At 44.8% G+C, this 288,358-nt stretch overlaps 1 protein-coding gene across 1 annotated transcript; it reads left to right on the top strand.

Moving 5' to 3' along the window:
- The first annotated feature begins 75,529 nt into the window (after positions 1-75,529).
- Positions 75,530-256,803, top strand: AGT (angiotensinogen). The gene is made up of 5 exons (XM_056566968.1): positions 75,530-75,628; positions 148,229-149,017; positions 207,921-208,188; positions 208,291-208,441; positions 256,412-256,803. The coding sequence occupies exons 2-5, from the start codon at positions 148,243-148,245 to the stop codon at positions 256,601-256,603; spliced, it is 1,386 nt and encodes a 461-aa protein (XP_056422943.1). The 5' UTR covers positions 75,530-75,628; positions 148,229-148,242; the 3' UTR covers positions 256,604-256,803.
- Positions 256,804-288,358: the final 31,555 nt, after the last annotated feature.

Genomic DNA, 288,358 nt, shown 5'->3' with positions numbered 1-288,358 from the left:
ATGTGAGTGTACCCTGTACATTCACATTGGGGGGGGGGGGGGGGGGGGGGGGGGAGAAACATCCAGCTGTTGCAAAACTACAACTCCCAGCATGTACAGTCTATCATTGCATGCTGGGAGTTGTAGTTTTGCAACAGCTGGAGGCACACTGGTTGTGAAATACCGAGTTTGGTAACAAACTCAGTGTTTTGCCACCAGTGTGCCTTCAGCTGTTGCAAAAGCTACAACCCCCAGCATGTATGGACAGCGGAAGGGCATGCTGGGTCTTGTAGTTATGCAACAGCTGGAGGCATACTACTTTGGCTGGGGAAGCTGGGGATTGTAGTTATGCAACAGCTGGAGACACACTGGTTTGCTACTTCACTCAGTGTGCCTTCAGCTGTTGCAAAACTACAACTCTCAGCAGTCACCGACAGCAAACGGGCATGCTGGGAGTTGTAGTTATGCAACCAGCAGATGCACCACTACAACTCCCAGCATGCTGATTGTGCAAGCTGGGAGTTGTAGTTATACAACAGCTGAAGGTACACTTTTCCATAGAAAAAATGTGCCTCCCGCTGTTGCAAAACTATAAGTCCCAGCATGCCCATAAGGGAATGCTGGGAGTTGTGGTGGTCTGCCTCCTGCTGTTGCATAACTACAGCTCCCAGCATGCCCTTTTTGCATGCTGGGAGCTGTTGCTAAGCAACAGCAGGAGGCTGTCACTCACCTCCTGCTGCTGCCGGCACACAGGTCGCCGCCGCCGCTGCTCCTGGGGCCCCGATCCCAACATTGACGCCGGGGATCAGGGTCCCCAGCACCCGGGGTGCACGTCCCGCACCCGCTCACATCCTCCGGAAGAGGGGAGGAGCGGGTTGCGGGAGTGAGACCCGCAGCAGGCGCCCTGATTGGTCGGCCGGTAATCCAGTGCCACCTCACCCCTGCAGGCTCTGGCTGTTCGGGGCCGTCTCTGACGGCCCCGATCAGCCAGTAATTCCGGGTCACTGGAGACCCGATTGACCCGGAATCCGCCGCAGATCGCTGGACTGAATTGTCCAGCGATCTGCGGCCATCGCCGACATGGGGGGTCATCATGACGATTTCAGCAGGCATCGGGCACCCGCTCCGCTCCAGATGGCTGCGGGGGGCAGGTAAAGCACATGACGTTCTCATACGTCATGTGTCCTTAAGGACTCGGAAATTGAGACGTATGAGAACGTCATGTGTCCTTAAGTGGTTAAGGGGTTAAGTATGTACATCTATTTTAAGTATTGTACAGTGAATGTAAGCTATATACAAAGGTTATTAGGAAATTTACCCTGTATAGGACCTTCCTAAGGTCATGTGATATGTCGTGTGATACGTGATCACATAATATACCCAGAGTTCCAGAGGCACAGGTAACCACAGGCAACCAGCTACCAATGGGCTTTAGACAAGCCCCCTGATATATAAGGGGCTGCAGTCTTCACATTCTCTCTTTAGACCTGGACCTTAAAGCAAGCACAAGTCCTGTACAAGTCAAATCCAGCATATCTAGGCCAAAGCCTAAATGTCTGCAGCCACATCAAATCTGTGAGTACAGTAAATCTGTGAGACAGTAAAGTCTCTACTGTCCCTAGTCAGAACAGTAGTACAGTGGTCTGCATCATTATTATAGCAACTACAAGTCCAAGCAAGCCTGAGAGCTTCCCTGTGTCCTGGGCACCTCTGTGGAAGTTGGCTATTTGTAAAGACTGTTTCCTGCCTTCTTCAGTAAAGTTCCAGTTGCATCAAAACCCTGCTTTGGACTCACATTTACTATATGCCGTTTTTGGTTGGTTGTCGGTGGTACCATACACCATGCAACCACATCCTGGTGTCACGAACACTAGGGGTTAACAACATCTTGCCCCAGGGGTTAGCACCATCTGGCCCCGCTATCTACACCGCTACACCTTGTGGTCCCGCTATAACACCGGTGGCTCACCACAGTACGTTCACATGAGCGGATCCCCAGCATATTTTACGCTGCAGATCCGCCACTGAAGGACCGCTGTATAGTGCCTTTACAACTGCCTGCTCTGAGCGGCAATACGCCGCTATGAGCAGACACACTGAAGCGATGTGCGTGTCGCAACGCATGTGCAGTGTACTCGCTCACATGGCGGCCACTCCCCCTGCTCTGAGCTAGGCAGAGAACTACCGCGATGTTAGAGTATACTGCGCATGCACGCTGGGACTCGCACATCGCAGTGTGTCTGCTCAGAGTGGCGTATTGACGCTTCAAGCAGGCACTTGTAAAGACACCGTACAGCGGTCCTTCAGTGGCGGATCTGCAGCGTAAAATACGCTGGGCATCCGCTCTTGTGAATGTACTGTGGTGTTCCAGGACCGTATTGCATCCAGTACCTAGTGTAGAGGTCCCCAAAGTCAGAGTAACTACGTTCAGGTAGGGTTCCTCATATGGGACAACCCCTAGTCGCCTCTCCTTAATTCTAACTTTCATGATCATGAATGTATATATTAGTAATTATATCTATATTGTATAGAAATGTATAGCAATGTATAGTACTTACCTTGTTCAGCGTCGCAGGACCTTCGGTCATGTGACCAGGCTAGTAACTTCTATGGTATGTTGCAGGACCTTAGGAGGTCCTTGGGTCACGTGTTACCCACAAATCTCTGTTAAGGTGATTGACATCAGTTTGGACCAATTGGCATTAGTCCAGCCACTGCCCATATAAGGGAGCTGCATCCAATTATTGCTCTCTTGGGTTGCTGCTCTCGTGGATGCCGGACTAACAGGACGATGTGCTATGCAACTTTCAAAGATATGCTAGGCCTCAAAACCTACAGCCTCAGCAGAACCAAAAATCGTGAGTTTTACTCTAATTCCTGCTAATGCTAGCGTGACTACTGGATCGCAACTAATTCCCCTAAATCCAGTGGAACAGCACAATAGTTAAAAGACTTTTAAAGCTGAAGTCCCAACCATTGTCAATCTCCTAAAGGAAGCTGTTGTATTGATGAGAGACTGTTATATTAATGAAGCGTACAGAAAATCTTCAGTAAAGTTACCGCTGTTTACAGAAGCTTTCCGGTTGTGGACAATCTATTATTACTCACTAATTAAAACCTATTATCATCTACCTCCCTATCGTTCCTGGGAAGGGCGGCGGTAGGAAAAGCTTTATTGAGGAGCCCACACCCTGGAGTCACGAATAAGAAGGGTTAACAAACACCCTTTAATACCTGCACAGCCCTCACCCTGGCGTCACGAATAACAAGGGTTAACAAACACCCTTTAATACCTGCACAGCTACTCTCCCCATACTCTACATCTCCCAGGCTACCACAGTACCCTAACTCCAAGTCAATCACACTTCTGTGAAATCACACTGTCCACTCAAGAAGCAACACTGATTGACAATCAATTTCACATGCTGTTGTGCAAATCGAATAGACAACAGGTGGAAATTGTAGGCAATTAGCAAGACACCCCCAATAAAGAAGTGGTTCTGCAGGTGGTGACCACAGACCACTTCTCAGTTCCTATGCTTCCTGGCTGATATTTGGTCACTTTTAAATGTTGGCGGTGCTTTCACTCTAGTGGTAGCATGAGATGGAGTCTACAACCCATGCAGGAGGCTCAGGTAGTGAGCCTCTTCCAGGATGGCACATCAATGCGAGCTGTGGCAAGGTTTGCTGTGTCTGTCAGCGTAGTGTCCAGAGCATGGAGGCGCTACCAGGAGACAGGCCAGTACATCAGGAGATGTACAGGAATCCATAGGAGGGCAACAACCCAGCAGCAGGACCGCTACCTCCGCCTTTGTGCAAGAAGGAGCACTGCCAGAGCCCTGCAAAATTACCTCCAGCAGGCCATAAATGTGCATGTGTGCCCTCAAACGGTCAGAAAAAGAGGGTGGTAAGAGGGCCCAACACCATGCAGGACGTTTGGCATTTGCCAGAGAATACCAAGATTGGCAAATTCGCCACTGAAACCCTGTGCTTCTCACAGATGAAAGCAGGTTTAGACTGAGCCCATGTGACAGACGTGACAGAGTTTGGAGGCGCCATGGAGAACGTTCTGCTGCCTGCAACATCCTTCAGTATGACCGGTTTGGCGGTGGGTCAGTAATGGACTGGTGTTGGGTGGCATTTCTTTGGGGGCCCGCACAGTCCTCCATGTGCTTGCCAGAGGAAGCCTGACTGCCATTAGGTACCGAGATGAGATCCTCAGACCCCTTGTGAGACCATATTCTGGTGTGGTTGGCCATGGGTTCCTCCTAATGCAAGACAATGCTAGACCTCATGTGGCTGGAGTGTGTCAACAGTTCCTGCAAGAGGAAGGCATTGATGCTATGGACTGGCCTGCCCATTCCCCAGACCTGAATCCAATTGAGCACATCTGGGACATCATGTCTCGCTCCATCCACTAACGCCACATTGCACCACAGATTGTCCAGGAGTTGGCGGATGCTTTAGTCCAGGTCTGGGAGGACATCCCTCAGGAGACCATCCACCACCTCATCAGGAGCAGGGCACGTGGAGGCCACACACACTACTGAGTCTCATTTTGACTTGTTTTAAGGACATTACATCAAAGTTGGATCAGCCTCTAGTGTGGTTTTCCACTTTTGAGTGTGACTCCAAATTTTTCAGCCTATACCTATAGGGAAGGGGGGTTAAGTCTGCTGCCTATACCTATGGGGAAGGGTGGGGGGCTAATTTTGCTGCCTATATCTTTGGGGAGGGGGGTTAACTCTGCTGCCTATACCTACAGGGAAGGGGAGGGGTTAACTCTGCTGCCTATACCTACAGGGAAGGGGGGGGGGGGCTACCTAACTCCATACCTGGATGCCTAACTACTTACCTAGATACCAGGCTATCTAACTACCTACATACCCAGCTACCTAACTATGTACATACCTGGCCTTCATACATGGCTGCCTAACCACCTAGCTAGCAACCTACATGCCTGGCTTGCCACTTACCTAGATATCTGGCTTCCTGATCAACTTATATAGTTACCTATTTACCTGGCTATCTACCTACCTGCTCTTTTACTGTGCATGACACCAAGGAGGGCATTATTACAGTTTGTGGGCCTATAGATGGAAAAATTGTGTAGAGGAAGGGAGGGTACTGGAAAAATGTAAGTCTGACATGTTTGTCCTGCATATGTTAAGAAATCCCCATGGCGGTCTTATCCGGATGGAGAAGAAAAGGAAAGAGGACGCTGCTGATCAGAAAATACGTAATTGTGAGTCCCAAAATGTAAGTGTAATCACTTATATGGTATACACATCCTGTGTACAGCTGATATCTACCGCCATATGGTCCTGTATATAATCACTTATACAGATCCTGTATAGTATACTGGTCTGTGTATAGTGGTTTTATTCAGTACAGTATGGCGGTATTATCCAGTTATTGTGCGGTGGTATATATTTACTCCTTGTATACCAGCATTATTGGTCATGGAAATTTACTTATGTTAAAGTCTTTCTTACATATATAAATTTTAGTTTATTGTGTGTGGGATTTGGGTGGAATAGGGGCGTGGCAGAGACTAGCAGGGGCCCTTGCCTTTTTTTGGTCCAGGCCCCCGAGTGTTGTCAGTCCACCCCTGGTAGTGCCTGATGAAGAGCCCTGTCCGGGCTAGAAAAGCTATTTGTGCACAGCAACTTTTACCCAATAAACCAGTTACTTTGTGCACATCTTGGGGAGAAGCGCCTTATGAGAAGTCCTGATTTTACTACCATGTGCAGTCAGGGCCGTTTGAAGGAATTTGGGGGCCCCAAGCAAAATAGACATGGAGGCCACCCCCCCCCCCCCGTCACCCCACCTTCCGCACGCAAAGGCTACAGGAACCACAGCATAGACGTACAGTTTAAGTTCACACACACTTTATATAAATAATAAGGGAGGTTTACAGTGCAATTTTCATGCACAATAAATGCAACAGCAGTCTTTGCATTGTGCAAATTGTATGGTACAGTGGTGTTTTTTGCAAATGTTTAATGTATATTGGATACAATCCAATATACAGTGGTCCCTCAAGTTACAATATTAATTGGTTCCAGGACGATCATTGTATGTTGAAACCATTGTATGTTGGGACCATAACTCTATGGTAACCTGGTAATTGGTTCTGAAGCCCCAAAATGTCATCCGAAATAGGAAAAGGTGAGGATTAAAGAAAAATAAGTAGATAATACAGATAAAGCAAATCCTTACATATAAAGGTAAGAAAGATCTGCTGGGAGCTGTAATCACTGTCTGTCAGTTATTTCCCATCCAGAGTACCTCCAGCTGTTGCAAAACTACAATTCCCAGCATGACTGGACAGCTGGAGGGACCCTGGTTTGGACAGACTGGTCTATATAGAGGACAGGAGCTTCTTCAGGGTCCTTTACAGTACACACGAAATGTAGCCGCCCTCACCTGGTGTCCAAAAGGAGCAGCTAACCCTGGCACAGGTAGAGTGTAGAACATGTAATACCTCCCTTTACTCTATGGGGCACTACCAGACACCAGTCAGTGCATACACTTCAGTAATACAGGTAAAGCGTACAGAACATGTAATACCTCCCTGTACTGTAGGGGGCACTACCAGACAGCTAGTCAGTGCATACACTTCAGTAATACAGGTAAAGAGTACAGAACATGTAATATCTCCCTGTACTGTAGGGGGCGCTACCAGACAGCCAGTCAGTGCATACGGTATGGGGGGCACTACCTGCCTACTGGGGGGGGAGGGGGTTAATCTGGGGGTAGTACATGCCTGCTGGGGAGGGGGTTAATCTGGGGGTACTACCTTCCTACTGGGGGTGAGGGGGTTAATCTGGGGGTATTACCTGCCCCCCCAGTAGGAAGGTTGTACCCCCAGATTAACCCCCCCCCCTTGTAGACAGGCAGTACCCCCCAGATTAACCCCCCTCCCTTGTAGGAAGGTAGTACCCCAAGAGTAACCCCCCTCCCTCCCTTATAGGAAGGTAGTACCCCCCATATTAACCCCCCCCCTCCCTTGTAGGAAGATAGTACCCCCCAGATTACCCCCCCATCCCTTGTAGGAAGGTAGTACCCCCCAGATTAACACCCCCCATCCCTTGTAGGAAGGTAGTACCCCACCCCCAAATTAATCCCCCCCCCCCTCTCATCCCTAGTAGGAAGGTAGCACCATCCAGATTAACCCCCCTCCCTTGTAGGAAGGTAGTACCCCCCAGATTACCCCCCCCCTCCCTTGTTGGAAGGTAGTACCACTCAGATTAACCCCCCCTCGTAGGAAGGTAGTACCCCCCAGATTAACATCCCCCCCTTGTGGGAAGGTAGTACCCCCCAAGATTAACCCCCCCCCTTGTAGGAAGGTAGTACCCACCAGATTACCCCCCCCCCTTGTAGGAAGGTAGTACCCCGCCAATTAACCCCCCCCCCCCCCCTTGTGGGAAGGTAGTACCCCCCAAGATTAACCCCCCCTTGTAGGAAGGTAGTACCCCCCAGATTACCCCCCCCCCCGTAGGAAGGTAGTACCCCGCAGATTAACCCCTCCTCCCTTGTAGGAAGGTAGTACCCCCCAGATTAACCCCCCTCCCTTGGAGGAAGTTAGTACCCCGTAGATTAACCCCCTCCCTTGTAGGAAGGTAGTATCCCCCAGATTAACCCCCCCCCCTCCCTTGTAGGAAGGTAGTACCCCCCAGATTAACCCCCCTCCCTGTAGTAAGGTAGTACGCCCCAGATTACCCCCCCCCCCTACGTTGTAGGAAGGTAGTACCCCCCAGATTAACCCCCCCTCCCTTGTAGGAAGGAGGTACCCCCAGATTAACCCCCCCTCCCTTGTGGGAAGGTAGTACCCCCCAGATTAACATCCCCCCCCCTTGTGGGAAGGTAGTACCCCCCAAGATTAACCCCCCCCTTGTAGGAAGGTAGTACCCCCCAGATTACCCCCCCTTTGTAGGAAGGTAGTACCCCGCAGATTAACACCCCCCCCCTTGTGGGAAGGTAGTACCCCCCAAGATTAACCCCCCTTGTAGGAAGGTAGTACCCCCCAGATTACCCCCCCCCCCTTGTAGGAAGGTAGTACCCCGCAGATTAACCCCTCCTCCCTTGTAGGAAGGTAGTACCCCCCAGATTAACCCCCCTCCCTTGGAGGAAGTTAGTACCCCGTAGATTAACCCCCTCCCTTGTAGGAAGGTAGTATCTCCCAGATTAACCCCCCCCCCTCCCTTGTAGGAAGGTTGTACCCCCCAGATTAACCCCCCTCCCTGTAGGAAGGTAGTACTTCGGTACCCTAGATTAACCCCCTCCCCTCCTCCCCCCAAACCCAGTAGGCACGTAGTTTAGAACTTTAAATAACATTGCATTTACTCACTGTCACTATCGCAGCACTAAACGCCGCGCGCGGTAATCCTGTGACGAGGCTGTGAGTTTGCGCACCATCACGTGACACGTCACGTCACGCTCTAGGGCCGGCGTAAGGACGCCAGCCCTTGAATTATGGGACTCAGCGCGGTGACGTCATGACGGTGACGAGCGAAATTACGCATCCTGGACTGACTGAGTGAAGGTGAGCCGGAGCGGTGCACAAAAAGGAGCCAGAGGCAGGGACTTCAGTCTCTGCTTCCCGCTCCAGGCAGGGTCTCGCACTGCTGGCCCGACAGGGCGAGCTGCCTGCAGAACAGTATAGCGCAGGAGGACAGGCAGAGACCGGCTCTGCTCGGTGGCCCCGGGCCAGCTCGGGGCCCCAAGCAATTGCTTGGTTTGCCTGTCCTCTTGCGACGGGCCTGTGTGCAGTCTACTCACTCCCTGTCTGCATAGTTATAGGCCTGTACTCTGGTTAGCCGGTGGGACCACTTGGCTGCTGACCAATTTTACTTTTACGCACTTATAGATGTTGTGCTCTGAGCATAACATCATCCGGTAAGGGGCTAACAACATAAAAAATGTATGTTATATTTCCTGACAGTCTTCACAAGGTGCGCTACTGCCTTTTTTTGTGTTATGCATATTGCCATTGTGATGTCCCAGTACAGGTACACGGTCCTGTACTACCTGTAGGCCCTGTCAGGTTGAGTCCCTCAGTGGTCTGGGGGCTCCCTTGCTGGGTCTCCCTTTGTTCTCCTGTTGATTTAATAAATGTGGTGTATGTTCCTTTAATGCTTAGACAGGATCCCTATGTCTAGATAGTATCAAGTACCTGTGGGAGATCTCAAGGACCTGTGAGTAAGCCTGTCACATGTTATGTTATGTAGTTACATGATTTGTTGTAACATGTACTGCCAGAGAGCACCAGCTTTAACCTATGACCCACAGCTTGACCAATGGGCTTTAGTCCAGCCCCCCACTATATAAAGGCGTGGCCATCTTTAATTAGCTCTCTTAGCTTTTTCACCTGCTGCTGAGGCAGCTACCAGAGATCTCAGGACAAGTGTTCAGCGTCTGGAAGACCACAAAGCTAAAGTCTCTCCAGTAAGTCTACAAGTCTATGTCTGCTGTCACTGAAACTAGTCAAGTCACGTCTAATTACAAGTCAAGCTAATTACAAGTATATTAGTCCAGCAAGCTGCAAGGTCCTCTGGGTACTGGCCAGCTCTCTGGGAAATCTGGCTTTAGCTGTGAAGATAATTACACCTGTCTTCTACTCAGTAAAGCCTCCATTAAACCATAACTGGTTGTGGACTCTTTATTCACTACTAGCCCATGGGATAGCGGAGAATCCGGGCGTGTGGTGTTCCAGAACCCGAAAACCATACTGGCGTCACAAACACATAGGGGTTAATACCATGCAACCCCCGGGGTTAACAACATCAGATCCCACCACTTACACCGCAACACCCGTGGTCCCACCATTCACCCTGTGGATCACCATAAAATTTTGGCATCACGGAAAAGGGTACGGGTGTGCGCCTTAACCACCAAGTTGTCGCAAGTCCTTCCCCCCAAGTCTGAACTGTGTCTAATACAAAACCGCATACAGTCGCAGGAAAGTGTGCGCCAAGTGTTAAAGAAGTTTGTTTTTACTGTGGTGCGGATATAAGTAGTGGGGGGGGGGGGTGAAGGAAAGACTGTTAATAATTACAAGTGCTAAGTGTGTATAGTCAGTACCTGAAGGAGTTAAATCAAGCCCGGTGTTTCCCGCGCACGGGAGCGGTTGCAGCTCCACCCCATCATTCTCCAGCGGTGATGCCACTTCGGTGTACGAGGAGGAACTACAGATCCACCTCCTGTTGCCGGGGGACCGCAAGTCAGCGCTGCACTGATGACGTTCTTACGGCCGGCAGCCATTTTACCTGAGCCCGTTGCAGAAGGGACAAAAGCAGGAAGATCCCTGGACGCAGCCGTGCAACAAATCCCAGTGGCTGCATTCGGCTCCGTAAGTCCTGGTACAGCACCCATTGCGGCGCAGACTCTGCAAATGCCAACAGCTGAAAGAAGTAAGTCACTTATCCCGGGGGGCCCTAATATTCACCCTTTAGTGCCCAGCAGCGTCCCTGAAGATTTTCTGCAGCATAAGGGAAAGCACTATATGGGGGGTCCCAACCAATACTGACCAGGCTGCTGCAGCATATTGCAAATCATCTTAAAGAGACAGCATCCAAATAGTCTTAAAGAGACAGTGCAATTTTTCAGGGTTATCGCTGACCGGTTGCAATGGTTGTCCCTTGGGGCCGAGAAGGCCTGTCACCTGATCCCACTACCGGAGGACGACGACTGGCCAGCTACCCCGGATGGGGAAAGTCCCAAGTCATCTGAGAGTATAGATTAAAGCAAGACACCTGGCACTGCTTCGGGATTATGGGTAGGGTCTGTTTCTCTGTCAAAGGATAGTCCACTTATTCAAACCAGCTGATAGGTTGGTGGCGCTCACGCTGACTAAGTTCTGTACAACATATTATCCAAGGTAGGCAAAGAAAGAGGCGGATTACTCACTGGTCCAATGCTGTGCAGAGTTTGTTTGTCTTTTACTCTCTCTCCTAATCAACAGGTGCAGATGCTCACGGGACAACTACAAGGACCAGCTCTTGAGGAAGTCCGCACCTGGCCTGCCTCCAAAAAGGCGATGGTAGAGCAGATCTTCGAGGGGTTGTATAAGGCATTTGAGTCACATTCACTGTCACAGGTACGCCTCCGACTTTATGAAAGACGGCAGAAGCTAGATGAGACTCAGAGCTTATGAAGTAGCTTTACAAAATGCCCTAGAGACTGTTCAAAAGCTATATAATATAACTCCTGAGCAGGGCAAAAAGGTGATTATGGACAGATTTATTGATGGGGCTCTTAATAAGTGGGACAAAGCCCAACTGAGAATGTTAGCGGTCCAAAATCCCAACATACTATTCCCCGCTTTCAAGAGACTGGCTATACAAGTGATTGAGTCCTGGACTGAGCTAGAGGAAGTCTGTACACCGCTCACACCTGTCCAAGAGCCACTAGGGGTGGTAGCCAGACCTATACCACTACCATTACCTGTCTTCGCCCCAGTGGCATCTACCTTGCCAGTCACCGCAGTCCAAGCAACCCTGTCAGTCATTGCAGATTAAGACCTACAGTGTATTAAACAAGACAATGCACAATTGACTAAGGTTATCCAGGAGCTCGCCACCCGGCCTTCTCCACTCTCCCGTGAGCAATCTTAGCCTAGAGACACTCCCTCTACTCCTGCCCCATATAATCCCAATTGCTGTGCTCCTTCACCCGCTAGGTATTCACTCGCTAGGTATTCTAGACCCTTCTGTTCTCACTGTAACAAGTCTGGACACTGGACAATGCATGGGATCAAGGACCAGTCCCCAGGAAAAAAGCCAGCAGTCACAACTCCCACATGCCCCAAGTCAGGACTATCACATCATGTCGCCTCTTGCCCCTATGTAAAGGTTATTGTGGAAGGTGTACAGTTGGAGGCATTGATAGATACAGGGTCACAAGTGTCTACTATACCTAAAAATGTTTTCTTTAAGTATTGGGATGCTCTCGTATTGTGTGAACCTGATGATGTTGACCTGTGAGTAGTGGCAGGTAACGGGCAACCAATACCCAGACATGGATATTGGGAGCCAATCATTCAGTTGGGAGAGCATGTACTTAGAGGGCAGGGAGTGATTGTAACAGATGTGTCTGATAAAGGGTCTGCCGAGTTCATATTGGGGATGAATATCATGAAACACTGCTTCACTGACAGCAGATTCTTTTCATAACTCTCTCCCCTACATGTCCCCCTCAGGCCAGCGGGCTGCACAGCATTACTTAAAGGTTCTCCAAGCGGAGCAGAAGTTTGCCAATCAACGAGGAGAAGTTTGCAAAGTCCGGATTCAAGATATCAGGTCGGTGACCTTACAGCCTGACACAGAGACAATCCTATAGTGCTGCGCACGTCCTGGAGTGAGAAACAAAGACTATCAAGCCTTATTAGAACCTATACAGTCGGAGGAACATCCATTAGTTCGAGCTGCGAGAAGCTTAGCCACAGTTGTCAATGGGAGAGTCCCAGTTCGTCTAGTCAATCTGTCCAGTGTGGCTACATTGTTGCCCAAGTATACGCCAGTGGCCCAGTTGTATCTTCAAGAGTCAAGTGACGTTTTAACTGAGCGCAAAGTGGCTGGACAACAAGCAGCTCAAGTAGCCTCAGGTACTGCAGAACGTCCCCCTGGACCCTGGTGGGCGCAATTTCAAGTAGAAGACGAAACCACCCCAAAAGATCAAGACAACAGGGTTATCAATTTAGCTAAAAGGTACCAAGAAGCCTTCAGTAAGCATCTTACAGACTTTGGACGTACGTCCATGATCCAACATCGGATTTTAACAGGTGACAAGCCACCTATCACAGAGAGGCATCGTCCAGTCGCACCAGGCATGTACCAAACTTTCAAGAAGATGCTGGTCGAAATGAAGGATGCAGAGGTCATTCAGGAAAGTCAGAGTCCCTGGGCCGCACCCATGGTCTTGGTCAAGTAGAAAGAAGGGACCATCCGTTTCTGTGTCGACTATAGGAAACTGAATGCTATCACCCATAAGGACGCTAACCCTCTTCCAAGGATCGAAGAGTCACTCACCGCCCTTGGATCAGCCGCGTATTTCTCCATTTTCACTTAACCAGTGGGTATTGGCAAGTGCCTATGGCTGTGGAAGTCCAGGAAAAGAAAGCCTTCGTAACCCCCATGGGATTGTTCTTGTTCAAGAGTATGCCATTCGGGTTGTGCAATGCCCCTGCTACATTCCAGAGGCTGATGGAGCGATGTTTGGCCCATTTTAACTTCCAGAGTGTACTGCTGTACCTCGATGATGCCATCGTCTACTCTAAGTCCTACCAGGAGCACCTTGGTCATCTGTCAGATGTCTTCCAAGTATTGATCAAACATGGATTAAAAGTCAAGCCGTCCAAGTGCCATATGCTTAAACCTCAGGTGCACTACCTAGGTCATGTTGTCAGCACTGAGGGAGTCCAGCCTAACCCCGACAAGGTGGAAATCATCAAGAACTAGCCTACCCCGCACACAGTGAAGGATGTCCGGAGCTTCCTGGGATTTGCTGGCTATTATCGCCATTTCATTCCTCACTTCGCTCAGATTGCAGAACCCCTCACTGCCCTCCGGCGGGGTACAGCGAAGGAGAACTACAGTGGGAAGCTACCTGTGAACTGGACCAAGGAGCAAGAGACAGCATTCCAAGCCCTGAAACACCTGTTTACAGAACCACCCATCCTGACGTATCCAGACTACACTCAGCCGTTCCGGCTATACACTGATGCCAGCTTCGAAGGGTTAGGGGCGGTCCAATCCCAAGTCCAGGAAGGACAAGAGCGAGTGATAGCCTATGCCAGTCGTAATGTGCTAGGAGCCGAGAAGAATGATGCCAATTACCGCTCCTTCAAGTTGGAACTCCTAGCCTTCGTATGGGCTGTGACTGAGAAGTTTAAGGATTATTTAGCTGCCACACCGTTCACTGTCTATACAGACAATAATCCACTGGCCCACCTGAACACTGCCAAACTGGGTGACATTGAACAGCGATGGGCCTCGAGGTTAGCCAATTATGATTTCACCATCAAGTACAGAAGCGGCAAGTCAATGCCGATGTACTGTCTCGGTTGGCCTTCAGCAAAGAACCACCTGTCGAAGACGAGTGGGAAGACATAGAGATGCCCCCATTCTACCAGAGATTCGTGAGTCAGAATGCTGCGACCATCCTCAAAGAGGGCGAATCTAGGTCCAAGAAGGTCCAGGAGGACTTATACACCTGGAGGATTCTGCAATACAAAAGTCGAGTCATGGGAGATCTGTTGGACTACCTTCTAATCATAAATGGGCCAACCTGTTTACACCGGGCTCAGAGTGACTACGAATTGAAGCATCTGTGGTGACAAAGGAAACAGCTGTTCTTGCACAAAGGACTATTGTACCGAAACTCTTTGGATCCGGTGTCTTCATCAGATTCTGGTTTCCCAAAGGGACGCGGAAAAGGTCCTCAATGCCTACCATGATCAGTCGGGACACTTTGGGGTCCACAAGACTGAAGCTAATGTCAGACGGCGGTTCTACTGGATTGGGATGCAAAGTGACATCTAAAAATGGTGCAGTGAGTGTGCCGTCTGCAATGTCACCAAGAACAGTCGCAAGGATGCCAGAGCACCCCTCCATTCCATCCAGAGTGAAAGGCCTAACCATTTGGTCGCCCTAGACCATGTCAAGTTGTCTCCTACCCGGTCCGGGTATTCTTATGCGCTCACCATGGTGGATCACTACTCCAAGTGGGTTGTAGTCGTACCAGTAAAAGATCTTACAGCCAAAACCACAGCCCAGATGTTCTACTCCCATTGGGTACAAATTCTCGGATGTCCGGAGTCTGTCCTCACCGACCGAGGAACGCCCTTTGAGGCCCAACTCTTTCAAGAGTTATGTCAATTTCATGCCTGCAAGAAACTCAGGACAATTTCTTATCACCCTCAAAGGAATGGGCTCTGTGAAAGAATTAACCAAGTCTTCATCCACATGAAGACTTGGTTAAGTTAACAGAACTGTTGGTTCTGGTTGTTAACAGAACTATTAAAGATCTATCATAATACTGTACACTGTTCCATTGGGTATACTCCATTCTATTTGATGATGGGTCAACATGGTCAGCTACCTATGGATAGGACATTTGGACTCCAAGCTCCTTTCAATAATTCTCCTCAAGCTTCCATGGAGTGGATCTCAGATCACCAGAAGAGGATCCAGGACGCAAAGGAAATTGTCAACAGAAAGATGGGTGAGGCTCAACAGAGGCAGCAGCAGGATTACAACCGTCATGCCTCCGCCAAACCTCTCCAGATAGGTGACACGGTTTGGTTAAAGAAATTCCTGAGAACCCACAAACTGGACTCCATCTGGGAAACGGAGCCCTATACGGTGACTGCAGTACCCTATCCCAATGCAAATGTGTATGCGATCCAGAAGTCAGGGTATGAGCCTCAAGTTGTTCACTGCAACAGAGTCAAGTTGTGTCACAAAGAAGATTTGCCAGTGCCACCGCAGCCTCCTTCACTCCCAGTCCAAATTGTGAGGGAGTATGTGGCCAGAGGAGAAATTGAACCATCCATGGATGATCCCCTGTTCCCTCCGGACCAAGCTGCAATCTTTAGGTTCATACCAGCCTGTGTGCCTGGGCAACCAACACCAGTTCTGTCACCGTTGGCGCAAGAGTATACTCCAATTTCCAGATCACCTACCTCACCCATGTCAGAACCTCCAATTTCAAGTGTCAGTCCTGTCAGTCCAGTATCATCACCTATTCCAGCTGCCGAAAGGAAAGAACCTGTCACCAACCCAGAGTCAAGAGCTCCTGAAGAGTTTGCTGTTCCTGAGTCTTAAGAAATGGTGCTGCGTAGGTCCCAATGGTCCATGCAAGGGCAGATACCTGCTAGTTACAAAGACTACAGTACACAATTAATATACTGTACACATAGTACAGTATACACAACTCAAGTATACCCCAGTCACATAAAGTAGTACTGTATCACTCACATTTCACAGACTACTCAAAGTAACATATCAAGTGTATGTAATGTCATATGTCATCCTGTTTGTGCACAGGATACTTTCCTGGCCAGTGAGTATTCCTGAAACTAAATGTTAATTCAGGTAGAAGAAACAGACATGGTCGCACATCTACAATCCTGTATAATGATCTAATTGCTTCTCAGCATAATTTCAAAAACGAACAGGTTGTTAGTATATGTTTTGATCAAAAAGTACAAAGCCCACTCGCCACGTCAAGGCCACCTATTTAGAGTGGGTCCCTAAAGTCCCTAGCATAAAATGGTGTAGCACTGGGCGGCGACCACCACCACCGTGACACCAGTGCCCACAGGGGGAACGAGCCACTGGCAGAGCGGCCCCAATGCCACTCAAAGCAGTCGCACCTCCCCACAGACGCGGCACCACGGCAGCAACAGACGCCGCACAGCACCACACCAGTGTGAACAGGGTGCTACAGCTCACTTACCATGCTCTCCCAGTCAGACTGGGAGGCTGCTAGGAAAGAAATGGCCCTTGTGTAACTACTACTTATATAGGGTTGGGCTGAGGGGGTGGGGAAGAGTGCAGACACATGTTCAAACAAAAAAAAAAGAGGGGATAGAAAACACAATGTGAATTCAGGTAGAAGAAACAGACATGGTCGCACATCTACAATCCTGTATAATGATCTAATTGCTTCTCAGCATAATTTCAAAAACTAACAGGTTGTTAGTATATGTTTTGATCAGAAAGTACAAAGCCCACTCGCCACGTCAAGGCCACCTATTTAGAGTGGGTCCCTAACGTCCCTAGCATAAAATGGCATTGGTGTGCAGGCTCAGGTATGTCCTTCATACAAGGATATACATGCTAATGTCTCACTTTTAACATCAGTGTTGAGAGTAAGCCAATGTCATTGTTTACATCTACCAAGGTAGTGCACCTAAATTCCTGTATTATTCTAATTGTTACACATCCACACCGTCTATCTGGTGTAGGATCCTATTGTGGCACTTGTAGTCTGCTGCAGGCATCCCCCATTGTATGCATTTTTATGCTGGGGATTGCCCCTAGCAACAGACCACAAGGACAGGATCTGCTCCCCCAGGATAAATGCACAACTGCATTTGGAGTTGAGCACCTCCAGCCATTTGAGACCACGTCTTTGTTGTTGTTTAAATGTATATGTACAAGTTATATATAACCACAAATCCTGTTCAATTCAAAACAGAGCATGTACAAAGACTCTAATGTTGTTTTTTTAAATTTCATCAGCCAGAAATGGACGTTTGTGCATAAAATGCCTTATGTTAAGCGAGGGTGTTTGTGACATCCCAGTACAGTTACACGGTCCTGTACTACCTGTAGGCCCTGTCAGGTTGAGTCCCTCTGGGGGCTCCCCTGCAGGGTCTCCCTTTGTTCTCCTGTTGGTTTACTAAATGTGGTGTATGTTCCTTTAATGCTTAGACAGGATCCCTATGTCTAGATAGTCTCAAGGACCTGTGAGTAAGCCTCTCACATGTTATGTAGTTACATGATTTGTTGTAACATGTACACCCAGAGAGCACCAGCTTTAACCTATGACCCACAGCTTGACCAATGGGCTTTAGTCCAGCCCCCCACTATATAAAGGCGTGGCCATCTTTCATTAGCTCTCTTAGCTTTTTCACCTGCTGCTGAGGCAGCTACCAGAGATCTCAGGACAAGTGTTCAGCGTCTGGAAGACCACAAAGCTAAAGTCTCTCCAGTAAGTCTACTAGTCTATGTCTGCTGACACTGAACAAAATCAAGTCAAGTCTAATTACAAGTCAAGTTAATTACAAGTATATTAGTCCAGCAAGCTGCGAGGTCCTCTGGATACTTGCTACCTCTCTGGGAAATCTGGCATAAGCTGTGAAGATAATTACACCTGTCTTCTATTCAGTAAAGCCTCCGTTAAACCATAACTGGTTGTGGACTCTTTATTCACTACTAGCCCATGGGATAGCGGAGAATCCGGGGGTGTGGTGTTCCGGAACCCGAAAAACCACACTGGTGTCACGAACACATAGGGGTTAATACCATCCGACCCTCGGGGTTAATAACATCAGATCCCACCACTTACACCGCAACACCCGTGGTCCCGCCATTCACCTGATGGGTCACCACACCATCAACACAGTATGGACACAGTAGGGATATAGGTTGAACTTCATGAACGTTTGTCCATTTTTAAACCTTATGAACTATGTTATGGTCCTGATACTAGTGTCAGGACCTTGTGTGCTATTGTAGGTCAGAGCTCCCTATTCTCTGGCACCTAGGTGTGGTGCATCACTGTGTTACTGTCCCCCCCTCACTGGTTGGATAGCACTGTGTTGGCCCAGTGGGGAAGGAGTTAAAGGGGTACTCCCATGGAAAACTTTTTTTTTTTTTAAATCAACTGGTGCCAGAAAGTTAAACAGATTTGTAAATTAAAGGGAAAAATAGCCAGCACAACAACCTAATACACAGGTGCCCGCTGCTGTGGCAAATACAAAATGTACAAAAAAGAAATTTGTAGCAGCACTCTAGGTCAAAAAATGGAGGCTCTTAGTGCATGTTATGTTATCATGTTAGGGTCCCATCCGATATGAGGCCACCTCCGCGTGGTGGATGGGGGGACACATTTTGATCAAAAAGTGCGCTAAGAGCCTCCATTTTTTTACCTAGGCTGCTGCAACTTTCTTTTTTGTACAGATTTGTAAATTACTTGTATTAAAAAATCTTAATCCTTCCAGTACTTTTTAGGGGCTATATACTACAGAAGAAATGCTTTTCTTTTTGGATTTCTTTGATGTCACGACCACAGTACTCTCTGCTGAACTCTGCTGTCCATTTTTTGAACTGTCCAGGAGAAAATCCCCATAGCAAACATATGCTTCTATGGACAGCAGAGGTAAGCAGAGAGCACTGTGGCCGTGACATCAGACAACTCCAAAAAGAAAAGCAGTTCTCTGTAGTATGCAGCCCATAAAATGTATTGGAAGGATTAAGAGTTTTTAATAGCATTAATTAACAAATCTGTTTAACTTTCTGATACCAGTTGATTTAAAAAAAAAAAAATTGTTTTCCACAGGAGTACCCCTTTAAGTTAGCATCACTGGTTAACTACTTGGCAACCTCATCTTGCGAGTCCCACTCCAATCTGTTCATGTTCTGTAGCCTTTTCCTGACTGGGAAGGAGGTTGACAATGTATACTTCCTGCCCAACCCAACTGGATCTAACTGTACAGTTGTAGGCACAGATCAGCCCTTTTTAGAAACAAGGACTCTCGTCAGTAAAGTATACTTCACAGCAGGCAAATGCCCAACAAATTGTAAATGTAAAACCAATATTGCATTTTTCATAAAGTATATGGGAAAAAAAACGCTAAGATTCCATTTAAAAATGCCATACCCAGAGCATGCTGTGACTTTACAAAACTGCCACTGGGCCATAACTGCCACTGGGCCATAAGAGTAAAAAAACAGTGAGAAGGTTTAGTGTTTCTTCCCAGCTAGCATCTGGCCATAGGTTTTTGCTTATTTTTGTTGTTGTTGTTCTGCGAAAACACACACAAAAAAGTGGAAACTTAGCCTAATAAGAAGCCTGGTAGTGGAGTCTCACCGGCATCCTGACAGCACTACAACACATCCCTCTTCATGATTGGTCGCCGCCGGGACCTGCCAAGCAGCTATTGGTCGTATTCTTCAAAATGGATTTGCCACCGATGCCTCTAGGAATCACCCGTAGAGGATATACACGTCTTCATTCTCATTGGCCGCCACCTGGACCAGTCCAACAGCGATTGGCTGACACTTTTGAACTTTTTTCTACCACTACCAGCGACAAAGACTTGCAACCCGGACTTATATGTCCCCCCTCTGATTGGCTGTCCGTGATATTAGATGAGCCAATCAGCATCCCGCCCACATCTTTGGACTACATCCCCATACAGCCTATGTTCCCCTATTACTGCGTAACTGTACACAGCCAAGTACGGCTCGCTCCTGATTGGCCACCTCCTCACCTCTCGCAGCAAGCGGCCAATCAGCTTCAAGAGGCTCGTCTCCATTCATTCCCCACAACGGCAACCCTGCACAGCGATGACAGCCTCCTCCTACTGCCTCCTGATTGGTCCCACGGACGCCGGCAGCTTCCTGATTCGTCACCACCACGGACATTTCTCGCGGTTCAGTTTGAACATCCAAATACTCCTGTAAAAGACTATACCTATGCTTTTTTACATGTTTTATGTGGTTTTCATGCCCCTTCACTTAGTAAGTTTTATTATATAGGTCTTTAATGCCCGGCCCCTACCTGGCCCCGGCATCCACCCCACATGATGTCACCAGCTCACCTGGTGCAATTTTTTCATGTATTTAAACACGTATACCAGTTACCTTGCCATACAGCAAACCACCTGCAATTGAAAAAGGGAGCTGTGACTCCCGAAACGCGTCTTGCTTTACAATTATTATTTTCTTTGATTTCTTATGCTGTAAGAATAAATTATTTCTTTATTTTTCACCAATACCCACGACTTCGGGTTATTTCCTTGGGAGCGCCATCGCAGCTTTTTTTCTCCTATACCTCTGCATTACTCTACGGACTCTCCTCTGGGCTCCATCCTCACGCTGCTGGCCTGCATACCAAGCTACCATCACCGGCAAGGAATACGCTACCCCCACCTGGGTACCCACCTACACCGGCTAAAGACCTACACCGCACCCGGCGCTACCTCCGTTTTTTTCCTCCATTTATTGCTGGTAGTGGAGGAGGGATAAACCCTGAAATTAAAGACCTCACCTTGCTTGACACCCATGTGTATTACTTGGACTTGATGTTCAAACAACTGCCTTCAAAACCTGAACTTTCAGGTTTTGGTCGGAATTAAACTCTTTGTTTTGGCCGTCATTGCGTGGTTAAATATTTGCAATTTATTTTACCTGTTGCATGGTGCAATTTAATGTGATTTTGTAGAGCTTTAACCTCTTTATGACCAGCAATAAACCCTTTTACAGCATTGGTCAAAAAATGAATGATGTATGAGTGTAGCATTATTTTCACAGGTGGGATATGCCACCCAGGTAGGACAGTTCCACCTAAATTCTCAGCATATTCCTCACCATGTATTTACAGACAACGTACTCATAAATTGACTTCCAAAGCACTGAACACTATAATTTATGAGTCATATACACCACTTAAACTTTTCTACATCTTTACTATAAAAAAGGAAGAGTGGTGCAGTTGCTTATAGCAACCAAATTGCTGCTTTCATGTTTCAGAGGGCTTTTTAAAAATGAAAAAAGCTAACTGATTAGTTGCTATGGGCAACTGCACCACTCTTCTCCTACACAGGACACAGGTTTCAATAGATCTCCTCCTATATGTCTAATTACAAACAGGGATCCAAATATGACACTTTTGTAAATAGGGTAATACACCATGACATGGTCTCATTAATGAAGTAGTCTGGTGAAAAATAACTTATCCCCTATCCAAGGATAGGGGATAAGTTATAGATTGCGGGCGGTCCGAGCGATGGGACCCCCGTGATCTCCTGCACAGGGCCCAGGCAGTTTGCCGGAAGCTGACTTCCGTACCCCGCAGTAAGCCGTGGCCGGCACACCCCCTCCATGTATCTCTATCTCATGTATCTCCGTGCTGGGATAGGGGATAAGTTATATTTCACCAGATAACTCCTTTAAAAACACCAAGAAAGTGTGTGATAACGGAGGGTGAGATGCAGGGCAGATGGAATTACCCTAGGGGCAGATGGCATTAACCCCTTGTGTTCATGACGCCGAGGCATGGTTTATCCTCGATACCACCCGAAGGTATGCCGCTGAGTCCTGGGCTAGGCACAGGGGCAATAATGACTCCGAAGCCAAGGTACGGACAACGGTAGCTTTACTGAGGGTAGACAGATGGTAAAGTCTATACAGTTCAGCCAGGGCCCAGGGAGGTGACCAGTGACTCAGAGACCTTAAAGGACATCTGCAGCGTGATTAACACTTATCCCCTGTCTACAGGATAGGGGATAAGTGTTTGATCGCGGGGGTCCGACCGCTGGGACCCACTGTGATCTCCTGTACGGGGCCACGGCTGTCCCGTGCAGGGGGCGTGCCAGCTGCAGCATGACGTTGCGGCCGGCACGCCTCCTCCATACATCTCTATGGGAGAGGCGGGGAGGCAGCGTTCGTGCCTCTCCGCCTCCCCCAATAGAACTGTATTGGGACAGGGAGGAGACGGGGCGTCACCGTCGACCTCTAGGTCGCCCCCGTTAAGGAGATCGCGGGGTGGGGGTCCCAGCGGTCGGACCCCCCGCGATCAAACACTTATCCCCTATCTTGTAGATAGGGGGATAAGTGTATATTGCGCTGCAGTTGTCCTTTAAGGGCTTGCTGGGACTTGTAGTAGGACTGGACAATTTAATGCAGGCCACGCTGACTTGACAGTTGCTGACAGGGACTTGACTCATGACTGACAAAGCTATGATTGTAGCTTACTTGCAATTGACTGTGGCTGCAGACTGGACTTGAGGCCTCCAATGACTCTGGACACACACTAGGACTCGACTTGACCTCAGCAATGACTCAGGAACTAAGAAAGCGAGCTAGCTCCACCCAGGGCTTCTATGGGGAGACTAGCAGGATAGGGGATAAGATGCCTGATCGCGGGAGTCCCGCCGCTGGGTACCCCCGTGATCTTGCATGCGGCACCCCATTTATAACCAGTCGCCGGTAATCAGACCCGGAGCTAACACGCTCCGGGGACTGATTATAAACGGGGTGCCGCGTGCAAGATCACGGGGGTCCCCAGCGGCAGGACTCCCGCGATCAGGCATCTTATCCCCTATCCTTTGGATAGGGGATAAGATGTCTAGGCACCAGAGAACCCCTTTAACAGAGGTTTAACCCCTTAAGGACGCAGCCCTTTTTTGCAAATCTGACCACTGTCACTTTAACCCCTTAAGGACTCAGCCCATTTTGGCCTTAAGGACTCATTTTTTCCTCCTCTCCTTCTAAAAATCACAACTCTTTTATATTTTCATCCACAGACTAGTATGTGGGCTTGTTTTTTGCGCGACCAGTTGTCCTTTGTAATGATATCACTCATTATATCATAAAATGTATGGCGCAACCAAAAAACACTATTTTTGTGGGGAAATTAAAACGAAAAACGCAATTTTGCTAATTTTGGAAGGTTTCGTTTTCACGCCGTCCAATTTATGGTAAAAATGACATGTGTTCTTTATTCTGAGGGTCAATACGATTAAAATGATATCCATTATTACATACTTTTATATTATTGTTGCGCTTAAAAAAAATCACAAACTTTTTAACCAAATTAGTACGTTTATAATCCCTTTATTTTGATGACCTCTAACTTTTTTATTTTTCCGTATAAGGGGCGGTATGGGGGCTCATTTTTTGCGCCATGATCTGTATTTTTTTTTGATACCACATTTGCATATATAAAAACTTAATAAATTTTTTATAATTTCTTTTTTAATAAAATGTATTAAAAAATTAGGAATTTTGGACTTTTTTTTTTTTCGTTCACGCCGTTCACCGTACGGGATCATTAACATTTAATTTTAATAGTTCGGACATTTACGCACGCGGCGATACCAAATATGTCTATAAAAAATTTTTTTACGCTTTTTGGGGGTAAAATAGGAAAAAACGGACGTTTTACTTTTTTATTGGGGGAGGGGATTTTTTACTTTTTTTTTACTTTAACTTTTACATTTTTTTACATATTTTTTTACATTTGAATAGTCCCCATAGGACCATGATTGCTAATACTAATCTGTTCTATGTATAGGACATAGAACAGATCAGTGTTATCGGCGATCTTCTGCTCTGGTCGGCTCGATCACAGACCAGAGCAGGAGACACCGGGAGCCGGACGGAGGAAGGTGAGGGGACCTCCGTGCGGCGTTCTGAATGATCGGATCCCCGCAGCAGCGCTGCGGGCGATCCGATCATTCATTCATATCGCGCACTGGCGCAGATGCCGGGATCTGTATTGATCCCGGCACCTGACGAGATCGCGGGCGTCGGCCATTGCCGGCGGGTTCCTGGCTGCGATCAGCAGCCGGGATCAGCCGCGAATGACATGGGCATCGCTCCGATGCCCGCGGTTATGCACAGGACGTAAAAGGACGTCCTGGTGCGTTAAGTACCACCGCACCAGGACGTACATTTACGTCCTGCGTCCTTAAGGGGTTAAAGGGGTACTCTGGTGGAAAACTTTTTTTTTTTATCAACTGGTGCCAGAAAGTTAAACAGATTTTTAAATTACTTCTATTTAAAAATCTTAATCCTTCCAGTACTTTTAGGGGCTATATACTACAGAAGAAATGCTTATCTTTTTAGATTTCTCTGATGTCATGACCACAGTGCTCTCTGATATCTCTGTCCATTTTAGGAACTGTCCAGAGCAGCATATGTTTGCAATGAGGATTTTCTCCTGCTCTGGACAGTTCTTAAAATGGACAGCAGAGGTCAGCAGAGAACACTGTGGTCATAACATCTGAGAAATCTAAAAAGAAAAGCATTTCCTCTGTAGTATATAGCCCCTAAAAAGTACTGAAAGGATTAAGATTTTTTAATACAAATCTGTTTAACTTTCTGGCACCAGTTGATTTAAAGAAAAAAAAAAAAAAAAGTTTTCCACGGGAGTACCCCTTTAAGCATTAATAACTCTCGGATGCCTTTACTTTTCAATCCATACACACATTTTTGCGCAATACGGGTGATCCAATTACTGCACTTAATTCTTTTGAATGGCAGAGTGATTACAAACTGGCATCAATAGATGTCGAGAGTTTGTTCACTCGTATACCTTGGGATGCCGGCATCCAAGCAATAAGGGAATTTTTATTAAGTACTGACAAATCGAGCGAATTTATTGATTTTGTAGCAGAAGCTACAGGTTTGATTCTATCTAATAATATTTTTCAGTATGATGAACAATGGTATAGGCAGGTTAGCGGAACTGCGATGGGTACACCCATATCTTGCAGTTTCGCTAACATTTTCCTATCGATTTTCGAAAGAAATTATATTTTTTCATTAAGTAATCCCTTCACCAAACATATCAAAACGATCTGGCGATTTGTAGATGATATATTTGTTATATGGAGTGGCACTAAACAATAATTTGTGGATCACCTACATCGTGTCAATAATGTGAACATGGTATTCACCTCGCAGTTTGGCAACAATGTACTTGACTTCCTTGATGTAAGAATAGAAATAAAGGATAATGAGGTCATCACTTCAGAATATAGGAAGACTATAGCTAAAAATTCGTTTTTACATTATAATTCCTCCCACCAGACCCAGCAAAAAGATAGCATACCCTATAGCCAAGTCATTAGATTAAAACGCATAAATAATGATGAGCAAACTTATCTGAGACAGGTGGATGCCCTTTTCGACAGGCTAACGGAGAAAGGGTACCCGAAATTGGTGCTGGATAAGGCAAAACAAAAAGAAGACTTAATCCCACATTCTGATTTACTTAGAAATAAATCTAAAAAAGCACAAGGTACAAATTAATGATCGCTTTGTTTTTGCATTTAACAATACACCAATGAATAAGGCAGTCAAGGAATCTATATACCGTAACTGGTATATACTCCAGCAGGATGAAGACATAAGTGAGACGGTTAAATGTAAACCCATTATCACATACAAAAAGAATCGAACGATTCATGACTATCTAAGAAGATCACTAAATAAAAAACAGCAGCAAAAGAAAGATTGGTTATCAATATCTAGACCCACAGGGAACTTTCCATGTGGAAATTGTTCCTGTTGCCTATTAAATTCCAAAGCTAAAGAAGTCACGCTAGCAGGCGAACAAATTAGAATCGAACAATTTTTGACTTGTAAATCTAATTATGTTGTGTACACCCTATACTGTACCTGTGGTCAGTTTTATATAGGGAAGACCATACGCCCTTTATATCACCGCATCCGCGAACATGTTAGGTCAATAACGACAGGTATTGGAGCAACTAGGTTAATAGACCATGTGAGACTGTTCACAATAGCAATGTCCAAGCTCTGCGGTTTGCGGCCTTGGAAAGGGTTAATCAGCCCAGAAGAGGAGGGGATAGGCACCGCCAGCTTCTAATCAAAGAAGCGCGTTGGATTGCCAAACTTAATGCCACAGGCGCCATTGGTTTGAATGATATAACTGAAATAGTATTATAACAATCTAATAGACTATTGCCTCTAACCAGTGGCGTTGCGACCGGGTGATGGGTTGACACCAGGTATGCCGCCGGTCCTCAGTTGCGCTGCCTGTCTTCGTATTAGCAGCACCCCCCCCCGGCCCCCACTTGCGCTGTCTCTGTAATAGCATCCCCCCCCGGTCCTCACTTGTTGCGCCTCCGTACTAGCACCCCCCACCTGTCACCTGCACAGTGAACCGGCCTGCGCCCCCACGTCTTCTGTTGCACCGGTCCGACGTCCCTCTGCAGGGCCGGCGCAGGAGGACGTGACGTCACTCGCAGAGCGCCCGGAGAGAAGGAGCGCTGCGCTGGATGGGTGAGTGAGTGTGTGTCTGTCTCACTCTCTCTGTTTGTGTGTCTCTGTCTGTGTGTGACTGTGTATGTGTGTCTGAGTGTGTGTGTCTGAGTGTGTGTGTCTGAGTGTGTGTTTGTGTGTGTGTCTGTCGCTATCTCTGTCTGTGTATGGCTCTCTGTCTGTGTGTGACTGTCTGTGTGTCTCTGTGTGTGTGTGACTGTGTGTGTGTGTGTGTGTCTCTCTCTGTGAGTTTGTGTCTCTCTGACTGTGTGTGTGTCTCTTTCTCTATCTGTGTGTGTGTCTCTGTGTTGTGTGTGTGTGTGTGTGTGTTTTTTTTGTGTGGGGGGAGGGGGGGGGGTTGTTTGAACCAGCGATCTAATGTGGGGAGACTTTGACCTATTGTGGGGAACATGCAAGGGAACCTGCGGCCTAATGGGGGGAAACTACTACCAAATGTGGGGAATCTATGCTACCTAATGTGGGGAAACTGCTACCTAATGTTGGAAAACTGCTACCTAATGTGCAAAGGCTGCTACATAATGTGGGAAAACGGCTACCTAATGTGGGGAATCAGTGCTATCTAATGTGGGGAAACTGCTACCTAATGTGTGGAATCTATGCTACCTAATGTGTGGAATCTGTGCTACATAATGTGGGGTAACTGGTACCAAATGTGGGGAAACTGCTACCTACCTAATGTGGGGGAACTGCTACCTACCTAATGTGGGGGAACTGCTACCTACCTAATGTGGGGAACTGCTACCTACCTAATGTGGGTGAACTGCTACCTACCTTAAGTGGGGGAACTGCTGCCTACCTAATGCTCCCCCCCTGGCAGTAGCACCCTCATCATCCACCAGCAAACCCCCCCAGCAGCAGCACCTCCATCAGCAGATCCTAATGGTGGATGATGGGGGTGCTCCTGCCAGGAGGATGATCCTGCCGATGGATGATGGGGGTGATACTGTCAGGGGGGATGGCCAGTAGCACCCTCATCATCCTCCAGCAACACCTCCCCAGTACTAGAACCCCCATCATCCACTAGCAACACCACCAGATTTATATTCAGAGGGTACAGTATGTGGCAGATTTATATTCAGAGGGTACAGTATGTGGCAGATTTATATTCAGAGGGTACAGTATGTGGCAGATTTATATTCAGAGGGTACAGTGTGTGGCGGTATATTCAGAGGGTACCGTATGTGGCAGATTTATATTCAGAGGGTACAGTATGTGTTGGTATTATATTCAGAATGTACATTGTGTGGTAGTATTATATTCAGTGGATACGGTGTATGAAAGGTTTATAATCAAAGAGTATAGTGTATAGTAGTATTATATTTAGAGGATACAGTGTCTGGCAGGTTTATAATAATAATTGTTTTCATATAGAGGATGAGAATGTGCTGACATAGTGAGGAGACGTCTGGGCCTCACATTCTGCAGACAGAAGTTTTAGCTGGACCAGGCGGTATGTACCATCTGAATTAGATAAGGGAAGACTATAGAGAAGACGTCACCTGTAGTCACTGATATCATTTTACATTCTCCTCACTGTAGAGAAGACGTCACCTGTAGTCACTGATACCATTGTACATTCTCTTCACTATAGAGAAGACGTCACCTGTAGTCACTGATATCATTGTGTATTCTCCTCACTATAGAGAAGACGTCACCTGTAGTCACTGATATCATTGTGTATTCTCCTCACTATAGAGAAGATGTCACCTGTAGTCACTGATATCATTGTACATTCTCCTCACTATGTCCTATCAGAGCTGTACAGTGACCCCCCGACTTATGATGGCCCCGACATATGATCATTTCAACATATGATGGCCTCTCAGAGCCCATCGTATGTTGAAGGCAGCATATGATGCTGCTGTGTGTCGGGTCCATCGTACAAACAGCTATCTGACAGCGCTGACAACTTCAGCAACTGACAGATAGTTGTTTAATGTGCCCCGTGTGCCCCGTTCTGCCTCCTGTTACTCACATGCTGTCCTGCTAACTCACGCAGGCTTCCACTGTGAGCTCTGTGTAAGCACCGCCCCCCCATTGCAGCCATAGCCAATAGCTTGCAGCATCCAATGAGCCGCTCCCCTTCCTTTCCTATAGAGCTGTAGTCGGCAGGATCGTAATGGAGGACATTCTGTCCCCCCCTGAAGGTATTTAAAGAACTGTACAGTACTGTATGCGATGTCACACATATACTCACTATACACCCCATACATCAATCTTTCCCTATCAGTGTGCCTCCAGCTGTTGAAAAACTATAACTCCCAGAATGCCCAGGCAGTCAATGGCTGTACATGCATGCTGGGAGTTGTAGTTGTGCAACAGCTGGAGGCACCATGGTTTGTTAAACACTCCCCATACACTCCACATACAATGGTCATCCCAGAACCAATTAGCAGTTTCCCATAGAGATATGTATTCAACATACAATGGTTCCAAGGCCCCAGAACCAATTACCATTTTTACATAGACATATGTACTCAACATATGATGGTTTCAACATATGATGGTTCTCCTGGAACCAATTAATATCATATGTTGAGGGACCACTGTAGTCGCTTTTCAGTTCTACAGTTATGATGAGTGAAACTACAACTCCCAGCATAACCTCACCACTGCATAAAGGGGTACTCTACTGGAAAAAAAAATTTTAATCAACTGGTGCTACAAAGTTAAACAGATTTATAAATTACTTCAACTTAAAAATCTTAGTCCTTCCAGTACTTATTAGCTGCTGTATAAGTGATGCACAGGAAGTTCTTTTCTTTTTTAATTTATTTTCTGTCTGACCACAGTGCTCTGTGCTGACACCTCTGTCCATGTCAAGAACTGTCCATAGTAGGAGCAAATCCCCATTGCAAAGCAAACCTATCCTGCTCTGGACAGTTCCTAACATGGACAGACAGAGCACTGTGGACAGACTGGAAAGAACTATACAACTTCCTGTGGAGAATACAACAGCTTATAAGTACTGTAAGATTAAGATTTTAAATAGAAGTAATTTAAAAATCTGTTTAACTTTCTGGCACCAGTTGATCTAAAAGAAAATGTTTTCCAGTGGAGTACCCCTTTAAGTAATTCTGGGAGCTGTATATTTAAATGGTGAAAACTTCTCTAACACTTTCCTATTCTGTGGCAACTGGTATATCTGATTACTATACTGGAATTTCTCACAATGCGCTACAACAGTGGTGTCTGTCACAACAGGCTAAAAACTTACTGAAGGGGGGGGGGGTAAGGTATGGGGTGACACCATTTTCTACCGCACCGGGTGACACCAACCCTAGCAACGCCACTGCCTCTAACCCTCCATGTATAATCATAATTATTAATATTCACATGAATTGTGAATTGTTTTTATCATGTTTTCCTGTTATCTATGTTGTTTGTTGATTTTGTTTGTATGTCACCATGGTAACGGGCATCAGGTGATTTAAGCACTCCATACTCGGAAGTACGTCAGGGGCCTGAGGAAGCGCACTTTTGCGCGAAAACGGTCCGTTGCCCTACCCCCCCACGCCACAGCACCTGTCCGCTCTCCCGTATCGCTCCGGTACCTGATGTACGCCTGAATAAAGACAAGACGTTTTAACTGCATTATCCTGGGTGAGTGCTCCGTTCTTCTTATCTTGCATTTGTGAATTGCCTTTACTTTTCATTCTGATTCCGAGAATGTTTTTTCGTGACATATTCTAATTTATGTTAGTGGCAAATTTTTGTCGATACTCCCATAATTTATTGGTGAAAAATTTCAAAATGTTATAAAAAATTTGAAAATTATGCATTTTTTTTTTTTACTTTGGAACTCTCTGCTTATAAGGAAAATGGACATCCCAAATAAATTATATATTGATTCACAATATGTCTACTTTATGTTTGCATCATAAAAGGTGACATGTTTTAACTTTTGGAAGACACCAGAGGGCTTCAAAGTTCAGCAGCAATTTTAAAAATTTTCACAAAATTTGCTAAATCTGAATTTTTCAGGAACCAGTTCAGTTTTGAAGTGGATTTGAATGGCCTTCATATTAGAAATACCCCATAAATTACCCCATTATAAAAACTGCACCCCCCAAAGTATTCAAAATTACATTCAGTAAGTGTGTTAACCCTTTAGGTGTTTCTTGTAGACCCAGTTTTTGAATTTTTAGAAAGGGTAAAAGGAGAAATCACCCTAAAATTTGTAACCCAATTTCTCTTGAGTAAGGAAATATCCCATATGTATATGTCAAGTGCACTAGAGGGCTCAGAAGGGAAGGATTGACAATGGGATTTTGGAGAGCGAGTCAGATTTAGGTAGCCCCTATGGTGCCAGTACAGCAAAAAAAATAAAAATAAAATAAAAACCCACATGGCATACTATTTTGGAAATGAAACCCCTCAAGGAACGTAACAAGGGGTCCAGTGAGCCTTAACACCCCACAGGTGTTTGACAAATTTTCGTTAAAGTCAGATGTGTAAATGAAATTTTTTTCTTTTTTCACTAAAATGCTGTTTTTACCCCCCAATTTTACATTTTTACATGGGGTAATAGGAGAAAATGCCCCCCAAAATTGAGTATGGAACTGAGTATGGAAATACGCCATGTGTGGTCCATCAAGTGCTCTGCTGGCGAACTACAGGGTGGGCCATTTATATGGATACACCTTAATAAAATGGGATATTAACTTCCTGTTTGTGGCACATTTGTATATGTGAGGGGGGAGACTTTTCAAGATGGGTGGTGACCATGGTGGCCATTTTGAAGTCGGGCATTTTGAATCCAACTTTTGTTTTTTCAATAGGAAGAGGGTCATGTGACACATCAAACTTATTGGGAATTTCACAAGAAAAACAATCATGTGCTTGGTTTTAACGTAACTTTATTCTTTCATGAGTTATTTACAAGTTTCTGCCACTCATAAAATATGTTCAATGTGCTGCCCATTGTGTTGGATTGTCAATGCAACCTCTTCTCCCACTCTTCACACACTGATGGCAACACCGCAGGAGAAATGCTAGCACAGGCTTCCAGTATCCGTAGTTACAGGTGCTGCACATCTCGTATCTTCACAGCATAGACAATTGCCTTCAGATGACCCCAAAGATAAAAGTCTAAGGGTCTCCGATTGGCAGACCTTGAGGGCCATTCAACTGGCCCACGATGACCAAACCACTTTCCAGGAAACTGTTCATCTAGGAATGCTCAGACCTGAAACCCATAATGTGGTGGTGCACCATCTTGCTGGAAAAACTCAGGGAACGTGTCAACTTCAGTGCATAAAGAGGGAAACACATCATCATGTAGCAATTTCGCAAATCCAGTGGCCTACATGATGATGTGTTTCCCTCTTTATGCACTTAAGCTGGCACATTCCCTGAGTTTTTCCAGCAAGATGGTGCACCACCACATTATGGGTGCGGTGTTGCTATCAGTGTGTGAAGAGTGGGAGAAGAGGGTTCAGGGGTGTGGAAATTTTATAAAAAAACTACTTGTCCACGGGACTAAAATGGAGCAAAATCTACTTGTCCCTCATGACGATCCACTTGTCCGGGCCAATTTTCGCTTTTACACTCTCGTTTTTTCCTCCTCGCCCTATAATAGCCATAACTACCTACTATAATGATACCTTTTAATTTTTCAATAACATATTCTCCGAACCAAAAAAATAAATTATATAAATTAAGGGAAGTGAAATTGAAATAGTAAAAGATAATTTAGCAGATTTTGGTGGTTTTTCTTTTCTGCGCCATTTACCTTGTGGTCAGATAACATGTTAGTTTTATACTTTAGGCGCCTGATTACAGCGATACCAGATTTGTATCGTTTACTTCATGTTTTACAAATTCTGGACTTTTTCAAAATTTTTTAATTGCCATTTTTTAACCCCTCCTGTAGCTTTATTTTTTTTTCCGCATACCAGGCTGTATGAAGGCTCATTTTTTGCGCCATAATCTGTTTTTTGTATCGGTACCATTTTGGTATTGATCTGACTTTTTAATCGCTTTTTAACTTTTTTTTCTGGGATATTATAAAAATTGCAATTCTGTGGTTTGGTATTTTTTTTACATTTACCGTACGGGATACATGATGTTATATTTTAATAGGTTGTACAATTACGCACGACGCGATACCAAATATGTTTATTTTTATTATGTTTACGTGTTTTTATATAGGAAAAGGGGGTGATTTGAATTTTTAACATGGAAGGGTTTAATGCAGCGGTCTTCAAACTGTGGCCCTCCAGATGTTGCAAAACTACAACTCCCAGCATGCCCGGACAGCCAATGGCTGTCCTGGCATGCTGGGAATTGTATTTTTGTAACATCTGGAGGGGCACAGTTTGAAAACCACTAGGTTAATGTGTGTCTTTCAAACTTTTATTAAAACTTTTTATTTTTATTTTATTTATTATCATTAGATTCCTCAGAGAGATGAATAGAGATTCTATTGAACTCTATTAATCTGTGAGCTCTGTGATCCATTGATAGAGCCTGGTCCAGCCAGGATCTATCAATGACAGAGCCGGGAATGGAGAAAGCAGAGGTAAGTCCTCTGGCTACCTCCATAGTGGATCACCCCCCTGCAATCGCGCTGCGGGGGGGGGGGGGGGGCGATCCACCCCACTAGCCCACCAGGGAGCATTCACATCTCCCTTTAGACGCCGCTGTCAGCTTTGACAGCGGCGATCTAAAGGGTTAATAGCCAGCCGCAGCGATCGCCGCATGCTGGCTATTAGCGGCAGCCCCCGGCAACTGAGAACAGCCGGGGGCTGCAGAGTATGGAGCGGGCAGGAATCCCGAGCCCGCTCCATACATACTGCAGAGAGCCGCAAGCATCTTCCCGTGCAAACGCGCGTGGAGTGAAGGCAGAGGACGGAGGTCTGCACGGGGAGAAATAAGCCACGCCCCCTCATCTCCCCCCGCACGTCTGCAGAGCAGGGGAGAGAAGACACATACTGTACACGGCTTCTCATCTCCCCTGCTCTGCTTCGGAGGACACAGGCTGCAGAGTATGGAGCGGGCAGGAGTCGGGTGCCCGCTCCATACAGACTGCAGATCCGCCGCACTTGTCAGGTCCGGCCCTGCTTGCCCGAAGCCGGGCTAAGGGCCGGACAAATTCACCTGCCCGGTGCCCAAAACTGCTAGTCCCGGGCGTCGGGCGATAGAAATTCCACATCCCTGGGGTTGCATTGACAATCAAACACAATGGGCAGCACATTGAACACATTTTATAAGTGGTCAGAAACTTGTAAATAACTCATGAAAGAATAAAGTTATGTTAAAACCAAGCACATCATTGTTTTTCTTGTGAAATTCCCAATAAGTTTGATGTGTCACATGACCCTCTTCCTATTGAAAAAACAAAAGTTGGATTCAAAATGGCCGACTTCAAAATGGCCGCCATTGTCACCACCCATCTTGAAAAGTTTCCCCCCCTCACATATACTAATGTGCCACAAACAGGAAGTTAATATCACCAATCATTCCCATTTTATTAAGGTGTATCCATATAAATGGCCCACCCTGGACAATGCTCAGAAGAGAAGGAGCTCCATTGAGCTTTTGTAGAGAGAATTTGGTTGGAATAGAAGTCGGGGGCCTTGTGCATTTACAAAGCCCACCGAGGTGCCAGAATTGTGGACCCCCACCACATGTGACCCCATTTTGGAAACTACACCCCTCGCAGAATTTAATAAGGGGTGCAGTGAGCATTTACACCCCACTGGCGTTTGACAGATCTTTGGAACAGTGGGCTGTGCAAATGAAAAATTTTTCATTTTCACGGACCACTGTTCCAAAAATCTGTCAGACACCTGTGGGGTGTAAATGCTCACTGTACCCCTTATTACATTACGTGAGGGGTTTTAGTTTCCAAAATGGGATCACATGTGGGGGGGGTCCATTGTTCTGCCACTATGGTGGCTTTGTAAATACACGTGGCCTTCAATTCTGGACAAATTTTCTCTTCAAAAGCCCAATGACGCTCCTTCTCTACTGAGCATCCACATATGGGGTATGTTCTTACTCAGAAGAAATGGGGTTACTAATTTGGGGGGGCTTTTTTCCTATTCTCCCTTGTGAAAATGAAAAATTTTGGGTAACACCAGCATTTTAGTAAAAAAAAATTTTTTTTTTCATTTTCCCATCCAACTTTAACGAAAAATCGAATAACGAATAACGAAAACCTGTGGGGTGTTAACCCCTTAAGGATGCAGTCTTTTTCAGTTTTTGCACTTTTGTTTTTTCCTCCTTACCTTTTAAAAATCATAACCCTTTAAATTTTCCACTTAAAAATCCATATTATGGCTTATTTTTGGCATCACCAATTCTACTTTGCAGTGACATTAGTCATTTTACCCAAAAATTCATGGCAAAACGGGAAAAAAATCATTGTGCGACAAAATCGAAGAAAAAACGCCATTTTGTAACTTTTGGGGGCTTCCGTTTCTACGCAGTGCATATTTCTGTAAAAATTACACTTTATCATTATTCTGTAGGTCCATACAGTTAAAATGGTACCCTACTTTTATAGGTTGGATATTGTCGTACTTCGGAAAAAAATCATAACTACATGAAGGAAAATTTATACGTTTAAAAATGTCCTCTTTTGACCCCTATAACTTTTTTATTTTTCCACGTACAGGGCGGTATGAGGACTGATTTTTTGCGCCGTGATCTGAAGTTTTTATGAGTACCATTTTTTTTTTGATCGGACTTTTTGATCATTTTTATTAATTTTTTAATGGTATAAAAAGTGACCAAAAATACGCTTTTTTGGATTTGGAATTTTTTTACGTGTACGCCATAGACCATGCGGTTTAATTAATTATATATTTTTATAGTTCGGACATTTACGCACGCGGCGATATCACATATTTTTATTTACACTGTTTTATTTTTTTTATGGGAAAAGGGTGGTGATTCAAACTTTTATTAGGGAAGGGGTTAAATGAGCTTTATTAACACTTTTTTTTACTTATTTTTTTTTTTGCAGTGTTATAGCTCCCATAGGGACCTATAACAGTGCACACACTGATCTCTCATGCTGATCACTGGTGTGTCTTAACACGCCTGTGATCATTGTTATCGGCGCTTTACTGCTCCTGCCTGGATCTCAGGTATGGAGCTGTCATTCGCCGATCGGACACAGAGGAGGCAGGTAAGGGTCCTCCCGGTGTGCTGTAAGCTGTTTGGGTGACGCCATGATTTCACCACGGCGGTCCAGAACAGCCCGACTGAGCAGCCCGGTTACTTTCACTTCAGATGCGGCGGTCAGTTTTGATCGCCGCGTCTGAAGGGTTAATACAGGGCATCACCACGATCGATTGATAGCCGCCGGGACCGACCCGATATGACACGGGGACACTTTCCGTGAGGGTTGTAGTTTCCAAAATGGGGTCACATGTGGATATTTATTTTTTTGCGTTTATGTCAGAACCGCTGTAAAATCAGCCACACCTGTGCAAATCGCCAATTTAGGCCTCAAATGTACATAATGCGCTCTCACTCCTGAGCCTTTTTGTGCGTCCGCAGGGTATTTTATGCCCACATATGCTTTACAAAATTTGGGGGTCTTTTTTTCCTTTTACCTCTTGTGAAAATTAAGAGTATAGGGCAACACCAGCATGTTAGTGTAACATTTTTTTTTTTTTTTTTTACACTAACAGGCTGGTGTAGACCCCACTTTTCATTTTCATAAGGGTAAAAGGAGAAACAGCCCCCCAAAATTTGTAATGCAATTGCTCCCGAGTACGGAAATACTCCATATGTGGCCCTAAACTGTTTCCTTGAAATACGACAGGGCTTCGAAGCGAGAGAGCGCCATGCGCATTTGAGGACTAAATTAGTGATTGCATAGGGGTGGACATAGGGGTAGTCTATGCCAGTCATTCCCAAACAGGGTGCCTCCAGCTGTTGCTAAACTCCCAGCATGCCTGGACAGTCAGTGGCTGTCCGGAAATGCTTGGAGTTGTTGTTTTACAACAGCCGGAGGCTCCGTTTTGGAAACAATGCCCTACAATACGTTTTTTATTTTTATTGGGGGGGGGGGGGGGGGCAGTATAAGGGGGTGTATATGTAGAGTTTTACCCTGTATTTTGTGTTAGTCTAGTGTTTTTAGGGTACATTCACATGGGCGGGGTTTACAGTGAATTTCCCGCTAGGAGTTTGTGCAACGGCAGAAAATTTGCCGTAGCTCAAACTTGAAGCAGGAAACTCACTGTTAGCCCGCCCATGTGAATGTACCCTGTACATCCAGCTGTTGCAAAGCTACAAATACCAGCATGTACTGATCACCGAAGGGCATGCTGGGAGATGTAGTTGCGTACCTCCAGCTGTTGTATAACTACAACTCCCAGCATGGCGAGACAGCCGTTTGCTGTTTGCGTATGCTGGGAGTTGTAGTTTTGCATGAATTAAAGGGCCAAGGTTTATACACCACCGCACAGTGATCTCCAAACTGTGGCCCTCCAGATGTTGCAAAACTACATATCAATTTAGCCAAACAACAAAACGGCAAAACAATACGTGCCATATGTAGGTCCCGGGGGTACCGATATATAGCCAAAAACAAAGAGACCCACAATACTAATATTATTTCAAAAAGTATAACAATCTTTATTAGACAATAAAAAACAACCAATTTAAAAATAGTAAAAGGCAGAGGATGACCTTACGCAGGAGACAACAGGTGCCAGTGGACCTGGTATGGGTAATGTAGGCATTCAGTCAAGAACATACATAATGTAAGACTGGCACAGCTGCATACATATGATATCGTAACAATAGATATAATATCTAGCATACATTGATGTAACATAGGGAGCAGCAATGACATATAACAAACATAAATTGGGACCCAAGATGGGTAATACCTAAAAAGACTACCTGTCATATACCCAAAGGCCAGGAACACCAAGCACCAACACCCCAACGCACGTTTCGCGTATGGGCTTCGTCAGGGGGCGTGTCATGATTCCCAAAAGAGGCAAGTATATAAGGGCTAACATGCCCAATCAACATCCGCAGATCATGGTGATGGACAATCGTCAAGGCCAATAAGATCCAGCCGATCGATAAAGGTCAGACCGGATAGGGTAAGTACAAACCGCCCAATTACCTGTAAGCCGAAAAGAGGGGGCATCCCTCCTCATGAGCCGGAAGTCCGGCGCTAAAGAATGACGGCACTTATATTTCCGGCATCCCGTGGTGACGCACGGAGCGTCATACGTAGTAGGCGGGCCACACAAATATGGCGCCCGTCAGTGCGGGTATGGCTCCACAAAAATGGCCATGCGATTGGTCGCGCGCATGCGCCCAGAAGGGCGAACGCGCACAACGTAGGGGAGCCCATGCCATCGCGTACGCGTCGGATAACGGCGCACGCGCTATAGGGATGGGCTCCACAAAGATGGCGCCGGAACGGTGAGCGGAGACAAAAATGCCATGAATGGCAACACTGGGAGGAGACGCTCGGAAGACCAGATAACTTATAAAGAATAGCAGCATTCGTCATGATAAAGAGGGGAAGGTTTGAAAGGTTAAACATATGAATAAATAAAAACAAGTGAATAAGAAATAGGGGAGATAAAGAGAAACCACCGCACGTGAGAAAGTGTGTGAGAATAGGAAAATAAGCAAAATACGATAAAGACACCTACCACCAAAGAAAGAAAATAATGAAAAAAATAAATGAACACCTATAATGGACATAAAAATAAATAAATAAATAGACAAAACACAATTAGTCATATAAAAATGGGTGTGAATATTAACAATAAAAAATTCATAAAAAATTCATAAACAAAATAATATGAATAAATTAAGAGTGAAGGTGAATTTATAGAAGTATCAATATAATGGACTACGTGAAAAGGTGTGATAAAACGCACATGTAAAGGTTTATTGAGGTGTGAATAAGTGTGTAAAGAAGTGACATGTGGAACAAACAAGAGATGAAATGACAAAAGTGATCCAAACTGATGGGGATGGAACCCCGTGTAACAACCATAATAACACACTACTAGATAGTGATATAAGTGTGAAAGATGCGAATGTACAGGCAATCGTACCCAAAAATTGGGATACAGAGTGCCATAAGTGGCAGAGTTGTGTATATATATGTGTGTATATAGGTAATAATGGCCAAAAATGGGAATAAAAAGTGACATGTGCAACATAAGAAGTATCAAATATAAATGTGAAAAACTGAATAAAAAAAAAAAAAATTAGATAAAAATAATAATAATGATTTAATAATTTTGAATAAATATTGGTAATAACGATAATAATCAGTTATATGAGCAATATCCCCTATGATATATAAATAAATAAATTCATAAATAAATAAATTCATTAATAAATAATTTGAACCCCAATATTAGTTAGGCGTAGCTAAAACTAAACAAAGGTAAGTATACAAAAAGTAGTGCTTGGTGGTATCGGCCTGTGGGTATATGACTAGAAGGACGAGTACATCATCATGACCTGGCGGAGAGAAGAAAAGAACAGAGAATATAAAACCAATTAAAACCAAATAAAAACATAACACAATACCTCAAAAGAGGAATAGGATCACGATCTAGAGTATAATACATACAATAATACAGTTGATTTAAGGAGAGTTAAAATTAAATAAATGGTACAAAACTAACATGGTCATTGCGTCCCAAAGGTGCCAATGTTTTCAAACGATAGATCCAACGAGTTTCTAACTGTGCCAAGCGTAATTTCCAATTGCCTCCCCTGGAGCCCACGTATACCAAATCAATTCCTCTTACCATAAGTCCACTTGGGTCACATGCGTGAAATTGCTTGAAATGACGTGGAATAGTGGTGAGTTTATGTGGGTCTATTTCATCCTTTGCGGCCGTGATCCCAAGGATGTGCTCCCGGATCCTACGACGAAATTCGCGAGAGGTCATACCCACATAAATCAAGCCTTATGGGCAAGTTGCATGGTAAATGACACCTGTGGTTTGACAGTTAATCTTATGAGTGATGGAAAATCAACGTGTCCCGTTTGAGTCAGAGAATTCGTGATCCGTACAGATATTAGGACATGTGACACATTTACCACATGGGGCACATCCCCATTTGGGGGTTTTGAACCGAAGGGACATGGTTTCTTGGGAACTCTATGATAGCTCCTTACCAACATATCGCGGAGATTAGGAGATCTCCTAAATGTGATGGATGGTTGGGGAGGTAAATAGAGTTTCAAAATAGGGTCTAGAAGCATTATATCCCAAGATTTACTCAAGATGTCACGAAGCTGTGGGACCTGTGCATGGTATGCCGAAATAAGCCTCACCTGATTATCAGTGGTGGATTTTCTCGTCCTAGGCAGCAAAAGATCTTCCCTTTTCACGTGCTTAGCTCTTAGATAGGCTCGTCTGATCCATTGTTCTTTGTATCCTCTCTCACGAAATCTTTCGGAAAGGTCGATGGCCTGTAATTCAAATTGCGAGGGTGTTGAGCATATACGACGCAAACGTAAAAACTGACCCATGGGAATACCCTTGAGTAGACTTGGTGGATGGAACGATTGAGCATGGAGTAGTGAATTGGTAGAAGTAGGTTTCCTAAATAGATCAGATTGGATATAGCCATGTTCATCAACCCCAAAAGACACATCCAGAAAATCCATTTTCTCCCGGCCTGATTTATAAGTCAGCTTTATATTCAGGTCATTATGATTAAGCTGATCGATTAATTGTTTAAGTTCCACATCACTCCCTTTCCATATAAAGATAATATCATCGATATATCTTGCCCAGGTCTGTACCTTGTCAATAAAGGGTAATGGATCAGTCAAGAAGATCGCACGTTCCCAGGCGCCAAGGAATAAATTCGCATAGGCGGGCGCACATGCCGAGCCCATAGCGGTACCACGGATTTGTAAGTAATAGACCTCTTTAAAGATAAAGAAATTGTATGTAAGAGTGAATTGCAACAGCTCAGTGATAAACTCACCCAGTTGTCTATCCACATCCGACATTCCCAGAAAAAGTTGTGTGGCTCTGATTCCATCATCATGATGTATTGACGTATATAAAGATTCGACATCATATGTCACGATTAACATATCATCATCGAGATGGATATTTTCCATACGCCTCAAGGCGTCCGAGGTATCTTTCAAAAAAGATGGAAGAGTGTCAACTAGTTTCCTAAGGACATGGTCAATCAGCTTACATGCCTTATCACAGAAGTTACCACACCCCGATATGATGGGCCTACCTGGTGGGGTCCGGGCATCTTTGTGGACTTTTGGCAAAAGATAGAGAGTGGCAATTGAAGGGTATTCGATCCACAGTGAGTCGAACTGTTTCTTGGAGATAATGTCAGTAGCCATTGCTTTGGTAAGTATGGATTTCAATTCATCCTGAAATTTAGATAAAGGATTAAACGTTAGCCTTTTATAACAAGAAGTATCCTTCAACTGTTTAAAAGCTTCTTTCTCATAAAGTTTAATCGGCCAAATAACGATATTTCCTCCTTTATCAGAGGGCTTTATTGTTACATCCTTCATCCCTTGCAATTCACTAATGGCCTCTCTTTCCGTCCTGGAACAATTATCGAAATTAGGGGCTCTTTGTAAGTTCTCAATCTCATTTGTAACAAGCTGTACAAAAGTTTCGATGTTAGAATAAATTGAGATTGGAGGGAACTTACGTGACTTTGGATGGAGTGTGGAAGGAAACCATCCTTCTGTATCCTGGGTGTGTTCCTCGGACAATTCCTCCAGTGCTTGTAGTGCTATGAGTTCATCACGTGAAAAGCAGAAAGCGGCAGTTGTGGAATTATGGTAAAGTTTCTTAAATATCAGTTTCCGGGCGAATAATTGTAGATCCTTGTGGACCTCAAATTTATCTATACTGGATGTGGGAGAGAAAGATAATCCATAACTCAATACATTATTCTGTGCTGTAGTTAAGACCTTGTCTGACAGGTTAATTACCTTCATCGTATGGCGTTGATGATCGTGGTGTTGGTTCCTATCCTGTCTATGTCTTAACGCTGGTCCAGCTGCCTGGTCCTTCTTCCGTTTGCCTGATTGGCCACGGGAGGAAGATGAAGCCACCGAAGACGTGTCTGACATAGCACCGTGTGAAATTTCAGCGTGATCTTTCTGATTACCACAACCAACGAGTCTACAAGTGGAAATTCCAGACTAGGAATAGAACCAATTCCATCTCCTCTAATGCCTCACACGGTGCTATGTCAGACACGTCTTCGGTGGCTTCATCTTCCTCCCGTGGCCAATCAGGCAAACGGAAGAAGGACCAGGCAGCTGGACCAGTGTTAAGACATAGACAGGATAGGAACCAACACCACGATCATCAACGCCATACGATGAAGGTAATTAACCTGTCAGACAAGGTCTTAACTACAGCACAGAATAATGTATTGAGTTATGGATTATCTTTCTCGCCCACATCCAGTATAGATAAATTTGAGGTCCACAAGGATCTACAATTATTCGCCCGGAAACTGATATTTAAGAAACTTTACCATAATTCCACAACTGCCGCTTTCTGCTCTTCACGTGATGAACTCATAGCTCTACAAGCACTGGAGGAATTGTCCGAGGAACACACCCAGGATACAGAAGGATGGTTTCCTTCCACACTCCATCCAAAGTCACGTAAGTTCCCTCCAATCTCAATTTATTCTAACATCAAAACTTTTGTACAGCTTGTTACAAATGAGATTGAGAACTTACAAAGAGCCCCTAATTTCGATAATTGTTCCAGGACGGAAAGAGAGGCCATTAGTGAATTGCAAGGGATGAAGGATGTAACAATAAAGCCCTCTGATAAAGGAGGAAATATCGTTATTTGGCCGATTAAACTTTATGAGAAAGAAGCTTTTAAACCGTTGAAGGATACTTCTTGTTATAAAAGGCTAACGTTTAATCCTTTATCTAAATTTCAGGATGAATTGAAATCCATACTTACCAAAGCAATGGCTACTGACATTATCTCCAAGAAACAGTTCGACACTGTGGATCGAATACCCTTCAATTGCCACTCTCTATCTTTTGCCAAAAGTCCACAAAGATGCCCGGACCCCACCAGGTAGGCCAATCATATCGGGGTGTGGTAACTTCTGTGATAAGGCATGTAAGCTGATTGACCATGTCCTTAGGAAACTAGTTGACACTCTTCCATCTTTTTTGAAAGATACCTCGGACGCCTTGAGGCGTATGGAAAATATCCATCTCGATGATGATATGTTAATCGTGACATGTGATGTCGAATCTTTATATACGTCAATACATCATGATGATGGAATCAGAGCGACACAACTTTTTCTGGGAATGTCGGATGTGGATAGACAACTGGGTGAGTTTATCACTGAGCTATTGCAATTCACTCTTACACACAATTTCTTTATCTTTAAAGAGGTCTATTACTTACAAATCCATGGCACCGCTATGGGCTCGGCATGTGCGCCCGCCTATGCGAATTTATTTCTTGGCGCCTGGGAACGTGCGATCTTCTTGACTGATCCATTACCCTTTATTGACAAGGTACAGACCTGGGCAAGATATATCGATGATATTATCTTTATATGGAAAGGGAGTGATGTGGAACTTAAACAATTTATCGATCAGCTTAATCATAATGACCTGAATACTCCATGCTCAATCGTTCCATCCACCAAGTCTACTCAAGGGTATTCCCATGGGTCAGTTTTTACGTTTGCGTCGTATATGCTCAACACCCTCACAATTTGAATTACAGGCCATCGACCTTTCCGAAAGATTTTGTGAGAGAGGATACAAAGAACAATGGATCAGAAGAGCCTATCTAAGAGCTAAGCACGCGAAAAGGGAAGATCTTTTGCGGCCTAGGACGAGAAAATCCACCACTGATAATCAGGTGAGGCTTATTTCGGCATACCATGCACAGGTCCCACAGCTTCGTGACATCTTGAGTAAATCTTGGGATATATTGCTTCTAGACCCTATTTTGAAACTCTATTTACCTCCCCAACCATCCATCACATTTAGGAGATCTCCTAATCTCCGCGATATGTTGGTAAGGAGCTATCATAGAGTTCCCAAGAAACCATGTCCCTTCGGTTCAAAACTCCCCAAATGGGGATGTGCCCCATGTGGTAAATGTGTCACATGTCCTAATATCTGTACGGATCACGAATTCTCTGACTCAAACGGGACACGTTGATTTTCCATCACTCATAAGATTAACTGTCAAACCACAGGTGTCATTTACCATGCAACTTGCCCATAAGGCTTGATTTATGTGGGTATGACCTCTCGCGAATTTCGTCATAGGATCCGGGAGCACATCCTTGGGATCACGGCCGCAAACGATGAAATAGACCCACATAAACTCACCACTATTCCACGTCATTTCAAGCAATTTCACGCATGTGACCCAAGTGGACTTATGGTAAGAGGAATTGATATGGTATACGTGGGCTCCAGGGGAGGCAATTGGAAATTACGCTTGGCACAGTTAGAAACCCATTGGATCTATCGTTTGAAAACATTGGCACCTTTGGGACTCAATGACCATGTTAGTTTTGTACCATTTATTTAATTTTAACTCTCCTTAAATCAACTGTATTATTGTATGTATTATACTCTAGATCGTGATCCTATTCCTCTTTTGAGGTATTGTGTTATGTTTTTATTTGGTTTTAATTGGTTTTATATTCTCTGTTCTTTTCTTCTCTCCGCCAGGTCATGATGATGTACTCGTCCTTCTAGTCATATACCCACAGGCCGATACCACCAAGCACTACTTTTTGTATACTTACCTTTGTTTAGTTTTAGCTACGCCTAACTAATATTGGGGTTCAAATTATTTATTAATGAATTTATTTATTTATGAATTTATTTATTTATATATCATAGGGGATATTGCTCATATAACTGATTATTATCGTTATTACTAATATTTATTCAAAATTATTATTATTATTTTTATCAAATTTTTATTTATTTATTTTTATTCAGTTTTGCACATTTATATTTGATACTTCTTATGTTGCACATGTCACTTTTTATTCCCATTTTTGGCCATTATTACCTATATACACACATATATATACACAACTCTGCCACTTATGGCACTCTGTATCCCAATTTTTGGGTACGATTGCCCGTACATTCGCATCTTTCACACTTCTATCACTATCTAGTAGTGTGTTATTATGGTTGTTACATGGGGTTTCCATCCCCATCAGTTTGGATCACTTTTGTGATCACCTTCACTCTTAATTTATTCATATTATTTATTATTTTGTTTATTAATTTTTTATGAATTTTTTATTAATTGTTAATATTCACACCCATTTTTATATGACTAATTGTGTTTTGTCTATTTATTTATTTATTTTTATGTCCATTATAGGTGTTCATTTATTTTTTTCATTATTTTCTTTCTTTGGTGGTAGGTGTCTTTATCGTATTTTGCTTATTTTCCTATTCTCACACACTTTCTCACGTGCGGTGGTTTCTCTTTATCTCCCCTATTTCTTATTCACTTGTTTTTATTTATTCATATGTTTAACCTTTCAAACCTTCCCCTCTTTATCATGACGTATGCTGCTATTCTTTATAAGTTATATGGTCTTCCGAGCGTCTCCTCCCAGTGTTGTCATTCATGGCATTTTTGTCTCCGCTCACCGTTCCGGCGCCATCTTTGTGGAGCCCATCCCTATCGCGCGTGCGCCGTTATCCGACGCGTGCGCGATGGCATGGGCTCCCCTACGTTGTGCGCGTGCGCCCTTCTGGGCGCATGCGCGCGACTAATCGCATGGCCATTTTTGTGGAGCCATACCCGCACTGACGGGCGCCATATTTGTGTGGCCCGCCTACTATGGATGACGCTCCGTGCGTCACCACGGGATGCCGGAAATATAAGTGCCGTCATTCTTTAGCGCCGGACTTCCGGCTCATGAGGAGGGATGCCCCCTCTTTTCGGCTTACAGGTAATTGCGCGGTTTGTACTTACCTTATCCGGTCTGACCTTTATCGATCGGCTGGATCTTATTGGCCTTGACGATTGTCCATCACCATGATCTGCGGATGTTGATTGGGCATGTTAGCCCTTATATACTTGCCTCTTTTGGGAATCATGACACGCCCCTTGACGAAGCCCATACGCGAAACGTGCGTTGGGGTGTTGGTGCTTGGTGTTCCTGGCCTTTGGGTATATGACAGGTAGTCTTTTTAGGTATTACCCATCTTGGGTCCCAATTTATGTTTGTTATATTGCATTGCTGCTCCCTATGTTACATCAATGTATGCTAGATATTATATCTATTGTTACGATATCATAAGTATGCAGCTGTGCCAGTCTTACATTATGTATGTTCTTGACTGAATGCCTACATTACCCATACCAGGTCCACTGGCACCTGTTGTCTCCTGCGTAAGGTCATCCTCTGCCTTTTACTATTTTTAAATTGGTTGTTTTTTATTGTCTAATAAAGATTGTTATACTTTTTGAAATAATATTAGTATTGTGGGTCTCTTTGTTTTTGGCTATAAAACTACATATCCCAGCATGCCCAGACAGCAAACTACTATGTGGGCATGTTGGGAGTTGTAGTTTTGCAAGATCTAGAGGGCCACAGTTTAGAGATCACTGCACAGTGATCTTAAAACTGTACCCCTCTAAATCTTGCAAAACTACAAATCCCAGCATGCCCAAACAGCTGTTTGGACATGCTGGGAGTCGTAGTTTTACAACATCTGGAGGGCTACAGTTTAGAGACCAATGTATAGTGGTCTCCAAACTGTAGCCCTCAGATGTTGCTAGGCAACTACTCACCGGCTTCCGTAGTCTGTACCAGGAGCCGCACGTCATCGCTGCCCGCCGCCAATCGCAGGTAAGAGACCTCCACTGCCGCCGCCGGTCACGATACAGTTCCCCCGTTCTGCCCGGATTGCCTGCTCGGTGGGAAGAACAGGGGATCCGAACATTAACCCCTGCAACCTCATTCCTATTCCTTCAGGGGGACCGAGGGTGTCTTGGACACCCCCGATGCTCCCTTATTTTCCGGGTCACCGGAGACCCATGTGACCAGGAATCGCCGATTTGGGGGGGGGGTCCCCTAGGGGATGTGCCGGGATGCCTGCTGAATGATTTCAGCAGGCATCCCGGTCCGGTCCCCGACCGGCTAGCGGCGGGGACCGGAATTCACACTGGCGTACCCATACGCCCTACAACCTTAAGGACTCAGGATGCAGGGCATATGCATACGCCCTGCATCCTGAAGAGGTCAAAGGGGTACTCTGGTGCAAAATATCTTATTCCCATATCAAAAGAATAGGGGATAAGATGTTAGATCGATGGGGACCCCAGCAATCACCTGGCCAGCAGCATTGGTGTCCGGAACACGGGAGTATGGAGCTCCCGTGTTCGTGACGCCACGCCCCCTCCATTCATGTCTATGGGACGGGGCATGACAGCTAGTACATAGCCACCAGTCATCCGGCACGGAGCTGAGTTTGCTCCGTGCACAGATGACCGGGGTGCGGCGCCGGCGATCGCGTGGGTCCCCAGAGGCGGGATCCCCACGATCTAACATCTTATCCCCTATCCTTTTGATAGGCGATAAGATGTTTTGTGCCGGAGTACCCCTTTAAGGCTTCTGGTAGGTTAACCACTTGCATGCATTGTTCTACCTACAAAAACAACAGCTCTCTTGTACGCCATTCATGAAAATAGTAAACTTTTTTTTATATATCAACTGGCTCCGGAAAGTTAATCAGATTTGTAAATTACTTCTATTAAAAAATCTTAATCCTTCCAATAGTTATTAGCTTCTGAAGTTGAGTTGTTGTTTTCTGTCTAACTGCTCTCTGATGACTCCCGGGAGCTGTGCAGTTCCTATGGGGATATTCTCCCATCATGCACAGCTTCCGGGACGTGACATCATCATTGAGCAGTTAGACAGAAAACTTCAGAAGCTAATAACTATTGGAAGGATTAAGATTTTTTAATAGAAGTCATTTACAAATCTGCTTAACTTTCCGGAGACAGTTGATATATATAAAAAAAGGTTTTCCCTGGAATACCCCTTTAATTTAACAACAATAGATCGCAAAAAGTTAATTGTAAGGGTATATGAACTGTTTGTAATTTCATATTGATCAATAAAATGGGCTTTATTAATGTATGAGTGTAACTATTTTCACAGGTAGAATATTTAATTTGTAAGGGATTTTTAAATAACTCCTACATGCAGGATCATAATAACCCCCGATAATCTGGGGTGGTGTCAGCATTTTCACTGGGTGTGGAAATGCAGGGGTAGAGCCACAAAAAGGGGAGGGGAACAGGGGGAGGGGCCAAAAGGGGCACGATGGCACAACATTGAGTTTCAATTTTGCTTAATTTATATCTGCCCCCGTACAGTCCTTATGCCCCCTCTGTAGCCACTATGTCCCTAGTACACATTCACAAGCCCCCCTTGATAGCCAGTAATAAGCCACCTGTACTGCAAACAGGGCATATTACTGGCTACAGAGGGTACATTATGACTGTAGATGGGGCATAGTGGCTACAGAGGGGGCATTATGACTGTACAGGGAGCCAGTGCCGGCCTTTGGGGTGTGCGAGCTGTGCGGCCGCCCGGCGCCCCTGTTGCTATGGCGCCCTGTGCGGCCGTCACATTCTGGACATCCCTGCGTCCCGAAAAATATTTTCAGGACACAAGGATGTGCCGGCGTTTACCTCTCTGCGGCGGCCCCCGCGTTAACTTTAAAAATGCAGGGGCCGCTGGGAGGTAGCGCACGCAGAAACATCAGACGTCCCGTGCATGTGCCCATAGGAGAAAAGCATAGCAGAGCATCGAGAAGGACACGTGCGCATGGTAAGTCACCAGGGCACATCATCTTCAGTGTTCCGACCTCCGCTCCCTGGTCACGGTACCTACTGCTATGGCCCATAGGCTATAGCAGAAGATCGTGACCCCGCTCCCCGGGTCCCCGGACCGGAGGAGCGGTGGTCGGAACACTGAAGTGGGGAAGTAAACAGGCATATCGCCTCCAACCATACACTTTATGGCTGAAGGCTGTATGTCTGTAGGGGAACTGTACTGCACCTAATGTGGAGAACTATACTGCACTTAATGTGGGGAGCTATACTGCACCTAATGTGGGTGAACTATACTGCACCTAATGTGGGGAACTATACTGCACCTAATGTGGGGGACCTGTACTGCACCTAATGTGGGGGACCTGTACTGCACCTAATGTGGGGGACCTGTACTGCACCTAATGTGAGGGAAACTATACTGCACCTAATTTTGGGGAACTGTACTGCACCTAATGAGGGGGAACTGTACTGCACCTAATGTGGGGGAACTGTACTGCACCTAATGTGGGGGAACTGTACTGCACCTAATGTGGGGGGACTGTACTGCACCTAATGTGGGGGGACTGTACTGCACCTAATGTGGGGGAACTGTACTGCACCTAATGTGGGGGAACTGTACTGTACCTAATGCGGGGAACTGTACTGCACCTAATGTGGGGGAACTGTACTGCATCTAAGGTGGGGGGACTATACTGCATCTAATGTGGGGGGACTGTACTGCACCTAATGTGGGGGAACTGTACCGCCCCTCATGTGGGGGAACTGTACCGCCCCTCATGTGGGGGAACTGTACCGCCCCTCATGTGGGGGAACTGTACTGCCCACCTAATGTGGGGGAACTGTACTGCCCACCTAATGTGGGGGAACTGTACTGCCCACCTAATGTGGGGGAACTGTACTGCCCACCTAATGTGGGGGAACTGTACTGCCCACCTAATGTGGGGGAACTGTACTGCCCACCTAATGTGGGGGAACTGTACTGCCCACCTAATGTGGGGGAACTGTACTGCCCACCTAATGTGGGGGAACTGTATTGCCCACCTAATGTGGGGGAACTGTACTGCCCACCTAACGTGGGGGAACTGTACTGCCCACCTAATGTGGGGGAACTGTACTGCCCACCTAATGTGGGGGAACTGTACTGCCCACCTAATGTGCGGGGAACTGTACTGCCCACCTAATGTGCGGGAACTGTACTGCCCACCTAATGTGCGGGAACTGTACTGCCCACCTAATGTGCGGGAACTGTACTGCCAAACTAATGTGCGGGGACTTATACTGCCAACCTATTGTGCGGGGACTTATACTGCCAACCTATTGTGCGGGGACTTATACTGCCAACCTAAGTCTGATTAAGGGGGACTGGTGAAGAGGGGAGGGTCTGATTAAGGGGGGAAGATGGTCTGATTATGAGTGACAGGGGACTGAGTAATAAGAACATGGGACTGGTGAAGGGGGGGGGGGGGGGTCTGAGTCTTCTTAAGGGGGACTGGTGAAAATATTTGTTACAAAGATTTTTTTTCCTCTTTGTGTATGTTTATGGGGAAATAGGGGGGGGGGGGCACAAGGTTAGCTCAGACAGGGCACCTGAACACCTAAGGACGGCCTTGCAGGGAGCATATTACTGGCTACAGTGGGGCATTATGATTGTGTACAGAAGGCATATTAATGATTACAGAGAGGGCATTATGGCTGTACAGAGGCCATTAGAGATGAGCAAACTTTTGAAAAATTCGATTTGCCGAATTTTCCGAAGTTCGGTTTGATCAGAACTTATTTGCGGCAAATCTATATTGAAAACGAGAGCCTACAGAGAGCCTCAAAAGGGGTGTAGAACACATTGCTTTGTTCTAACATGCATATGAAGTGTGCTGGGGTAGTGAAATAATACTGTTATTCAGCATGACATGCAAATTACAGGCATCGCTTTTAGAATCACTGCCGCAGAGCAGCACAATGACAGAGCCTGGAGGTGGTATCAGTATGAGGAGACCATATAGTGGCTGAATGACACAGAGTGGAGGTATTGGCAGCATGAGGAGACCATATAGTTGCTGAATGACACAGCGTGGAGCTGGCAGCGGCATGAGTTGGCACTAGGGCTTCACAATCCCTAAGATTGAAAGATGAATTTTGAAATTTAAATTGAACATTAATGTTAGCACTAGCTACCATAAATCTTCAATTTAAATTTAAAAACACATTTTTAGGCCAAGGCCCAGCAGCATCAGTAAACCATATATTGGCTGAATCACACAACCTGGAGGTGGCTGAAGCATGAGGAGACCATATAGTGTCTGAATGGCACAGCCTGGAGTTGGCTGAAGCATGAGGAGACCATTGAAATTTAAGGTTTTTAAATTGAAATTGAGAATTTTGAAAATGAATTTTTAACTCCCATGTTTTAGTGTCCCGGGCCCCGGCATATGGGTACAAAGGAGCAAATATGACAAGGAGTCACATGTCACCTGGCAGCACAATGACAGCCTGGAGTTGGCTGAAGCTTGATTAGACCATATAGTGTCTGAATGGCACAGCCTGGAGTTGGCTGCAGCATGAGTAGACACTAGGGCTTCACAATCCCTAAGATTAAAAGATTAATTTTGAAATTTAAATTGAACATTTATGTACCATAAAAAAATTTTAGGCCCAGGCCCAGCAGCATCAGTAAACCATATATTGGCTGAATGACACAGCCTGGAGGTGGCTGAAGCATGAGTAGACCATACAGTGGCTGAAGACATGGCCTGGAGTTGGCTGAAGCATGAGGAGACCATATAGTGTCTGAATTGAAAGTTAAGATTTTGAAATTGAAATTTTAACTCCCAAGTTTTAGTTTCCCGGGCCCCGGCATATGGGTACAAAGGACCAAATCTAACAAGGAGTCACATGCCACCACAATAACAGAGCCTGGGGGTGGCATTAGTATAAGGAGACCATATAGTGGCTGAATGACTGCCTGGAGTTTGTGGCAGCATGGGGAGACCATATAGTGTCTAAATGGCACAGCCTGGAGGTGGCTGAAGCATGAGAAGAGACCATATAGTGGATGAATGAGACAGCCTGGAGATGGCAGCAGCAGCATCAGGAGTCCTGAATGTGACCCGGTGACAGAGTGATGTGGTGGGTAACGAAGGTGGGTGAAAAAAGGTCTGATGCAGAGGAATGTTTGTAACTGGGGAGCAGTGCCTTAAATCTGTTTGGCACTATCCATATTTGTGAAGTGTTGGTATGTCACCATGGTCAATCTACTCTAATGCATCAGGCATTGGTGGGCGGATATACTAGCTAATCTGATTCATCTTCACAAAGGTCAGTCTTTTCGTGGACAGACGAGTTTTCCTTGGGGTGACTATGGATCCTGACGCACTAAACACCCGCTCTGATGGCACACTACTGGCCGGACAGGACAGCTTTTCCAGGGCAAACTCTGCTAGTTGTGGCCACAAATCCAGTTTGGCTGCCCGGAAGTCCAGGGGATCTTCAAGGTGTGTAGGCATGGGCATGTCAAGGTATGCCACCACCTGCTGGTTCAGGTCCTGCTCCAGGTCTACCTGCTGCTGATTAGTTGCTTCACTATGCGGGTGAAGAAAGATAGTCATCAGCAACTGTAGAGTCAGGCTGCTGATGATGGAGCTGGTACTGCTCCTGCCACCCCACCCCTCCCAGGCAGCCATGGCAGTGGAAGGTGAGCGCAGGGCCCCCCCCCCCGGGCCCCCCCCCCCATCCGGGGCCCCTCCACTTCTTGGCTGGGCAGTAGCTGCTGACTGTCCTCTATTAGATCGTCCTCACTGAATAGTGGAGCTGAACCCACAGCATAAGATTCTTCTTTAGGGGAGGGAACAACATAGGACAGAGGCAATGAGAGGACAGGAACTGCTCCCAAGCCATGCCAACTGAGTGTTGGGCCTGAGGAACCCATCGACTGTTGACTGGGGGAATCAGATGTCACTAGTGATGAAGTGGATGACCGTGTTAACTAATGGATGATGGCAGATGGGTTGCTGGTCGAGACACGACCGCTAGCTGATACCAGGAGCTCAGGCCTCTCACTGCGACTCCTGCAACCAATCGCCCAAGTATGCTGCGACCTCTGCCTGATGATTTTAGGCCTCTGCCACTCCTCTGTGCACATCCTGGCACTTCTGTGCCTGACATACTTAGTGCATATATGAAGGGAGTATAATACGCTTCACTACGCTTAAAACAGTATTTGTCTAGAACAGCAGCAGGTGTGTACTTTTGATTGTCCTTTAATAGTATCTAGGCCCTTGACAGATTAACAGTACAAAATAGTACACTACTTAGATGTAGGTATGTGGTATGCACTTATGAGGGCAGAAAAATGCGTTACAGTAAACTTTAAAAAAAGTATCTGAGTAAAAATACCAGCTGGTGAGTATTTTTGCCTGGACTTTCACAGTATCTAGGACCTTGACGGATTACCAGGTTTAAAATAGTACACTGCTTAGATGTAGGTATGTGGTATGCACTTATGAGGGCAGTAAAATGCGCTACAGTACGTTTAATAAACGTCTTGGAGTAAAACACCAGCCGGTGATTACTTTTGGCTGTACTTTCACAGTATGTAGGCCCTTGACAGATTAACAGGTACAAAGTAATACACCACTAAGATGTACGTATGTGATATGCAATTATGAGGGCAGAAAAATGCACTTCTGTACGCCTCCAAAATTATTTGAGTAAAACACCAGCCGGTGATTACTTTTGCCTGGCCTTTCAGAGTATCTATGCCCGGACGAAGGTCAGTGTGCCGAAACACATAGGAGTGGCGCCATCCCAGTCTCTGCCGTGTACTTTCTTGTGAGGGTATTTTGTCATGTACTATCTTGCTGCACTGATGTGCTAGACTTAGTTTTATAGCACCTTATGCATATGGCACTTTTTTTTTTAAATACGTTTTATTGAAGATTAAAACATCAGACAAATCGCCTCACAGAGCAAAATGGTATAGAGCGGAGTACACAAGTAAAAAAAAGGCACTGAGAAGCATATGGCACTTTAACTAGGATACTACATTGTGTTTACGTTATTCAGTGTTCCATATTGCTGCTAATTATACTGTACGCACCTTATACTATACATATATGCCCTCCCACTACCATCTTTATTGCCAGATGTCTCGGTGATGTCGCTGTATTTTTGTGATGCTGTTTCCTCTCTTCCCCCTTTTTTTCCTGATTGTTTGTTACGGTTAACTGGTCAGCTTTTCCTCTGCACAGGTTTTGATAAATCTTCCCCTCTATAACTAAGGGTGCAAGCCAGAACGCACAAGAGGATCATTTTGTTTCAAGGATGATGTATGTATTTTAAAAGGGATTGTAATAAAAGAGGATGCTGTGTTTGTACAGGGAATCCGTGTGCTGCACTTAATTGTTGATACTTGGCTTCTGGCTTACTGCTGTAACTCCCAGTGGATATTTCCAGGATTCATCTTTGTGGACTGGGCCTACATATAAAACCTGCGTAACAAACTGGTGCCAGAAAGTTAAACAGATTTGTAAATTAATTCTATTTAAAAATCTTAATAGTACTTATCAGCTGCTGTATGCTCCAGAGGAAGTTGCATAGTTCATTTCAGTCTGACCACAGTGCTCTCTACTGACACCTCTGTCCATGTCAGGAACTGTCCAAATCTGTTACAAATATTTTCAAATCGACTGGTGCCAGAAAGTTAAACAGATTTGTTTACCACCGGAGTACCCCTTTAACTCCTTAAGGACCTGTTCACCTTAAAGCGCTACTCTGCCGCAAACATCATATCCCCCATCTTATCCAAAGGATAAGGATAAGATCGTGGGGGTCCTCCGCTGGCTGGCGGGAAGCTTGCAGCTTCTGCATTAGTGACGCCACGCCTCCTCCAATAGAAGTGAATGAAGGAGGCATGGTGGCTGTATCACTAGTCATCAGGCACGGAGTGGCGTTCGCTCCGTACCCCAAATGACAGGGTGGATTCACTTCCAGGCAGTGGAAGAGAGGTGGTTGTTGTTAATATAAAGCAAGTACACTAAGCAATTGTTGAGCTAGCAAGTGTGTCTGTATACAAGAGTGTGAAGTATACAAGTGAGTGAGTATAAAAGTGAGGGGAATTAACCCCTTAAGGACCGGGGTTTTTTCCGTTTTTGCATTTTCATTTTTTGCTCCTTGCCTTTAAAAAATCATAACTCTTTTAAATTTGCACCTAAAAATCCATATGATGGCTTATTTTTTGCGCCACCAATTCTACTTTGTAATTACGTCAGTCATTTTGCCCAAAAATCTACGGTGAAGCGGGAAAAAAAATCATTGTGCAACAAAATTGGAAAAAAAAACGCTGTTTTGTAACTTTTGGGGGCTTCCGTTTCTACGTAGTACATTTTTCGGTATAAATGACACCTTATCTTTATTCTGTAGGTCCATACGATTAAAATGATACCCTACTTATATAGGTTTGATTTTGTCGGACTTCTGGAAAAAATCATAACTACATGCAGGAAAATTAATACGTTTAAAATGGACATCTTCTGACCCCTATAACTTTTTATTTTTCCGTGTATGGGGTGGTATGAGGGCTCATTTTTTGCGCCGTGATCTGAAGTTTTTAACGGTACCATTTTTGCATTGATAGGACTTATTGATCGCTTTTTATTCATTTTTAAATGATATAAAAAGTGACCAAAAATGCACAATTTTGGACTTTGGAATTTATTTGCGCGCACACCATTGACCGAATGGTTTAATTAATGATATATTTTTATAATTCGGACATTTCCGCACGCGGTGATACCATATATGTTTATTTTTATTTACACTGTGTTTTTTTTTAATTGGAAAAGGGGGGGTGATTCAAACTTTTAATAGGGGAGGAGTTAAATGATCTTTATTCACTTTTTTTTCCACTTTTTTTTGCAGTGTTATAGCTCCCATAGGGACCTATAACACTGCACACACTGATCTTCTATGTTGATCACTGGTTTCATAAGAAACCAGTGATCAACGATTCTGCCGCATGACTGCTCATGCCTTGATCTCAGGCACTGAGCAGTCATTCGGCGATCGGACAGCGAGGAGGCAGGAAGGGGCCCTCCCGCTGTCCTGTCAGCTGTTCGGGATGCCGCGATTAGCCGCGGCTATCCCGAAGAGCCCGACTGAGCTAGCCGGGAACTTTCACTTTCACTTTTAGCCGCGCGGCTCAGCTCTAAGTGCGCGGCTAAAGGGTTAATAGCGCGCGGCACCGCGATCGGCGCTGCGCGCTATTAGAGGCGGGTCCCGGCTTCACTGACGCCAGGCCCGCCGTGATATGATGCGGGGTTACTGTGTAACCCCGCGTAATATCAGAAGAGCAGGACCAAGGACGTACCGGTACGTCCTTGGTCCTTAAGGGGTTAAAATTAAGGGTATACTGTAAGAAGTATTGCGAGCATTTGGAGTGCATTTCTGTTCCCCCCCCCCCCCCTCTCTTTCTCTGTCTGGGAGGATTACAGATGGAGAGAGGGTGGAGTAACTAAATAATTAGCAGCTGATAAATTGCAGCTGTTTGCAGCCAGCTAGCCATTTGGATTCACTTCCAGGCAGTGGAAGAGAGGTGGTTGTGGTAAATATAAGCAAGTACACTAAGCGATTGTTGAGCTAGCCATTGTGTGTCTGTATACAAGAGAGTGAAGTATACAAGTGAGTGAGTATAAAAGTGAGGGGACTTAAAATTAAGGGACTTGTAATTCAGGAAGTTTAAATTGAAATATTAGATTTTTTTTCTGTTAATTTTTGCTATCCCCAAATCTAGTATGGCCTCAATGTTTGAAAAGGCAGTCCAGTGTGCATCTTGCACAATGTATGAAATCCTTGAACAGCAGTTTGAGGGTGCATATTGTTGTGCGAGATGTGTGCGAGTTGTTCATTTGGAAGCCCAGATCCTGGATCTAGAGGAGCAACTGGCAACACTGAGATGCATTGACAACCTGGAGAGGAGTCTCCTGCTCACTGAGAATGTACTCTCTGGCGTAGAGGTGGGGGAGGATAGCGGGACGGAGGTGCAGGACAGTCAGGCAGTTAGTGGGTTACAATTAGAAAACAGGGTAGAGGGGAAAGTGTCAGGGCGGCTAGTCCTGAACTGGCACACCCCAACAAGTTTGCCCAACAAGTTGGCAGATGAGGGGGATGCCATTTCAGAGCTAGCGGTACTGTAGCAGGACTCTGCCTCTGACCGCCAGGGGGGTGTCTGCTCCAGTAAGGAGGGAGGGAGGAGTGCAGGGCAGGCCAGACAGGTACTGGTAGTGGGAGACTCAATTATTAGGGGGACAGACAGAGCGATCTGTCACAAAGACCGGGATCGCAGAAGAGTGTGTTGTCTTCCTGGCGCTCGAGTTCGGCACATCGCGGATTGGGTAGACAGGTTGCTGGGTGGGGCTGGAGAAGACCCAGCAGTCATGCTACATATTGGCACCAATGACAAAGTAAGAGGTAGGTGGAGTGTCCTTCAAAATTATTTCAGGGACTTAGGCTGCAAACTTAAGGCAAGGACCTCTAAGGTAGTATTTTCTGAAATATTACCTGTACCACGAGCCACACCAGAGAGGCAGCGGGAGATAAGGGAGGTAAACAAGTGGCTCAGAAGCTGGTGTAGGAAGGAGGGGTTTGAGTTCATTGAGAACTGGGCCAACTTCGCTGTCGGTTACCAGCTCTACCGTAGGGACAGGCTGTACCTCAATGGGGACGGTGCAGCTGTGCTTGGGGAGAAGATGGCTAGAAGGGTGGAGGAGTGTTTAAACTAGGGACTGGGGGGGAGGGAACCTACAACATAGAGGGGGAAGATAATGTAGATAGAGGGGGGGGGGACTTAATAATGTACCTGGGGGTGGAGCGGAGGGAGGGGTTAGAATAGTTAATAGGGATAGGCATCATAGGAATAAAAAAATATACACCATTGAAGTGCATGTTGACTAATGCCAGAAGTCTGTCCAATAAAACTGATGAACTGGAGTTGAAAATTTCTGAGGAGGATTATGACATAGTAGGTATAACAGAGACTTGGTTGGACGATAGCTGTGACTGGGCGGTCAACATACAGGGTTATAGTCTATTCAGGAAGGATCGGACAAAACGGAAAGGGTGAGGAGTCTGTCTTTATGTAAAGTCCAATTTGAAGGCCACACTGCTGGAGGATATTTTGGAGGGAAACGATAATGTGGAGTCATTATGGGTAGAAATATATGGTGATAAAAATGAAAACATTCTGATAGGGGGTTTGCTATAAGCCACCAAACATAATGGAAGAGCCAGAAGATCAATTATTGAGGAAAATAAACAAGGCAGCAAATCAAAATGATGTGATAATAATGGGAGACTGTTACGCCGAGCGCTCCGGGTCCCCGCTCCTCCCCGGAGCGCTCACGGCGTCTCTCTCCCTGCAGCGCCCCGGTCAGTCCCGCTGACCGGGAGCGCTGCACTGACATGGCCGTTGGGGATGCGATTCGCACAGCGGGACGCGCCCGCTCGCGAATCGCATCCCAAGTCACTTACCCGTCCCGGTCCCCTGCTGTCATGTGCTGGCGCGCGCGGCTCCGCTCTCTAGGGCGCGCGCGCGCCAGCTCTCTGAGACTTAAAGGGCCAGTGCACCAATGATTGGTGCCTGGCCCAATTAGCTTGATTAGTTTCCACCTGTGCACTCCCTACTTATACCTCACTTCCCCTGCACTCCCTGGCCGGATCTTGTTGCCCTTGTGCCAGAGAAAGCCTTTCCTTGTGTGTTCCTAGCCTGTGTTCCAGACCTCCTGCCGTTGCCCCTGACTACGATCCTTGCTGCCTGCCCTGACCTTCTGCTACGTCCGACCTTGCTCTTGCCTTATCCCTTGTACCATGCCTATCTCAGCAGTCAGAGAGGTTGAGCCGTTGCCGGTGGATACGACCTGGTTGCTACCGCCGCTGCAAGACCATCCCGCTTTGCGGCGGGCTCTGGTGAAAACCAGTAGCTACTTAGAACCGGTCCACCAACACGGTCCACGCCAATCCCTCTCTGACACAGAGGATCCACCTCCAGCCTGCCGAATCGTGACAGAGACTTTAACTATCCTGATATAAACTGGAAGACTGAGACCTGTGAATCTCATAAAGGAAACAGGTTTCGGACTATAGCTAAAGACAATTATCTGTCCCACATGGTGCAGGGCCCTACCAGAGGGGGTGCCCTACTAGACTTAATATTAACCAACATACCTGACAGAGTAATTAATGTGCAAGTAGATGGACCCCTAGGAAATAGTGATCATAATACATTATAACTTGTTCTTCAATATGGGAATCTCTCGAGGGGCCACAAAAACAATGAACTTTAGGAAGGCAAAGTTTGATCAACTCAGAGAAGCCCTTAACAATATAAAATGGGATAATGTCTTCAAAAAGAACAAAACAATATCTTACATTTTCACTGTAAGATGTATATACCTTATGGGAATAAAAGGGTCAGAAATAAAAGAAAACCAATATGGATGACTAAAAATGTTAAGGGGGCAATAAATGAAAAAAATAAAGCATTTAAATTACTAAAACAGGACAGCAGTGAAGAAGCATTAAAAAGCTATAGAGAAAAATGTAAAATATGTAAAAAAAAAAAAAAAGATAAAAGCTGCAAAAATAGAGACAGAAAGACTCATTGCCAAATAAAGTAAAACTTACCCCAAAATGTTCTTTAACTATATAAATAGCAAAAAGGTCAAAAATGAAAGTGTAGGCCCTTTAAAAAATGATGAGGAAGAAATTATAAACGGGGATCAGGAAAAAGCAAATATATCAAACAAATTCTTCTCCACTGTATTCACTGAGGAAAATGAAATGCCAGGTGAAATACAGTGTGATAAGGTAAACTCCCCAGTACAGGTCACCTGTCTAACCCAGGAAGAAGTACAGTGCCGCCAACAAAAAATCTAAATAGACAAATCACCAGGTCCAGATGGCATTCACCCCCGTGTTCTAAAGGAATTAAGTAATGTAATAGACAGACCCCTATTTTTTATATTCAGGGACTATATAGTGACAGGGACTGTTCCCCAGGACTGGCACATGGCAAATGTGGTGCCAATATTTAACCTCTTAAGGACGCAGGGCGTATGGATACGCCCTGCATCCCGAGTCCTTAAGGACGCAGGGCGTATCCATACGCCCGTGGGAATTTTGGTCCCCACCGCTAGCCGGTTGGGGACCGGAGCCGGATGCCTGCTGAAATCGTTCAGCAGGCATCCCGGCATATCGCCCAGGGGGGTCATTATGCCCCCCCATGTCGGCGATCGCCGCAGATCGCTGGACAATTCAGTCCAGCGATCTGCGGCGATTCCGGGTCAATCGGGTCTCCAGTGACCCGGTGACCCGGAATTACTGGCTGTTCGGGGCCGTCTCTGACGGCCCCGAACAGCCAGAGCCTGCAGGGGTGAGGTGGCACTGGTGCCACCTCACGATCGCCCTGATTCGTCGGCCGGATTACCGGCCGACCAATCAGGGCGCCTGCTGCGGGTGTCACTCCCGCACCCGCTCCGCCCCTCTTCCGGAGGGCGTGAGCGGGTGCGGGAAGACGACCCCCGGTGCTGGGGACCCCGATCCCCGGCGTCAATGTTGTGATCGGGGCCCCAGGAGCGACGACGGCGGCGAGGGACAGTCCTGTGATGGAGCAGCAGCAGGAGGTGAGTTACAGCCTCCTGCTGTTGCTTAGCAACAGCTCCCAGCATGCAAAAAGGGCATGCTGGGAGCTGTAGTTATGCAACAGCAGGAGGCAGACCACCACAACTCCCAGCATTCCCTTATGGGCATGCTGGGACTTATGGTTTTGCAACAGCTGGAGGCACATTTTTTCTATGGAAAAGTGTACCTTCAGCTGTTGTATAACTACAACTCCCAGCTTGCACAAACAGCTAAAGTGCATGCTGGGAGTTGTAGTGGTGCATCTGCTGGTTGCATAACTACAACTCCCAGCATGCCCGTTGGCTGTCGGTGACTGCTGAGAGTTGTAGTTTTGCAACAGCTGAAGGCACACTGGTTGTGAAACTTAGAGTTTTTTTTTACCTAACTCAGTGTTTCACGACCGGTGTGCCTCCAGCTGTTGCAAACTACAACTCCCAGCAGTCACCTTACACCATGCACCGTACATGCTGGGAGTTGTAGTTTTGCAACAGCTGGAGGCACACTGGTTTTGAAACACTGAGTAAGGTCACAAACTCAGTGATGCATAACCAGTGTGCCTACAGCTGTTGCAAAACTAAAACTCTCAGCATGTACAGTCTGTCAGCGCATGCTGGGAGTTGTAGTTTTGCAACAGCTGGATGTCCCCCCCCAATGTGAATGTACAGGGTACACTCACATGGGCGGAGGCTTACAGTAAGTATCAGGCTGCAAGTTTGAGCTGCAGCAAATTTTCTGCAACAGCTCAAACTGCCAGTGAGAAACTACTGTGAACCCCCGCCCGTGCGACTGTACCCTAAAAACACTACACTACACTAACACAAAAAATAAAATAAAAAGTAAAAAACACTACATATACACATACCCCTACACAGCCCCCCTCCCCTCCCCAATAAAAATGAAAAACGTCTGGTACACCACGGTTTCCAAAACTGAGCCTCCAGCTGTTGCAAAACAACAACTCCCAGTATTGTCGGACAGCCGTTGACTGTCCAGGAATGCTGGGAGTTTTGCAACAGCTGGAGGCACCCTGTTAGGGGTATTCTACGCCAGTGATTCCCAATGTCCACCCCTATGCAATCCCTAATTTAGGCCTCAAATGCGCATGGTGCTCTCACTTTGGAGCCCTGTCGTATTTCAAGGCAACAGTTAAGGGTCACATATGGGGTATCGCCGTACTCGGGAGAAATTGGGCTTCAAATTTTGGGGGGTATTTTCTGCTTTTACCCTTTTTAAAAATGTAAAGTTTTTGGGAAAAGAAGCATTTTAGGTAAAAAATGTTTTATTTTTTTTACATATGCAATAGTCGTGAAACGCCTGTGGGGTATTAAGGTTCACTTAACCCCTTGTTACATTCCCCGAGGGCTCTAGTTTCCAAAATGGTATGCCATGTGGTTTTTTTTTGCGGTCCTGGCACCATAGGGGCTTCCTAAATGCGGCATGCCCCCAGAGCAAAATTTGCTTTCAAAAAGCCAAATGTGACTCCTTCTCTTCTGAGACCTGTAGTGCGCCAACAGAGCACTTTTCACCCCCATATGGGGTGTTTTCTGAATCGGGAGAAATTGGGCTTCAAATTTTGGGGGGTATTTTCTGCTTTAACCCTTTGTATAAATGTAAATTTTTTGGGAAACCAAGCATTTTAGGTAAATTTTTTTATTTTTTTTTACATATGCAAAAGTCGTGAAACACCTGTAGGGTATTAAGGTTCACTTTACCCCTTGTTACGTTCCCCGAGGGGTCTAGTTTCCAAAATGGTATGCCATGTGTTTTTTTTTTGCTGTCCTGGCACCATAGGGGCTTCCTAAATGCGGCATGCCCCCAGAGCAAAATTTCCTTCAAAAAAGCCAAATGTGACTCCTTCTCTTCTGAGACGTGTAGTGCACCAGCAGAGCACTTTTCACCCCCATATGTGGTGTTTTCTGAATCGGGAGAAATTGGACTTCAAATTTTGGGGGGTATTTTCTGCTATTAACCTTTTTAAAAATGTAAAACTTTAGGGAAACCAAGCATTTTAGGTAAAAAATTTTTTTTTTTTTTTTTTTTACATATGCAAAAGTCGTGAATCACCTGTGGGGTATTAAGGTTCACTTTACCCCTTGTTACGTTCCCCAAGGGGTCTAGTTTCCAAAATGGTATGCCATGTGTTTTTTTTTGCTGTTCTGGCACCATAGGGGCTTCCTAAAGGTGACATGCCCCCCAAAAACCATTTGACGCTCCTTCCCTTCTGAGCCCTCTACTGCGCCCGCCGAACACTTTACATAGACATATGAGGTATGTGCTTACTCGAGAGAAATTGGGTTTCAAATACAAGTAAAAATTTTCTCCTTTTTACCCCTTGCAAAAATTCAAAAATTGGGTCTACAAGAACATGCGAGTGTAAAAAATGAAGATTGTGAATTTTCTCCTTCAATTTGCTGCTATTCCTGTGAAACCCGTAAAGGGTTAAAACACTTACTGAATGTCATTTTGAATACTTTCGGGGGTGCAGTTTTTATAATGGGGTCATTTATGGGGTATTTCTAATATGAAGACCCTTCAAATCCACTTCAAACCTGAACTGGTCCCTGAAAAAAAAGCGAGTTTCAAAATTTTGTGAAAAATTGGAAAATTGCTGCGGAACTTTGAAGCCCTCTGGTGTCTTCCAAAAGTAAAAACTCATCAATTTTATGATGCAAATATAAAGTAGACATATTGTATATGTGAATAAAAAAAAAATTATTTGGAATATCCATTTTCCTTACAAGCAGAGAGCTTCAAAGTTAGAAAAATGCAACATTTTCTAATTTTTCATCAAATTTTGGGATTTTTCACCAAGAAAGGATGCAAGTTACCAAAAAATTTTACCACTACGTTAAAGTAGAATATGTCACGAAAAAACAATCTCGGAATCAGAATGATAACTAAAAGCATTCCAGAGTTATTAATGTTTAAAGTGACAGTGGTCAGATTTGCAAAAAATGGCCGAGTCCTCAGGTGAAAAAGGGCTCAGTCCTTAAGGGGTTAAGAAGGGGTCAAAAGGTGACCCCGGGAATTATAGACCTATTAGATGCCCACGACAAGGAAATAATTCTACCGCTGTACAAATCCCTATTCAGACCACACATCGAATACTGTGTACAGTACTAGACACCAGTGTACAAGAAACAGGGATGTGCACACATAGGAGTAAAAGGGGGCTGGAGCCCCTGCCCTTTTCCTCACCTGCCCTTATAGTGCCTTCACAAAAGGAGGTGCAGACTCAGGGTGATAGGTGCAGTAAAAAGGATCCGTTGCTGGGGAGATTTGTATGTGGTTTAATGGAGGGTGCTGTGCCCTCCCTGCAGGAAGGGGGCGCCACTCACCCTGTCATTATCAGCTATTTCTCTGCTCCTCTACACACGGAGGACACAGGAGCAGAGGAGGCAGAGAGAAGCCCCGCCCACAGTCTGCCCGGCCAGAAACTCCAGCCTGTGCAGAGGGGGATGGTGCCCTTACTTACTGTAAGTAACTGAAAATATGAGTGAGTGATATTGTGTGTGTGTGTGTGTATATCTTTATGTATGTGCATGTGCAGAGAGGGATGGCTGGGGCCTTACTGTAAGTGACTGAGTGTGTATATATGAGTGATTGTATGTCAGTGTGTCTGTATGTTGTGTATATATGTGTGTGTATGTATGTGCATATATATATATATATATATATATAGATATGTGAGCAAGTGAATCTATGTATATCTGTGTGTGTGTGTATATATATGAGCAAGTGAATCTATGTATATGTGTGTGTGTATATATGTGAGTGATTGTCAGTGTGTCTGTATGATGTGTTTATGTGTGTGTGTATCTCTATGTATGTGCCTATATATGTGAGCAAGTGAATCTATGTATAGCTGTGTGTGTATATATGTGAGCAAGTGAATCTATGTATATGTGTGTGTGTATATATATGTGAGTGATTGTATGTCAGTGTGTCTGTATGATGTGTATATGTGTTGTGTATCTCTATGTATGTGCCTATATATGTGAGCAAGTGAATCTATGTATATGTGAGCAAGTGAATCTATGTATATGTGAGCAAGTGAATCTATGTATATGTGAGCAAGCGAATCTATGTATATGTGAGCAAGCAAATCTATGTGTGTGTGTATATAATGTGAGCAAGTGAATCTATGTATATGTGTGTTTATATCTGTGAGTGAATGTATGAGGGTACCTGTATGTATGATGTGCCTGTTGGTTATATCTTTTAGTATATATTCCATGTTGTATGTATGTGTCAAAGTGTCTCTTTGTATGTGTGTATATTACCTATGTACTGTATGTGTCTTTATGTTATGTGTTTGTATGTATTGTATGAAGCACATTATTAGGTAATTAATAGAGGAATGTAAGCACAGTATATAGGGAATTTATGGAAGCACAGTACATATTTTATTTATATTGGAACATTATATTTTTATGTATTCTGGCACTCTGTATAGATCCTTAATGGTAGCACAGTGTAGTTAAATAATAGTGGCACAGAATATAGTTCATTAATGGTGGCACAGTATATGGGGAATTAATAGATGAATGGTGGCACAGTATATAGTTAAATAAAAGTGGCACAGTATATAGTTAAATAATAGTGGCACATTATATAGTTAATTCATGGTGGCACAGTATATAGGGAATTAATAGATGAATGGTGGCATGGTATAGTTAAATAATAGTGGCACAGAATATAGGGAATTAATAGATGAATGGGGACATGGTATAGTTAAATAATAGTGGCACAGTATATAGGGAATTAATAGATGAATGATGGCACAGTATATAGGGAATTAATAGATGAATGGTGGCACAGTATATAGTTCATTAACCCCTTAAGGACGCAGCCCTTTTTCACCTTAAGGACTGAGCCCTTTTTCGCAATTATGACCACCGTCACTTTACAAATTAATAACGCAAAAACGCTTTTACCGAATATTTTGATTCTGAGAATGTTTTTTCGTGACATATATTACTTTATTTTGGTGGTAAATTTTCAGCGTTAATTGCATCCCTTTTTGGTGAAAAATCCCAAAATGTCATGAAAATTTTGAAAATTTAGCATTTTTCTAACTTTGAAGCTCTCTAATTGTAAGGAAAATGGATATTCCAAATAAATTTTATTTTTCTTAAAAAACACAATATGTCCACTTTATGTTGGCATCATAAAATAGACATACTTTTGCTTTTTGAAAAAATTAGAGGGCTTCAAAGTAGAGCAGCAATTTTCAAAAATGTTATGAAAATTGCTAAATCTGAAGGGACAGATGTTACAGAACTACAACTCCCAGCATGCCTGGGCAGTCGAGGCATGCTGAGAGTTGTAGTTTGGCAACATCTGGAGGGCTACTGTTTGGGCACCACTGTAACAGTGGTCTCCAAACTGTGACCCTCCAGATGTTGCAAAACTACAACTCCCAGCATGCCCAGACAGCCTTTGGCTCTCTGGGCATGCTGGGAGTTGCAGTTTGGCCCCCCTAGTGGTTGCCACAGTAAAGATCGATTTACTTTCACTTTCAATTCCCCCCTCCCCCACTGTCGATTCCTTACCTGATCAGGATCCTGCAGGCTCCAGCGAACATCCCAGGTCCCCAGGCATCTTCTCCTGCAGGTACGGCCTCCATCTTCTTTCCAGAGCCCCTCGACATCCAGGGGCGGGCAGAACAGGGGGTTGCCATGGCAACCCCCTGTCCTGCGCTGCCATTGGTCAGAACTCCGTTCTGACTAATGCCAGGGGATAGGAGTAGATCGCAGCTTTGAGACCTCACTCCTATCCTTTAGGCTGATCGGGGCTGTTGCTGACAACTCCGATCAGCCCTATTTTCCGGGTGATCTGGTCACCAGAGACCCGATCAGCCCGGAATTGGAGAAAATCCAATTTGCTCCGATCGCCGACATGGGGGGGGGTCTCAGGACCCCCTGGGCGATGTGCCAGAGTGCCTGCTGAATGATTTCAGCAGGCATCCGGCTCTGGTCCCCAACCGGCTAGCGGTGGGGACCGGATTTCCCACGGGCGTATGGATACGCCCTCGGTCCTTAAGGACTCGGAATGCAGGGCGTATCCATACGCCCTGTGTCCTGAAGAGGTTAAGGGGGGGTACGGTATGTAATTAAAGAGAAACTGACAGGCTGTTTACTCGCACTAAACCCAATACACTAGGTTACAGTGCAGGTGAACAGGAGAAAGATAATGTTATACTTACTAAATGTGGACCAGCCGTTTTCTAGGTATTGCCCCACATTTCTAGTATGCAAAGTCAGTCTTGTGTGCAATGGAGGCGGAGCTTCCCTGCCTTCATCCTGTATGTTGTGCTATGCCTGGCCGTCTTTGTATATTTATAATTCTTTTTTTTGCCAACTTGTATATTGTAGCATGTAAGCATATATTAGTGTGGTGTCCATCTCTTCAAAGTAAGAACCAGAGCTGTGTGGAGATTCCTGCATAAGGTGGGTGCTGGGTGATGGGTGATTGGTGATGGGTTCTGTCATATAGAGCTCAGACCGGGGCATATAGTGGAGATTTATTAAAACCTTTGCAGAGGGGGGGGGGGGGGGGGGGGGCGTGGCTAGCTGCGCATGGCAGAGGTCGCTTGAGAGCTAAGCTCCGTATGTAACCGGCGATTACACCAGCACATCGCGGCCTACAGGCTGGTAAAGGGACTGATCTTGTACCTAAATACCCCTGGTACCTGCTGACAAGGATCAGGCCATGGCTCACACCAGAAACAAGAAAAAGAGCCCACTTAAACTCACCACCTTCTTCCCCGCAGCAGAGCGGACCCAAGATGGCGCTGGTTCTCCCGGGCAGTTGCTCGTGCAGGCTCAAAAGGCGGCACCTGCTCCCCACCCTCCCGAAGCGGTGAGTCCATCCGCTTGTCCCCTGCTCCTTCTTACTCCTCAGAGGGCTCCCTGCTGTCTAGATCACCCGAGCAGCAGGTGGAACAGCTCCGTCCGTGCCGAGGGTCCCGACTCAGAGACACTCTCCTGCCTCGTCGTCTGGCGCTATGCCGAGCAGTCAGACAAATACAACCAAAGACCCTGCGATTCCTGTTACTGAAGCTGCCATGAGAGTTATGCTGGCGGAATTGCAGACCTCGTTCCAGCGTGCCCTCCATATGGCCGTCACCAGCATGCAGCAAGAGGTGCATTCCCTGGGTACTATAACGTCCCACATTGAAACTAAGATGGCGGAGGTCACTAACTCCCATAACGATATGGCCGACCTGATCAACTCTATGGACGAGGAACTTACCTCCTTAAAGCTTAAGGTCGCTGATATGGAAGACAGGTCCCGGAGGAACAACCTCAGAGTCAGAGGGATCCCCAAATCTGTCAAGACTGAGGAACTGTGGGAATTTCTCACAGATAATTTTGCCATCATTCTACCCCATGCAACTGCCCAGGATCTTCTCATAGATAGGGCCCATAGGCTCCCCAAGCCTAAGTCGGTGCCTATCTCCTCTCCCAGAGATGCTATATTACACCTGCACTTCTTCCACATCAAGGAGAAATTTATGCTTAAGGCCCGCAATGTAACCACCTTGCCGGAGAGGTTTGCCTCGCTCTCTATCTTTGCCGATTTGTTTGCAGCTACCTTAGCGAGGAGGCGAGAATTTGCTGCAGGCACTCGCAGGCTACAGGACAGCTCCATCTGTTACAAGTGGGGATTCCCAGTGAAGGTGATCGTGACTTATGAAGGATCTAAGCATACAGTTTCTTCTCCTCAAGGGCTGCTCAAGCTCTGCTTGGGCCTTGAATCATCCACATCGCACCCGTCGGTTCGTGGGGAACTGGCCCATTTCTCGGCGGAATGGATCACGGTCTCTAAGAAGAAGAGAAGAACCACTTGATCCTGGTGGTCTCCGCGTAGTGTATAGAACTGAGGTTGACTTTGTTTAATGTGTGCAGATCTTTATGATTAAGAGAATAATATAGTTATCTGAGGTATACAGGGGCCTTATGCCAAGGTGGTGCCTCTGGCACCGCTGTTGATCCCTTTATTCATATAGGATCAAAGCCGGTTTAGCCACGGTTTCTTACATTGTTTCTGTCACCAATGTATCCCCCAGGAGCGTACTCCATGCGCTCCTTCTCCCTATTCTTCTTCTCTCTACATGTTTTGTTATTCTCTTTTGTTTCTGTTTTGCTACTTTTTTCTCTCTTGTTTGTCTGGTACGTGGTCTCTTCCAACTTTAACTTCTTTCACCTGCACAATTTCAGTCACCCTGTGCTCACTGGTGGCCCTCATATGCCTGTCCGATACGTTTATTCCTTGAGTGTATTTAAACAGTCTGCTCCCGTATCACCATGATGCTACAATTTATGTCCCTAAACTGTAAGGGTCTTAATTTGCCTTTTAAGAGATCCATGGTGTGGAAGGAAGCTAGTGCATTGGGGGCAGACGTAGTGTGCCTCCAAGAGACGCACTTGCGTTCTGAGGACTCACATAGATGTTTCCCTACGATATTTCACGCCCCGGCTCCCTGCAAACGAGGTGCAGTGTCGGTGGCGTTCAAAAACTCTGTTGCACTAACTAATGTGAATGCTGAGGTAGACCCTGGTGGGCGATTCCTAATTGTAAAATGTTCTATTAATAATACTCCATATGTTTTAGTAGGGGTCTATGCCCCTAATGTCAAACAAGTTCACTTTCTACGCACAGTGCTGCGCAGGTCGGCTGTCGATCCTAGAGACAGAGTCATTGTCATGGGGGACTTTAACTGCCCTATATGGCCATCTGTTGACTCTTCCTCTAGGAGGAAGGCTGTAGAGCCATTCCCAATGTTTCAGACCATTCATCAGTATGGCCTTTTTGATGCGTGGTGAACCATGCACCCTACTGATTCCGACTTCACCTTTTTTTCACATCCCCACAAAATCTACTCCTGGATCGACTTTTTTTTTTATTAGTGCCCCCCTCTTGGATGCTCTTCTTCACACTGACATAAAAACGATCACATGGTCCGACCATGCACCCATTGTCATGTCCATTCGTGATTCCCTAGCGACGCCCAGGGATAGACTCTGGCGTGCAAGTCCATATGTATTAAAGTCACCTGAATTGCAACCGAAATTGGCCTCCACTATCTCCACATATTTTGACACCAATTTTGGTTCGGTCCCCTCCTCCTCTACTTTATGGTGCGCTTTTAAGGCAGTAGTGAGGGGTCAAATTATTAGCCAAATCCACAGCAGCAAAAAAAACTAGCTATTAATACTGAACTTGCCGACCTGCACAGACGCAATAAAATAAATGCTACTGCTGAAGTGACTACTCGCATATCCTCCCTCACTGAAGAGTTAAGAACACTAGACTTATATCGCTTTGATCTAGCCTTTAGACATATGAAAGTGAACTTTTATTGGCACGCCAACAGACCAGGCAGGTTACTTGCTCGCCAAATAAAGAAAAAGCAACAACATAGCAGAATAGCCTACCTAACCACCCCCACAGGTACTAAAATCATGGACCCTAGGGGATTGCAGACTCCTTTGATGACTACTACACTGGTTTGTACAACCTTTCCTCCTCTGCTGATACTAACCAGCCAACTCCCTCTTCTATTGCCTTTCTTCTGTCATCTATACATCTCCCCTCTTTGTCTCAAACTCAAGCAGCTGACTTATCTTTACCATTTACTAGCGATGAGGTTCTATCAGTGATACGGTCTCTTAAGGCGACCAAGTCACCGGGCCCTGACGGACTCTCTAACGAGTTTTACCTGACCCATGCTACTATATTAGTTCCCCACCTGGTGGACTTATTTAATGAAATTGCTAAAACAGGATTTGTCCCTAACGAGATGCTGTCAGCGGTTATTGTGATGCTGCCCAAGCCCGGTAAGTCTCCAACTGCGAATTTCCGCCCTATTTCCCTTCTAAATGGGGACTTAAAATTGTACGCTAAATTATGGGCCAACAGACTAGCTGAGGCACTCCCGTCCCTGGTAGCTATGGACCAAGTGGGATTCGTAAAGGGGAGACAGACCCTGGACAGCACCAGACGGTTTTTGGATCTTATATCATGGCTAATAGGGGTCGAATGCCTTCTCTGCTCCTATCTTTGGACGCGGGGTACTTGAAGGAGGTGCTGCGGAAATTTAACTTTCCGGGGCCTCTGATTGGAGCCTTACACGAATCCGTCCGCTAGAGTCTTTACGGGAGGTGCATTGTCTAGACATTTTTCCATATCCAACGGCACCCGACAGGGGTGCCCTTTGTCACCCCTGATATTCGCGTTGGTCATGGAGCCTCTAGCCCAGCATATCCGAAGTTCCCCTAATATCTCTGGTATCACTGTGGGGGATCAGGATCACCGCATTGGGCTTTTTGCCGATGACGTGGTACTGTCCGTCACCAACCCCAGCACATCAATTCAATCAATAATGGATATTTTAACAGCCTTTAACAATGCCAGTTACTACAAATTAAACTCCACAAAATCTGTGGTGTTGCCCTTGAATTTGGACCCAACTACGACCCAATCTCTAAAATCCCAGTTCCCGTTTGTGTGGTCGGAGGATAAAATCACCTACTTGGGCATCAAGCTAACACCTTCTCTCTCCACTCTACTTCCCGCTAATGTAACTCATCTCACCGCAATTCTTAAATCGGAAATCACAAAGTATGCCAAGATTCCCATGTCTTGGATAGGGCGTGTGGCAGTGGCTAAAATGTCTCTTCTCCCTAAAATTCTTTACTTATTCAGGAACCTTCCTATCCTTTTTCCTATCCCTGTTCTTCGGTGTCTCCAGTCATTAATAATGGGTTTCATATGGAATCACTCTAGGGCTAGGATCTCTGCTAAAGTATTGTACAAACCTGTTAAAATGGTTGCCCTAACTTAATTGCTTACTATAGGGCCACCATACTCACACAGATTAAGCAGTGGTGGGAGGTAGAGGTTACGGCCCACTGGGTTAACATGGAAAGGAGCGTTCTGAATGTGGCATCACTTAGATCTTTGTTGTGGTCCATTTACTTACAACGAGAGTTCCAGCCAAGCTACATCCCGACGATTCAGGCGGGCCAATCCATTTGGCTCTATGCAATTGCAAACAGTGTAATATCCCCGTGCTCATACAATTCCACGCCACTCTCGGCCATCCAATTCCTCCTACCCAATACTGACCTTACCACCTGGGCAGAAGCCGGAATAAACACCCTGGGAGACATTAGTACCGACAATGCGCTCTCCCCGTTTGACACTATCACAGCAGACTTCCATATCCCCAATAGGGATTTCTATAAATTCCTACAGATTAGACACCTATTACCTTGCCTGAAATGGCACCCTAATGTGCCTTCTACCCCTTATAATGCCTACTTTACTAAAACAACATCCACTAGGGGGGGGGGGGGGGGGGCATTTCTAAAGCTTATTCTAACCTTTTGTCACAGCCTGAACGCGCTCCTCCCTCATATCAACTAGCATGGGAACGGGACCTGGGTATCTCTATTTTGCAGGAGCAGTGGGAGTGGCTCTTTACACTCCCGACTAGGTTGTCGCATAATGTGGGTCACCTGGAGTCTGCCCGCAAGCTCCTTTACCAGTGGTATATGGTCCCAACATGTTTAGCAAAATTTATACAGAGGTGTCTCCGGCATGCTGGCGATGCGGAGAGTCTCCGGGGTCATAACTCCATACTTGGTGGTCCTGATTGGGTCTGAGGGACTTTTGGGACAACATACACACATTGTTAACCTCTTTAGTATCGGAGCCATTTTCTTGGGGCCCGGGTGTCGCCCTCTTGTCGCTTCACCCCGAACAGTTAATGTTTTCGAATCTGGTGACATGCTTCCATATCCTTTCCATTGCCAGAGTTTCTATAGCGAAAAATTGGAAATCTCGGGATGTGGCGTCTATGGCTGAAGTTAAAAACCATCTAATACATACCTGCACTATGGAAATTATGGTGTTAGATATGCTGCAGATGTCTAGATCGAATGTAACTACCTACCTGGTTTGGTCGGAGCCTAGAGAGATCCTGCAGAGATGAGGGTCTGGCTAGTTGGAGTCTGTGACCCTTTGCTTCCACCTCTCCTTGTTCGATTGCTTGCCGAATTGCCGCCATGCATTTGTACTGGTTGCTATTTAGGATTTTGATATGACCCACGTACCAATGTAGTTGTTCTACTATTTTGTACTGTTACGCACGTCGCGAGTTATGATGTGCTCTTTCTGAATCTTAGGACCTGCGAGTCCTTTACGTTTGTATTGTTACTTTATGAATCATAAATAAAGTTTTTGAATAAAAAAACCTTTGCAGAGGAAAAGCATTCTGCAAAATGACAACAGCGATCTGATTGGTTGCTTTGGATAACTGCACCGCACAGGTTTTCATAAATCTCCTTTATAATACAGTATATTATAGTGCAGCTGTCACATTTTTTCTGTAAATAAGCACAGCCAAAGTTGTATATACACATGGCAGACCTCAGAGAAACTGTTCTTGACTTTATTTTACAAAAACACCAACTTTTATGGGGGATAGCAATGTCGACGAGGCCTGACGGGAGGTCCACTGTGTCTCTGGCAGACATTTTTTAAATAAGTGCCCTCTTTTTTTTACTTGAGCCCCTGCCCTCCAAGATATAGAAAGAAAGATATAGTGGAGCGGAAGAGGGTTCAAAGACGGGCAACAAGAGTATTACGGGGAATGGGAGGACTACAGTACCCAGAAAGATTATCAGAATTAGGGTTATTTAGTTTAGAAAAAAGAAGGCTTAGGGGAGACCTAATAACTATGTATAAATATATCAGGGGACCGTACAGTGATCTCTCCCATGATCTATTTATATCCAGGACTGTATCTATAACAAGGGGTATCCTCTACATCTAGAGGAAAGAAGGTTTCTACACCAGCACAGACGGGGGTTCTTTACTATAAGAGCAGTGAGACTGCGGAATTCTCTCCCGGAGGAGGTGGTCATGGTGAACTCTGTAATAGAGTTCAAAAAGGGGCTGGTTGCATTTTTGGAGAGTAATAACATTGCTGGTTATGTATACTAGATTTATAGTGACAGAAGGTTGATCCAGGGATTTATTCTGACTGCCATATTTGGAGTCGGGAACAAATTTTTACCTCTAGTAGGAGGGTTTTTTGCCTTCCTCTGGATCAACTCAACTAAAAAAACCTCAAATAGGGACTTATTAGGGTTATAAGTTGAACTTGATGGACTCTGGTCTTTTTTCAACCCTATGAACTATGTTACTTATGAACTATGTTACTATGCTACACCGAAGATGACCGCTGGGACCCCCGCGATCTAACACCTTTTCCCCTATCCTTTAGATAGGCGATAATGTTTGCGGCCGAGTACCACTTTACGGACCCAGCCAATTTTCGTTTGTTCAATTTAAATTTTGCAGCTACAGACCCATATAAGGGCTTGTTTATTTGCGTTACCATTTGTACTTTGTAATGATATCACTTATTTTATACCATAATCTGTGGCGAAGCAAAAAAAAAAAACTTACTTGTAGGAGTCTTCAGTTCGCAGTGCAATTTTCGCTAAAAATTATACCTTATCTTTATCCTGTACATCCATACGGTTACAAGGATACCCAATTTATGTAGGTTTTATTTTATTTAAAAATATTATAACTATATGCATGTTTAAAATGGTCTTCTTCTGACCCCTATAACTTTTTCTGCATAGTAAATATAGTTTGGACATTTACGGACACGGCGGTACCACATATGATTAAATTACATTATTTTATTTAAAAAATGGGAAAAGAGGGGGGACACAAACTTTTATTAAGAAGGGGTTAATTTACTTGTATTAACTTTTTTTAACACTTTTTTTTTGTCCCCATAAGGGGCTATACCATGCAATCTTTTTATTGCATATACTGTTCAATGCTATGCCATAGCATAGCATTGATCAATGTTATCAGTCCTCTGCTGCTCCAGCCTGCAGAGCCTGACTGGAGCATCAGAGGGCAGATTGGATGTCAAGGAGGTAGGTAAGGGCTCTCCCTCTGTCCTCTCAGCTGACCAGGACACCGCAGTTTCATCATGATGGTCCCAATCAGCTCCGTTGAGCTGCCGGGATCATTTTACTTTCTTTTCAGATGCGGCAATCAACTTTGATCGCGGCATTTAAAAGGTTAATGCCGGGCATTGGCCCAATCAGTTGTGCCCGCATTAACCATGGGTCCTGGCTGCTGAAAGCAGTCGAGACCCATTGGGTTTGAAGCATGCTCAGCTCATGACCACGCTTCCCACCTTGGTAAGGGGACCAGGGTGAACAGGTATGCCCTGCATCCTTAAGGATGCAAGGGCATACCTGTACGTCCTGCGTCCTTAGCAGGTTAACTTGTCCCACAAAAAAAAAAAGCTTTAAATATCTGTGAGGATGGATAGATAAAGTTACAGGCACTCTAAAGATGAATAAAAAAATCGCTTGGGCATTAACCTGCTGGGATCTTTGCGTCCCGGCACTTAAAGGGGAACTTCGGTGGGGAAAAAAAATTCAAATCAACTGGTGCAAGAAAGCTTAACAGATTTCTAAATCACTTCAATTTAAAAATCTTAACTCTTCTAGAACTTATCAGCTGCTGTATACTACAGATATACTACAGAGAAATTTGTGAAGTTCTTTCCAGCCTGACAACTGTGCTCTCTGCTGACACCTCTGTCCGTGTCAGGAACTGTCCAGAGCAGGAGAGGTTTTCTATGGGGATATAATTCTAATCTGGACAGTTCCTGACATGGACAGAGGTGTCAGCAGAGAGCACTGTTGTCAGACAGAAAAGAAATTCACTAATGTATCTGTTTTATACAGCAGCTAATTAGTACTGGAAGGATCAACATGTATTCCCTGGTCCAGTTACCAGGGTTTGAAGAGCCCTCACGAGCTGAGCACGCTTCAAACCTGGTAAGTCCTGACTGCTAGCAGCAGCCAGGACCCAGGGTTAATGATGGGCACCGCTATGGGGCCGATGATTGGCAATAACCCTTTTGACGCTGCAATCAAAGTTGATTGCGGCGTCTAAAACAAAAGTAAAATGATTTTTAGAAGGGGACGAGGAAAAAAACGAAAGTGCAAAAATGAAAATTGGCCTGGTCCGTAAGGTCAAAATGGGCTATGTATAAATACTAAAATACTCTGTGAAAATGGGTTTATATCTATATATTAAACTTGTTTTGGCTCTAGCATGCTGTTTAAAATGCTTTCATCTGTGTTTTGCAAATGATTGTTTGTGCGCAATGAGTGTGATCTAATACAGACCAAAGTGAATTGCTGAACCTCCTGCTTTTCCATAAACAAGTCACACTTGTTTGTTTAGGTTTTGCATCCTACTGTGTTTATATGAAACAAAGATTTCAACATATGAGGAAACACTTTTGTTCTGTCTTCAGTACATGAGCCCAGGTGGGCAATGTTGGTGGCCAAATAAATCAAGAACAGCAAGGGGTCACAGAACATTCTGAACAGAGCGGGGGCCCCCGCCAATAAGTTAATGAGTAACAGCAGTTATGCAACTGCTGATATAATATCTGAAGCAACATCTGTTTGCTCCTGATTCCAAGAGAGACCAGAACAAGTCAAAAGCAGAACAGTTTACTCAAAGGTAAGTAATGATTTTATCTTCCTATAGATAAATATAAGATTTGCAGTTCACTGTTGTGTTGAAAAACTAGTATTGGGTATCTGATAACCTTAAGATAGCTCAACACACATATACATATGCATGCACAGTAAAGAAAATTGGTGTAATTACCCAAAAATATTGAGAATACTGAAAGATAGTAAACCATCCAATGCCAGGCATTTGCTACAAAGACAAAACGGAATTCATCAAAAGAAACATAGAAGATGTCATTACAAGTTTTTCCTGTATACTTATCACTACACAGAATATAAAATAACAGATATGCTGATGGGCTTTTAAAAAAAGTTTTACTATATAGTTATGCCATAAATAATTCTACTTCAAATATTGCTGGGTTCACATTCTCTCTTTAACCCCTTGGGGACCGAGCACATTTTGACCCTAAGGACCAGAGCATTAATAACTCTGGGATGCTTGTACTTATGAATTTGATTCAGAGATTGTTTTTTCATGACATATTCTACTTTATGTAAGTGGTAAATTCTCCTCGAAACTTGCATCATTTCTTGGTGAAAAATTCCCAAATTTCAAGAAAAATTTGAAAATTTTGCATTTTTAGAGCTTTGAAGCTCTCTACTTGTAAGGAAAATAGACATAGCAAATAAATTATATATTGATTCACATATACAATATGTCTACTTTATGTCTGCATCATAAAGCTGGCGTTTTTACTTTTTGAAGACATCAGAGGGCTTCAAAGCTCAGCAGCAAGTTTCCAATTTTTCAAGTAAATTTAAAAATCTGAATTTTTCAGGGACCAGTTCAGTTTTGAAGTGAATTTAAGGGTATTTATGTTAGAAATACACCATAATGGACCCCATTATGAAAACTGCACCCCTCAACGTATTCAAAATGACATTCAGAAACTCTGTTAACCCTTTAGGTGTTTCACAGGAATAGCAGCAAAGTGGAGGCAAAAATTAAAAATTTTCTTTTTTTTACACTAACATATTCTTGTAGACCCATATAAGGGGTAAAAGGAGAAAAAGCCCCCAAAATAGGTAACCCAATTTCTCTCGAGTAAGGAAATACCTCATATGTGGATGTAAAGTGCTTTGTGGGTGCACTAGAGGGCTCAGAAGAGAAGGAGCAACAATGGGATTTTGGAGATTGAATTTTGCTAAAATGCTTTTTTTTAGGGGGTGGTGGTGGGGGGGAGGGTGTTGGGATGTGGCATTTAGGAGGCCGCTACTGTGCCAGAACAGCGAAAAAATCCTTTGGATAGGGGATAAGATGTCTAAGCACCAGAGTACCCCTTTAACACCCCACAGGTGTTTGACGAATTTTCAATAAAGTTGGACATGAAAATGAAAATTTTTATTTTTTTTTAACTAAAATGCTTATGTTACCCACATTTTTCATTTTCATAAGGGTAATAAGGGGTAATAGGTGAAAATGTCCCCCAAAATTTGAAACACCATTTCTCTCGAGTAAGGAAATATATCATATGTGGATGTAAAGTGCTTTGTGGGTGCACTAGAGGGCTCAGAATCCAAGGAGCGACATTGGGCTTTTGGAAAGCAAATTTTGGTGACATGGTTTTTGGGGGGCATGTCACATTTAGGACACCCCCATGGTGCCAGAACAGCAAAAAACACCCCACATGGCATACTATTTGGGAAGCTACACCCCTCAAGGAACGCAGTGAGCCTTAAAACCCCACAGGTGTTTGATGACTTTGCATTGAAGTTGGACGTGAAAATGAATTTTTTTTTTACTAAAATGCTGAGGTTACCCCAAATTTTTTATTTTCAAAAGTTTGGGTGCACTAGAGGGCTCAGAAGGGAAGGAGCGACATTGGCCTTTTGGAAAGCGAATTTTGCTTAAATGGTTTTTTGTGGGCATGTCACATTTAGGAAGACCCCATGGTGCCAGAACAGCAAAAAACACCCCACCTGGCACACTATTTGGGAAACTACACCCCTCAAGGAACGTAACAAGGGGTGCAGTGAGCATTTACACCCCATTGGCGTTTGACAGATTTTTGTAACAGTGTGCTGTGCAAATGAAAAATGACATTCTTGATTTTCACGGACCACTGTTTCAAAAATCTGTCAGTCACCTGTGGGGTTTTAATGCTCACTATACCCCTTGTTACGTTCCGTGAGGGGTGTAGCTTCCAAAATGGAGTCACATGTGGGTATTTATTTATATTGTGTTTATGTCAGAACCGCTGTAACCAGCAGCCACCCCTGTGCAAATCACCAGTTTAGGCCTCAAATGTACATGGCGCTCACTCACTCCTGAGCTTTGTTGTGCACCCGCAGAACATTTTATTTCCACATATGGGGCTTTTTCTCCTTTTACCTTTTATGAAAATGAAAAGAAGGGGCAACACAAGCATGTTAGAATAATTTTTTTTTTTACACTAACATGCTGGTGTAGACCCCAACGTTACCTTTTCATAAAGGGTAAAAGGAGAAAAAAACGCAATTTCTCCCGAGTACGGAGATACCCCATGTGTGGCCCTAAACTGTTGCCTTGAAATACGACAGGGCTCTGAAGTGAGAGAGTGCCATGCGCAATTGAGGCCTAAATTAGGGATTTTCATAGGGGTGTACCCGGATGCCAGCGTTACACTTTCCTCCTCCACCAAAAATACTGTACGTCAGTTTTCCCCAAACAGGCTGTTGCCAAACTCCCAACATGCCTGACAGTCAATGGCTGTCCGGCAATATTGGGAGTTGTTATTTAACAGCTGGAGGCTCCGTTTGGAAGAACTGACGTACAAGATGTTTTTTATTTTTATTGGGGGGGAGGGCGCGACAGTGTAAGGGTGTAGTGTATATGTAGTGTTTTACTCTTTATTTAGGGTTAGTGTAGTGTAGTGTAGTCTTTTTAGGGTACATTCACACAGGCGGAGCTTTACAGTGAGTTTCCAGCTGCAGCAGAAAATTTGCCACATCTCAAACTTGAACCGGGAAACTTGACAGACCATGCATGCTGGGAGTTGTAGTTATGCAACAGCTGGAGGCACACTGGTTGGAATTGGGAAACGCCGAGTTTCAGACTACCACAGCGTTTCCAGCCACTGTTTCTGCAGCCACCAGCTGTTGCAAAACTGCAACTCCCAGCATGCATGTTCTGTCAGTGCATGCCGGGAGTTATAGTTTTGCAACAGCAGGAAACACTGAGTTAGGAAACAGACAATGTTTCCCAACCAATGTGCCTCCAGTTGTTGCAATACTACAACTCCCAGCATGCCCAGACAGCCGAAGGGCATGCTGGGAGTTCTAGTTATGCAACAACTGGAGGAGAACAGTTTGGAGACCACTGTGTAGTGGTCTCCAAACTGTAGCCCTCCAGATGTTGCAAGACTTCAACTCCGAGGATGCCCAGACTGCCCAGGCATGCTGGGAGCTGTAGTTTGGCAACATCTGAAGGGCCAGATGTTGCCGAACTACAACTCCCAGCATGCCTGGACAGTCTCAGCATGCTTTGAATTGACATTTGGAGCGCTACAGTTTGGACAGCACTGTATAGTAGTCTCCAAACTGTGCCCATCCAGATGTTGCAAAACTACAACTCCCAGCATGCCGAGACTGTCCAAGCATGTTGGGAGTTGTAGCTCTGCAACATCTGAAGAGCCAGATGTTACAGAACTGGACAGTCTGGGCATGCTGAGAGTTGTAGTTTTGCAATATCTGGAAGGACAGTGGTCTCCAAACTGTGGCTCTCCAGATGTTGCAAAACTACAACTCCCAGCAAACCCAGACAGCCAAAGGCTCTCTGGGCATGTTTGAAGTTGTAGTTTTGAAACTCCTAGATACAGCAGTGAAGATCACTTTACGGCGATCTTCACAGCTGTATGTGGGACACTGCCGCCGTCTCCACTTGCCTGCACCTCCTGTCAGCCGCCGGTCCCTGGTCCTCGGTCACGGCGTGAGCCCAGGTTACTGGGCCGGCATCTTCCCCTGCTCTGCCCCGACATCCAGGGGCGGGCAGAGCAGGGGAAATGAACGTACCCCTGCCCTGCAATTTGCCGATTGGCCGCATCGGCCAATCGCACGGGATTGGAGGAGGTGGTACCCCTGCGCGTATCGCTTCATTAAACTGAATTTCCTGAGGTCCAGGACATCTAAAATGGCGGATCAACATGTCAGTACACGGGGCAAGGAACGCTGGTACTGCTGGTGTTGTGCAAAAATAAGGTGTTTTTTTAAGCGTACTGTACCGCATTTTTCTGCCCTCATAAGTGCATGCCACATACTTACATCTAAGTAGTGTACTATTTTGTACCTGTTAATCTGTCAAGGGCCTGAAAGGACAGCCAAAAGTAATCACCGGATGGTGTTTTACTCCAATACGTTTATTAATTGTACAGTAGGGCATTTTTCTGCCCTCATAAGTGTATACCACATACCTACATCTAAGTAGTGTACTATTTTGTAACTGTTAATCTGTCAAAGTCCAGGCAAAAGAACACACCTGCTGCTGTTCTAGACAAATACTGTTTTAAGCGTATTGTAGTCCCCTCATATACACACTAAGTATGTCAGGCAGAGAAGTGCCAGGACTTGTACAGAAACGTGGCAGAGGCCTAAATTCATCACGCAGAGGTCGCAGCAGACTAGAGGGGCGAGGAGCAACAGGAGTCGCAGCGAGAGGACTGAGCTCCCGGTATCAGCTAGCAGTCATGTCTCGACCAGCAACCCATCTGCCGTCATCGATTGGTTAACACTAGGGATCGACCGATTATCGGTATGGCCGATATTATCGGCCGATAATCACGATTTTGGGCATTATCGGTATCAGCAATTACCTTGCCGATAAGCCGATAAGAGGACCCCCGGAGAAGGACAGCCCGGACCGGGTCACCCTCCAACCGGAATGCCACCGGACACTACAGGAAGGATGGATGGCCCGGACCACCCTCACTGGACGGTCCCTGCAGCAACTGGGAAGGTGAGTCAGGGTTCTGGGATGGACAGTGGTCTGTATAATATACTATACCTACAGTAGGCCTTCCAGCTGCTGAGGCCCTCCAGCTGTTGCAAAACTACAACTCCCAGCATGCTGGACAGCCAACGGCTGTCCGGGAATGCTGGGAGTAGTAGTTTTGCCACAGCTGGAGGCACCCCTAGTTGGGAAACACTGACCTATACTATACAGTACTATATAGTCCAACATGCTGGGAGTTGTAGTTTTGCAACAGCTGGAGGCTATAGAGTTGTTTGTTACATCTATTTAAAAGGGTACTCCACTGCCCCAGTGTTCAGATCATTTAGTTCCAAAAGCCCATTTAGTTCCGCTACGCCACCTCAATGCAAGTCTCAATGTAAAAAAAAAAAAAAAACTGTGAAATACCGTGATACTTTAGAAAAATACCGTGATACTCATTTTTGGTCATATCGCCCAGCACTACCCCACCGCCCCGGTCCCATTGACTCTCCCATCCCCGGTTTTATAATTACCTGTTCCTGGAGCCAACGCTACTTCTTGCTCCTGCTGCGTCCTGCGTTACACTGTGCGAAATGACGAGTGACGTGCGCGACGTGACGTCACCGTCAGTGCGCACAGTGACGCCACTGGAGCCAGATGTGGAGTGGACTCCGGGAACAGGTAATTATAGGCAATGGGGCCGGTGCGGTGTGGGGGGGTCGGTCGCGGTGTGGCGGTCGGGGGAGGGGGGGGGGCGGTCACGGGTGCGTGGCGGTCTGGGGGGGGGGCGGTCACGGGTGCGTTGCGGCGGGGGGAGCGGTGGCGTTGATAGGTCTCAGGACCCCCGGACAGGCAGGGGGAGAGAAGCGGGTGGCGGTGGCGGCCTATGGCACCGCAAAAGCCACTGCAGTGCATTGATTTAAAGTGCCCGCTTTAAATCAATGATCTGCAGCGGTGTCGCGGGGGGATAAATAGCCGATAACTTGTACCGGAATATTGGTATAAGTTATCGGCTATCGGCCCTAACCTCCACCAATTATCGGTATCGGCCCTAAAAAAACGATATCGGTCGATCCCTAGTTAACACGGTCATCCACTTCATCACAAGTGACATCTGATACCCACAGTCAACAGGTGTGTTCCTCAGACAACCCTCAGTTGGCATGGCCTGGGAGCAGTCCCGGTCCTCCCATTGCCTCTGTCCTATGCTGTTCCCTCCCCTACAGAAGTATCTTATGATGTGGATTCAGCTCCACTATTCACTGAGGACGATCTAATAGAGGACAGTCAGCAGCTACAACTGGAGGACAATCAGCCAACAAGTGGAGGAGACATCCGCCACTTCCTCCGCTAGGCGGGCAAGTAGGGATGCGGAAAGTGACGTGGGCGGCGGTGTTGCCAGGGTTCAGGGTCCTTAAGCAGACACTGTTGAGGAACCTGAGGAGGACATCAGTGACGTGCAGACACTTGATGTTGATGATGTTGATGATGAGGAAGGCGATTGCAATTGGGAGCCGGGTGCAGAAGGGGCTTCATCATCATCAGGAGAAGAGAGTTGGAGGTTGCCCGTGAGGCAGCAGCTGAGCCAGCAAGGTGGTAGCATGGTTGGCAGTCAGCATGGTGGCAGAAGTGGAAATTGTGGAGCCAAATGTGCCTGGGGGAGACCACGTGCTTCATAGCAGCCTACCTTCCCGGGAGGTAGTGGAACAGGAGTCCCTGGAGACAGCGGCAGTAGCAGTCAATTAGTGCAGACTGTTGGTGGGAAAATCAGCTACTCGACGGTGTGGCAGTTTTTGATCAAGCATCCAGAGGAGGTTCACATAGCCACAAGCAAGATATGTCGGCAGAAGGTGAAGCGGCCTGGGAGAACCGTGGCTCCGATGTAGTGGTCCAGCCTGTTGCATCACCCAGTGGCACGCCACTCCCTCTTTCAGCCAGCCAAGACTCCACCACCTCAGCTGAAGGGAACTGTGTGTCATACCCTCATTTTGTCGCTCCAGATGCTCCTGCTTCTCCAACTTTTAGTCAGCCATTCTGCCAACAATACATCGGCGAAGCCATGTCCAAGAGACAACAGTATGCGCCCACTCATCCAATGGCGCAGAAGCTGAATGTGCTCCTGTCTAAGTTGCTGGTGCTGCAGTCCCTCCCTTTTCAAGTGGTGGACTCTGCACCTGATTGTGCCGAGCCAAGGTGGAGAGTGCCAAGCCGTCATTTCTTTGTGAAGAAGGCAGTACCAGCCCTGCACAATTTTGTGGAAGAGAAGGTGGGCCAGTCCTTGAGCCTGTCTGTGTGTACCAAAGTGCACGGCCGCCCATATCTGAAGCCGTAACTACGGTCAGGGACAATACATGTCCTTTACGGCTCACTGGGTAAATGTGGTTCCTGCACAGCCACAACACCAACTTGGATAGGTCACGCCGCTGTGACAGTGTGTGACTCAGCCTCCTCATCCTCCACCATGTCCTCAGCCTCCACTGCCCAGACAAGTCTCAGTGGTCCTTCAGCATACCATGTGCAGGGCACGGTGGTGTCACGCTGTTCTACACATGGTTTGGCGAAAAGAGTCACACAGGGAAGGAACTGCTAAAAGTCATATGTAAACAATTGGAGCAAGCCTTACTCCACGAAAACTGGAATTTGGAACCATGGTAACTGACAACAGGAAGAACATCTTACATGCGCTGCGACTGGGTAGGCTGAGCCATGTGCCCTGCATGGCACACACATTCAATCTGGTTGGGAAGCAGTTCTTGAAGTGTTTCTCCCCCCCCCCCCCCCCCATTTGCAAGACATCCTAACAATGGGATGGAAACTTTGCATGCATTTCAGCCACTCGTACACTGCAAAGCACACCTTTCTTGAGCTGCAGCATCAGAATGGCATCCCCCAAATTAGTCAGATTTTTGACGTTGCCACACGTTGGAATTCCACCCTCCATGTGTTGGACCAACTGTACGAACAGAGAAAAGCCATCACTGATTTCTTGATGATCCAAGCGTATAGGGGTACTCCCCTGTGTAACTTCAATGTGAACCAGTTGCAGCTCATATGTGACGCCTGCCGTTTGCTCTGGCCCTTTGAGGAAGCCACATTATTAGTAAGTCCCAAAATTACGGGATGAACGACGTCATTCCACTGCTTAATTTCTTACAACACTTGTTGGAAACGATGGCTGGTCAGGGCTCTGGAGACGTGGCACCTACATCTCACGGCCACATGAGGCCTGTGGGGACTGAACTGGAGGAGGAGGAGGGGGAGGGCCACAGTGGAGCACAGTTTAGGTTTTGCCAACTAGGCGGTTTTTCTACTAATCTGACAGGAGAGGAGGAGCAGGAGCAGCCAGAGGAGCTAGAGGGTTATGAGGAAGGGGAGACAGAGGACCCAGACACACCGTGGCAGTATGCAGTGGAGATGGAGGCAGGGAGTCCCTCCAAGTCACTTGCACAAATGGCACGATGCATGCTCATTTGCTTGCGTAGTGACATCCGAATTGTAACCATTTGGCAGCGGAATGACTTCTGGATCATCTTATTGGACCCTCACTACCGCTACATAATAGGGGCCATTTTTACACCCGGTGAGAGGGAGGACAAAGTGACCTACTACAGAGGCATCCTATGTAGTCAGTTGGTTGATGCCTATTGGCACCATCGTCCATCCTCTCGCAGGTCTGAATCGGGGGGCCCCCTGCGGTCACCTTCCACTGCCATGGCTGCTGAGGAGGGGTGGGGTTGCAAGAGCAGTATCCAGGTCCAGCAGCAGCAGCCTGAGTCTGCTGATCAGTAGCTTTCTTCACCCGCATAGTGAAGCAACTCATCAGCAGCAGGTACACCTGGAGCAGGACCTAAACCAGCAGGTGGTGGCATACCTTGACATGCCATGCGAACACACCTTGAAGATCCACTGGACATCTGGGCATGCCAAACTTGATTTGTGGCCTCAACAAGCAGAGTTTGCCCTGGAAATCTTTTTCGTAGAGGTAAAATAAGGGCAAAGACAAAAATATCAGTCAAACGCGACCAAAAAAAATCAGCAAATTGCTGTATCAAAAAGAAAAAAAATTGAGTGGTGCGTCCCAATCGGGGGTCAGCAAAAGTCAAAAGTCACCTCAAGACGGATCACTGGCGATTTCAGTTCTTCTGGGACCCTTTACGAGACCTGGGTGACTTCAGGTTTTCAACAGTAGCCCATGGTGAAAGTGCTGGTAGCTGTGGGAGGTTGTGGGCTAGCTGCACAGGTAACCATGACGGTAAGTCCATCGGAGGGATGTCGAGCAGAATCCACAAATTCGCAAGGTCCTCTGGTGAACGAACCCATCTTTCACCACAGAGACACCAAAAGGGATAAAGCCAGGTGTACTGTACTTTCATATCCCGCAGTCGTTGCAGCAATGGTTGTAGAATTCGTCTCTTATCAAGGGTAGCCAGAGAGAGGTCCTGGAAGAGGCGTAGTGTGTGGCCCTCAAAGCTCACCTCACTTGCAGCTCTGTTGGCGGACATTAAAGCAGCAGTGGCCACGTAGCAAAGGAGCCCACATTAGTAAGACAGTGGGCGAAGTGCTCAGTGGACTCTTTCAATAACTACAGACTACGCATGCTCTTTGACCAGAAGAGAGGTGAAAATCTGCATCGTTACCGAGTGTAGAGTTGCCGTTGCATAGGACTCAGGTAAGCCCTTAATCCGGATGTTCTTCCTCCTACTCCTATTTTCCTGGTCCTCCAGGAGTAGATATGCCTTATTTAAGTGCTCCTCTTGTTGCCGCAACTGTTGTGCCGCGGCACTGCAGAAAGAGACAGTTTCAGATACAGCCCCCTCCAGATATTCCGTACGGTGTCCAATTTGACGAATGTCTGCCTTAGTTTCAGCTAGTTATTGCATGACGGGTGACAGGGCTCCCTGCAAAGCTTTTGCAACTGCCTGATGGACTACCTTCCTTATCAGCGAGCGGGAGAGGGGGCCGCGGGTATCTTCCCCTCCAGAATCAATGCGGCTGCTGGGTAGGCTGTCTGCGTCTGAGTCCTCGTCTCGCTCTGCCTCCCTTATGCTGTCCGGCACCATCTTGGTAGAGCGCGCCGGGCTCTGATGAGACTTCTTCCCGAAGTACTGCGCCACATCTGTTAGATTTTTGTTCATTTTGGGGTGGCCTGAGGGTTCCCCTGGCTTCTGCTTGTCTTTGTTACCCATTTATGCGGGGTGGTGAGGAGTTAATATGCAGTATCAGGTCCGGCTGCTCGTTCAAGCTGCCATCCAGCTCTGCGGTCAGGCTTGTGCCTTTTTTGAACCTCTTCTAGACACAAAAAAATAAAAACTGTTTAAAAACAATGATAAATGTTGGCCATATGGTCTCCCCATACTGCCACGAACTCCAGGCAGTCAGTCATTTAGCCACTATATGGTCTCCCCATACTGATGCCACCTCCAGGCTGTCTCATTCAGCCACTGTATGGTCTCTTCTCATGCTTCAGCCAACTCCAGGCTGAGCCATTCAGCCACTATTTGGTCTCCTCTTACTGATGCCACCTCCAGGCTCTGTCATTGTGCTGCCATGTGACATGTGACTCCTTGCTAGACTTGGCACTTTGGACCCACAAGCCGGGGCCCGGGACACTAAATCTTGGGAGTTAAATGTTCAATTTCAAAATCCTCAATTTCAAAATCTTAAATTTCTATTTAAAGTTTTTAAATTTCAATGGTCTCCTCATGCTTCTGCCAACTCCAGGCTGTGCCAGACACTGTATGGTCTCCTCATTTTTCAGCCAACTCCAGACTGTGCCATTCAGCCAATATATTGTTTACTGATACTGCTGGGCCTGGGTCTGGTCCTAAAAATGTTGTTATGGTAGCACTAGCTACCCTAAATCTTGAATTTAAATGTCAAAATTCATCTTTTATTCTTAGGGATTGTGAAGCCCTAGTTTCTACTCATGCTGCTGCCAACTCCAGGCTGTACCATTCAGACACTATATGGTCTCCTCATGCTTCAGCCAACTCCAGGCTGTGCCATTCAGCCAATATATGGTTTACTGATGCTGCTGGGCTTGAGTCTGGGCCTAAAAATGTTGTTATGGTAGCACTAGCTACCCAAAATCTTCAATTTCATTTCAGAATTTATCTTTTCATCTTAGGGATTGTGAAGCCCTAGTATCTACTCATGCTGCTGCCAACTCCAGGCTGTGCCATTCAGACACTATATGGTCTCCTCATGCTTCAGCCAACTCCACGCTTTGTCATTCAGCCACTATATGGTCTCCTCATGCTGCCTACACCTCCATGCTGTGTCATTAAGCCACTATATGGTCTCCTCATGCTTCATCCTCATCCAAGCTGTGTCATTCAGCCACTATATTGTCTCCTCATGTTGCCAACACCTCCACGCTGTGTCATTTAGCCACTATATGGTCTCCTCATACTGATGCCTCCTCCAGGCTCTGTCATTGTGCTGCTCTGCAGCAGTGATTCTAAAAGCGATGCCTTTAATCTGCACGTCATTCTGAATAACAGTATTATTTCACTACCCCAGCACACTCCATATGCGTGTTAGAACAAAGCAAAGTGTTCTACACCTCGATTCGGGCTCTCTGTAGTCCAGAAACAACCGTTTTTAATATAGATTCGCTGCGAATAAATTTGAATCAAAACACATTTTTTAGAAAAATTTGGCAAATCGGCCGAATTGAATTTTTATAAAGTTCGCTCAATTCTAATTGTAAGTACTGCCAAACTGCAGCACTTAGAACATACAAGCTTCAAGCAAAGGTTGCCCATGTTATGTTCAATCTTTACTTTAATCTGCTTCCTATATAACTGATCACTGCATGTTCGCATTTTAGTTGCAAGTTCCACTTGGAAAAAGACAGGTGTTCTGTTCTTTGAACAACACTGCATAATAGAAAAATACCCATCTTCATTATTACTGCCAAGTACTAACATGTTAGTACAGTTGAACCTTGCAGTATTATCATGGCACAGTATCATGACTCCAATTTCTGGATGACCAATCAGTACAAGTACAAAAAGGGGCAGCAGTATATCAGGAAGAACTGCAAACACTTGGACTTTTTTCCATAAAGCAGTCAGGTAAAAATCAGCAGATATTCTTATAAAGGTGTGTTCAATTTCAATGGAAAATCGATCCTATTGCACAGGAGGCAATATTTCAACAACCATCAAATAACTTAGCATGTTCTTTATTTTTGATAGATTTTAGGTTAAAAAAATGGCTGAAATAGTTATTTATAGAGAGGCACATCTACATTCACAACTATATTTATTTATGTGGCCCTAGTATGCTACTTGTCTCAAACAAGTATGGGCTGTACGGGCTTTGTGCAGCTCAAACAGCTATGGGGCCATCACTTCATTGCATTCTGCCACATTTGCTAAAAATTTCTGCATTCTTTATGGAAATAGGGAAAATATACTAATATGTCTGTGGTCCTGAAGATGTCCTTGGGGCTCTAAGGCTAGATTTCCTTATTTTTTGGTGCAAAAAAAAAAACCACCCAAACTGTTGGCAGCAAGTCTGTAAGGAATTACAATATGCTAAATCCACTTGGCGTTTTTTCTTTTTTCCCCCCCTCATTTTGGCCATTGTGGTTTTCCAAAATTGCGCCATGCTATGACCATGGCATTTTTCCTGGTAAAAATGCCATAGTTTTAGTATCTACTGCTTAACTCATCACTACTTACCTCTGCCTGCAGCACAGTAAACAGTGTTGCATAACCCAGCACTGTATACTGTCCTTGCTACTAGTGGGACAGAGCTGTGCCTGCAGATATACAGCTGCAGGTACAGCACATCCTGCGCAGAAGGTATACATTATCTATCTCTTTTCCAGCAAGAATATATACTAAACTAGCTATCTGATCACTGGTTTATGTAACCCATTACTATCCTATGTGCTTTGCACCTGCCCAGCTATGAAAAAATCCTGATCTGGACTGGTGTAGCCCTGTCTCTTGTGATGATGTCACTAGAAGCGGCACTTTGTAGTGGAAGCATCTCTCATAGCATCTCTTCGGCTCATAAACAGTCACTAAGCCGGGGCTTACCATTAGCCCCAAAAACATCTAATGCTAACCTCCAATTATTACCCAGGTACCCACTGCCATAGGAGTACCGGTAATAGCATGTATCAACAGGCCCGGAGCATCTATAAAATTGTCATGTAGAAACACAAAGGAGACTGCACTCACCATTCAGTAATCTTTGTTTTAATCCAGAGGGCATATACAGTACATGAACAGCAGGCAAAGTGAGCAAGAGGCAGAGGTCGGTACGGGACAGCACTGTTTCGCACGCATAGCGTGCTTCCACTAGCCGACACCGGCTGTCGGCTAGTGGTAGCATGCTAAGCGAGCAAAACAGTGCTGTCCCGTACCCACCTCTGCCTCTTGCTCACTTTGCCTGCTGTCCACGTACTGTATATGCCCACTGGATTAAAACAAAGATTACTGAATGGTGAGTGCAGTCTCCTTTATGTTTCTACATGACATTTGACAGTATCTCCATGAGTATAGACCATGATCTTCAGTATCAGGCAAGTTGTTCTATGGTCAGTGTTTCGCTGTGACTTTAATGCTCCTCAGCTGTGTAGGTGACAGTTCATTCATCTCTTCATGAACTGCATCTATAAAATTGCTTCCACCCGGTTTTAGACAAAGTGTGGCCCTGGGCAAACCTTAAAATGAGGCCCCAAATTTTTTAATAATTTGCCAAAAATACAGGGGCATTCAGTCAGTTCAGCCACATAAAACAATATGACTATCTGAAAATATGCTTTAATAAAATAACATTAAACAAGTAGAATGGAAAGAAATTGTTACAGTGGCGTTCCGGCCGTGAGTGCTCCCTGTCCCCACTGCGGGGCTTAGATTCTCATCGCGGGATGCGCCTGCATGCGAGTCTCAGCACGTCACTCACCTTCTTGTGTCTCTGCTCCCTGGTGTCCCTGCAGCTCCGGCGTGCGTGCCTCCGACCCCTAGGGCGTGCACGTGCCGGAGCTCTGTTTCTCAAGTGTCTGCACCTGTCCCTTGTTCATAAGTATCTGCTCCTCCTTGTTCCCTGGGCCGGATCTTTGGTTGTTTAGATTTAGTGAAGTCCTGTGTCCCTGTGTTCCTGTTTCTGTGTATCTGTTCCTAACTTCCATCCTATCAGTACCTGTGTTCCTGTCCTGACCTTCTGCCATCCTGCCACGTCCTGCCAGTCACCTTCTGTGCCACGCCACCCCCAGCTACCTGTGTCGACGAGTCGTGCCAGGGGTAGCAACCTGGGTGCCACCTGCTGCAGCAAGACCATTCCGCTTTGTGGCGGGCTCTGGTGAAAACCAGTGGCACCTTAGACTCCGCTCCCTGGCACGGCTCAAGTCTCCCTCCACACAGGTCCAGAGGATCCACCACCTGGTGCAATGAGAATTTGTGCATGTATTGTGCCAGTCCGGAGCACTTTCATAAAGACTGTTCTGTACGTCCTCCGCGTTCGGAGGAACGCTCTCATCTTGGTCAAGTTGGAGTAGCGTTCCTTGGTGTGAATTCTTCCTCTCCACGTTTGTCTATTCCGGTTCAAGTCTTCTCCTCTGCCAGGACCTCTTTCATTGCTTCTGCTCTTTTGGACTCCGGTTCACTGGCAACTTAATCAGTGCCTCCCTGGTCCATAAATTCCATCTTCCAGTGTCTTGTCTTACCAGGCCCTTCTACATCTCATCTGTAAATGGACAACATCCGAACTGTATGGTGCAATTTCACACGTAACCCCTCGACATGCATGTAGGAGATCTGCATAAGGAGAAAATTGCATTCTATGTACTAACACAGTTTACTTCAGAGCTCCTGCTTGATCTTCCTTTGTTGCAACACCATTCTCCTCATCTCGACTGGAAGAACGGAGAGATCGCTTCTTGGGGACAATATTGCCACAATCATTGTCTTGTTCCTCCTGTGTTGCCCTCTGTCAGACATAAAGTCTTAAAATGGGGACATTCTTCCTCAGCAGGTGGTCATCTTAGAAGACGGAAGACTCCTTGGCAGAAGTCTGATAGTGTCCACCTGCTGTCATTCCTAACAGAAATATGACAAAATTAATACAACTTTGAATTTTGTGTTCAGAAAATATCCAGGAAGCCTTAAAAAACTAATTTACCAAATACTGCCAAACAACAAGAACGCTATACTAGAAGCGAACATTCCTGGCTTTTGCAAAGTCTTCGATCCAGACTTCTGCAAATGTCACGTTCGATTGCGATCTCTGTGAGAACATTTAAGCAATCTTGTGACATTGATGACCTTAAATAGTTTTTAATTAATTTCAAACATGAGAAACTTCTTTCTCCTGAAGCTACTGTCACAGGAACAGTCAAGAGGATTCGCAAAGCTACACTCAGATTTGGGTACAAATCTAGTAGGTTTTGAAGATAGATGTAATTAAGCATATTAATCGGTGAATCCGACACATCATCAGTCACGCTCCTTATTGCAGAACATATTTCCAATGTCAGATCATTGGGATCAATATCGCCCATTGCTTCAAAGTGCCTGCAGCAGTCTTCAAGTCTTTCCTCATTTTTAGCAGCTTTTACTTTTTTGTTACAAAGAAAACAAAAAAATGTGGTAAAAGTCATTCATCTGGGAAAACCTCTCATTTAGTCCTACAACTGCAGTGTCAATCAGTGGTAAGAAAAAGACCCTATTTACTAATTCCTCTGTATTTCTGTCTAGGTTGCATCGCCTAAGTTGTGGCGAAGAACCTTTACACTGTCAATACGACATTCCCACCGAGTACCAGAGAGTGGTTTTAGGGTCAAATTGGTACAATTTTTCTTCAAAATTGCCCAGCGCTGTGTTGATGCACTAAAGAGCACATAAAGTTGTTGTAACACTCCAAAGAACGTGACCAAGAGAACAGAAGATTTGGCAGCATCAACAATGACTAGATTTAGCTACTGCAGGGCATGTACAATGCTCTATTGTTAATGGACAAAATTCTTGACTGCACACCTTGTTTTTTCCTTTTCATGTTACTGCAATTATTGCAACTCTGGCTTCTGCAGTTGTCTATGCTGATCTGTAGGTCCTGTAAGAATACATTGCACCATGCCTCTCCAGAAGTTTCTTCCATAGCAAGAAAACCTTCAAAGTATTCAGACACTGATGCACCTTCTGACGGTTCACATTTGACAATGTGAAGTTTGACTGACAAATTTTCAACGTGTCTTGTGTCTGATGAACAGTGTCTTGTATCTGGTGAACTTGATGACGCCGTAATATTTTGAACTGTAATTTTTTTGTGCCACCACTAGAAGTATGGTTTTGCCCATCTGTTTAATAAATTTATTCTGAATGCCCTTACTCAAGTAGTTATCTTTGATTATTTTCTTTTGGATTTTCCTCACATGTTCGTTCATTGTCGAATCATATCGTGCAAGAAATTCTACTTGGCCGAGAAAGTTACCATCACTAGGATGGTACAATTTTATCTGTGCTTCCTTGTAAAGCTAAGTGGCACTCAGCTAAATAACAGATTATATGTATGCCTCTGCTGAGGATTGATATCCAGTATGCTATTTCTATTTCTATTTGCTGCATGTTAGCACTGTCAATAGTTTTTTCCTCACAGATGCCGCTTTTCAAGTTGTGCCAGTCCTGCATACACTTCTTATGTGAAGCTGAGTGTTCATGCTCCTTCAAATGGCTATGGATATGTGTCCACTTGTTGAAGCCATCTTTGGAAATCACAATGAGGGACATTTATCAATTTTTGCTTATGTATTCTTTTTTTTTTAGTAATTTTTTCCTTACTTTTTTTTTGCTTATGTGTGACTTATTTATCAACTGGTTGCAGCCTGTTGATAAATTTCTTTCACGTAAGCAATTTTTTCTTTTTTACTTTGGTAGTAGCTTTTTCTGCTCCATGTTTGAGCTGGAGTAAATTTAGTCAATTTTTAACCCTATTGCGACTTTTTTTTTGCGCAGTTGCGACTGTCGCAGTTAATAAATACCTGACTACCCGTAGTCAATTTTAAAATTATTACTACGTAGTTAATTTTTGGAAAACTTGCTTTTCTCGCTTTCCAGTCAAAATGTCGCACGAAAAATCGCGTAGTCGCAGTTGCGACAATTTCGCGACAATTATAGTAAAGAAAACCTGACTAAACCCATTGATAAATGTCCATAAATGTCTCTTTTTCCAAAAAGGGTACAGCAAAATCAAAATACTTTATCTGCTTGCTGTGAATATACCAACCCCGTGCATAGAATTTTGTTTCCATTCCCCAATTGAATAAAATAATTTTCAGCTGTGAATCGCCTTGGAATTTTTGACTTCTTTTGTACACAATCCATTATTTGCTTTGGTCCTCTCTTCACAAACTCACATCTATGGGCATTAGAAATGGTAACAGGCCATAATGCTGGGTCATCTGATAAACCTTCAGTAACATCCAGTGTCTCCATAGGTAAATCAGTGCTCAGCAAAGCATCAGATTCTGAGGTTTCGCCAGCTTCTTCACAGGTGGCTGATTCCATTTGCTGTGTGCTTCTGTTGTTTATAAAGGATGGGCAGTTTCTTCAGAAACAAATAATGATAGTGGTTCAGGGACATCACCAGATTTCAAACTTTCTCCTTGGCTGGATTCTTCCTGTGTTCTAAAGAATGTTATTAGCTTTGGATACAAGTTCAACATCAAGCTTTTTTTTTTCTTTTTTTGAGAACTACTGGGATAGGAATATATTGCCAAATTCAAGTCTTTTGATGATCTTTAGTGCAATAAAATAAAGGCATTTTTAATGTTATGGGTGAGTGGTGTGTTTGTGTGTATAGGCCTAAGGGGAATCTGTACACAGTTTTGAGCCTGTGGATAGGTAATAACCATACACCAAAAGATTTTTTCTTTTTCTATTGAAGAGGCTGATTGATAAGGCTTAGTTTATTGCGGGAAAACTTGGATTGACATCATCATATTTTGTATTGAAAAAACAAAAATAAGAAATATTTTACTTGTGGGGTGGAGAGGAAAAAGTCCCATTCTGTAATTTTTTTTCTTGTTTTATGGCATTTATCACACTGCCGCTACATGGCAGAATTTCTGTAGGCAGATGTTTCTGCCATGGATATCCTGATTCAGAAGTCCGCAGAAAGAATAGACATGTCCACAGTTTTTCTGCCAACTCTCCACTGTCAGAGGAGTGTCATTACAGAAATTTTCTGTGTCGACATTCGCCCATCTGACCATAGCCTTACAATGATACCAAATTTACATAGTTTCATGTCACTTTTTTCAAAAAATTTTCCTTTTACAAAGTTGTGTGAGAGTTTGTTTCTTTGCGCCATGACCTGAAGTTTTTGCTTACACAATTTCTGGAGTAGGTAAAAAAATAAAAATAAAAACACCCTCTGGTTTTACAGGCTAGTACCAAAAGAGGTTAATCTTACAATAATGTGATCAGATTGTGGCATGGAAAGTTACAACAGATAATTTAACAGCATATACCCTTAGGGACTTAGCCCATGACTCACAATTCAGTTGCTCAATTCTTAATGGTCGATGTCATCCACACCTTAGCAGTTCCTTATGTGCATCACAAGCTCATTGATTCTGCAGGCACCGCACGGAATGCTTAGCCATCTAGGAGACGGCTGTCCTCACAGATTTTTCCTGCGGACAGATAGGGTATGTTTAAACAGATATATCAATATTACAAAGATCATAAGACATTTTAAGCAGTTTACGTATAATTGATTAGAATGTTTACATAAACAGGACTACACATAGAACACATGGTCACACATTTAGTGGGAGATTTATCAAAACCTGTCCAGAGGAAAAGTTGACCACTTGCCCATAGCAACCAAGGCCTTTTTACAAATGAAAGAAGCAATCTGATTGGTTGCTATGGTCAACTCATCAACTTTTAGACTGGAAGAAAGGAGATTTTGTCTAAGGCAAAGGAAAAGGTTTTTTACACTAAGAACAATAAGGATGTGGAATCCTCTGCCTGCAGATGCGGTTTTATTAGTCTGTACAGATGTTTAAACAGCAACTGAATGAATATTTGCAAAAAACATAACATTAAGGGATATAGGCCCTGATTTTTTAAGCATGTTGTGATGCCCGCGCTGTAGCATGTTGCAGAAAATTATTTCCAGTATAATAATCAAATATACCAATTGCCACAGAATGGGAAAGTGCTAAATAAGTTTTTACCATTTAAAACTACAGCTCCCCGTATGACCTTAAGTATGTGTAAGGTTATGCTGGGAGTTGTTGTTTCACCCATCATTACTGCAGAACTTACAAGTAACTCCAGTTCTGGAAGGACATAGTGAGGAGAATACAGAATGATATCAGTGACAACTTCTCTATAATGAGGAGAATACACAATGATATCAGTGACTACAGGTGACATCTTCTCTATAGTGAGGAGAATACACAATGATATCAGTGACTGCAGGTGACGTCTTCTCTATAGTCTTTTCTTATTATAATACTGCCAAACACTGTATCCTTTGAATATAATACTGGCACACACTATACCCTCTGAATATGATCCTGCTACACACTGTACCCTCTGAATATAATACCGCCACACACCGTACCCTCTGTATATAAAACCCTATATATTATATTCTCTTATATTTGAAATGTTTTAAATATATGGGATATATCTTTTAACCAATACCACACCGCTAAACCCTTTTTTCGCGGTCTTTTTTTTTGTATAAAATTGACGTGTAGGACCTGTAACCAATCAGATTACCTGATGAAGAGGGGGTCCCACCCCTTGAAACGCGTAGTCTAAGCGCTTATAATAAAATATTATTATTTTACATCTGCGATCCTATTGGATTATTACCTGTCATCGGATGAGCGCCCGGAGGATTGCCTTTCTTTGAGTTGCCACCCGCAACTTCTCTATGTGTTAATTCCCTGACCGTCCTCCAGCAACGAGCACGATCCCGGCTGCACTCCGACTTTCTACCTGACTTCACACCCATGGATTGGGTATAATAGGCCAAAGGAGGTGTTGTGCTCTTAGCATAACACCTAAAAGTGAGCACTGTTCTTCTCTGTTGCTAGTGACAACCACTGCTCCACCAGAGTAACGGCACAAAGTTGCGCTGTTTGTTTTGATTTACATATACTACAAGCATCTATCAAGACCGCTCCTATTAATAAGGTGACGGGAAGTCCATTTGGGACGCTATAACAGACGACTGCTGCACTGTGCCGTATTATTCATCATGGATTACTTTTTTTTACAAGATCGTCCGAACGTACGAAGTTGATTACTGAATACACAGAGGAAATCTATTCTGCATTACCTCCATCTGACTGCGTAACATTAGAGTCCTCTGATAAAGAGAAAATGACTGAACTTTTTAATAATTTAGAGCATTTACTTTTAGATGAATTAAAGCATAGCGTTGATATTGATTTCCTCAAGATATATGTGAATGAAAATCTTGCACCTAGAGGTCTTAGATTAACAATAAACCCCACTTTCACTAATGATGCCACATATGTACAAGATTGGGATACATTGCTGAATAAGTGTTCACATCTATTGATTTCTCATATACAAAACAAAAGGAAACAATTACAGACAGACATTATGAATAAAATACAAAATGTCATCTCAGCTCTAGAACATTTTGCCACATGTACTGAATATGCCACTCTAAACGTTAACATCTCCAGACGAATACAAAAAGCACAAAGGGAGATCATTATGAAAAAAGCTTCTAAATTAAAGAGAGATAGGAGTGATAGAATTAACGATGTGTATAGAAGCTGGCACAAAAATAAGAAAAAATCCCCCACCAGATGATCTAGGTTGTGAAGAACCATCTACCAATACTAAGTCCAAAGTCTCTTTGGAATCCAACAAGTCACGGATACAAAATAGTAATGCTATTAATAACAAAAAAAGAATTGATCATTCACCGGATCAACATCACAATAACAATAAACCCAGTACAACAAGAGGAGGATCTGGCACAATTCCAGTTACACCAGAGCCCCTCATAAGGAAGATTCAGCTGCTGCAAAGACTCTGCAGAACCATAAAACAAAAACCAATACCCCAATGGGAATCCCACAAACCCCAACACGCACTGGTCTAAAGACGCCATCTGTAGTAACCTCACATACACCGAAGAATCCACATTCCAATCTGGAAGATCGTCTACGAGATTTGAGAAGCACATTTACTCTTCTCAAAGAAAAGTTGAAAAACAATATACCGGAGACAAACAATGCATCGGAAACAGACACCATAACATTAAGATCCTCCCACTCATCTCCATCACTAGCCAAACAGATCGACCTTACATTAAACAACTCTCTACTGATGATCCATGATTCATCACATATAGAAGAATTGGATATATCAAAACCTCACTCACCGACTGTTATAGATAACACCCATGCGGGCACATCTGCCTAGTACCTTTTCTGAAACCACTTTTTCAAGATAAACACAGGCTAACAACAAGAGCCGAAATACATTGCATCACTAAATTCAATACCACCATCATATCTCCACCACCAAGTCCCTTCTGTTTAGGGAACACATGCATTTCCGGAAAGAATTTGGAGCAAGATATTATTGCTCTCTCAACGTTGAATACCAGTAACTTTTCACCTCCTCCACCCTCCTCTCCTTTTTTTTAGGAATGGTTCCATTAATACCCGTGAAATTAAAAACCATCACCGACTTTTTCCCAGTCAAAGCCACAAAAAGAAAGCTAGAAGAGGAAAAAGAGGAGGAACCAACAAAAGGAAAAAAGAAGGAAAAGTACCGAAAATGGATCACAACCAAGTGCACATAATTACAATACAGAATCCCTCAATATAAAAAAAATCCACTATTAAAATTTTTTATTTGTCGAATCATAATCTAAACGATGGTGAAATGTCACTTTTACAGAAGGGTTTGTCTTACTGCCCTCACTACAACTCAAAGAAATTAGATTTGTTCTTGGATTTACACCAATTCACACGTCGTTTGACACTGAGCCGTCATTTTGCCATACCCACTAATATATCCGTTATTACAAATACTGAAAATCCTCTAACAGGAGTACATCCGAATGTAAAGCCAAAATCTCGTTTCTATCCTGTCAACAGTCAAGGGCACTTCATTAAGACGTTCCATGAGTTGGTGGCAAAAGATATACGCAAATTCGCTGAATCTATATCTCAATATTCTAAAGAAGGCCGTTTATCTAGAAAAGAAAAAATAGCATTGAAGAGTTTGAAAGATAACCCAGAGATCATCATTCGACCCGCCGATAAGGGCGGGGGTATTGTGGTTCAATCCCTCCTGGACTACTAAACAGAAGCACTGAACATCCTAGGTGATCCTACCTACTATGAAAAAATAGAGGGGGACCCCTTCCCAAAACTTCAAAAAATTATTCTAAATTTAATAAAGGATGCTTTTGAGAAAAAACTGATCTCCAAGAAAGAAAAACAATTTCTATACATTTCTAACCCGAATAGACCCTTTTATTACCACTTGCCGAAAGTGCACAAGAGTGAAACCTGTCCCTCGGGGCGTCCCATCATATCAGGATTGCAAGTCCAACTAGCAACATCTCACAATATCTCGATTTGATATTGCAACCATATGTGCAAAAACTTCCAAGCTACCTGAAGAATTCAGATTACTTAATTTTACTTTTAAAAAATCAGATATGGGATGATAATATGATGCTATTGACTATGGACGTCACTGCATTGTACACAAATATAGAACACAATTTGGGGACCTCAAGTGTACGTTCCTTTCTAGCAAGTGACCCTGCAATACCTTCAGAGCAAACATCTTTTTTAATCAACTGCTTAGAGTTAATTCTCCAAAATAATTTCTTTACATTCAATGGTACAATGTATCATCAAATTAAAGGGACGGCAATGTGGACCCAAGTGGCCCCCTCCCATGCGAACCTCTTTATGGGGTGTTTCGAAGAGCAATTTACTACGCCAAACCTCCTTTTTCAGAATCACGCCATCTTATACCGGAGGTATATAGATGATTTATTCATCCTGTGGAAGGGTTCCTCCACACAAATTGATCAATTCATTAACAAAGTGAATGATAACAATTGGGGTTTAAGTTTACCCCTAATTATTCCACCAGCACCATCGAATTCCTAGACTTGGCTATAGCTCATATGGGGAAAAGAATAACCACTTCCACCTATTTCAAACCGGTGGATTCTAACAGTTATGTCCTTAGCGGCCATTATCATAAATGGAAGACCAACATTCCTTATGGACAATTCTGGCGGATCAAGAAAAATTGCACGGAACCATCTACTTTCACGGAAGAAGCAAAATAAAAAATAAAAACGTTTCCGGGAAAAAGGCTACCCTAAGTAACTCATAAAAAAACGCCTACTTCCAGGCGAGCTCTTTAACTCAAGAAGAATGTTTACCCATCCAAATATCAAAAGAGAAAGTGAATACCGACGAACCTTCTAAATCTGAAGAATCTGCAATGAAAACAGTGAATAAAAAAAGAACAGCTAATTTCACATAATGAGCAAAAATGTAAAAATTATTTTGTCACCACATAATTTTGTCACAAATTAATTCGAAAAATCCTAACCAAACACTGGGGTATTTTGAAATCCGATCCCCATTTGGGCAAATTATTAACATTCAATCCAGTTATTACATTCCGTAGGGCTCCATCCCTGCGCAACATTATCGCTCCCAGTCGAATTAAAAAACATCTCACAAGCACCTCCAGCATCCACCAGACAAATGGTGTTTATATGTGCGGAAAACCAAGATGCCAATGTTGCCTGTCTATTGGACACAAAAGTCACACCTTTTCAAATACACATACGGGTGAACAATATTCCATTAAATCCTATATGAATCCTGTCGAACATCATTTGTCATTTATTTAATAACATGTAATTGTGGAAAACAGTATGTGGGCCGTACAACTCAACAACTGCATTTACGTCTCAACCAACACCGCAATAATATTAAAAAAGTTTTTTACAACACGGACTTTCTCGGCACATCACTCTATTCCATAAAACTGGAGAACTAAATACCATCTCAATCATTCCGATTGAACATATTCCAGCAACAATACCTAACCGTTTTGAAGTTCTCTGCCGCAAGGAAATGTACTGGATTTTTGCCCTGCATTCACTGCAGCCTTTTGGATTAAATTAAGCGACGGAATTAGTTTGCTAATATCCATACAACATACTTCTGTTAGTATTCATTCACTCACCTAAACAAATATAGCTGTTAATATTCATTTATTCACAAACCAATGTTGCTGCTTTGGAGGTTTTATGTTATATACATACATGTTTTTTTAATTGTTTTTCAGGTTAATAAGTTTACTGCTTTCCCTATTGGATATGTAGTATTTTTCCACAGGGTAGCGGTCCCCCATCCATTTATGCCGACGCTGCTGGAGATGTATGTCTTTTCGGCACATTTCTCTCTGGTTTCCCCTAGGATAGTGATTGCACTACATGTTTCGTGTATACCTACCACCATCAGGGTTTCTATGCAATTTGTAAATTACATCAGAGGATATTTGTCTATGGTTTTGTGTTTTAACCTTTTTACTATTTTATAGTTATATAGTATCTACTAGAAATGCTATTATATTCTCTTATATTTGAAATGTTTTAAATATATGGGATATATCTTTTTACCAATACCACACCGCTAAACCCCTTTTTCGCGGTCTTTTTTTTGTATAAAACTGACGTGTATGACCTGTAACCAATCAGATGACCTGATGAAGAGGGGGTCCCCTTTAAAACGCGTAGTCTAAGCACTTATAATAAATTATTATTTTACATCTGCGATCCTATTGGATTATTACCTGTCATCGGATGAGCGCCCCGAGGATCGCCTTTCTTTGAGTTGCCACCCGCAACTTCTTTATGTGTGAATTCCCTGACCGTCCTCCAGCGACGAGCGGCTGCACTCCGACTTTCTACCTGACTTCACACCCGTGGATTGGGTATAATAGGCCAAAGGAGGTGTTGTGCTCTTAGCATAACACCTAAAGGTGAGCACTTTTCTTCTCTGTTGCTAGTGACAATCACCGCTCCACCAGAGTAACGGCACAAAGTTGCGCTGTTTGTCTGTTTTGTTTTACATATACTACAAGCATCTGTATATAAAACCGCCAAACACTAACCTCTGAATACAAAACCGCCACACACCGTACCCTCTGTATATAAAACCGCCACACACCATACTCTATGAATATATTACTACAACACACTGAACCCTCTGAATATAATTCGACCACATACCACATCTCTGAATATAAACTTGCAATGCACCCTCTGAATACAATACCGTAATGTATTGTGGTCCATAAAAAACCATACTACCCCAAAAATTCCTTATAATACACACTATGGCCGACATGTATAATTGTCTTTAGACTTTTTTGTGTGTCTAAAAATGGTGCAAAAAAGGCACAAGCAGGGTTTATTTGCACCTTTTTTGCGCTTGAGTTGCAATCCACTGATTTTGGCAATACACATGATATGGACGGGTTTTATGAACTGCAACTTTTTGTGAAAAGGTGCAAAAAAGGCACAAAACCACTGAAAAGTCTCTACAACTACACCAGCCCAGACTTAGCTTTTTGGTGTATGTGAAGAGTGAAGTTTTGGAAAATGTGACCTGCACAAAATTTATCAAATGGTCTGCTACCTTTTAATAAATTTGGTGCTGCTACAAATCACCAGCACACAAAAAAAGGTGTAGAAAAATGTTTCACTTAAACCTACAATGATAAATGACGGCCTATACCTCTGAAATGCAAAACACTCTGTGCCCCTCATATATAGTAATAATGCCCCATCCTGTGCCCCCACATATAATAATTATGACCCGTCCTGTTCCCCCCACATAATAATAATGCCCTCTGTCCTGTGCTCCTCGCATATAATGCACCCTGTCCTGTGCCCCTCACATATAATGCCCCTGTCATGTTCCCCTCACATATAATGCCCCCTGTCCTGCCCCCTCAGGGGGCATTATATGTGAGGGGCACAGGACATTGGGCATTATATGTGAGGGGATTAAAATTAAAGCTTTTTAAAAGAAGATTAGTATGCTTACAACTGTCCTCATCTGACCCCTATAACGCTTATATTTTTTGGTATACAGGGATGTATGAGGGCTTCTTTTTTGTACTATGTACGGCGCTGAAGCGAGCAACTTCGCGCAAAGTGCCAAACATTTATGGCGTGGCTATGAAGCGGGCGCAGGTCTGCGGCACTTTAAGTGGCTGCTCGATGCGCCCGCGACAACGAAGCAGGGATCAGATCAGCCAAGGTCCCCTCACCTGCCTCCGTCCATCCTCATGGCGTCTTCTCCTCTGGTCTAAGATCGAGCAGACCAGAGAAGAAGATAGCACTGAACAGTATTAACAGTCTGATGATTGCTACAAATAGTCCCCTATGGGGACTATAAAAGTGTAAAATAAATAAATAAATAAAGTTTTTAAAAAAGTGAAAAAAAGTGAAAAAGCCCTCCTCCAATAAAGATAATCACCCCTTTTGCCCATTTTTATCAAAAAAGCGTAAAAAAATTATAAATAATAAACATATTTGGCATCGCCATGTGCGTTCATGTCTGAACTATAAAAATATAATGTTAATGATCCTGTATGGTGAACGGCATAAATGTAAATAAAAAAGTCAAAAATTTCTGCCTTTTAGTCACATCACATTGCAAAAAAAAAAAAATGATGAAAAAGTCACATATGAGCAAAATTGGTAAAAAAAAAACTACAGATCATGGTGCAAAAAAAAATTTTACCCTCCCACATTGCTGTATACGGAAATTTTTTTTTACTTAGAGGTGGTCAAAATAGTGAAATTTTAACCCCATTACTCCAACTATTTTGACCCTAATGACAAAGGCAAATTTTCAAAATCTGACATGTGCACTTATTTGGTAATAACTTTGGAACGCTTTTACTTATGAAAGTGATTCTGAAACAGTTTTTTCGTGACATATTGTTCTTTATATTAGTGGTACATTTTGATTGATATATTTTGCGGTTTCTATGAAAAACTCCCAAATTTTGCAAAAAATTTGAAAAAATTTGCATTTTTCTACATTTTACATTTTCTGCTTGTACGACAAATAGTCATGCTGCATCAAATTAATGATTAATTCACATCTACAATGTGTCTACTTTATGTTCCTATCGTCTGATGTTAGAAGGTTTATAAGTTTAGCAGCAATTTTTCAGATCTTCAAGAAAATGTCAAAATCTGATTTTTCAGGGGCCTGTATTTTAGATACCCCTGATTAGAAAACACATATTTTGAGCGTATTTGTGCTGCAATGGGTGGGGTGGCTGATGTGTGGGAGGGAGGAATATAACTTCACACTTACAAGCATGGAACTATAGGATGTGTAGTTTAAGAGACCAAACTCCAACAGGAAATACAAGTTCACAAAAAGATAGCCTGGCAGGTATGTACTAAAATCACCTTATAGTGGATAACCCCTTTAACCAGGGGAAATTGGACTTTTTACAAATAAAGCGCTATGCCGGTGGAACACAGTTATTGTTTTTTTAAATGAACTGGTGCCAAAAAGTTAAACAGATCTGTAAGTTACTTCTATAATAAAAATCTTAATCCTTCCAGTACTTAGCTGCTGTATGCTGCAGAGGAAGTTGTATACTTCTTTTCCGTTAGACCACAGTGCTCTCTGCTGACACCTTTGTCTGTGTCAGGAACTGTCCAGAGCAGGAACAAATGCCCATAGCAAATATCTACTGCTCTGGACAGTTCCTGACATGGACAGAGGTGTCAGCAGAGAGCTGTGTGTTCAGACATGAAAGAACTACACAACTTCCTCTGGAGCATACAGCAGTTGATAAGTACTGGAAGGATTAAGATTTTTAAATAGAAGTAATTTACAAATCTGTTTAACTTTCCGGCAACAGAAAAAAAATTGTTTTCCACCAGAGTACCCCTTTAACCCCTTAAGGACGCAGGACGTAAATGTACGTCCTGGTGAGGTGGTACTTAACGCACCAGGACGTACATTTACGTCCTAAGCATAACCGCGGGCATCGGAGCGATGCCCGTGTCATGCGCGGCTGATCCCGGCTGCTGATCGCAGCCAGGGACCCGCCGGCAATGGCCGATGCCCGCGATCTCGCGGGCGTCCGCCATTAACCCCTCAGGTGCCGGGATCAATACAGATCCCGGCATCTGCGGCAGTTCGCCATTTAAATGAACGATCGGATCGCCCGCAGCGCTGCTGCGGGGATCCGATCATTCATAACGCCGCACGGAGGTCCCCTCACCTGCCTCCCGGAGTCTCCTGCTCTGGTCTGTGATCGAGCAGACCAGAGCAGGAGATGACCGATAATACTGATCTGTTCTATGTCCTATACATAGAACAGATCAGTATTAGCAATCATGGTATTGCTATGAATAGTCCCCTATGGGGACTATTCAAGTGTAAAAAAAAAATGTAAAAAAATGTAAAAGTAAAAGTAAAAAAAAAGTGAAAAATCCCCTCCCCCAATAAAAAAGTAAAACGTCCGTTTTTTCCTATTTTACCCCCAAAAAGCGTAAAAAACTTTTTTTTATAGACATATTTGGTATCGCCGCGTGCGTAAATGTCCGAACTATTAAAATAAAATGTTAATGATCCCGTACGTTGAACGGCGTGAACGAAAAAAAATAAAAAAAGTCCAAAATTCCTACTTTTTTAATACATTTTATAAAAAAAAATTATAAAAAATGTATTAAAAGTTTTTTATATGCAAATGTGGTATCAAAAAAAAGTACAGATCATGGCGCAAAAAATGAGCCCCCATACCGCCGCTTATACGGAAAAATAAAAAAGTTAGAGGTCATCAAAATAAAGGGATTATAAACGTACTAATTTGGTTAAAAAGTTTGTGATTTTTTTTAAGCGCAACAATAATATAAAAGTATATAATAATGGCTATCATTTTAATCGTATTGACCCTCAGAATAAAGAACACATGTCATTTTTACCATAAATTGTACGGCGTGAAAACAAAACCTTCCAAAATTAGCAAAATTGAGTTTTTCGTTTTAATTTCCCCACAAAAATAGTGTTTTTTGGTTGCGCCATACATTTTATGATATAATGAGTGATGTCATTACAAAGGACAACTGGTCGCGCAAAAAACAAGCCCTCATACTAGTCTGTGGATGAAAATATAAAAGAGTTATGATTTTTAGAAGGCGAGGAGGAAAAAATGAAAACGTAAAAATTAAATTGTCTGAGTCCTTAAGGCCAAAATGGGCTGAGTCCTTAAGGGGTTAAAGGAGTAGTGCAGTGAAATATAAATCGTAGTCGGACACCCGCGATCTATAACATCCCCTATCTTTTGGATAGGGGAAAAGTTATAGATCACGGGGGGGTCCGACCGTGATCTATAACTTATCCCCTATCCAAAGGATAGGGGATAAGATATATTTCACTACAGAACTCCTTTAAAGCATACCTGTCAGATCCCTAAAAAACAAAAACAAATGAGTGTGTTACTCAGTACCTAATCCTGACCATGTTCATCTAATTTTTATGCCCCTAACAACTATATTTATTATAAAAAATACCTCTTTTCATTAGCTCACAGTGTTATAAATCCTCTCAGGGGAAGGGGACATGTCCCTACCCTGTGGTGGTGATTGGCGTGTCTGCTCATGCAGCCTAGTCCAAGAGTTATCTCTTGTCCATGACTCATGGAAAAGCCTGATTCTGCTGCAGGACTGACTGATTAGTGTCCCAGTAGGTATGGGGACCCCTAATGGTGGGATTTTCATGGGAGGTTTTCTTAATTAAATATAGAAAAAAAAATTGTAAACTGTATTACAAAAGATCTTAAATTTTTTATTAGTAACAACACATAAAACATTTTCGGAACTGATAGTGCCCATTTACATGTTTTTGCCCTCCCAAAAACTATTCCTATTACTGAGGTTTGTTTTTATTAAGAATGATATTCGCAACAAGCTCTGTACTGTTAGAAATTAACAGAATGAATAGCACATCGCTTCTTGTTGGGTCCTACACACATTGACTGATATAATTATTCTACAATAAGTTATATGGGCACTGTCACATCAGTGCTGAGACCCCTATCGATCAGGAGAAGAGGGTAAATAAGCATGCAGCAGCAAAAATTTCTCCTCAGCTCTCAGAGATCTTTGGTAATACACATATAGGGATAATGTGCTCAGTTATACACCTTAAAAGGAAAACTGTCAGTCAGTTCACCCACACTAAACCCAATATACTGGGTGATAGTGTGGGTGAACTGGAGTCCATAAAGGGTTCAGTTACTTTTTTGTGTGCCCTGGCCACTGAGTTCTCCCCCTCTAAAGTTGTGTTTTCGGTCTTCTCAGTGGTGCTTGGAAGGCTGGTCCCCTGCCGTCTATCTCGCTTTGGGTCCCAGAGGAAGGGGCCTAAGCCCGCCCCCATTGTTTACAAAGCGCATGAGCCTGAAGTTTTTACACAGCTCTCACGTCCTGATCACGAGAGAGCTGTGTGTCCAGGATGCGCAGCTCTCATGTCATCAGGACGCGAGAGCTGCATAAAAACTACATATATGTATAACACACAATCAAGTGGAAAGTGCATATTCCATATTAACCTATATTAAATAAAGTGCATATATTATTACAACAATTAACTATTGTGAAGCCTGGCAATGCATGTGTCAGGGACCAGGGGGACAGGGAGAGTAAGCCCTAAACTGACCCTAAAACCGCTCTCCCTGCCTACTTGCCCATCCACCCTAAATGGTCGATTGATAACTAGGCGCCGGTCCCTCCCTGAACTAAAGTGCAGGGGCCTTAAAACACATACTAACAAATAGTCGGTCACAAACTAGAAACATACAGGAACATAGAACTCCATAGTATAAAAGTTCAGACGGCACAGATCACAGAGTTAATACAGAGGACACTATATCAGCGGTCATGAACAGAGGACTCCATAGATCAACGGACATGAACAGAAGACTCAGAGGTCGTTAACAGAGGACACTATAGATCGGCCGTCATGAACAGGGGACACTGTAGATAAGTGGTCATGAACAGAACTCCAAAGATCTGAATAAAAGAACTAATAAACATATAGAGTTCAAAACACCAGACAGGAAAATGGATTAGTCTAAACAGACTCCAGGAACAGACAGGAATATAGCATAATCCCCCAGAACCTCCAGTAGACCCAAAGTCCACATGGACCGGTAACAGGGATCTATAGCTAAACAGGAATATTTGCAATCCCACATAAAACCTCCAGTAGACAGGGATCCCCCATGGACAGGTAACAGGGATGCCTAAATACACAGGATATAATATAGAACACTGTTCACACTGAACACAAGACAGGAATAGCAATCGGTAACAGGGATCTAACATAGGACACTTCACACTGGACACACAAACTGGACACTCCACTAAAGGAGTAGCCATAATAATAAATCCATATAGACTACTGGCCAGCGGCACACACCAGTGTGGACAGGATGCTGGCCCAGTAGGAAAACAGAAATATAAAACATAGAACTTCATTACAGATACAAGAGAAAAAACAGTGTGAAGAGACACATAGCAGAAAAGATACACAAATCATAAAACCGACTATACAAACACAGATTACAATCTACTATAAGCATGCCAACTAACCATGGCTAAAACCAGTAAATACAAAGTGCATGCTAAGACAGAGATAGTAGGTTAAAAGCTCAAATAAAGAGTGTTTCACAAAGAGCTCCAAAGCAGCATGTCCAGCATCTTAGCAAGTCAGGATATAATGATCTCAATCACCAGCCCAGAGGCTAAACTGGGCTGATTTTAAATATAGACACACCCTAGGAGCTATTGGCATGTAAGCAAAAGGCTATTAACTATTCAGCAGGTCATGACAGCAGGTCATTGTCCATCCCAATACAATACGAAATTATGACATATAATGGATAACATTTCTATAATAAGGTTATGTATAACCCTGCAGATGATAATTTACCCATCAATTATTACCATTTTTCGATTCATTGATAGGGACATAACATGAATATACCAAACCCCACATATACATCAACATTTAAATACCCCTATCAAAATAAAGTGCTTAGTATTATCTATCCTATATATACTTAATATAAAAATACCTTAATATAAAAATGAATACCTATATATTAATACCTTAATATAAAAAAACTAAAATTACATTATTAAATGAAGATCATTACTACATACAAGTCATCATTGTAAAAAATAATATACACATGTGAAGCAATTAGCAGTCGACACTGCAAGTCTGTACCTTTATATAGGAGTCTGGTCACACTGCTTAATTACTATCCTCCGCTGTTCTGTGTGGTGCTCAGTCCTTACGGAACATAGTTAAATCCATAGCGAGCAAAAAGACACTGGTAGACGGCACTCACAGGTAAAAACTTGCGGTTCCTTTATTGGGACAAGCTGGATACAAAGCAACGTGTAGTCAAGCGGCCGGTTTCGCACTGCACAGAGCGTAGACGTGACCTCTGACCTTAACAATTGTTAAGGTCACGTCTAAGCGCTCTGTGCAGCGCGAAACCGGCCGCTTGACTACAAGTTGCTTTGTATCCAGCTTGTCCCAATAAAGGAACCGCAAGTTTTTACCTGTGAGTGCCGTCTACCAGTGTCTTTTTGCTCGCTACGGTAAAAAATAATATATTTGTATAATAAAAGATGTTACTTCTTACACAATTAAAGTGACATGTGCTCTATGATTTATTTATAATTTATATTTTGTGATAAAATGCTGTAGTAATATTGGGTCACTCACATTTTTTTTTTCTTAGATGTATTATATTTTTCATGTTAATGCAGTATATAGTTTGATTATATGGGAATCGAATTTTTGCACATTATCATAGAGCACATGCCACTTTAATTGTGTAAGAAGTGACATCTTTTATTATACAAATATATTATTTTTTTACAATGATGACTTGTATGTAGTATGATCTTCACTCAATAATGTAATTTTTGTTTTTTATGGTCACAAGTGTATATAGGATAGATAATACTAAGCACTTTATATTTTGATAGGGGTATGTAAATGTTGATGCACATGTGGGGTTTGGTATATGCATGTTATGTCCCTATTAATGGATCGAAAAATGGTAATAGTTGATGGGTAAATTATTATCTGCAAGGTTATGCATAACCTTATAGAAATGTTATCCATTATATGTCATCATTTTGTATTGTATTGGGATGGACAATGACATGCATTTCCAGGCTTCACAATAGTTAATTGTTGTAATAATATATGCACTTTATTTAACCCCTTAAGGACCAATACAAATAAACCTGTACGCCCCTGAAAGACCAGGCCTGTTTTTTCAAATCGGGGATGTCTGTCTTTATTAGAGAATAACTCTTGTAACGTTTTGCAAATCACGATAATTCTGCCATTTTTTTTTTGTCAGAAGTTGTCCTTCATGTACATAGTAAAAGTAGCCGATATCATTTGTAGTTTTTTTTACAATGCAAAAAATCATGACATTTTTACAAAAAATTACGATTTTTTGCTATTTTAACACTAATTGGTTGCATATATTTATACTTACTGACTAAATAGTTCATGAAACTTATACTTTCAGATGTCTACTTTATTTTGACGTCATTTTTTTGTTTTTAATTAACATTTTAAATTAGTTAGAACCCTAACAATTTAACTTGCAATTTTGAAAATTTTGAAAATTTGAAAAGTAAATTTTTTTTATGTGCTATGCAAGGTTTGCAGAAATTAAAAGGTAGTAGAACATAGGAACACCCCCCAAATGACCCCATTTTAAAAACTAGACCCCACAAGGTATTCGCTAGGGGTTACAGTGAGTATTTTAACACCATAGTTTTTTGGCAGGAATTATTACAAAGTCAGTGTTAAAAATTCGAAAATTGCAATTTTTCACAAATGTATCATTTGGGGGGCATATTTTTTGTACATCACTTCTGATATTGAAAGAAATGCACCCTATATTTTATTTAGCTGCTTGTCCCATGTTCAGAAATACCCCCGCTTTGGCCATATATGGTTCCTTGGCCGCGTGGTAGGACTCAGAAGGAGAGGAGCGCCATTTGGCTTTCAGGGCAGAACAGTACCCCCACCCCCACAAGTGACCCCATTTATATACCGCACCCCTACAAGTTATTGGCTGGTCGGCTGGCAGTATAACGCGTCTGTCTGTGACAGTTAAGGCTCCTGATGGATATATCCGCCATGTTGTGGGAATAAGCACCCGCTCATGGCGAATATATCCATCACTGCTGCGGCTGGGTAGCTCAGTGTGTCCGCTCATGACTGCTGGCGGAAAATCCGCCGCTATGAGTGGACGCACAAAGCTACCCAGCCGCAGCAGCGAGCTCATTACCGTGACTGCTGCATAATGTGTAGAATCACGTGGCGGACATCCGCAGCATATTACATGCTGCGGATGTCTGCCAATGCGATCATACACATTATGCTTTTTTTTTTTTTATTAGATTCATTTAATAAATGTATTTTTAATATATATATATATATATATATATATATATATATATATATATATATTTTACACTTTTATTACATTTTTATTTATTTTTACACTTTTATTTTATTTATTTATTTATTTTTACACTTTTTAATGCTTTGGAATACTGGACGAGTATAGACGTCCAGGTGCGGGAACGCCCGCCAACCTGGACGTCTATACTCGTCCTTGGTCGTTATCGGGTTAATATAGGTTAATATGGAATATGCACTTTTCACTTTATCGTGTGTTATACATATATGTACACAATACAATATGATAGTGATCAAATGCCCACATAGATGTATGTAAAATATTGCAAATTGTCATATATTCCCTTACTGGTGGCTGATCAAAGTGGCGTGCACATCGGTAAAGTAAAGCAGGAGTGCTGAATCCCTGCATGTTGGGAAATTATATAACCCAAGCATGCGCAGAGGTACGATGAGGCGAGCAGGCTGTGGTGCAATATTAGTTTACATGTTTACTAGCCTATTACCGTATTTTTCGTCCTATAGGACGCACTGGCGTATAAGACGCATCCAATTTATAGGTGCAAAATCTAAAAAAATAAAGATTTTTAACCCAATAGTGGTCTTCAACCTGCGGACCTCCAGATGTTGCAAAACTACAACTCCCAGTATGCCCGGACAGCCGTTGGCTGTCCGGGCATGCTGGGAGTTGTAGTTTTGCAACATCTGGAGGTCCGCAGATTGAAGACCACTGCATAGGAGGTAATACTCACGTGTCCCCGCCGCTCCAGACCCGTCACCGCTGCCCTGGATGTCTCTCCATCGCTGTCACCGTGTCCCTGTCGCTCCGGAACGTCTCTGCTGCCGGCCGGGTATCCTTGCTCTCCGTCGCCGCCATCACGTTGTTACGCACGCCAACGCACGTAGGTGATGACAAAGAAGGAGAGCGCCGGCAATACAGGGGATCCCTGAACGGAGAAGACACCGAGGAGGCAGGTAAGATCCCTCCCGGTGTCCTGTAAGCACTAACCCGGCTATTCAGTCGGGCTGTTCGGGACCGCCGCGGTGAAATCACTTTCCCTTCAGAAGCAGCGGTCAGCTTTGATCGCCGCATCTGAAGGGTTAATACAGGGCATCACCGTGATCGGGGATGTCCTGTATTAGCCGCAGGTCCCGGCCGTTGATGGCCGCAGGGACCGCCGCAATAGGGGTGTATTAGCCGTATAAGACGCACCGACTTTTCCCCCCCAGTTTTGGGGAAGAAAAAGTGCGTCTTATACGGTGAAAAATACGGTATATATTACCCAATCTCCATTACTAGAGGTGGGCTTATATAGGCTCATGAGAAATACACAGTTTATATAGGGGTATATGGTATAGTATTGGTGGGATACAAATATCCACCATTTTTTGCACATTGTGGTTTATTCCAACTTTGCATATTCATTATAAATAGCAAAATTTCACTGTGTTTTCTGGCTCCCCATTATGTAGGAATCACTGCCTGTACTATTTGTAATTTTTAATATAATAGGTTAGTAGATTTTAAATGTAATAAAATTGATATTTGTATGAAATCATAAACTCTAGTTGTGTTTATTCGGTATACAATAAATAGAAAAATAGAAATGTATATTGAGATTTTCTGTCCAAAAGGACCTTTGTGTCTAACCCCTGAATTGCATGTTAACTAACACCAGAAGTCTGACCAACAAAACTGACGAACTAGAACTGATATTGTCTGAGAAGAATTATGACATAGTGGCTATAACAGAGACTTGGTTGGACAATAGCTATGACTGGGCGGTCAACATACAGGGTTATAGTCTATTCGGGAAGGATTGGAAAAAACAGAAAGGGGAGGAGTTTGCCTTTATGTAAAGTCCAATCTGAAGGAAAAAAATCACAGAAAAGGATTGCAATAACACATGTTTTGATATAGACATGTTTATTCCCTTTGTGTGTATTGGAACTATACAAAAAAAGGGAGGAAAAAAGCAAATGGGACATAATGTCCCACCAAACTCAAAAAATGGGCTGGACAAAATTATTGGCACCCTTTCAAAATTGCGGAAAAATAAGACTGTTTCAAGCATGTGATGCTCCTTTAAACTCACCTGGGGCAAGTAACAGGTGAGGGCAATATAAAAATCACACCTGAAAGCAGATAAAAAGGAGAGAAGTTCACTTAGTCTTTGCATTGTGTGTCTGTGTGTGCCACACTAAGCATGGCCACCAGAAAGAGAAGAAGAGAACTGTCTGAGGACTTAAAGGGGTACTCCGCCCCTGGCATCTTATCCCCTATCCAAAGGATAGGGGATAAGATGTTAGATCACAGCGGTCCCGCAGCTGAGGAACCCGGGGATCGCTGCTGCGGCACCCCGCCATCATTACTGCGCAGAGCGAGTTAGCTCTGTGCGTAATGATGGGCGATACAGGGGCCGGAGCAGCGTGACGTCATGGCTCCGCCCCCTCATGACATCACGGTCCGTCCCCTTAATGCAAGTCTATGGCAGGGGGCGTGATGACCACCACGCCCCCTCCCATAGACTTGTATTGACGGGGGCGGGGCATGACGTCACGAGGGGGCGGAACCGTGACGTAACGATGCTCCGGCCCCTGTATTGCCCGTCATTACGTGCAGAGTGATCTCTCTCTGCTCAGTAATGATAGTGGGGTGCTGCAGCGGCGATCCCCGGGGTCCCCAGCAGCGGGACCCCGGCAATCTGACATCTTATCCCCTATCCTTTGGATAGGGGATAAGATGTCTAGGGGCGGAGTACCCCTTTAAGAACCAAAATTGGGGAAAAATAACAACAATCTCAAGGTTACAAGTCCATCTCCAGAGATGGTTATAGGAAGTGACTGATTTCAGTTATTTTTTCCAAAGTGTGTGCAGCCAAATATTGAGTTAAGGGTGCCAATAATTTTGTCCAGCCCATTTTTGGAGTTTGGTGTGACATTATGTCCAATTTGCTTTTTTCTTCCTCCCTTTTTTGGTTTAGTTCCAATACACACATAGGGAATAAACATGTGTATAGCAAAACATGTGTTACTCCAATCCTTTTCTGTGAGAAATACTCAATTTTCAAGAAAAATGTCAGGGGTGCCAACATTTACTTCCATGCCTGTATACTGAGATTTAAAAAAAAATATTCTGATGGGGGTTTGCGATAAGCAGTCAAATATAATGGAAGAGGCAGAAGATCAATTACTGAGGCAAATAAACAAGGCAGCAAATCACAATGAGGTGGTAATGGGGGACTTTAACTATCCTGAAATAAACTGGGAGACTGAGACCTGTGAATCTCATAAAGGAAACAGGTTTCTGACTATAGCTAAAGACAATTATTTGTCCCAAAAGGTGCGGGGCCCCACCAGAGGGGGCGCCCTACTGGACTTAATATTAACCAACAGACCTGATAGAGTAACTAATGTGCAAGTAGAAGGACACCTAGGAAATAGTGATCATAATATAATACATTATAACCTTGTTCTTCAATAAAGTGACCTCACGAGGGGCCACAAAAACAATGACATTTAGGAAGGCAAAGTTTGATCAACTCAGAGAAGCCCTTAACAATATAAAATGGGATAATGCCCTCAAAAACAGGAATACTGACACTAAAAGGGAGACTTTTAAAAATATTTAAGATTCTCACTTTAAGAAGTACATACCTTATGGGAATAAAAGGGTCAGGAATAGGAGAAAACCAATGTGGATGAATAAAAATGTTAAGGGGGCAATAAATGAAAAAAAAAATGCATTTAACCCCTTAACGGATGTATATTTACGTCCGTGGCCACCTCCTGATATGTGAAGCACGCTCAGGAGCTGAGCACGCTTCATACCTGGTGGGTCCCGGTTGCAAACAGTAACCAGGACCCGTGGCTAAAACCAGACATCGCTGATCGAGCTGATGTCTGGAATAAGCCCCTCCCCTAATAAAAGTTTGAATCAGCCCCATTTCCTATTTTTTTATAAAATAATGTAATAAAAAGGAAAAATAATCATATGTGGTACCGCCGCGTGCCTAAATGTTATTAAAATATAATGTTATTTAACCCCTTAAGGACGCAGGACGTAAATGTACGTCCTCGTGAGGTGGTACTTAACGCACCAGGACGTACATTTACGTCCTAAGCATAACCGCGGGCATCGGAGCGATGCCCGTGTCATGCGCGGCTGATCCCGGCTGCTGATCGCAGCCAGGGACCCGCCGGCAATGGCCGACGCCCGCGATCTCGCGGGCGTCCGCCATTAACCCCTCAGGTGCCGGGATCAATACAGATCCCGGCATCTGCGGCAGTTCGCGATTAAAATGAACGATCGGATCGCCCGCAGCGCTGCTGCGGGGATCCGATCATTCATAATGCCGCACGGAGGTCCCCTCTCCTTCCTCCGTGCGGCTCCCGGCGTCTCCTGCTCTGGTCTGTGATCGAGCAGACCAGAGCAGAAGATGACCGAAAACACTGATCTGTTCTATGTCCTATACATAGAACAGATCAGTATTAGCAATCATGGTATTGCTATGAATAGTCCCCTATGGGGACTATTCAAGTGTAAAAAAAAATGTAAAAAAATGTAAAAGTAAAAGTAAAAAAAAAGTGAAAAATCCCCTCCCCCAATAAAAAAGTAAAACGTCCGTTTTTTCCTATTTTACCCCCAAAAAGCGTAAAAAACATTTTTTATAGACATATTTGGTATCGCCGCGTGCGTAAATGTCCGAAGTATTAAAATAAAATGTTAATGATCCCGTACGGTGAACGGCGTGAACGAAAAAAAATTAAAAAAGTCCAAAATTCCTACTTTTTTAATACATTTTATTAAAAAAAAAATTATAAAAAATGTATTAAAAGTTTTTTATATACAAATGTGGTATCAAAAAAAAGTACAGATCATGGCGCAAAAAATGAGCCCCCATACCGCCGCTTATACGGAAAAATAAAAAAGTTATAGGTCATCAAAATAAAGGGATTATAAACGTACTAATTTGGTTAAAAAGTTTGTGATTTTTTTTAAGCGCAACAATAATATAAAAGTATATAATAATCGGTATCATTTTAATCGTATTGACCCTCAGAATAAAGAACACATGTCATTTTTACCAGAAATTGTACGGCGTGAAAACAAAACCTTCCAAAATTAGCAAAATTGCGTTTTTTGTTTTAATTTCCCCACAAAAATAGTGTTTTTTGGTTGCGCCATACATTTTATGATATAATGAGTGGTGTCATTACAAAGGACAACTGGTCGCGCAAAAAACAAGCCCTTATACTAGTCTGTGGATGAAAATATAAAAGAGTTATGATTTTTAGAAGGCGAGGAGGAAAAAATGAAAACGTAAAAATTAAATTGTCTGAGTCCTTAAGGCCAAAATGGGCTGAGTCCTTAAGGGGTTAAACCGCATGGTCAAAAAAAATAAAAAAAAATTCCAAAGTCCAAATTTGCGTATTTTTGGTCACTTTGTATACATTAAATTTTTTTTTATAAAAAGCGATCAAAAAGTCCCATCAAAACAAGAATGATACCAATAAAAACTGCAGATGACTGTGCAAAAAATGAGCCCCAAATAATGTTATAAGGGTCAGAAGATGACAATTTTACACATGCTAATATTGGTGCATGTAGTAGGGATCGACCGATATCGTTTTTTTAGGGCCGATACCGACAATCTGTGGAGGTTAGGGCCGATAGCCGATAACTTATACGATATTCCGGTATAAGTTATCGGCTATTTATCCCCCCTCGACACCGCTGCAGGTCACTGATTTAAAGCGGGCGCTTTAAATCAATGCACTGCAGTGGCTTATGCGGTGCCATAGGCCGCCGCCGCCACCACCCGCTTCTCTCCACTACCTGTCAGGGTGGTCCGGGCCATCCATCCTTCCTTCCTGTAGTGTCCGGCGGCATTCCGGGTGGAGGGTGAACCGGTCCGGGCTGTCCTTCTTCTCCAGGGGTCATCTTCTCCACTCCGGGCAGGCTCCGGCCTAGTACGCTGCATAGACGCCGCTGCGCAGTTATGCCCGTGCGCAGCGACGCACCTGACGTCATGGCGTAGCGGCGTCTATGCAGCGTACTAGGCCGGAGCCTGCCCAGAGTGGAGAAGAGGACCCCCGGAGAAGGACAGCCCGTACCGGTGCACCCTCCACCCGGAATGGCGCCGGACACTACAGGAAGGAAGGATGGATGGCCCGGACCACCCGCATTACGGGTAAATTTATTTTATTTTTTTATTGACTCGGAGGGTGGGGGAGGGGCCCGACCAGTATAGCGGTATGGGGAAAAAAATCCATATCGGTATACCGCCCAGCACTACGGTGGGGGGTGCGACGCGGTGGGTCGGGGGGGCGGTCGCAGTGCGGTGGGTCGAGGGGGGCGGTCGCGGTGCGGGGCATTATCGGCTTATCGGCAAGGTAATTGCCGATACCGATAATGCCCCAAATCGTTAATCGATAATCGGTCGATCCCTAGCATGTAGTTATAATTTTTTTAAAGTAGTAAAATAAAACCTATATTAATTAATTATGCATCCTTGTAACCGTATGGACATACAGAATAAATAAATGATGTCATTTTTATCAAAAAGTGCACTGTGTAGAATTGGAAGCCCCCAAAAGTTACAAAATGGCTGGGTTTTTTTCAATTTTGCCCCATAAATATTTTTTTTTCCAGTTTTGTTGTAAATTTTGTGGTGAAATGATTGATGCCATTACAAAGTACAATTGGTGGCGCAAAAAAACAAGCCCTCATATGGGTCTGTAGATGCAAAATTGAAAGCATTCAGATTTTTAGAAGGGGAGGTGGAAATAACGAAAATGCAAAAACCTGTGGTCCTTAAAGGATTACGTTGCTAAAACAGGATGGCAATGAAGAAGCATTAAAGGGGTACTCCGATGCTTACACATCTTATCACCTATCCAATGCGGCACCCCGTTTGTAATCAGTTCCCAGAGCGTGTTCGCTCCGGGTCTGATTAAGGTCGACCGCTATCACGCCCCCTTCCGTAGGCTTGCATTGAGGGGCGGAGCGTGACGTCACACGCCGCCGGCCCAGCGGTCGACGGTAATCAGACCCGGAGCGAACACGCTCCGGGGACTGATTACAAACGGGGTGCCGCGTGCATGATCGCGGGCGTCCCCAGCTGCGGGACTCCCACGATCAGGCATCTTCTCCCCTATCCTTTGGATAGGGGATAAGATGTGTAAGCACCGGAGTACCCCTTTAGAAAGCTATAGAGAAAAAATGTTGAATATGTAAAAAACAGATAAAAGCTGCAAAAGTGGAGGCAGAAAGACACATTGTTAAGGAAAGTAAAACTAACCCCAAAATGTTCTTTAACTATATAAATAGCAAGAAGGTTAAAAATGAAAGTGTTGGCCCTTAAAAAATAATGAGTAAGAAATTATAGACAGGGATCAGGAAAAAGCAAATATATTAAACACATTCTTCTCCACTGTAGTCACAGAGGAAAATGAAATGGCAGGAGAAATACAGCGAGATAAGATAAACTCCCCAGTACAGGTCACCTGTCTAACCCAGGAAAAAGTACAGTGCCGACTACAAAAAATCAAAATAGACAAATCACCAGACCCAGATGGCATTCACCCCCATGTTCTAAAGGAATTGAGTAATGTAATTGACATACCCCTATTTTTAATATTCAGGGACTCAATATTTTAAAAGTGACCCCAGAAATGATAGGCCTGTTAGTTTAACCTCAGTTGTATGTAAATTATTTGAGGGTTTTCTAAGAGATGCTATTTTGGAGTAGCTTGATAAAAAATAAATGTATGACCCCATATAAGCATGGGTTCATGAGGGATTGGTCCTGTCAAACTAACCTGATCAGCTTTTATGAGGAGGAGAGCTCCAGATGGGACAAGGGGGAATCGTTGGATATCGTATATCTTGATTTTTTCAAAGCATTTGATACAGTGCCACATAAAAGATTAGTACATAAAATGAGAAGGATTGGGCTGGGGGAAAAAAGGTGTAAGTGGGTAAGTAACTGGCTCAGTGATAGGAAACAGAGGGTGGTTATTAATGGTACTTATTCTGATTGGGTGACTGTTACTAGTGGGGTACCATAGGGCTAGTTTTGGGTCCTATTCTATTTAACATGTTTATTAATGACCTTGTAGAAGGATTGTAAAGGTAAAGTAGCAATCTTTGCAGATGATACTAAACTCTATTAAGTGGTTAACACAATAGAGGACAGTGCACTGCTACAATTGGATCTGGATAGGCTGAAGGTTTGGGCTTGGCAGTGGCAGATGAGGTTCAACACTGATAAATGTAAGGTTATGCACATGGTGAGGAAAAATCCGGGCTCGGATTATGTATTAAATGGGAGCAGAGTAAAGAATGTCAACCAGAGTAAAGGGAAATGGGAGGACTACAGTACCCAGAAAGAATTTGAGTTCTTTAGTTTAGAAAAAAGAAGGCTTAGAGGCGACCTAATAATATGTATAAATATATCAGGGAACAGTACAGAGATCTCTCCCATGATCCATTTATACCCAGGACTGTATCTATAACAAGGGAGCATCCTCTACGCTTAGAGAAAAGAAGGTTTATACACCAGCATAGATGGGAGTTCTTTACTGTTAGAGGAGTGAGACTGTGGAACTCTCTTCTTGAGGAGGTGGTCATGGTGTACTCCGTAAGAGAGAGTTCAAAAGGGGTCTGGATGCATTTTTTGGAGAATAATAACATTGCTGCTTATGTATACTAGATGTATAGGGACAGAATGTTGATCCAGGGATTTATTCTTACTGCCATATTCTGAGTCGGGAAGAAATTTTTACCTCTAAGAGGAGGGTATTTGCCTTCCTCTGGATCAACTCCGCAGGGACTTATTAGGGATATAGGTTGAACTTGATGGACTCTGGTCTTTTTTTCAACCTTATAACCTATGTAACCATACTCCTCACACAGCTTGATTATTTACATTCTTCACTCTCACGTCACTAGGACATGAGAGAGCTGGCAGGGAGAGGTGAGCGCTTCAGTGGTGCATAGAGATGTACTCATCTCCCCCCCTCAGGCTCTCACATAATAGTGACGTGAGCGTAAAGAATTTGAATAATCAAGCCAGGGGTGGGCCATGGGTGGAATCTAGATGAAGTATGGGAGCTTGGACAGCCAAATGTTTAATGTTGCTCCATGATCACACGTTTTAGGGGCAGACCCCCTTAATAATGGTCTCAAGAGCTCTTTGACATGCTGCCCCATAGGCTTATGATGGAGCAGAGAGACAAAGACTGCTTATCAAAACTTTTGACATGTCTCTGCGACAGGCACACCTTAAGAAATGTTAGAAATGCTCTCCCCTTTCAAATTCTAGCTGAACGACAAACCCAGTAAATGCCCAGTGAAACACAATTTGCTCTATTTGTTTATGAATCTGACCCTCTTCAGTGATGTTGTGGGGGGGGGGTATAGATAATTCCCTGTTTACTTTCTTTTGTAATTAAACATCCCCACAATCTTCTTTCATTAATGCATTATAAAACATGTAAAAAAAAGAAAATGGCAGCAGCACACTTGGTCGACAAAATGGAGGCTCTTAGCGCACTTTTTGATCAAAACGTGTCCCCCATCCACCACACGGAGGTGGCCTCATATCGGATGGGACCCTAAACATTCACTCACCTCAGGCTGGGTGACATGCTGGATCCACTAACAACCCAAAACCACCTCCTGTGAAATAGGGGAGGGGATGCACGGCTACAGAGGGAGCCACTCCCCCCAAATTGCACAGCAAAACCAAAAAAAAAGACAAAAATGTAGCAAGCCAATACACGGGTGCACGCTGCTGTGGCAAGTACAAAACATTTAAAAAAAGAAAATGGCAGCAGCACACTTGGTCAACAAAATGGAGGCTCTTAGCGCACTTTTTGATCAATGCATTATAACAGTGTAAAACCCTGCAGATTGACAGTCCAGTCAGGTGAGAAGTCTAGCCATGTCTCAGTGACACCAACTACATAAATGTGTTCCTTAAGTATCAAGGCCTAAAGCTTCCACATTTTGCTGGCTATAGAGGAGAGATGGTGGACTGGTACTCTAGGACTGCTGTGCACTATATGGATGGTATGCAGTGTGAGTTGTGTGGGCTTATGTAGTAGTGCAGCTATGGGAATGTATGAATGATGGATGTAAGTGGTATGTAAGTGAGGTGTGGTTTCTGTTGGGATTATGTTATGTATGTAGGTGGTGGAGTATGATTGGGAGATAGGGGTGTACAGATCAATGGATCAATATAGGTATGGGAATGGAATGTTCAGCAGGAAAGAAATAAGGTTATGTGTGAGAGTATTAGGCTCTGCTTATTGGATGGGATGGGATTTAGCAGTTTTATCTTTCTATCATTTTGTTTGGACCATAAGGACCCTATGGTTCAGCATCATATTTATTTATTAATAAATTATATTTAATTGTTTAATTATTGAATTTACTGGTTCTGAGCATTTCTGTAGTAATAGACTAAGCACACATACTCCCTATCATTTTATATATTTACCACGTCGTGTTCAGTCCCATTATTCTTTTCTTTCTTATCACCCACCATTCTACTAACATATCTGTTGTGCGGTAATAACTCACTTATGAATTATGGTCATAAAAATATTAATTATGAAAAATATATATATTTTTTTTATTATCAAATTATCATTATGACCTGGTGAATTGTAAACAAAGTCAAGCAATACAATTCACATCTGAGTCCGACTATTTCCTCAAGTATCAACAAGTTCTTTTTATAACGGGAGGACATTAACGCAGGATGTAGTTTTGCAATATACAATAATACACAGGTATTATTAAAGTATGCAGATTAATTGGTTATAAGGTTATAAACATAAATGAGTAATAACACAATGTTATATGCAAATGAATATCAATTAGATATATTAGTAAACATTACAAGCTTGTAATTGACTACATATAGTAGAACAATACATGTGAGTAGTAAGTAACTTGTTACAATAAAACAAAAGCTACTAGGTTAAGAATATCAAATGAGAAAAAGGTTACATATCACTGTCCAGAGGAAAATTTATGATATCAAGATGGGCAATATCTAATCATAGACATATCAATATGGAATGCTAAATACATTCCCTGCCCCCTTCTAACCAGCTACAAATCACATGATTCCAAGAATGAGCAAATCCATCTAAGGATATAAACATGGAAGAAATTTAATATACTTCCACCCCATTATGGACTATTTTCTATACATGATCTTGGTAAGACATTAAGACAAATAGCAGAGTTTTATGATCTCGCTAGACTATATCTTAGGAGGAAGAACTTGAAACAAGTTTCCTGTGTGGGAAATATACTTAGAACACTTAGTTTGCCGAGTAGGAATTCTATCAATATGTATAAGCAGTAATTTAATGCTTTGATAGATTAGGAGTCTTGATTCTTCTGCAGTTAGAATGAAGTCTCACAATATTCTAAAACTATCTCAATATGGAGATACAGTGGTCCCTCAACATATGATATTAATTGGTTCCAGGAGAACCATCATATGTTGAAACTATCATATGTCGAGTACATATGTCTATTTAAAAATGGTAATTGGTTCTGGGGCCTCGGAACCATTGTATGTTGAATACATATCTCTATGGGAAACTGCTAACTGGTTCTGGGATGACCATTGTATGTGGAGTGTTTAACAAACCAGGGTGCCTCCAGCTGTTGCACAACTACAACTCCCAGCATGCATGTACAGCCATTGACTGTCTGGGCATGCTGGGAGTTATAGTTGTGCAACAGCTAGAGTCACACTGATAGGGAAACATTGATGTATGGGGTGTATAGTGTGTATTGTATGTGATGTGTGACATCGCATACAGTACTGTACAGTTCTTTAAATACCTTCAGGGGAGACAGAATGTCCTCCATTACGATCCTGCCGACTACAGCTCTATAGGAAAGGAAGGGGAGGGCAGCCAGCAGCTCATTGGATGCCTGCAGCAAGATGCTGCAGGCTATTGGCTATAGCTGCACGTGGAAGCCTGCGTGAGTTAGCAGGACAGCATGTGAGTAACAGGAGGCAGAAAGGGGCACACGGGGACATTAAACAACTGTCAGTTGCTGAAGTTGTCAGCGCTGTCAGATAGCTGTTTGTACGATGGCCCCGACACACAGCAGCATCATATGTCGATGCTGCCTTCAACATATGATGGGCTCTGAGAGGCCATCATATGTTGAAATTATCATATGTCGAGGGGTCACTGTAATTAATTATTTTATTTAATTAATTTATTCACCAATCTAAATGGTATAATTCCATCCACATTATCCAAATTGGTCTTAATTAAATGGAATACCATTTTTGTGTCTCTTACCAAGTCTATATAAGAACCACGCTTTGGCTCTTAGGAATGCTGAATGGTCCATCTCATCATCATTAATAGCCATTGGTCTGGTACCGTGTGATCTTGCTGGGATCTTACATGGCTTTTCCACCTTGTTGGACATCTTTCCTGTTTGTGGGAGAGAGTTCTTTGTCTTTCTTTTTCCCTTGCCTCTCTTCCTTTGTGCCTTTTTGTTCTTGCGCTACAGTCCCTAACATCTGGTTTACCAGACTTTTTAATTTGTTAGACACACCTCCCTAAATTAGAATTCCCCAATGAATGTAGGTTGGACGTGTACATATGGTAATGACCATGACATCACTATAATACCCAGAATGTATTGAGCATATCACCCATAATGCCTTTCCTGTCAGTGTAATGTCAACTACCCATACCCTAGGGGGATGCTATTGCATAAGCAATTAGCATCATTACCATTAAGGGTTAACTGTCAATAACTGGTCTTAAACCCACATTCCATACTTGACGTATGGAGCCATAATTAAAAATTAAGGGATTAATTTTGAAATATGGATTCTCATAGACATCTTGGGGCCTACCTAGACATCCAAATTTATTGGAGAGATAAGAATACCATGGAGGTCTCTTTCACATAGACGTGTGAATCTCTGTGTCTGGACAAAGGGGTAATTAATTGTTAGTCAGAATAACATTCACAAGACTGGCTAACTAGCCCTCTTATCTGTCTTATCTAAACAGCCATAAATATCTAAGGAGATAAGAAGTATTCTTCTCTTAGACTGGCACTTTTGTAGAGATGAAACTTCAGAATTGTGGCCTACTTAGATTACACACAAAATGGCCGACATCATGGTATTATTCTTTTAAACATAGGGATTCATTTTTGGGGCCTACAATAAGTACGACATATTCCATCCAATAAGCAGAGCCTAGTAGTCTCACACCTAACCTTATTTCTTTCCTGCTGAACCTTCCATTCCCATACCTATATCCATTGATCTGTACATCCCCATCTCCTAATCATACACCACCACATACATACATAACATCATCCCATCAGAATCCACACCTCACTTACATACCACTTACATCCATCATTCACACAGTCCCATAGCTGCACTACTACATAAGCCCACACAACTCACACCACATACCATCCATATAGTGCACAGCAGTCCTAGAGAACCAGTCGACCATCTCTTTGCTATATATATTTTTTCAATTTTTTTGCTCTGTAAAAAAAATCATTTGGTGTATCCTTAGGGGAAAACACCTGGACTGAAGTTCTCAGATACCCCACAGATAGAGGACACCCAAACCTTTTATTTTGCTGGCTATAACTTTGGCATTTGTGAAGTAAGCTGCCATATAGCTTTACACACTCAATATTAGTAATGTGATTTATTTAAAGGGAATTCAAAGGGAATATGACAGCTTGTTCACACACACTAAACCTCATATACAGGGTAACAGTGTGAATTAACATGAATAAAACAAAATGTTTTACCCACCCCAATTGATGGTCCTGTTAGTGAGCTAGAGCCCCCATTGCTAATATACAAATGAGCTATTTCGCGGGAATAAGGTTGAAGAAGGGACAGAAGCAGGGATGCTCGCAATTCCACCACACAAGAGTTAATTTACATATGCTTCCCCCTTATCCATTTCTCTTATCCCTCCCAGACCACTTCTTCACCACTATATTCTAACCCCTCTCTAACCTATCTTTGTTATCTGCTTTGTCCTCACTCCACATCTCTAGTTTAACCCCTTAATGATGCAGCGATTTTTCAATTTTTTTTCCTCCTGGCCTTTTAACCCCTTAAAGGGGTACTCCGGTGGTTAATTTTTTTGACTATATGGCATATTCTTTGTAAATTTTGTTTTTTTGCAATATACACGTATTATATGTTTTGGCAGCATGTGTGTGTTTTTCTTACCTGTTTGTCGGGCAGGAAGTTCTGTAGTTCAGATGGTTTTCTTTTACTGTTGTCCACAGTTCTGAGTCTGTTGTGGACAAAATGTCACAGCTTTTTTTTCTCTCTGTCTGCATGAGAGGAATAAGCCACGCCCCCTCATCTAATCCAGCTGAGTACACAGCTCCTCACTTCCCCTCCCCCCTGCTCTGTATTCTAAGGAGACAGGTCTGCACAGGAGAAGGACCTCACAGAGAAGATAAGTGTTATCTGAAGGGGAGGATGACAAGGTGCACGGGCTGGGGATGTATGGACTGCAGGGGAATAAATCTCATACTGGGAATGATCTCTATGGGGGAGATTTATCAAAACCTGTGCAGAGGAAAACTTGCCCAGTTGCCCATAGCAACCAATAAGATTGCTTCTTTCATTTTTCACAGGCCTTCATAAAAATGAAAGCAGTAAGCTGATTGGTTGCTATGGGCAACTGGGCAAGTTTTCCTCTGCACAGGTTTTGATAAATCTCCCCCTATATGTGAAGGGGGAGGGGGGGGGAGGGACTCCTGAATGACACATGCTGGGAGTTGTAGTCCCTTGTGTGTGTGTGTATGCTAGTGTTTACAAACCAGTGTGCATCCAGCTGTTGCTTTGGGCATGATGGGAGTTGTAGATTTGCATCAGCTGGAGGTACACTGGTTGGGAAACACTGTTCTAGCTTATTCAGCATACACATAATGTTACACCAGTGTAACTACACAACAAGAATAGAAATGAAACAAAACAAATAGGGTAAGTCAAAAACGGAAAAACACGTTGACCACCGGAGTACCCCTTTAAAGGACCAAGGGCGTACAGATACGCCTTTGCTCCCTGGTACTTAAGGACCAAGGGCGTACCTGTACGCCCGTGGGAATTTTGGTCCCCGCCGCGTGCCGGGCGGGGACCAGATCGGGGTGACTGCTGATATCAATCAGCAGGCACCCCGCGCCAATGCCCAGGGGGGGTCATCAGAACCCCCCCCCCCCCCCCATGTAGGCGATCGACGAAAATTCATGCATCACGAAAATTCATGCATCACGTGTGACCCACTGACCCGGAGATACATGGCGATCGGGGGTGTAGGATACACCCCCTATCACCCACTGCATCTATGAGGAGGTGGCGATTTCATCACCCCCGCCCCCCCCCAGGATCGCTGCTATTGGCTGGACGATCAGCCAATAGCAGCAGGCAGGTGAGGGGTTAACGGCCCCTTCTCGCGGCTCTGCTTGCCTCCTGAGTTCATTCAGCGGGCAGAGCTGCGAGAAGGAGCCAGGGACCCCCCCTTTGTGAAGATCGGAGCCCCTCACAGAAGAAGACCCCTTGTTAGAGCAAGGAGAGAATACAGCCCCAGGGACAGGTAGGGTTAAAAAAAAAAAAAGTGTAAAAGTGTAAAAAAAAGTTTAATACCCCCCCCCCCCCCTAATAGGACCTAAAGGGTCCACCACAATTTTTTTTAGTGTGACCAGCGCCCTATTAGGGGTTCAGGGCACTGCATTTGGCCCCCCATTTTTTTTTTTTTTGGGCCGCAGCGCTTCCCCCCCCATACAGTTACACCAATCACACACACTACATACTCACCCCCACACACACACACCCCCACAACCCCCGCCACCACCGTAGAAAAAAGGTTATGACTCGCCAGGCATTTTCGGCAGCGGAGGCATACGCTTTTCTTGCCTCTGACTCCGAATCTGTCAGTGAGGACGATGAAGATCCTACATTCCTGTGTTCTTCATCGTCCTCCTCATCATCTAGTACTGATGATGAGTCACCTGTACGGCGGCGTAGACGCCGCAAGGCGAGGCCACGCACCCCCCATGATAGTGGCCCAGTGGCCGGCACTAGTACGAGTGGTGATGCTGCTGGTACTAGGAGTCCAACCCCCCAGACAAGTTTACCGGAGCCTCCTTCCGGTGAACCTGTCTGGAGACCCCCAGAGGCTTATCAGCCACGGGTTCCGGAGTTTGTTGGCGAATCCAGAATCCGGACTGACAATTCTGGATTCACTGAAATTGACTATTTCAGTTATTTTTTCAGTGACAGTTATGTAAATCACATGGTGGAGCAGACGAATCTGTACGCCCAGCAGTTCATCGCCCACCACCCAGATTCTGTTTTGGCCACGCCCAATGAATGGTACGCCATTGATGCACCAGAAATGAGGACATTTTGGGGCCTCTTGCTGCATATGGGCCTGGTCAAAAAACCAAGTGTCAGACAATACTGGAGCGGGGACATCTTCTACCAGACCCCGCTTTACAGTATGGTCATGGCACAGAGGCGGTTCGAGGCCATTCGGAAATGCCACCAGCTCTATAGCTCTATAAACTTTGTGAGAGTACCTGTGGGTACTCTTACAAGTTTAGAGTGTATGAGGGACGAGATTCCCGTATTGAACCCCCAGATTGTTCCCCCATTCTGGGTGTTAGTGGGAAAATCGTTTGGGAGCTTGTGCACCCATTGCTGGATAAGGGTTACCACGTGTACGTGGACAACTTTTATACCAGCATCCCTCTGTTCACATCCCTTGCCGCCAGATCCACGTCCGCTTGTGGGACCATGTGGAAAAACCAGAGAGGCCTCCCTCTAAATTTGATCCAGACACCTATGCCCAAGGGTGAGTCCCGTGCCCTTACCCATGAAAACCTGTTGCTGGTCAGGTAAAGGATAAGAGGGATGTCCTTATGCTGACCACTATTCATGGTAACAGCAGCTAACCGGTCCCTGTGCGAGGTACCACAACACCGGTCCCCAAAGCCCGATTGTATTCTGGACTACAATTGGTATATGGGGGAAGTTGATCTTTCTGATCAAGTCCTCAAGCCATACATGGCCATGTGGAAAACACGGGTATGGTACAAAAAAGTTGCGGTCTACTTGGTACAGGTTGCCATGTACAACGCTTTTGTACTGTCCCAGTACGCTGGCAACAGAAGTCCTAAAGGTCCTGATCTTTGGCGACCGGGAAAGATCAGGCCGGACTTCCCAAGAAACTGGAGTTATAGGTGCCAGGATCGTCCCAGGCCAACACTTTCCAGGTGAGGTCCCCCACACTGGAAAGAAGGGACAATCCCAGAAAAAATGCAGAGTGTGTAACAGAAGGGGGATACGGAAGGATATCACTACTCAATGTGACACTTGCCCCGATCATCCGGGCCTCTGCATTAAAAACTGCTTCAGGGAGTATCACACCTCCATGCAGTACAAAATTTTCCCTTTTCATTAAAATTTTCCATAATTTGACCCCAATGTACCAAGTCCAGAGTACATTCCAAATTTTAACACCATAAATCCACTAAATTGCCCAAAAAAACTCATCAAAATAAAAAACTGATAAGACTGCTGGGGGTCTTTTTTTTCTCTGGGTCATTGGTCACTGAGTCACTATCATCGGGACTTTTTTTGTTGCCTCAAATGTGCAGCGCTCTCTCTCCACCTGAGCGGGGTGCGCATTTGAGGCAACAGGTTAAGGACGGCCACACACATCACATTCCCAGAATGATGATTCAGAGCATAGGGTTTGGGGTGGGCATATTTTTTAGTTTTGGCTATGCTCTGGGTCATCATTCTGGGAACATAATCTGTTTTATAATTTTATGTCCCACTGTACCCCATTTTAGTTATTTAGTGTATTCCAGTTATTTACCCCATGTAATGCCCCTTGAGGGTGGGTCCCACTGTTCTGGCTCCCTAGGCCGCAACGCAGAAGCTAAAGGCCCCTGAATGCGACCTGCTCCTCTGAGACCAGTGTGCAAGCTGTTTACACCCAGACATGAGGTATGTCCTTACTCCAAAGAAATGTATTTACAAACTTACGGTGACATTTTCTCCTTTTACCACTTGTGAAAATGAAAAATTTGGGGTAACCCCAGCATTTTAGTGTAGAAAAATCAAATTTTTCATTTTCACATCCCTCTTCATGAATATTTATCAAACACCTGTGGGGTGTTAAGACTCACTGTACCCCTTGTAATGTTCCTTGAAGGATGCAGTTTCCGAAATAGTATGCCATGTGGGTTGTTTTTCTTTTTTTGCTGTCCTGGCACCATAGGGGCTTCCTAAATGCGACCTGCCCCCCCCCCCCCCCCCCCATTTCAGCAAAATTTTTAAATGTGACTCGTTCTCTTCTGAGTATTTCCATATCCAAAGTCGTCAAACACCTGTAGGGTGTTAAGGCTCAGTGAACCCCTTGTTACGTTCCTTGAGGGCTGTAGTTTCCAAAATAGTAGGCCATGTGTTTTTTTTTTTTGTTCTGGCACCGTAGGGGCTTCCTAAATGGGACATGCCTCCCAAAATCCATTTCAGCAAAATGTGCTTTCCAAAAGCCAAATGTGACTCCTTCTATTCTGAGCATTGTAGTGCGCCCGCAGTGCACTTGATGCCCACACATGAGGTATTTTCATACTCAGAAGAGATGGGGTTACACATTTTGGGGGGCATTTTCTACTATTACCCCTTTTAAAAATGTTAAATTTTGGGAAAAACCAGCATTTTAGTTAAAAAAAAAAATCATTTACACATCCAACTTTAACGAGAAGTCGTCAAACACCTGTGGGGTGTTAAGGCTCAGTGGACCCCTTGTTACGTTCCTTGAGGGGTGTAGTTTCCAAAATAGTATGCCATGTGGGATTTTTTTGCTGTCCTGGCACCATAGGGGCTTCCTAAATGGGACATTTCAGAAAAACTCACTCTCCAAAATCCCATTGTCGCTCCTTCACTTCTGAGCCCTCTACTGCGCCCGCCGAACACTTGACATACACATGAGGCATTTCCTTACTCGAGAAAAATTGAGTTACAAATTTTAGGAGGATTTCTCTCCTTTTACCCCTTGTAAAAATTCAAAAACTGGGTCTTCAAGAACATGCGAGTGTAAAAAATGAAGATTTAGAATTTTCTCCTTCACTTTGCTGCTATTCCTGTGAAACACTTAAAGGGTTAACACACTTACTGAATGTCATTTTGAATACTTTGGGGGGTGCAGTTTTTATAATGGGGTCATTTGTGGGGTATTTCTAATAAGAAGGCCCATCAAATCCAATTCAAAACTGAACTGGTCCCTGAAAAATTTAGCTTTTGAAAATTTTGTGAAAAATTGGAAAATTGCTGCTATACTTTAAAGCCCTCTGATGTCTTTCAAAAGTAAAAACATGTCCTCTTTATGATGCAAATATAAAGTAGACATATTGTATATGTGAATCAAGATATAATTTTTTTGTAATATTCATTTTCCTTACAAGCAGAGAGCTTCAAAGTTAGAAAAATGCAAAATTTTCAATTTTTTCATCAAATTTTGGAATTTTTCACCATGAAATGATGCAAGTATCGACAAAAATTTACCACTAACCTAAAGTAGAATATGTCACGAAAAAACAATCTCGGAATCAGAATGCTTAATTAAAGTTAAAGTGGTCAGATGTGCAAAAAATGCTCTGGTCCTACAGTGGAAATTGGCCTGGTCCTTAAAGGGGTTCTTTTAAATCAGCTGGTGGCAGAAAGTTAAACATATTTGTAAATTACTTCTATTAAAAAATCTTAATCCTTCCAGTACTTATTAGCTGCTGAATGCTACAGAGGAAATTCCTTTCTTTTTGGATCACTGATGACATCACAAACACAGTGCTCTCTGCTGACATCTCTGTCCATTTTAGCAACCATGCATAGCAGATGTATGCTAAGGGCAGCATGGTGGCTCAGTGGTTAGCACTGCTGCCTTGCAGTGCTGGGGGACTTGGGTTCAAATCCCACTAAGGACAACAATAAATAAAGCGTTATTATTATTATAATAACGTCAGTAGAGAGAACTGTGGTCGTGATGTCATCAGAGAGCATTCCAAAAAGAAAAGAATTTCCTCTGTAGTATTCAGCAGCTAAAAAGTACAGGAAGGATTAAGATTTTTTAATAGAAGTAATTTACAAATATGTTTAACTTTCTGCCACCAGTTGATTTAAAAGAAAAAAGGTTTTCACTGGAGTACCCCTTTAACCCCTTAAGGACTGAGCCCTTTTTCACCTTAAGGACTCGGCCATTTTTTGCAAATCTGACCACTGTCACTTTAAACATTAATAACTCTGGAATGCTTTTAGTTATCATTCTGATTCCGAGACTGTTTTTTCGTGACATATTCTACTTTAACATAGTGGTAAAATTTTGTGGTAACTTGCATCCTTTCTTGGTGAAAAATCCCCAAATTTGATGAAAAATTTAAAAAATTTGCATTTTTCGAACTTTGAAGCTCTCTGCTTGTAAGGAAAATGGATATTCCAAAAAAAAAAAATTATTCACATATATAATATGTCTACTTTATGCTTTCATCATAAAATTGACGTTTTTACTTTTGGAAGACACCAGAGGGCTTCAAAGTTCAGCAGCAATTTTCCAATTTTTCACAAAATTTTGAAACTCTTTTTTTTCAGTGACCAGTTCAGGTTTGAAGTGGATTTGAAGGGTCTTCATATTAGAAATACCCCATAAATTACCCCATTATAAAAACTGCACCCCCCAAAGTATTCAAAATGACATTCAGTAAGCGTTTTAACCCTTTAGGGGTTTCACAGGAATAGCAGCAATGTGAAGGAGAAAATTCTAAATCTTCATTTTTTACACTCGCATGTTCTTGTAGACCCAATTTTTGAATTTTTGCAAGGGGTAAAAAGGAGAAAATTTTTACTTTTATTTGAAACCCAATTTTTCTCGAGTAAGCACATACCTCATATGTCTATGTTAATTGTTCGGCGGGCGCAGTAGAGGGCTCAGAAGGGAAGGAGCGACAAATGGTTTTTGGGGGGAATGTCACATTTAGGAAGCCCCTATGGTGCCAGAACAGCAAAAAAAAAAAAAACACATGGCATACCATTTTGGAAACTAGACACCTCAGGGAACATAACAAGGGGTAAAGTAAACCTTAATACCCCACAGGTGATTCACGACTTTTGCATATGTAAAAAAAAAAATTTTTTTTACATTTTTAAAAAGGGTAAAAGCAGAAAATACCCCCCAAAATTTGTAACACAATTTCTCCCGCGTGCGGCGATACCCCATATGTGACCCTAAACTGTTGCCTTGAAATACGACAGGGCACTAAAGTGAGAGCGCCATGCGCATTTGAGGCCTAAATTAGGGATTGCATAGGGGTGGACATAGGGGAATTCTACGCCAGTGATTCCCAAACAGGGTGCCTCCAGCTGTTGTAAAACTCCCAGCATACCTGGACAGTCAGTGGCTGTCTGGTAATACTGGGAGTAGTTGTTTTGCAACAGTTGGAGGCTCCGTTTTGGAAACCGTGGCGTACCAGACGTTTTTCATTTTTATTGGGGAGGGGAGGGGGGCTGTGTAGGGGTATGTGTATATGTAGTGTTTTTTACTTTTTATTTTATTTTGTGTTAGTGTAGTGTAGTGTTTTTATGGTACAGTCGCACGGGCGGGGGTTCACAGTAGTTTCTCGCTGGCAGTTTGAGCTGCCGCAGCTCAAACTTGCAGCCCGATACTTGCTGTAAACCTCCGCACATGTGAGTGTACCCTGTACATTCACATGGAGGGGGGGGGGACATCTAACTGTTGCAAAACTACAACTCCCAGCATGCGCTGACAGACTGTACATGCTGAGAGTTTTAATTTTGCAACAGCTGTAGGCACACTGGTTATGTATCACTGGTTTTGAAACACTGAGTAAGATCACAAACTCAGTGTGCCTCCAGCTGTTGCAAAACTACAACCTAGCATGTACGGTGCATGGTGTAAGGTGACTGATGGGAGTTGTAGTTTGCAACAGCTGGAGGCACACCGGTCGTGAAACACTGAGTTAGGTAAAAAAAAAACTGAGTTTCACAACCAGTGTGCATTCAGCTGTTGCAAAACTACAACTCTCAGCAGTCACTGACAGCCAATGGGCATGCTGGGAGTTGTAGTTATGCAACCAGCAGATGCACCACTACAACTCCCAGCATGCACTTTAGCTGTTTGTGCAAGCTGGGAGTTGTAGTTATACAACAGCTGAAGGTACACTTTTCCATAGAAAAAATATGCCTCCAGCTGTTGCAAAACCTTAAGTCCCAGCATGCCCATAAGGGAATGCTGGGAGTTGTGGTGGTCTGCCTCCTGCTGTCGCATAACTACAGCTCCCAGCATGCCCTTTTTGCATGCTGGGAGCTGTTGCTAAGCAACAGCAGGAGGCTGTCACTCACCTCCTGCTGCTGCTCCGTTGCAGGACAGTCCCTCGCCGCGGCCGTCGCTCCTGGGGCCCCGATCCCAACAGGGACGCCGGGGATCGGGGTCCCCAGCACCCGGGGTCTTCTTCCCGCACCCGCTCACGTCCTCCGGAAGAGGGGCGGAGCGGGTGCGGGAGTGACACCCGCAGTAGGCGCCCTGATTGGTTGGCCGGTAAACCGGCCGACGAATCAGGGCGATTGTGAGGTGGCACCAGTGCCACCTCCCCCCTGCTGGCTCTGGCTCACCGGAGACCCGATTGACCCGGAATCGCCGCAGATCGCTGGACTGAATTGTCCATCGCCGACATGGGGGGGCATAATGACCCCCCTGGGCGATATGCCGGGATGCCTGCTGAATTATTTCAGCAGGCATCCGGCTCCGGTCCCCAACCGGCTAGCGGTGGGGACCGGAATTCCCACGGGCGTATGGATACGCCCTGCGTCCTTAAGGACTCGAAATGCAGGGCGTATCCATACGCCCTGCATCCTTAAGAGGTTAAGGTGACGTCACAAACGTCCATTCCCGTGGTCGGGACCCAGACCCTCCAGCGCTTCTGGAGCAGAAACAGGTGGGTGCCGCATGCTATATTGCGGGGGTCCCCAGCGGCGGGACCCCCCGCGATCAGACATCTTATCCCCTATCCTTTGGATAGGGCATAAGATGTCTAGGGGTGGAGTACCCCTTTAAAATCAAAAACTCCATTTTCCATCTAGGGACCCATATGAGGATTTGTTGTTTGCAGGACCAATTGTACTTTGTAATGAAATCACTAATTTTACCACACAATCTATAAAGAAGCCAAAAAAAATTATATATTTGTGGTGAAATTGAAAAGAACACCACAATTTTGCAAAGTTTAAGTCTAGGATTATCTCCCCTAGCATCATGCCAGTGCAAATAATCTGCAGAAAACAGCTTGCATAAAGTTAGCCCAATGGTCAAAAAACCCTGACCCTTGTCCTTTAAGGACAACTGCAGCGCTAGCAAATTAGGGCCCAAATGTAATAATAACACAAGTTATAAAGGTTTCTGAATGGGATCCATTACCTGGCTGGTCCCGTTTCTCCGCTATGCCGCCATCGGAAGTCATCTCCTGGTCCCCTAACGCACGTAGCGTCGACCTATTATTCTCTATAGAGCCGCCATCTTGCTCGACGCTACGTCACAAATGCCCATAATGCGCCGGGGGATTGCTTCACTTCCCCTGCGAAGTTTTCCGAAGCTAGAGCGGGGAGGAGCGAGGGCAGAGGCTGAGAACGCACGTCTGCTGGACATAAGCCACGCCCCTTGGGTTCGGAAATCTCACTTCACACCCCCCGCTCTTACATTACACAAGAAGCAGGGGGAGAGCGGGGTCGTATACAGCTCTGTACACAGCTCCATCCCCCGCACACAACTCGGTACACAGCTCCATCCCCCGTACATAGCTCCATCCCCTCCCCCTTCCCCTGCTCTGTCTCCCCAGGACCTCATCTACCACGGGGAGGCTGCAAGTTTGCACGGGGAAAACACAGAGCGGGGGAGGGGAGAGAGGATGTCCGTGCAGAGCTCCTTCACCTACATAATGATGTGTGAGGAGGACAGACTGCACTGCACGGGGCTGAGGATTTCTGTGTGTGAAAGAGACAGACTGCAGGGGAATAAATATCATACTGGGGATGATTTCTTTTTGTGAGGAGGGGGGGGGGGGGGACTCCTGGATGACACATGCTGGGAGTTGTAGTCCCTGTTATGTGTGTGTATGCCAGTGTTTCCCAACCAGGGAATGCTGGGAGTAGTAGTTTTGCAACATCTGGAGGCACCCTGGTTGGGAAACACTGGTGTATGGACTACAACCCCCAGGAGACTACTGAGATACAATAGAGGTGTTGGTGAACTACAATCCCCAGGAGACTACTGAGATACAATAGAGGTGTTGGTGAACTACAATCCCCAGGAGACTACAGAGATACAATAGAGGTGTTGGTGAACTACAATTCCCAGGAGACTACTGAGATACAATAGAGGTGTTGGTGAACTACAACTCCCAGGAGACTACTGAGATACAATAGAGGTGTTGGTGAACTACAACTCCCAGGAGACTACTGAGATACAATATAGGTGTTGGTGAACTACAACTCCCAGGAGACTACAGAGATACAATAGAGGTGTTGGTGAACTACAACTCCCAGGAGACTATTGAGATACAATATAGGTGTTGGTGAACTACAACCCCTAGGAGACTACTAAGATACAATATAGGTGTTGGTGAACTACAACTCCCAGGAGACTACTAAGATACAATATAGGTGTTGGTGAACTACAACTCCCAGGAGACTACTAAGATACAATAGAGGTGTGGGTGATCTACAACTCCCAGGAGACTACTGAGATACAATAGAGGGATTGATGAACTACAACCCCCATGAGACTACAGAGGCAGCATGCTGGTGTTATACCACAGACTGAAGACTCCTGAATGACACATGCTGGGAGTTGTAGTCCCTTTTGTGTGTTTATGCCAGTGTATCCCAACCAGGGCTGAGTTATATTAGTGTGCTGTGTATAACTCTGCACAGGCTGTATATATAATATATACACACACACACACAGCGTTATACACAACACACTGTGTGTGTATATATTATATATACAGCCTGTGCAGAGTTATACACAGCACACTAATATAACTCAGCCCTGGTTGGGATACACTGGCATAAACACACAAAAGGGACTACAACTCCCAGCATGTGTCATTCAGGAGTCTTCAGTCTGTGGTATAACACCAGCATGCTGCCTCTGTAGTCTCATGGGGGTTGTAGTTCACCAACACCTCTATTGTATCTCAGTAGTCTCCTGGGAGTTGTAGTTCATCAACACCTCTATTGTATCTCAGTATTCTCCTGGGAGTTGTAGTTCACCAATACCTATATTGTATCTCAATAGTCTCCTGGGAGTTGTAGTTCACAAACACCTCTATTGTATCTTAGTAGTCTCCTGGGAGTTTTAGTTCACCAACACCTACATTGTATCTCACTAGTCTCCTGGGAGTTGTAGTTCACCAACACCTATATTGTATCTTAGTAGTCTCCTGGGAGTTGTAGTTCACCAACACCTATATTGTATCTCCGTAGTCTCCTGGGAGTTGTAGTTCACCAACACCTCTATTGTATCTCAGTAGTCTCCTGGGGGTTGTAGTTCATCAACACCTATATTGTATCTCAGTAGTCTCCTAGGGAGAGCAGCAGCTAACAGGAAGCTGGCGCAGGGAGTCATGGGAAATGTAGTCTTTATGACATGGCTGCTTATTGGTGGCAATTACAAGAGAATGGCTGGGCCAAATGAGGTGTTGTTGGACAGGTCTTTGAAAGAGCTATCAGATGAGGTAAACTTTTTTTTTTTTATGTATGAGCGCTGCAGATGTCCTTTAACCCCTTAAGGACTCAGCCCATTTTGGCCTTAAGGACTACGTTTTTTCCTTCTCGCCTTCTAAAAATCATAACTCTTTTATATTTTCATCGCCAGACTAGTATGAGGGCTTGTTTTTTGCATGACCAGTTGTCCTTTGTAATGACATCACTTATTATATCAAAATGTATGGCGCAACCAAAAAACACAATTTTTGTGGGGAAATTAAAAAGAAAAACGCAATTTTGCTAATTTTGGAAGATTTTGTTTTCACGCCGTACAATTTATGGTAAAAATGACGTGTGTTCTTTATTCTGAAGGTCAATACGATTAAAATGATACTCATTATTACATACTTTTATATTATTGTTGTGCTTAAAAAAAATCACAAACTTTTTAACCAAATTAGTACGTTTATAATCCCTTTATTTTGATGACCTATAACTTTTATTTTTCCGTATAAGCAGCGGTATGAGGGCTCATTTTTTGCGCCATGATCTGTACTTTTATACCACATTTGCATATAACAAACTTAATACATTTTTTATAATTTTTTTTAAATAAAATGTATTACAAAAGTAGCAATTTTGGACTTTTTTTTTTACGTTCACGCCTTTCACCGTACCAGATCATTAACATTTTATTTTAATAGTTCGGACATTTACGCACGCGGCGATACCAAATATGTCTATTAAATTAATTTTTTACGCTTTTTGGGGGTAAAATAGGAAAAAAAACTGACGTTTAACTTTTTTATTGGGGGAGGGGATTTTTCACTTTTTTTAAACTTTTAATTTTACATTTTTTAACTTTTTTTTACACTTGAATAGTCCCCATAGGGGACTATTCATAGCAATACCATGTTTGCTAATACTGATCTGTTCTATGTATAGGACATAGAACAGATCAGTGTTATCGGTCATCTTCTGCTCTGGTCTGCTCGATCTCAGACCAGAGCTGAAGATGCCGGGAGCCGGAAGGAGGAAGGTGAGGGGACCTCCGTGCGGCGTTCTGAATGATCGGATCCCCGCAGCAGCGCTGCGGGCGATCCGATCATTCATTCAAATCGCGCACTGCCGCAGATGCCGGGATCTGTATTGATCCCGGCACCTGAGGGGTTAATGGCGGACGCCCGCGAGATCGCGGGCGTCGGCCATTGCCGGCGGGTCCCTGGCTGCGATCAGCAGCCGGGATCAACCGCGCATGACACGGGCATCGCTCCGATGCTCGCGGTTATGCACAGGACGTAAATGTACGTCCCGGTGCGTTAAGTACCACCTCACCAGGACGTACATTTACGTCCTGCGTCCTTAAGGGGTTAAGACATACAAATAATTTCTGAAGTGCACATGGGAATTCAACCTTGTAGGTTTTCCTCTTTAGTAAGTAATCTTGTCATCTCGTCTTTCTTAGGGATTTTCCTGACATGTATTCTCTTATTGGTTCCCACAGTGACCATGAAATTAAAGTCCTCACAAGCCCACCCAGTTATTTATCCACCCGTTTCCACCACATGCCAAACCCTTGTACCAGGGTGATGGCAAACTATTCAGTTGCCATTCGGTTCTATCTGCTTTTCTGATTACAGAATCCCCTACAACCACTAGCTATCTTGGCCTACCTGCATTACCATCCCCTCTACTACCCCAACTGTTATCTTGGCTGTTACAGAGACCAGTATTCACTACGGTTGCCATTTCTGACAATGACACCCTGGAATCATTGCCCAACTTTGTAATTTTGCTTGGGAGTACTGTCCGTATGTACTTGACATATATTTTGACATATCTATAAATCCTTGGCTTATAAATAATATGCCAAACAACAGTAAACCTTTGCTGGACACCTGGGGGTGTCCAGCGTTTATTATAAACAACCTGTATAAATAACAAGTATAACAACTATAAACATAAAAGGCATTAGAGGAAAGAAAGGGCAGCGCCACTGCAAACATCTACTATAAACAACTTAATTATTAGCCATGATGGGAATAATAGCCCGGACTGGCCATGCGGTACACAAAGACGGAAAAAACAGTGTCCAAATATACAGTAAATGTAGAAAATTCTTTGGGATGCATCACAAAGTATCAACTTTATTTAATCAAATAAAGCAAGGGCCCCCTGCGATACTCCGCCCCTGACCACACCTCTGTTACATCCCTATCCTACCCAAATCCCTCATGCCCCACCCCTACACAAAATAAAATAAAACTATATGTAAATAAAACATGTTAACGTAGGTAAGATAATTTTCCATGACCAATAATACCGGTATACAAGGAGGAAATATATGCCACCACAACTGGATAATACCAGATTAAAACCACTATACACAGACCAGTATTCCCCCATAAAGTTCCGATATAGTGGTAGATACCAGCTGAACACAGGATCTGTATACCATTTAAGTGATTATATACAGGACTGTTTGGCGGTAGATACCAGCTGTACACAGGATCTGTATACCATATAAGTGATTATATACAGGACTGTTTGGCGGTAGATACCAGCTGTACACAGGATCTGTATATCATATAAGTGATTATATACAAGACCATATATCAGAAGATGCTATCTGTGTACTGGACATATACACCATACAAGTTATTACAGTTACATCTAGGGACTTTCAGGCGTCTTTTCTAATCGGTATGTAGGTAGGTAACTAGTCAGGTGGGTAGGTAGCCAGGCATGTAGGTAGTTAGCTAGGTAGTTAGGTAGCCAGGTATGTATGTAGGTAGGTATGCAATTAGGTATTTAGATATCCAGGTATCTAGCTAAGTAGCTAGCCAGGTATGTAGGTAGATAGGTAGCCAGGTATGTAGTTAAGTAGCCAGGTATGTAGGTAGGTAGTTAGGCTGCCAATCCTGTAAAAAACCTTTAACGGGAACTCTAGGATGATGTATCCAAGGTAGGAGGGCCAATTTCTGTGCAAAAAAGATCAGTATACAAAAAAATAAAAATCACTAAGAAATTGTTAAAAGAAGGATAGTTAGTCGTTCAGGATGTAAGTACTAAAAATACAGTTAAGTCGTTTCCGTCAATCAAGCCCAGGATCACGAGTGCTTCAGTGCACATGATTCATTCGGCTTCTCTCTGTCTAAGGATCCTTTCATGCTCCGAGCCTCCTGCTGTACCTCGTCTGATCAAGCACATACATAAATGTCATAAAGGTGTCCTAAGATTTGCAGGCCTTGAAAGAATAAGACCATCGAAGAACGGTGGAGATAGAAGCAAGCAGTTGCGGCAAACAGAAATCAGATGGATTCTAAGATGAGATTATAGCTCTTTTCTGTAGCATAGTATGTTTCTTACATATACCTATTTTTTGTATTAACTATATTCACATTTTTTTTTTTTTTACCAGTAATAAATATATAAGGTGTTCTCAGTTCTATGTTTTTTTAGAAGGCACAGTTTTGTTTCTATGGGCACCTTCCCCTACCTGTCTCCTCCCAAGAGCTTTTTAAATTGCACCTGTGAGTAAGTTCATACGAGGTGGTCTGAAGAAGTGCATTATGGGTACGAAACGGCTGTCAGATACCATTGCTTCATAACCTCCCTTATCTCTCCCCGCTACATCCCCATACCTGTACGTATCCTCCAGTATGTTTTTGTAATAAAGAAGATTTATACCTGAGATACTGAGTCCTTGCTTCTTCACATTGAGGCTTGTTATATTCAGAGCAAGGTCTTGTTACCAGTGGAAATGTTGCTGAAATGGTTTTTGGGGGGCATGTCGCATTTAGGAAGCCCCTATGGTGCCAGAACTTAAAAAAAAAATAAAAAAATAAAAAATAAAAAAAATACATATGACATACTATTTTGGAAACTACACCCCTCAAGGAACGTAACAAGGGGTACAGTGAGCCTTTTTGTTAAAGTCGGATGTGTAAATGAAAAAAAAAAAAAAAAAAAGTGTTCTGGCACTATGGGGGCTTTGTAAACACACGTGGCCTTCAATTCCGGACAATTTTTCTCTCCAAAATTCCAATGGCGCTCCTTCTCTTCTGAGCATTGTAGTGCAACCGCAGAGCACTTTACATCCACATATGGGGTATTTTCTTACTCAGAAGAAATGGGGTTACAAATTTTGTGGGGCTTTTTTCCTATTTTCCCTTATGAAAATGAAAAATTTAGTGTAACACCATAATTTTAGTGAAAAAATAAAATAGTTTTCTTCATTTTCCCATCCAACTTTAACAAAAATTCGTCATACACCTGTGGGGTGTCAAGGCTCACTATACCCCTTGTTATGTTCTGTGAGGGGGTGTAGTTTCCAAAATGGGGTCACACGTGGGTATTTATTTTTTTTGCGTTTTTGTCAGAACCGCTGTAAAATCAGCCACCCCTGTGCAAATCACCAAATTAGGCCTCTAATGTACATAGTGCGCTCTCACTCCTGAGCCCTGTTGTGCGCCCGCAGAGCATTTTACACCCACATATTGGGTATTTCCGTACTCAGGAGAAATTGCGTTACAAATTTTGGGGGTCTTTTTCCTTTTACCTCTTGTGAAAATAAAAAGTATGGGGCAACACCAGCATGTAAAAATTTTAATTTTTTTACACTAACAGGCTGATGTAGACCCCAACTTTTCCTTTTCATAAGGGGTAAAAGGAGAAAAAGACCCCCAACATTTCTAACACAATTGCTCTCGAGTACGGAAATACACCAGATGTGGCCCTAAACCGTTTCCTTGAAATACTACAGGGCTTCAAAGTGAGAGAGCGCCATATGCATGTGAGGACTAAATTGCGGATTGCATAGGGGTGGATATAGGGGTAGTCTATGCCAGTGATTCCCAAACAGGGTGCCTCCAGCTGTTGCTTAACTCCTAGCATGCCTGGACAGTCAGTGGCTGTCCGGAAATGCTGGGAGTTGTTGTTTTGCAACAGCTGGGTGCTCCGTTTTGGAAACACTGCCGTATGATAAGTTTTTCATTTTTATTTCTGGGGGGGGGGGGGGGGGCAGTGTAAGGGGTTGTATATGTAGTGCTTTACCTTTTATTATGTGTTAGTATAGTGTAGTATTTTTAAGATACATTCGCACTGGCGGCGGTTTACGGTGAGTTTCCTGCTAGGAGATTGCGCTGTGACAGAAAATTTGCCGCAGCTCTAACTTGAAGCAGGAAACTCAATGTAAACCTACCCATGTGAATATACCCTGTGCATTCACATGGAGGGGGGGGGACCTCCAGCTGTTTCAAAACGACAACTCCTAGCATGTACTGACAGACCGTGCATGCTGGGAGTTGTACTTTTGCAACAGCTGGAGGCACTCTGGAAAATACTGAGGTAACAGAACCTAACTGAAGGTTTTCCAACCAACCAGTGTGCCTCCAGCTGTTGCAAAGCTACAAAATGTCAGCATACACTGACAGACCGTGCATGCAGGGAGTTGTACTTTTGCAACAGCAAGAGGCACACTGGTAGGTAACAGAACCTAACTGAATGTTTTCCAACCTCAGTATTTTCCAAACGGTGTGCCTCCAGCTGTTGTAAAACTACAACTCCCAGCATGTACTGATCGCCGAAAGGCATGCTGGGAGATGTAGTTATGCAACAGCTGGAGGTACGCAACTACAACTCCCAGCATGCCGAGACAGCTGTTTGGGCATGCTGGGAGTTGTAGTTTTGCAAGATCTGAAGGGCCACAGTTTAGAAACCACTGAACAGTGATATCCAAACTGTGGCCCTTCAGATGTTGCAAAACTACAAATCCCAGCATACACTGACAGACCGTGCATGCAGGGAGTTGTACTTTTGCAACAGCTGGAGGCACACTGGTAGGTAACAGAACCTAATTGAACGTTTTCCAAACTCAGTATTTTCCAACCAGTGTGCCTCCAGCTGTTGCAAAACTACAACTCCCAGCATGTACTGATCGCCGAAAGGCATGCTGGGAGATGTAGTTATGCAACAGCTGGAGGTACACAACTACAACTCCCAGCATGCCGAGACAGCTGTTTAGGCATGCTGGGATTTGTCATTTTGAAACAGCTGGAGGGCTGCAGTTTGGAGATCACTGTGCAGTGATTTCCAAACTGTGGCCCTTCAGATGTTGCAAAACTACAAATCCCAGCATGCTCAGACTGCAAACTGCTGTGTGGGCATGCTGGGAGTTGTAGTTTTGCAAGGTCTGAAGGGCCACAGTTTAGAGACCACTGCACAGTGCTCTCCAAACTGCAGCCCTCCAGCTGTTGCAAAACTACAAATCCGCGCATGCCCAAACAGCAAACAGCTGTCTGGGCATGCTGGGAGTTTTAGTTTTGCAACACCTGGACTGGCTTCCGTAGTGTGTACCAGGGAGCAACCGCACGTCATCACCACCCACTGCCACCGCCGATCGTCGCCCGCTGCCACCGATGGTAAGTGACCTCTGGCACTGGTCACCTACGGTTCCCCTGCTCTGCCCAGATTACCGTGGGTGGACAGAGCTGGGGAACCAAACTTTAACCTCCCCGCCCCCGATCTGCTATTGGTTGGTCGCTTCTGACCCACCAATAGCAGTGATACGAGGGGTGGCACCCCTGCCACCTAACTCCTATCCCTTCAGGGGGATCCCCCTTATTATCAGGGTCACCGAAAACTGGTATGACACGGAATCGCCGCAAATCACCGGTGTGAATTCACCGGCAATTTGCGGCGATCGTCGACATGGGGGGGTCTCAGGACCCCACTGGGCATTGGCACGGGATGTCTGCTGAATGATTTCAGCAGGCATCCCGTTCCGATCACCGCACGGCGAGCTGTGGTGATCGGAAATGCGCAGGGCGTACAGGTACGCCCTCAGTCCTTAAGTGATAAGACGCGCAGGGCATACAGGTACAGGTATGCCCTCCGTCCCCAACAAGTTAACTATATAAATAGCAAAAAGGTTAAAAATGAAAGTGTTGGCCCTTAGAAAAACGATAAAGAAAAAATTATAAACGGAGATCAGGAAAAAACTAATATATTAAACATATTTTTCTTCACCGAGGAAAATGAAATACAGCGAGATAAGATAAACTCCCCAGTAGAGGTCACCTGTCTAACCCAGGAAGAAGTACAGTGCCGCATACAAAAAATCAAAATAGACAAATCACCAGGTCCAGATGGCATTCACCCCCATGTTCTAAAGGAATTAAGTAATGTGACAGACCCCTATTTTTAATATTCAGGGACTCTATAGTGACAGGGACTGTTCCCCAGGACTGGTGCATGACAAATGTGGTGCCAATATTTAAAAAGGGGTCAAAAGGTGATGCCGGGAATTATAGGCCTGTTAGTTTAACCTTGGTTGTATGTAAATTGTTTGAGGGTTTTCTAAGAGATGCTATTTTGGAGTATCTCGATAAAAATAAATGTATGACTCCATATAAGCATGGCTTTATGAGGGATCGGTCCTCTCAAACTAACCTGATCAGCTTTTATGAGGAGGTGAGCTCCCGACTGGACCAGGGGCAATCGCTGCATGTCGTATATCTGGATTTTTCCAAAGCATTTAATACGGTGCCACATAAAAGATTGGTGCATAAAATGAGAAGGATGGGGCTGTGGGAGAGTGTGTGTAAGTGGGTAAGTAACTGGCTCAGTGATAGGAAACAGAAGGTGGTTATTAATGGTACTTATTCTGATTGGGTGACTGTTACTAGTGGGGTACCACAGGGGTCAGTCTTGGGTTCTGTTTTATCTATATATATAAAACTCTGTGTGTGCGCGTGTGTGTGTGTGTATGTATGTTCCACAAAAACTTCCAAACGGCTAAAGATATTAACATGAAACTTGGCAACATGTTACTTATATGTCAACAACAAACATAGGATAGGCGATTTAACCCTTACTCACCCCCATTTGCCAGGGGCAGGGTTTTGTTTAAAGTCCCATACAAGTCTATGGGAAATATATGTTACTGCATAACTTCCAAACGGCTGGAGATTTATCGATAATACTTGGTCACATGTCACAGCTGGAGGCACACTGATTGTGAAACATTGAGTTAATTAATAAACACTGTGTTGCACAACCAATGTGCCTCCAGCCGTTGCATAACTACAACTCCCAGCATGTATGGTCTGTGTGCATGCTGGGAGTTGTAGTTTTGCAACAGCTGGAGGTTTGTCACCCCCCCCATGTGAATGTACAGGCCACATTCATACGGGCAGGGGTTTACAGCGAGTTTTCTGCGGCAAGTTTGAGATGCAACAAATTTTCCACCGCAGCTCAAACTCCCTGTAAACCCCCGCCCATGTGAATGTACCCTAAAAACACTACACAAAATAAAAAGTAAAACACCACATAAACACACCCTTACACAGTTCACCCCCCCCCCCATTAAAAAAAAAAAAAAAAAAAGGGTCTTGTATGGCACTGTTTCCAAAACGGAGCCTCCAGCTGTTGAAAAACAACAACTCCCAGTATTGCCGGACAGCCACTAACTGTCAAGGCATGCTGGAAGTTTTGCAACAGCTGGAGACACCCTGTTTGGAGAAAACTACTGTAAGGTATTTTGGTGGTGGATGCAAAGCCCCAAAATAGGCCTCAAATGCGCATGGCGCTCTCTCGCTTTGGAGCCCTGTCATATTTCAAGGCAACAGTTTAGTGCCACATATGGGGTATTTCCGTACTCAGGAGAAATTTTGTTACAAATTTTGGGGGTCTTTTTCTCCTCTTACCCCTTATGAAAAGGTAAAGTTGGGGTCTACACCAGAATGTTAGTGTAATTTTTTAAATTTTTTACACTAACATGCTGGTGTCGGTCCATACTTTAAATTTTCACAAGGGGGAAAAGGAAAAAAAGACTTCCAAAATTTGTAACGCAATTTCTCCCGAGTACGGAACTACCCCATATGTGGGCGTAAAGTGAACTACCCCATATGTGGCTCAGAAGTGAGAGCGCACCATGTACATTTGAGGTCTAAATTGGTAATTTACACAGGGGTGGCTGATTTTACAATAAATACCCACATGTGACCCCATAGTGGAAACTGCACTCCTCACGGAATGTAACAAGGATTATAGTGAGCCTTAACACCCCTCAGGTGTTTGACGAATTTTCGTTAAAATAGGATGCGAAAAAAAAAAAATTCTCTAAAATGCTGGTGTTACCCTACATTTTTCATTTTCACAAGGGAGAAAATAGGAAAAAAGACCCCCAAAATTTGTAGCCCCATTTCTTCTGAGTAAGAACATACCACATATGTGGATGTACAGTGCTCTGCGGGCAAACTACAATGCTCAGAAGAGAAGGAGCACCATTGGGCTTTTGGAGAGAGAATGTGTCAGAAATGGCCATGTGTGTTTACAAAGCCCCTATAGTGCCAGAACAGTGGTGAACCCCACATGTGACCTCATTTTGGAAACTACACCCCTCACAGAATTTAATAAGGGAGGCAGTGAGCATTTACACATTTGTCTGACAGATATTTGGAACAGTGGTCCGTGAAAATGAAAAATTAAATTTTTAATTTACACAGCCCACTGTTCCAAAGATCTGTCAAACGCCAAAGGGGTGTAAATGCTCACTGCACCCTTTATTAAATTCTGTGAGGGGTGTAGTTTCAAAAAAAGCCTCCCAAAATTTTTAGCCCCATTTCTTCTGAGTATGGAAATACTCCATATGTGGATGTAAAGTGCTCTGCAGGCAAACTACAATGCTCAGAAAAGGAGTGCCATTGAGCTTATGGAGTGAGAATTTGGTTGGAATGGAAGTCAGGGGCCATGCACATTTACAAAGCCCCCTTGAGAAAATGAAAAATTGAAAAAAATTGAAAATGAAAAATTTGGGGTAACACCAGCATATTAGTGAAAAAAACCACTCCACCCCTAGTTTTATTACTTATCCCCAACTCTCCATCTACACTATCTTCCTATTTCATATTGTAGTTTCCCTCTCCCCCAGTCCGTAGTTTAAACATTTCACCTTTCTGGGCAACTTCTCGCCGAGCACAGCTTTACCCTCCCCATTTAGGTAACACCAGCATATTAGTGAAAAAAATCTAATTTTTCATTTTCACGTCCAACTTTTGCAGAAAATAGTATGCCATATTGTTTTTTTGTTTTTTTTACTGTTCTGGCACCATTGGGGCTTCCTAAATGCGACATGCCCCCCAAAAACCATTTCAGCTAAATTTGCTTTCCAAAAGCCAAATGTGACTCCTTCTCTTCTAAGCATTGCAGTGCGCCCGTAGTGCACTTGACGTCCACACATGGGGTATTTCCATACTCAGAAGAGATGGCCCCTAGGGGTCAACCGAAAAAAAACTCTATAAGACGTGTCACAAATATTAAAACCTAACTTTTATTGTGATTACTTTAATAGATAAGGTGAGGAAATAAATGTATTTAAAAACACAACTCTACTGAAGTCCCTATGCTCTATATAGAACGGCCTAGGAGTCATCAACTGGCTGGTTAGCACTCAAGGTTATTTATAGGCTCACTCTCATAATATACACAACCCACTTATATATGTGGTTGTTTATAATCAGACTCCCCAGTGTGAGGCACTGGGGAGTCCCAGACCTTGTGGGCCTGCTGTGCACCGCAGGTAGGGACTGTGTTACAGCTAGATGGTTGGGTTAACCTGGTGAGACCCTGTCAATAGGCTTATTGGGATATACTGCCAGGAAGAGTTTACTTTCACTTTCAGACGCGGCGGTCAACTTTGATCGCCACATCTGAAGGGTTAATAGCACGCGGCACAACGATCGGTGCCGCGCACTATTAGCCCAGGGTCCTGGCCATGACTAGCAGCCGGGACCAACCCGGTGTGATGCGGGGTCACAGTGTGACCCCGTTTTAAACACCGGGACCGGGCTCAGGGCGTACAGGTACGCCCTGAGTCCTTAAAAGGTTAAGGCAACACATGCATAGACAATACAAATACAAAACTCTTATATGCCAATACATTATTGGGTGCATTGTAGAGAGTTCTGAGGAGAGGAGACCCATGAAGGACATTGAGCAGCGTCTGCCACACAGGATGGGCAGGAGTACAGAAGAACATGCGATTCTGTACTGGGTCACCACACATGTCTATTGGGGGGTTGGGGGGGTAGCGATCGTGGGAGGGTTCCAGCGGCGGGACCCCTGCAATCAGACATCTTATCCCCTATCCTTTGGATAAGGGGATGAGATGTCTAAGGGCCGGATACCCCTTTAATGTGTAATTACAGTAGAGAAGAAGGCATTTAGTAGATTCATCTTCTTATTCTCCTCCACCTTCCACCCAGATTACCTCTTAGGGGGTCCGCATTTCCAAATTAATTTATTTTTACTATTTATGTAGGTGAAGAATATTTTTGGGTTCTTTTTACTTTCTATGGTAATTGTTTTTTCTGTTACAATTTTGACTTTTTTTTTTTTTACAGTTTATTCCTCTTCTTAGTATTTTTAAAACCTCCCTACTACCTTCTTGTTTCAGTATATCAGTTATTATATCCCTAGTTGTTTTGGATAACCACATTGGTTTTCTTCTACTTATAACACATTTATTCCCATGTGTCATTTATGGTGTATGTCAATCACAAATTCACAGAATGCGCTTAAAAATCTTCTATTTAGCCTAAGACAGAATCCCTCCCACCACTCCACCCCTAGTTTTATTACTTATCCCCAACTCTCCATCTACACTATCTTCCTATTTCATATTGTAGTTTCCCTCTCCCCCAGTCCGTAGTTTAAACATTTCACCTTTCTGGGCAACTTCTCGCCGAGCACAGCTTTACCCTCCCCATTTAGGTGAAGCCTGTTGCTGTAAAGCCTATATCCCACAGACTCAGCCAAGTTCTCTATGAACTCAAACCCTTCCTTCCTACACCAGTTTCTGAGCCACCTGTTTACCTCCCTAATCTACTGTTGGCTCTCTGGTGTAACCCATGGGAAAGGTAATATTTCAGAAAATATTATTTTGGAGGTCCTTCCTTTACCTTACTGCCTAAGTCCCTGAAAAAATTTTTAGGAACACTCTACCTACCCCTTACTTCGTCATTGGTGCACCATGAACGCTAGGTCTTCTCAACCAGATCTGCAATGTGCCGAACTTGAGCGCCAGGAAAACAACACACTGCTAGACGATCACAGTCTTTGTGACAGTTCATCAGGACAGTCTGTCCTCCTACTAATTAAGTTATAATTATTTTATTATATACTGTAATATTCAATATATTTATAAATTAGAAGGATAAATATTTATTCTGATAAACTTGTGGATTTTTTTTCCAGGTTGGCTTTTAACAATGCACTACCAAAATATAATGCTATGCTTGACTGCATTTATTAGTTTATCAACATGCAACCGTGTGTACGTCCATCCATTCAATTTACTGACATATACCAAGAGCGAATGTGAAAAAATCCAATCACAGGACCATAGCACTGAGAAGATGTTCTTTCCTACAGCTATTGAATCTAAAAACAATGCTGAAGAAACTGACTTTAAACTCCAAACAAATCAGGAAGCAAGTGATCTTGGGACTCCTGAAACATACCTGATATCACTCATTAGTGATTTTGGCTTCCGAGCCGTTGCTCAATGGTGGAAACTGAATAAAATGGACAACATCCTTATACCCTACACTGATTTATTTAGAACAATGGTGTCATTTTACCATGGAGCATCTGGGAACACTTCTAGCAGTCTACAGGCCTTTTTGGGATTTCAAGACCCATCATTAATTCCAAACTGCACTTTCAAAGTAAATGGCTTAAAAGTAATCCCAAAGCTCAAAAAAATTGACAATTTTCTCTTTTCTAGAGAATCAAATATCAATACACTGAGAACTGTGTGCATATTTGTCTCAAATGTTCCATTGTCAGAAAAGTTTGTTCATGGATTAATCCCAACTGCTGAAAACTTTTATGTAAAGGCTGTAGACTTCAAAGATTCTCCAAAGGCTATCAAATTAATCAATGAATTTCTGGATGCTAAACTCCCAACAAATACTAAATCTGGATTAACTTCCATTGATGGGACTACAAACTTCATGTACTTTAGCCATGTTCAATTTAAAGGTAGGTTTATGTTGTGACATATGCTAATTAAAGTGGCCCAGATTTATTAACCCCTTAAAGGGGTACTCCGCCCCTAGACATCTTATCCCTTATCCAAAGGATAGGGGATAAGATGTCAGATCGCCGGGGTCCCGCTGCTGGGGGCCCCGGGGATCGCTCCTGCAGCACCCCGCTAACATTACTGCGCAGAGCGAGATCGCTCTGCATGTAATGACGGGCAATACAGGGGCCGGAGCATCGTTACGTCCCTGCTCCGCCCCTCGTGACGTCACAGCCCGCCCCCGTCAATACAAGTCTATGGGAGGGGGCGTAGCTGTCGTCACGCCCCCTGCCATAGACTTGCATTAAGGGGACGGGCCGTGATGTCATGAGGGGCGGAGCCATGACGTCACGCTGCTCCGGCCCCTGTATCGCCCGTCATTACGCACAGAGCGAACTCGCTATGTGCAGTAATGATGGCGGGGTGCCGCAGCGGAGATCCCCGGGGTCCCCAGCAGCGGGACCGCTGCGATCTAACATCTTATCCCCTATCCTTTGGATAGGGGATAAGATGCTAGGGGCAGAGTACCCCTTTAAGGACAGACCCATTTTTCCCCTTAAAGGGGTATTCCGCCCCTAGACATTTTATCCCCTATCCAAAGGATAAGGGATAAGATGTCAGATCGCCGCGGTTCCGCTGCTGGGGACCGCCGGGATCCCCGCTGCGGCACCCCGCTATCATTACAGCACAGAGCGAGTTCGCCCTGTGCGTAATGACGGGCGATACAGGGGACGGAGCCGCGTGACTTCATGGCGCCGCCCATCGTGACATCACGGCCCGTCCCCTTAATGCAAGTCTATGGGAGGGGGCGTGACGACCGCCATGCCCCCTCCCATAGACTTGTATTGAAAGGGGCGGGCCGTGACATCACGAGGGGCAGAGCCGTGACGTAACGATGCTCCGGCCCCTGTAACGCCCATCATTACGTGCAGAGCGAACTCGCTCTGTGCTGTAATGACAGCGCGGTGCCCCAGCGGGGATCCCAGGGGTCCCCAGCAGCGGGACCGCAGTGATCTGACATCTTATCCCCTATCCTTTGGATAGGGGATAAAATGTCTAGGGACGGAATATAATTTAATGACCAGGCTCTTTAATGACCAGGCTCTTTTTTTATTTATTCATTTTTTTTTTTTTTAACCTGTATCTCTTTTCATGGCAATAACTTTAGAATGCTTTTTCTGAGTGGAGCAATTCTGATTTTTCGCGACATATTGTACTTTATATAGGTGGTGCATTTTTGTTGACACATGCAACATTTTTTGTAAAAAAAAAAAAAAAAACCTCCAAAATATTGTGAAAAACTAAAATTTCTGGCTTTTAAAATTTTTTTTTTTTATGGTGTTCACTGTGAGGTAAAAGTGAAGTTATATTTATTCTGTGGGTTAGTACGATTATGGCGATAACGATTTTATATAGCTTTGTATGTTCTTTTTCCTAGCAAAATAATTTGTTTCCTTTTTTTGTGTTATTTTTTGACAACGCCATTGAGTGAGGGCTTATTTTTTCCTGGACAAGCTGTACTTTTTATTGGTATAATTTTTGCAATACATGCTAACTTTTGATCTTTTTAATTCCGCTATTTGCACCAAAATTGGTGAATTTTGTGCTTTTTTGTTGTTTATTTATGGCGTTCACGTGTGCGGGATAATTTACATTATAACTTTATAGTACACGTCATTACGGATGTGGCAATACCTAGTATGTATAGGTATAGGTATACTTTTATTGGGAAAGGGGCATTCATTTAATTTTTTTTTACACTTTACTACTTTTAATCATTATATTATTATTATTATATTATTTTTTTTTCACTTTTTAAAGGTTATACTATTCTGCAATACATTTGTACTGCAACACAGTATGACCTGATGAGCTACACACACACTATATATAGCCTGTGCGATCCAGCCTCTGGCTGACTCTCAGACTTCCATAGCAGGCAGACAGGAGGTCATCATCTGACCTGCTGCTGCCATAGCAACCAACGGTGACCCGCGATCGTATTGTGGCGCCGCCATTGGTGAACAGGGAGAGCACCCTCCCCCTGTCAACACCATAGATGCAGTGATTGGGATTGATCACGGCATCTATAGTGTTAATGTTGCCGGTACCGACGTTGCCCCGGCAGCTGCGGCGGGACCCCAGCTGTGATTGACAGCCGGGTCCCGCTGCCGATCTCCTGAGCTGCATGCAGCAGAGCAGGGGATTGTCAGGACGTATGCATGAACGTGTCAGGTGTTGGGACGTATGCTTCCTGTTGCCGGAAGGGGTTAGTCTACATGAACCAATAACTGGCATGATTTGAAACCATTTATATCTCAGCTTTCAGTTTATTAGAGCTTGTAAAGATATGAAAGCTGAGCTGTGACTGGTTGCTATGGGCCAAACAGTTTTTTTTCTCCACCATATTAATAAATCTGGTTCAGTATGTGCAGTAAACTGAATATTCCCATATACTTTTGCAGCAATCTAAAAGAGGTTCAATAAAGGTTTTACCTGGCAGGTGCTATGTGCAGCCATTATACAATTCCCCGAACAATTTTACTTGAAATTGATAAAAAAAAAATTTTTTATGTGCTATGCAAGGTTTGCAGTTAAATTGGAGGTGGTAGACCCCGGCACAAAATGACCCCATTTTAAAAACTAGACCCCTCAAGGTATTCTTTAGGGGGTATAGTGAGTATTTTAAAACCATCGTTTTTTGGCAGGAATTATTACAAAGTCAGTGATTCAAATTGACTTTTTTTCACAAATGCATCATTTGTGGGACATATTTCTGATATTGAAAGAAATGCACCCTATATTTTATTGAGCTGCTCGGCCTGTGTTTGGAAATACCACCGCTTAGATCATATTTGGTTCCTTGTCCGCGTGGCAGGACTCAGAAGGAGAAGAACGCCATTTAGCTATCAGGGCATCATTTTAGGCCAAAGGGTTTTATAGTATAAAGGAGTTGGAGAGGCTCTTGTCTAACTACCCACCAAATAAACCCGGGCTACCTAATTAGACACCTATACCCAAGGTGTCAGGAAGTAGTTTGTCTATAGAAATAAATATATTAGGGCTCAGGGTTTAAGACAAATGGACAGATAGGAATTAAATTTATTTATTATTATACAGTGTGACAATATAGTATAGAATAAGATATAAGAAAATAAAATAAAATAGAATAGTGGTGTCTGCGTCTCACAGGGCCCTTGTGAAGGCACAGCACCAGCTAATATTATCTAAAATATAAGTATTCCACAATGTGTTAAAAATTAAGACCGCCATATAAAAGTTCATATAAAACCTCTAATAGGATTAGACTGTACAGGGAGAGAAATCTGGGTGGGAGAGTCTTAGTTCATCCACAATAATCAATTCTCTCCTCTCTCAAAAAGTTCTGCAAATTGTAACAGATTCCAGTATAGTTGTAACCAATAGCAACCATATAAGTTTTGGTTAGTAACCCATAGCAACCATTTGTATGTGTCCGGCTGCAGCAGTAGATCGCAATTGAAAACCTTTGCAAATAATGTTCATACACTTGCTATTAGCAGATAATAGGCAATATATACGCTCCAGATGTTGCAAAACTACAAATGCCAGCATGCCCAGACAGCAAACAGCTATGTGGGCATGCTGGGAGTTGTAGTTTTGCAAGATCTAGAGGGCCACAGTTCACAGCACAGTGATCTCCAAACTGTGACCCTCCCGCTGTTGCAAAACTACAAATCACAGCATGACAGCTGTCTGGGCATGCTGGGAGTTGTAGTTTTGCAAAATCTGGAGGGCAACAGTGTAGAGACCACTGTATAATGGTCTCAAACTGTAGTCCCCTAGATGTTGCTAAGCAACTTACCTGCTTCCGTCAGATCCAGGGAGCAGTCCTCTTCTGCCGCACGACATGCCGCCCACGCCGATCTCCGACACCAATCGTCGCCAGCAGCCGTCGCCGATGGGTAAGTGGATCTTCGGTGCCAGTCCTCCGTCATTTCCCCGTCCTGCCCTGCCTATTGTGGGTGGGCAGGACGGGGAAAACGAAAGTTAACCCCCCGCTCCCGATCTGCTATTGGTGGTCGCGTCTAGACCACCAATAGCAGGGAGAGGAGGGGTGGCACACCTGCCACCTCACTCCTATCCCTTCAGGGGGATCGAGGGTGTCTTGGACAACTGCGATCCCCCTTATTTTCCGGGTCACTGAGTCACCATAGACCCGTAATCGCGCAAATCGCAAGTGCGAATTCACTTGCGATTTGCGCCGATCGCCGGCATGGGGGGGGGGGGGTCTGCTGATCAATATGAGCAGTCGCGGCGGGGACTGAAATTCCCACGGGCGTACAGGTACGCCCTTGGTCCTTAACAGGTTAAACTACACCCCCTAAAAAGTATTCGCCAAGGGCAAAAGTAAGTACATTGAGACCTTTCATCTTAAGGACGCAGCCCTTTTTAGCACATCTGACCACTGTCACTTTATATATTAATAACTCTGGGATGCTTTTACCTTTCATTCTGATTCAGAGATTGTTTTTTCGTGACATATTCTACTTTAACATAGTGGTACATTTTTTAAGTAGATTTGAGGGCCTTTCTGTGAGAAATACCCCACAAATTACCCCACTATAGAAACTGCACTCCTCAAAGTATTCAAAATGACATTTAGAAAGTTTGTTAACCAGCAAAGTGGAGGAGAAAAATCAAAATCTCAATTTTTTTTTATTTTTTTTTTTACACTAACATGTTCATATAGCCCAATTTATTTTCATTTTACAAGGGTAATAAGGAGAAAAAGCCCTGCAAAATTTGCAGCCCAATTTCTCTTGAGTAAGGAAATACCTCATATGTTGAGGTAAAGTGCTCTGCGCGCTCGCAACATGGCTCAAGAGGGAAAGAGCAACTGTAAGATTTTGGAGAGCGAATTTTGCTGAAATGGTTTTTGGGGGACATGTTGCATATAGAAAGCCCCCAATGTGTTAGAACAGCAAAACAAGCCCCACATGGCACAATATTTGGGAAACTACACCTCTCAAGGAACGTAACAAGGGGTATAGTGTAGACATGTGCAATTCGGTTCAGCACGAATGTCTAATTTACCAAATTTTACAGTTTTCAGGCATTCGGACCGATCCGAATGCACCAAAACATATTTTAAACATTCCCGAATAGCCACGATAATACGAATAGCACAATAACCGAATGTATGCTGTAAATAACGAATGCATTCTAATAACAAGAATAACAACAAGGATACAGATTTGATTTTTCGGATACATTCGTTAAATCTTTTTATTCTTTTTTGGACTTTAGCAATCCTAAAAAATTATGGAGATACCTTTTTTTAATAAAAATTTCGTAGGGTACCATAAAAAAATAAAGATACAGTAGTGATGGAAAAATTGTATATAACGAAATGTATCTTTTTTATTATGAAATGTTTATAAATTTTTAAACAGGGATCAATTTATGTGAGCGGGTAAAGCGCTAAAAATGTAGCCGACAATAATAAAAATGTAGTGTGTGCGTGTTTTTCACTTTTTTAAAAACATTTTTTAGGTAGCACTACTACTCCCAGCATGGAACACACTCTTTCATGATGGGAGTAGTAGTTACCTGTACTAATTGACAGATCGCCGGGGTCCCTTGCAATCCTCTTGTATAATGTATAGATGCGGCAGCCGCTCTCCTATGGTCCCCTGCACGGCCATATAGATACACATATTCATATTTCCCGCAGAGCTGTGATTGGCCAGATGGTTCCAGCCAATCACATCTCTCTGTGAGAAATAGGAATATGTGTATATATATGGCCGTGCAGGGGACCATAGGAGAGCGGCCACCGCATCCATACATTATACAGGAGCATCACAGCGGGTGTGAGGAGTGATACCCGCAGGGATCTTTCCTTTACTACAAGTACTACTACTCCCAACATGGAGTACACTCTGCTCCATGCTGGGAGCTGTAGTACCTGCATTAATAGACAGATCGCAGCGGGTGTCAGAAGTTACACTCGCTGCGATATGTCTATTAATGCAGGTACTACAGCTCCCAGCATGGAGCAGAGTGTGCTCTATGTTGGGAGTATTAGTACCTGCAGTAAGGGACAGATCCCAGCGGATGTCACTCCTCCTGACACCTGCTGCGATTGTCCTTATGTGAATGTCGGGATCAGCTGTTCTCAGGGCTACAGAGCCGGGAGAACAGCTGACGCTGAGCCGTAGGTATACATCGTATATCTACTGCCCAGCAAGAACTTACAGTGAGCATGCAATGTGTATACAGTATACACATTGCTGGCTCACTTAACCCCTTGCTGAGCTGTGCGCTATGCGCAAGCCCAGCAAGGAAAGAGTTAACTTACACTGCTGGACAGTGTAAGTTAACCCTTTGGGCGGTATACACTATATACAGCTATCTATAGATAGCTGTATATAGTGTATACAGAAGACGAAGTCCGCTTACTTCCCTCGAGTATCGGGCAGGTCCGTGTAGCTCCACCTCCTAGTGATGACGTCATTAGGGGGCGGAGCTACAGACGGGAACAAGGCTAGTTAATCTGAAGCTCTGTTCACATTGTCCGTTTTGTATAATGTGAACAGACCCTTCTGGCAGTGTCTACCCAGACAGGGAGACTCCAGCTGTTGCTAAACTACAACTCCCAGCATGCCCAGACAGCCAAAGGCCAATTGGTGGCTCCCTGTTTGGGTAAACATTGCATCATGGGTGCTCTCCCCAGCGGACAGCGCCAAAAATGTCATAACCACTTTTTTGTGTTTTTTTTCTTCTCGTTTCAGATCCGTGTATGCAGAGGATTACTGCGGATTCGATGGATTACGGTGGATTATTTTTTTTCTTTTAATAAAATGGTTAACGAGGGCTGTGGGGGAGTGTTTTTTTTAAATAAAATAATTTTTCCAATTTGTTGTGTTTTTTTTTATTGAATTTTCAGGCTAAGTAGTGGAAGCTGGTCTTATGAACTGAATCCATTACTAAGCCAGGTCTTAGCGTTAGCCCCCAAAAACAGCTAGCGCTAACCCCCAATTATTACCCCGGTACCCGCCGCCACAGGGGTTCCCGGAAGAGCCAGTACCAACAGGCCCGGAGCGTCAAAAATGGCGTTCCTGGGCCTAGGCGGTAACAGGCTGGCGTTATTTAGGCTGGGGAGGGCCAGTAACAATGGTCCTCGCCCACCCTGGTAAAGTCAGGCTGTTGCTGTTTGGTTGGTATTGTGCTGAGAATGAAAATACGGGGAACCCTATGCCTTTTTTATTTATTTATTTAAATAAAAAAATAAAAAACGTATAGGGTTCCCCATATTTTCATTCTCAGCACAATACCAACCAAACAGCAACAGCCTGACGTTACCAGGGTGGGCGAGGACCATTGTTACTGGCCCTCCCCAGCCTAAATAACACCAGCCTGTTACCGCCTAGGCCCAGGAGCGCCATTTTTGACGCTCCGGCCTGTTGGTACCGGCTCTTCCCGGCACCCCTGTGGCGGTGGGTACCGCGGTAATAATTGGGGGTTAGCGCTAGCTGTTTTTGGGGCTAACGCTAAGCCCGGCTTAGTAATGGATTCAGTCAATAAGACCAGCTTCCACTACTAAGCCTGAAAATTCAATAAAAAACCACAAAAAAAAAAAAAAAAACACACCACATTGGAAAAATTTTATTTAAAAAAACACTCCCCCACAGCCCTCGTTAACCATTTTATTAAAAGAAAAAAATAATAATCTGCGGTAATCCATCAAATCCACAGTAATCCTCTGCATACACGGATCTGAAACGAGAAGAAAAAGAAAAAAACACCAAAAATTGGTTATGACATTTTTCGTGCTGTCCGCTGGGGAGAGCACCCATGATTCAATGTCTACCCAAACAGGGAGCCAACAATTGGTGCAAAACTACAACTCCCAGCATGCCCAGACAGCCTTTGGCTGTCTATGGCCGGACGAAGCACACCAAGTGTGCGAAACTAGAGCTCGGTCGCCACCACTTGTCCCCCCACTCCCCTCTCTTCTGTACCCCGCATGTGAGTATGTCTCAATAAAGAAGACCCTGCAGCCACACTGGTGAGTGCCGATATTTTCATTTCTCTTCACGGATATAATTTACAAATCTGTTTAACTTTCTGGAGCCAGTTGATATATAAAAAAATTAAAATAAAAATAAAAACTTTTTCCCTGGATAACCCCCTTAACACGTCACAGGTATTTGACAGATTTGCGTTGAAGTTGGACGTGAAAAAGAAAAAGGTGACTTTTAACCCCAAAATTATGGTGTTACTCCAAATTTTTCATTTTCACATGGGGTAATAGGAGAAAATGGACCCCAAAATGTGAAGCCCAATTTCTCCTGAGTAAGGACATACCCTATAAGTGTATGTAAAGTGCTCTGCTGGCGCACTACAGGTCTCAGAACAAAAGGAGCACCATTGGGCTTTTGGAGAGAGAATTTTGTTGGAATAGAAGTCAGGGACCATGTGTGTTTACAAAGCACCCATGGTGCCAGAACAGTGGACACCCCCACATGTGACCCCATTTTGGAAACTATACCCTTCACAGAATGTAATAAGGAGTGCAGTGAGCATTTACACCCCACTGGCGTTTGACAGATCTTTGGAACAGTAGGCTGTGCAAATGAAAACTATTTTTGTTTCATTTTCATGGACCATGGTCAAAAAATCTGTCAGACACCTGTGGGGCATAAATGCTCACTGTACCCCTTATTACATTCCGTGAGGGGTGTAGTTTCCAAAATGGGGTCACATATGGGGGGGTTCCACTGTTCTGGCAGCATGGGGCTGTGTAAACACACGTGGCCTTCAATTCCAGCCAAATTCGCTCTTCAAAAGCCCAATGGCGCTCCTTCTCTTCTGAGCATTGTAGTGCGTCCGCAGAGCACTTTACATCCACATATGGGGTATTTATATACTCATAAGAAATGGGGTTACAAGTTTGGGGGGGCTTTTTCTCCTATTACCCCTTGAGAAAATAAATTTGGGGTAACAGCAGCATTTTAGTGAAAAAAAATCTAATTTTTAATTTTCACATCCAAATTTAATGAAAATTTGTCAAATACCTGTGGGGTGTTAAGGCTCACTATAACCCTTGTTACGTTCCGTAAGGGCTGTAGTTTTCAAAATGGGGTCACATGTGGGTATTTTTTTTTTGCGTTTAGGTCAGAACCGTTGCGTTCATCAGCCACCTCTGTGCAAATCACAATTTAGGCCTCAAATGAACATAATGCGCTCTCTCACTCCTGAGCCCTGTTGCGCATCCGCAGAGCATTTTATGGGGCATTTCCCTACTCAGGAGAAATAGAGTTAAAACATTTTTTTCATTTTAGTATGGGACAACACCAGCATGTAAGTGTAAAATTTTTTTTATTACACTAACATACAGGTGTAGACCCCAACTTTTCCATTTCATAAGGGGTAAAAGGAGAAAAAGACCCCCAAAATTTGTAATGCAATTTCTCCTGAGTAGGAAAATACCCCATATGTGGCCCTAAACTTTTTCCTTGAAATATGACAGGGCTCCAAAGTGAGAGAGCGCCATGCGCATTTGGGGGCTAAATTAGGGATTTGCATAGCGGCAGACCAGGATGCAAGTGTTACAATAGCCTCCGCCACCAAAAATACCCTACAGCAGTGTTTCCCAAAACGGGGTGCTTCCAGCTGTTGCTGTCAATGGCTGTCCGGCAATGCTGGGAGTTGTAGTTATGCAACAGCTTGAGGCACGCAACTACAAGTCCCAGCATGCCGATACAGCAGTTTTTCAACATCTGGAGGGCCACAGTATAGAGACCACTGCACAGTGATCTCCAAACTGTGGCCCTCCAGATGTTGCAAAACTACAAATCCCAGCAGGCCCAGACAGAAAATGGCTGTGTGGGCATGCTGGGAGTTGTAGTTTTTTAAGATCTAAAGGGCAATAGTTTAGAGATTCTAAACTTTGGTCCTCCAGATCTCCAGGCCACTTACCCAGATCGCCACCATTGTGCCGCTGTCGCCATGACCACCGCCACCAAATCTGGTGAGTTGGGTGGGTAGAGCAGGGGAACTGAACTTTAACCCCCTACCCCCCCTTCTGCGATTGGTTGGTCGCTTCTGACCAATCAATCGCAGGGATAGGAGGGGTGGCACCCCTGCCTCCTCACTCCTATCCCTTCAGGGGGACCAGGGCTGTGTCGGACAGCCCTGATCCCCCTTATTTTCAGAGTCACCGGAGACCTGTATGACCCTAAATCACCAAAAATCGCTGTTCTGAATTGAATATGGTCTGAATATGGACTCAGGACCCCCCTAGGCGATGTGCCGGGATGCCTGCTGAATGACTGGCTAACTGCGGAGATGGAAATTCCCACGGCGTACCTGTACGCCCTGCATCCTTAAGGACTCAGGATGAAGGGCATATGCCCTGCATCCTGAAGAGGTTAAACAATGGAGCCACACAATTTCAAAGCAACCAAACAGGAGAAGTGTTCCAAATAAAAGCCCACATAAATTGCAGTTCAACATATATCATCTACCTCATTAGAACGCAATTGTGGACTACAATATATTGGACGCACCTCTCAAACACTAAGGAATAGAATGATCGGGGGGCGTGGCGAGGCGCTCAACAAGGATGGTCGCATAGTTAGTGAGCTCCCTGGGGCCTAAAGCCAGCAATCTTCGGCCATGACCAGCGCCTACCTGATGGGGAGAACCTCCCGCTGGTCCAAGAAGCGGTCCTCTTCCCTCCGACCTCAGTCCCCGTTCTCCGGATGTATAACACGTTTCCTGCGGCCCTCCTCTGACAGCACTGCGGGCCACACGTCCGCCATTACAGGGCCTGCATCTGGTCTCCGTTACCGCTCTGTGGGCACTGCCTCACTCCGCGCTCCTTCTCCCTCTGCAATGCGGTCACACTTCCCTGCCTGTGTGCGCACCACTGACCTGCTGCACGCTTCCTCTACTGCTGCTGAGAATCTACTGCCTCCAGGGATCCCTCCACTGCGACCACCATGTCTACACTCCCTGGACTCCTCCGCTTCTGGACAGGATCGGGACTCACAATGGGCCCCGCTGACCTCTGAGCCTCCCTGTGCCAGCTTTTCTGGAGGGGAGCCCGGTCCCTGCACGCCTCCCCCCCCTGCTGCCCTGGGGCTTGCAGTTTCCCCTCCTCAGACCCTGCAGCCGCCATCTTGGGCCTCTCTGGTGGCGGGCACAGCTCCCTCCTCCTACCCTATACAGGGTCCTCTCCCTGCCTCAGTTGGGGGTACTGCTGTGGCTGGCTCCCCTACATTGCTGACTCAGTCTGCTGGTGGACCCTCATCACCTGGTCCTCCCCTGGGGGTCTCTCCTACTCACCTGCCTCAAAAGCACCTGTTTATCATCCCCTGGTGCTTCAAGCTACCTACCTCTGCCTCAGAGAATGTTACATTCTAATAAGCTTGATGCAGCCCCCCCCCCCTCGCTTCCCCTCCCAGCGGGACCCCCATCCCTCCCCTAGTGTGTCTGCTGCCCCTCTGCCTGGGGTTGTTGGGACTACTTGGGACGCTATGTCTGATGCTGACTTGGACTGTTCGGGCCTGCCTGAGGTCTCTGCCTGGAGCCAATTGTTTTCTCAGATCCCGACTAAGGAGGATTTCAAGTCCTTAATTTCTGAGGTTAAAGACACCTGTTGGGCAGATATTTCTGCCCTCAGGCAAGATTTGCAACATGTTCTGCCAGGGTGGAGGAATTGGAGGAGGCGCATGTCGCCCAACTACAGTCCACTATTGCTTTCCAGTCGGAATTTCTGGGTGACCTTCATGGAGGATCTTGATAAACGCGGCCACCGCAGTAACATTCTGGTACGTGGCCTTCCTGTAGCAACTCATGAGGAGGATCTGCACGCCTTGGAGGAGGCCATCTTTAATCTCATCTTGGGCGAACATTCCTCCCATAAGATAATATTGGGCAGAGCGCACTAAGCCCTCCACCCCAAGTCTTCAACAAGTTCCCCCAGAGACGTTATATGCTGTGTTAGTGACTTTCAACTTAAGGAGGCTATTATGGCGAAAGCACGCAGCCTTCCGTCGGGTTCGGGACGGAAGGCTGCTTCTCCTGCTGAGCAAAACCTGCCAGCTGCTCTTACTTAGGTGTTCTGCTCCGCTGACCTGGCTGAGTTCTAGTGCCGATCCTCTTCCTGTCATGATGGATTCGGCAGTGTTCGGTTCTCTCCTGAGTTGAACTGCTATTGATTCTTATTTGCTATGTCTTTACCACTGTCTAAGTTTTTCTGCTTTGTTTCTTACATTTGCCTTTATTATAGACATGTTATTTGCCATTTACAGTCACATTTTTGCTTTTTAGTACTCTGCCTGGCATGGCCTTAGGGGGTGGAGGCGCTCGCATCTTTGGTCTTCTTCTGGTTAGTCGTTCTCTCACTTTCCCTCCAAGGCAGTGTCAATTGGACTGACGCCTTATAGGTGTTGATTTTGTCCTGCCTCATCTCTGGCCTTCGGGTCATTGGTCTGTTTTTTGGATGTGTTCTTGGTTTTGTTTTTTTGGGACTTATGTTGCTTTGTCCCGTTGTCTCTCTCTTGTTGTCTGGTCTCCCCTCTGGCCTTTGTTTTTTTCTCTCCCCCCCCCCTCCCATTCTTTTCATTTTCTAGGCTCCTTGAGATCGGACTCTACTCTCCTGGACGCTGCTGCGGGTCCTCTGGCCTCCTGGACATTCTTGCTTTCTTTCAGGGCTTTGGTGAGTGCTCTTGTTTCCTACCGTTTTTCTCTCCTTGGTATTCACTATGGCTAAGTAGGTCTCTTTGAACGTAAAGGGCCTCAACTCCCCCTCCCCCTCCCCCCCTAAGAGACGCCTTCTACAGCGTGAGTTATTGACGCTGAAGGTGAACATTGCATTTCTTCAGGAGACGCACTTTGACCATACTGGCTCCTTTCAGTTTTTACACCATTTCTATCCCCAAGTCTTTTTGACTACCTCGGGCAGGAAGGTTGCGGGGGTGGCTATTTTAATCTCCAGGTCCTGTCCTGTTCAGGCAACCTCCTCCACTGTAGATTCTGGGGGGCGTTGTTATTGTTGAGGGTTCTCGGGGGGGGGGGGGGGGGGTGTCAGCCTTTATTGCTTTGTAATATTTATGTTTACTAAAGTCTTGGCGGCTTACCTTAGTGGCTTTCTTCCCTCCCTTATCAATAAAGACCAGGTTGGCTTTATCACCTGTCGTCAAGGTGGGGATAACACTAGACGGGTTGTGGGTCTGATAGACTTAATTGGTGCTCAGAGCAGGCCCTGGTACCTAGCCTTGATGCCGACAAGGCCTTTGACAGGCTGAGTTGGTCATTTCTTTTTGCTACCCTCCAGGAATTCGGGATTTCAGGGCCTTTTCTGACTGCTTTGTGGGGTCTCTACTCTTCCCCCACTGCCTCTATCAAACTTCCTCATGTTACTTCTCCGAGCTTCCCCCTATTTAAATGGAACTAGGCAGGGGTGTCCGTTATCGCCCCTGATCTTTGCCCTTTGTATTGAGCCTCTGGCTGCCTTGATCCGGTGTGACCCGGATATCTCAGCGGTTCACCTACATGATAGGGATTTTAAGATTTGTCTGTTTACTCGTCCTCTACTTTCTCTCCCTGCTTTATACCGAACCCTGCACTCCAATGGGCTTGTTTTGGGTTATAAAGTAAACCTCTCTAAGACTGAGGCTACGCATTTGAATCTCACACCTCTGTCCTCTCTTCTCCAGGCTAACTTCTCTTTCAGGTGGTCTCCCACTAAGCTTAAATATCTTGGGGTTTTCTTCCTATGCTTCCCTTTATTCTGGCCATTCTTTTGGAGGTCTAGCCATACCAGATGTGACCTAGTATAATTGGGCTGCCGATTTGCGCCACCTGGCAGTGTGGTCCTCCTATCATGTCTACAGCAGATAGATGGAGCTTGAGAAGCTTTGGCTGGCCCCTATTCAGCCTCACTCTCTTCTTTGGACTCTCTTTCCTCTTCCTCCTTAGGCCCTCTTTTCGGTCTGATGGCCTTCTCCCGGTATGTTTGGAATTATTGTTCGGCGAAGTTTAAACTGGCCTCCTTGTCTTCCCCCATGAGGTCATTTCTTTACCATCTTAGATTTCCAATAGGCTTAACCTCTGCTATGGTGTGGGAATGGGGTTCTAGAGGGCTCTTTTATTGGGCTGATTCCGTTCACGCACCCTTTTGCCATTTGACCAGCTGATGTCTCAGAATGGTCTTCCCTCCTCTGAGCAGTTTCATTATCTCAAACTTAGTCATTATATGTCCTCTTCCTTGAGCTCCCCAGTGGTTTCTTTGCCCACGGCTTTGAACAACTGTGCCGTCAGGGATCGCAGGTGAAGGGCCTTCTTTCAGCTATTTACTCTATTCTCAACTCTCCCATTGGAGGGACTGCACCTAATCACTGTTATATGAGCCGCTGGGAGGAGGTTTTGAATACCTGTATTACTGTTTCTTAATGGAGGGTGATTTAGGAGAGGGCCTCCAAGGCCTCGATTTGTACAGCTTATAAGGAAACCCAGTTCAAGATGCTTATGGGTTGGTATCACACTCCTGAACTCCTCAACAGATTGAACCCTTCCATTCCTCCACAGTGCTAGCACTGTGGGGTGGGAATCGGGTCTACATTTGATATCTTCTGGTCCTGTCGGCTCATACTGGTATTTTGAAGGGTGGTGGTCTGTTTAATTAGCTCAGTTCTGGAGGTTACCGTCCCCCTTGATCCCCTTATGTATCTCCTGCATTTGGCTCATAAGGCCTTGTCCAAGAAACCATTTAAATTGTTTCTGCATATTGTTTTGGCCGCAAAAACGTTGATTGTTAAATATTGGAAGCAAACAATTCCCCCGGAGAGCGACCTATTTGCCCATGTTCGTGAGATCCAATCCCTAGAGTCTTTGATTGCCTCGCTGAATAAAACTGTGCCGTTGTTTCTGTCTGTCTGGGATTGCTTTACTGATCGTCAACCTCCTTGAGTGGCTACTCCTTTTTCTCTCCTAGTGTTTCTCTCCTAGTCTTTTTGTCGTCTTGTGTGTATTTGTTTTATGTTGTGTTGCCCTTTTGTCTGTCTTGTGTTTTTTGTGTATGCCTATTGTAGGGAACAGCTCACACGTGGGGGGGGGGGGGGGGTCGACAATGACAATATTCACACAGGCAGTTGGTTTTAAACATCCAAGAGGATGTTAAAGTGATTTTCAGCACAAAGCACAGTGCAAACAAAACGTAAGCCTGTCTGGCTCTAACTAAACATTAGGATACCTCACTATCCTACTGTGGGCCTAATGTCTGTCCCCCAAGCAAACTCACAAAAGTGTCCATAGAATAAAGTTCAGACCTGGTGGGTTTTAGCTGCAGTCCTGTTTGTGGCTGTTTTCTCCTCTGTCTCTCCAGCAATCAGAAGCCACCCAACCTCACCTGAGGACACCTTGAAATAGGGAAACCCATAATGGACTAGGGGTGTGGACTGGAGTACTCCCACATCCAACCTGTCCTCCAGTCCAGGAAATCCAGCCCATGAAACTTAACAAGAGAGCCATAGCAGACTATGCTCTGCTAAAGCAGCATGTATCCTTCTGGATTTTCTTTATCGTGCCTGGCTGAGAAAACCAGGCAAAATATACACCCCATCCACCACTTTCCCGTACACTTTACCACATATCCACATAGAAGTCTGGGGATTTATAGTGAAAATACAGTACACCCTGGACAATGCATCTGCATTCCCTTGTAAATTTCCAGGTCTATGTTCCATTTTAAAACTGAAATTTAGTAAGGAGAGAAACAAACAAACAATCTGGTCACTCTTGTATTTCTCTCTTTATTTTGTTTCATCCAGGCCAGAGGAGCATTGTCTGTCACCAACACAAATTCTCTACCCAGCAGATAATATTTCAGGAACTCCAATGCCCACTTGATGGCTAGACACTCTTTTCACTATGGCATAATTTCTCTCTGTAGTTTTCTGCTAAGATACATTACTGGGTGTTCTTCCCCATTTACCGCTTGTGACAGGACTGCTCCCAAGCCTGTATCAGACACAAAAATCTGAACCAGAAACAGTTTTTCTGAAATCTGGGGGAAAAGCACTGGCTGTTCACACAGGGCAGACTTTGGGCTCTGAAAAGCCTTTTATGCCTCTTGGGTCCAGTTCACCATTACTGACTTACCACCTTTTGTTAAGTCTGTCAATGGCAAAGTTGGGCATGAACCGACCGTAGTACCAGGTGTGGCAGTGTGGCAAGGAAAGGGTGTATTTCCTTGGCTCACCCTGCAGAAGCTCTCACCTGCTTCTTAAGTAATGAGGCAGGAGGGAAGGGAGGTGTATATGAGATGGAGACTCAGTCTAATGTGGGCTCTTCCTAGGAGACAGGATGTGGGCTGTAGGGAAGAGACAGAACCTGCTGAGGAGTACACAGCCCGAGCTATGAGGGGCTCAAAGAGAGTGACATTGTGAGTAGAAGGTTGCAGGGGACATATGTTTAACCGGCTGAGGGAAGCTCAGCGGTTGTTAGTCAGGACAAGCTGATCTGTTTAGTCAGTGACCAGACGGTCTAGGATTTTGTTTTGTTCCTGTTTTTTGTTTATTTCTTTCCCTGCAACCTGTCTAATAAGACTGGCAAGGTGCCAGATTTGCATTATAAGCGTTTGTTTGCTGGTTTATTGAGAAGAAACGCATCCTGTGACGATCCCAGAGCTAATCCCCAAGACGGATCGTCACACAGGTTATGTCAAGGAAGGCCTTCACCTGTTTCTTTGTTAATGGCCTCTGCTAGTTAATTAATCTGGGGTTTAACCAGCCCTCTACCAATAATATAACCAAGGTATTTTGCTTCCTCTAGACCCACAGCACATTACTCAGGGTTTATGGTTAAGCCTGCATCACTGATGGCATCTAACATCGCCTGTACCTTACAGAGGTGACTTTTACAGTCAGACAAAAAAAAAAAATGACCACATCGTCCAGGTAAGCAGCAGCATAATCACGCTGTGGTCCCAAGATTAGATCCATCAGCCTCTGAAATGTAACAGGGACCCCATGTAACAAAATGGCATCACAACATACTGAAACAGGCCTTCTGGAGTGGAGAATGCAGTCTTCTCTTTAGCCTCCTTAGATAACGGTATCTGCCAATAACCCTTTGTAAGATCAAGTGTTGTGATGTTCCTTGCACTCCCAAGCCTCTCAAGAAGTTCATCTACCCGCGACACGGGGGATGCATCGAATTTGGAGATCTCATTCAATTCACTGAAATCATTACAGAATCTCCACGTCACATTGGGTTTTGGGATTAGCACAATGGGACTTGACCATTCACTAGTAGACTCCTCAATGACACCTAATTCCAGCATGTGCTTGACCTCAGAGGACACTGCCTCCCTACGCGCTTCTGGAATCCTGTATGGCTTCAGGTTTATTTTACTGTGAGGCTCAGTTTTAATATGGTATTTTATTAGGCGAGTGCGGCCCGGTAGGTCAGGAAATTTGCGTCTGTTTCCCTGCAGGAATTCCCTCACCCCCTGCCTCTGGTGCACTGACAATGTACCACCTATTGTTACTGGGGGAATTGGTTGCACTACATCTTTAACCTTAACCCGGGAGGCCACCAAAGCCTTGCAATGTTTCCACAGCTTGATCAGGTTTATGTGGTAAACCTGGAAGGGTTTTCTCCTACCTGGTTGATGGACCTTGTAGTTCACCTCACTCATCTTTTCTACAATCTCATAGGGACCCGGCCACTTTGGTAGAAACTTACTTTCGACGGTGGGCACCAAAACGAGGACCCTGTCCCCAGGATTGACGGTCCTCACCCTGGCAGATCTATTATAAATTTTGCTCTGGGCCTCTTGAGCTGCCTGCAGATGCTCTTTAACCCCTTAAGGACCAGGCCATTTTACACCTTAGGACCAGAGCGTTTTTTTGCACATCTGACCACTGTCATTTTAAACATTAATAACTCTGGAATGCTTTTAGTCATCATTCTGATTCCGAGATTGTTTTTTTGTGACATATTCTACTTTAAGGTAGCGGTAAAATTTTGTGGTAACTTGCATCATTTCTTGGTGAAAAATCCCAAAATTTGATGAAAAATTTGAAACTGTTGAATGTTTCTAACTTAAGCTCTCTGCTTGTAAGGAAAACGGATATTCCAAATAAAAAAAATTTTTTATTCACATATACAATATGTCTACTTTATGTTTGCATCATAAAATTGACGTGTTTTTAGTTTTGGAAGTCACCAGAGGGCTTCAAAGTTCAGCAGCAATTTTCCAATTTTTCACCAAATTTTCAAACTCACAATTTTTCAGGGACCAGTTCAGGTTTGAAATGGATTTGAAGGGTCTTCATCTTAGAAATTCCCCACAAATGACCCCATTTTAAAAACTGCACCACTCAAAGTATTCAAAATGACATTCAGTCAGCATTTTAACCCTTTAGGTGTGTCACAGGAATAGCAGCAAAATGATGGAGAAAATTCACAATCTTCATTTTTTACACTTGCATGTTCTTGTAGACCCAAGTTTTGAATTTTTACAAGGGGTAAAAGGAGAAAATGTATACTTATGTTTGTAGCCCAATTTCTCTCGAGTAAGCACATACCTCATATGTCTATGTAAATAGTTCGGCGGGCGCAGTAGAGGGCTCAGAAGGGAAGGAGCGACAAGGGGATTGTCACGATTCGGCTGGCTGGAGGTGGATCCTCTGTGCCAGAGAGGGATTGGCGTGGACCGTGTCGGTGGACCGGTTCTAAGTTGCTACTGGTATTCACCAGAGCCCGCCGCAAAGCGGGATGGTCTTGCAGCGGCGGTAGCAACCAGGTCGATCCACCGGCAACGGCTCAACCTCTCTGACTGCTGAGATAAGCGCGGTACAAGGGAGTAGACAAGAGCAAGGTCGGACGTAGCAGAAGGTCAGGGCAGGCAGCAAGGATCGTAGTCAGGGGCAACGGCAGGAGGTCTGGAACACAGGCTAGGAACACACAAGGAAACGCTTTCACTGGCACAATGGCAACAAGATCCGGCGAGGGAGTGCAGGGGAAGTGAGGTATAAGTAGGGAGTGCACAGGTGATGACACTGATTAGGCCTGCTGCGCCAATCAGTGGCGCAGTGGCCTTTTAAATTGCAGAGACCCGGCGCGCGCGCCCTAAGGAGTGGGGCCGCGCGCCGGGACAACACAGACGGGGAACGGGTCAGGTACGGGAGCCGGGATGCGCATCGCGAGCGAGCGCATCCCGCGTCGCGAATCGCATCCTGGCTGGGAGTAATATCGCAGCGCACCCGGTCAGCAGGTCTGACCGGGGCGCTGCGAATGAGATGACGCTGCGAGCGCTCCGGGTAGGAGCGGGGACCCGGAGCGCTCGGCGTAACAGGGATTTTGGAGAGTACGTTTTTCTGAAATGGTTTTTGGGGGGCATGTTGCATTTAGGAAGCCCCTATGGTGCCAGAACAGCAAAAAAAAAAAAAAAAAAACACACATGCCATACCATTTTGGAAACTAGACCCCTTGAGGAACGCAACAAGGAATAAAGTGAGCCTTAATACCCCACAGGGGTTTCACGACTTTTACAAATGTAAAAAAAATATATATTTTTTTCGCTAAAATGTGTGTTTCCCCCCAAATTTCACATTTTTGCAAGGGTTAATAGCAGAAAATACCCCCCAAAATTTGTAACCCCATCTCTTCTGAGTATGAAGGTACCCCATAAGTGGACCTGAAGTGCACTACAGGCGAACTACAATGCTCAGAAGAGAAGGAGTCACATTTAGCTTTTGGAGAGCAAATTTTGCTCGGGGGGGGGGGGGGGGGGCATGTCGCATTTAGGAAGCCCCTATGGTGCATGGACAGCAAAATAACTCCCACATGGCATACCATTTTGGAAACTAGACCCCTTGAGGAACGTAACAAGGGGTACAGTGAGCATTTACCCCCCACTGGTGGAACAGTGGGCTGTACAAAATTTTTTATTTGCACAGCCCACCGTTCCAAAGATCTGTCAGACACCAGTGGGGTGTAAATGCTCACTGCACCCCTCATTACATTCCATGAGGGGTGTAGTTTCCGAAATGGGGTCACATGTGGGGTTTTTTTTTTTTGCGTTTATCAAAACCGCTGTAACAATTAGCCACCCCTGTGCAAATCACCTCAAATGTACATGGTGCACTCTCCCTTCTGGGCCTTGTTGTGCGCCCCCAGAGCACTTTGCGCCCACATATACCCCATATAGGGCATCTCCGTAGTCGGGAGAAATTACATTACAAATTTTGGGGGGGCTTTTTTCCCCTTTTACCTCTTGTCAAAATGAAAAGTATAGGGCAACACCAGCATGTTTGTGTAAAAAATTTTTTTTTTTTACACTAACATGCTGGTGTAGACCCCAACTTCACATTTTCATAAGGGGTAAAAGGAGAAAAAGCCCCTAAAATTTGTTAGGCAATTTCTCCCAAGTACGGCGATACCCCATATGTGGCCCTAAACGGTTGCCTTGAAATACGACAGGGCTCCAAAGTGAGAGCGCCCTGCGCATTTGAGGACTAAATTAGGGATTGCATAGGAGTGAACAAAGGGGTATTGTACGCCAGTGATTCCCAAACAGGGTGCCTCCAGCTGTTGCTAAACTCCCAGCATGCCTGGACAGTCAGTCCGTTTTGGAAACACTGCCGTACAATGCGTTTAATTTTTATTGGGGGGGGGGGGGGGGGACAGACAGTGTAAGGGGTGTATATATTGTGTTTTACTCTTTATTATGTGGTAGTGTAGTGTAATGTTTTTAGGGTACATTCACACTGGCGGAGGTTTACAGTGAGTTCCCTGCTAGGAGTTTGCGCTGCGGCGAAAAATTTGCCTCAGCTCATACTTGAAGCAGAAAACTTACTGTAAGCCTGCCCGTGTGAATGTACCCTGTACGTTCACATGGGGGGGCAAACCTCCAGCTGTTTCAAAACTACAACTCCCAGCATGTACTGACAGACCATGCAGGCTGGGAGTTGTACTTTTGCAACAGCTGGAGGCACACTGGTTGGAAAACCTTCAGTTAGGTTCTGTTATCTAACTCAATATTTTCCAACCAGTGTGCCTCCAGCTGTTGCAAAACTACAACTCCCAGCATGTACTGATCACCGAAGGGCATGCTGGGAGATGTAGTTATGCAACAGCTGGAGGGATCGCAAATACAACTCCCAGCATGCTGGGATTTGCAGGTTTGCAACATCTGGAGAGCTACAGTATAGAGACCACTGCAAACTGTGGCCCTCCAGATGCTGCAAAACTACAAATCCCAGCAGGCCCAGACAGCAAACAGTTGTGTGGGCATGCTAGGAGTTGTAGTTTTGCAAGATCTGGAGGGCTACAGTTCAGAGACTACCATATAGTGGTCTCAAACTGTAGCCCTCCAGCTGTTGCAAAACTACAACTCCTAGCATGCCGGGAGTTGTAGTTTTGCAACATCTGGAGGGCTACAGTTAGAGACCACTGTATAATGGTCTCAAACTGTACCCTCCAGATGTTGCTAGGCAACTCACCGGCTTCCGTCGGATCCAGCCGCACGTCATCACCGCCCGCCGATCTCCGTCGCCCGCCCGGATCGGTAAGTGGATCTTCGGCGCCGGTCCCCGTCGTTTCCCCGTCCTGCCCCGCCTATTGTGGGTGGGCAGGACGTGGAAAACGAAAGTTAACCTCCTCGCCCCCTGATCTGCTATTGGTGGTCGCGTCTAGACCACCAATAGCAGGGATAGGAGGGGTGGCAACCCTGCCACCTCACTCCTATCGCTTCAGGGGGATCCTGGGTGTCTTAAGACACCCACGATCCCCTTACATTCCGGGTCACCGGGTCACTATAGACCCGTAATGACCCGGAATCGAGCAAATCGCAAGTGTGAATTCACTTGCGATTTGCGCCGATCGGCGACATGGGGGGGTCTGATGACCCCCCTGGGCATTTGCGTGGGGTGACTGATCAATATCAGCAGTCACCCCGGTCCGGTCCCCGCCCGGCAGGGGCCGGAATTCCGACGGACGTATGAGTACGTCCCTGGTCCTTAAGGGGTTAAAGGGGTACTCCGCCCCTAGACATCTTATTCCCTATCCAAGGATAGGGGATAAGATGTCTGATGGCAGGGGTCCCACTGCTGGGGACCCCCGCGATCTCTCATGCAGCCCCCAAGTCATCAACTCTCCAGAGCTACTTTTGCTCCGTAGTTAATGACTCACGATACAGGGACTGGAGGGTCATGATGTCATGACTCCACCGCTCATGATGTCACGCTCCTACCCTTTAATGCAAGTCTATGGGAGGGGGCGTGAATGTTGCCACACCCCCTCCCATAGACTTGCATTAAGGGGGTGGGGCGTGATATCATGATGTCACAAACCACCGCCCCTGTCATCAGCCTCGGAGCAAACTTAGCTCTGGAGAGCTGATGACTCGGGGCGGCTGCAGGAGAGATCGCAGGGGTCCCCAGCAGCGGAACCCATGTGATCAGACATCTTATCCCCTATCCTTGGATGGGGATAAAATGTCTAGGGGGCGGAGGTCTCCTTTAACTATAGGCATCACCGTCGCTATCCGGTCATGCATCTGGGCCACATGTTCAATAACACTTTTATATGGGTGGCCTCGGTCTTCTTTGGCAACAGCTAAAACCCCTTGGATACTGGCCATAAACTAACTCAAAGGGTGAAAACCCTGTAGACGCCTGGGGCACTTCCCTGATAGAGAACATGAGGTAGGGTAATAGACAGTACCAGCCATCCCTTTCTACAACCTTTTTCAGCATATGTTTTAGGTTTTTATTAAGCCTCTCTACTAACCCATCCGTTTGAGAGTGGTACACTGAGGTACGGATATGAGTGATTTTAAACAACTTGCATAGTTCTTTCATGACCTTTGACATAAAGGGCGTACTTTGGTCAGTAAGGATTTCTTTAGGGATCCCTGTCTGAGAGAATATGTAAAACAATTCCCAAGCGAAACTTTAGGAGGCCATATTTCTTAAGAGTACTGCCTCCGGGTACCATAATCCAATACCACCAATATATATTGGTGTCCTCTAGCATATTTGACAATGGGCCCCTCCAGATCCATGGCAATTCTTTCAAAGGGCACTTCAATAATGGGAAGTGGCACCAAGGGGCTATGGAAGTGTGGTGTGGGGGCACTTAATTGGCATGTGGGGCATGACTCACAGTACCTTTTCACTTCCTACACCCCAGGCCAAAAAAAATCTTTGGAGGGCCCTCTTTGTGTTTTGTTAGTCCCCAAATGCCCTCCAAACACATGGTATTGAGCTATGTCCAGCACCATGCAGCGGTATGCTTTAGGCACCAGAAGCTGTTCCACAGTTTCATTGTTAACTTTGGTGATCCAATACACAAGTTCCCCATTCATGGCAAAATGTGGAAATTTCTGATCAGCTTCTGGTTCCTGTGGTTCACCATTTATTACTGTGACATTTGCCCATGCAGTTCCCAGAGTGGGGTCTCTCAACTGCTCGGTCCCAAAGTTACCCCGAGTCACTTCTAGATCTAAGACCTGCAAAGGAAAAAAGGTCATCACTACACATTTCAGGTGGACCCACATTTCCATTTTGCCCCTCATTGTTACCATTGTTTTCAATGGTTGTCTCACATCACCCATTATTAACAGGGAGAGGTATAGATTCTGCCGGAGTTTCTTGTAACACCCAGGGCTCGAGTTCTGTAGGAACGCACAGGAACGGCGTTCCTTTGCTTTTTCCACAGGAGGAACGCCGTCCCTATTACATTAGTCCTGCAGGACCGACCTCTCTGTTCTAACCCTCCTTCCGTCTCCTCCCCTGGCATGGTGCTGGAGATGTAGGACCTGTGATGATGTCACCATCACATGTTGGTGGCAGAACTTAGCTGTGGAGGAAAAGGAAAGATCATGGCTGAAGGACCTGTGTGATTCTGTGGAGGAGGTGGGGCTGAGCTGGAGGAGACATGTCACATGTCCCTCAGGGAAGGTAATTACACTGAAGGAGATTTGTTACAGTGTGTCACCCCAGAAGTAGCTAATTACATGAGGAGGAGGTTTGTTACAGTGTGTCACCCCAGTAGTAAGGTGATTACATGAGGAGTAGGTTTGTTACAGTGTGTCACCCCAGTAGTAAGGTGATTACATGAGAAAGGGGTTTGTTACAGTGTGTCACCCCAGTAGTAAGGAGATTACAGTGTGTTTTCATGATGATAAGGACATAAGGAGGTTTTTGTTAGTGTATTATCAAAATGATAACCCCTTAAAGGGTACCTCTCATCAAAAACACTTTTGATATATTATAGATTAATGTATGCAGAATAACTTTACAATTGCATGTTATTAAAAAATATGCTTCTTTCTATTTAATTTTCCACTTTGAAGAAATGACCACTAGGGGTCTCCCTACCAGTCCTGTCAGCAAGCATTTCAGACTCATGCTGGAGTCCTAAACACTACGAGCTGCCAGTCTGCTTTGTTCACGAAGGAGAACACTCAGAGCTGCCAGCCTGCTTTGTTCACAGCCTGTTTGGCTGTGAACAAAGCAGGCTGGCAGCTCTGAGTGTTTAGGACTCCAGCATGAGTCAGAAATGCTTGCTGACAGGACTGATCGGGAAAAATACAATAGAAAGAAGCATATTTTTCATTAACATGCTATTGGAAAGTTATGAGAGGTACCCTTTAAGAACATTGGGGGAGATATATAAAGACCTGTGCAGAGGAAAAGTGGAGCAGTTGCCCATAGCAACCAATAAGATCGCTGCTTTCATTTTCAGAGGCCTTTTAAGAAAATAAAGAAGCGATTTGATCGGTTGCTATCGGCAACTGGTCAACTTATCCTCTGCACATGTTTAATAAATCTCCCCCATTGGATGTAAATATACATCTTGGTGCCCTGGTACTTAAAGGGGTATTCCTCCCCTAGACATCTTATCCTCTATCCAAAGGATATGAGATAAGATGTCTGATCGCGGGTTCCCACCGCTGTGGACCCACGCAATCTCAGCTGTGGCACCCCGCTGTCATCACTGCAAAGAGCAAACTCGCTCTGTGCGTAATGACTGGCGATACAGGGGCCGGAGTATCATGACTTCACTGCTTTGTTCTTTGGAATGTCAAGGCCCGTCCCCTTAATGCAAGTCTATGGGAGGGGGCGTTTGTATTAGAAATCTTGGGTGAGTTCCCACACTTTTTTTTTCCAGGACTTGACCCCTGGTACCACCCCTTTTCCACAACTCCCAGAACAATGGGAAATCACAACCTAATATAACTGCATACATAAGTTATTTTACGACCCCAACTTTGTAGGTCACCGTTCCAAAGGGAGTCACCAACTTAACATGGGCGACAGGGTAAGCTACAATATCTCCGTGGATGCATATGTGTTTGTTTGGCACATAGTCTCTAGCCACAAGGCTGGCCCAAACCAAAGTTACCAGGCTACCTGAGTCCAAAAGGACCTTCAGGGAGCAGTCATTTATCTTTACCATACATACATGTGGCTCTCAGTCTCTGACCCTCGAACGGCTGCACACACAGGTTCTGCAAACAGCGACTGTCGCCGGCTAGCATCCCACTCCAGCACCGGGGGGGGGGGGGGGGGTCTCTTTAACATGGAGTCCTTTCTAGGATGGGAAAAACCCCTGGGGTTCATGATCAGTCTTTTGCCCTCCCCCAAACTCTAGAGCCCTCCTCCCTTTCACACCCCTCCAGTTGGAAGTCTCTTACCTACAGATGTCAGGGGCTTGACGGTTCTGGAAGGTGTTGGTGCCGTAGGGACATCACGGAGATAGTCCTCAGTCACTATGAACCCTTCCACCATGTTGACAAGCTCCCCAGCAGTCTGGGGCTCTCCTTGAGCAACCCACTGTTGTAGCTCTGCCGGGAGGGTCCTGAAGTAATGGTCCACTATGATCTTTTCCACGATCTGGGCGGGTATAGAAAATTCCGGGTCCAGACACTTTTGTACTAGATGAATAAGATCATACATCTGTGACCGGGCAGGTTTGTCCTTGGCGTAGCTCCAACAGTGGACTCTTCTGGCATGAACAGCTTGTATAACACCAAGGCGAGCAAGGATCTCCATTTTTAGTTTGGCATAGTCCCGGACATCCTGCTCCCTGAGGTCATAGTAGGCTTTTTGTGGTTCACCTGTCAGAAAGGGCGCAATCACTTCTGCCCACTCTGCAACAGGAAGTCTCTCTCCGCCACTCTCTCAAATACAGTTACGTCATCATCAGGTGTAATTTTTTTTTTTTTTTTTTTTTTTTTTTTTTTTTAAAGACCCGCCGAACCGCCCTCCTCACATTCACAGTCTCAGGGAGGCTTCTCTCCACTTATGAGTTCTTAGCCACAACGGTCTCTCTGAGCATAGCAATCTGCTCCATTAACAGACAATTTGTTTCCTGTTGTTGTGCCATGGTCTGCAGTTGTTGTGCCATGGTCTGCTCAGGTCTCAGATTGCTCTCAGTCTGCTCATGTCTCAGATGCTTTATCACCTCCTCCATTGTTCTGGATGGGCCTTGCAATGCAGCAGCAGCTTTCACCAGGGACATATGCTTCTAGCCCTTTAAATGTCCACAAAATTCAAATGCAGCATTGTCATGCCGTTGCCCCTAGCAACAGGGTTTGCCGCATCCTCCCCCAATTCAATATTAACACAGGCAGTTGGTTTCAAACGTCCAAGAGGATGTTTAAGTGATTTTCAGCACAAAGCACAGTGCAAACAAAACAACAAAACCTAAGCCTTCCTGGCTCTAACTAAACATTAGGATACCTCAATATTCCACTGTGGGCCTAATGTCTGTCCCCAAGCAAACTCACAAAAGTGTCCATAGAATAAAGTTCAGACCTGGTGGGTTTTAGCTGCAGTCCTGTTTGTGGCTGTTTTCTCCTCTGTCTCTCCAGCAATCAGCAGCCACCCAACCTCACCTGAGGACACCTTGAAATAGGGAAACCCATAATGGACTAGGGGTGTGGACTGGAGTACTCCCACATCCAACCTGTCCTCCAGTCCAGGAAATCCAGCCCATGAAACTTAACAAGAGAGCCGTAGCAGACTATGCTCTGCTAAAGCAGCATGTATCCTTCTGGATTTCCTTTATCTTGTCTGGCTGAGAAAACCAGGTGAAATATACACCCCATCCACCACTTTCCCGTACACTTTACCACACTAAAAATACTTTCTTAGTTTTTCATTTGTAATCCAATTACCCTACCCATTTATTTTGGTTTGAGCTTGGATATTGTATATTTCAAGTGCTTTATATTTTGGGACCTCCCGATCTGTGCTATTTTGCATTTTACAGTCACTTGCGTTATCCTTATTGTCTTCTCTTTGTTTTACAAAAATCCATAATACAAATTACAGTTTAAAAAAAAAGGAATAGAATGAACCACAGATTCAATGTACTTTATAAATTTGAGAAACATAGCGTTTCTCGCCATGCCAACCAATTCCACAATAATGCCTTCTCGAACTTCACAATTACAGGTACAGAACAGATATAAACAAGAAGAAGAAAAAAACGTGGTCTCAAAAAGCAGGAGGTGCTCAACCCCAAATGCAGTTGTGCATTTATGCTGGGGGAACAGATCCTGCGCTTGTGGTCCATTGCTAAGGGCGATCCCCAGCAAAAAATGCATACAATGGGGGATGCCTGCAACAGACTACAAGTGCAACAATGGCATCCTACACCGGATTAAAGGTGTGGATTTGTAACATATAGAGTAATACATACATTTAGGTGCACTACTGTGGTAGATGTAAACAGTGACATATGGAGACATTAGCCGATATATCCTTATATGAAGGACATACCTGAGCCCACACACCAACACCAATGTTTCTCAAGTGGCATGGGACCTAACACTAAACCTACCTGTGCGGTATGGGCAATACCAGAGGCCAGTGGGCAATTACAGCAGCATTAGGCTGCTCCCAGTTACCTCCAGTGTGGCTGGGCACACATACAATGGGAGGAGGGAGGCAGACTATAAGCCCCACTGAAGTTGGCTAATGTGTTGCCGGCCTCACAGGTGAACCTTATTGCTGCCTAGAAAGTGATCAAGGTGCAAATCAAATGTGGATTTTATACACCAAGTATGAGATTTAAACAACAAGAAGAAAAAAACGTGGTCTCAAAAAGCAGGAGGTGCTCAACCCCAAATGCAGTTGTGCACTTATGTGGGGGGGGGGGGGTTTAGATCATGCGATTGTGGTCCGTTGCTAGGGGCAATCCCCAGCATAAATGCATACAATGGGGGATGCCGGCAGCAGACTACAAGTGCCACAATGGCCTCCTACACCAGATGAAAGGTGTGGATGAGTATTTAGGTACACCGTGGTAGATGTAAACTGTGACATATGGCTAACCCTCAAACTGATGTCAAAATTGAGACATTAGCCAGTATATCCTTATATGAAGGACGCACCAACGCCAAGTTTTCTCAAGTGGCACGGGACCTAACACTAACCACAGTAGTGCGCCTAAATGCATGTATTACTCTATGTTACACATCCACACCTTTCATCTGGTGTAGGATGCCATTGTGGCCCTTGTAGTCTGCTGCAGGCATCCCCCATTGTATGCATTTTATGCTGTAAATTTCCCTTAGCAACGGACCACAAGAGCAACATTCACAACATTCCCTAATACACCTTCAACACCCTTTCGCAAATTCCGCAAAAAACAGCTTATACCCATACAAATCTCTCTTCACTATATATCTCTCCCTTTCATTCTTCCTCTCCCTCTCACCTGGCATCATCATCTTATCTCATCCATCCCCAACTGTAGCCAATTTCCCATCATAAACATCTATCACATCCATCCCCCAATACCAGCACAGCCCGATCCATCCCATCCATATAGCCAAGTTAATCTCCTTTCCTGATCCTTTATAGCCTTCCTAAGGGCCACTGAATATCCAGTTAGCAACATCCTTCCACAATTTATACCAAATAACAATAGCGATTTCCTAGTCAATCCATACATGTACAGCCATGCCTATTATCAGTCCTCTTTTGTTCCCCCCACTGATCTCACAGAAGTATTACTAAAACAGCATAAATCTTCTAAATTCATATATATCATCATCAGAACTTACATTTGATACTTTTTACAGTGGGGATCAAAAGTTTGGGCACCCCAGGTAAAAATTTTTATTAATGTGCATAAAATTGCATGCACTGCCCCCTTTGCAAAGCTGAGACCTGCCAGTGTCATGGATTGTTCTCAATCATCATCTAGGAAGACCAGGTGATGTCAATCTCAAAGGTTTTAAATGCTCAGACTCATCAGACCTTGCCCCAACAATCAGCACCATGGGTTCTTCTAAGCAGTTATCTGAAAGATCTGGAAGACCAAGAAAAATATCAGACAGAACAGCTTGCAGGATTGTGAGAAAAACTATTCAAAACCCACATTTGACTGCACAATCCCTCCAGAAAGATCTGGCAGACACTGGATTTGTGGTACACTATTCCACTATAAAGAGATACTTGTACAAATATGGTCTTCATGGAAGAGTCATCAGAAGAAAACCTATTCTACGTCCTCACCACAAAAATCACCGTTTGAACTTTGCAACTGAACATATAGACAAGCCTTATGCTTTTTGGAAACAAGTTCTGTGGACCGATGAGGTTAAAATTGAACTTTTTTGCCAGAATGAGCAAAGGTACGTTTGGAGAAGAAGGGGAACAGAATTTAATGAAAAGAACCTCTGTCCAAATGTTAAGCATGGGGGTGGATCAATGATGCTTTGGAGTTGTATTGCAGCCAGTGGCACAAGGAACATCTCATGAGTAGAAGGAAAATGGATTCAATAAAATTTCAGCAAATTTTGGATGCTAACTTGATGCCATCTGTGAAAAAGCTGAAGTTAAAGAGAGCATGGCTTCTACAAATGGATAATGATCCTAAACACACCTTGAAATCCACAGGGGATTACATCAAGAGGCTTAAACTGAAGGTTTTGCGATGGCCTTCACATCTCTTCACAATCTCCTGACCTCAACATAATTAAAAATCTATGGATAGACCTTAAAAGAGCAATGCGTGACAGACAGCCCAGAAATTTCAAAGAACTGGAAGACTTTTGTAAGGAAGAATGGGCAAAGATACCTCAAACAAGAATTGAAAAACTCTTGGCTGGCTACAAAAAGTGTTATTTTGAAAGTGTAAATAATGGAAATAAAATCAAACTTTTGTTGACATATTATAAGAATGTCTAATCTGTAATTTGATGACTTTTGGAGATTTTTCCATCTTTCCTTGGCTTCTTTATGCACAGTAATACAAATTTTTACCTGGGGTGCCCAAACTTTTGATCCCCACTGTACACCCATTATGTGAGCCATATTGCAGTTCTTGTCAGCGGATCTTAACAGTCCACACATTATTATAACACACTTGCCGAGTTATGCTCTTCCTCCAGAGCATACACCGGTGTGGTGAGCTGGGGTGTTGCAATAGTGTAGCAGGGTCTGGTGGTATTATCCCTGTGGGGTAAGGGGTTATTAACACCTGATTATTCGTGACGCCAGAATGTGGTTCTTTCAGTATGGTAACTGCCATCAACCAACTCAATAACGGTCTTCAATAAAGGAATGTCCACAGCAGGAATTATGCAAGAACTGGAACTTTTACTTGTAATTCTTAAAAAATAGTCTTTACAGTTATGCAGTTTCTTTAGAGGCAACCGGGACACAGGATACCTTGCAGGCTTGCTGGGACTTGTAGTATTGAGAATATCTATACAGGCTACTGTGCTACTAATATTATCCTTGAGTTGAGTAGTAGTAACTAGAATTGTAGATAGAGCTTGATAACTCACGTTTTGAAGTGGCTGCAGGTTCTTTAGGCTTTGGCCTAGCTGTGATGAATTTAGTACAGGTATTGTGCTTGGCTGAAATCCAGGAGATAAGAGAGCGAGTTTAGAGACTACAGCCCCTTATATACTAAGGAGGCTGGAATAAAGCCAATTGGTTGCAAAGCCTGTGGGTCCTGTACCCAAGGAACTCTGGGTATGTCACATGACAGTGCTTCACATCACTAACACTTCTGTACACATTTGTACAAACTTTATACATATTGACAATGCATATACAATATATACAATGCATTTATATGAGACAATAGAAGGTGAACAAAGGGGTGAACCCTGCCTGAGAGCCCTATGGACTGCAGGGACTCTTCCTGAGGGGACTTAGGGATGGTACAGGACTATGTCCTGTACCGGGACACCACACCGGCATGTCTACAATTTATCTTATCTTCTCCGCTTGCGCATGCACCAACTCATAACGGAGCGGCGCGATCTTTCAACTAATACACTAACGTTGTGATATTAACTGTATGCCTATATATGTATATACTCACGATACCGTGTGCCTATACATTACCCTATGTATGTAGCACCCCAAAACCATAGGATCAGTAACAAATTATCTACATGCTGACATCGCGATCTACATGCAGACCAGCGGGGATCACAGCCTGTCAGAACTTCTGCTTCACTGCATATCGTACGTTCTGGCCTTTGACTTACTTAATTTCATCTTATTTATTTATTATTATGGAATGTAGTACCCACTGTACCCATACCATTTTTACATATGAATAAATGCATTATAATACTATTTCACTTACTAACATATTTGAATATTTGACGTCATATCAATGTGCCAAACTGGATCCTGTCACAATAGAAGGGACCAGTTCTCCTATAAATAAAGTGACCACACTACACCATGTATGCTTGCCTTGTTCACATTGAGAAACGGGCTTTCCCGAAATGAGTCTGTTTTAAGAATAAACTTGAAAGGGGAGATTTATCAGAACCTGTCCAGAGGAAAAGTTGCTGAGTTGCCAATAGCAACCAATCAGATCGCTTCTTTCATTTTTTTTGAAAAGGCCTCTGGTTGCTATGGGCAACTCAGCAACTTTTCCTCTGCACAGTTTTTGATAAATCTCCCCAGAAGTGTTTTAAAAACAATTGAACTCCCAACTGATATATTCCTGTAGCGGTCTCGTCATAGGACCCGGATTTTTATCTCCTATGACCATCTTCTGACCATTCTGATCTTTTTAAGTGGGAGAACTTGCACAATTGGGGGCTGACTAAACACTTTTTGGTCCCATTGGATTAAGAAGAAGTTAAAATGACAATTAACCCCTTAAAGACCCGGGGGTTTTCCGTTTTTGCATTTTCGTTTTTTCCTCCTTACCTTTAAAAAAATCACAACTCTTTCAATTTTGCACCTAAAAATCCATATGAGGGCTTATTCTTTGTGCCACCAATTCTACTTTGTAATGACATAAGTCATTTTACCCAAAAATCTACGGCGAAATGGAAAAAAAATCATTGTGAGACAACATTTTATTTATTTTTTTTAAAAGCCATTTTGTAACTTTTGGGGGGCTCTCCATTTCCGTGGCGCTGGCCAGAGCAGGTAAGGGGACCTCCGGCCGCCAAGTTGGATGATCGGATCCTTGCAGCAGTAACGTTCAAACACACGCATTGCCGCAGATGCCGTGATCTTTATTGATCATGGCATCTGAGTGGTTAATGATGGATATCAGCGCGATTGCTGATGTGCACCATTACCATCAGGTCCCTGGCTGCTGATAGCAGCCGGGTCCTGCCATGCATGCTGCGAGCACTGGACCAGTACTCGAGTCATGTACAGCATGTAAATGTACGTCCTGGTGTGTTAACTAACACTGCATTAGGACATTCATTTACGTCCATTGTCCTTAAGGGGTTAAAGAGAAACTCACAAGTCGTTCAACCACACTAAACCCACTATACTTGGTTATAGTTCAGGAGAACAACTTAAAAAAAAAAAAAAAAAGTTCTTACAGCAATCAGTCTAGTATTTGTAAAGTTATAGGTCTCACAGCACTATGTAATGGAGGCAGGGAGCCGGTTCCCCCCTGTAATGAATATGCACACCAGAGGCAGATTATCAGTGGCTTCTCCAACTTTCATTTTTTTTATTACACTGGGGGCCAGGAAAAAAATATGGAGGCAGGCAATTATAAAACGCATTACCTGGCGGCACCCGACTGATTTCAGTAACAGAATGTGGTTGCCACGGGGGTGCTAGGAAGATACCTTTGCAGTTTGTGATGCCCGGGCACCTTTAGCCAATACACGGTCCGAGGCTAAAGACAGCTTCTCCTGCCAGACACGGGGAACACACAAGGAACACACCGACGTCAGCTTACTGATAACTGTTGTGGTGACTGGGGTGATGCAACGGAGTAGTAGTGTCTGGTGGTGTAAACCCTTGATTTGTCGTGATGCCAGGGAACGGTTGTTTTCTGAATGAGGACCTGCCGACAACCGGACCAAAAACGTCAGGAAATAAATGGAATGTCCACAGCAGGATTTATGAAATAACTGGAACTTTTACTTAAACTTCTTTTAGAACAGTCTTTACAGTTTCTCTTGAGGTAACCGGGATGCAGGATACCTCACAGGCTTTGCTGGGACTTGTAGTATTGAGACTTATGCAGACCACTGTGCTACTAATCATATGCTTTGAGTTTAATAGTAGTCACTAGGAATTGTAGATAGAGCTTGATAACTCACGTTTTTGTAGTGGCTGCAGGTTCCTTAGGCTTTGGCCTAATTGAGATGAATTTAGTATATGCTGTGATTGTGCTTCTTTAGTGTCCAGCAGGAAGAGAAGAGAGCAAGAGAGCTAATTTAGAGACTACAGCCCCTTATATACTAGGGGGGATGGACTAATCCCATTGGTTGCCAAGCCTGTAGGTCCTGAACCCAGGGAACTCTGGGTACATCACATGACAGTATCACATAACCTAGGAAGGTCCTAAACATTTATACCATCTCTATATACATACTGAACAATAGGTACAATACATTTATAATGTATTATATGAGGGAGTAATTAATTAACAAGGGGGGAACAGCCCTGCAGGAGAGCCCTGGGGAATGAATGGACTAACTGAGGGGACCCAGGACAGGAACATGACAAGGTCCTGTACCGGGACACCCGAACCCCCTTACTTAAAAAAAGTCGTTCTCGACATAGGTCCCCTTAGGGAGAGGAACGGAATGGCCATGGGGCCAGATGCAGTCCTGAAGCATTAATCCAAATGTCCAAGTTCAGGCTGATGACAACAAAATGATGAAAAATATATAGAGTCTCTGTGCATTTAGATAATCTCCGTACATGCTCTAGAACTGATACACGAACAGGTTTAGCTAGAATTTTTTCACGAACAGGATATAACAGAATGACGAGAACTCATAAGCAAACAGGATAGTACTAGCCCTTACTCACAAACAGGATGGGATAAGTAATTTTCTCTTTAGAGCTTACAGAATTATATTAGCAATACTAATTATCAGTAGTGATGTCGCGAACATAATATTTTCGGTTCGCGAACCGCGAACTTCCGCAAAAGTTTGCAAACCGGCGAACCGCCCTTGACTTCAATGGGCAGGTGAATTTTAAAACCCACAGGGACTCTTTCTGGCCACAATAGTGATTTAAAAGTAGTTTCAAGGGGACTAACACCTGGACTGCGGCGTGCCGGAGTGGGATCCATGGCAAAACTCACATAGAAAATTACATAGTTGATGCAGAGTCTGGTTTTAATCCATAAAGGGCATAAAAGCTCCCCTTTAGGCATCACATAGTTAGATTACCCCCTTTAGACAGCACATAGATTCCCCCATATTAGGCAGCACATAGTTAGAGCCTCCCTTTAGGCAGCACATAGAGCCCCCCTTTAGGCAGCACATAGATTCCCCCATATTAGGCAGCACATAGTTAGAGCATCCCTTTAGGCAGCACATAGAGCCCCCTTTAGGCAGCACATAGATTCCCCCATATTAAGCAGCACATAGATTCCCCCATATTAGGCAGCACATAGTTAGAGCCCCCCCTTTAGGCAGCACATAGTTAGAGCCCCCTTTAGGCAGCACATAGTGGGATTTGAACCCAAGGCCCCAGCGCTGCAAGTCAGCAGTGCTAACCTCTGAGCCACCATGCTACCCTTACCATACATCTAATATGCACGGTTGCTAAAATGGACAGAGATGTCAGCAGAGGGTACCAGAAAAATTAGGCATGTACACATGGCTCAAAAATTTGGTATTGTTGCAGCCGCAGCTGTGGCAGCACCCAGAAAAATTGCGGCAGCATAAAAAGTGCAGCACCAGAGGCCAGAAAAATTAGGCATGTACACATGGCTGAAAAATAAGAACAAGCGCATATCCAAGAGTCCAGAAGACTCTATAATGCAGGACGGAGAAACAGACAAAGAAATTATTTTCTAAATAAAAATTTTCAGCAAATAAAGAAACAGAGTTCATCCCTCTCTGTATTTTATTTTTGAAAATTTAAGTTTAAAAATCACACGCAACAAGCGTTCCTTGGTGTAATGGTTAGTACTCTTTAAAATTCAAGTTTAAATTATCATAAAGTCTAGAAGACTCTATGATGCAGGATGGTGAAAATCACAGAGAAATCCTTTTCAAAATAAAAATTTTCATCAAATCAAGATGAAAGCAGCGGCCAGAAAAATTGCAGCAGCAGAAAAAGTGCAGCACCAGAGGCCAGAAAAATGAGGTATGTACACATGGCTGAAATATAAGAACAAGCGATATCCAAAAGTCCAGAAGACTCTATGATGCAGGACGGTGAAAATCACAGAGAAATCCTTATCAAAATAAAATTTTTCAGCAAATCAAGATGAAAGCAGCGGCCAGAAAAATTGCAGCAGCAGAAAAAGGGCAGCACCAGAGGCCAGAAAAATTAGGCATGTACACATGGCTGAAATATAAGAACAGGCGCATATCCAAGAGTCCAGAAGACTCTATAATGCAGGATGGAGAAACAGACAAAGAAATTATTTTCTAAATAAAAATTTTCATCAAATAAAGAAACAGAGTTCTTCCCTCTCTGTATTTTACTTTTGAAAATTTAAGTTAAAAATCACACGCAACAAGCGTTCCTTTGTGTAATGGTTAGTATTCTTGAAAATTCAAGGTTAAATTATCATAAAGTCCAGAAGACTCTATAGTGCAGGACAGTGGTACGGTGTGTCTCTCCGCTTTGAGGCAAGTCAACCCCAAGATGGCGTGACACTGCCGTAGCCGGGATATGGAGCTTGGGGGGGTTGCCGGTGATGTGAAGCAAGACGCAGCAGTGGAAGAGGACTCGGCCGAGGAGGTTATGGAAGAGGATGGAGTAGGAGGAGTAGAGGAGGTAGCAGCAGGCCTGCCGGCAAGTCTTGGCGGTGTCACCAACTTCTCTGCAGAGCCACGCATTCCATGCTAGGCAGCCATCACCAGGTTTACCCAATGTAGGTGATATACCTGCCCTGACCATGCTTTGCAGACCAGGTATCAGTGGTCACATGGACCCTTGCCCCCCTGGTGAGATGGACCATGCCAGACATGCCAGAATTTCCTTATGGAGTAAAGGTTGGGGATTGCCTTTTGTGCAAAAAAATTTCTGCCGGGTACCTTCCACTGCGGTGTCCCAATGGCTACAAATTTTTTTAAAGGCCTCAGACTCCACCAGCTTGTATGGTAAAAGCTGGCGGGCTAGCAGTTCCGACAAGCCAGCTGTCAGACGCCGGGCTAGGGGGTAACTTTGAGAAATTGTCTTGCGCTCAAACATCTCCGAGTCCATGACAGACACCTGACTGTGGGCAGATGAGCAGGAACTGCTCAAGGCGAGAGACGGAGAGGCGGATGGTTGAGAGGGGGCAAGGAGGGCAGCAGTGGTTGACCTGGCTGAAGATGCTGGACCAGGAGGAGGATGGCGGCTTTGACTTTGTGTGCTGCTTGTACTGACGTGTTGATCCCATAGGCGTTTGTAATGTGACATCATGTGCCTTCGCAAAGCAGTTGTGCCTAGGTGGGTGTTGGACTTCCCTTGACTCAGTTTCTTCTGGCACAGGTTGCAAATGGCCTCGCTGTTGTCAGAGGCAGACACACAAAAAAAATGCCACACTGCTGAGCTCTGCGATGACGGCATTCTGGTGGTGGCAACAGCATGAGTTGATTGGTGTCCCGTCTGGCTGACCCCGGGTGCCGATGCATGCTGTCTGACTGTGCCACTAGCTCCTTGCGACGACCTCCCCCTGCTTCCAACTCGTCTCCTCCTCCTCTCTGTCTCCCCATCTGAACTTTCCCCCTCTTCTTCTCTTCTAGTGGGCACCCACCTGGCATCCACAGACACATCATGATCATCATCAACACCTTCACCGCTATCTGACACCTCAAGAAAGGAAGCAGCAGCGGGTACAACATCATCATCACACTGTACGTCCATGTGTGTAATGCTGCCTGACTGAGACATATCCCTGTTAACTACATCCTCTTGGAAATAATGGTTGTGCATCACTCATGTCTTCAAACTGATGTGTAAATAACTCCTCTGACGGATCAAGTAAAGCTGCTGTGGTGCTAGTGTTGGCGGCAGGCGGGCAAGTGGTAGCATGAGAGGTGCCCGAAGCTAAGCTAGAGGAGGAGAAGGACGGTGCGTCAAGGTTCCGAGCGGAAGCTTTAGTAGTAGATTGGGTGTCTTGTGATAGCCAGTCAACTAAGTCCTCAGAACTTTGGGGGTTCAGGGTACGTGGCCTCTGAACACTGGCCATTCTAGGGCCAAAGGGAATCCCAGCACCACGACGGCCCCTGCGGGGTGGCCTTCCTCTGCCTGTAATTTTTTTGGTTAAATTTACACAAGTGTCAAACCTAATGTGATTTGCACTAGGGTGACACAATTTGCCCTGCAGGCATGGAAAATGGCAACTGTGACGTGAACTAACAGTGACAACTGATTTTATTTAACAGACAAAAAAGGTATTTTTTTTTAATTTGCGCAACTGTCACACCTAATGTGATTTGCACTAGGGTGACACAATTTGCCCTGCAGGAATGGAAAATGGCAACTGTGACATGAACTAACAGTGATGGCTGATTTTATTTAACAGCCAAAAAAGGTATTTTTTTTTTTTATTTGCACAACTGTCGCACCTAATGTGATTTGCACTAGGGTGACACAATTTGCCCTGCAGGCAGGAAAAATGGCAACTGTGATGTGAACTAACAGTAATGGCTGATTTTATTTAACAGACAAAAAAGGTATTTTTTTTTTAAATTTGCGCAACTGTCACACCTAATGTGATTTGCACTAGGGTGACACAATTTGCCCTGCAGGCAGGAAAAATGGCAACTGTGACGTGAACTAACAGTGACGGCTGATTTTATTTAACAGACAAAAAAGGTATTTTTTTTAATTTGCGCAACTGTCACACCTAATGTGATTTGCACTAGGGTGACACAATTTGCCCTGCAGGAATGGAAAATGGCAACTGTGACATGAACTAACAGTGATGGCTGATTTTATTTAACAGCCAAAAAAGGTATTTTTTTTTTTTATTTGCACAACTGTCGCACCTAATGTGATTTGCACTAGGGTGACACAATTTGCCCTGCAGGCAGGAAAAATGGCAACTGTGATGTGAACTAACAGTAATGGCTGATTTTATTTAACAGCCAAAAAAGGTATATTTTTTTTAAATTTGCGCAACTGTCACACCTAATGTGATTTGCACTAGTGTGACAAGTGCACTAGTTCCCTTTTTATGCAGTGGTCCCCAACCAGGGTGCCTCCAGCTGTTGCAAAACAAACGGACTGATATATTTCAGCCCTTTGAATACTGTAGTTAGTTGCTTTAAAGAAAAAAAGCTTTCCAGCGGAGTTCCCCTTTTAAGCAGTGGTCCCCAACCAGGGTACCTACAGCTGTTGCAAAACACACGGACTGATATCTTTCAGCCCTTTGAATACTGTAGTAGTTAGTTGCTTGAAGGAACTTAAGTTTGATTCTGGAGTACCCCTTTTAACCAGCGGTTCCCTTCCAACAGGACTGATATCTTTCAGCCCTAAAAAGGGCTTTTTTGGGTGCTGTCCTTAAAGCAGATGTTACACTAGTGCTTTAGGAGTAAACTGGACCCTGAATACACCACCTAGCAGCAACCTAGCTATCGCTTTCCCTATACAGCAGGTGCAGCTTCTCTAACCCTCCACTTCCTAAGTCTGCAGCATGCTGAATGAGGCTAAAATGGCATCCGTGCTAGAGGTAGGAGGGTCTGGAAGGGAGGGACAGATGCTGATTGGCTGTAATGTGTCTGCTGACTCTGACTCACAGGGTCAAAGTTTACTGCAATGTTAAAGTATACGGGGTGGATCGAACTTCACATATGTTCGCCTGGCGATGCGAACACGAACATGCAAAATTCGCCGGGAACTGTTTGCCGGCGAACAATTCGCGACATCTCTAATTATCAGATTATTGGTGTTACTAATATGTTCATACCTTTGGTATCTTTACTTTACTTTAGTTTATTAGTTTATGCATTAAATGACTATGCATGAAATGTAATTAGTTATATCCTAGCAATAACATCCGTCTATAGCTGAAAATGTTATCAACACATGACATTTGATATTTGACTTATGTCTGACATTTGACTGACATGTAGATATTTGACTATGAAATCTGTGACTCTTGACATGAAGTATGTATAATGACTGTAATGCTTCTACATACTGAAATTAATCTCACTGTTGACTTTTTATTGACATACATTTGATATAATACCACATATTATTTCCATTTGTTATACACTGGTTGCGGTTTGGGTTGCCTGAGGCTTTCTGTCCAATGCCTTAGCTACTAGGGTCTATCGGTATTACACACTTACCCCTAGAACTCTTGATCTAGATAACAATTAAGCATACTGTTACCTTTCTCGATACGTGTATTTTTTAGCTAGCTATAGGAATATCTTCTGGCCAGGAAGAACATCCTGAACACATAGAGACAAAAGAACATATTAGTGCATGACATTTGTGCATAACAGTGGTATGGATTGATATAGAACATGTTACAGTCCCTAAGACTCATTTTTTTGTGAGATACATTCATATACCTATTTTTTTTCTTATGAGTATAGGTTATAAGTTATGTGTACTGGACTTTGAATGTACACTACTGAAGTTTATGTACTGAATTATGTGTACACTGAATTTTATGAATGTGATATCTGATGGGTATTTGATTAGGCGCTAGTGAAGTTTGGCGTTTATTGTTACTCCCAGAGGAGCTGGGAGAGCACCTTTAAGCAAATACTATAACACCTGTAAGAAATATATATATTATTTTTATTTTCCCTTTACTTCCGTACAGGAATTGCGTACTTCCGTACAGGAATTTTATACTTCTGTACAGTAAACCATTTACATTTTTGACATTTTATGTAACCATAATTTTATTTGCTTGGAATACAAAGGTTACATGCAAGCAGCACAACACTTGAGATATTCAGGTCACATTTACCTGCTATTGGTGTGCCACATTTTGTGCACAAAAATACATTACTATCCTAACATTTGCATTAACGTTCATGTAAGGCTCTACAGTCCACCTACATTATAGATAGAGATGAGCGAACTTTTCAAAAATTTGATTCGGCCGAAGCGCCGAATTTTCCCGGAAAGTTTGTTTCGATCTGAATTTATTCGCGGCGAATCGATGTTAAAAAAGGCTATTTCTAGCCTACATACACCCTCTATAGGGGTATAGAACACTTTGCTGTGTCCTAAAACGCATATGGAGTGTGCTGGGGTAGTGAAATAATACTGTCATTCAGAATAGCATGCAGATTACCGGCATCGCTCTTAGAATCACTGCCGCACAGCAGCACAATGACAGAGCCTGGTGGTGGTATCAGTGTCAGGAGACCATATAGTGACTGAATGACATAGCGTGGACATTTGTTGGCAGCAAGAGGAGACCATTTAAAGGCTGAATGGCACAGCGTGGAGTTGGCTGATGCACTAGTACACTACACACTAGGGCTTCACAATCCCCCCCCAAAAAAACAACACAATATATGACATTTTTGACAAAGATTTCTCATTGGTAGCACCCGCTTTCCAAAAATTTGAAATGAACAGACCCAGGTCCCACCTCTGCGGCATCAGTAACCCATATATTGCCTGAAGGACACAGCCTGGAGTTGGCTGATGCACCAGTACACACCAGGGCTTCACAATCCCCCCTCCAAAAACAACACAATGAGAAATTATTGTCAAAGATTTATCATTGGTAGCACCCACTATCCAAAAATTGGAAATTTACAGAACCAGGCCCCACCCCTGCGGCATCAGTAACCCATATATTGCCTGCATGACACAGCCTGGAGTTGGCTGATGCAAGAGTACACACCAGGGCTTCACAATCCCCCCCCCCCCCCCCAAAAAAAAAAAAACACAACACAATATATGACCTTTTTGACAAAGATTTCTCATAGGTAGCACCCGCTATCCAAAAATTAGAAATTTCCAGACCCAGGCCCCACCTCTGCGGCATCAGGAACCCATATATTGCCTGAAGGACACAGCCTGGAGTTGGCTGATGCACCAGTACACACCCGGGCTTCACAATCCCCTCCAAAAAACAACAACATTTTAGAAATTTTTTAAAGAAATACCTTTGTGTAAGAACAAGCGCATATACAACAGTTCACAAGACTCTATAATGCAGGACGGTGGACCACCCAAAGACATTCTTCTCAAAAATAATAAACCACACAATGTTTGAAATTTTTTTTACAAAAACTAATTCAATATGTGTGTAAGCGCATCTGTCTCCAAAAGATCAGATCACCAAAAGGACTTTTTTCACCCAAAATGATGAAGCAGAGTTAATCCCTGTCCATTTTTTTTTTTTTTTTATAAAAAAATCACACGCAACAAGCGTTCCATTGTGTAACGATTAGCATTCTGGAAAATTCAATTTTATTACTGATAAAATTATCAGTAAATAAAAATAAAAAAACACTACCCAAGAGTGTTTAATTACCCCATACATTGCACCAGGGGCAGTCAAGAGTAGGCCTCAGCAGTACCCAAGAGGCTTTAATAACCCCCTACCTTTGCATGATCAATTGCGAGATCGAGCAATACCAGGTGTGTTATGCCCTCTGATTTCCAGGGCCGCAGGCGTGCTCCACTGAACGGATTAGCGTGTCTCTATCTTTCATCGACCGGTGCTGGTAACCTGCTAACTCCCGGAAAGGTAAGCTGCCGCGAAGGAGGTGGTCTCCCCCGGGCACGTTTGGCTCCAGAATTTCCACTACTGCCACACCACGCTGACTGCCAACCGCGCTACCGCATTGCTGACTCAAGGGCAACCTGCAACTCTCTTCTCCCGATGATGAACCCCCCTTCTCCTGAGATCGAGCAATAACAGGTGTGTTATGCCCTCAGATGTCCGGGACCTCAGGCGCGCTCCATTGAACGGATTAGGATGTGTCCATCTTTTTTTGTAGCACCCGCAATCCAAAAATTTTTAATTCCCAGACCCAGGCCCCACCTCTGCAGCATTAGGAACCCATTTATTGCCTGAAGGACACAGCCTGGAGTTGGCTGATGCACCAGTACACACAGTGCTTCACAATCCGCCCCAAAATCAACAAAATTGTATACATTTTTTTTTTTTTTATTTAAAACTTTGTGTAAGCACAAGCGCATATCCAACATTTCAGAAGACTTTCTTCTCAAAAATAATGAACCACACAATTGTTGAATTTTTTTTAAAAAAGTTGAAATTCCTAGACCCAGGCCCCACCTCAGCTGCATCAGTAACCCATAGATTGCCTGAAAGACACAGCCTGGAGTTGGCTGATGCACGAGTACACACCCGGGCTTCACAATCCACCCTAAAAAACCGCAAATTTTTTTGAAATTGTCTGACAAGATACCTTTTTGTTAAAACAAGCGCATATACAGCAGTTCAGAAGACTCTATAATGCAGGACGGTGGACCCCCCAAAGACATTCTTCTATGATATAATAAACCACACAATATGTTCAATTTTTTTAAATAATTGAAATTCCAAGACCAAGGCCCCACCTCTGCTGCATCAGTAACCCATATATTGCCTAACGGACACAGACTGGAGTTGACTGATGCACGAGTACACACTACACACCCATCACCCGGGCTTCACAATCCACGCCAAAAAAACGCATAATTTTATCGAAATTGTCTGACAGAAAACTTTTTTTTTTAAAAAACAAGCGCATATACAACAGTTCAGAAGACTCTATAATGCAGGACGGTGGACCACCAAAAGACATTCTTCTCTAATATAATGAACCACACAATATGTTCAATTTTTTTAAATAATTGAAATTCCAAGACCAAGGCCCCACCTCTGCTGCATCAGTAACCCATATATTGCCTAATGGACACAGACTGGAGTTGACTGATGCACGAGTACACACTACACACCCGTCACCTGGGCTTCACAATCCACGCCAAACAAGCGCAAAATTTTATCGAAATTGTCTGACAAAATACCTTTTTTTTTTTTTTTTTTAAAACAAGCGCATATACAGCAGTTCAGAAGACTCTATAATGCAGGACGATGGACCACCCAAAGACATTCTTCTCAAAAATAATAAACCACACAATGTTTTAAATTTGGTTCAAAAAATTATTACATGTGTGTAAGCGCATCTGTCTCCAAAAAAATCAGATGACAAAAGGATTCTAATCGCCAAAAATGATTAAGCAGAGTTAATCCCTCTCCATCTATTTATTTTTTTTCATTAAAAAAATCACACGCAACAAGCGTTCCGTTGTGTAACGGTTAGCATTCTACAAAATTCTATTTTATTACTGATAAAATTACCAGTAAATTTAACAATAACACTACCCAAGAGTGTTTAATTACCCCATACATTGCCCAGGAGCAGTCAGGAGTAGGCCTCAGCAGTACCCAAGAGGCTTTCATAAAATAAAAACAAATTACCTATTTGTGTTACCAGCTACAGTAAACAATTTGGGGTTATCAGTAACATTTTGCAAAAATACCTACCGATCCTGGAAAGTGACAATGCCCTACACGGTTTTGACAAATCCAGGATCAGGGTGGTATCTAGACGAGGTCCCTCCCTGGGTTCCAAGTTATCTCCCAGCCTTTTCCTTACCTCAGACAAGAGTCCAAGCGTTTCTGCCTGGCTCACACATCCAGGTACGTGGAAATGCGGGCATACCCAGTGTATCACATGTTCACACATAGCGATCTCTAACACCTTCAGCTCCTTCTCTACCGGCCAACAATTTTCTAAAAAAACATATGCTAACTGCAATACCACCTCTGTAGTTTACTTAGCATCTTGCTGTAGCTGCCAATGTCAGTATGTGGGCTGAACGTCTAATGCCCTAAAAGTCAGAATACGGCGGCATATAGCTGATGCTAAGAACAACCAGTTTAATATATCATCTCTGTCAAAGCATTTCAGAGACAAACATGAGGGAGATGTGACCTCACTAAAAATTAATGTGATTGAAAGGGTTAGAAACAATATCAGAGGTGGTGATTTGCGGAGAAGACTGCTCAACAGGGAATCTTATTGGATTTTTTTGCTTGATACTAGAGAACCATCTGGGATGAATCTCAGACATGATCTTATTCTCACTTATTAGTCGCTCATATCATTTTTCCCTTCCTTTTGGTTTCCCTGCTGGGCAGTCTTCTTTCTATATACTTCCCCCCCCCCTCTTTTTATGTATTTATTTATTTTTATTTATTTATTGATTATTTTTTTCCCCCTCCCTTTCCCCTTCCTCTTTTTCAATATACAATATACAGTTTATATTTTTTGGGGGGGTATATATGTCATCTCCTGGTGATATTAGTTGATATAGGACAGTTACGATTAAAACTTTCACCCCAGTAGCCATATACACATATATACAGAGTTTTTTTCCAGTCTTTCTGTGTGTTCTCTTGACTTACCCACGTTGGTGCAGTCCACTCCGGTCCAGATTTTTTATGTTACTATTTTATTGTAATGATGTCACTCTACATGTGACCATAGATATTCTTATTTAAACTTGATGTTTTTGTAACTTTGTTATGCCATGATTAAGGGTCCTGCCTGACCCGAAACGCGTTGGCTTTATGTGCTGACCATGTGTCCTCAATAAAGAAATCCTGTTTTGCATCCAACCTCGCTGGACATCAAGTCTTTTGCTCCAAGAGGCTTTAATAACCCCTTACCTTGCCCGATCAATTGCGAGATCGAGCAATAACAGGTGTGTTATGGCCTCAGATGTCCTGGGCCGCACTAGCGCTCCACTGAACGGATTAGCGTGTCTCTATCTTTTAAGGACAGGTGCGTGTTGCACGCTGAAACCAGTTCGTGATAGGGATCTGTGATTGCAATTATTTAATCTTAAAACAAGGAATTACCAGTAAGTGAAGGTCATAAACTGGCGTTTATTAAGTCCCTGCCCTTTGTACACACCGCCCGTCGCTATAAGCGATTGGATTAGTTAGTGAGTTGGTTAGTGAGGTCCTCGGATTGGCCCAGGCGGGGTAGGAGAAGGCCCTGGCAGAGCGCCGAGAATTTAACGATCATTGTTGAAATTTGCATTAAGCATATATTTAGCTACTGCTAAACATCCAAAAATTTAAGGGCCAAGGCCAGAGGCACCAGGGAGGTTAGTAGTTCCTGAAAGACACAGAATGAGTCTGGAGCATGCATTTGCAGTACTAAAGAGGTTTTCATAACCCCTTACATTTAAAGATCAATGTTTACATTTGCATTTAGCATGTATTTAGCTACTGCAAAACTTCAAAAAATTATAGGCCCAAGGCCTGAGGCACCAGGGAGGCAAGTAGTTTGTGAAAGACACAGAATGAGTCTGGAGCAGTCATTCGCAGTACCCAAGAGGGTTTCATAACACCTTACATTTAAAGATCAATGTTGACATTTGCATTAAGCATGTATTTAGCTACTGCTAAACTTCAAAAAATTATAGGCCCAAGGCCAGAAGCATCAGTTTTCCCCAAATTAGGAGCATAGTTGTCCCCCAGATTAAGCAGGGTAGATGTCCCCCAGATTAGGCAGCATAGATGCCACCCAGATTAGGCAGCATAGATGTCCCCCAGATTAGGAGCATACTTGTCCCCCAGAGTAGGCAGCATAGATGTCACCCAGATTAGGAGCATACTTGTTCCCCAGATTAGGCAGCATAGATGTCCCCCAGATTAGGAGCATAGTTGTCCCCCAGATTAGGCAGCAAAGATGTCACCCAGATTAGGCAGCATAGATGTCCCCCAGATTAGGAGCATAGTTGTCCCCCAGATTAGGCAGCATAGATGTCACCCAGATTAGGCAGCATAGATGTCCCCCAGATTAGGAGCATACTTGTCCCCCAGATTAGGCAGCATAGATGTCCCCCAGATTAGGAGCATAGTTGTCCCCCAGATTAGGCAGCATAGATGTCACCCAGATTAGGCAGCATAGATGTCCCCCAGATTAGGAGCATACTTGTCCCCCAGATTAGGCAGCATAGATGTCCTCCAGATTAGGAGCATAGTTGTCCCCCAGATTAGGCAGCATAGCTGTCACCCAGATTAGGCAGCATAGATGTCCCCCAGATAAGGAGCATAGTTGTCCCCCAGATTAGGCAGCATAGTTGTCCCCCAATCAGCGTGGGCCGATCAGAGCCAATCAAAGGGCCGTATGTGGCAAGCGGGCCGTACAATGCCCAGGTCTGCCCCAGAGGGTTTCATAACCAACCACAATAGAGAAAATTTTGTTGTAGGAGCATGGTCAATTTACTCAGACCCACCTGTCATTGGTGGCTGGAAATCCTGGCTGATCCATCCTTGATTCATCTTGACAAACGTCAGTCTCTCCACATTTTTAGTGGACAGACGAGTTCGCCTTGGGGTGACTAATGCCCCGGCCGCACTAAACACCCGCTCTGATGGCACACTACTGGCCGGGCAGGACAGCTTTTCCAGGGCAAACTCCGCTAGTTGCGGCCATAAATCGAATTAGGCTGCCCAGAAGTCCAGCGGATCTTCAACGGTTGTTGGCAGGGTCATGTCGAGGTAAGCCACCACCTGCTGGTTCAGGTCCTGCTCCATGTCCACCTGCTGCTGATGAGTAGCTTCACTATGTGGCTGAAGGAAGCTACTCATCAGCGACTGTAGACTCAGGCTGCTGCTGATTGAGCCGGTACTGCCCCTGCCAACCCTCCCCTCCCCAGCAGCCGTGGCAGTGGAAGGTGAGTGCAGAGGGCCCCCCGAGTCAAACGTTGAAGCTCCCTGAAGTAGGTCAGTTTGTCCTCCCTCTCAGTGGGTGTAAAAAAGGCCCCCATTCTGGGCCGGTAGCGAGGGTCTAATAAGGTGGAGATCCAGAAGTCATCGCGCTGATGAATTTTGACAATTCGGGGGTCACTACGCAAGCAACTCAGCATGCATCATGCCATTTGTGACAGTGACTCGCTGGGACTACCTGCCTCCATCTTCACTGCATTCTGCCACGGTGTGTCTGGGTCCTCTGTCTCGCCTCCCTCGTAATAACCCTCCAGCTCCTCTGGCTGCTCCTCCTCCTCCTCTCCTGTCCAATGACCAGAAACACCGGCCATCTCATCCACCGTAAACTGTGCTCCTCTCTGCCCCTCATCATCCTCCTCCAGGTCATCCCCCACAGGACTCATGTAGCCTTCTGATGTAGGCGCAACATCTCCATTGCCGTGACCAGCCATGTTTTCAATTATTTTTTGGAGTAAATGTAGGAGTGGAATTACGTTGTTCATGGCGTAATTCGAGTGACTAACAAAAAATGTTCCTTCCTCAAAGGGCCTCAGCAAACGGCAGGTGTCACGTATGAGCTGCCACTCGTTCACATTGAAGTTACACAGGGGAGTACTCCTATCTGCTTGTATCATCAAAAAATCTGTGATGGCTTTTCTTTGTTCGTATAGTCTGTCCAACATATGGAGGGTGGAATTCCAACGTGTGGCAACGTCACAAATGAGACTATGTTGTCGGATACCGTTCTGACGCTGCAGCTCAAGCAAAGTGTGCTTGGCGGTGTACGAGTGGCTGAAGTGCATGCACAGTTTCCTTGCCATTGTCAGGACGTCTTGCAAATGGGGTGAAGACTTGATGAACTTCTTGACAACCAGATTCCACACGTGTGCCATGCAGGGCGAATGGTTCACACTTCCTTGTCGCAGCGCGGCCACAATGTTCTTCCCATTGTCGGTCACCATGGTTCCCATTTCCAGATTTCGTGGAGTAAGCCATACTCGGATTTCTTCCCTAATGAACTTTAGCAGTTCCTCCCCTGTGTGACTCCGTTCGCCAAGGCAAACCATGTGAAAGACGGCTTGACACCGCTGTGCCCTACACACGTGGTACGATAAAGGGCCACCGAGATTTGGACGTGCAGTGGAGGCCGAGGACACAGGGGAGGAGGAGGAGGCGCACACTGTAAAAGGACCAACTGCCTGGAAGCCAGAGTGTGGAGGAGGAAGCGGTGTGACCTGAAGAAGCAGGAGCGCAAGAAGGAGGGTTTGACACAATGCTCCCTTCGGCTGAGGTGGTGGAGCCTTGGCTGGATGACGGAGAGAGCGGATGGCCACTGCATGATGTGGCAGGCTGGACCACTACCTTGGAGCCACGGTTATCCCAGGCCGCTTAATGGTGGCGAATCATGTGTTGACGCAGGGCCGTGGTGCCGAGATTGGGACCCTGGCCACGCTTCACTTTCTGCCGACAGATTTTGCATGTGACTACGCTAAGGTCCTCCGGATTCTTTATGAAGAACAACCACACCGCAGAGTAGCTGATTTTCCCACACGCAGTTCGCACTATTTCACTGCTATTGGCGCCGTCTCCAGGAACCCCTGTTCCACTACCTCCCTGAATGGTAGCTTGCCGCGAAGCAGGTGGTCTCCCCCTGGCAAGTTTGGCTCCTGAATTTCCACTACTGCCACCACCACGCTGATTGCCAACCGTGCTACCGCCTTGCTGCCTCATAGACAAAGAGCAAATCTCTTCTCCTGATGATGATGAAGCCCCGGCTTCTGCACCCGGCTCCCAATTGCGATCGGCTTCATCATCATCAAAAGATGTGTGCACGTCACTGATGTCCTCCTCATGTTCCACAACAGTGTCTGCCTCAGGACCCTGAACAATTGAAACACCGCCTCCCACGTCACTCTCCGCATCACTACTTGCCCGCCTTGCGGAGCAAGGGACGCATGTCTCCTCACATTATTGGCTGTCCATTAGATGCTGACTGTCCTCTATTACATCGTCCTCGCTAAATAGTGGAGCTGAACCCAAAGCATGAGATACTTCTTTGGCAGAGGGAACAGCATAGGACAAAGGCAATGGGATTATGGGGACTGCTCCTGGGCCATGCCAACTGAGGGTTGTGTCTGAGGAACCCACCGACTCTTGACTGGGGTTGTCAGATGTCGCTTGTGATGATGGGGATGAGTGTGCAAACCAATTGACGAGGAGAGATGGGTCGACGACACGACCGCTGGGTGTTAACGGGAGCTCAGGCCTATTGCTGCGACTCCTGCTGCCACTCGCCCCAATTCTGCTGCCAACTCTGCCTGACGTATGTAGGCCTCTGCCCCTTCTCTGTGCACGTCCCGGCACTTCCCTGCCTGACATACGTAGTGCATTTATGAGGGTATAGAACAGCAGCAGGCGATTACTTACGGCTGTCCTTTCAAAGTATATAGGCCCTAGACAGAATAACAGTTACTAAATAGTACACTCCTTTGTTGTATGTATGCCCTTTGCAATGATGAGTGCACTGTTAAGCGTATTTGTACGCAGGAAAAACTTTTTTTTTTCTTTAATACACCGGCAGGAGTATAACGTGTGGTATAACACTTAATTTAGCACAGAGACAGAAAAAAAGGTGGTATATGGTACGCTATTTGCTTGAATTTAGGCCCTTTGCAATGATAAGGCCACTGTTAAGCGTATTTTTACGCAGGAAAACCTTTTTTTTCTTTAATACACCGGCAGGTGTATAACGTGTGGTATTACACTTAATTTAGCACAGAGACAGAAAAAAAGGTAGTATATGGTATGCTATTTGCTTGTATTTAGGTCCTTTGCAATGATAAGGCCACTGTTAAGCGTATTTGTACTCAGGAAAAAAAAGTTTTTCTTTAATACACCGGCAGGTGTATAATGTGTGTGCTAAATTCAGTGTTATACCACACGTTATACACCTGCCGGTGTATTAAAGAAAAACTTTTTTTTCCTGAGTACAAATACGCTTAACAGTGGCCTTATCATTGCAAAGGGCCTAAATACAAGCAAATAGCGTACCATATACCACCTTTTTTCTGTCTCTGTTCTAAATTCAGTGTTATACCAGAGACAGAAAAAAAGGTGGTATATGGTACGCTATTTGCTTGTATGTAGGCCCTTTGCAATGATAAGGCCACTGAAAAAGCGTATTTGTACTCAGGAAAACCTTTTTTTTCTTTAATACACCGGCAGGTGTATAACGTGTGGTATAACACTGAATTTAGCACAGAGACAGAAAAAAAGGTGGTATATGGTACGCTATTTGCTTGTATGTAGGCCCTTTGCAATGATAAGGCCACTGAAAAAGCGTATTTGTACTCAGGAAAAAAAAAATTTCTTTAATACACCAGCAGGTGTATAACGTGTGGTATAACACTGAATTTAGCACAGAGACAGAGTAACAGGTGAAAAATGGTAAAAAGGCACTAAAGTCCTCACTAATATGACTTATTTCTGAACAGCAGCAGGACCCAACAGTGCAGCACCACCCAAAAAAAAAATCCAGGGATTAAACCCTAAATTGCACTCTGTCACACAGTTCTGAGCAGCAGAAGATTTGTGGAGCAAAAAAAACTCAATTGGGCTGAAAAATGAGGAGATAAGATACTTCAGACAGTTCAGGCAGCTTGGAGATCTGTATGAGGCAGCTGACAGCTATCTGCCCCTCTCTGCTGCAATGCTCAATAACGTGAATAGGAGGTTTAGCAATCAATGATCCTTCTCAGTGTTACAGCAAAGCACTCTGCACTCCTGCCTTTCCCTAATGCTGATGTGACTAGCAGTTGCAGTGTAACGCTGTGGTATGAGCTATTCACACACACACAGTCCCGTCCTCTCCATCTGAGTGCATAGATGAAATGAAGAGAGGCAAGATGGCCGCCGATTATATAGGGGTTGTGACATCACAGGGGTCAGTGAATACTGATAGGCTGCATCTCACATGTGGTTCAGGGTCAGCCCGCCTACCTTCATTCCCGCCGCTGTTTCCCGCCCTCCCATAATCCCCTGCCCCATGTACTCACATGTGAATCCGCCATCTTAGCTCTACAATAGCCTGGAAGGCTGTAAAATGGAGTTTAATGAAGCGATTTGTGCGATAGAATCGCGGCGATATTCGTTGCAAATCTAATTTTTCATGAAATTCGTAACGTATTCGGGTTAGTCAAGTTTGATTCGCTCATCTCTAATTATAGAGTCCTGAAGGAAAACACGGCTATGCCGGATGCCGGGTAAAAACTTACTAGAATCTCTTCAGGCAAGGAGTCTCTCGGACAGGGGCCGGGCACAAACTTATGAAGGTGTTACGTTGAAAACAGGAGAACTTCTTGGCATAGTCCTGCCAGGCACTTTATCTTGAACGGTTACAAAACTGGAAAAAATCTGTGACACAAGAGGGTACTAAAATACCACACAGTTAGTGATGAGCATAACACTTCAGAAATAGGATTTTCTTGACTCCCAACCTAGCCTATCAGAGTGCTTCCTACTTTGTGACATATAGCGAGGAGCACGAGGTTGGGATTCCCTCATGGGATTTACGGTAGTGTCCCAAGAAACATTTGTGAGCCCGGACTGTGCCACTGATGGGTTCATGCTCACAGCAACATTAATGGCAGCGGCTAAGGCCTCTGGGACTACAGTTGGTGCCGGTTGGTTCGGCCTCACCTCCTTGGGTGGAGTAGGCCATGGCACATTAGTCGGTGCCTGCTGGTTAGGCCACACCTCCAGGACTGGAGTAGGCCTAGGCACATACGTTGGTGCCGGTTGATTAGGCCTCACCTCCTCAGGGGGAGTAGGCCTGGGCACGTTCTCTGTTACAGATGACGCTGGACTGGACCTTGACATGTACTTGGGATCCATGATGGGCTGTTTGTACATTTCCTCTTCACAGGCTGTTAGGTAACCTCATCGGCCGGATTCCATGGGGATCTGCATCCCAGTCGTCCAATGGGAAGTATGTGAAGGGTATCTGTGTTGGATTCTTGGGCATAGTTATGGCTGCAGCCCATTCACCCCGCAGACTCTGGGTGTACGCTACAATCTCCCCTCGCTCTAGGGAGTGGTATCTTTTAGGCAGGTAGTCCCGCTGAACGGCCCTTCTATTGACTAATATGGTCCCTTCATGCCGGCAGTCCTGGAGGGTACCAAAGCCTCTGGCTTTATCAAATTTGACAACTGCGGCACGTCGGTGCTCTAAGGGTGGCTCACCCTCTTGAGGATAGTCCAGCATGCGAATATATAGAGCTTCCAGCTTTTTAGTGTCGCTCTGTTGCTCTGCCTGGACTTCACAAGGGAGGCGTTTCGGCCCATACATCTCTCTGCTGGGCCCTTAACTTTTCGATGATGTCGGTAATTTCAGCCTCCCTGGGCGCCCTTTCTGCCTCAGGTGTGGGGACCGGTGGATGGGACCTCCCTACCTGGGGAAGGACGTGGTCCCGCATGTACTGTAGGAGCACAGGCACGTCGCCGAACAACCTTTTTGGGAGAGGGGGGTGATCGCGGGCATGCACTGGCTGGAACTACTTGAGACAAGGGGACCTCTCTCTCTGGGCTTGAGGAAGAACAAAAGACGGCTTCGGCCGGTGTACTTACGTCGGATTCTTTCGGTAGGAATCTCGGCCCAGGATCCCCATGTCCTGTTGTGAGGGGACAGTCTCACCGGTGATGTCGTCGCTGGTGTCCCTGGTGATTCCCCTTTCTTCTTGTAGCGGGGGCAGGTCGCAGGCCTCCTTGGCCCCAAGGAACAACTGCTGCAAGCAGTCAGCGAGTTCCTGGAATAGTTGCACTGCAGCCGTGGTGACTTTCCGCTGACTCTGCACCATCTTAGGATTCTCCTCACATGTCTCGGTGGGCTCCGCCATCTCTGTACTCCTTGCTGCCTGTTCTGGACTGGAGAGGGCTGGCCGCGCGGTCTCTTTTATAAGAGGCTCCAACAAAATGGCAGCCGGCCGGAAGGATGTCATCAGTGCAGCGCTGACTTACTGTCCCCCGGCGAACACTTCGGCATCGGAACGGCAACTTGATATCCACACCCAGGGTCGGGTTGCGGACCAGCGCAGGACATTTTCCCGCGTTTTTCAAGTAAGTCATTAACTCTTGCTGGTACTTGTTGCAGAGGAGAGCACATGGCCACAGAAAGATAATCTTCACATTAGTTCACCAGTTCTGGCACCATGGGGCCTTCCAAATTGTGACATGCTTCCCAAAAACCATTTCAGCAAAATTTGCATATCGACTGGCTCCAGAAAGTTAAACAGATTTTTAATTACTTCTATTAAAAAATCTTAATCCTTTCAGTACTTATGAGCTTCTGAAGTTAAGGTTGTTCTTTTCGGTCTAAGTGCTCTCTGATGACACGTGTCTCGGAAACCGCCCAGTTTCGAAGAGGTTCGCTATGGGGATTTGCTTCTAAACTGGGCAGTTCCCAAGACATGTGTCATCGGAGAGAACTTAGACAGAAAAGAACAACCTTAACTTCAGAAGCTTATATGTACTGAAAGGATTAAGATTTTTTTATAGAAGTAATTTACAAATCTGTTTAACTTTCTGAAGCCAGTTGATATATAAAAAAAAAGTTTTTTTCCTGGATAACCCCTTTAAGTTTAAAAAAAAAAATCATAAAATTTAAAGTATTGACGAAAATTTACCACTATCTTAAAGTAGAATACGTCACAAAAAAAAACTATCTCAGAATCAGACTGATAAGTAAAAGCATCCCAGAGTTATTAATCCATTAAGTGACAGAGGTCAGATTTGCAAAAAATGGCCTGGTCCTTAACCCCTTAAGGACAATGGACGTACTCCTACGCCCCTGTTTCCGAGTCCTTAAGGACCGAGGACGTAGGAGTACGTCCTGTCCATTCCCGGCCCCCCGCCGCTAGCCGGAGGGGAGCCGGTGCCCGATGCCTGCTGAAATCGTTCAGCAGGCATCGCGGCATATCGCCCAGGGGGGTCATTATGCCCCCCCATGTCGGCGATGGCCGCAGATGGCTGGACAATTCAGTCCAGCGATCTGCGGCGATTCCTTGTCAATCGGGTCTCCAGTGACCCGGAATTACTGGCTGATCGGGGCCGTCAGAGACGGCCCCGAACAGCCAGAGCCTGCAGGGGTGAGGTGGCACTGGTGCCACCTCACGATCGCCCTGATTCGTCGGCCGGATTACCGGCCGACCAATCAGGGCGCCTGCTGCGGGTGTCACTCCCGCACCCGCTCCGCCCCTCTTCCGGAGGACGTGAGCGGGTGCGGGACGTGCACCCCTGGTGCTGGGGACCCCGATCCCCGGCGTTAATGTTGGGATCGGGGCCCCAGGAGCGACGGCGGTGGCGGGACTGACCTGTGCGGCGATCAAGCAGCAGCAGGAGGTGAGTGACAGCCTCCTGCTGTTGCTTAGCAACAGCTCCCAGCATGCAAAAAGGGCATGCTGGGAGCTGTAGTTATGCAACAGGAGGAGGCAGACCACCACAACTCCCAGCATTCCCTTATGGGCATGCTGGGACTTATGGTTTTGCAACAGCTGGAGGCACATTCTTTATATGGAAAAGTGTACCTTCAGCTGTTGTGTAACTACAACTCCCAGCTTGCACAAACAGCTAAAGTGCATGCTGGGAGTTGTAGTGGTGCATCTGCTGGTTGCATAACTACAACTCCCAGCATGCCCGTTGGCTGTCGGTGACTGCTGAGAGTTGTAGTTTTGCAACAGCTGAAGGCACACTGAGTTAAGTAGCAAACCAGTGTGTTTCCAGCAGTTGCATAACTACAATCCCCAGCATCCCCAGCCAAAGTAGTATGCCTCCCACTGTTGCATAACTACAACACCCAGCATGCCCTTCCGCTGTCCGTACATGCTGGGGGTTGTAGCTTTTGCAACAGCTGAAGGCACACTGGTTGCAAAACACCGAGTTTGTTGCCAAACTCGGTGTTTCACAACCAGTGTGCCTCCAGCTGTTGCAAAACTACAACTCCCAGCATGCACTGATAGACCGTACATGCTGGGAGTTGTAGTTTTGGAACAGCTGGATGTCCCCCCCCCCCCAATGTGAATGTACAGGGTACACTCACATGGGTGGAGGATTACAGTAAGTATCCGGCTGCAAGTTTGAGCTGCGGCAAATTTTCTGCCGCTGCTCAAACTGCCAGCGAGAAACTACTGTGAACCCCCCGCCCGTGTGACTGTACCCTAAAAACACTACACTACCACAAAATAAAATAAAAAGTAAAAAACACTACATATACACATTCCCCTACACAGCCCCCCTCCCCATTAAAAATGAAAAACGTCTGGTACGCCACTGTTTCCAAAACGGAGCCTCCAGCTGTTGCAAAACAACTACTCCCAGTATTACCAGACAGCCACTGACTGTCCAGGCATGCTGGGACTTTTACAACAGCTGGAGGCACCCTGTTTGGGAATCACTGGCGTAGAATACCCCTATGTCCACCCCTATGCAAGTCCCTAATTTAGGCCTCAAATGCGCATGGCGCTCTCATTTTGGAGCCCTGTCGTATTTCAAGGCAACAGTTTAGGGCCACATATGGGGTATCGCCGTACTCGGGAGAAATTGTGTTACAAATTTTGGGGGGTATTTTCTGCTATTACCCTTTTTAAAAATGAAAAATTTTTGGGAAACCAACATTTTAGGTAAAATTTTTTTTTTTTTTTTTTACATATGCAAAAGTTGTGAATCACCTGTGGGGTATTAAGGTTCACATTACCCCTTGTTACGTTCCCCGAGGGGTCTAGTTTCCAAAATAGTATGCCATGTGTTTTTTTTTTGGCTGTCCTGGCACCATAGGGGCTTCCTAAATGCGGCATGCCCCCAGAGCAAAATTTGCTTTCAAAAAGCCAAATGTGACTCCTCCTCTTCTGAGACCTGTAGTGCGCCAGCAGAGCACTTCTCACCCCCATATGGGGTGTTTTCTGAATCGGGAGAAATTGAGCTTCAAATTTTGGGGGGTATTTTCTGCTATTACCCTTTTAAAAAATGTAAACATTTTGGGAAACCAAGCATTTTAGGTAAAAAAAAATGTTTTTTTTTTACATATGCAAAAGTCGTGAAACACCTGTAGGGTATTAAGGTTCACATTACCCCTTGTTACGTTCCACGAGGGGTCTAGTTTCCAAAATGGTATGCCATGTGTTTTTATTTTTTTGCTCTTCTGGCACCATAGGGGCTTCCTAAATGCGGCATGCCCCCAGAGCAAAATTTGCTTTCAAAAAGCCAAATGTGACTCCTTTTCTTCTGAGACCTGTAGTGCGCCAGCAGAGCACTTCTCACCCCCATATGGGGTGTTTTCTGAATCGGGAGAAATTGGGCTTCAAATTTTGGGGGTATTTTGTGCTATTACCCTTTTTAAAAATGTAAAAATTTTGGGAAACCAAGCATTTTAGGTAAAACATTTTTTTTTTTTTTTACATATGCAAAAGTCGTGAATCACCTGTGGGGTATTAAGGTTCACTTTTCCCCTTGTTACGTTCCCCGAGGGGTCTGGTTTCCAAAATGGTATGCCATGTGGTTTTTTTTTGCGGTTCTGGCACCATAGGGGCTTCCTAAATGCGGCATGCCCCCAGAGCAAAATTTGCTTTCAAAAAGCCAAATGTGACTCCTTCTCTTCTGAGACCTGTAGTGCGCCAGCAGAACACTTTTCACCCCCATATGGGGTGTTTTCTGAATCGGGAGAAATTGGGCTTCAAATTTTGGGGGGTATTTTCTGCTATTATCCTTTTTAAAAATGTAACATTTTTGGGAAACCAAGCATTTTAGGTAAAACATTATTTTTTTTTTTTACATATGCAAAAGTCGTGAATCACCTGTGGGGTATTAAGGTTCACTTTACCCCTTGTTACGTTCCCCGAGGGGTCTAGTTTCCAAAATGGTATGCCATGTTTTTTTTTTTTTTTGCTGTCCTGGCACCATAGGAGCTTCCTAAAGGTGACATGCCCCCCAAAAACCATTTGTCGCTCCTTCCCTTCTGAGCCCTCCACTGCGCCCGCCGAACAATTAACATAGACATATGAGGTATGTGCTTACTCGAGAGAAATTGGGTTTCAAATACAAGTAATAATTTTCTCCTTTTTACCCCTTGCAAAAATTCAAAAATTGGGTCTACAAGAACATGCGAGTGTAAAAAATGAAGATTGTGAATTTTCTCCTTCACTTTTCTGCTATTCCTGTGAAACACCTAAAGGGTTAATACACTTATTGAATGTCATTTTGAATACTTTGGGGGTGTAGTTTTTATAATGGGGTCATTTATGGGGTATTTCTAATATGAAGACCCTTCAAACCCACTTCAAACCTGAACTGGTCCATGAAAAATAGCAAGTTTGAAAATTTTTTGAAAAAATTTCCAAATTGCTGCTCAACTTTGAAGCCCTCTGGTGTCTTCCAAAAGTAAAAACTCATAAATTTTATGATGCAAACATAAAGTAGACATATTGTATATGTGAACCCAAAAATGTTTTATTTTGAATATCCATTTTCCTTACAAGCAGAGAGCTTCAAAGTTAGAAAAATGCAAAATTTTCATTTTTTTCATCAAATTTGGGGATTTTTCACCAAGAAAGGATGCAAGTTACCACAAAATGTTACCACTAAGTTAAAGTAGAATATGTCACGAAAAAACAATCTCAGAATCAGAATGATAACTAAAAGCATTCCAGAGTTATTAATGTTTAAAGTGACAGTGGTCAGAATTGCAAAAAACGCTCTTGTCCTTAAGGTGTAAAATGGCCTGGTCCTTAAGGGGTTAAAGGACAACTGTAGTGGTATACTTTTATATATGCCCGTGCCCGGGCCTCAAAAATTAACTAAATAAACTCATACATACCTTCCTACGAGCCCCCGTTGGTCCAGCACAGGCCTCACGGTCCGGCAGTGCTGATGTCATTCCACTTACTGGGGACAGGGACACCGCAGAGCCGTCGGCGTATCACTGGCCGTAGCGATGTCCTGCCCCGGCCTGTGATAGGCTGAGCCCACTGTCATGTAAGAAGCCGGCCAGAGCTCCTTACATGACAGTGGGCTCAGCCTATCACCGACCGGGGAGGGACATCGCTATGGCCGGTGATACGCCGACAGCTTTGTGGCATCCCCAGGAAGTGGAATGACGTCAGCATTGCCGTATCGTGAGGCCTGTGACGGACCAACGGGGGCTCGTAGGAAGGTATGCATGAGTTTATTTTGTTTATTTTTGTATTTTTTGTATATATAAAAGTGTACCACTACAGTTGTCCTTTAAAGGAGTACTCCGCCCCTAGACATCTTATCCCTTATTTTTACCCATAACGGCTAGTCAAAGGAACTGAGTTAACCCACCTTACGAAATGAACACCCTGTACAGAGGATAGGGAATAAGTGCCCAAAAAGTTAAGCTCCCTGAACTACTCCTTTTAAAACCCCTGTTCTCATGAAAAACTGTTGTTTTTTTCACACATTTTTGCATGAAAAACACTTTCTATGTCTTTTAATTGTTAAAAGTAACAATTTGCACGATATTGCAACTTCTCACAGCTACATTATAAAACAATATGCACATATTTAAAAAAAATCTAAATGGCTGCATGAATAAACTGAAAAGGGACATTCTGGAAGGGAGAAGTGTTCAATGATCATAATGACATGAAACAATTCAGTACAGAGGCTAACAAGTTTTATTTTTTAATACAGGTAAAGTGGCAAAGTCTTTCTTAATTCCAAACCATCAACCTTTCTGGACTGAGCTAAACAAGAGAGTCATGGTTCCTATGATTTCTGTATCAGGAATATTTCAGTTTATTGAAGATAACACTGCAAATCAGTTAATAATAAAGATTTCCTTAACTGACAATGATTTCCTGCTCTTGGTTCAGCCAATAAACGGAAACACCCTTGAGAACATAGAATCTTCCATGGAGCGTGATACATATGTAAAATGGGTGAACAGTTTACCAAAAAAGTAAGACAGCAGTACTCAATACTAGTGTCCAATGTTGGAGAACATAGAACCGTTCCTTTACTGCAACTAATTATTATTTTATTTCTTATTATTGTTTTCCAGATACACTTATATAAATTTATCCTTACCAAAACTGAAAATACAACATTCATACAATATTCAAGATCTTCTTGAGAGTCTGAATGTGTCATATCTGCTTGGAAAAAATGCTGACTTCAGCGGAATGAGCAACACAAACATAAAAGTGGGAAAGGTAATGCTCACAAACACTTTGTAAGGTTTTAGTTTGGGGGGTGGGGTATATGATGACCTTTGTTGGTCCAAGAAGGTTAACTGTCATAAAAACATGACAATCTTAACTTTTAAGTCAAACTAAATTAGAAGTATCCAGATTAAATTAAATGACAATAAACTGAATTTTGTCCCAGTGGAGAGTAGGTCAGAGCTTGTGATATACTCTCTTATGTTTATATAGCTAGGAGTAAAGCATGACAATAACTGCCTCAAACCCTAGTACTTTAAAATACCTTTTTAAAGGTACTGGCTGGTACGGGGGACGCTAATCAGTTTGATGCTTACTGTGCCCTGATCCGCCGGGCCGTTCGGGCGATATCTTCGTTTTCCCCTATATGCTAATTAAATGCTAACTGGCACAGGTGAGGTAACTGGCACTCTGACGTCAGCGGCCGCCGGCCGCAGTGCCGCCCAGCTCATCAATATTCCTATCAATATTGATGAGCTGGGCGTCGCTGCGGCTGGCGGCGGTGATGTCAGAGTGCCAGTTAATGCCACCTGTGCCAGTTAGCACTTAATTAGCATATAGGGAAAACAAAGATATCGGCCCGGTGGATCTGGGCAAAGTAAGCATCAAACTGTTCAACGTCCCTCGCACTATCAGCCAGTACCGCTGTTAGTGCGGGGGGAGCAAGCTGACAGTTTTCCTTTAATCATATCTGTGTGTGGCTGTGTGTTCACACACAAGAATTCTGCACGGACATTCCGCAGCAGCAGAGTCATATTCATTTCAATAGGATTCTGCAGAGCTGTGCAGATCCCCATTCTGGAGTTCACATGTCTATTCTTTCTGCAGAGTCCGCACAGAAATGAGGCAGCGCATTTATGAGCAGTCCTAGCGCCAGTCGTCAGTAGTATGACTACACAAAAATTATATGTGCAGACATTCCACCATGTGAACATAGCCTTACTTTCATTTGCAATCTGAGAATGCTGGGATGATGTTTTCCATCAAAGTGTCTGCACAGTTTCTTTACTCTGAAAAGCATATTTTTTTTGCAGCTGTCTTTTGCTAAAATAATAAATAAATAAAATAATAGTGTATTTACCTGAAATAATGGCTGTGCGCATTACAAGCCATTGGATTTAAGAACGGGCAAAAGATGTCCTTGTGTGCTGTAAGATGGCTAAAAACTACCATTTTTGTTACAAAAGGCAGCTGAAAAAATGATGTGTGAGCCATGCCTTAAAGGGTTACTCCTGTAGAAAACATTTTTTTGAATCAATTGGTGCCAGAAAGTTAAACAGATTTGTAAATTACTTCTATAAAAAAAAATCTTAATCCTTCCAGTATTCATCAGCTGCTGTATAATACAGAGGAAGTTATTTTCTTTTTGAATTTCTTTACTGTCTGACCATGGTGCTCTCTGCTGACACCTCTGTTCATGTCAGGAACTGTCCAGAGCAGGAGAGGTTTGCTATGGGGAATTGTTCCTGCTCTGGACAGTTCCTGACATGGACAGAGGTGTCAGCAGAGAGCACGTGGACAGAAAGAAAAGAAATTAAAAAAGAAATTAACTTCCTCTGTATTATACAGCAGCTGATAAGTACTGGATGGATTAAGATTTTTAAATAGAAGTAATTCACAAATCTGTTTAACCTGTGGGGTGTTAAGGCTCACCATACCACTAGTTACGTTCCTTGAGGGTTGTCGTTTCCATAATAGTGTGCGATCTGGGGGGTTTTGCTGTCCTGGCAGCATAGGGGCTTCCTAAATGGGACATGCCCCCCAAAAACCATTTCAGAAAAACTCACTCTCCTAAATCCCATTGTTGCTCCTTCGCTTCTGAGCCCTCTAGTGCACGCGCCGAACACTTGACATACACATGAGGTATTTTCTTACTCGAGAGAAATTGGGTTACAAATTTTGAGAGGATTTTTTTCTTTTTACCCCTTGTAAAAATTCTAACACTGGGTCTACAAGAACATGCCAGTGTAAAAAATGAAGATTTTGAATTTTCTCCTTCACTTTGCTGCTATTCCTGTGAAACACCTAAAGGGTTAAAACACTTACTGAATGTCTTTTTGAATACTTTGAGGGGTGCAGTTTTTATAATGGGGTCATTTATGGGGTATTTGTAACCAGAAGACCCTTCAAATCCACTTCAAACCTGAACTGGTCCCTGAAAAATTCCGATTTTGAAAATTTTGCGAAAAATTGGAAAATTGCTGCTGAACTTTGAAGCCCTCTGATGTTTTCCAAAAGTAAAAACTCATCAATTTTATGATGCAAACATAAAGTAGACATATCGTATATGTGAATCAATATATCATTTATTTGGAATATCCATATTCCTTATAAGCAGAGAGCTTCAAAGTTAGAAAAATGCAAAATTTTCACATTTTTCATGAAATTTTTGAATTTTTCACCAAGAAAGGATGCTAGTATCGACGAAAATTTACCACTAACATAAAGTAGAATATGTCACAAAAAAATTATCTCGGAATCAAATTTATAAGTAAAAGCATCCCAGAGTTATTAATGCTTAAAGTGACAGTGGTCAGATTTGCAAAAAATGCTCCCGTCCTTAGGGTCATAATGGGCTCTGTCCCCAAGGGGTTAACCAATTCCCTCCCAACCAGATGCTCCCTAGTTGGTTGGAGCAAATGCCCTAATAAGGGCACTGCACAGACAAAGCTGTCCCTTTTCTAACAAACCCCAGAAAATCCCTACCAGAAGGAGGAGTAATATGAATAAATTGGCATCCAAAAATAGTTACAACTAGGTCAAGACAATTACGCCAGATGGTACAGTGATATATGGACTGATATATACAGACAGTAACCACTTAGAATTAAATGGGCACTGTCAGATACAAAAAAAATTGATATGTTGTAAAGCATGCAAAACCAATAGGTTTTGCAATGGCTTTCATCAGAAAATTTTCAGTTTTTCATACTGAAAAAGCAAGTCAAACTGCCTGCTTGGACACATACTAGTCCTGCTGTGTCCATGCATCATCACCTATGTCATGGACACACTTCCTTGATTAACAGCTGTGAACGCAGGGCTCACAGCTGGAGGAAAAATCCTCCCACTGTCAGCTTGTGTCCCGCTACTGTCAGTGAGGACAAGCTGGGAGTTGTAGTTTTGCTAATGCTAGGGGAGATGTGAGCAGACAGCATACTGAGGGAGGGGGCGGAGACCTACACAGTGAGGCCACACACCCTCCCTTTGAGAGGAATTCAGACTAGTGAGCTAAATTTAAAGTGTAATAAAAATATAAATAAATGTGCTAGACACAAAAATTAGATTTACATGGTCAGGATTAGGTAATGAGTGATATATTTAAAAAAAAATTTTTTGGTTGGATCTGACAGGTATGCTTTAAGTGCTCGCAATATCACAGAAAGACACATTAGTCCCTGGACACAATAGTTATGGGAAAAGTTCCAGTGTTAGGCTAGGTTTCCACACAGGTTTTGTTTCTGGTATTTTTTGGAAAACTGCCACTGCAGTTTTTGAGTTAGAGCCAGAAGTGTATTCAAATGGAATGGGAAATATAAGGGGCTGGTGCGGGGCTTCGGGGACTTGACACTGCACGATTGCAGCCTGAAATTGAATGGGATATGCAGTGGCAAAATCTGGTACATAGGTGGACCAATGCTGGCATTATCTCATGCCCTATTTTCATTATATCTCATGCAAGTGTGGTGACTGGGGTGTTGCAGTAGGTAGCAGGGTCTGGTGGTATAAACCCTGGAGGCAAGATGTTGTTAACCCCTTAGTGTTCATGATGCCAGGATGTGGTTATTCCGGTATGGTAACCGCCGTCAACCAACCCAAAAACGTTTTTTTTAAATAAAGGAATGTCCACAGCAAGGATTCTGAATAAACTGGAACTTTTACTTGAAATGCTTAGGAAACAGTCTTTACAATTATACAGTTCTTTCAGAGGCAACCGGAACACAGGATACCTCACAGGCTTGCTTGGACTTGTCGTTATTGAGATATTTAGGCAGGCCACTGTGCTACTAATATATTCCTTAGCTGAGTAGAAGTCACTGGATTTGTAGAGAGAATTGTAACTCACGTTTTAGAAGTGGTTGCGTTTCTTTAGGCTTTGGCCTAGATGAGATGAATTTGCAGTATACAGGACTTTATGCTTTCTTTATGTCCAGGAGGTAAGAGAGTGCAGGAACAAGAGAGCTAACTGAGAGACTACAGCCCCTTATATACTAGGGGGCTGGACTAAAGCTCATTGGTTGCTAATGCCTGGGGTTCCTGTGCCCAAGGAACTCTGGGTATATCACATGACAGGAGGTCACACGACCAAGAAAGGTCCTATACAAGGTATACAAACTATACAACTTTATACATACAGACAATATGTACACAATGCAAATACATTACCTTTATATGAGGCAACAAGGGGGGAGCCCTGCAGGAGAGCCCTTATGGACTCAAGGGACTCTTCCTGAGGGACTTAAGGAGGGGACAGGACAAGGTCCTGTTCCCAGGACACCACACAAGATTCTGTAATATTATTGTTGTTCACTCCTTTCTTGATGCCCCTGATGAACCCCAATTTCTGTTTGTGGGGTGAAACGTGTCGGGTTGTTTTGTGAAATAGAGGAATAGTGCCCACACAGTGGAATAATAATGGTATACACCGTTTGGCGGTGATTGAATACACTGTTTGGCTGTGTCAGTTCCCAAGACAGGAGAATAGGCACTTATTTTTGTATTATGTGTTGTGATATCCTGCTTTGACTGAATTGTCAGGAAAGAAGAATTTGTGTTTTCTTTTTTCTCATATCACCACGATTCGGTTGGCATCATTTTTTAAAATCTATAAAATAGCTTAAAAGTTATGTTTTAGGTATTGTATTTTCTCTGTCTGTGATATTTTGTTATAAGACAACAATAAATGACCCAATGGGGGGGGGGGGGGGGGGGGGGGTTAGGGGCTCTTGACACTAAACAAATACAAAACCCCAGGGCCGGAGCCCGGAGCCTAGAACCCCCCTATTGTAGTAGAATTCCACCACTAAAACTTGCAGCAAAACAAAAAAAAATCAAAACTTTAAAACTGATACTGTGTTGGTCTATTTATCATGCGATAAATCCACCAGAATGTAATTCTGTAAAGTGCAACAGTACACTGTGTATCAAGTCACTTCATCACAGTATAAAATGTTAAAATAAGACTGTCAGCCAATGTTGTCAGGAGGCTAGATAGCAATGGTCAAGATCCATTGCCATCTAGCCTCTTGACAACGCCAATTTCACAGTGAAACATGTCAAGGACAGCATGACAGTCTAATTTTAACATTTCATACTATGAACCCAGATTGTGTCTATCCATGCTGTATGCGATAGAGGAAGTTGTATTTCTTTCTGGAGTTCTTTTCAGCCTGACCACAGTGCTCTCTGCTGACACCTCTGTCGGTATCAGGAATTGTTAAGAGCAGGAGAAGTTTTCTATGGGGATTTGCTTCTCCTCTGGACAGTTCCTTACATGGACAGAGGTTTCAGCAGAGAGTTCTTTGGTCAGACTGAGAAGAATTCCAGCAAGAAATACAACTTGGGTCATATAGCAACTGATAAGTACAGGACGAATTTAGATTTTTGAATAGAAGTAATATACACATCTGTTTAACTTTCTGGCACCAGTTGATTTTAGTATCAAACAGATCAAATTTTATGAAGGCAAAAGATAGAGATATACAATGTAATATGTCAGGGACATATCCAAAGGTGGAATAGAAAACAAGAACCATAACTATAACAGGCATATATCCGAGGTCAGTACAGATGGGTGACAATAGAGCAAAATCTCAATCGGCAAAAAGAAAGTACAAACAATAATGCATATTCAATAAATGAAAGGGAACATCCGGGCAGTAAGGTAAGGACATCCACGGGGCCCAGACTCTCTCAAAGTGATCCACAACATCATCCCTCATGGCATTAAAGGAGTACTCCAGCACAACATAACTTATCTCCTATCCAAAGGATAGGGGATAAGTTATAGATCACAGGGGGTCCGAGCGCTGGGGCCCCCCAGGATCTCCTCCATGTACCCTATAGAGATACATGGAGGGGGCGTGTCTGCCGTGGCTTTCTGCTGGGAACGAAACTGCACTTCCTGCAGACTGCTGCGGGATCCCAGGGGGCCCCAGCACTCGGACCCCCTAATCTATAACTTATCCCCTATCCTTTGAATAGGGGATATGTTTTGTTGCGCTGGAGTACTCCGTTTTTCAGAGAGCATAACTCGGTCTAGTGAAAGATAAGACTGCTTCCAACTAGCTGCGATATGTATACGAGCAGCCAACAAAATAAATTGCATCAAATGAAATATCCTGTTCTGCATCCTGGAGGGGCGCGCCCCAAGCAAGCAAAAAGCAGGCTTATAGGGACAGCGATGTGCGGAGTCCTCTCTGAAAAAAGCTAAGACAGACTCTCAAAAGGCTCTCAGCCCCACCAGGTATGGGACATTGTACCCCGGTGATTACATCCCCGATAAAAGAAAGGGGATGAGGAAGGAAAAATTGCATGTAAACGAGAGGGAACATAACTGGCCCGGTGAAGAACCTTCAGTGAGATCTCAGTCAATGAGACTTGCCAATTACCCTTACTAACAGTCCTGCTATTGAGCTGGCGAGTAATACGAAAGTCCTCCTCCCACTGCAACATGAATGGTAGCTTACAATCTCATGGGGGCAAATTAAGCATACTATATAAAGGCATTCACCGTCTAAAGCAATTCACCCCTTGGAAGTCCGTTTTCTATTACAGCTCTTGTGATTGGGAAGGCTGCAGACCGGGCACTATCACCTCTCCATGCTTACCATTGTTGTGTGCACACAACCACTGATGGTAAGAGTTTCTAGTTATTATACTAGCTTACCTAAAGGTGGTTTTACGCTATGGTGCGCTCTCCTTTTTATCTTTGAACCAGGAAAACTGGGACTGGGGAAGACTCGGGGAGAAAAGAGGATTGTGGAAAAGAGGAGTGAAAGGAGAGGCTCCAGACTGGAGAGAATACTTGAACAAAATCATTTGCCAGAGAGAGAGAGAATTTAGAGTGAGCAAGGCAGAGGAAGGGACAAGGTGAGAGACAACAGGGAGAGACTAAAAGAGGGCAGAGAGAGATTAAGGAGAAAGCAAAGAGGCTTCCAGTCGGACCAACAGGGGGGCACCAGACGGGACAGGAAAGGGCATCATTTGGGCTAGCCTAGCAGCATGATAATATTTTGAGAAATAAGGGACAGAGAGACCGCCCAGGCGCTTATGAAAGTACATAATGCATCTCGGAATGCGGGGGTAACTTGTTCTGCCATAAAAAGCGGAAGACATCTCTCTGAAGTCCAATGAGATCTGAGAAAGAGACGGGTATAGGTAAAGTAGGGAAGAAATGTAGTAAACGAGGTAACAACACCATCTTCACACCTTGAACCCTACCAAGCCAAGATAAATGTGGAAGATGCCTTGAGCGCAAATCATTTCGAATACACTGATAGAGTTTAGGATAGTTAGCTGAGTAGAGAGAAGAAATAGAAGAGGTGAGCACAGTTCCAAAATAGGATAGTTTAGAGGTAGAGTCAGGGAAGCCAAAGATAAGATTAATCAACTTCTGGGTCCAAGAAGGAACACAACAAAAGAGGGTTTCAGAATTGTTGACCTTCAGCCCCGACATAGCCGAAAAACCAGAAAGAGTGCGAAATAGGTTAGTTGGGGAGATCAAAGAGTTTGTAAGGGTTAGTAATAGATCATCAGCAAACAAACTTAACTTGTAGTAAACCTGTCCCATGCGTGCACCCATGACATTCGGACATGCCACCAGGGCAAACAAGGCCGGTGACAATGAACAACCCTGGCAAGTTCCCCTGAAGATCTTGATTGGATGTGGATCAGCAGTGGGGAGCTTTAGGTATGCAGAGGGCTGAGAATCCAACAAGTGAAGCACATGAACAAAAGGGCTTTCAAAGCTCATGTTAGAAAGGACAACAAATAAGTAAGGCCAAGATAAACTATCAAAGGCCTTCTCTATATCGAGGGCCAGGACCATCAGGGGCATGGAAGAAGAGGTGCTCCAGTGAATGTTGTCCAGTACCTTCCTGACATGGTCAGGGGCCTGCCGGCTAGGGATAAGTCCCACCTGGTCTGTGTGGATAAGATGGGGGAGTAAAGAATTGAGTCTACGAGCTAATATAGAAGTAAGAATCTTGGTGTCCAGATTTATGAGGGAAATAGGCAGATAGAAACTAGTTGGGGGTCTTTGTGAGGTTTGGGGATGACTGTTATAACAGCATCTAAATATTCAGAAGGGAGAGTGGGGGCGAAGAGTAGGCGGTTGCAAAGAGAGGTGAGATGGGGGAGGAGGAGGGAAGAGAACTTCTTATAGTACTGTGTTGAAGGCATTTAGAAAATCCGTATCAGCAGATGAAAGAGATGGAAGAGAAATAGAAGCAAGATAAGAGGATAGACAAGAGGGGAAATCAGGCAAATGTTTTGGGTCAGCATACAGATGAGAATAGAAATCATGAAAAGCCTAATAGATGTGTTGAGGATGGAAGGAATAGGAACTAGGATGCAACTGAATCTTTTGAACATAATTAAGCATTCACTTCTGTTTCAATTGGTGGGCCAGCAATTTATCTGGTTTATTCCCAAAGCGAAAGTACATAGTACATCTTACATTAATACAGAGACTGAGTAGGTTGATGAGCAAGAGATAATTTGGTCATCTTGTGTTCCAAAGTTGTCTATCTCGTTTAAGCCTGGAGGCAATAGAAATTGTTAAGCTTTGCGCTCGTGCCTCACATGCTGGCCGTGAGTGAATGGTCCCCTTACCTTCTGCTGCCGACAGGGCTGGGACTCACATTGCGGGATGCACCCGCATGCGAGCCCCAGTTTGTCACTCTCCCGGTGTTTCCCCTGCCTCTGCTTCCGCCTCTCTGCTCCGGCGCGAGTGTCCCCGTCCCTTAGGGCGAGCGCGCGCCTGAGCTTTAAGATTTAAAGGGCCAGTACGCTCATTAGTGTAACCACCTGTGTCTTGCTGATAAATTCCTCCACCCTCCTCAGTTCTCTGCCGGATCTTTGTTGCCTTGTGCCCTAGAAAAAGCGTTCCTTTGTATTGCCTTGCGGTGTACCAGATCTCCTGCTCTTGTGACCTTGACCTTGCTTCTCTGGCGCATGCCTAATGAACTTCTGCTAAGTCCTGACTATGCTACTGTGCTGCCTACCCTGACCTACAGCTATCCTGATTACGAGTTGTCTCATCCCTTCTGTGCTTCGCATCTCCTCAGCCACCTGTGTGGTCGATCCGTTGCCAGGGGTTGCGACCTGGGTGTCGTCTGCAGCAGCAAGCCCATCCTGCTTTGCGGCGGGCTCTGGTAAAGACCAGAGGCACCTTAGACTCCGCTCCCTGGCACGGTCCGAGTCATCTGCCACACAGGTCCAGCAGATCCGCATACACCTGTCTTCAGAAACGTGAGTGTTACAGAAATAAGTTTCCCTCTAATATAGGCCTTGTGGACCGACCACACCCAGATCGGATCAGAATCAGGTAGTGCATTAAGTGAAAAATAGGAGGTAAGAGCCTAATAAACCTGCCGCTTAATCTCAGGATTAGTCAGCAGAGACTTGTTTAGGCGCCATTGAAATGGTGTGGAGGGACAGCCCACAAGGTCTAGTTCGGCCAGGACCATATCATGATCTGACCACATAGATAATGCAAGACAAGCATACAACAGGGAGGGTAAGGAAGGAAAATTAGTGAGAATCTAGTCTATACGTGTATAGTGATGGGGGGGTGTGATTGTTACTATATTGGTATTATATTGCTACTCCTCTTCCCCACACACCAATAGTAGCCTACAGAAATGGAACATAGACCCATCAGGACTGAGAAAAGGACAATGACAAAAAAAATGTATACCAGACACACAACTAACAACAAAACAAAAAGTCCAACAGTACGTGGAAAGCCGAGGTAGACATTAGCAGACCACAGATTACTTCCATACCCTTCATCGGGGAGGAGGGAACATGAAGTCCAGTCACAACAAGCTCCCGTCATCAGAGCGCGAATGGAGATCAGGGCAAAAAAGAAAGCAAAAAGTAGGGAACAGTTCAGGCAGGTGTATGAAGGTGCCGAGTCCACATGTGGAAGTGGACTGCCAAGCAGCCTTTGGAACTGCAGTCCTGGTAGGGCAGGCAGCTCTCTGGCTTAATGGGTTTGCATCAGTCCAGGTGATGTTCTCCTTATGCAGGACTTCCTGTGCAGCGGAGAGAGAGCACAAAACATAGGAGCGCGATCCGACTTGGAATGAAAGTGAAAATGGGAAACCCCATCGATATTTAATGTGCTCCCTTTGGAGAGCCAGGGTGATGGGGTGAAAGCTGTGGCGCCGCTCCAGGGTGGAAGGGGCCAGGACAGAATAGAGGCAGACTTCAGGAGGCATGTCAGGCAGGGTAGGACAATTCCTAGTGGCAACTAGGAGCAAGTCCTGAACCTCCGAATAGTGTAGCTTATGCACCACATTGCGTAGAATGTCAGGGTTCCTGGGTCGGGCCAGGGTTTGGTGTATTCTGTCCATGCAAAGTAATTCCAACTCGGTTTGAGGAAGAAGCGCACCAAATAAAGTATTGACTGCCCCCTTAAGATCTGTCCCTGTGGGACCAGTTTTCTAGGTCCTCTAATTTGAATTCAAGGGCCTCTAGCCTCTCAACGTGCTAGTCTATATATTATGCCGGTCAGCCTCAGCTGTGTCCACCAGCTCGTCTCGTCTTATTTTCATTGTTGGACACTTTCTGATCCAAATCTTGGATTTGTTGGGAAAAATCACTCACTGCCTTCTAAAGCTCGTCTGGAAGAGCTGATTAATGTTGCGGTACATTTTGGCGGGTGTGAGGTGCGAGGAGTCAGTGGTGTCCTCATCATCAGAAGGAAGCTTGGAGCGTGAGGGCAAAGCAGGTGCCATCTTGGAGGCCGAACCAAAAGAATAAACTGTGACAGGCTTCGGGTAAGCTTCTGTTTGTTGTTCTTAGCTGATCTGGACATCTTTAGGAAATGAATAGTGAAGTTCTTGCAGCTTAGGAGCCCGAAGGGTGCTTAGAGGAGCTGTTTAACGTGTGGCCAGCATGGATCTCACATCACCCGCCTCCACACTCGTGAGCTGCATGTATCTGCCCCCCTGGCACCAGTTGATTTAAAAATAATTGTTTTCCACCTGAGTACTCCATTAAGTACCTTGTTAGACAGACCCTTATTCCTTATATTTAAAAATGGGCACTGTCAGATATAAATATTTTTTTAATGTTGTACATCTTGGCAAAACATTAACCTTTCTAATATACTTCATAAGAACATTTTATTCCCTTTTTTATAGAAATCATGGCTTATAAAATCATGGCTTTGTCCAAGCTGAAGCACAGGCATGGACAAAGTCCAGTAAGTGAGGGGGGACTAGCACTCCTCTGTGCTCTCTCCTGTGCTCTCTCTTGTCCTATCAGATAGGAGAGAGCACAGAGGAGTGCTAGCCCACCCTCACTTACTGAACTTTAACAGTCAAACCAAGAATCTTTTATTGAAAAGAATAATGATAGCAGTACAAAAGGCAAAAGATAAATAGTAAAATGCCTTTTCAGGCATAAAATCATATAATAACAGATAAAACAGAGAACATGGAGGTTACATCATCTCGTTGGTTAGCACAGAAACAAAGAACATAGCACATATGCATGGAAAACAGTACAAATACAGGGTAATGGCAGGATCGGTCGTCCCAAACAGTCGCCTCAAGCACATATAATACCTAGGAAAATTCCCCGCCCCCCAGTTCAATATAGAGAAAGGCAATTCTGCATAGGTGGGCAATAAGAGGAGGCCTGCCATTCTTCCCATAATTTATCAAAATATTCCACCCTGTTCTCACGAATGGCAGACAATTTTTCACAAAGCATAATAAAGTTAACTCTATCGATAACCTTCTGAAATGACAATAACGGGGATTTCCATTGGGCCGCTATATGAATCCTGGTGGCCATAAGAATGAATTGAGCCATTCGAAAGGTGCGGAATGGCATCCTACTGGGTCTGTTGCTTAAAAGACAAAAAGATGGGGAACTGGGCATGCGGTCACCAAATAAATCTACCAGGACCGCATGAACCCTTCTCCACAATTGCGCTACCGTAGGGCAGCTCCACCAAATATGATGCATAGAACCAGCAGTCTGACATCCCCTGAAGCAAAGAGGAGACACCGATGGGTATAGTGTGTGCAATCTAGAAGGGACCATATAGACCACATTTTAATAGATGTCTCCATCAAGGAGACCTGCCAACTACCCTTAATAATAGCCGTGCAACAAGCATGCCATTGGGGCAAAGATAGGGTCACACGGAGGTCCCGTTCCCAGGCTGCCATGAAGCGCAGTTTAGTATCAGTAGGGGGAGCATTTAGATGAGCATAAATGCGAGAAAGCATGCCTGGCAACGTAGGACCATAAAGCAAGGCTGCTTCATAGAATGTAGTATGTACCTGAAAGCCTTTAGGTCCCAACGAGGAGTAATATGATAGGATTTGAAGGGCCCGGAAATATTCCCCAGGCGGGAGTGTATGTATAGAGCAGAGTTGTGTTATGGTGATCAATTGTTTACCCACCAGCAGGTCAGATAATTTAGTTAGTCAGAATATAAAGCGGTGGAAATGCCAGGTTGAAAAGAGGGATTAGAAAGAAAGGGGAGGAGGGGAGGTATAGGGGACTGCAGACGGAATTTGAAGCGAACCAGACGCAAAAGAGACAAGGAAAACAGAGTGATTTGCGCCAAAGAGAAGAGAAGAGCTGAGACAGGACAAGAGGACCGCATCGAGGCAGAAAAAGAGTAGGGAGAGATAAGGGATGCCTCCAACCCCACCCATCTAGGGACATTTTGCGTGGCGTGTGTGAGGGCCAATTGGGCTAGGCGAGCAGCATAGTAATATTTCAGCAGGTTGGGAACCGATAGGCCACCCACCCTTTTATGATAATGCATAACAGTCTTATTAATGCGGGGTCGTCTCCCATTCCAGATGTAATGGGAAATAGTGTGTTGAAGAGAGCATATGTCTTTTTTCACTACCGGGATGGGAAGGGAGCGGAACAAATACAGGATGCGTGGAAGAATAACCATTTTACATACATTTATGCGACCTATCCACGAGATATGGGGTACCGTCCACTTAGTGAGATCCGCTCTAATAGAGCGAAATAGTGGAGGATAGTTTGCCGCATATAAAGCTTTAAGGGATGTAGTAAGAGGACAGGCCTTGGGAGGAATCATGAAACCCAAAATTTTATGAAATCAATTGACGTTTCAAAGGTGGGACATTGCAATACATAACATACATAACCTCCGATTTAGCCACATTCACCTTCAACCCTGACAGCCCAGCAAACCTATCCAAGAGAGTGAGTAAATTAGGTAAAGTAACTAAAGGATTCGTTAACGTCAGGAAAAGGTCATCTGCAAATAGACTAGTTTTATATTCCAGCGAACCCACCACAAGGCCCTTAATGTCAACATTGTCTCAAATAGTAACCGCCAAGCTCCATCACGAGCGCAAAAAGCGGTGAGAGGGGGCATCCCTGGCGCGTTCCCCTCCCTATAGATATAGATGAGGGTGAAGTGGAGGGCAGCTTCAAGTAGGCCGTTGGGGCCGAATAAATGCCACGCAACATGCTAACAAAGGGACCCGAAATGCCAAATTTCGACAGTACCTGAAACAGGTAGGGCCACGAGACCGTATCAAAGGCCTTTTCTATATCTAGCGCTAGGGCGACCATGGGAGTTTTAGATACATCTGAATAGTTGATAAGGTTTAAGATCTTCCTAATATTATCTGGGGCTTGTCGGCCTGGGATAAATCCCACCTGGTCTAGGTGGATAAGAGAGGGCAAATAGGAATTAAGTCTAGAAGCAAGAATAGAGGTAAGTAGTTTAGAATCGACATTAAGAAGAGAGATAGGACGATAGTTAGAGGGTAGAGTGTGGTCCTTAGAGGGTTTAGGCAAGACAGTGATCAAAGCATCAAGAAATTCAGAGGGAGGTTTGGCGCCAGAAAAAAGGGAGTTGAAAAAGGAAACAAGATGAGGAATTAGCAAAGAGGAAAAGGTTTTAAAGTAGGAGGCAGAAAATCCGTCCGGGCCGGGAGACTTGCCCAATTTAAGATGGCCAATGGCCCATTCTACCTCCTCCACCGTGATGGGTCCGTTCAAGGCCTCCCGGTCCAAAGCAGATAAAGATGGGAGAGACAATTGAGAGAAAAAGGCATTGAAAGAAGCAGAATAATTAGGGGGAGAAGGAGGAGCCGAGTAGAGGTGAGAATAGAAGGAAGAAAAAGCCTCATAAATACGATCAGGGTGGGATGTGCGGAGGCCCGGTCTCAACTGAACACTATGTACCCCGGTTAAATGAGGAAGTTTTCTTAAGCATAGCCGCGAGCAACCTGTCAGGTTTATTAGCCAACCTATAATAGGTTGCACCCGTCCACCTCAAAGCTTTCTCAACCTTAGTAGAAAGCAGGGCATCCAATTGCAACCTAGTATCCGCAATAGACTTATAAAGATAGGGGGTAGGATCCTGCTGATGGGCAAAAACCAATCTAGACAATCTGGCCTCCAAGGCCGCCTGGACTCTAGACCTATCTCGCTTAATACCCGAGGCCGTAGAGATCAGGCGTCCGCGGATGTAAGCCTTATGGGCCAACCACGTCCAATGTGGAGACGATTGTGGGGAGCTATTTAACCCCTTAAGGACATAGGGCGTATCCATACGCCCCCGTTTCCAAGTCCTTAAGGACCGAGGGCGTATGGATACGCCCTGAGCATTTCCGGCCCCCACCGCTAGCCGGAGGGGAGCCGGATGCCTGCTGAAATCGTTCAGCAGGCATCCCGGCATATCGCCCAGGGGGGTCATTATGTCCCCCCATGTCGGCGATTGCCGCAGATCGCTGGACAATTCAGTCCAGCGATCTGCGGCGGATTCCGGGTCAATCGGGTCTCCAGTGACCCGATGACCCGGAATTACTGGCTGATCGGGGCCGTCAGAGACGGCCCCGAACAGCCATTGCCAGCAGGGGTGAGGTGGCACTGGATTACCGGCCGACCAATCAGGGCGCCTGCTGCGGGTGTCACTCCTGCAACCCGCTCCGCCCCTCTTCCGGAGGACGTGAGCGGGTGCGCGAAGACGACCCCCGGTGCTGGGGACCCCGATCCCCGACGTCCCTGTTGGGATCGGGGCCCCAGGAGCAGCGGCGGCGGCGGAGACGACGAGGGACTGACCTGTGCGGCTGGATCGTTGGAGGTGAGTGACAGCCTCCTGCTGTTGCTTAGCAACAGCTCCCAGCATGCAACAAGGGCATGCTGGGAGCTGTAGTTATGCAACAGCAGGAGGCAGACCACCACAACTCCCAGCATGCCCTTATGGGCATGCTGGGACTTGTAGTTTTGCAACAGCTGGAGGCACATTCTTTCTATGGAAAAGTGTACCTTCAGCTGTTGTGTAACTACAACTCCCAGCTTGCACAAACAGCTCAAGTGCATGCTGGGAGTTGTAGTGGTGCATCTGGTGGTTGCATAACTACAACTCCCAGCATGCCCGTTGGCTGTCGGTGACTGCTGAGAGTTGTAGTTTTGCAACAGCTGAAGGCACACTGAGTTAAGTAGTAAACCAGTGTGTCTCCAGCTGTTGCATAACTACAATCCCCAGCATCCCCAGCCAATGTAGTATGCCTCCGGCTGTTGCATAACTACAAGACCCAGCATGCCCTTCCGCTGTCCGTACATGCTGGGGGTTGTAGCTTTTGCAACAGCTGAAGGCACACTGGTTGCAAAACACTGAGTTTGTTACCAAACTCGGTGTTTCACAACCTGTGTGTCTCCAGCTGTTGCAAAACTACAACTCCCAGCATGCACTGATAGACCGTCCATGCTGGGAGTTGTAGTTTTGCAACAGCTGGATGTCCCCCCCCCCCCCCCAATGTGAACGTACAGGGTACACTCACATGGGCGGAGGATTACAGTAAGTATCTGGCTGCAAGTTTGAGCTGCAGCAAATTTTCTGCCGCTGCTCAAACTGCCAGCGAGAAACTACTGTGAACCCCCCGCCCGTGCGACTGTACCCTAAAAACACTACACTACACTACCACAAAATAAAATAAAAAGTAAAAAACACTACATATACACATACCCCTACACAGCCCCCCTCTCCTCCCCAATAAAAATGAAAAACATCTGGTACGCCACGGTTTCCAGAACGGAGCCTCCAGCTGTTACAAAACAACTACTCCCAGTATTGCCAGATAGCCACTGACTGTCCAGGCATGCTGGGAGTTTTACAACAGCTGGAGGCACCCTGTTTGGGAATCACTGGTGTAGAATACTCCTATGTCCACCCCTATGCAAATCCCTAATTTAGGCCTCAAATGCGCATGGCGCTCTCACTTTGGAGCCCTGTCGTATTTCAAGGCAACAGTTTAGGGACACATATGGGGTATCGCCGTACTCGGGAGAAATTGGGCTTCAAATTTTGGCGGATATTTTCTGCTATTACCCTTTTTAAAAATGTAAAATTTTTGGGAAAACAGGCATTTTAGGTAAAAAAATTTTTTTTTTTTACATATACAAAAGTCATGAAACACCTGTGGGGTATAAAGGTTCACTTAACCCCTTGTTACGTTCCCCGAGGGGTCTAGTTTCCAAAATGGTATGCCATGTGTGTATTTTTGCTGTCCTGGCACCATAGGGGCTTCCTAAATGCGGCATGCCCCCATAGCAAAATTTGCTTTCAAAAAGCCAAATATGACTCCTACCTCTTCTGAGACCTGTAGTGCGCCAGCAGAGCACTTTTCACCACCATATGGGGTGTTTTCTGAATCGGGAGAAATTGGGCTTCAAATTTTGGGGGGTATTTTCCGCTATTACACTTTTTAAAAATGTTAAATTTTTGGGAAATCAAACATTTTAGGTAAAAAATTTTTTATTTTTTTTACATATGCAAAAGTCGTGAAACACCTGTGGGGTATTAAGGTTCACTTTACCCCTTGTTACGTTCCCTGAGGGGTCTAGTTTCCAAAATGGTATGCCATGTGTGTTTTTTTCTGTCCTGGCACCATAGGGGCTTCCTAAAGGTGACATGCCCCCCAAAAACCATTTGTCGCTCCTTCCCTTCTGAGCCCTCTACTGCGCCCGCCGAACAATTAACATAGACATATGAGATATGTCCTTACTCGAGAGAAATTGGGTTTCAAATACAAGTAATAATTTTCTCCTTTTTACCCCTTGCAAAAATTCAAAAATTGGGTCTACAAGAACATGCGAGTGTAAAAAATGAAGATTTTGAATTTTCTCCTTCACTTTGCTGCTATTCCTGTGAAACACCTAAAGGGTTAATACACTTACTGAATGTCATTTTGAATACTTTGGGGGGTGTAGTTTTTATAATGGGGTCTTTTATGGGGTATTTCTAATATGAAGACCCTTCAAATCCACTTCAAACCTGAACTGGTCCATGAAAAATAGCGAGTTTGAAAATTTTGTGAAAAATTTCAAAATTGCTGCTGAACTTTGAAGCCCTCTGGTGTCTTCCAAAAGTAAAAACTCATAAATTTTATGATGCAAACATAAAGTAGACATATTGTATATGTGAACCAAAAAAAAAATTATTTTGAATATCCATTTTCCTTACAAGCAGAGAGCTTCAAAGTTAGAAAAATGCAAAATTTTCATTTTTTTCATCAAATTTTGGGATTTTTCACCAAGAAAGGATGCAAGTTACCAAAAAATGTTACCACTAAGTTAAAGTAGAATATGTCACGAAAAAACAATCTCGGAATCAGAATGATAACTAAAAGCATTCCAGAGTTATTAATGTTTAAAGTGACAGTGGTCAGAATTGCAAAAAACGCTCCGGTCCTTAAGGTGAAAAAGGGCTCGGTCCTTAAGGGGTTAAAGAGAAGTAGGAAGCAATATCACTCTCCAATTGGGTTTTAATTCTAGGCATAGTCAATAGAGACTCGTTAAGTCTCCACCTAAATGGTAATATGAGAGTGGACATAAAATTAAAGACTGACAATACCAGATCATGGTCCGACCATGACACGGGTACATGACGAGCATAGACCAGCTGAGACACCGTCGCAGCGTTGGCCAAGATCCAGTCTATCCTCGTGTAGTGGCGTTGGATCGGGGAATAATAGGTATAACCTCTACTGGCACCGTTATGTTCCCTCCATGTGTCCACAAGAGAGTGCATAGCAAACAGACTGGATAATAGGCGTTGTTGAGTCCCCGACCTACGAAACTGAACCGTATTAGAACAGTCCAACTTGCCGTTATAAACAAAATTTAAATCACCTGCCCACAACAATGTCTCATAAGTCAGGGAGTCAAGAATGGAACACATATCTCTAAAGAATAAAATAGGGTTGTCGGTGGGGGCGTAAGTATTCACAAGACAGATAGTTTTCCCATACAGAGTGCCTAAAATAATTAGATAACGACCTTCAGGGTCACATTTCGCCTCCGTCACCTCAAGTGGAAGGGAGTTGTGCAAGAAAATGGCAACTCCTCTACACTTAGTGGTAAAGGACGCCCTGTACATTCTTATAAAAGATTTATGAATAAAACTAGTCACAGTAAAATGCGATTCTTGTATACAGACTATGTCAGGTTTGAGGCGGACATATGTATGGAAAGCCATTTTCCGTTTGTTAGGGGAGTTAAAGCACCTAACGTTATGTGATATTATCCTACACATAATGGGTAAAATTAAAAAAGCAAAATATAAAAGGAGAAGGCAAACCATCACCCACATATACTTTACAATAGGCGACAACCGATCCTGTTACACTGCCTCCATCACAAAAGAAAGGTGTAGCTGGTAAACCTCCTGAAACAAAAGAAAAGACAAAAACAAACCAAATAGAACAAATCAAAACAATACAATACTCAGGAAAGGTGGTCCAGGATATCATCTGAACCATCGTACTTCCTGAGCCCCAATCGGGACAGGTGAGGCCCAACAGTCCACCTTGCGTCTAGCCAGCTAAATAGGTGACCCAAGTAAAGGCACCAGGTCAGCCCAGAGAGGAGCTAGAAAGGTAAGGACAAGGGAAGAGACGAAAAGCAGGATGAGGAAGAGAGAGAAGCAGGAGCAGTCTAAAGAGGAGAACAGGGAAATCTAGAGGGAAAAAGGTGGAGGAAAGAAAAGAAACGTAGAGGATCAGAGTGTAGGTAAAAGGCTACAGAGACTAAGTCTCAAGTACACAAGTCTCGGGCAGTTTGGCAAAAAATAGGTGCGGATCCAACAGGTAAAGTCTCGCTGAGCAGGAGAATTCTCATATGCTTAGTAAACATTATAGAAAAATGGAAAGTAAGTGAATATCCACAGTCAGGACTAGAGGCCATATTGAAAAACAAAGAAAAACTCAATCAAAACAGGAGGCAAAAAGCAATCCACAACTTGCCAATGGGGGTGCACAGGTCACTTCAAGTAGGTTGGCGTGGCTCCCGTGAGGGGGGTCGGTCCCGCTTAGCCTGCAGTGCCGGAGTCCAGGTTCTCGGCGGCCGAGGCACTCTTGGAGGCAAGGGGGGATTCTCCACTAATGGTACACGGGCTTGCAGCAAAATATCCTGTGCCTCTTGCAGGGAACGCACAGTATGTAGCTTGCCTTTCAACTGGAACGAAATGGAAAACGGAAAGCCCCACTTGTATTTTATCTGCTCGCGTTGTAGAGCGAGGGTGACAGGACGGAAGTCCCTACGGCGGGCCAACGTGGATGGAGCTAGGTCCGAATATATATGCACCGAGGGAGGCATCCCAGGGAGCACCGGCAAATTACGGGTCGCGGACAGCAGGACATCGCGGACCTCGGGGTAGTGTAACTTGAGGACGACATCCCTGGGTAAGTCAGGGCCTCTTGGCTTAGCTAGGGCACGGTGAATGCGGTCAAAACGGAGCATTTCCGGCTCCAACTGTGGGGCAAGCTCAAAAAATAAAGATGTTACCGTTTTAGAGAGGTCCACATCGGGTTCAGGGAGACCGCGTATCCGCAAATTAGCCCTCCGTGAGCGATTTTCGAGGTCCTCTAATTTGAGCTCAAAGTCCCGCAGCTGTGTTGTATGGTCATCAATGTCCCTCCTGTCCTCCTCCGCTGCGTCCGCCAGCACGTCCAGTTTTGCCTCGTTGTCTGAAACTCTCCTGCCCAAATCCTGCAGCTGGGAGGTAAAATCATCCACCGCCTTAGACAGGGCTGAGTGGAACATCTTCTTAATGCTCCGAAACATGGCCGTTGGTGTTAAGTCGGCGGGCTCTGCAGGCTCCTCCCCATCTGAAAGGCCTGCCTGAGAAGTGTCTCCCACCGTCGCCATCTTGGAGCGGGCCCCGGCGCGGAATAAGTCCGGAATTGATTGAGAGAGGACCTGTGAATTGCGGAGAGATCCCCTTCTGCCTGATCGGGCATATTCAGGAATCGATGGGTAAGTGGATTGGCGTCTTGGAGTAGAATTTCGGCGCTAAGTGAGGCTTAAAGACGCGTGTGGCGCGGAGCTCACATCACCTACGTCCTACTCCGTGAGCCGCGCGCATGTGCCCCCCCTCACTTACTGGACTTTGTCCGCTCTTGTTCGGTCTGTGCCTGGGACAAGACCCCTTGTGCCAAGCCTGCTGGTCTACTACAACCTTTGCCAGTTCCTGAGTTGCCCTGGACCAACATAGCAATGGACTTCATCACCGACCTTCCATCTTCCAGCGGAAGGACTTACGCATACCGGCATGGCCGGCCGTTTCAAGATTCGGAGTCTTAGGCGGGGAGTAACGTAGGTCTTCCCAGGAGGCAGGTGCTGAAGAGTTGCTGGAGCTGCAGTAATGAGACGATCGGGAGGTATAATATGCTGAGGAAGTGACTCTTGATCTAGTACTTCAAAGGTCATCTTCTCTGCTGGCCGGAAATGAATAAAAAAAAGTCAAATCTGGAGAAAAACAGCGACCAAGGGGCCTGTCGAGGGTTGAGACGATGAGCAGTCTGTAGATATGGCAAGTTCTTGTGGTCAGTATAAATGGTAAGTGGATGTATAGAGCCCTCCAAGAGATGGCGCCATTCTTCCAAAGCCAACTTAATAGCCAAGAGCTCACGGTCTCCTATTGTATAGTTTCTCTCCGCAGGTGAGAAGGTTTTAGAGAAGAAGCCGCAGGTTACAGTTTTTCCTTTGGATGATTTTTGTGTCAAAATAGCACCTGCACCGACAGAAGAAGCGTCCACTTCCAAAATAAATGGCTTGACTGGATCTGGTCTCGACAACACAGGAGCAGAAGAGAAGGCAGATTTTAACCGTTTAAAGGCCTCTTCAGTCCAGACCTTCGGATTAGCAGTTTTTTTTGTAAGAGAGACGATGGGGGCGACCAAGGTGGAATAATGCGGAATAAATTGCCGATAGTAATTGGCAAAGCCGAGGAAGCGCTGAATCGCTTTCAAGCCATATGGTCGAGGTCAATCCAGTACTGCAGATAATTGTTAGGATTCATTTGCAGACCTTGACTGGTGAAATATACCCCAGAAACGGAAGGCTGGTCTTCTCAAAAGTACACTTTTCAAGTCTTGCATAGAGATGATTGTCTCGGAGGCGCTGTAAGACTTGGTGGAGGTGAGAACGATGAGTATGGAGGCCGGGCGAGTAGATGAGAATGTCATCTAAGTAGACAACAACACAGGAATATAGGAGATCAAATGGCATCACCAGATATTCAAAATGTCCGTCACGAGTATTAAATGCAGTCTTCCATTCGTCCCCTTCTCGTATAAGGATCAAATTATAGGCCCCACGAAGATCCAACTTAGAAAAGATTTTGGCCCCTCGCAGATGGTCAAACAACTCTGTGATCAAAGGAAGTGGATAGCGGTTCTTTACAGTGATTTTATTCAGGCCACGGTAGTCGATGCTAAGGTCGTAGAGACCCATCTTTCCTTTCTACGAAGAAGAAACCAGCTCCGGCAGGGGAGGAGGATTTCCTGATGAATCCCTTCTGTAAATTTTCCTGGATATAATGAGACATGGCCTGAGTTTCGGGAACAGATAACGGGTAGATTCTGCCCCTGGGAGGGTTGGTGCAAGGCGGTTGGTCTATGGGACAATCGTAGGGGCGCTGTGGAGGTAACACTTCGACTTGCTTTTCACTGAAGACATCTGCATAATCCAGGAGAAAGGAAGGCAAACCGGGCAGTGGACGAGATAATGGTTCCAACTTGGTCACTCGTACCTGAATGCAATGATTGTTGCAGTACGGACCCCAGCGTAGGACTTCTCCAGTTTTCCAATCCAGGTGTGGGGCATGGAGCTGCAACCAAGGTAGACCCAGTAAGAGAGGAGAAGTACAGTATGGGAGTACGTAGAAGGACAAGTTCTCTCTGTGTGAGATTCCGACCTGCATCAACAGGGATTCTGTGCTTTATAGCACGGTACAGTCCAATTTTTCTCCATTGACTGTGGAGATGAACAGCGGTTTCGGGAGGCGTAGAACTGGTAGGAAATACTTGTGCACTAGAGAGGCATCAATGAAGTTACCAGCGGAGCCAGAGTCCAGGAAGGCCAAAACTGAGAGGTTCACTTTAGAAGGAAGATGAAGCTGAACCTTTATATTAAGGCATGGAGAGGAGGAATTCACACCTAGGGAGGCCTCTTCCGCAAACCCTAGGTGCAAGTGTTTCCCTGTGGCTGTGCCGTACAGGACAATCTTTGAGGAAATGTTCAGCACTGGCGCAGTAGAGACACAGATTCTCAGCTCTTCGGCGAGTTCTTTCCTGCGCAGTCAGGCGAGACCGATCCACCTGCATAGCCTCCACTGCGGGAGGCAAAGTAGAAGGTTGTGGTGGTTGCTGGAAGACTGGTGCCAAGCGAGGAAAGCGCCAAGGTCGTGCAGATTCTCTTTCTTGACATTGTTCCTCACGTCTCTCAGAGAAAAGGATATCAATCCGGGATGCCAATTATATCAGTTCATTCAGATTAGATGGCAATTCCCAGGCAGGACATCCTTTATTTGACTACCGTATATACTCGAGTATAAGCCGAGTTTTTCAGCACGATTTTTCGTGCTGAAAACCCCCCCTCGGCTTATACTCGAGTGAACTCTCCGCCCTCAGTGGTCTTCAACCTGCGGACCTCCAGAGGTTTCAAAACTACAACTCCCAGCAAGCCCGGTCCGCATGTTGAAGACCACTGCGGCCTTCGACATTATCCAACCCCCCCCCCCCTCTCACCCCCTTTAGTTTTGTACTCACCTCCGCTCGGCGGGACGTCAGGGTGCGCTGGTCCGGTGCTGCAGGACTGTCCGGTGGGGAGGTCGTCCGGTGGGATAGTGGTTCCGGGCTGCCATCTTCACTGGGGGGACCTCTTCTCCGCGCTTCGGACCCGGCCCCGGAATAGTCACGTTGCCTTGACGACGACGCAGAGGGACGTTCATTACCAACGTCCCTCTGCGTCTTCGTCAAGGCAACACATCTATTCCGGGCCAGAAGCGCGGAGAAGAGGCCCCCCGGTGAAGATGGCAGCCCGGAACGACTATCCCACCGGACAGTCCTGCAGCACCGGACCAGCGCACCCTAACGTCCCGCCGAGCGGAGGTGAGTACAAAACTAAAGGAGGTGAGAGGGGGGCTGGATGATGTCGAAGGCCGCAGTGGTCTACAACCTGCGGACCTCCAGAGGTTTCAAAACTACAACTCCCAGCAAGCCCGGACAGCCGATGGCTGCCCGGGCTTGCTGGGAGTTGTAGTTTTGAAACATCTGGAGGTCCGCAGGTTGAAGACCACTGTATCAGACATTGACAAGCGTTGATGTTGAAGGGGGGGGGGGCTGATGACATGTGGTGATGATGCAGGGGGGGTGTGGGATGATGACAAGGGGATGATGAAGGGGGGGTGTGGGATGATGACAAGGGGATGATGAAGGGGGGGTGTGGGATGATGACAGGGGGATGATGAAGGGGGGTGTGGGATGATGACAAGGGGATGGTGAAGGGGGGTGTGGGATGATGACAAGGGGATGATGACAGGCGGTGATGATGAAGGGGGGATGATGACAGGGTGATAATGATGAGGGTGTTAATGACGGGGGTCTGGATGATGACAGGGGGGATGATGTATTTCCCACCCTAGGCTTATACTCGAGTCAATAACTTTTCCTGGGATTTTGGGGTGAAATTAGGGGCCTCGGCTTATATTCCGGTCGGCTTATACTGGAGTATATACGGTAGATAATCCTCTCTTGAAAGTAGCGCAGAGAGCTTCGTTATTCCAAGACAACTTAGAGGCTAGGGTTGGAACCAGATGGCATATTCACCCACAGTGGAGTTGCCCTGGGAGAGACTTGGTAAAGCCGCGGAGGAAGCTCGGGCAGGTTCTTCAAAGACTGTGTGAAATTCCATCAGGAATGCCTGGGCGATCCCATAGTGGAGTAGCCTAGGCCAAGGCCCTACCAGACAGGAGACTGATGACGAAGGCCACCTTTGCTCGTTCTGTGGAGGACTGGTCCGCCATGACTTCTATGTGCATGGAGCACTGTGTCACGAAACCCCGACAGGACTTGGTATCCCCCTTAAACTTCTCAGGAAACGATAAACAGAGTTTCGATCCGGAGGAGACTGCAGCAGCGGGAGGCTGTACTGGAGCTGGAGGAGGCTGTGGCGGGTCCTGCTGGGCAGATAGCAGCTGCTGCATCATGTCGGATAGCTAGTTAAGCTGTTGTGCCTGCTGGGCCAACTGCTTGGACTGGAGAGCCACGACAGATGCAAGATCCGAATCAGGCAGAGGAACCCCAAGTTGGATCCATTGGCGGATCTTGCTGTCACGCACCTGTTGGCGGGCGGTCTGGAGCAGGATGTGGTTCATCTACCTGTGTGGCTGATGACTAGGACCGTATCGGGGAGCGGAGTCTAAGGTGCCACTGGTCTTCACCAGAGCCCGCTGCAAAGCAGGATGGATTTGCTGCGGCAGGCGACACCCAGGTCGCTACCCCCAATATGGCTCGACCAAAAAGGTAAGGTGAGGTACAGGAGGATGAGGCAGAGGTGTAGTCAACGTAGCAGAAGGTCAAGGCAGGTGGCAAAGGTTCGTAGTCAAAAACGTAGCGGGAGTGTCTGGGTACACGGGTATGGCAAACAGGCAATAGGGTACGCTTTCTCTCAGGCATTAGGCACTGAAGATTCGGCAGGGGGGTGTGGGAGGTGCAGGAACTTATAATGTGGTGTTCAGTTGCAAGACTAATTACGGGCACACTGGCCCTTTAAATTTCAGAGCTCTGCCGCGCGCGCACCCTAGGAGACGGGGACGAGCACGGTGGAGCTGCGTTACAGTGGCAGCAGAGCGAGGTAAATGACGGGCTGAGATTCACATGCGGGCGCATCCCGCAATGCGAATCCCAGCCCCGCCGACAGACGGGGACCCCGGGACACTGCGCTCACGGCCGGAGTGCAGCGCGTGACACATTCTATAATGATAGGGATTAATTCACAGGACTGGCGCGTAGCAATTGAGGTACCAATATTGCAAAAGGCATCCTAGGAACTATAGGCCTGTAAGTTTAACATTTGTTGTCGGTAAGTTTTTTTTTGAGAGAGATGCTATTTTGGAGTATCTTAAGAAAAGCAACCTTCTAACACAGCACCAACATGGGTTTATGCAGGATCGATCCTGTCAGACTAATGTAATTAACTTCTATGAGTAGATTAGTTATAGTTTGACCCGAGGTAAAGCTGTGGATGTTGTATATCTGGACTTTTCTAAGGCCTTTGATACTGTGCCACACAGAAAGTCAATGCATAAAATGCGGATGCTGAGATTATGATTAGATTATGTGGAGTACCACATGGGTCAGTACTGGGTCCACTTATTTTCAATATGTTTATTAATGACCTAGTAGATGGACTGCAGTGTAGAATTTATAAATATACTAGCTGAGTACCCGGCGGTGCCTGGTTTTTCCTTCCTAATCCTTGTTGGCGAGGAAAATAAACAAAGGAGGAAGCTTTTGACTTGATAGCCCGTCCTCATATATTGTTGTCATATCCCAACCCCATATCCCGTCCTCATATCCCGACCTCCTATCCCGTCCTCCTATCTCGACCTCCTATCCCGACCTCCTATCCCGTCCTCATATCCCGACTTCATATACCGACCTCCTATCCCGTCCTCCTATCTAGACCTATCTCGACCTCATATCCAGACTTCATATCCCGACCTCCTATCCCAACCTCCTATTCCGTCCTCATATCTCGTCCTCCTATCCCGACCTCCTATCCTGACCTCCCATCCCGTCCTCATACCCGACCCGTAATATGTGTACCAGGTATTGAAATATCTCCAGCCGTACTGAAGTTATGTGGGAACATACATTTCCCATTGATTTGCATGGGACTTTAAACATAAGGGTTAAATCACCTATCCTATGTTTGTTGTTGACATATAAGTAACGTGTGCCAAGTTTCATGTTAATATCTTTAGCCGTTTGGACATTTTTGTGGAACATACATACATACACACACACACGTTGAGTTTTATATATATACTAGCTCAATACCCGGCGTTGCCCGGTTTTTCCTTCCTCATCCTTGTTGGGGAGGAAAATCAACAAAGGAGGAAGCTTTTGACTTCAAATCCCATCCCCATATATTGTTGTCATATCCCACCCCCATATCCCGTCCTCCTATCTCGACCTCCTATCCCGACCTCCTATCCCGTCCTACTATCCCGTCCTCCTATCCCGTCCTCCTATCCCGTCCTCCTATCCCGTCCTCCTATCTCGACCTCCTATCCCAACCTCCTACCCCGTTCTCCTATCTCAACCCCCTATCCCGTCCTCCTATCTCCACCTCCTATCCCTACCTCCTATCCCATCCTCCTAACTCGACCTCCTATCCCAGTCCTCCTGTCCCGTCCTCCTATCCCATTCTCCTATCCCGTCCTGTAATATGTGTACCAGGTATTGAAATATCTCCAGCCATACGGAAGTTATGTGAGAATATACATTTCCCATTGATTTGCATGGGACTTTAAACAAAAACACTGACCCTCACAAATGGGGGACGGTAAGGGTTAAATCACCTATCCTATGTTTGTTGTTGACATATAAGTAACCTGTGCCAAGTTTGTTGTTGACATATAAGTAACCTGTGCCAAGTTTCATGTTAATATCTTTAGCCGTTTGGACATTTTTGTGGAACATACATACATACATACACACACACACATTGAGTTTTATATATATATATACTAGCTGAATACCCGGCGTTGCCCGGTTTTTCCTTCCTCATCCTTGTTGGGGAGGAAAATCAACAAAGGAGGAAGTTTTTGACTTGAAATCCCATCCCCATATATTGTTGTCATATCCCAACCCCATATCCCGTCCTCCTATCTCGACCTCCTATCCCGACCTCCTATCCCGTCCTCCTATCCCGTCCTCCTATCCCAACCTTCTATCCCAACCTCCTATCCCAACCTCCTATCCCAACCTCCTATCCCGTCCTCCTATCCCGACCTCCTATCCCGTCCTCCTATCCCGACCTCCTATCCCGTCCTCCTATCCCGACCTCCTATCCCAGTCCTCCTGTCCCGTCCTCCTATCCCATCCTCCTATCCCGTCCTGTAATATGTTTACCAGATATTGAAATATCTCCAGCCATACGGAAGTTATGTGAGAATATACATTTCCCATTGATTTGCATGGGACTTTAAACAAAAACCCTGACCTTCTCAAATGGGGGTAGTTAAGAGTTAAATTAACTATCCTATATTTTAAGTGGACATATAAGTAACATGTGACCAAGTATTATCAAAATATCTCCAGACGTTTGGAAGTTATGCAGTAACATATATTTCCCATAGACTTGTATGGGACTTTAAACATAAACCCCGACTCTGGCAAATGGGGGTGAGTAAGGGTTAAATCACCTATCCTATGTTTGTTGTTGACATTTAAGTAACATGTGTGCCAAGTTTCATGTTAATATCTTTAGCCGTTTGGAAGTTTTTGTGGAACATACACACATACATACATACATACATACATACACACACACACACACACACGATGAGTTTTATATATAGATAGATAGATTAGAAAGGTTAATGCTTTGCCAAGATCTACAACATATAAAAAGTGTTGGAACCTGACACAGCCCATTTAAACAGTCTATAATGATAGGGATTGTTTCACAGGACTGGCGCGTAGCAACTGAGGTACCAATATTGCAAAAGGCATCCTGGGAACTAAAGGCCTGTAAGTTTAACATTTGTTGTGGGTAATATTATAATTTTTTTTGGGGGGGGGAGATGCTATTTTGGAGTATCTTAAGAAAAGCAACCTTCTAACACAGCACCTGTGCCACACAGAAAGTCAGTACATAAAATGCGGATGCTGAGATTATGATTAGATTATGTGGAGTACCACATGGGTCAGTACTGGGTCCACTTCTTTTCAATATGTTTATTAATGACCTAGTAGATGGACTGCAGTGTAGAATTTATAAATATACTAGCTGAGAACCCGGCGGTGCACGGTTTTTCCTTCCTAATCCTTGTTGTGGAGGAAAATCAACAGAGGAAGCTTTTGACTTCATATCCCGTCCTCATATATTGTTGTCATAGCCCGAGCCCATATCCCGACCTCCTATCCCGACCAGTGGCGTCTCCAGATTTCATATTTTTGGGGGGGCAACAAGGGGGGCCAGGTCAAAAGTGGGGGGGGGGGGTCTTCTCACTCCCTGCTGTTACATAGTTCATCACATCTTTCTTCGCATGCTGATCGACCAGACGCTGACCTTGATTGGCGGAGGGTATTCCCGAAAAACACCCTCACACAGTGTCCATTTAGGAGGTTAGTGGCAAAGCGGTTACGGTGCAGATGGGCCCGCACCTGATGGATGCTGCGAGGTAGTGGCAGACTCTAAGAAGGAAGCAGCATGGACAGGGTCAGACTGGGATTAAAAAGCTGTCAATATTACCTCCCATTCCAAATCAGAAAAAAAAAGTGTTGCGGTGCTGCAAATTATGCACTTTTGTCACTATTTCCTTAAAGAGTACCTGTCATCAACAAAAACTTTTAATATGTTGTTCATAATCATTAATGAAGAGATATTGTAATATATCTTCATTAAAAAATATTAATATTTATACCAGTTTTTTCATTTTATACTTTTGGCCACTAGGGGTCTCTCTTCTATGCCTGGTCTGCAGGCAGCTTCCTATGCTTTTCATAGTAAGTGTACAGCTTTTAGGACTAATGCTGAAAGGGCTCTGGTCCTTCCACCGGAAGTTCAGTACTCTCAGCTCAGGACTCGCTCCCAGCCTGTGAGCTACAAGCCTGGAAATGCCTCTCATTTAACAGCCAGTCCCCTCCCCCCTGCTCTGTGTTCTCCCTGCCCCTCACCACACATTATCTTATACATTGTATTATCTCACTGCACTCCCTGCTCAGTGCCCCCCCCCCTGACATTCATCTTAATTACTGCCTCTGTAATTGCTCCCACCGCCCCTGGTTCTCAGCATTGACTTTTTAGTGCAGAGAGACACAGGAGAGAGAGAGACAGGCTGCCGTCCCTCCCCTGTACTTAGTCTGTATGCACACTGCAGAGCAGTGTTTCCCAACCAGGGTGCCTCCACAGCTGTTGGCTGTCTGGGCATGCTGGGAGTTGTAGTTTTGCAACAGCTAGAGGTACCCTGGTTTGGAAACACTGCTGCAGAGGGAGAGCAGCATACAGGAAGACTGGCAGAAGCAGAGTCCCGGCCAGGCTTCATGTGACATCATGCCTGCTGGGACCCGCCTCCTTCCACCCCTCAGAAAGACAGTACTCCTGAGCTAATGAAGAGGGATAAAAAAAAAGGTATTTCCACAGCGTTTTAAACCTCAATAAACACAGGGATAGACATAGTTAGAGTAAGGGACAGATGGGGAGGAGGATCAGGGAAAGTTTAGATGATGACAGGTACTCTAAATATTTAAACCACACACAGCTTTTAACAATTACCTTCCAGCTATTAACCCCTTCCCGCTATGGAACGCGTTTGCGCGCTGGGACGTATGCATATGTCCCCATGGTCTCCTTTGCTGCCGTGGGAAGCTCAATCACAGCCGGGGACTTGCCGCAGCTGCCGGAGCCGCAATTGTGCCAGTCCTGGCAGCATTAACCCCACAGCATCTATGGTGTTGAAAGGGGGAGGGTGCTCCCCTGTTCACCAACGGCGGCACCACGATATGATCGCAGGTCGCCGACATGATGACCTCCTGTCTGCCAGCTACGGAAGCCTGTGAGATCCAGCCACAGACGTCAGCATGTGCAGCCGATTAGGCTATACTGTGCTGCACTATAAATGTATTGCAGCATAGCATAACCTGTAAAAAGTTAAGAAAAAAAAAAGGTTCTTCAAGTATAAAGTGTAAAAAAGAAAGAGAAAAAGAAATGCCCCTTTCCCAATAAAAGCCCTGTATTATCACAAAAAAAAAACACAAATCATATACATATTAGGTATTGCCACCTTCATAATGATCTGTACTATAAAGCTATAATGTAAATTATCCCACACGGTGAACGCCAAAAAAAGAAAAACAAAATCGCAAATTTTGGTGCAAATAGCGGAATAAAAAACATCAAAACGCAGCATGTATCATGTCACAAAAAAACAATCTAAGAATCGCTCCACTGAGAAAAAGTTCTAGTGACCCCATGCCTTCACACCTCACCCAGTCTCTCTCTCCTGCTATCAGCTGTCACCTAACTAAAATCTTTAACCTCTCCCTCTCTTCTGGGGTCTTTCCCTCCTCCTTCAAACACTCTATCATAACCCCACTATTGAAAAAAACATCTCTGGACCCGTCCTGTGCAGCCAACATCGACCCGTCTCAAATCTCCCCTTTATCTCCAAACTCCTGGAACGCTTGGTCTACTCCCGCCTTATCCGCTATCTCTCCAAGAACTCTCTCCTTGACCCCTTACAGTCTGGTTTCCGCTCCCTTCACTCCACAGAAACGGCCCTAACCAAAGTCACTAACGATCTTCTGATGGCCAAATCAAATGGCAATTTCTCTTTACTGATTCTCTTGGACCTGCCTGCGTCTTTTGACACTGTGGATCACCAACTCCTCCTCAGTAGTCTCCACTCCAAGGACTCTGCTCTCGCCTGGTTTTTCTCCTATCTCTCTGGCCACTTCTTTAGCGTCTCGTTTTCTGGCTCTACTTCTTCTCTTTCCCTTGCTGTCGGGGTTCCCCAGGGATCGGTCCTGGGTTCTCTACTATTTTCACTCTACACATCCCCCATTGGAAAAAACAATCAGTAGATTTGGTTTCCAGTCCCACCTCTACGCTGATGACACCCAACTCTATACCTCCTCCGCCAACATCACCCCTGCACTCCTACAGAATACCAGTGACTGTCTCTCTGCCGTGTCAGACATCATGTCCTCTTTATATCTGAAACAAAATCTTTCTAAAACAGAACTTCTTGTCTTTTCTCCATCAACTGATACTGTACCTAACCCTGACATTTCCATCTCGGTATGTGGTACTACCATAACTCCCGGGCAGCAGGCTCGCTGTCTTGGAGTTATACTTGACTCAGATCTGTCTTTCACTCCCCATATTCATTCTCTTTCACGTTCTTGTCACCTGCATCTCAAAAACATTTCAAGAATCCTCCCGTTTCTCACTACTGAAACTGCTAAAACTCTCATTATTGCTTTGATTCACTCCCGCATCGACTACTGTAACTCTTTACTAATAGGCCTTCCTTTCTCCAAACTCTCTCCTCTCCAGTCCATCCTTAATGCCGCAGCCAGACTCATCTTCCTCTCCAGCCGCTACACCGACGCCTCCTCCCTGTGCCAGTCACTACACTGGTTACCAATTCAGTCCAGAATACAGTACAAAATCCTCAGTCTCACACACAAAGCTCTCCACAATGCTGCACCTCCCTACATCTCCTCTCTCATGTCTGTCTACCATCCTACACGTTCTCTCCGATCTGCTAATGACCTCACACTAACATCTTCTATAATCCGAACTTCTCACTCCCGTCTCCAAGACTTCACTCGTGCTGCACCGGTTCTCTGGAATGCTATCCCTCAATCCCTCAGACTCAAAAACAACATCCATAGTTTCAAACGTGGCCTAAAAACACATCTCTTCAGACAGGCCTATAACAGTCTCTAATTGGCCTCAACATATCCCCAACATATCCCAAACATATCCCCAATATATCCTCACACCTCTTGTTTGAATAGTTATTGTGTAATTGTATGTCTGATACTTGTCTTTGTTTGTACCCCATAATTGTAAGCGCTGTGGAATCTGTAGGCGCTATATAAATAAAATAAATAAATCATTTAAAGAGACACATGTCAAATAAAAAAAAAAAAAAAGAGCCTGGTCATTAAGGTAAAAAATGGGTCCGTCCTTAATGGGCTAAAGGAGCAGTGCAGAAAAAAATAACTTATCTCCTATCCAAAGGATAGGGGATAAGTTATAGGTCACAGGGGTTTGAGCGCTGGAACCTCTGGGGATCTCCTGAACGGGGCCCCGGCACTCTATCAGATGCGGCAGTTCCGACCCCTGCAGGAAGCCACGGCCGACAGCTCCCCCTAGAGCTATGTATCTCTATGGGGTACATGGAGGGGGTGTGTCAGCCGGTGTTCCTTGCGGGGGTCGGAACGCCCACTTCCAGCAGACTGCCGGGGGCCCTGTTCAGGAGATCGTGGGGGTCCCAGCGTTAGGACTCACCGCGCTGTATAACTTATCCCCTATTCTTTGGATAGGGGATAAGTTATTTTTCTCCACACAACTCGGCTATCAACCATTTGGATCCCGCTGTCAAAACTTACAGTGTCATCTAAACGGCCTTTATGTGCATCATTGGTGGTGCAGTTATTCAGTAGCATTTTGGGGAGGTGATTCATTTTAGTTTTCATGACCGCTTAAGGCCTCTGTGGCTGCAAGGACTCTTCCTATGGCAGCCTCTAGCACAGTGTTTCCCAAACCAGCCTCCAGGTATTGCCAAAACTACAACTCCCAGCCAAAGGCTGTCAAGGCATGCTGGGGGTTGTAGTTTTGCCACATCTGGAGACACCCTTGTTGGGAAACACTACTGTAGCAATACAGCACGGATGTAATAGATGAATGAAGTGCCTGCATACTGCATTGATCTGTATGAGCAATCCAATGATTAACTCATACAAGTCCCATAGAAGGATTAAAGTGTAAATGGTAAATTGCAAACATGGTTTTAAAAAATATAAATCAACTTCTTTCATAATAAAAGTTTAAATCACCTTCAATAAAAATCCAACACAGTAAACAGTGTACAGTGTAAGGAGAAAAAAACTAAACTAAATGAAAAAAAAAGAGCATTTTTTGGTCACATCCCAGAAAAAAAATGAAATAAATAGTGATCCAAAATTCCGATCTACGCCAAATTGTTCCCAATAAAAACGACATGGAGCAAAAAAATAAATAAATTATGCCAACACAGCTTAATAAAACAGTTACAGGGATCAGAAAAATTGTAGGCATACCCATTTTTTTAACCCCTTAAGGACCTAGGGCGTATGGAACGACAGCGATGCCATCAGTAAGTGCTGCCTATTGATTCCCAGGGCTCCATCTGTTGCAGCACTTACTGACGGCATCGCTGTCGTTCTGCGGTCCAGTACTCAGCGATGCACCTATGAGCGCTCGCATCTCTTATGGTAGCGGCGGCGGCCCGGTCATGTGACCACCGCATAGCAACACGTCCCTGGCAACCTCTGGCCAGGACGCGTCTGACGCCTGTTTCGCTGTTTCACATCGGCAGAGCGGGACTTCCGGCTGATCGCTCAGCTGGGTCCCTCTGCTGTATGAGAAACTATTATATTAACACTATAATAGTACAGCATAACATTATGTGGATTAACTTGTGTATGCCTGTTAAGTTTGTATTTGATGTAATAAGAATGTGTACTTGTGTACTCCTCTGTGACAATGTGTGATGTCACTAACCACACCCATTTTTTGTATTTGGCGCCAATTTACCTTGTATTTATTTGAGCCTTGTCCCCCATGCTGGTATGCTGATCAGAGGAAGGGAGGGAGCCTCCCGTAATCCCCCCATTTTTTGTTTTGTTTTCTTTTATGTTTTGCAATAAAACGGTCCTGCTGAGGACTCTTTGAACCACACTTGGTCCACGTGCATCTATACTGGAAGCCTGCAGTGCCATTCTATGAGGGTTTTTTTCTTCTCACTTATCTATCCCTGCTATTGGTGGTCTAGACGCGACCAACAATAGCAGATCGGGGGCAGGGGGGTTAGCTTTCGTTTTCCCCGTCCTGCCCACCCACAATAGGCAGGGCAGAACGGGAAAACGAAGCGGACCGAACGCCAAAGATCCACTTACCGATCCGGAGGCTGCGGGCGACGGTGATCGGAGGGCGGCGACGTCGTGCGGCAGAAGAGGACGGCTCCCTGGATACTACGGAAGCCGGTAAGTTGATCTGGAGGGCTACAGTCTGAGACCACTATAAAGTGGTCTCTACACTGTAGCCCTCCAGATGTTGCAAAACTACAACTCCCAGCATGCCCAGACAGCTATTTGGGCATGCTGGAATATGTAGTTTTGCAACAGCTGGAGGTCTACAGTTTGAGACCACTATACAATGGTCTCTAAACTATATCCCACCAGATCTTGCAAAACTACAACTCCTAGCATGCCCATATAGCTGTTTGCTGTCTGGTCATGTTGGGATTTGTAGTTTTGCAACATCTGGAGGTCCACAGTTTGGAGATCACTGTGCACTGGTCTAGAAACTGTAGCCTCCAGATGCTGCAAAGCTGCCAAATCCCAGCATGCCCAGACAGCAAACAGCTGTCTCGGCATGCTGGGAGTTGTAGTTGCGTACCTCCAGCTGTTCCATAACTACATCTCCCAGCATGCATTTCGGTGATCAGTACATGCTGGGAGTTGTAGTTTTGCAACAGCTGGAGGCACACTGGTTGTAAAATACTGAGTTAGGTAACAGAACCTAACTGAAGGTTTTCCAACCAGTGTGCCTCAGCTGTTGCAAAAGAACAACTCCCAGCATGCACAATCTGTCAGTGCATGCTGGGAGTTGTAGTTTTGAAACAGCTGGAGGTTTGCCCCCCCATGTGAATGTACAGGGTACATTCACACAGGCAGGTTTACAGTAAATTTCCTGCTTCAAGTTTGGGCTGCGGCAAATTTTTCGCCGCAGCGCAAACTACTAGCTGGAAACTCACCGTAACACACCAGTGCGAATGTACCCTAAAAACACTAGATTACACTACACTAACACAAACACTACATATACACTGTCCCCCCCCCCCCCCCAATAAAAATTTAAAACGTATTGTATGGCAGTGTTTCCAAAACGGAGCCTCCAGCTGTTGCTAAACAACTCCCAGCATTTTTAGACAGCCACCGACTGTCCAGGCATGCTGGGAATTTAGCAACAGCTGGAGGCACCCTGTTTTGCAATCACTGGCGTAGAATACCCCTATGTCCACCCCTATGCAATGCCTAATTTAGTCCTCAAATGCGCATGGCGCTCTCTCACTTCGGAGCCCTGTTGTATTTCAAGGAAACAGTTGAGTGCCATAATGAAAGTAATATGGGGTATTCCTGTACTCGGGAGAAATTACACTACAAATTTTGAGGGGCTTTTTCTCCTTTTACCCCTTATGAAAAGGAAAAGTTGGGGGCTACACCAGCCTGTTAGTGTAAAAAAATTTAAAAATTTACACTAACATGCTGGTGTTGCTCCATACTTTTTATTTTCACAAGAGGTAAAAGGAAAAAAAGACCCCCAAAATTTGTAACGCAATTTCTCCTGAATACGGAAATACCCCATATGTGGGCGTAAAATGCTCTGCGGGCACACAACAAGGCTCAGGAATAAGAGCGCCATGTACATTTGAGGCCTAAATTGGTGATTTTCACAGGGGTGGCTGATTTTACAGCGGTTCTGACATAAACCCAAAAAAATAAATACCCACATGTGACCCCATTTTGGAAACTACACCCCTCACGGAACGTGAAAAGGGGTATAGTGAGCCTTAACACCCCACAGGTGTTTGACGAATTTTCATTAAAGTTGGATGGAAAAATGAAAAAATTTAATTTTTTTCACTAAAATTCTGGTGTCACCCTAAATTTTTCATTTTCACAAGGGAAAATAGAAAAAAAGCCCCCCCAAAATTTGTAACCCCATTTCTTCTGAGTATATAAATACCCCAAATGTGGATGTAAAGTGCTCTGCTGGCGCACTACAATGCTCAGAAGAGAAGGAGCGCCATTGGGATTTTGAAGAGAAAATTTGTCCGGAATTGAAGGCCACGCGTGTTTACAAAGCCCCCATAGTGCCAGAACAATGTGACCCCATTTTGGAAACTACACCCCTCACGTAATGTAATAAGGGGTACAGTGAGTATTTATGCCCCACAGGTGTCTGGCAGATTTTTGGAACAATGGTCCATGAAAATGAAAAATGTAATGCACAGCCCACTGTTCCAAAGATCTGTCAAACGCCAGTGTAAATACAGTGTACAGTGTAAATACTCACTGCACCCCTTATTAAATTCTGTGAGGGGTGTAGTTTCCAAAATGGGGTCACATGTGGGGGGAGGGGGTCCACTGTTCTGGCACCACGGGGGGCTTTGTAAATGCACATGGCCCCTGACTACCATTACAAATGAATTCTCTTTCCAAAAGCTTAATGGCGCTCCTTCTCTTCTGAGCATTGTAGTGCGCCAGCAGAGCACTTGACGTCCACACATGGGGTATTTTCATACACAGAAGAAATGGGGTTACAAATTTTGGGGGTCATTTTTTCCTATTACCCCTTGTAAAAATGTAAAATTTAGGGAAAAACTGCATTTTAGTAAAAAAAATTGGTTTCATTTACACACCCAACTTTAACAAAGTCATCAAACACCTGTGGGTAGTTAAAGGGGTATTCCAGGCAAAAGCTTTTTTTGATATATTAACTGGCTCCAGAAAGTTAAACAGATTTGTAAATTACTTCTATTAAAAAATATGAATCCTTCCAATAGTTATTAGCTTCTGAAGTTTTCTGTCTAACTGCTCAATGATGATGTCACGTCCCGGGAGCTGTGCATGATGGGAGAATATCCCCATATGAGCTGGACAGCTCCCAGGATGTGATTCATCAGAAAGCAGTAAGACAGAAAACAGCAACTCAACTTCAGAAGCTAATAACTATTGGAAGGATTAAGATTTTTTTTATAGAAGTAATTTACAAATCTGTTTAACTTTCCGGAGTCAGTTGATATATAAAAAAAAAAAGTTTGGGCCTGGAATACCCCTTTAAGGCTCACTGTACCCCTTGTTACATTCCTTAAGGGGTGTAGTTTCCAAAATGGTATGCCATGTGGGTATTTTTTGCTGTTCTGGCACCACAGGGGCTTCCTAAATGGGACATGCCCCCCCAAAACCATTTCAGCAAAATTTGCTTTCAAAAAGCCAAATGTGACTCTTCTGAGCATTGTAGTTCGCCCGCAGAGCATTTAACGTCCTAACATGGGGTATTTCCATACTCAGAAGAGATAGGGATACAAATTTTGCGGGGCATTTTCTCCCATTACCCTCTGTAAAAATTGCAAATTTGGGGAAAAAACTGCACTTTAGTGAAAAAATATTTTTTTCCATTTACACATCCGATTTTAACAAAAAGTTGTCAAACACCTGTGGGGTGTTAAGGCTAACTGGACCCCTTGTTACGTGCCTTGAGGGGTATAGTTTCCAAAATGGAATGCCATGTGGAGTTTTCTGCTGTTCTGGCACCATAGGGGCTTTCTAAATGTGACATGCCCCCCAAAAACCATTTCAGCAAAATTCACTCTCCAAAATCCCATTGTTGCTCCTTCCCTTCTGAGCCCTTTACTGCGCCCGCCGAACACTTGACATACACATATGAGGTATTTCCTTACTTGAGAGAAATTGGGTTACAAATTTTAGTGGGCTTTTTATCCTATAACCACTTGTAAAGAACATGCGAGTGTAAAAAATGAAGATTTTGAATTTTCTCCTTCACTTTGCTGCTATTCCTGTGAAACACCTAAAGGGTTAACACACTAAATGTCATTTTGGATACTTTGAGGGGTGCAGTTTTTATAATTGGGTCATTTGTGGGGTATTTCTAATATGAAGGCCCTTCAAATCCACTTCAAAACTGAACTGGTCCCTGAAAAATTTCGATTTTGAAAATTTTGTGAAAAATTAGAAAACTGCTGCTGAACTTTGAAGCCCTCTGATGTCTTCCAAAAGTAAAAACATGTCAACTTTATGATGCAAACATATAATTTATTTGGAATGTCTATTTTCCTTATAAGCAGAGAGCTTCAAAGTTAAAAAAAAATGCAACATTTTCAATTTTTTCATAAAATTTTTGAATTTTTCACCAAGAAATGAAACAAGTATCGACAAAATTTTACCACTAACATATAGTAGAATATGTCACGAAAAAAACAATCTCGGAATCAGAATGAAAGGTAAAAGCATCCCAGAGTTATTAATGCTTGAAGTGACAGTGGTCAGATGTTCAAAAAATGGCCGGGTACTTAAGGTATATTTGGGCTAGGTCCTTAACCCATTAAGGACGCAGGACGCAAATGTACGTCCTGGTGCGGTGGTACTTAACGCACCAGGACGTACATTTACGTCCTGTACATAACCGCGGGCATCGGAGCGATGCCCGTGTCATGCGCGGCTGATCCCGGCTGCTGATCGCAGTCAGGGACCCGCCGGCAATGGCCGACGCCCGCGATCTCGCGGGCGTCCGCCATTAACCCCTCAGATGCCTGGATCAATACAGATCCCGGCATCTGAGTCAGTATGCGATTTCAATGAATGATCTGATCGCCCGCAGCGCTGCTGCGGGGATCCGATCATTCAGAACGCCGCACGGAGGTCCCCTCACCTGCCTCTGTCCGGCTCCCGGCGTCTTCTGCTCTGGTCTGAGATTGAGCAGACCAGAGCAGAAGATGACCGATAACACTGATCTGTTCTATGTCCTATACATAGAACAGATCAGAATTAGCAATCATGGTATTGCTATGAATAGTCCCCTATGGGGACTCTTCAAGTGTAAAAAAAATTTTTCTTTAAATGTCAAATTAAAAGTAAAAAAAAAAGTGAAAAATCCCCTCCCCAATAAAAAAGTAAAACATACGTTTTTTCCAATTTTACCCCCAAAAAGCGTAAAAAATTAATTTAATAGACATATTTGGTATCGCCGCGTAAATGTCCGAACTATTAAAATAAAATGTTAATGATCCCGTACGGTGAACGGCGTGAACGTAAAAAAAAAAAAAAAAAAAGTCCAAAATTGCTACTTTTTTAATACATTTTATAAAAATAAATTAAAAAAATTTATTAAAAGTTTTTCATATGCAAATGTGGTATAAAAAAAGTACAGATCATGGCGCAAAAAATGATCCCTCATACCGCCGCTTATACGGAAAAATGAAAAAGTTATAGATCATCAAAATAAAGGGATTATAAACGTACTAATTTGGTTAAAAAGTTTGTGATTTTTTTTAAGCACAACAATAATATAAAAGTACGTAATAATGGGTATTATTTTAATCATATTGACCCTCAGAATAAAGAACACACATCATTTTTACCGTAAATTGTACGGCGTGAAAACGAAACCTTCCAAAATTAGCAAAATTCCGTTTTTCTTTTTAATTTCCCCACAAAAATAGTGTTTTTTGGTTGCGTCATACATTTTATGATATAATGAGTTATGTCATTACAAAGGACAACTAGTCGCGCAAAAAACAAGCCCTCATACTAATCTGTGGATGAAAATATAAAAGAGTTATGATTTTTAGAAGGCGAGGAGGAAAAAACGAAAACGTTAAAATTAAATTGTCTGAGTCCTTAAGGCCAAAATGTGCTGAGTCCTTAAGGGGTTAAGGTGTTAAACTAGTAAATCATTAAAAAAATAAAAACACTCTAGAAATTGGTTATTGTAATCATACCGACCTGGAGAATAAAGATAACCTGTCCATTTTACTGCACAGTGACCGGCATACAAACAATCCAACTTTCTTTCTGTTTCGCAGCACATTTTATGGCAAAATGAAGGACGTCATTACAAAGTACGATTGGTCTCCCAAGGGGTTAATGCGGTATTTCCTAACCAGGGTGCCTCCAGCTGTTGCAAAAATATAACTTTTAGTTTTGCAACTGCTGGAGGCACCCTGGTTGGGAAACACTGGGTTAATGAGTGGTACACTACTGAGTGGTCTGTCAGAGATGAGGGTCTCTTGGTGACAGTACTGTGGGGGCACTGAGGCTGCCACTTTTGCAGGGCTTGTATGTATAGATGAAGTGTTATACCAGTACTACCTAACACTGGCACCTTAATAGTGGTGCTGACTGACAGTGGGTGACAAATAGGTAAATGTTTAGGAGCCTCTGCCCAATCAAAACTCCAGTGTCAGGGAAAACAGGTTTTAATTGTGGGGGGGGGGGTGCACGGCCTGATCTAAGTGGGGCCATGGCTCCCTCTGCCCCACCCCCCTAGCGACGGCACTGATCCCGACCTCCTATCTCGACCTCTTATCCCATCCTCCTATCTCGACCTTGTGGAACATACACACACACACACACACACATTGAGTTTTATATATATATTTATTAATATATATTTATATATATACTAGCTGAGTACCCAGCGTTGCCCGTTTTTTCCTTCCTCATCCTTGCTGGGGAGGAAAATCAACAGAGGAGGAAGCTTTTGACTTCATATCCCATCCCCATATATTGTTGTCATATCCCAACCCCATATCTCGTCCTCATACCCCGACCTCCTGTCCCGACCTCCTATCCCGTCCTCCTATCCCATCCTCATATCCCAACCTCCTATCCCGTCCTCCTATCTCCACCTCATATCCTGACCTCCTAACTCTACCTCCTATCCCACCCTCCTATCTCGACCTCCTATCACAACCTCCTATGCCGACCTCCTATCCCGACCTCCTATCCCGTTCTCCTATCCCGACCTCCTATCCCGACCTCCTATCTCGACCTCCTATCCCGTCATCTTATCCCGACCTCCTATCTCGACCTCCTATCCCGTCCTCCTATCTCCTCCTCTTATCCCGTTCTTGTATCCCGACCTCCTAACTCGACCTCCTATCCCATACTCCTATCCCAACCTCATATCCCGTCCTCCTATCTCGACCTCCTATCCCGTCCTCCTATCTCGACCTCCTATCCCGTCCTCCTATCTCGACCTCCTATCCCGTCCTCCTATCCCATCCTCATATCCCGACCGCCTATCTCGACCTCCTATCCCGTCCTCAAATCCCGTCTTCATATCCCGACCTCCTAACTCAACCTCCTATCCCGACCCGTAATATGTGCACCAGGTATTGAAATATCTCCAGCCGTACAGAAGTTATGTGAGAACATACATTTCCCATTGATTTTCATGGGACTTTAAACAAAAATCCTGACCCTCACAAATGGGGGTGGTTAAGGGTTAAATTAACTATCCTATATTTTAAGTGGAAATATAAGTAACATGTGACCAAATATTATCGAAATATATCCAGCCGTTTGGAAGTTATGCAGTAACATATATTTCCCATAGATTTGTATAGGACTTTAACCATTTAGCCGTTTGGACGTTTTTGTGGAACATACATACACACACACACACACACACACACACACACTCACACATTGGCCCACATTTATCATTGTCTTTAGAGCAGGGTTTTTTGCGTCTTTTTTTGCCCCTTTTTGTTTACACATTTCTGCTGATTTTGAGTTGCAATCCACTGATTTTGAGTTGCAATCCACTGATTTTGAGTGGCAATCCACTGATTTTGAGTGGCAATCCACTGATTTTGGGTGACGGGGTAGACTGGGGGGGTGGATATGTGTGACAGGGGGTAGACTGGGGGGTGAACATGGGTGACAGGGATGGACAGGGGGTGGACATGATGACAGAACAGGGGGTGGAGAGGGTTAAGAAGGGGTAACAGAGGGGTGGACATGGATGACAGGAGTGGGGGTGGAGATGGTTAAGAAGGGGTAACAGAGGGTGGACATGGATGACAGGAGTGGGGGGTGGAGAGGGTTAAGAACGGCTAACAGAGGGGTGGACATGGATGACAGCAGTGGGGGTGGACAGGGTTAAGAAGGGGTAACAGAGGGGTGGACATGGATGACAGGAGTGGGGGTGGAGAGGGTTTAGAAGGGGTAACAGGGGGTAGACATGGATGACAGCAGTGGAGGGTGGAAAGGGGTAAGAAGGGGTAACAGAGGGTGGACATGGATGACAGGAGTGGGGAGTGGAGAGGGTTAAGAAGGGGTAACAGAGGGTGAACATGATGACAGCAGTGGGGGTGGAGAGGGTTAAGAAGGGGTAACAGAGGGTGGACATGAATGACAGGAGTGGGGGGTGGAGAGGGTTAAGAAGGGGTAACAGAGGGTGGACATGGATGACAGGAGTGGGGGCTGGAGAGGGTTAAGAAGGGGTAACAGAGGGTGGACATGGATGACAGCAGTGGGGGTGGAGAGGGTTAAGAAGGGGTAACAGAGGGTGGACATGAATGACAGGAGTGGGGGTGGAGAGGGTTAAGAAGGGGTAACAGGGGGTGGAAAGGGTACATACCTTAAGCCATTTATCTTCCCTACACCGGCACGGGAATCCGGCGGAGCTTCCTCTTTCCTCCCCTCTCGGCGGGGCACCAAATCAGGACTCCGGCAGGGCACTCACTGCGCCGCTGGGGGAGGGGGACTCATCAATACAGCAGCACAGGTGACAGGGCCGCAGGGGGGAGGGAGACAAAGGGATATGCAGGGGGACGCTGTGTGCGCACGCACAGCAAAGCGCACAGATACTTCCCTTCCCATATTTTTTAGAGCCATGTGAGAAAGTGACATCGGGGATCGTAACATTATGTCCTTTTTAAAAAAAAAAAAATATTGTGTGCAAAACAAACACTTTTTCATAGACTTACATAGAGCATATTCATGTTAAAAATACTGGCACAACCCTTCTGTGATTTTGTGGACACATTTTTTTAATGAAATATGCCTGAAATACACTTTATGAATCTAGCCTGTTAAGATAAGACAATTTCCCATGATAGAAACACGTCTCTAAACAAATCATACAGTTACCAAATAACACCACTATATAAGGAGGAAAAATATCACCATATGTATTACCACCATGCTGTTACTGACCATATCCTGTAAATTGAGAGCAATATTACCAATAATACCAGTATACAAGGAGATATATCATAACCATACATATTACCATCATACTGTTACTGACCAAATCCAATATACTGAGATCAATATTACCAATAATACCAGTATACAAGGAGGAATATTATTACCATACATATTACCATCATACTGTTACTGACCAAATCCAATATACTGAGATCAATATTACCAATAATACCAGTATACAAGGAGGAATATTATTACCACACATATTACCATCATACTGTTACTGAACAAATCCAATATACTGAGATCAATATTACCAATAATACCAGTATACAAGGAGGAATATTATTACCACACATATTACCATCATACTGTTACTGACCAAATCCAATATACTGAGATCAATATTACCAATAATACCAGTATACAAGGAGGAATATTATTACCACACATATTACCATCATACTGTTATTGATCAAATCCAATATACTGAGATCAATATTACCAATAATACCAGTATACAAGGAGGAATATTATTACCATACATATTACCATCATACTGTTACTGACCACACCCTGTGTACTGAGACCAATATCACCAATACCAGTATACAAGTGAGAATAACACTGTCACATCATGACCACTACCATTACCACCACATATGTTCAGTGTATAAAGATCACAGAACATTGACCAATATCCCCCATACATAGCCCATATAGTGGTGACCCCTGCTCTATACAGGCTCTGCAAACCGTACAAGTGATTACAGTGCAGTTACATCTACTGACTCACAGGAGGCGTCTTCTTGGAGTTGCTCTCTTCTCTTTTCTTCTCAGACCGTCATGAAGTCTTCTTCCAACTTTTCAATGAGTCGTCACCGCAGAATCTGCCAGACAACAAACATATTAGGCTTGCACTTTTTAAGATCATTCCCCACCTGTTCCCTACCCTCAATGCCCTAGGTAATGCCCCCAGTAGACAGGGTAGATAATCTACCCAATAAGGTAGAAGCCCCTAGTAGGGAGGTAATGCCCCCAGTAGGTAGGTTGTAGGTAATGCCCCCAGTAAGTAGTGCCCCCAGGTAGGTTATGCCCCCCATAGGTACCAGGTAATGCCTACAGGTGGGTTGCAGCTTATGCCCCCAAAAGGTAGGTAGTAGGTAATTTCCCCAGTAGGTTGTGCCCCCCAGGTAGGTTATACCCCCAGGAGGTAGTAGGTAAGGCTCAAAATAGGTAAGGTACCCAGTAGGTAGTGCCCCAGGTAGGTAATTCCCCTAGTAGGTAGTGCCTTCTGTAGGTAGTGCCCCCAGGTAGGTAATGCCCATAAAATTTAGTTTCCCTAGGTAGCTAATGCCCCCAGTAGGTAGTGTCCCCAGGTTGGGGTTAGGGGCTGGCGGCAGGTCACTTTTCAGCCGTTCAAGTAGGCTGAAGGTAAATTACATTTAAAGGGAACCAATCAGCAGATTTTAGCATATATAAAGCTTGGCAATGCGTTATATATGATAAAATCGTTATCCTCACCATCCCCGGGGACGTTTGTGCCCCTTACCAGCTCCGTCCGCTGCGGCCATAGCTCCGCCCCACAGCTTGAATGACGGCTTGTTTCACAGCTCTGCTCCCTAAGCGGACGGAGCAGAGCTGTGACGTGAGCCGTCATTCAAGCTGTGGGGCGGGGGCATGGACACAGCGGATGGACCTGGTAAGTGAAAGTCCCCGCCCCGGGGACAACTTGCTGGGTGGCTGGGGGGACTTTATTACTTAATATCTTCACCGTCCTTGGGGGCACAAACATCTTCCGGGGATGGTGAGGATAATGATGTTAGCATATATAACGCATTGCCAAGCATTATATGTGCTAAAATTTGATGATTGGTTCCGTTTAAAAGAAGGGAAAAAAAGGCTGTGCCCCCCCCCCCCCCCCCCCCCACAGTGCCTCGGGTGCCCAGCTGCCCAACCTGTCAATCTGCCCCTGAATATAAGATAGATAGATATAGAGGCATATAGATAGATAGATAGATAGATAGATAGATAGGTATAGATGCAGATAGATAGATAGATGATAGATAGATGGATAGATATAGAGGCATATAGCTCAGTAGATAGATAGATAGATAGATAGATATGAGATAGATAAATAGAATCAGTGTTTCCCAACCAGGATACCTCCAGCTGCTACAAAACTATAACTCACAGCATGCCCACACAGCCAAAGGCATGCTGGAAGTTATAGTTTTGCAACAGCTGGAGGCACCCTGGTTGGGAAACACTGAGATAGATACAAAAGTTACTTACTGTACATAGTACCAGCTGTGGGCAGGGGAAGGCTTCATTTTCCCGTGGGCAGCTTTATTGGTGAAGCAGGAAATACAGCATGGAACACAGGGGGTCATGTGGGGGAGGGGGAGGAGCTTCCATCTCTGCTGCTCTCTTCCTCCTAGAGTCTGCGCGGCCCCAGCGCTGATGTAAAGGGCCTGAAGGGGAAAAATTATAAGAATAGAAAAGTCCGCCCCTCAGACTCAGTCGGTGTCCGACCTGTCAGTTGTTGTAAATGTCGTAACAGAGGGTGGACATGAATGACAGGAGTGGGGGTGGAGAGGGTTAAGAAGGGGTAACAGAGGGTGGACATGGATGACAGCAGTGGGAATGGAGAGGGTTAAGAAGGAGTAACAGGGTGGACATGAATGACAGGAGTGGGGGGTGGAGAGGGTTAAGAAGGGGTAACAGAGGGTGGACATGGATGACAGCAGTGGGGGTGGAGAGGGTTAAGAAGGGGTAACAGGGGGTGGAAAGGGTACATACCTTAAGCCATTTATCTTCACTACACCGGCACGGGAATCCGGCGGAGCTTTCTCTTTCCTCCCCTCTCGGCAGGGCATCGAGTCAGGACTCCGGCAGGGCACTCACTGCGCCGCTGGGGGAGAGGGACTCATCATTACAGCAGCACAGGTGACAGGGCCGCAGGGGGGGGGGGAGGGAGACGAAGGGATATGCAGGGGGACGCTGTGTACACTGAGGACAAGCAGGGCCCTGTACACCGAGGACAAGCAGGGCCCTGTACACCGAGGACAAGCAGGGCTCTGTACACCTGGCACAAGCAGGGCCCTGTACACCGAGCACAAGCAGGGCCCTGTACACCGAGCACAAGCAGGGCCCTGTACACCGAGGACAAGCAGGGCCCTGTACACCGAGCACAAGCAGGGCCCTGTACACCGAGCACAAGCAGGGCCCTGTACACCGAGCACAAGCAGGGCCCTGTACACCGAGCACAAGCAGGGCCCTGTACACCGAGCACAAGCAGGGCCCTGTACACCGAGCACAAGCAGGGCCCTGTACACCGAGCACAAGCAGGGCCCTGTACACCGAGCACAAGCAGGGCCCTGTACACCGAGCACAAGCAGGGCCTTGTACACCGAGCACAAGCAGGGCCCTGTACACTGAGCACAAGCAGGGCCCTGTACACTGAGCACAAGCAGGGCCCTGTACACTGAGGACAAGCAGGGCCCTGTACACTGAGGACAAGCAGGGCCCTGTACACTGAGGACAAACGAGGCTCCATACACTGAGGATAGGCAGGGCGGCGGCAGCAGGGAACCCTGGCGCTGCCGCGCTTAGACGTGAGGTTCACATCACTGTGGGACGTGACTTAAGCGCCTCTCCCAGGCAGCCGTTGCTGCAATGGCTGTCTGGGAGGGAAATAAATCCGGGGCCGGCCCTGGCGGCCGCGGCAGGCCCGGCTATTCAAAAAAAAAAATATATATATATATATAAATATACATATATATATATGTGTGTGTATATATATATATATATATATATATATATATTTTTTTTAGATTGCATATTATGGGCGGCGGACAGCGGGCCCTTTTCCCGGCCGGGCCTTCGGACAACATTCGAATGGTCAGTCCGCCCCTTCACTAAACTGGATAAGTATTATGTGATAAATAATAAAACATTCTCCCGTATTGGGGGTATTGGTGGACAGTAAGCTAACTTTAATGATGAGTGTCAGGCAGCTACTGTCAAGACTAACTAAGTCATAGAATGTATCAAAAGAGATATAGAGGTTTGTTACAGGAACATAGCTTTGCCTCTGTATAAATAGTCAGAACGCATATGGAGTATTGTGTCTAATTTTGGGCACCTGTATATATGAAGGACATGGCTGAACTAGAAAGAGTGCAGAGGGGGGCAACAAAGATAATTAATGGTATGGGAGGATACCAGGACCAAGACAGGTTATCAAGCTTGGCGTTATTTAGTTTAGAGAAAAGACGTCTTAGGGGGGATTTGATCACAATGTACAAATATATAAATGGATAGTACAAAGCCTTTTCTAGTGATCTTTTTATATCTAGGCCGGTAACCATGACAAGGGGGCATCCTCTACGTATAGCAGTGAGTAGTGATACTATGGAACTCTCTGCAAAATTATGTTGTTATGTCTCACTTAATAAACAAGTTTAAGGGGGACCTGGATGTTTTTCTGGAAAAAATATAATACTATGAGTATCTATATATTGTATATGTTGTATAGATCCCATTCAAGTAAAGTGGAGATTTAACATCTTTTCTAACTGGAACTAAAATGTTAAGGCAGATCTACACTATAATGTTGTGCATGTAGTAACTACTTCATCTTATTGTCTTAAATTACAATCCTTTGTTGTCTTCATAGGTTATTAACATGATTGATTTTGAGCTGGAAGAAACTGGTGTAGAGCCAAATGGAGATAGTGATGTCCCACAGACCAAAGAAGAACCAGTGGAATTAAAACTTAATACACCTTTCCTTTTTGCAATTTGCGAAGGCACTACCAAGTCATTACTTCTGCTTGGACGAGTAGTACACCCAACAAATGTTATTTAATATCAATACGTATTTACCATTTCTAAGTTCTTTATACGTTTAACTAGTGTTATAAATGCATCAATTGTAGATATAAATACTAACATTTCAGTAGTAAATGTCAGAAAATAAACACAGAAGGTTTGAAGAGGTTATCCAGATTTGAATTTTTTTTTAAATGTGAACTTCACCATTAAAAAAATAAAAAATATCAAACTGGACTTACCTCCCAGAGCTCCCCCGTGTCCCCCACTGTGGCCAGCTCCCCCGTGTCCTCCGGTTTCCTGCTACTGTCCTCTGCCATGGTCCTCTTAGTGCTTCTTGTGGTTGATTCGTCACGCTGCTCTTCAACTACAGCAGCAATGTCCCGCCTTGGCCAGTGATAGGTTGGTGTTATGTTGTCATGTTGGGCAGGGAATAGTGAGGCTCTGCTCTCACCAAGGCAACTGTCTCTGCCTATTTGGCAATCCGCCCTAGGTAATGGACTCTCAACTGGGTGATGATCTATGTGCTGGACTAAAGTGCAGGGTGTCAGAAGTCAAAAGGCTAAATCGAGACAAACAAGTCAGAACTGCAAATCTAGAGCCAGACCAGAATGCTGAGGAGAAAACTAAATAGCCACATCAGCAGATGTGGTGGTGCCTGTGACTCCACGCTGACCAGGCCAAGTGTGATCATTACAGATGTTTTGAGCCCTGATCAGGATTTTCTTCCTGGTGTTGAGCTCAGTATGTCACACTGCTGCTCAGCCAAGGCGGGATGTCACTGTGGCCAGCGATTAACTAATCAGCAGTGTGACGAGTCGATCGCAAAAGGCAGAAAGAGGGTCAGTCCGGAGGATGGGATCAGGATACTAGAAGCATCGGGTCATTTGGGGAGCTGCAGGATGTTTGCCATGCCATATATTAACCCCTTAACGACGCAGGACGTAAATGTATGTCCTGGTGAGGTGGTACTTAATGCACCAGGACGTACATTTACGTCCTAAGCATAACCGCGAGCATTGGAGCGATGCCCGGATCATGCACGTCCCGGCTGCTGATCGGAGCCAGGGACCCGCCCATAATGGCGGACATACGCGATCCCGCGGATGTCCGCCATTAAACCCTCATATGCTGTGTTCAATACAGATTACGGCATCTGCAGCATCGCGGTCACTAAAATAGATGATCGGATCGCCTGCAGCGCTGCCGCGGCGATCCGATCATCCAGCACAGCAGACAGAGGTCCCCTCACCTGGCTCCACTGCCTTCCTGACGTCTTCTGCCCTGATCTGCCTTCCCGCAGACCAGAGCAAAAGATGACCGATAACACTGATCAGTTCTATGTGCTATACATAGCACTGAACAGTATTAGCAATCGAGTGATTGCTATAAATAGTCCCCTATGGGGACTATTAAAGTGTAAAAATAAAAGTAAAAAAAATAAGTACAAAAATGTGAAAACCCCCCTCCCCCAATAAAAACGTAAATTGAGTTCGGGGCTTCACACTCGTGCTTGGGGTTACAGTAACACATACGTACCTGTATGGAAACATTACACTAAACCTAACGGTCAGATTTGTGCCCAAAGACCGCGACGGAGGGCACGCCTTTAGTGGGCATACCCTGTAATGGATAATTTGAAAAAGAGGGAGGGTTGGGAGGGGTCCGCAAAAAGTCACGTACGTCCCTCCTGTAGGAGCAGGGGCGATATATACCCCCGCCCCTACCCGACTGATTGACGCCCCGCCTGGACATGTGGGGGGTGGGGATACTCCCGCCCCTCACACAAATTCAGCCAATAGGCTTCCCACTTGTGTTAGGGGCTTCACACTCGTGCTCGGGGTTACAGTAACACATACGTACCTGTATGGAAACATTACACTAAACCTAACGGTCAGATTTGTGCCCAATGACCGCGACGGAGGGCATGTCTTTAGTGGGCAAAAATGAACCTGGTAGGAATGAAAAAGGGGGCAAAAATAAAACTGTTAGAATGTGACACACAACGAGCTACCTGACAGACCTGGTGATGATAAGCTCGTGAAGCCATGTCTCCTGTAATCAAACTACCCTCGAATAAGCCACTTACCTGACTGCACCATACCTTCAACTGACAAGCTACCCACTAAGTGATCTTAGGAGTGACGTCCCACTGTGATCTACTGATCCTGAATCGACATCATGCCTGTAGACATGACCAGTCCCCTCGCAACCAACATGCCTATAGACGCGAAAGTTCTGAACGTGAACCATCATGCCTGTAGACTGATTGTTCCCGCTGACCATCGTGACCATGGACATCAGATCCCGTGCAACCATTGTGGCTATGGACCTGAGGCTCTTTTATTTTGTTTTATTTATTTATTGTATTTCCGTTTTTGGCAACCACCTGTGTGTCATGAAATGTTATTACTCTGAAGACGTGTCAGTAACAGTGTCCTACGTGGTGCCTCCCCCTGCAGACGTGGCATGCATAACGGGTAAACAACCACCTATGTGTTGTATAGTTATTGCTCTGAAGACTTGTCAGTAGCAATTAACTGCGTCATACCGACCCCTGCAGACTTGACAGGAACAACAGGTAAACACCCACCTATGTGTCTTATAGTTATTGCTCTGAAGACGTGTCAGTAGCAAATAACTGCGTGCTATCGACCCCTGCAGACGTGGCAGGCATAAAGGGTAAACAACTACCTATGTGTCGTATAGTTATTGCTCTGAATACGTGTCAGTAGCAATTAACTGCATCATACCGACCCCTGCAGACGTGTCAGGAATAACAGGTAAACACCCACCTGTGTGTGTCGTATAGTTATTGCTCTGAAGACGTGTCAGTAGCAACTAACTGCATGATACCGACCCCTGCAAACGTGGCAGGCATAAAGGGTAAACAACCACTTATGTGTCGTATAGTTATTGCTCTGAAGACGTGTCAGTAGCAACTAACTGCGTGATACCGACTCCTGCAGACTTGGCAGGCATAAAGGGTAAACAACCACCTATCTGTTGTATAGTTATTGCTTTGAGCTGTGTAAGTAGCAATTACCTGCATGGTGCCACCCCCAGCGGACGTGGCAGGCATAATGGGTAAACAACCATCTGTCGAGATGTTGTTGCTCTACAGGTGTGTCGTATGTTAGGAAACTGCTTACGTGTCATGATGTTGTTTGCTGGAGACGTGTCTGCGACAATAACATCTTGATTGGAAAGTTAGAGGCTGGTTATCAGAAGTCAACGTACAGTGCTAAATGTGATCATGACACTAACTGGTAATAACCATGGTGCAACTACTCCAGTGACCTGTACGACCTATCAGCTGCGGTAAAAGAAAACCAGTATAACCGCGTGGTGGCGTAGTTATAAAACTACATCCCTTTCCCTTATCCCCTTACACCCTTCCCTTCAATCCCCTGGTTGGACTTGATGGACGTATGTCTTTTTTCAACCATACTAACTAAGTGTGTGGCAATGAGTGAGACTGACTTGGTGGCGTGCATGATATAATTATATTTGGAACTTCAGGTGAACTAACAGACATGTAGTGCAACTGGAAACAAGCGTGGTTACAACGTCTAACAGATGCGCGGGGTGACTGCTATAGTAGTGTGAGTGTACTGTTGAATGTATGGATGTAGTGGAACCGTCAGGAGTATTTGTGTAAACTCTAGCATCGATGTCAGTGTGTAACCTAACTATGCATCATACGTGGTCTAGAACGTATCACTGATGCAAGCCAATGACCTGTGTATAGTAACCGCTGCATGACTGCACAGTGTAAAACAATGTAAAATGCTATTGCACTTACAGTAAAGTATTATAAATCTAGAGGATGTATGCCTGGAGAGAATGCCGTGTAGTTATGTAACATGAATACTATATACCTATAACACAGCATGAATGCTATGAGCATATGTACAGTGTAACGCTATGGACATGTGCACCGAGATGTGTGAAGTACCGTATAAGCGGACTGTGGTACAGCGTAAATGCTGTAGTGTGCATGTATGACTGAGCGTATGAGCCGTGTTGCATGAGCACATGTCCTTATAAATGATGTGAATGTATAGAGCATTGCTGCCGATCACTGTGCATAGTACTACTATGAGCGTTTATGAGCATCCAAACAGCACAGACGCCACAGGAGCACAAACTGACGTGTGAACACAAGAGCGTATGAGCCGTGTAATGCCAGAACGTAAGAACAGTGTACATGCTATGAGCGCGAGAATGGTATAATGTCAAACGAATGCACAGTATGAATGCCACGAGCGAATGACAGTAAGAAAGCTATGAATGCATGACAGTATAAATACTATGGGCAAAGGACAGTGTAAATGCCATGAGCGTAAGGACCGTGACGCCGAAACGTATGAGCCACTATGATACTATAAATGTGAACCGTCTACAAGCCCTGAGCGTGTGACCAAAAAATAACGCCCTGAGCATATGAACCGTATAAATGCCATAGGTAGTATGAATGCAGTGACCAGTATGCAACACCATGAGCGTATGAAACAGTGTGCAAGCCTTGAGCGTATGAACCAGTATGAATACCAAGGAACATGTGAAGTTTTGTGGCTGCCATTGACATAACACCGTGTGGAATGAACGTAAGAAAGTAAATGCCAAGGACATATGAGCAGCATTAATGACCTGAGTTTGTGAACAGTATGACACACTGTGAGCGTATGGGAGTACAAATGCCATGAGGAGATAATGTAATAAATGAGATTGCAAGTATGAATGATATGGGCGTATGGCCAGATAAATAGTTTGAGCGTATGTACCGTGTAAATTAGAGGTGCACCGAAATGGAAATTTCAGAACCGAAACGAAACCGAAATAAAAAAAAAATGTCCGGCCGAAACCGATACCGATACCGAAAATGACTTCTCCCCGCCTTCTGGTAAAATGCAGCGCTCCGCTCATTAGATTAGATTCCCCCACATTAAATTGCCAGCTCCCCCACATTAGGTCGGGAGCTCCCCCACATTAGTAGGCAGCTCCCCCACAATAGTAGGCAGCTCCCCCACAATAGTAGGCAGCTCCCCCACAATAGTAGGCAGCTCCCCCACAATAGTAGGCAGCTCCCCCCCCACAATAGTAGGAAGCTCCCCCCCACAATAGTAGGCAGCTCCCCCCCACAATAGTAGGCAGCTCCCCCCCACAATAGTAGGCAGCTCCCCCCCACAAAAGTAGGCAGCTCCCCCACAATAGTAGGCAGCTCCCCCACAATAGTAGGCAGCTCCCCCACAATAGTAGGCAGCTCCCCCACAATAGTAGGCAGCTCCCCCCACAATAGTAGGCAGCTCCCCCCCACAATAGTAGGCAGCTCCCCCCCACAATAGTAGGCAGCTCCCCCCCACAATAGTAGGCAGCTCCCCCCCACAATAGTAGGCAGCTCCCCCCCACAATAGTAGGCAGCTCCCCCACAATAGTAGGCAGCTCCCCCCACAATAGTAGGCAGCTCCCCCCACAATAGTAGGCAGCTCCCCCCAACAATAGTAGGCAGTTCCCACACAATATTAGGCAGCTCCCCCCAACAATATTAGGCAGCTCCCCCCACATTTTTAGGCAGCTCCCCCCACATTAGGTCAGCAGTTCCCCCACAATAGTAGGCAGGTTCCTCACAATAGTAGGCAGCTCCCCCACATTAGGTCAGCATTTCCCCCACAATAGTAGGCAGCTCCCCCCAACAATAGTAGGCAGTTCCCACACAATATTAGGCAAGCTCCCCCCAACAATATTAGGCAGTTCCCCCCACATTTGTAGGCAGCTCCCCCCACATTAGGTCAGCAGTTCCCCCACAATGGTAGGCAGGTTCCCCACAATAGTAGGCAGTTCCCCCACAATATTAGGCAGCTCCCCCCACATTTGTAGGCAGCTCCCCCCCACAATATTAGGCAGCTCCCCCCCCACAATATCAGGCAGCTCCCCCCCCACAATATCAAGCAGCTCCCCCCAACAATATTAGGCAGCTCCCCCCAACAATATTAGGCAGCTCCCCCCAACAATATTAGGCAGCTCCCCCCCCCCTACAATATCAGGCAGCTCCCCCCAACAATATTAGGCAGCTTCCCCCCAACAATATTAGGCAGCTTCCCCCCCCCCCCCACAATATCAGGCAGCCCCCCCCCCCCCCACAATATCAGGCAGCCCCCCCCCCCCCCACAATATCAGGCAGCTCCCCCCAACAATATTAGGCAGCTTCCCCCCCCCCCCCCCACAATATCAGGCAGCCCCCCCCCCCCCACAATATCAGGCAGCCCCCCCCCACAATATTAGGCAGCTCCCCCCCACAATATTAGGCAGCTCCCCCCACATTTGTAGGCAGCCCCCCCCCCACATTGGGTCAGCAGTTCCCCCACAATAGTAGGCAGCTTCCCCCCACCCCACAGACATACAGCTTCCAGCCATATACAGTGTATGGCTGGAGGCTGTATGTCTACTGCTGCCCCCACAGTGATCCGGTCACCGCTCCTCTGGCCCGGGTCACATCTTCTGCTATGGCCTATGGACCATAGCAGTAGGTGCCGGGACCGGGGGAGCGGTGACCGGAACACTGAAGAAGATGACACGGTCACTTACCAGGCCCCCGCCAGCGCACGTTCTCCTGTGACGATCCTGCGGTCCTCCTGCGTCTCTATGGTTGTACGCACGGGACGTCAGTGACGTCCCGTGCGTACGACCATAGAGGCGGAGAAGCGAAGGCCCGAAGGAGGATCGCGGGAGGACGCCGGGGAATGGTGAGTGACCGCCGGACATCCTTATGTCCCGAAAAGATTTTTCGGGACACAGGGATGTCCGGGATAGGATTAGGAATACTTCTTTTTATGTGCCCGGGCTGGCTCCCGTGTGTGGCTGCAGGCGGGGGCCGACCAGAGCATATAAAAACTAATACTGTGTACTAAAAACCAGGGGGCCTCCAGCTGTTGTGAAACTACAACTCCCAGCATGCCCAGATAGACTTTGCCGGTCGGGGCATGCTGGGAGTTGTAGTTTCACAACAGCTGGAGGCCCCCTGGTTTTTAGTACACAGTATTAGTTTTTATATTCTCTGGTCCGCCCCCGCCTGCAGCCACACACGGGAGCCGGCCCGGGCACATAAAAAGAAGTATTCCTAATCCTATCCCGGAGAGCGCAACCCCCCCCCCCCCCCAGATGTTGCGGCCGGCCCCCCCTGCACCCCCCACTAGTGTTTGTAACTTGTGCTGTGGGTGGGCAGGGGAGGTGGTCATTATCGGCACATTTTTTGTTGTTTCGGCATTTTGCCGAAATAGCTATTTTCGGCCGATATGTATCGGCTGCCGATATATCGGTGCATCCCTAGTATAAATGCAATAAGCGTAAAGCAGTTGATGTACTATGAACATACGAGTGGTGCGCCATGTGTGTGAGAAATAAAGGCCATGAGCGTACGAACGATCAACAAGTTCTGAAGGTACGAAAAGTGAAGATGCCTTTCCCGTGTGAACAGTATAAAAGGTATGCAAGTATAACCAATGTAATGCCAAGAGTGTATGAATGGTACCATGACCAACGAATTGTGAGCAAATTGCGCATGTAATGTCATGAGCGTATGAAAGTAAGTGTTGTGAGTGAGGATGTGCAATGCAATGCTGTGAACGTACTTGCAGTATGAACATTATGAGTGTGCATGTGGAGTATGCTGTGAGCGTGTGTGCAGTGAAATGTTTATGAGCGTGCGTGCAGTAAGACTGTTATGAGCCTGCATCCAGTAAGAATGCTATGAGTGTGCGAAAACTGTGTGTGTGCACTGTGAACATGCGTGCAGCGTATGTTGCTAAGCGTACGTACAATATACAAACTGGATGTGTGCCATATACAATGCTAAGTGCGTATATGCAGTATACAATGCAGAGCACGTGTGTGCAGTATACAACGCTGAGAGCATGTACAGTATGCTGCTGCGTGCAAGACCAATGGGAGAGAAAGCGTAGCACCACCTCCAAGTGCATGCGCCGTACGGAGCCGAGGTTACATGCCTGTACCACTGCTGGAAAGTGTGTATGATACAATTGCTAAGTGCATGGAAACTATGGCAAGCAGACATGAGTATAAGTATATAGCATGATGCAATCGCAGGGATCGGTTTTCCAGGTGTCCCGCCTCTCGTTCTGCAGCGCTGCAGCATGGAAAAGTGAATGTTAAATACATGGTATAACGTTATGAATGAATGCCCTGTTGTAACAGTATCTTATGTTGTGGGTGAAAGCATGGTGCAAGATAAGAGTGCGTGAGACGTTATACAGCCTGTGTTCAATCCTGTAGTGAAACGCTGACACATGGTGTCATGCAAACTGTGTATGGTATAAGCATAATTTTACCCCTACATGTACAATGTTAATGTGCACGTATTAGGGTGGCATGACTAGTTTGAATGTTTATCATGCAGAAACCTAATGGTCCCTCAGCAGGCTACAAACACATAATTCCGACCGACCTTAACCCTTCTTGTAGGGGAAAACTATCTGCCAGCCGGGATCCAACGGGAGGGAAAGACGCCACACGGCTGACTACCACAACCAAACCTGAGACAGTGTTCTGGGGGTGTGGAAGACTGCACTGCTAGGAGCGTGTGAGTGATTCAAAACCCGGCAGTTGCTTCCTGCTGATCCCACGTGACCCAGCAAAGATGAAAAGGCCGTCCTGAGACGCCTTCCGTGCCCTGCACCGAGGAAACACCGGACACAGAACGCCCCGTTGTTCTGTCTGACAGGCGGTTTGACTTGCCATCATCCCCCCTGTACCTTAATCCTGCTGGAGATTTTTTCGCATCAGACGGTGTGCCGGCAGACATCTCGTCAAAGCAGCCAGCTGTGCTGCGCGAGACATTAGACCCCCTATCCGCTGCATGCACCGGACAGCGCGGCTCCAGGTGAGTGCGTACCCGCCGGAACTGAAAATTGGCGGGAAATACGAATGCTGGTCTGCCCATTCCATCCGCAAAAAGTCACGTACGTCCCTCCTTTAGGAGCAGGGGCGATATATACACCCGCCCCTACCCGAATGATTGGCGCGTCGCCTGGACGTGTGGGGATACTCCCGCCCCTCACACAAATTCAGCCAATAGGCTTCCCACTTGTCCCATTTTCCCTATTTTACCCCCAAAAAGTATTAAAAAAAATTTTTACATACATATTTGGTATCGCCGCATGCGTAAATATCTGAACTATTAAAATTAAATGTTAATGATACTGTAAAAATAAAAAATAGATGCTTTTTATAACACTTTATTCCCAATTTTTTTAAATAAAAAATGGATTAAAGGTTCTATATAAGCAAATATGGTATCAATAAAAAGGACAGATCACGGCGCAAAAAATGAGCCCTCATACTGCCGCTTATACGGAAAAATTAAAAAGTTATAGGTCTTCAAAATAGGGGGATTTTAAACGTACTAATTTGGTTAAAAAGTTTGCAATTTTTTTTTTAAGCGCAACAGTAATAGAAAAGTATGTTATTATGGGTATCATTTTTATCGTATTGACCCAAAGAATAAAGAACACATGTCATTTTTACCATAAATTGTACGGCATGAAAACAAAACCTTCCAAAATTGGCAAAATTGCGGTTTTCTTTTTAATTTTACCACACAAATAGTATTTTTTTGGTTGCGCCATACATTTCATGGTAAAGTGAGTGATGGCATTACAACAGACAACTGGTCATGCAAAAAATAAGCCCTCATACTAGTCTGTGGATGAAAATATAAAAGAGTTATGATTTTTTGAAGACAAAGAGGAAAAAACAAAAACGTAAAAATTTAATTGTCTGCGTCCTTAAGGCCCAAATGGGCTGCGTCCTTAAGGGGTTAACACCACAGATTATTAACTACATTTTTATATCACATATCATTTTCCCCCACTCAGCCACCCCTAACTTTCCTTCCTAAGCCAAGATGAAGAAGAAGGTGGAGAGAAGGGGGAAAACTGAAAATAAATAAAAGTAAAAAAACACAACCTCTATATTATCTATTTCACATATATATATATATATATATATATATATATATATATATATATTTTTTTTTTTTTTTTTTTTCCCCAAACTTCTTTTTCCCATTAACCCATGTCCTAGCTACAGTTAGTTCATACTTATAACTTTTCTTTTATCAAATTTTCTCATTCTTGATCCTATGGGACTTGCCCCAGAGCCATTTTCCTATAATTAATAATTGTGCAAGAAATAATAATTTTACCACTAATGGATTTGCTCCCAAGTTTTTCTAATATCGCATACCTGAATGCAAAGGGATCTCTACTCTTATCCTATTCTGAATTAACTAATAGATCTTCTCTAAATGATCCCTAATAGGTCTGCAAGCACAAATTATGTGCCGAAAATCTGAATGTGCCATTTTACATCGAGGACACAGAAGATGTAGCTTTATATACATATTTCTGTAGATCAACTAGGGTTATATAAATCTTCCAATTCATCTTAAATTGAATCCGCCTTTGTTGTTATGTATAGACACCATATTTATATTTTTCATAATTGCCACCAAATATTCCTCCTCTTTTTCTCCTAATTCTTTATTCCACCCTGTTCCTAATTTCCCCAGTTTATTCTGGTTTATTTCATGGCTAAGCATCTTATAAATGATCATATCTTCTTTCATTATTACTCCATTCTCCAAAAAGTCTAAAATATAGGGAGTTTTAATAATAAATTGTGACCCATTCCTTGTGCCTTTATATGTATTGTATATGTGATCATATCTTAATCTGTGACTCTTAGTCCCCATTTCTGTTTCATATCCTCAAAACTTAGTGCCTTGTTTTACCATACATTCTACCCTTTTAACCCCAAAATTTATAATTTATATAAAAAAATTTTTATTCCTTCTAGTGAACTGTTGTGCCACAATGGAGTTGCTTTTAAAAGTAGTTTCCAAATTAAACCTCCTTTTAAAATATTTCCATGCTTTAAATATCAATTTCCTATAAGAGAATAATTTAGTGTCTATCAATCTTGAACACTCTTTTAATCCCCCTCACTTGTATAATGTACCTTATAATGGGACTTTCCTCCCAATTTTTCATTCACTCCAGCTGCTTAGCCAGAAAACAAAGGCAGAAGTTGGGCATAGCCAATCCTGCTTTCTCGTATAGAGTAGACATTACAGAATATCTGAGTCTTGCCCTTTTTTAACCCCAGACATAATTGTTCGAAACCTGGTTTATTCTGTTGAACCAATAATCTGGGATTCAAATCGGTGATGCTTTTAAAACAAAAAGTAATTGGAGAACAGAATAAAGAGAACATGGCAGTGTTACTGTAAAGTGTGCAGTGTGAAAACGAAACCTTCCAAAAGTTGCAAAATTGCTGTTCTCTTTTTCATTTTCTGGCAAAATAAAATTTTTTTGGCTGCACCAGACATTTTAGGGTAAAATGTCCTTACAAAAAACAATTGGTCACTCAAAAAACAAGTGAAAAATGCTAAAATCTTATTATCTGTGTTCTTAACCCCTTAATGACGAGCGCCGGGTCTATGAAGCGAGCTCAGGAGCTGAGCTCGGTTCATAGCCATTCGGTCCAGGCTTTTATCAGTAGCCAGGACCCGCGGCTAATGCCGAACACTGGCGATCAAGCCAATGCCCGGAATTAACCTTTTAGATGCCACAATCAAAGTTGATTGCGGCGTCTAAAATGCCCCCCCCCCCCCAAAAAAGACTACTGGCAGCTCAGCGGAGCTGATCTGGATCATCGCGGGGAAATCGCGATGTCCCGATCAGCTGAGAGGATAGCAGGAGGGCCTTTACCTGATCCTCCCCGTCCATTCGGCCCCTTAATGCTCCAGCCAGGCATAGTATTGAATAGTGTATGCAATCTAATGATTGCATGTAATAGTCCTCTATGGGGCAAAAATGGTCAAAACTAAAAAAAAAATAATAATAATAATTGTTAATAAATGGAATTTAACCCCTTCCCAAATAAAAGTTTAAATTACCCCCCTTTTCTCATAAAAAAAAAAATATACAAAAGCAAAAATATACAAACATATGTGGTATTGCCGGGTGCGTAAAATGTCCGAACTATAAAAATATAATGTTAGTTAACCCGCAAGGTCAATGGCGTACATGTAAAAAAAAAATCTAAAGTTCAAATTTGCGTATTTTTGGTCACTTTGTGTACCCTAAAAAATTTTATAAAAAGCAATCAAAAAGTCCCAACAAAAATGGTACCGATAAAAATGTCAAATCACAGTGTAAAAAATTAGCTCTCCTACAGCCCTGTATAAGGAAAAATAAAAAGGTTATAGGCATCAGAAGAGGACATTTTTAAACATGCTAATAGTAATAATTTCTTAAAAGAAGTAAAACAAAATAAGAGGCCAGTTAAAGCACGCTATAGTACAAAACAGTGCTGTATGTCGTCTCTCTGTATTGTATATGTGAGTATAGTAAAGAAGATACTCTTAAGAAGATGTGGTGAGTGCCGACTATTTTTGAAGTCTTATTCAATATTAAAATCGAATGGACCTTGAGGATAAAATAACATTCTGACCACAGTGCTCTCTGTTGACACCTCTGTACATTTTAGGAACTGTCAAGGGCAGGTTAGGTTTGCTATGGGGATTTGCTCCTACTCTGGACTAATCCTGACATTGACAGAGGTGTCAACAGAGAGCACTGTGGTCAGACAGAAAGGTAATTGAAAAAGAAAAGAACACCAACTGGACAAACACATCCCATAAGGACCTACTGACTCCGTCCAGCTGGCGGATCAGCTGACTCAAGGCGGACAGCCTGATACAACGGAACATATTTATTCACCAAGGTAATCCAACGAGACAGCGGAGGGGCGGATGTATCCTTCCAAGTCATGACCACTACCTTACGGGCACAAAACAACAAGAAACGAATTAACAACCGTCTATGAGTACTGGAAACCAAATCATTAATCACCCCCAATAAGCATACCGTAGGGCTAAATACTAAAGGAAAGTCCAGGTGGTCAGCCAAGAAACCGATCACCTCCCTCCAAAAGACTGCAATAACCGGGCACTCCCAAACTGCATGCATGAAGGTGCCAACCTCCAAAGAACATCTAAAACAGAGATCAGATGGAGACAATCCAAACCGTTTAAGCTTAGCAGGGGTATAATACAGCCGTAAAACATATCTAGATTGGATCAGCATGTCCCTGCTACTGACCACAGAGGCATAATATGAGCCCTCCACCTCCTTCCATTGACACTCCGTCATATTCGGGATATCAGCCACCCATTTAGAGAAGGTCAGGGAGAAAGGGCACGGCCCAAGCAACTGGAAAAGGGCATAGGACTGGGTGAGAGGTTTAGAGAGATCCGTGGTGCCCAGAAGAAGCTCCACCTCGGAGAAAACCGGTGTAAACTCCAGGGAGCCAAACTGCACCTGAACAGCATGCCTAAGCTTAAAATACCTAAACAGGGCATTCCCAGGGATGCCATAGCATTCCTGCATTTCCGCGAAGGATAAGAAAACCTGATCCTCCCGGAACAAGTGGGTGACAAATTTAACTCCAACAGTACCCCAAAAACTGGCCTCCTGTAACCAATGCAGGTGAGGCAAATGAACATTCCCCTACAAGGGTGCCCTAGGAGATAGCAGAGGCTGTGGAAATTTACTCAACACTACGGACCAAACCTTAGCTACAGTGAACAGAGGAGTAGGAAAGGAGGAATTAGAGTGATACCTGAGTGTATTGGACAAAGCTTCATATGATCCCATAATGGCACCAGCCAGGGCCGTCGCCGAGTTCGACAGATCCAGGTCGAGCCACCACGCTGCAAATACCAATTGGGAGGCAAGAAAATAGTTATACACATCCAGGGCAGCCAAGCCACCACGCTGCTTGAAGGCCTGGAGAAGGGCCCGTCCGAGTCTGGCAGGCTTTCCCTGCCAATAGAAGGATCCCAGAGCACTGCACAGAGCATTAAAATACCTCTTAGGGGGAATGACAGGGGACAGAAGAAATAGATATAGAAATTTAGGGAGGTAAATCATTTTGAAGATATTGATCCTACCAGCTAAGAAGAGAGAAAGGGCAGACCATGCGATCAGTCGCTCCACAGTGGAGTGCAGAAGTGGCTCCAAGTTGAGAGGCATATAGTCTAACAGGGACAGAGTAACCTCCACTCCCAAGTATCAAAAACGAGGCACCACCTGCACCCCAGCCGGGAGAGAGGATGGGAGAGGGACTCCTGTTGAAAGTGCCATTAGGGAGGATTTAGCCCAGTTAACCTGCAGCCCTGAAATTGCACCAAATCTGGTAAGTAAGTCCATAAGGGACAGCAGGGAACCCTCAGCATCCGCCATATAGACCAGAGTATCGTCAGCGTACAGGGAAACCTTTTCAACAAAAGACGCCCTGGGAATGCCCATATATCGGGATCCCTCCTTATGGCAGCCACCAACGGCTCTATCGCAAGCGCAACTAAGAAGGGAGAGAGTGGGCATCCCCTGCCTCGTCCCCTGACCCAGGGAAAATGGGGCAGAAACATCTAAGTTAGTGCCTATCCGAGCCCTAGGATGATCATACAGCAGGCGAACCCATGCACAAAAGCGGGGACCAAATCCGAACGACCCCAGCACTTCCCAGAGATAAGGCCACAAAACCGAATCAAAGGCTTTATAGATGTCTAAGCTCACAACCACCCCGTTGGGAAGCCCCTGTCAACGGCCGCTATGTTAAGCTGTAGACGTTTCACATTGAGATCCGTAGCCCTACCTGGCATAAACCCCGTTTGGTCGGAATGAATGATAGCACCAATAACTCCATACAATTGAGTGGCCAGTACTCTAGCCAGAACTTTGATGTTAACGTTTAGCAGGGAGATAGGTCTATAGGAGCCAGGGAGCACTGGATCCTTCCCTGGTTTAGGGAGCACTACAATGAGCACCTCCCTCATAGAATCCAGAAGGACGTCAGCAGTGGTTTTTGAGTGAAACAATTTACACAATATAGGAGCCAGACGCTCCTCATTCATCCCGTACCAATTGCCTACCATCCCATCCAACCCCGGAGTCTTCCCCCTAGGGAGATCCTTAATAGCCTGAGCCACCTCCTCTACTGTAAAGGGGGCATCCAATGCCTCCCCAAGCATGGGCAGAGACAGATCCTGCAAGAAGGAGAGAACCTCCCCCTGACAGGGCACAGAGGGGGCAGCATACAAGGAAGAGTAAAAGTCTTGGAAAACTGCATTGATCTCCTGAGGATCAGTAACTACCACCCCGTCACTTCCCATGATACAGGGAATAGAGGCCGTCGGGCGAGCTGCCCTAGCTAAATACGCCAATAATTTACCATTCTTGTCATTCGAATAAAGCAGCCTCCCTATCTGCCAACTTCAATTGAACCTTATCTTTCTGGACTACTAGTAAAGATCTCTGAGCCTTAGCCCACGCCCTCTCAGTCTCAGGGGATGGATTCCTAACGTACTCAGCCTCCAAAACCCCCACCTTCTGCATCAAGGCGCTTTCCATGGCCGACCTAAGCCACCTCTGACCGGCAACTCCAACAATGAAAGCTCCCCTAATAGTGGCCTTGTATGCATCCCACTGCACTAAAGGGTCAGGGTAGTCAGTATTATGTTCCCAGTACTCAGTGTGAGCAACCCCCAAAGCCTCCGCAACCGCAATCACTATGGCAGAGGGGTCGGAGATTTCCCCTAGAGGTATAGGAGACGTCTCTTACCACCGGAAGAAGGTCCTCAGACGCCAAAGCCAGGTCTATGCGAGAAAACGACCTATGGGACGCAGAATAAAATGAGGAGGACCCAGCAGGGTATTTCCACCTCCAGAGGTCAGTCAAGCCCAACGACAACCGCCAGGTATTAAACGCAGAGGAGCCTTGGTCAGCAGCCGTGGTGCGGTCGAGGACTGGATCAGGAACCACGTTGAAATCACCTACAAAGAGGACAGGGTCAGAGGGAAAAGAAAGCAGTTCATTAGTAATGAGCTCAAGGACTGAGAACTGAAATGGGGGGGGGGGGGTGGTAGCCCTTGGGGGGTGTATGGTAGTTGGGGTGTTGTTTAGGTAGATGAGGGGTTAAGGTTAACCCTATAGTTCGTGACGCCAGGCTGAGGGCTAGTATGCTGAGGTAATTCTCCGGCCTATCACCGCCCTTCCCAGTAACGATAGGTGCATGCATAAAATGACTGAAGGTCCACAAGGTACTTGAACTTGAACTTGGAAAAACTTTACTGAAAGGCTTGTGGTACATCCAATGCACAATAACAGTCTCATGCAAACATTCTCTATATAGTTCAGTGACTGACAGCTGTTGCGGACCTTGAATGGAAATACAAGTCTCTGAATTTAGGGTAATTTGCGAAGATCCGTCCGGATTTAGGGGATAGATAAGGTCCGGTGATCTTGCAGAGTGCTTAGGGATTGATACACTCACGATTCTGAATAGATCAGCCGTTGTCGCAAGGCTCGGGCCTAACTCACTGCGGAATATAGCTGCGCAGATCCTGCTCGTTTGACAGCCCAGGAACAAGAGAGATGCTTACTGCTTGGCAGCCCAGGGACAAGATAGAGAATCATGGCCGCCGCTCCCAAATATGGGCAGGGGCAGGGTTGTTCTGATTGGTCCGAATATCTGTCACTCACCGCCACAAAGCATGGTGTGCGCAATACGTCACAGGGACCTCCAAAGGTCCTTAAGCAAAAACCATAGAGTTTACCTGATCACGTGACTCGCAGGTCCGGACAGGTAATTCATTAGTTATATACATTAGTACTATTATATTTACATAAATCCAGAATAAACTATTCGTTTATTGACTATTTAGATGAGAGATGACAAGGGGCAGACTAGACAAAAAGGACCCCGATGTCCTAGGGACTCTGACTATGGGGACCTATATACACAGGTACCAGATAGGATGCGGTACCGGGACACCACAGGGGTACATACACAGCAACAAGAACAAAAGAGAAAGACCCCAGAGAGCAGTGTAAAAGGACAAACCTCCCAAATTGATCGCAGGCAACCCGAGAGACTGCCAACGGTAGGGATTTGGCAATAAGCACAGAAACCCCCCTGGTATACGTGGAATAGGTAGCATGGTAACCCTTCGCAATCCAGGCCCTCTTAAGGGCCAGGACCTTCTGGCCAGTAACACGAGTCTCTTGTAAGCAGATAATATGAGGAGACTGACAAACAAAATCAAGACAAAGGGCCCTCTTAAACTTGGAATTGAGCCCCCTAACATTCCAGCTAACCACCTTCAAAGTCCTCATCTGGATACCATATACTATGAAGAATCAGGAGGGACCAACTCAGGACCAGGGAGGATCGAGCACCGGGACCACCCACACCCCATTCATTCAACAGACAGACACACACAGACGGAGCACAGATACAACTCAGAAAGACAAATACAACATAGCAAAAATTAAACAACCCCATGTAGACCCTGTCTAACACTAACCGGGACACACTAAACCGAGAATCCCTAACGCAGTGCAGACCTATGCCCAAAAACTGGAACCGCTACGGGCACCCAAGGATGCAGAGGAAGACTAATCTAAGGATCAGAGGAAGCTAAAACTAATACGGCCGGTAACTAAAAACTAACCCATGAGAAACTAGGGATACAGGAACCTACGGAGGCCCTACTCAAGGAGCTGACTCCCTATCAACTAGCTACAAACTTTCACGAAGAACAGTCGTCATCAGGCCAGAACAGCTCAGTCCGGTGCTCTGGCAGGAGGGGCAGCATCAATCCAATGAAGAGCCTCTGACTGGGAAGTAAAGAACTTGGTGGAAGTCCCATCAACCACTCTTAAACGTGCAGGATACAGCATCGAATAACTATAGCCCTTGGCTCGCAGCTTCGCCCGGACTTCCGTGAACTGCACCCGCTGCTTGCGAAGCTCAACCAAAAAATCAGGGTAAAATGACACTCTGCCTCCATCCCAAATTATTTCGCCCTTGAGGCGTACAGCCCTGAGGATGGCATCTCTGTCCCTGAAATGCAGAAGCTGGGCCAAGAAAGGACGAGGAGGGCCGCCAGGTGGAGGAGGCCGAGCCGGGACATGGTGAGCCTGCTCAACAGAAAAATAAGGAGAAAAAGTGTCCTCCGGAAGAATCTCTTTCAGCCAAGTCTCTAGGAACCGCACAGGATCCTGCCCCTCTACTTTTTCAGGAAGGCCCACAAGGCGGATATTATTGCACCTCAGGCGGTTCTCCATGTCGTCCAGGCGGTTCAGCAGCCAGGTGACCTGTCTCTGCAGCGTGTCAGCCCGCTCCAGGAGCGGGTGCAGGGTATCTTCCAACGTAGAAACTCTGCGTTCCACCTCCTCAGTGCATTCACGAATCTTCTGCGTTTCATGTCTGAGAATAACAAACTCCTGTCTCAGTTCATCAACCTTGGTCACCATGACAGATTGACAGGATGTAAAAGCAGCCAGAAGTTCAGAAAATTGCTGATCCAGCGCCACAGCATCATACATTGGACGAGGAGGAGACTGTTGGTTCCTAGGAGACAGAGAGCCCTCAAAAAAAGACAGCGGAGGGTCCGGAAATGCCCCCCCCCCCAGGGCGATCTGGATCCTGGGAGAACTGGCTCAGCACCCTCACCGCCTGCTCGGACACCTTAGCAGCCAACGGAGTTTGGGTGCCAGGACAAAGGTGCGAGGGGCCCCCAGAATGGGAGGACCCCTCATCAGAGGAGGCATCCTCATCCAAGGTCAGTCTTGGAACTTCAGCATTCGGTTTTAATTTCTTGTGCCTCTGGCTGCCTCGGGGTCCACCCATGGCAGCAGGGCCCAGCAGAGAGCAGGTAGAAAGTCACTAGTCACTAGGGCCCACCATGAGGGCTGCAGCAAAGGAGGCTCACAGGGCAAGAAGCAGAGCACTGTCACCACAAAAGAGCACCACAAGTCCCAGAGCACTCACAGACCTCAGAAGCCGTAGGCACCACCAGCAAAAGTCTCCAGGAGCAGGCAGAAGACCCAAGGCAGGGAGAGAATCAGTCCAGGATTACAGAGCAGACAGGCACCCTTGATGAGACAGCAGGAGTCCAGCCAGAGAGGGGTTACAGTTCCCCAGCTCCAGTTACAGCAGCTTCAGCCAGGAGCACAGCACAGCAGAGCCCGGGAGTAACCTGGGCAACGGAGAGGCCATGCCCGCGAAGCCCCTGATGGCGGCGTCTCGTCCTCAAACTTCGGCCCAGTGACCTCCACTTCCCAGGAGCAAGACGAGCAGTCCAGACCACCGCCGATCAGCAGCAGCCCTTCACTGCAGCCTCCACCCGCCAGCCACAGCCCGACACCAGAGGCCGTCTCACACCCGGACCTCCGGGCAGCACAGGAGTGCGATCCTCCGCCCGTGCCGCCGCAGCTCACCGGAAGGGTCCCCCGGTCCTCAGCCAGCCCCAGAGCAGCAGGGGTAAGTGCCGGCCGCCCGACAAGGTAATTTCACAGGATTATAAGCGCTTAGCGGCGGGAGCTCCAGCTCATGCGACCGCTCAGCTCTGCATCCAGGCCACACCCCCAAAGGAATAAGATTTATAAATAGAAGTAATTTATAAATCTTTTTAACTTTCTGGCACCCGTTGATTTAATTTTTTTTTTTTTTACAATGGAGTACCCCTTTAATTCCCAGATAATCCATAGGATTTTCTTTACCTGCCCATTTTAAATCTATATCCAGATCCAAAGAGGTTTCGTTTACAGATAGGACTGAAGACTTATTCCAATTTATTTCTAAACCTGCCAGCTATCTGAATTTTGTAAATAACTCCATAATTTCTGACACCTCTGATCTAGGTTCCTGAACAAATAACAGAGTATCATTTGCATTTAAAAAGACTTTATCTACTCATCCTATCATATCAAAAACTCAAATATTTTTTTTTGTTACTTCTTATAGCTATTGCCAGGGGTACTATAAATAATGCATAAAGCAAAAGGGACAATGGATACCCTCTACTAAAAAAAAATCTCAATTGACTCATCCTGTAGGCTTACTCTAGCCCTTAGGTCCTTATATAAGAGTTTAATCTAATCCACAAATTTTCACTCCAAACCAACCAATTCCAAAACTTTCCAGAGTAACTTCCACTCCACCCTGTCAAAGGCCATGTTCAGAATTCTGTACAGAGATTCTGCAGCAGAATCAATGCGATTCTGCTGCACTGTTCACAGTGCAGAATTTCCAAGCCAGATTCTTCTGGTGTAGAAATTCTAATTCTGGTGTCCACAGAAAGAATAGACGTGTATTCTTTTTGCGGAGTCTGCACAGAAATGCATTGCCATCTATGAGATGGTGTATTTCCGAGTGGTCCTAGCACCGGCATGTTTTGCTGGCACTCCACTGTCAGGGAATGTCCATGCAGAAATTTTCTGTGCAGACATTTGCCTGTCTGAACTTAGCCAAAGGCCTTTACTGCATCCAGTAGGATTGCCCCCCTAGAGACGGCATCAGGAATAAGTCTGGAAATTGGTACACAGTAACAAAACAAGCTGGAACCTTTGATGTAGTAAACCTACAATATTGCTCAGGCACCACAGTAAGGGAGGAGTGCTCTCTTAAAGGTGGTGCTTGGTACGGATTGGATTTAATAGGGAGTGCAAACTGTCCATATAAGTCTCAGCCAGTGCTTGCACGCAGCCCCTAGAGACCAGAGGGGAAACTGCAGCACTGGCAGAGGCAGCAGGAGAGAATCAAGAGGAAGACCTGGGTATACAGCAGAGACATGGCACAGAGAATGTCGCCTGTTGCACAGGGTACTATTCACGGCAGCAAGGTTAGAGTTCTTATGCAAAAAAGAGGTATCATGCAGAGCACCCTTAGATTAATGATCATGATACTGTTCTTACCAGCAAAATTATTATTATCATAATTTTATAATTATAAATATATAAAAAAAAAATTTAAACAAAGGTATCAAGCCTTGTGTCCAGCCTTATCCAATCATAGCTCCTCTCACACTTAACTTCCATATGCTGTTGGTTTGACACACCAACCTCAGCACTGCAGGCTGCATTTTCTGTGTTTGAGCTTTGATCCAAAGTCTGTGTATGAGATGGGGGAAAATGTGCTCTTGTAAGCACAAATAAAACATAGAAAACTTCATTTTTTTAAACAAAGTATATTTGAAATATGTTTTATTTACCATAAGAAGTGCAATAGCAAAAATTTGTTTTAATGGAAGTGGCCATTTAAGTCGGAGCGATCATTGAGACCGAGATTTCCTAATGCTACAGTATTTATTATCCATCTCGCTTCTCTTTGAAGTAGCAACTTCCGTTTCTCAACACCTTCAGTAGGGAAGACTCTTTCAATGCCGCACATTTTTAGACATGAGGGATTATTATCATGCATTTCTTGTTAGTGCGAGATAAACCGGGGTGATCCCTTCTTTGTTTTGAGCGAATAGATGTGTTCTCTAAAGCGGGTGTTGAGAGACCTTATAGTGCACCCAATGTAAAAACCTTTACACAGGCACACTACACAAGACTTTTTGTTCTGCAACAAATAGGTCCATTAAACTTCACCTGAACGTCCCCAATGCATATATTTTTATCAGTATTCATATATGTACACCAAGTGCATTTTAGACTGCTGATATTTTTCAAATCAATATCGTTTTGAATGATATACCAGTGTTTGTGTATTATCTGCTTGATTCTTTCAGCCATGGGACTAAATTTGAAAGAGCAGGCAAACCGCTCTGTCTGAACACTGGTAGTCGTTCCTCCTTGCTTCACAGAAGATCAAATTCATAGACTCTAACACCACTATGTGACTTGGCTTTATTGTATGCCGCATCTAAGAGCTTCGAGGGATATCCTCTATCCAGGAATCTACGATATAGTTCTTTAAAGGAGAACTCCAGAATATAAAAATTGTCCCTCATACTTCCGGCAGTAAAAAAATAAAGATGTACATACCTTCCTCCGCTCCCCCTGGGCCTCCGGTAACTGCGCTCAGCCAATCAACGCCCGCAGTGAAGTCCCAGCTCGTCCGGCGATAGGCTGAGCGGCAGTGTGACGTTTTCGGCCCCGGCAGCAGGTGCCGTGTCGTGAAGAATTTTGTGTCTTGAAGCGTTCTCACACTGCCGCTCAGCCTATCGCCGGCCAAGTCAGGACTTCACTGCGGCCGGTGACTGGCTGAGCGCAGTATGACTCGCCGACCACCAGCAAGAGGACCGCAGGGGAGGCTGGAGACTGTTACCGGAGGCCGGGGGGAGTGGAGGAAGATGTGTACCGCTTTATTTTTTTTACTGCCGGCAGTATGGGGAACAATTTTTATATTCTGGAGTTCTCCTTTAACCTGCAAATGAAAGTCACAGTCGTCCTCATTGATTCTCTGAAGGCGCAAAAACTGACTATATGGAATGGAGGATCTCATGTGTGTCGGATGATAACTACCAAAATTTTATAATGAATTACCTGATGTCTCTTTACGAAAGCCTAGCACCTTGCTAACATTCTTTTCTTTCCGAATTTGGACATCCAAAAAATCTAAACTGCTATTATGGTACACTGATGTGAATTTTAAATTCATATCATTAGAAAAATTCAAATGATTGACAAAGTCTGTGCAAGTTATTTCTGTATCAACCCATACAAGAAACACATCATCCACAAATCTGTGGCATCGGTAGATGTGCCTCAAGTATGGGTTACTTTCATTGCAAATAAATTTCCTTTCAAACCATGTCACATACAGATTGGCGAGGATGCATGCTACCGGAGTGCCAATGGCGACTCCATTCACTTGAGCATACCACTTCTTGTCAAACTGAAACGTGTTACTGGTAAGCACAAGTGACAATGCTTCACTGATGAAATCAATAAACGTAGTGCTCTTGCCTGTCTCGGCGAGGATCTCCCGCACACAGGCGGCAACCCCTATATCTTGGGGAATGCTTGTGTAAAGGAACAACAGAGGCCACTGAACACATACAGAGGTAACCAACAAATAACAACAATTTAACCCCAGAAAGGAGTTAACGAGAGCCTCTATATAAGTATGTGTTCAAATAATAAAATACCTTTATTCAGTTAGGGTAGAGGTGAATAAAAAAAAAAAACACTTAAAAACACTGCCCCAATCACATCAGATAAATGTTTATTGAGTCAATATTGACAGTCCCTATCCACTGGCCTAAACCAGTTATAATCTGCATCTAATCTGATGTACATGAACAGTGTTCAATATTAGTGACCATGTGGAGCACAGAGGTTAATCTATATATATATAAAACTCAACGTGTGTGTGTATGTATGTATGTATGTATGTTCCAGCATCACGTCCAAACAGCTAAAGATATTAACATGAAACTTGGCACACATGTTACTTATATGTCAACAACAAACATAGGATAGGTAATTTAACCCTTACTCACCCCCATTTGCCAGGGGCGGGGCTTATGTTTAAAGTCCTATACAAGTCAATGGGAAATATATGTTACTGCATAACTTCCAAACGGCTGGAGATATTTCCATAATACTTGGTCACATGTTACTTATATGTCAACAACAAACATAGGATAGGTAATTTAACCCTTACTCACCCCTATTTGCCAGGGGCGGGGCTTATGTTTAAAGTCCTATACAAGTCTATGGGAAATATATGTTACTGCATAACTTCCAAACGGTTGGAGATATTTCCATAATACTTGGTCACATGTTACTTATATGTCAACAACTAACATAGGATAGTTACTTTAACCCTTAACTACCCCCATTTGTGAGGGTCAGGGTTTTTGTTTAAAGTCCCACGCAAATCAATGGGAAATGTATCTTCCCCCATAACTTCCGTACGGCTGGAGATATTTCAATACCTGGTATACATTATGGGTCGGGATATGAGGTTGAGATAGGAGGTCGGGATAGGAGGTCGGGATAGGAGGTCGGGATAGGAGGTCGGGATAGGAAGACGGGATAGGAAGACGGGATAGGAGGAAGGGATAGGAGGACAGGATAATAGGTCGGGATAGGCGGACGGGATAGGAGGTCGAGATAGGAGGTCGAGATAGGAGGATGGGATAGGAGGATTGGAGGACTGGATAGGAGGACCGGATAGGAGGTCTGGATAGGAGGACGGGATAGGAGGTCAGGATAGGAGGTCGAGATAGGAGATTGGAATTAGATGGATTGGATAGGAGGACGGGATAGGAGGTCGGGATAGGAGGTCAAGATAGGAAGACGGGATAGGATGGGATAGGAGGTTGAGATAGGAGGTCAAGATAGGAGGTCGAGATAGGACGACGGGATAGGAGGTCGGGATAGGAGGACGGGATAGGAGTTCGGGATAGGAGGCCGTGATATGAGGACGGGATGTGAGGATGGGATATAAGGTCGAGATATGATGACAGGATAGGAGGTCGGGATGTGAGGACAGGATATGGGGTTAGGATATGACAACAATATATGAGGACAGGATATGACAACAATATATGAGGACAGGATATGAAGTCAGAAGCTTCCTCCTTTGTTTATTTTCCTCCCCAACAAGGATTAGGAAGGAAAAACCGGGCAACGCTGGGTATTCAGCTAGTCGTATATATAGGAGAATGTAACCCATGTACCACGCCTGGTACTCAATATGACGATTGTGATTTATGCACTGTGCTCTGTTATAACTGGTTACCCTAGATAATAGGGGGCTCAAAACCAGGTGATGGAGGTCTCTGTTCAATTGATATTAAATATAAGGACTGTCTAGTGGTTTCTATGCATCCCCAATACTTGTATGTATGGCACTGTTCCTGCTGTGCACGGCAGGACTGGTGCTTATTGGTCTTATTCTGCCCACTGAGATTATTATTAGAGATGAGCGAACTTTTAAAAAATTTGATTCGGCCGATTCGACGAAATTTCCGAAAAGGTTTGTTTCGATCCAAATTTTTTACGATGAATCTATATTAAAAAAGGCTATTTCTAGCCTACATACAGCCTCTATAGGGGTATAGAACACTTTGCTGTGTTCTAAAATGCATATGAGTGTGCTGGGGGAATGAAATAATACTGTTATTCAGAATAACATGCAGATTACCGGCATCGCTTTTAGAATCACTGCCGCACAGCAGCACAATGACAGAGCCTGGTGGTGGCATCAGTGTCAGGAGACCATATAGTGGCTGAATGGCACAGCGTAGAGGTGTTGGCAGCATGAGGACACCATATAGTGGCTGAATGACACAGCGTGGAGGTGTTGGTAGCATGAGGAGACCGTATAGTGGCTGAATGGCACAGCGTGGAGGTATTGGCAGCATGAGGACACCATATAGTGGCTGAATGACACAGCGTGGACATGTTGGCAGCATGAGGAGACCATATAGTGGCTGAATGGCACAGCCTGGAGTTGCCAGCAGCATGAGTAGGCACTAGGCTGTCACAATCCCTAAGATTAAAAGATGAATTAAGAAATTTAAACTGAAGATTTTGGATAGCGGGTGCTACCTATTATAAAATTTGAATTTCCCAGACCCATGCCCAGCACTGGCATCAGTAAACCATATAGTGCCTGAATGACACAGCCTGGAGTTGGCTGATGCACGAGTACACAGCAGGGCTTCACAATCCCCCCCCCCCCCCCCCCCAAAAAAAAACACCACAACTTTAGAAATTTTTGAAAAATATTTTGGATAGCGGGTGCTACCTATGAGAAAATTTGAAATTCCCAGACCCAGGCCCCAAAGCGGCATCAGTAAACCATATATCACCTTAATGACACAGCCTGGGGTTGGCTGATGCACAAGTACACAGCATTGCTTCACAATCCCCCCCCAAAAAACACCACAATTTTAGAAAATTTTGAAAAAGATTTTGGATAGCGGGTGCTACCTATAAGAAAATTTGAAATTCCCAGACCCAGGCCCCACAGCGGCATCAGTAAATCATATATTGCCTCAATGACACAGCCTGGAGTTGGCTGATGCATGAGTACACAGCAGGGCTTCACAATCCCCCCCAAAAAAACACCACAATTTTTTAAATTTTTGAAAAAGATTTTGGATAGCGGGTGCTACCTATGAGAAACTTTGAAATTCCCAGACCCAGGCCCAGCAGCATCATTTTTTTATTTGAAATTTGAATCAAACTTTTAGTGTCCCGGACCCCAGCATGTGGGTACGAAGGACCAAATATTACAAGCCCCCACAGGGCTCATGTGGCCGGGAGATGTAGGCGCAACGTCTCCATTGCCCTGACCGGCCATTGTTTCCAAGACTTTTCGCCAAGGCAAACCATGTGAAGAACAGCGTGACACCGCCGTGCCCTGCACACATGGTATGCTGAAGGGCCACTAAGACTTGTCCGGGCAGTGGAGGCTTAAGACACAGTGGAGGATGTGGAGGCGGAGTAGCACACTGTCACAGGAACAATGGGCTGAAAGAGTGTAGCAGGAAGCAGCATGGAGTACACACCAGGGCTTCACAATCCCAAAGAAAAAACAACCATTTGTTAAATTTTTTAAGAAGATTTAGGACAGCGGGTGCTACCTATATATTGCCTGTATGACACAGCCTGGAGTTGGCTGATGCATGAGTACACAGAAGGGCTTCACAATCCCCCCCCAAAAAACACAACAATTGTAGAAATTTATGAAGAAGACTTTTGGATAGCGGGTGCTACCTATGAGAAAATTTTAATTCCCAGACCCAGGCCCAGCAGCGGCATCAGTAAACCATATATTGCCTGAATGACACAGCCTGGAGTTGGCTGATGCATGAGTACGCACCAAAGCTTCACAATCCCTAATAAAAAAGACAAATGTTGACGAAAATTTAGGACAGCGGGTGCTACCTATATATTACCTGAATGACGCAGCCTGGAGTTGGCTGCAGCATGAGGAGACCATTGAAATGTCTGATTTATTTTTTTTGGAAACTTAAATCAAAATTTGTGTCCCGACCCTGTCGTGTGGGTACAAAGGACCTAATCTCACAAGCACCCACAGGGCTCATGTGGCCATGAGATGTAGGCGCAACGTCTCCATAGCCCTGACCGGCCATTTTTTGTTTTTGTACCTTTGTTTAAGAACAAGCGCATATCCAAGCGTCCAGAAGACTCTATAATGCAGAATGGTGGACCACCAAAAGACATTCTTCTCTAAAATAATTTTTTCTAAAATAAAGAAGCAGAGTTCATCCCTCTCCATATTATTTTTGAAAATTATTATTAAAAAATCACACACAACAAGCGTTCAATGGTGTAATGGTTATTATTCTGGAAAATTCAAGTTTGTTACTGTGCAAATTTTCTGAAAATGTGAAAAAAACACTACCCAAGAGTGTTTAATAACCCCTTACATTGCACCATAAATGTTGAAATTTTAATTAAGCATGTATGTCAAAAATCTTAAAATTAAAGGCCCAAGCCCAGAAGCATCATGAAGTCAAGTAGTTCCTGTAAGACACAGGAGCAGTCAGGAGTAGGCATCAGCAGTACCCAAGAGGCTTTCATAACCCCTTACATTGCATGATCAATCGCAAGATCGAGCAATAACAGGTGTGTTATGCCCTCAGATGTCCGGGGCTGCACGTGCGCTACACTGAATGGACCAGCGAGTGTCTATCCTTCACCGACAGGTACGGGTAACCCGCTGAACCCCGTTCGTGATAGGGATCGGGGATTGCAATTATTTGCCAGGAAAGAAGAATTCCAACTAAGTGTGGGCAATAAGCTCAGGTTCATTAAGTCCCTGCCCTTTGTACACACTGAAAGTCTCTATTACCTATTGGATGGTTTAGTGAGGTCCTCGGATTGGCCCCGGCGGGGTAGGAGAAGGCCCTGGCAGAGCGCCGAGAATTTAAAGATCATTGTTGAAATTTGCATTAAGCATGTATTAGCTACTGCTAAACTTCCAAAAATTAAAGGCCCAAGGCCAGAAGCATCAGTGAGGCAAGTAGTTCCAGAAAGACAAAGAATGAGTCAGGAGCAGTCATTCACAGTACCCAAGATGGTTTCATAACCCCTTACATTTAAAGATCAATGTTGAAATTTGCATTAAGCATGTATTTAGCTACTGCTAAACATCCAAAAATGAAAGGCCCAAGGCCCGAGGCATCAGGGAGGCAAGTAGTTCCAGAAAGACAAAGAATGAGTCAGGAGCAGTCATTCGCAGTACCCAAGAGGGTTTCATAACCCCTTACATTTAAAGATCAATGTTGAAATTTGCATTAAGCATGTATTTAGCTACTGCTAAACATCCAAAAATGAAAGGCCCAAGGCCCGAGGCATCAGGGAGGCAAGTAGTTCCTGAAAGACACAGGATGAGCCTGGAGCAGGCAATTGCAGTACCAAAGAGGGTTTCATAACCAACCATAATTGGGAAGTGTTGGTGTAGCAGCATGGTCAATCTACTCTGAGGCATCTGGCATTGGTGGCTGGAAATCCTGGCTGATCCATCCCTGATTCATCTTGACAAACGTCAGTCTCTCCACATTTTTAGTGGACAGACGAGTTCGCCTTGGGGTGACTATGGCCCCGGCCGCACTAAACACCCGCTCTGATGACACACTACTGGCCGGGCAGGACAGCTTTTCCAGGGCAAACTCTGCTAGTTGCGGCCATAAATCAAGTTTGGCTGCCCAGAAGTCCTGCGGCTCTTCAATGGTTGTTGGCATGGTCAAGTCAAGGTATGCCACCACCTGCTGGTTCAGGTCCTGCTCCATGTCTACCTGCTGCTGATGAGTTGCTTCACTATGCGGGTGAAGAAAGCTACTCATCAGTGACTATAGACTCAGGCTGCTGCTGATTGAGCTGGTACTGCTCCTGCCACCCCTCTCCAGCAGCCATGGCAGTGGAAGGTGAGCGCAGAGGGCCCCCCGAGTCAGACCTACGAGTGGATGGACCATGTGGCCGATAGGCATCGGCCAACTGACTACATAGCATCTCTCTGTAGTGGGTCAGTTTGTCCTCCCTCTCAGTGGGTGTAAAAAATGCCCCCATTCTGGGATGGTAGCGAGGGTCTAATAAGGTGGAGATCCAGAACTCATCCCGCTGACGAATTTTGACAATTCGGGGGTCACTATGCAAGTAACTAAGCATGCATCGTGCCATTTGCGCCAGTGACTTGGAGGGACTACCTGCCTCCTTCTCCACTGCATACTGCCACTGTGTGTCTGGGTCCTCTGTCTCACCTTCCAGCTCCTCTGGTTGCTCCTGCTCCTCCTCTCCTGTCCGATGACTAGAAACACCGGCCATCTCATCCAACCTAAACTGTGCTCCGCTCTGCCCCTCAACATCGTCCTCCTCCAGTTCAGCCCCCACAGGGCTCATGTAGCCTTGAGATGTAGGCGCAACGTCTCCATTGCCGTGACCAGCCATGGTTTCAATCATTTGTTGTAGGAAATGTAGGACTGGAATTACGTCGTTCATGGCGTAATCCACGTGATTTACAAATAATGTGGCTTCCTCAAAGGGCCTCAGCAAATGGCAGGTGTCACGTATGAGCTGCCACTAGTTCACATTGAAGTTACACAGGAGAGTACGCCTATCTGCTTGGATCATCAAGAAATCGGTGATGGCTTTTCTTTGTTCGTATAGTCTGTCCAACATATGGAGGGTGGAATTCCAACGTGTGGCAACATCACAAATAAATATGTTGTGGGATAATGTTCTGACGCTGCAGCTCAAGGAAAGTGTGCTTGGCGGTGTACGAGTGGCTGAAGTGCATGCACAGTTTCCTTGCCATTTTCAGGATGTTTTGCAAATGGGGTGAAGGCTTGAGGAAGGGCTTGACAACCAGATTCAACACGTGTGCCATGCAGGGCGCATGTTTCACACTTTCTTGTCGCAGTGCGGACACGATGTTCTTCCTGTTGTCGGTCACCATGGTTCCCATTTCCAGATTTCGTGGAGTAAGCCATACTCGGATTTCTTTACAAATGAACTTTAGCAGTTCCTCCCCTGTGTGACTCCGTTTGCCAAGGCAAACCATGTGAAGAACAGCTTGACACCGCCGTGCCCTACACACATGGTACAATGAAGGGCCACTGAGATTTGGACGTGCAGTGGAGGCCGAGGACACGGTGGAGGATGAGGAGGCGGTGCGCACACTGTAATAGGACCAACTGCCTGAGAGCGAGAGCGTGGAGGAGGAAGCAGTGTGACCTGTCCAAGTTGCTGTTGTGGCTGTGCAGGAACCACATTTACCCAGTGGGCCATGAAAGACAAGTATTGTCCCTGCCCGTAGTTACAGCTCCACACGTCGGCGCTGCCGTGCACTTTTGAACATACCAACAGGCTCAAGGACTGGCCCACCTTCTCTTGTACAAACGTATGCAGGGCTGGTACTGCCTTCTTCGCAAAGAAATGACGGCTTGGGACTCTCCACCTCGGCTCGGCACAAGCCATCAATTCTCTGAAAGGTGCAGAGTCCACCACTTGAAAAGAGAGGGACTGCAACACCAGCAACTTGGACAGGAGCACATTCAACTTCTGCGCCGTTGGAGGAGTGGGCACATACTGTTGTCTCTTGGACATGGCTTCGCCCATGGATTGTTGGTGGAATGGCTGACTAAAAGCGGGAGAAGCAGGAGCGACAGAAGGAGGGTTTGACACACAGCTCCCTTCGGCTGAGGTGGTGGAGCCTTGGCTGGATGAAGGAGGGAGCGGATGGCCACTGGGTGATGCAGCAGGCTTGACCACTACATCGGAGCCACGGTTCTCCCAGGCCGCTTTATGGCGGCGAAGCATGTGTTGACGCAGGGCCGTGGTGCCGACATTGGGACCCTGGCCACGTTTCACCTTCTGCCGACAGATCTTGCATGTGGCTACGTGAACCTCCTCCGGATGCCTGATGAAAAACTTCCACACCGCCGAGTAGCTGATATTCCCACCCGCAGTCCGCACTAATTGACTGCTACTGGCGCTGTCTCCAGGAACCCCTGTTCCCCTACCGCCTGGAAAGGTAGGCTGCCGCAAAGCAGGTGGTCTCCCCCGGGCACGTTTGGCTCCTGAATTTCCACTCATGCCACCACGCTGACTGCCAACCGTGCTACCGCCTTGCTGCCTCAAGGGCAACCTGCAACTCTCTTCTCCTGATGATGATGAAGCCCCTTCTGCACCCGGCTCCCAATTGCGATCGGCTTCATCATCATCAACAGGTGTGTGCACGTCACTGATGTCCTCCTCAGGTTCCCCAACAGTGTCTGCTTCAGGACCCTGAACCCTTGCAACACCGCCTCCCACGTCACTCTCCGCATCACTACTTGGCCGCCTAGTGGAGCAAGCGGCACATGTCTCCTCCCCTTCTTGGCTGGGCAGTAGCTGCTGACTGTCCTCTATTAGATCGTCCTCAGTAAATAGTGGAGCTGAACCCACAGCATAAGATACTTCTCTAGGAGAGGGAACAGCATAGGACAAAGGCAATGGGAGGACAGGGACTGCTCCCGGGCCATGCCAACTGAGGTTTGTGTCTGAGGAACCCACCGACTGTTGACTGGGGGTGTCAGATGTCACTTGTGATGATGTGGATGAGCGTGTTTACCAATCGACGATGGCAGATGGGTTGCTGGTCGAGACACGACTGCTGGCTGATAACGGGAGTTCAGGCCTCTCGCTGCGACTCCTGCTGCCACTCGCCCCTAGTCTGCTGCCAACTCTGCCTGAAGTATTTAGGCCTTTGCCACTCTTCTGTGCACGTCCTGGCACTTCTCTGCCTGACATACTTAGTGCGTATATGAGGGTATTACAATACGCTACACTACTCTTTAAACAGTATGTGTCTAGAACAGCAGCAGGTGATTACTTTTGGCTGTCCTTTCACAATATGTAGGCCCTTGACAGATTAACAGGTAAAAAATGGAAC

The sequence above is a fragment of the Hyla sarda genome, chromosome 3 (genome assembly GCF_029499605.1).
Source record: "Hyla sarda isolate aHylSar1 chromosome 3, aHylSar1.hap1, whole genome shotgun sequence".
Lineage (NCBI taxonomy): Eukaryota > Metazoa > Chordata > Amphibia > Anura > Hylidae > Hyla > Hyla sarda.
This window is presented reverse-complemented; position numbering and strand designations above follow the sequence as displayed.

What these genes read in the sequence shown, in the direction of transcription:
- AGT (XM_056566968.1), top strand. Translation starts at nt 148,243, where the DNA reads ATGCACTACCAAAATATAATGCTATGCTTGACTGCATTTATTAGTTTA. An exon ending in GTGAACAGTTTACCAAAAAA is followed by an intron (nt 208,189 to 208,290) that starts GTAAGACAGCAG and finishes ATTGTTTTCCAG; the next exon opens with ATACACTTATATAAATTTAT. An exon ending in CAAACATAAAAGTGGGAAAG is followed by an intron (nt 208,442 to 256,411) that starts GTAATGCTCACA and finishes TTGTCTTCATAG; the next exon opens with GTTATTAACATGATTGATTT.